Raw genomic sequence first — 243,847 nt, forward strand, 5'->3', positions numbered from 1 at the left:
AAGTGGAGGAAGTGCATCCGGGAGAGCGCTGAGCACCTCGAGTCTCGTCGCCGAGAGCGTGCAGAAACCAAGCGCAGGCAGCGGAAGGAGTGTGCGGCAAACCAGACTCCCCACCCACCCTTTCCTCCAACCACTGTCTGTCCCATCTGTGACAGAGACTGTAATTCCCGTATTGGACTGTTCAGTCACCTGAGAACTCACTTTTAGAGTGGAAGCAAGTCTTCCTCGATTTCGAGGGACTGCCTATGATGATGAATATGGGATGGTCCAATCAAACTAAAAAGATGCCAAAATAGGCAAAACAAAAGGAAACATTCCCAACTATTATTGATGTCTACAAGTCACACTACATGTTTGCATCAAGCCTACTGATGTAGACTGCATGCAGCCTCTCAAGGGCCACCCTGGCAAGGACAAGACCGGCAGAGAGGAATGCATAGCTCTTGCAAAGAGCTGCCTCAGAGAGCTGTGGAAGCTGGGACATTGAATAAATTTAAGACAGAAATAGACAGTGTTATGTATGTAAACCTGTAATTACCAAGTCTAACCACCAGATGGTGTATCCCCTGGAGGCCCAAGGGATCCCACAATCCGTTGGGAGCACCTGTATATAAGGAGGCCTCACAGGCTGGAGAAGGCTCTGAAATCTGCAATAAAGGACTACGGTCACACTTACTTTGAGCTTGCTCTATCTAGTCTGACTCTTTATCCAAGACATAACAACCGGCGACGAGATACATATAACGAACCCAATGCCAACAATGCAGAGAACCGTGGGCATCCTGGAGAAATTTTCAGAGGGAGATCATTGGGAAACCTCCATGGAGCGACTTGACCAATACTTCGTGGCCAATGAGCTGGAAGTACAAGCGAACGCTGCCAAACGAAGGGTGATCCTCCTCACCGTTTGCGGGGCATCAACGTATGGCCTCATGAAAAACCTGCTTGCTCGAAGTCGTATGATGAGTTATGTACACTGATCCGGGAGCATCTAAACTCGAAGGAAAGTGTTCTGATGGCGAGGTATCGGTTCTACACGTACAACAGGTCTGAAGGCCAGGAAGTGACGAACTACGTCACTGAGCTAAGTCGCCTTGCAGAACATTGCGAATTTGAAGGACATTTGGAGCATATGCTCAGGGACTTCTTTATACTTGGCATTGGCCATGAAGTAATACTTCGCAAACTTTTGACTGTAGAGACCCCAACCTTGAGTAAAGCCATAGAGATAGCCCAGGCGTTTATCTCCACCAGTGGCAATACCAAACAAATTTCCTAGCGCACTAATGCTGCTGCAAGTACTGTGAACAAAGTAATGTTGTTTTTGAATCGAAATGCACATGGCAGGACTTAAACGCCTGCAGCTGCACGTCCGCAGATGACTCAGATTCATCAAGGGTGGTGAATACAAGGCAACTAACACCTTGTTGGCGCTGCGGGGGTGATCATCAATTCCATTCATGCCGCTTCAAAGGATACATTTGCAAGGGCTGTGGAACAATGGGACACCTCCAACGCATGTGCAGGCGAGCTGCAAACTCTGATAATCCTGCAAACCACCATGTAGCAGAGGAGGACAGATCCACGGTGGATCATAATGAACCAGAGACTCAGACCGAGGAGGCAGAGGTATATGGGTTGCACACATTTATCACAAAGTGTCTCCCGATAATGCTGAAGGTTGAATTAAATGGACTCCCGTTGTCCATAAAGCTGTACACGGGCGCAAGCCAGTCCATTATGAGTAAAAAGACTTTCGATAAGTTGTGGTGCAACAAGGCTTCAAGGCCAGTCCTGACTCCCATTCGTACCAAACTCAGAACATACACAAAAGAACTGATTCCTGTGATTGTCAGTGCTACCGTAAAGGTCTCATACGATGGAGCGGTGCACGATTTACCACTCTAGGTGGTACCAGGCGATGGCCCCACGCTGTTTGGCAGGAGCTGGCTGGGAAAGATACGCTGGAACTGGGATGATGTCTGAGCGTTTTCCTCCGTCAACGACACCTCATGTGCCCAGGTCCTAAGCAAGTTCCCCTTGCTATTCGAACCAGGCAGTGGGAAGTTCCAAGGAGCAAAAGTGCAGATCCATTTGATTCCAGGGGCACGACCCATCCATCACAAGGCAAGAACGGTACTTTACGTGATGAGAGAGAGGGTGGAAATCGAGCTGGACAGGCTGCAACGAGAGGGCATCATTTCGCCGATCGACTTCAATGAGTGGGCCAGTCCGATCGTTCCAGTCCTCAAGGGAGACGGCACCGTCAGAATCTGTGGTGATTACAAAGTAACTATCAATCGTTTCTCGCTGCAGGATCAATACCCGCTACCAAAGGCAGATGACCTATTTGCGACGCTAGCGGGAGGGAAAACGTTAACAAAGCTGGACTTGACCTCGGCCTACATGACGCAGGAGCTGGAGGAATCTTCGAAAGGCCTCACCTGCATCAACACGCACAAAGGTCTTTTCGTTTACAACAGATGCCCGTTTGGGATTCGATCGGCCGCGGCGATATTCCAGAGGAACATGGAAAGCTTGCTGAAGTCGGTCCCGCGCACCGTGGTCTTCCAGGACGACATCTTGGTTACAGGTCGGGACTCCGTCGAGCACCTGCAGAACCTAGAGGAGGTTCTTAGTCGGCTTAATTGTGTGTGGCTCAGGCTAAAACACTCGAAGTGCATTTTCCTGGCGCCAGAAGTGGAGTTCCTGGGGAGAAGAATCGCGGCGGACGGCATCAGGCCCACAGATTCGAAGACGGAGGCAATCAAGAACGCACCGAGACCACAGAACGTGACGGAGCTGCGGTCGTTTCTTGGACTCCTGAACTATTTTGGTAACTCCTTTTTACTAGGACTTAGCACATTGTTAGAACCCCTGCACTCTTTACTGCATAAGGGAGATGGATGAGTATGGGGTAAAAGCCAAGAAAATGCCTTTGAGAAAGCTAGGAAACTATTATGTTCAAACAAATTGCTTGTGTTGTACGATCCATGTAAATGTTTGGTACTTGCATGTGATGCGTCATCGTACAGGGTCGGGTGTGTATTGCAACAAGCTAATGAATTTGGGAAATTGCAACCGGTTGCTTATGCATCCAGAAGTCTGTCTAAGGCCGAGAGAGCCTACAGTATGATCGAAAAAGAAGTGTTAGCTTATGTTTACAGATGAAAGAAAATGCATCAATATCTGTTCAGGCTCAAATTTGAATTGGAAACCGACCATAAACCGCTTATATCCCTCTTTTCTGAAAATAAGGGGATAAACACGAATGCATTGGCCTGCATCCAGAGATGGGCGCTCACGTTGTCCGCATACAACTACGCCATCCACCACAGGCCAGGCACAGAAAACTGTGCCGATGCTCTCAGTAGGCTGCCATTGCTCACCACCGGGGTGGAGATGGCACAGCCTGCAGATTTAGTTATGGTAATGGAAGCATTCGAGAGTGAGCAATCACCTGTTACCACCCGACAGATTAGAACCTGGACGAACCAGGACCCCTTACTGTCCTCAGTAAAAAAGTGTGTGTTTCACGGGAGTTGGTCTAGTGTCCCGTTAGAGATGCAGGAAGAAATAAAGCCGTACCAGCGACGCAAAGATGAAATATCTATACAGGCAGACTGCCTCCTAGGGGCAATCAGGTAGTTGTGCCAAAAAAGGGCAGGGACACTTTCATTAGTGATCTCCACAGTACCCACCCAGGCATTGTAATGATGAAAGCGATAGCCAGATCCCACGTGTGGTGGCCTGGTATCAATGCAGACTTAGAGTCCTGCATGCACAAATGTAATACATGTTCCCAGTTAAGCAATGCACCCAGGGAGGTGCCACTAAGTTTATGGTCTTGGCCCTCCAAACCGTGGTCTAGGGTTCATGTTGACTATGCAGGCCCATTCTTGGGAAAAATGTTTTTAGTGTTTGTAGATGCGAACTCCAAATGGATTGAATGTGTGATAATGTCGGCAAGCACGTCCGCTACCACCATTGAAAGCCTACGGGCCATGTTTGCCATGCAAGGCCTAGCTGATGTCCTTGTAGTTGACAATGGGCCATGCTTTACCAGTGCCGAATTCAAGGAATTCATGACCCGCAATGGGGTCAAACATGTCATGTCTGCCCCGTTTAAGCCAGTGTCCAATGGTTAGGCAGAACGAGCAGTTCAAACAATCAAGCAGAGCTTGAAGGCTCACTGCAGACTTGCTTATCCTGAGTCCTGCTTAGTTATCGCACACGACCTCACTCGCTCACCGGAGTCCCTCCCGCTGAACTGCTCATGAAAAGGGCACTTAAGACAAGGCTCTCGTTAGTCCAACCTGATCTACACGAACAAGTAGAGAGCAGGCGGCTTCAACAGAATACATATCATGATCGCGCAAATGTGTCACGCGAAATTGAAGTAAATGATCCTGTATTTGTGTTGAACTATGGACAAGGTACCAAGTGGATTGCTGGCACTGTTTTGGCCAAAGAGGGGAGCAGAGTGTTTGTGGTCAAACTTGCAAATGGACTCATCTGCAGAAAACACTTCAAACTCAGATTTACGGACTATCCAGAACAACCCACAATAGACTCTACCTTTTTTGACCCTCCAACGCACACACAAGTGTCAACTGACCCAGCGGTTGACTACGAAGCAGAACCCATCACCCCCAGCAGCCCAGCAAGGCCAGCTGCGCAGCAGCCCAGCGAAGGCCCAACAAACAACTCACCAACACCAGCATTTGCACTGAGATGATCAACCAGGGAAAGGAAGGCCCCAGATCGACTCACATTGTAAATAGTTACACTATTGACTTTGGGGGGAGGAGTGTTGTTATGTATGTAAGCCTGTAATTAACATGTCTAACCAGCAGAGTGCTTATCCCCTGGAGTCCCAAGGGATTCCACAATCCCTTGGGAGCACCTGTATATAAGGAGGCCTCACAGGCTGGAGAGGCACTCTGAAATCTGCAATAAAGGATCACAGTCACACTTACGCTTGCAGTATCTAGTCTGACTCTTTATCCAAGACGTAACAGACAGTTTCTTGAGCGATACGGGGTTATGGGGAGTGGGTGGGGAAGTGGAGCTGGGTCCATGATCAGATCAGCCATGATGTTATTGAATGGCGGAGCAGGCTCGAGGGGCCGAATGGCCTATTCCTGTTGCTATTTCTTATGTTCTTAAAGAGGCTATATGAATGCAAGCTGTTGTTGTATCATGCTAGGATTCTCTGATATTATCAGCCGTGATCCAGTATGCCCCTTGGTTACAGCTGTGCGCGGCAGCACACTTCCTCTCCCTCTCCCTCCCAGCAACGCCCTGCCGGGACATGTAACACCCTTTGAATTATTTGGATAGTTGCTAATTGCATTAGTTCTAAACTACAAATACTCTTATGGCTTCAGAGGTAGTTTTGGGTGTAATAGTGGGTTTCAGACTGTAATCAGTTTCTTGCAGTAATTATTTAAGTTGAACTGCCTCTCTTTAACCATGTACACAGTTTATTGATCAGTCTTACTAAATCTGCCTCTTTTAACGATTAAAAAAACTTGGGCCTAAATTCACCGTTGCAATCTTTATTTTGCATTTAGCAGATTTAAAAAAAAACAGCTACATCGTAATGTGCAATAGCGAAAGAAAAGGCCGCTCTGTTGGGGAGATTAATTTAAGAGGTCCCAGATGCAAGATTGCTGCCAGCGGGACGTGGTTGACAGACAGCTCAGGTGACCACAGGCACAAGCTGCAGATCGGGAGGGCGAGGTCCTCTCAGCCAATGAGCGCAGGGCAGGGGCGGGACCCATGTATCATTTGGGGTGGATGGACCGGTTCCAGATCCGGGACAAGTCAGGAACTTCACACCCACACCTCAAAGCAATCTGGCTGTATTTCCACAGCGGTATTCCGGATCGTTCGCCGCTAAGGGAGGATCTTATAATATTAAATGATATAAATAAAGCAGATCCGGAATGTTGCTTAAAATTAAGCTGTACCAGAAAACATAAGCGGAAGATAAGGAAAACTACATTTTAAAACGGACGTTAGGAAGAATGCCTTTACTGAACGATTGATATATGCCAGGTCGGGTAAAAGAAAGGAAATAACTTGCATTTATATAGCGCCTTACACGTCCTCAGGAAGCCCCAAAGCTCTTCACAGCCAATTAAGTGCTTTTGAAGTGTAGTCACTGCTATAATGTGGCAACCAACTTGCCCACAGCAAGCTCCCACGAACAGCAATGAAATAATGACCAGATAATCGTGATGTTGTTTGCAGGATAAACCTGCTCGTCTTCAAATAGTGTCATGGGATCTTTTGCATTCACCTGAGGGGACAGAGAGGGCTTCAACTTAACATTTCATCTGACAGTGAACACTCCCGCAGTATTGCACTGGGAGAGTCAGCCTAACAGTGCAGCTCATAGTAAGCAAATTGTTTTAAAAATAGCCAAATAAATCGCTGTAAACCACAATAAATAGTGAATATCATCCCTGCTGTGCCTACAATTTTTGGCTTAAATCTACATATGCAGAAAACCATCATAAATGCAGTAAGTTCCTGTGATAAAAACAAAATGCTGGAAATCTCAGCGGGTCAGGCAGCATCTGTGGAGAGGAAGCAGAGTTAACGTTTTGGGTCTGTGACCCTTCGTCAGAACTGGAGAGTGTTCGGAAAGAACAGATTCTTAATAAGCACTGAAAGGGGGAGGGGAAATCCTTATTAGCCGGGAAATTGTGTTGGGGAAATTGATGGGATTGAAGGCCGATAAATCCCCAGGGCCTGATGGACTGCATCCCAGAGTACTTAAGGAGGTGGCCTTGGAAATAGTGGATGCGTTGACAGTCATTTTCCAACATTCCATTGACTCTGGATCAGTTCCTATGGAGTGGAGGGTAGCCAATGTAACCCCACTTTTTAAAAAAGGAGGGAGAGAGAAAACAGGGAATTAAAGACCGGTCAGCCTGACATCGGTAGTGGGTAAAATGATGGAATCAATTATTAAGGATGTCATAGCAGTGCATTTGGAAAGAGGTGACATGATAGGTCCAAGTCAGCATGGATTTGTGAAAGGGAAATCATGCTTGACAAATCTTCTGGAATTTTTTGAGGATGTTTCCAGTAGAGTGGACAAGGGAGAACCAGTTGATGTGGTATATTTGGACTTTCAGAAGGCGTTCGACAAGGTCCCACACAAGAGATTGATGTGCAAAGTTAAAGCACATGGGATTGGGGGTAGTGTACTGACATGGATTGAGAACTGGTTGTCAGACAGGAAGCAAAGAGTAGGAGTAAATGGGTACTTTTCAGAATGGCAGGCAGTGACTAGTGGGGTACCGCAAGGTTCTGTGCTGGGGCCCCAGCTGTTTACACTGTACATTAATGATTTAGATGAGGGGATTAAATGTAGTATCTCCAAATTTGCGGATGACACTAAGTTGGGTGGCAGTGTGAGCTGCGAGGAGGATGCTGTGAGGCTGCAGAGCGACTTGGATAGGTTAGGTGAGTGGGCAAATGCATGGCAGATGAAGTATAATGTGGATAAATGTGAGGTTATCCACTTTGGTGGTAAAAACAGAGAGACAGACTATTATCTGAATGGTGACAGATTAGGAAAAGGGGAGGTGCAAAGAGACCTGGGTGTCATGGTACATCAGTCATTGAAGGTTGGCATGCAGGTGCAGCAGGCGGTTAAGAAAGCAAATGGCATGTTGGCCTTCATAGCAAGGGGATTTGAGTACAGGGGCAGGGAGGTGTTGCTGCAGTTGTACAGGGCATTGGTGAGGCCACACCTGGAGTATTGTGTACAGTTTTGGTCTCCTAACCTGAGGAAGGACATTCTTGCTATTGAGGGAGTGCAGCGAAGGTTCACCAGACTGATTCCCGGGATGGCGGGACTGACCTATCAAGAAAGACTGGATCAACTGGGCTTGTATTCACTGGAGTTCAGAAGAATGAGAGGGGACCTCATAGAAACATATAAAATTCTGATGGGGTTAGACAGGTTAGATGCAGGAAGAATGTTCCCAATGTTGGGGAAGTCCAGAACCAGAGGTCACAGTCTAAGGATAAGGGGTAAGCCATTTAGGACCGAGATGCGGAGGAACTTCTTCACCCAGAGAGTGGTGAACCTGTGGAATTCTCTACCACAGAAAGTTGTTGAGGCCAATTCACTAAATATATTCAAAAAGGAGTTAGATGAGGTCCTTACTACTAGGGGGATCAAGGGGTATGGAGAGAAAGCAGGAATGGGGTACTGAAGTTGAATGTTCAGCCATGAACTCATTGAATGGCGGTGCAGGCTAGAAGGGCCGAATGGCCTACTCCTGCACCTATTTTTCTATGTTTCTATGTTTCTAAAAGGGAAGGTCTGTGATAGGGGGGAAGACAGGAGAGATTAGAGCAACAATGGGGATGATGGCCCAAATTCAAATGGTAATGCCAGGAGTTAGAAAAACTCAGTCAAAATAGGGTGTGAATAGTGGGATAATGACCGACAGCCATTAGACACAAAGAGAAAAGTTCCTGTGAGTTGGTCCGTTGTATGGAGAATGAAGCTATGTTGATAAGTGAGAGAGTAAATTTGTCTATACACCTGACAATACTAACCATCTAAATGGCACGGGCTCGATGGGCCGAATGGCCGCCTTTCATGCTGTAACCATTCTATGAATCCATGAATTACGTGCTCAAAGCTCTGGAGTGAGGCTATGAACCCGCAAGCTCCTGAATGAGAGGCGAGAGTGCTACCCCTGAGCCCCGGCTGACACGGACCGCCTGCCACCAATAGGTATCTGTGGCTGCTACACATGTCCACCTGCCTTTTGGATACTGGCGAAGCCGTGCTCACCGCTCTGTGAAAAGAAATACCTCCTGACAGTTCTATGCCTGTGGGAGGGCACTGAGCACCTTGAGTCTCATCGGTGAGAACATGCAGAAATCAAGCGCAGGCAGCGGAAAGAGTGTGCGGCAAACCAGTCCCACCCACCCCTTCCCTCAACGACTGCCCCATCTGTGACAGAGATTGTGGTGCTCGTATCGGACTGTTCAGCCACCTAAGAACTCATTTTAAGAATGGAAGCAAGTCTTCCTCGATTCCGAGGGACTGCCTATGATGATGATCATCATAGGCAGTCCCTCGAAGCGAGGATGACTTCCTTCCATGCCAAAAAAGGACGGGTTCACAGGTATTTCAATGAAGGACCCGAACTACATCCTTAAGGGTGGAAGATGCCTGTGCGTGGATTTTTTTAACGTGGGGTGACCATTGCACACCAGCCACCACACAGGATTAGCAGAGCTAGGTCTTGGTCCAGTGGCAAGGATTACCCAAGACAACTGGAGACCAGCTCTGCTGCACGGACCTAGTGCGCACACATATCGCAGTGTGGGCTGGCCCGTTCTGCCCCGGGCCCCTGGCCCCAAACTCGCGCCTCCCCTGGGCCCCGATCACGTCCCTCCACAGTCTCTCACCGCTCCTTCGCTCCGACCTCGCCGTTCCTGCTGTATCTGCCCACGCTCCAATCACCGACTTGGACCTTGATGATGTCATTCTTCACAGCCGTCGCCCTCCTGCACCAGCTCACGCTGCTCCCTGAAGTGGTCTCCAGGGCCCAGGGCCGCTGCTCAACGCTCCTTTTATGGCCCCGACCTACTGCTAATGTTCCCTCGCAGGTCGAGGCCTCCAGGGCCCAGGGCCGCCGCTCAACGCTCCTTTTATGGCCCCGACCTACTGCTAATGTTCCCTCGCAGGTCGGGGCCTCCATGCTGTCTAGGGCCGCTGCTCAACGCTCCTTTTATGGCCCCGACCTACTGCTAATGTTCCCTCGCAGGTCGGGGCCTCCATGCTGTCCAGGGCCGCTGCTCAACGCTCCTTTTATGGCCCCAACCTGCCGCTGATGATACCTGTGCAACTTACATTCATGTCTCCCTGCCCTCCCTAACCCAACTAACTCAAATGGCCTATCCACACGGACCGAATCTAGTTCTTCTCAATCAAATCTATTTAAAGTCTATTTATTTCTAACGTTAAAAAAGCTCATCTCTCTAAGCCTACCGTGATAACTGAGGGAACTTAAACCTTGTTGATAGGAGCAGGCTCGTGGGGCCAAATGGCTGACTCCTGCTCCTATTCCTTATGTTCTTGTGCCGCAATATTCTAGATGAGGCCCAATACAAGGCCTTATAGAAAGATTGTTGTTCAGTATTTGATTGTCCTGGAAATATATCTGAACACTCTATTCACTTTTGCAGTAGCCTCATGGCACTGGTTGTGGACCTTCTGAGATTCATGCATTGTAACACCGAGGTCTTTATCTCACTCAACAGCTTTGACTACACATCCCTGCATGGTGTACATATGCTTGGCGATGCCTCTCCCATGTCCATAGCACTACATTTATCTATATCGAATGACATCTGCCAGATGTGGCCCTTTCCCCCATCGCATCTTCATCTGCTTCTAATCTATTTTTTAATCTAAAATTTCAACTAGTTTAAATAACATAGAGAATATAGTTTAAGCAACGCAGCTACTACCAAAAGAGTCCTAATACATCATTGAGAAGTATTATTATTATTATTATTATTTGCTACAGCACAGAAGAAGGCCATTCGGCCCATCTAGCCTTTGCCGACTCTCAGTTAGTCCCACTCTCCAACTCGTTTCCCGTAGCCCTGCAATTATTTTCCTTCAGATACTTATCCAACTCCCATTTGAAAGATAAGATTGAGTCTGCCTCCACCACCCTTTCAAGCAGTGCATTCCAGATCCTAACTGTTGTGTATGGAGAAAGAGTCAGGTTGAACACTGTGAACTCAAAGTAAAGTGTGACCTTAGTCTTTATTTGCAGATCTCCAGAGTGTCTCTCCAACCTGTGAAGCCTCCTTAAATATCTGTGCTCCCAAGGGATTATGGGATCCCTTGGGACTCCAGGGAATGAGCCCTCTGGTGGCTGTACAGAGTAAATACAAAACCACATATAAGAACATAACATAAGAACATAAGAATTAGGAACAGGAGTAGGCATCTAGCCCCTCGAGCCTGCTCCGCCATTCAATAAGATCATGGCTGATCTGGCCATGGACTCAGCTCCACTTACCCGCCCGCTCCCCATAACCCTTAATTCCCTTATTGGTTAAAAATCTATCTATCTGTGATTTGAATACATTCAATGAGCCAGCCTCAACTGCTTCCTTGGGCAGAGAATTCCACAGATTCACAACCCTCTGGGAGAAGAAATTCCTTCTCAACTTGGTTTTGAATTGGCTCCCCCGTATTTTGAGGCTGTGCCCCCTAGTTCTAGTCTCCCCGACCAGTGAAAACAATCTCTCTGCCTCTATCTTGTCTATCCCTTTCATTATTTTAAATGTTTCTATAAGATCACCCCTCATCCTTCTGAACTCCAACAAGTAAAGACCCAGTCTACTCAATCTATCATCATAAAGTAACCCGCTCATCTCCGGAATCAGCCTAGTGAATCGTCTCTGTACCCCCTCCAAAGCCAGTATATCCTTCCTTAAGTAAGGTGACCAAAACTGCACACAGTACTCCAGGTGCGGCCTTACCAATACCCTATACAGTTGCAACAGGACCTCCCTGCTTTTGTACTCCATCCCTCTCGCAATGAAGGTCAACATTCCATTCGCTTTCCTGATTACCTGCTGCACCTGCAAACTAACTTTTTGGGATTCATGCACAAGGACCCCCATGTCCCTCTGCACCTTAGCATGTTGTAATTTCTCCCCATTCAAATAATATTCCCTTTTACTGTTTTTTTTCCCAAGGTGGATGACCTCACACTTTCCGACATTGTATTCCATCTGCCAAACCTTAGCCCATTCGCTTAACCTATCCAAATCTCTTTGCAGCCTCTCTGTGTCCTCTACACAACTCGCTTTCCCACTAATCTTGTTGTCATCTGCAAATTTTGTTACACTACACTCTTCCAGGTCATCTATGTATATTGTAAACAGTTGTGGTCCCAGCACCGATCCCTGTGGCACACCACTAACCACTGATTTCCAACCCGAAAAGGACCCATTTATCCCGACTCTCTGCTTTCTGTTCGCCAGCCAATTCTCTATCCATGCTAATACATTTCCTCTGACTCCGCGTACCTCTATCTTCTGCATTAACCTTTTGTGTGGCACCTTATCGAATGCCTTTTGGAAATCTAAATACAGCTCTATCCATCATGCTTGTTATATCCTCAAGAATTCCAGTAAATTAGTTAAACATGATTTCCCCTTCATGAATCCATGCTGTGTCTGCTTGATTGCACTATTCCTATCTAGATGTCCCGCTATTTCTTCCTTAATGATAGTTTCAAGCATTTTCCCCACTACAGATGTTAAACTAACCGGCCTTTAGTTACCTGCCTTTTGTCTGCCCCCTTTTTTAAACAGAGGCATTACATTAGCTGCTTTCCAATCTGCTGGTACCTCCCCAGAGTCCAGAGAATTTTGGTAGATTATAACGAATGCATTTGCTATAACTTCCGCCATCTCTTTTAATACCCTGGGATGCATTTCATCAGGACCAGGGGACTTGTCTATCTTGAGTCCCATTAGCCTGTCCAGCACTACCCCCCTAGTGACAGTGATTGTCTCAAGGTCCTCCCTTCCCACATTCCTGTGACCAGCAATTTTTGGCATGGTTTTTGTGTCTTCCACTGTGAAGACCGAAGCAAAATAATTGTTTAAGGTCTCAGCCATTTCCACATTTCCCATTATTAAATCCCCCTTCTCATCTTCTAAGGGACCAACATTTACTTTAGTCACTCTTTGCCGTTTTATATATCTGTAAAAGCTTTTACTCTCTGTTTTTATATTTTGCGCAAGTTTACCTTCGTAATCTATCTTTCCTTTCTTTATTGCTTTTTTAGTCATTCTTTGCTGTTGTTTAAAATTTTCCCAATCTTCTAGTTTCCCACTAACCTTGGCCACCTTATACGCATTGGTCTTTGATTTGATACTCTCCTTTATTTCCTTGGTTATCCACGGCTGGTTATCCCTTCTCTTACCACCCTTCTTTTTCACTGGAATATATTTTTGTTGCGCACTATGAAAGAGCTCCTTAAAAGTCCTCCACTGTTCCTCAATTGTGCCACCGTTTAGTCTGTGTTTCCAGTCTACTTTAGCCAACTCTGCCCTCATTCCACTGTAGTCCCCTTTGTTTAAGCATAGTACGCTTGTTTCTGACACAACTTCCTCACCCTCAATCTGTATTACAAATTCAACCATACTGTGATCACTCATTCCGAGAGGATCTTTTACTAGGAGATCGTTTATTTTTCCTGTCTCATTACACAGGACCAGATCTAAGATCGCTTGCTCCCTTGTAGGTTCTGTAACATACTGTTCTCAGAAACAATCCTGTATGCATTCTATGAATTCCTCCTCCAGGCTACCCCGTGCGATTTGAGTTGACCAATCGATATGTAGGTTAAAATCTCCTCCATTATTCCCTTGATTATTGGCCGCCCCACCGTAAAGTTATTATTTGGGGGCCTATAAACTATGCCCACCAGTGACTTTTTCCCCTTACTATCTCTAATCTCCACCCACAATGATTCAACATTTTGTTCGTTAGAGCCAATATCATCTCTCACAACTGCACTGATATCATCCTTTATTAACAGAGCTACCCCACCTCCTTTCTCTTCTTGTCTATCTTTCCAAATCGTCAGATACCCCTGTATGTTTAATTCCCAGTCTTGGCCACCCTGCAACCATGTTTCTGTAATGGCCACCAAATCATACCCATTTGTAATGATTTGTGCCGTCAACTCATTTACTTTATTTCGAATGCTGCGTGCGTTTAGGTAGAGTGTTTTAAACCATGATTTCTAGTTTTGACCCCTCCTGCAGCCCCTTTATATTCAGTGGCTCTTTTTGTTTTTTGCCTTGGGTTTCTCTGCCCTCCACTTTTACTCATCTCCTTTCTGTCTTTTGCTTTTGTCTCCTTTTTGTTTCCCTCTGTCTCCCTGCATTGGTTCCCATCCCCCTGCCATATTAGTTTAACTCCTCCCCAACAGCACTAGCAAACACTCCCCCTAGGACATTGGTTCTGGTCCTGCCCAGTTGCAGACCGTCCGGTTTGTACTGGTCCCACCTCCCCCAGAACCGGTTCCAATGCCCCAGGAATTTGAATCCCTCCCTGCTGCACCACTGCTCAAGCCACGTATTCATCTGCGCTGTCCTACAATTCCTACTCTGACTAGCACGTGGCACTGGTAGCAATCCCGAGATTACTACTTTTGAGGTCCTACTTTTTAATTTAGCTACTAGCTCCTTAAATTCGTCTCGTAGGACCTCATCCCTTTTTTTACCTATGTCGTTGGTACCAATGTGCACCACGACAACTGGCTGTTCTCCCTCCATTTTTAGAATGTCCTGCATCCACTCCGAGACATCCTTGACCCTTGCACCAGGGAAGCAACATACCATCCTGGGTCTCGGTTGCGGCCGCAGAAACGCCTATCTATTCCCCTTACAATTGAATCCCCTATCACTATCGCTCTCCCACTCTTTTTCCTGCCCTCCTGTGCAACAGAGCCAGCCACGGTGCCATGAACTTGGCTGCTGCTGCCCTCCCCTGATGAATCATCCCCCTCAACAGTACTCAAAGCAGTGTATCTGTTTTGCAGGGGGATGACCGCAGGGGACCCCTGCACTACCTTCCTTGCACTGCTCTTCCTGATGGTCTTCCATTCCCTAGCTGGCTGTGGACCCTTCACCTACGGTAAGACCAACTCGCTACACGTGCTACTCACGTCATTCTCAGCATCGTGGATGCTCCAGAGTGAATCCACCCTCAGCTCCAAATCCGCAACGTGGTCCGTCAGGAACTGGAGGCGAATACACTTCCCGCACACGTAGTCGTCAGGGACACCGGAAGTGTCCCTGAGTTCCCACATGGTACAGGAGGAGCATATCACGTGACCGAGCTCTCCTGCCATGACTTAACCCTTAGATACACTTAAATTGGCAACAACAATGTTAACAGGTTACTTACTGATATAAAAAAGAAAAAGAAAAACTACTCACCAATCACCATCCAATCACTTACCCCCTTGGCTGTGACGTCACCTTTTGATTTCTTTCTACTTATTTTTTGCCTTCTCTCCCCGCTGCAGCTGCACAAGCTGGGCCTTTATAGGCCGCTCCGATACCACGCACTCCCGCCTCTCGGACTGCCGCCGCCTCTCCACGCACCTGTATAAAAACACATATATAACAACATTCCTCCCCCAAAGTCAATAGTATAACTATTCACAATGTGAGTCGATCTGGGGCCCTTCTTGCCCTGGTTGATCGTCTCGGTGTGAAAGCTGGTGTTGTTGATTCATTTGTTGGGCCCTCGCTGGGCTGCTGTGCAGCTGGCCTTGCTGGGCTGCCTGGTGTGTTGGGCCCTGCAGGGCTGCTGTGGATGATGGGTTCTGCTTCATGGTGTCAGTTGCCACTGGTGTGTGTGTTGGGGGATTAAAAAAGGTAGGGTCCAAGGTGGGTTGCTCAGTCTGTGAATCTGAGTTTGATTTGGTCCAAGTGTTTCCGGTGAATGAGTCCATTTGAAAGTTTGACCCAAAACACCCTGCTCCCCTCAGTGCCGGGAAGCCACTTGGGAACTTGTCCATAATTAAATACAAATACAGGATCATTGACTTCAATCTCGTGTGACACATTTGCACTATCATGATATGCACTTTGTTGAAGCCACCTGCTCTCTACCTGTTCATGTAGATCAGGGTGAACTAATGAGAGCCTTGCCTTAAGTACTCTTTTCATGAGCAGTTCAGCAGGTGGGATCCCACTGAGTGAGTGGGGTCTCGTGCTGTAGCTAAGCAGAACTCGGGATAGGCGAGTCTGCAGTGAGCCTTCAGTTACCCTCTTCAAGGCTTGCTTGATGGTTTGCACTGCTCTCTCTGCCTGACCATTGGATGCTGGTTTAAACGGGGCAGATGTGACATGTTTGATCCCGTTACAGGTCAATAATTCTTTGAACTCAGTACTGGTAAAACATGGCCCGTTGTCGCTCACCAGGACATCGGGTAAGTCGTGTGTGGCAAACATGGCCCGCAGGCTTTCAGTGGTGGCAGCGGACGTGCTAGCTGACATTATCTCACATTCAATCCACTTGGAGTACGCGTCTACAACCACAAGGAATATTTTACCCAAGAACGGGCCTGCATAGTCGACGTGTACCCTAGACCACGGTTTGGAGGGCCAAGACCATAAACTTAGCATTGCTTAACTGCGAGCATGTATTATATCTGTGAACGCAGGACTCTAAGTCCGCATCGATACCGGGCCACCACACGTGGGAACTGGCTATCGCTTTCATTATTACGATGCCTGGGTGGGTACTGTGGAGGACATTGATAAAGGTGTCTCTGCCCTTCTTGGGACCACTACTCGATTGCCCCAGAGAAGGCAGTCTGTCTGTATAGACATTTCATCTTTGCGCCGCTGGAACGGCTTTATCTCTTCCTGCATTTCCACTGGGACACTGGACCAACTCCCGTGAAGCACACAGCTTTTGACTAGAGATAATAAGGGGTCCTGGCTTGTCCAGGTTTTGATCTGCCGGGCAGTGACGGATGATTGCTCACTCTCAAATGCTTTCATAACCATGGCTAGTTCTGTGGGCTGCGCCATTTCCACCCCCGTGGTGGGCAATGGCAGCCTACTGAGAGCATCGGCACAGTTTTCTGTGCCTGGCCTGTGGCGGATGGCGTAGTTGTACGCGGACAACGTGAGCGCCCATCTCTGGATGCGGGCTGATGCGTTGGTATTTATCCCTTTACTCTCGGAAAACAGGGATATTTTATGGTCAGTTTCCAATTCAAATTTTAGCCCAAACAGGTATTGATGTATTTTCTTTACCCCATAGACACACGCTAACGCTTCTTTTTCAATCATGCTGTAGGCTCTCTCGGCCTTAGACAGACTCTTGGATGCATAAACAACTGGTTGCAGTTTCCCGAAATCATTAGCTTGTTGCAATACACACCTGACACCATATGATGACGCATCACATGCTAGTACCAAACGCTTACATGGATCATACAACACAAGCAATTTGTTTGAGCATAACAATTTTCTCGCTTTTACAAAGGCATTTTCTTGGCTTTTGCCCCAAACCCATTCGCCCCTTTTCATAGTAAGACATGTAGTGGTTCTAACAGGGTGCTGAGACCCAGCAAGAAGTTACCTATTGTGTTCCTTACACAAATGAGGCTCCACACAGGGAGGTTAAAGTAACAGTGACCTCAGTCTTTAATAAGACACTCCAGATCCTTTGGGATTTCAGGGGATGAGCTCCCTGGTGGCGGAATATGGAAGTGCATGCTTTACAGATACACAACATCACTCCCCCCCCAAAGCCAAAGTGAAAACTATTTACAAGGTGAGTGAGGCGGTCGGGAGCCTTTCTTTCTCTGGTGGACTGCCTCGGTACAAATGTCTGTTCTGGTGTGTTGGCTGTGCCCTCGCTGGGCTGGCGTGATGTTGGCCCTACAGGGCTGCTAGTTGAGCCTGGCCTTTCTGGGCTGTTGGGTGTGATGAGTTCAATTTCCTGGTCCGGGGTGGTGTCGTGGATCCTTTGGGTCTGTATTGTCGGCTCGAAAAAGGTGGTGTCTGCTGTGGGTTGTTCAGGGCAGTCTGTGAACTACAGTCTCGTTTGGTCCAGGTGCTTTCTGCAAATTTCTCCATTGTCTAGTTTGACTACAAACACCCTACTCCCTTCTTTAGCTATCAACGTGCCTGCAATCCACTTGGGATCATGTCCATAGTTTAGCACATACACAGGGTCATTCAGATCAATTTCCCGTGACACAGTGGCGCGACCATCGTTTACATTTTGTTGCTGCCGCTTGCTCTCTACCTGATCATGCATGATACATCCTTACTATACAGTATAAATGCACACGAGGCCCATGCTTGAGAGAAGGTCAGTCTGTGACCTATCCTTTATTCCATAGCACTCAAGTGATGGAAGTGGGTGGAGCTTCCCCTTTTATATCTGAAGGTCCAGGTTAGGAGTGTCTCCCACAAGTTCACCACCTAGTGGTCATTGTTCTCACAGTGTACAACTTAGGTCAGATTATACATGGGTTACAATGCTGGTTGAATACATGACAATGCAGATTGGGGTGAACCAGCGAGAGTCTGGTTTTAAGTGTCCTTTTCATGAGTAGCTCAGCCGGGGGCACCCCTGTGAGCGAGTGGGTTCTCGTGCGGTAGCTGAGCAGTACTCGGGACAGGCGGGTTTGGAGTGAGCCTTCTGTGACCCGTTTAAGGCTCTGTTTGATTGTTTGTACTGCCCGCTCTGCCTGCCCATTGGAGGCTGATTTAAACGGGGCCGAGTGATATGTTTGATCCCATTGCGGGTCATGAATTCTTTAAATTCGGCACTGGTGAAACATGGGCCGTTGTCACTGACCAGTATGTCAGGAAGGCCATGGGTGGCAAACATGGCCCTCAGGCTTTCAATAGTGGCGGTGACGATGCTTCCCGACATTATTTCACATTCAATCCATTTTGAAAAAGCATCCACCACCACCAGGAACATTTTACCGAGAAACGGGCCCGCATAGTCGACATGGATCCTCGACCATGGTCTGGAGGGCCAGGACCACAAACTTAATGGTGCCTCTCTGGACGCATTGCTCAACTGAGCACATGCGCTGCATTGCCATACACAGGACTCTAAGTCAGAGTCGATACCGGGCCACCACACGTGGGATCTGGCTATCGCTTTCATCATTACTATACCCGGGTGTGTGCTGTGGAGATCCGAGATGAACGTCTCCCTGCCCTTTTTTGGTGCTACTACGCGGTTACCTCACAACAGGCAGTCTGCCTGAATGGACAGCTCGTCCTTTCGCCGCTGGAACGGCTTGATTAGCTCTTGCACATCAACGGGGATGCTGGCCCAGCTCCCATGCTGTACACAGTTTTTTACTAGGGACAGCAGAGGATCTTGGCTGGTCTAAGTCGTAATCTGGCGGGCCGTGACAGGTGATTTATCATTTTCAAATGCTTCCATGACCATCAACAAGTCTGCGGGCTGCGCCACCATCAACAAGTTTGCAGGCTGCGCCATTTCCACCCCCGTGGTGGGCAATGGTAGCCGACTGAGTGCATTCGCACAGTTCTCGGTGCCTGGCCTAGAACATAAGAACATAAGAATTAGGAACAGGAGTAGGCCATCTAGCCCCTCTACCCTGCTCCACCATTCAATAAGATCATGGCTGATCTGGCTGTGGACTCAGCTCCACTTGCCCGCCCTCTCCCCGTAACCCTTAATTCCCTTATTGGTTAAAAATCTATCTATCTATGACTTGAATACATTCTGTGGCGGATGGTATAGTTATACGCTGATAGCGCGAGTGCCCATCTTTGTATGCGGGCTGAGGCAGTAGTATTTATCCCCTTGTTTTCAGCGAACAGGGATGTGAGGGGCTTGTGATCGGTTTTCAGCTCAAATTTGAGGCCAAACAGGTACTGATACATTTTCTTTACCCCGAACACACACGCTAATGCCTCTTTCTCAACCATGCTGTAGGCCCTCTAGGCCTTAGACAAGCTCCTGGAGGCATAGGCGACAGGTTGCAACTTCTTCGCAACATTAGCTTGTTATAATACACACCCGACTCCGTACGACGACACGTCACATGTTAGCACAAGTCTTTTACACGGGTTATACAATACAAGCAGCTTGTTGGAGCATAAAATGTTTCTGGCTTTCTCAAAAGCAATTACTTGTTTTTTTTCCCCATACCCAGTTCTCACCTTTGCGCAATAACACATGTAGGGGCTCTAAAAGGGTGCTTAACCCCGGTAGGAAGTTACCAAAATAGTTGAGGAGCCCCAGGAATGCCCGCAGCTCCGTGACGTTCTGTGGCCTGGGCGCGTTCCTGATAGCCTCTGTCTTGACGTCTATGGGCCGAATGCCATCCACCGCGATCTTTCTCTCCAAAAACTCCACTTCTGTTGCCATGGAAACGCATTTCGACCTCTTCAGCCGCAGCCCTACACAATCCAGTCGCTGGAGGACCTCCTCCAGGTTTTGTAGGTGCTCGGCAGTGTCCCGACCCGTGACCAATATGTTGTCCTGAAAGACCACCGTGTGTGGTACCGACTTGAGTAGGCTCTCCATGTTTCTCTGGAAGATCGCTGCAGCCGACCGAATTCCAAACGGACATCTGTTGTAGATGAACAGTCCCTTGTGCATGTTGATGCAGGTGAGGCTCTTCGAAGACTCCTTCAGCTCCTGCATCACGTAGGCCGAAGTCAGGTCGAGCTTGGTGAACATCTTGCCTCCTGCCAGTGTCGCAAATAGGTTGTCTGCCTTAGGTAGTGGGTATTGGTCCTGTAATGAGAAACGATTAATAGTTACCGGTACTTTATAATCGCCGCAAATCCTGACTGTGCCATCACTTTTGAGTACTGGAACAATCGGGCTGGCCCACTCGCTGAATTCCACTGGGGAGATGATGCCCTCGCGTTGCAGCCTGTCCAGCTCAATTTCCACTCTCTCCCTCATCATGTGAGGTACCGCTCGCACCTTGTGGTGAATGGGTCGTGCCTCTGGGACCAAGTGGATCCACACCTTCGCCCCGGAAAAGTTTCCAATGCCTGGCTCAAAAAGGGAAGGAAATTTGTTAAGAACCTGGGTACAAGAGGCCTCATCGACATGTGATAGCGCTCGGATATCATCCCAGTTCCAACGGATTTTGCCCAGCCAGCTCCTTCCAAGCAGTGTGGGGCCATTGGCAGGGACAATCCAGAGTGGCAGTTCGTGCACCGTGCCCTCGTAGGTGACCTTGACCATGGCGCTGCCCAGGACAGTGATGAGCTCTTTCGTGTACGTTCTCAGTTTCATGTGGATGGGGCTCAGGGCTGGTCTGAATGCCTTGTTGCACCACAGTCTCTCAAACATCTTTTTACTCATGATGGATTGTTAGCACCAGTATCCAGTTCCATGGCTACGGGTAAGCCATTCAATTTTATGTTTAGCATTATAGGTGGACATTTCGTCGAAAATGTGTGCACCCCGTGTACTTCAGCATCTGTCTCCTCTCTCTGAGGCTCGAAATTGCTTTGATCTACCATGGACCGATCTTCCTCTGCCACGTGGTGGTTAGCAGGTTTTGCAGAGCTTGCAGCTCGTTTGCAAGCTCGTTGGAGGTGCCCCATTGTTCCACAGCTCTTGCAAACATACCCTTTGAAGCGGCATGAATAGGATGAATGGAATCTCCACAACACCAACAAGGTGTGAATTGCCTTGCATTCATCCTTTGTTGGGGACTCTGAGTCATCTGGGTCACCTGAGGCCTGCTGGCAGTTGCAGACTCGTGGTTTCTGCCCTGTACATTTCTGCTTGCATACACAGTTCCAGTTAATTTATGAACATTGCTAGCACTTGTGTGCTGAGAGATTTGTTTGGTGTTATCACTGATGGACATAAACGCCTGTGCTATCGCAGTGGCCTTACTGAGGGTCGGTGTCTCTACAGTCAAAAGTTTTCGTAGGATGGTCTCGTAGCCAATGCCCAGTACAAAAAAGTCTCTGAGCATTTGCTCCAGGTAGCCATCAAACTCACATTGTCCTGCAAGTCGCCTTAGCTCGGCGATGTAGCTCGCCACTTCCTGACCTTCAGATCGCTGGCACATGTAGAATTGATTCCTCGCCATCAGCACGCTCTCCCTCGGGTTAAGATACTCCCAAACCAGTGTACACAGCTCCTCATACGACTTATCTGTGCGTTTCACCAGAGCCAGAAGATTCTTCATCAGGCTGTAGGTCGGTGCCCCACAGACTGTGAGGAGGACCGCTCTCCTTTTTGCAGCGCTTCCTTCTCCATCCAGCTTGTTGGCTACAAAGTACTGGTCTAGCCGTTCGATATAGGCTTCCCAGTCCTCACCCTCCGAGAACTTCTCCAGGATGCCCACAGTTTGCTGCATCTTTGCGTTGGATTCGTATTCTCATTGCCAGTTATTGTGTTCCTAACACAGATGAGACTGCACACAGGGAGGTTAAAGTAACAGTGACCTCAGTCTTTAATAAGACACTCCAGAGTGAGGAACAGGCCTTAGGGGCTGGCTTATATACAGTGCTCCCAAGGGATGCTGGGATCCCTTGGGACTTCAGGGGATGAGCTCCCTGGTGGCGGAACATGGGAGTGCATGCTTTACAGATACACAACATTACCAAAATAATTCAAGAGTCCCAGAAACGACCACAGCTCAGTCATGTTCTGTGGCCTCGGTGCGTTCTCGATTGCCTCCGTCTTCGCGTTGGTGGGCCTGATGCCATCCGCCGCAATCCTCCTTCCCAGGAATTCCACTTCAGGTGCCAAGAAAACGCACTTCGAGCGTTTTAACCTGAGCCCCACGCAGTTGAATCGACTAAGAACCTCTCCAGGTTCTGCAGATGCTGGACTGTGTTCCGACCTGTGACCAAGATGTCGTCCTGGAAGACTATGGTGTGCGGGACTGACTTCAGTAAACTTTCCATGTTTCTCTGGAATATCGCCGCCGTTGATCAAATTCCAAACAGGCATCTGTTATAAACAAAAAGACCTTTGTGCGTATTGATGCAGGTGAGGGCCTTCAATGATTCCTCCAGTTCCTGTATCATGTAGGCTGGTTAGATCCAGCTTCGTGAACGTCTTTCCTCCCACCAGCGTTGCAAAGAGGTTGTCGGCTTTTGGTAGTGGGTATTGATCCTGCAGGGAGAAATGGTTGATAGTTACTTTGTAATCGCCACAGATTCTGACGGTGCCATCTCCCTTGAGGACTGGGACAATAGGACTGGCCCACTCGCTGAACTCGATCGGTGAAATGATGCCCTCTTGTTGCAGCCGGTCTAGCTCGATTTCTACCCTTTCTCTCATCATGTACGGTACTGCTCTCGCCCCCGGAATTAGGTGGATCTGCATTTTTGCTCCTTGGAATTTCCCGATGCCTGGTTCGAACAGCGAAGGAAATTTGTTTAAGACCTGGGCACGCGAAGTGTCGTCAGCAGGCGATAGCGCTCGGATGTCGTCCGAGTTCCAGCGTATCTTTCCCAGCCAGCTCCTCCCGAGCAGCGTGGGACCATCGCCCGGTATCGCCCAGAGTGGTAGCTTGTGCACTGCTCCATCGTAGGAGACCTTTATGATAGCACTGCCGATTACAGGAATCAGTTCTTTAGTGTAAGTTCTTTAGTCTCGTGCGAACTGGAGTTAAGACTGGCCTTGAGGCCTTGTTGCACCACAACCTTTCAAAAGTCTGTTTACCCATGATGGACTGGATCGCACCCGTGTCCAGCTCCATTGACACCGGGAGTCCATTTAGTTCAACATTCAGCATTATCGGGGACAATTCGTGGTGAATGTGTATACCCCATGTACCTCTGCCTCCTCTATCTGAGGCTCTGGTTCGTAGTAATCCTCCGTGGATCTGTCCTCCTCTGCAACATGGTGGTTTGCAGGTTTAACAGACTTAGCAACTCGCCTGCACACTCGTTGGAGGTGTCCCATTGTTCCATAGCCCTTGCAAACGTATCCTTTGAATCGGCATGAATGGAAACGATGATCACCCCCGCAGCACCAACAAGGTGTTAATGGCCTTGCATTCATCACCCTTGATGGTGGACTCTGAGACATCTGCAGACATGCAGCTGCAGGTATGTGTGACCTGCCCTGTACGTTACGATTCGAAAACAACATCACTTTGTTCACAGTACTTGTAGCAGCACTTGTGTGCTGAGAGATTTGCTTAGTATTGTCACTGATGGCAATGAACGCCTGGGCTATCGCTATGGCCTTACTCAAGGTTGGGGTCTCTACAGTCAAAGGTTTGCGAAGTATAGTTTCGTGGCCAATGTCAAGTACGAAAAAGTCTCTGAGCATGTGCTCCAAATGTCCTTCAAATTCGCAATGTCCCGCAAGGCGTCTCAGCTCGGCGACATAACTCGCCACTTCCTGGTCTTCAGACCTTTTGTAGGTGTAGAACCGGTACCTCGCCATCAGAGGGTTCAAATGCTCTCAGACCAGTTTGCACAAATCGTCGTACGATTTCTCCGTGGGTTTTGCTGGAGTGAGCAGATTCTTCATGAGGCCATACGTTGGAGCCCCACAGATGGTGAGGAGGATCGCTCTACGTTTGGCAGCGCTCTCTTCCCCATCTAGCTCGTTGGCCATGAAGTATTGGTCGAGTCGCTCCACAAAAGTTTCCCAATCATCTCCCTCTGAAAATTTCTCCAGGATGCCCACTGTTCTCTGCATCTTTGGGTTCGCTATCTGTATCTCGTCGCCAGTTGTTGTGTGTGGAGAAAGAGTCAGACTGAACACTGAGCTCAAAGTAAAGTGTGACGGTAGTCTTTATTGTAGGTCTCCAGAGTGCCTCTCCAACCTGTGAAGCCTTCTTAAATACCTGTGCTCCCAAGGGATTATGGGATCCCTTGGGACTCTGGTGAATAAGCCCTCTGGTGGCTGTACAGAGTAAATACAAGTCCACATATATAACACTAACCATCGCTGCGTAAAAAAGCTTTATCTTACATCGCCTTTGGTCCGTTTGCCTGCTTTCTCAATATGCCCTGCCACCTTCAACGATTTGTGCACATATACCCCCAGGTCTCTCTGTTCGTGCACCCCCCTTTAGAATTTTACCATTTAGCTTATATGACCTCTCTTCATTCTTTCTGTGTCCTCTGGTTCTCGACCCTTCCACCGATGGGAACAGTTTCTCTCTCTGTCCAGACCCCTCATGATTTTGAACACCTCGATCAAATCTCCTCTCAACCTTCTCTGCTCCAAGGAGAACAATCCCAGCTTCTCCAGTCTATCCCCATAACTGAAGTCCCTCATCCCTGGAACTATTCTTGTAAATTTTTCCTGCACCCTCTCTAAGGCCTTCATATCCTTCCTAAAGTGCGGAGCCCAGAATTGGACACAATACTCCAGTTGGGGCCAAACCAGTGTTTTATAAAGGTTCATCATAATTTCCACACTTCTATACTCTGTACCTCTATTTATAATGCCTAGGATCCCGTAAGCTTTTTTAACCGCTTTCTCAACCTGCCCTGCCACCTTCAACGGTTTGTGCACATATACCCCCCAGGTCTCTCTGTTCATGCACCCCCTTTAGAATTTTACCATTTAGCTTATATGTCCTCGCTTCATTCTTTCTATCAAAATATATCACTTCACATTTTCCTGTGTTAAATTTCATCTGCCACGCGTCCGCCCATTCCACCAGCCTGTCTATGTCTTCTTAAAGTCTATCCCTCCCCTCCTCACTGTTCACTATACTTCCAAGTTTTGTGTCATCTGCAAATTCTGAAATTGTGCCCTGTACACCCAAGTCCAAGTCATTAATATATATCAAGAAAAGTAGTGGTCCCAGTACCAACCCCTGGGGAACACCACTGTATACCTTCTTCCAGTCCAAAAAACAGCCATTCACCACGACTCTCTGTTTCCTGTCACTGAGCCAATTCCGTATCCCTGCTGCCACTTCCCTTTTATTCCATGGGCTTCAACTTTGCTGCCAAGCCTATTATGTAGTACTTTGTTAGGAACTTTTATTCGAAAGAAACCACAGGAATTAGAGGTATATGTTGTAACTGAGCATTTAGATCTAATGGGTGTCACAGAAATATAGGTTAGCATTAATATAACTTTGCTACCACAGGGAGCAACTCGGTACAACAGGGATTGGTTGAGGTGAATGGTATAGATGCATTTACTAGGAAGCTAGAAGAGGCGAGGGCCCAGGGGCAGCACGGGCCAGCCCACACTGCGATATGTGTGCGCACTAGGTCCGTGCAACAGAGCAGGTCTCCAGTCGTCTTGGTTAACCCTTGTCACTGGACCAAGACCTAGCTCTGTCAAGCCCGTGTGGTGGCTGGTGTGCAACAGCCACCACACATTAAAAAAATCCACGCACAGGTATCTTCCACCCTTCAAGATGTAGTTCAGGATCTGGAATGTCAGGTCCTTCATTGAAGCACCTGTGAACACATTCCCTTTTGGTGTGGAAGCAAGTCATCCTCGACATGAGGGACCGCATAAGAAGAGATATGCATATGAGGGAATAGTGGGTTGTGTTTTTTATTCATTCCTGGGATGTGGGCGTCGCTGGCAAGGCCAGCATTTATTGCCCATCCCTAATTGCCCCTTGAGAAGGTGGTGGTGAGCCGCCTTCTTGAACCGCTGCAGTCCGTGTGGTGAAGGTACTCCCACAGTGCTGTTAGGGAGGGAGTTCTAGGATTTTGACCCAGCGATGATGAAGGAATGGCTGATATATTTCCAAGTCAGGATGGTGTGTAACTTGGAGGGAAACGTGGAGGTGGTGATGTTCCCATGCACCTGCTGCCCTTGTCCTTCTAGGTGGTAGAGGTCGCGGGTTTGGGAGGTGCTACCGAAGAAGCCTTGGTGAGTTGCTGCAGTGCATCGTGTAGATGGTGCACACTGCAGCCACGGTGCGCTGGTGGTGGAGGGAGTGAATGTTGAAGGTGGGGGATGGGGTGCCAATCAAGCGGCTGCTTTGTCCTGGATGATATCGAGCTTCTTGAGTGTTGTTGGAGCTGCACTCATCCAGGCAAGTGGGGAGTATTCCATCACACTCCTGATTTGTGCCTTGTAGATGGTGGAAAGGTTTTGGGGAGTCAGGAGGTGAGACACTCGCCACAGAATACCCAGCCTCTGACCTGCTCTTGTAGCCACAGTATTTATGTGGCTGGTCCAGTTAAGTTTCTGGTCAATGGTGACCCCCCCAGGATGTTGATGGTGGGGGATTCAGCGATGGTAATACCGTTGAATATCAAGGAATGGTGGTTGGATGCTCTCTTGTTGGAGATAATCGTTGCCTGGCACTTTGTGGCGTGAATGTTACTTGCTACTTATCAGCCCAAGCCTGAATGTCTTCCAAGTCTTGCTGCATGTGGGCAAGGACTGCTTCATTATCTGAGGAGTTGCAAATGGAACTGAATACTGTGCAATCATCAGCAAACATCCCCACTTCTGACCTTATGGTGGAGGGAGGGTCATTGATGAAGCAGCTGAAGGTGGTTGGGCCTAGGACACTGCCTGAGGAACTCTTGCAGTGATGTCCTGGGGCTGGGATGATTGACCTCCAACAACCACAACCATCTTCCTTTGTGCTGGGTATGACTCCAGCCAGTGAAGAGTTTTTCCCCTGATTCCCATTGACTTCAGTTTTACTCGGGCTCCTTGATGTCACACACAGTCAAATGCTATCTTGATGTCAAGGGCAGTCACTCTCACCTCACCTCTGGAATTCAGCTCTTTAGTCCATGTTTGGACCAAGGCTGCGATGAGATCAGGAGCCGAGTGGTCCTAGCGGAAGCCAAACTGAACATTGGTGAGCAGGTTATTGCTGAGTAAGTGCCGCTTGATAGCACTGTCGACGACACCTTCCATCACTTTGCTGATGATTGAGAGATGGGGCAGTAATTGGCTGGATTGAATTTGTCCTGCTTTTTATGGACAAGACATACCGGGGCAGTTTCCCACATTGTCGGGAAGATGCCGGTATTGTAGCAATATTGGAACAGCTTGGCTAGAGGCGCGACTAGTTCTGGAGCACAAGTCTTCAGCACGACAGCCGGGATGTTGTTGGGGCCCATAGCCTTTGCTGTATCCAGTGAGCTCAGCCACATCCTGATATCACGTGGAGTGAATCGAATTGGCTGAAGATTGGCTTCGGTGATGGTGGGAACCTCAGGGGGAGGCTGATATGGATCATCCACTCAGCACTTCTGACTGAAGATGGTTTAAATGCTTCAGCCTTGTCTTTTGCATTCACATGCTGAGCTCCGTCATCATTGAGGATAGAGATATTCATGGAGCCTCCTCCTTCAGTTAGTTGTTTAATGGTCCACCACCATTCACGGCTGAATGTGGCAGGACTGCAGAGCTTTAATCTGATCCGTTTGTTGTAGGATCGCTTAGCTCTGTCTATAGCATGCTGCTTCCATTGTTTAGTATGCATGTAGTCCTGTATTGCAGCTTCTCCAGGGTGGCACCTCATTTGTAGGTATGTCTGGTGCTGCTCCTGGCATACTCTTCTGCACTCTTCATTGAACCAGGGTTGGTCCCCTGGCTTGATTGTAATGGTAGAGTGAGGGATATGTCGGGCCATGAGGTTACAGATTGTGGTGAAATACAATTCTGCTGCTGCTGATGGCCCACAGCGCCTCATGGATGCCCAGTTTTGAGCTGCTAGATCTGTTCTGAATCTATCCCATTTAGCACGGTGGTAGTGCAACACAACATGATGGAGGGTGTCCTCAGTGAATGGGACTTTGTCTCCACAATGACTATGGTGGTCGCTGCTACCAATGTTGTCATGGACAGATGCATCTGCGACAGGTAGATTGTTGAGGACAAGCTCAAGTAGGTTTTTCCCTCGTGTTGGTTCTCTCACCACCTGCTGCAGGCCCAGTCTGGCAGCTATATCCTACAGGACTCGGCCAGCTCGGTCAGTTTTGGTGCTACCGAGCCACTCTTGGTGATGGGCATTGAAGTCCCCCACCCAGAGTACATTCTGTGCCCTTGCTACCCTCAGTTCATCTTCCAAGTGATATTCAACATGGAGGAGCACTGATTCATCAGCTGAGGGAGGGCAGTAGGTGGTAATCAGCAGGAGGTTTCCTTGCCCATGCTTGACCTGTAGCCATGAGACTTCATGGGGTCTGGAGTCAATGTTGAGGACTCCAAGGGCCATTCCCTCCTGACTGTACACCACTGTGATGCCACCCCTGGTGGGTCTGTCCTGCCGGTGGGACAGGGCATACCCAGCAATGGTGATGGAGGAATCTAGGACATTGGCTGTAAGGTATGATTCTGTGAGTATGACTATATCAGGCTGTTGCTTGACTAGTCTGTGGGACAGCTCGCCCAATTTTATCACAAGTCCCCAGATGTTAGTGAGGAGGACTTTACAGGGTCAACTGGGCTGGGTGTGTCATTGTCGGGTCTGAAGCCAGTGCCGAGGTCGAGGCCAGGTGGTCCGTCCGTTTTTATTCTTATGTTATTTCTTGTAGAGGTTTGTTACAACTGAGTGGCTTGCTGGGTTAAGAGTCATTGCTGTGGGTCTAGAGTCACATACCGGCCAGACCGGGTAAGGGCGGCAGATTTCCTTCCCTGATGGTCACCATTACTGATACTAGCTTTTAATTCCAGATTTATTTAATTAACTGAATTTAAATTCCACAGCTACCATGGTGGGATTTGAACTCACGTCTCCGAGATATTAGTCCAAGCCTCTTGATTAGTACAGTAGCATAATCACTGTGCTACCAGCCCCAAGTTGATAGAGTTAGATGAGGAATGATGGGAGGATCTCGAGTGGAGCATAAACAATGATATGTACTGGTTGGGTCAAATGGCCTGTTTTTCTGCTGTGTATTCTATGTAATCCCATCTAATTCTATGTAATTTTAGAGTAGAAATGCAATTAAAGGATTATCAAATACTTTAGAGGGATAGATTAGGTAGAAAATGGAGAGGTGTAGTTCTATTTGGAAACGATGAATTGAGAGAAGTGTTGGAGCATCTAGAGGAATCAGTGGAAACGGTTTGGATACAGTGGAAGCCAAGAATAAGACCCAGGTTGATAACTGGTCTCTATTTTAAGCCTCCAGGACAAAAGAGAGGATAGAGAGCTTCATAAGGTCAGTGATTGGAGCGTGAGCAGATACAGCAGGAGCAGCGAGAGTCTGTGGAGGGATGTGATCGGGGTCCAGGAGAGGCGCGAGTTCAGGGCCAGGGGCCCAGGGGCAGCACGGGTCAGCCCACACTGCGATATTGTGCGCACTAGGTCCATGCAGCAGAGCTGGTCTCCAGTCGTCTTGGTTAATCCTTGCCACTGGACCAAGACCTAGCTCTGTCAAGCCCGTGTGGTGGCTGGTGTGCAACGGCCACCACACGTTAAAAATTACACGCACAGGCATCTTCCATCCTTCAACATGTAGTTCGGGATCTGGAATATTAGGCCCTTCATTGAAACACCTGTGAACTCATTCTTTTTTGGCGTGGAAGCAGGTCATCCTCGTTTTGAGGGACCGCCTATGATGATGATGATGAAGCAAATTAGAAAAGGAGAATGGGGCCATTATTGGACATTGCAAATATCTATCTTGTAGCCAGGTGAAGGAAGTCAAGCAGAATAATTAAACCATTCATTGCTTTTTCCTGACTCAACTTGTGGGAATAGAGGAGAATTGGATTTAGTATTCAGTAAAAGATAGATTACAGTGTCAGCTACTGTCTGAGTCAGAAGATTGTGGGTTCAAGTCCCACCCCAGGGACTTGAGCACATAAATCTAGGCTGACACTCCCAGTGCAGTACTGAGGGAGTGCTGCACTGTCGGAGGTGCCGTCTTTCGGAGGAGACGTTAAACCAAGGCCCCGTCTGCTCTCTCAGGTGGATGTAAAAATCCCATGGCACTACATCAAAGAAGAGCAGGGGAGTTCTCCCCGGTGTCCTGGCTAATATTTATCCCTCAATCAACATAACAAAAAAGCAGATTATCTGGTTATTTATCACATTGCTATTTGTGGGAGCTTGCTGTGCGCAAATTGGCTGCCGCGTTTCCAACATTACAACAGTGACTACACTCCAAATGTACTTCATTGGCTGTAAAGTGCTTTTAGATGTCCGGTGGTTGTGAAAGGTGCTATATAAATCCAAGTCTTTTTTTTCTTTTTAACGAGGTAAAAGAAACAGTTAATAAGTTAAGTAGATATTTTGCACCTGTTTTCACGCCTGTAAAGAATGTCGTTTTATAGGATCGTGGTTTAGATTACATTAGAAGTCACGTACGACATGATATTAACCAAGGTTAATGGACTGAAGATCGATAGTCCCACAGGATTTGATTCCATTTATCCGAGATTACTTAAGGGAATGGGGAAGTCATATGTGCACCTTGATTGATGCTTTCAATAGCTCACTGCAGTCAGGGACAATCTCTTGGGATTGGAGGATCATGTGGTCTGGTTATGTAAAAAAGGCTGGGGGCAGGCGGAGGACTCAGACCCTATGCAGGTGAACTTAACTCCAGTTATAGGAAGTGCGACAAAATAGGAGATTCCATCTTTATTTTATATAAAATGTTATATCAAATCTAATTTATCTTTTTTGTCTTGTAACACTGTTATGAAGTGGCTTGGGACGTTTTACTACGTTAAAGGCATTATATAAATAAAAGTTATTATTATTTCAAATTGCTAGGGTTCAAAATGAAGGCTGTTTTAGCTCGATACAAACTGGAAGACAGAGGCCTTTTGGCTAAGATCATGCGTAACTGACCTGACAGGGGAGTAACCATGACCCCAACGTGGTTCTCCCTGGATCAGGAAGGTGGTTCTCCTATGCTTTTTGGAAATAGGAGGTGGGTGGGGTGGCTTGACCCATCCACCTCCACGGAGGTGTGTGGGGGACCTGACCCATCCACCTCCATGGCACGAACCTGGTATTGCAGTACTTCCAGGAACGGTGCTTGGGCTCTAGGCCTTTTGGCTAAGAGCATTAGCGCAGGGTGATCCTTGATGTGTGCAAGGTGACCTCTGGCATTTGTGATCTGACAAAGAATTGGAAAGATTGGCTACGATTCAAAAAAAAACTGGAAGACAGAGGGCAATTAGGCCACAAAAAAAGCAAAAACCATTTGTTCAGAAAGTCTGTTAAGAAAAACCAACTTTGATGGCCAAGTTAGCAAGTTTGAAATGTTAATGTATGCAGCCTGACAGGCAGACTTGTTGGATCTGTTACAGTCTATGTGTGAAGACCAGTCAAGCAGGGAATCTATGAAGGATGTTCCAAGCCATTATCTATTTGTGTTACCAAGGAGTGAATATTTTTGTTGGCTCAATTGCTTCAAAAAAAGTGGCCTTACATCCAAGAAGGTTCATGGGATACACATCCATCCCTCGCTCTGCATTGGGCACATCCACACAATGCTTTCTGGAATCCCGTGTGTAGCAACTCATCTCAAAAGACTATGGACTGTACCAAGCAAAGAAAAAGCTCATCTGACTTGTCCAAAGGAACTGTAACATTCAAAGAGATGATGAAAAGGCAGCTTTCTGAAAAGACTACATCAACCTGTTGAGGATTGATTTTAATTCTGACTGTTATGTCTTTAATACTTTTATGAATGACTCCACGAGGTCTAGTATTGTAGTTGAGCTGTTGTGACCTTAGTCCCATTTATTGTAACTCCAGAGTGAGACACAAGCATGGTGGGCAGCCTTTTATACTGAACCCTGCACACCTCTGCAGGTGACCCTCAGGTCTCCCACCGCAGTGCCCTCTGGTGGCACACCTTATGTGATTATACATGGTCTACATACATGATACTGACTTACAAATATTCCCTCTGCGTTTTCCTACATTGCAACAGTGAATACAAATCAAAACAACTACTTCTTTGGGATAAGAACATAAGAAAATAAGAAATAGGAACAGAAGTCAGCCATACGGCCCCTTGAGCTTGCTCCGCCATTCAATAAGATCACGGCTAAACTTCTACCTCAACTTCATTTACCTGTCTGATCCCCATATTCCTTAATTCCCCTAGTATCACAAAATATATCGAATTCAGTCTTGAATATACTCAACAACTGAGCAGCTACAGGCCTCTGAGGGTAGAGAATTCCAGAGATTCACAACCCTCTGAATGAAAAAAATTTCTCCTCATGTCAGTTCAAAATGGCCGACCTCTTATCCTGAGACTGTGACCCCTAGTTCGAGACTCTCCAACCAGGGGAAACAGCCTCTCGGTATCTATCCTGTTAAGCTCTCTCAGAATTTTACACATTTCAATGAGATCATCTCTCATTCTTCTAAATTCTAGAGTGTGGGCCCATTGTACTCAATCTCTCCTCATCGGACAGTGTGAGGTTATCCACTTTGGTGGCAAAAACATGAAGACAGAATATTATCTGAATGGTGACAGATTAGGAAAAGGGGAGGTGCATCGAGACCTGGGTGTCATGGTACATTAGTCATTGAAAGTTGGCATGCAGGTACAGCAGGGTGGTGAAGAAGGCAAATGGCATGTTGGCCTTCATAGCGAGGGGATTTGAGTATAGGAGCAGGGAGGTCTTACTGCAGTTGTACAGGGCCTTGGTGAGGCCACACCTTGAGCATTGTGTGCAGTTTTGGTCTCCTAATCTGAGGAAGGACATTCTTGCTATTGAGGGAATGCAGCGAAGGTTCAGCAGACTGATTCCCGGGATGGCAGGACTGACATATGCAGAAAGACTGGATCAACTAGGCTTATATTCACTGGAATTTAGAAGAATGAGAGGGGATATCATAGAAACATATAAAATTCTGACGGGATTGGACAGGTGAGATGCAGGAAGAATGTTCCCAATGTTGGGGAAGTCCAGAACCAGGGGTCACAGTCTAAGGATAAGGGGTAAGCCATTTAGGAGATGAGGAGAAACTTCTTCACTCAGAGAGTTGTGAATCTGTGGAATTCTCAACCACAGAAAGTTGTTGAGGCCAGTTCATTAGATATATTCAAAAGGGCTAAAGGGATCAAGGGGTATGGAGAGAAAGCAGGAAAGGGGTACTGAGGTGCATGATCAGCCATGATCATATTGAATGATGGTGCAGGCTCGAAGGGCCGAATGGCCTACTCCTGCATCTATTTTCTGTGTTTCTATGAATCAGTCTGGTGAACCTTCGTTGCACCCTCCAAGGCAAGTATCTCCTTGTTTAGGTAAGGAGACCATAATTATACACGGTACTCCAGGTGTGGTCTCACCCAGGTCCTAGATAATTGCTCCAATCTGTAAGAAAGGTTAACTAACCATTTGCTTTACTACTTGCTTGCTGTTACCTGCATGTTAACTTTCTGTGATTTGTGTACAATGACACCCAGGTCCTTATGAGTATCAACATTCACAAGTTTCCTACCTTTAAAAAAATATTCTGCTTTTCTATTCACTTAATTATATAAAAGGTGCTTATTTCTCTGAATTTCTGGAGTAGCACAGAGCACAGAGCGAGCGCAGGTTGTAAATATGAGCATGTGGGCCAGATTACCCCAGGTCACAGTTGCCCGCACTGATGGAAAGAACAACCTAATCTGATAGAAGCTTGGTCCCTTGTTGATAAAATGCAACATCCAACATCCCCACTGACACCTGGGAGTCCCTGGCCCAAAGATCGCCATAAGTGGAGGAAGTGCATCCGGGAGGGCGCTGAGCACCTCGAGTCTCACACGCCGAGAGCATGCAGAAAACAGGCGCAGGCAGCGGAAGGAACGTGCAGCAAACCTGTCCCACCCACCCCTTCCCTCAACGACTGTCTGTTCCACTTGTGACAGAGACTGTAACTCCCGTATTGGACTGTACAGTCAGCTAAGAACTCACTTTTAGAGTGGAAACAAGTCTTCCTCGATTTCGACGGGCTGCCGATGATGATGTTGGATCGTGTGACTTTCTCCCCCTCTCCCTAATTAGCAATCTTGTTGTGCGAGGCCCCTTGCGGAAGAGTGACCAGAATTCTTTATTAAGATGGAGAGTGACACAGTTAATTCGGAAACTAGGGTCCTGAACTTAAGGAAAGGTAACTTCGACGGTATGAGGTGTGAATTGGCTAGAATAGACTGGCAAATGATACTTAAAAGGTTGACGGTGGATAAGCAATGGCAAACATTTAAAGATCACATGGATGAACTTCAGCAATTGTACATCCCTGTCTGGAGTAAAAATAAAACTGGGAAGGTGGCTCAACCGTGGCTAACAAGCAAAATTAAGGATAGTGTTCAAACCAAGGAAGAGGCATATAAATTGGCTAGAAAAAGCAACAAACCAGAGGACTGGGAGAAATTTAGAATTCAGCAGAGGAGGACTAAGGGTTTAATTAAGAGGGGGAAAATAGAGTACAAGAGGAAGCTTGCAGGGAACATAAAAACTGACTGCAAAAGCTTCTATAAATATGTGAAGAGAAAAAGATTAGTAAAGACAAACGTACATCCCTTGCAGTAGGATTCAGGTGAATTTATAATGGGGAACAAAGAAATGTCAGACCAATTGAACAAATACTTCGGTTCTTTCTTCACAAAGGAAGACACAAATAACCTTCCGAATGTACTAGGGGACAGTGGGTCTAGTGAGAAGGAGGAACTGAAGGATAACCTTATGAGGCGGGAAATTGTGTTAGGGAAATTGATGGGATTGAAGGCCGATAAATCCCCGGGGCCTGATAGTCTGCATCCCAAAGTGCTTAAGGAAGTGGCTCTAGAAATAGTGGATGCATTGGTGATCATTTTCCAACAGTCTATCAACTCTGGATCAGTTCCTATGGAATGGAGGGTAGCTAATGTAACACCACTTTTAAAAAATGGATGGAGAGAGAAAGCGGGTAATTATAGACCGGTTAGCCTGACATCAGTAGTGGGAAAAATGTTGGAATCAATCATTAAGGATGAAATAGCAGCGCATTTGTAAAGCAGCGACAGGATTGGACCAAGTTAGCATGGATTTATGAAAGGGAAATCATGCTTGACGAATCTTCTGGAATTTTTTTGAGGATGTAACTAGCAGAGTGGACAAGGGAGAACCAGTGGATGTGGTGTATTTGGATTTTCAAAAGGCTTTTGACAAGGTCACACAAGAGATTGGTGTGCAAAATCAAAGCGCATGGTATTGGGGGTAATGTACTGATGTGGATAGAGAACTGGTTGGCAGACAGGAAGCAGAGAGTCGGGATAAAGGGGTCCTTTTCAGAATGGCAGGCAGTAACTAGTGGAGTGCCGCAGGGCTCAGTGCTGGGACCCCAGCTCTTTACAATATACATTAATGATTTTGTCATGTATGTAACTTTTATGTAACAACACTGCAGTACTGTATATACATAAGAAATTCACACCTTGACCACAGGGGGTGAACTTGTGGGAGACACTCCTCACCTGGTCATCCAGGTATATAAAGGGAGGTCCCACGCAGGGTCATCACTTCTTGGTCCTGTGAATAAAGGTTCAGGTCATGGAGTGACCTTGTCCATAGAATATGCCTCATGTGGATTTGTGGTATTGTGTAAGGACTTTACATTGGCGACGAGAAACGGGAATCAACGACCCACGAGAATGGCCACCGGGAGCAAAGATGAACGGTACTGTGTTGGTGAGGACTGGGATGATTTCATTGAGAGGCTCCAGCAGAGTTTTGTCACGAAGGACTGGCTGGGAGATGCAGCGGCCGACAAGCGAAGGGCTCATCTACTGACCAGCTGTGGACCCAAGACTTACGTGCTCATGAAAGACCTGCTAGCACCCGAGAAGCCGGCGAGCAGCGTACACATGTCCCGACACAGCTTCTATACCCACCGACGTCGGAAAGGACAGAGCATACCGGATTTCGTTGCGGACCTCCGGCGCTTGGCCAGCCTCTATAAGTTCACAGACGCCTGCAGGGGGGAGATGCTAAGGGATTTATTTATTGAGGGCATCGGTCATGCTGGGATTTTCAGAAAGCTAATTGAGACCAAGAATTTGACCTTGGAAGCGCCGGCATTGATGGCTCAGACTTTTATGGCGGGGCAGGAGGAAACCAAGATAATATACGCGTGCACTTCTGCCTCCAACGTGGCAATGGATCAGTGAGTCAATATCATAAACACAACACAGAGCCCCGCAGGCAGGCAAGGGCAGTTTGAGACACCCCAGGCAGCAATAGACCCCAGAGTAAGTCTCCAACAGAGACAATGGCAGGCTGAACGGACATTTACGTCATCTCAGTGGACAATGCGGCCCGGGATGGGGCCATTAACACCCACTAACAGGGTGCTCAAGAGCAGTCAAAGGGACAATCAGCGAGGAATGCCTTGTAACAGCTCTTTTGTTCACAACAATGGGAATCTCAGTTCATGCTGGAGGTGTGGGGGCAGACATGCTGCCAGGACTTGCAGGTTTCAACAGTTCGTCGGCAGAAATTGTAACCTCAGCGGCCATTTAGCCAGAATGTGCAGAAAGCCTGTAACCAGGCTAATATACGAGGCGGATGAACCAGATGAGGGGTCTGCGTGGCAGGATGCCGCTTGGGGCAAATCAATGGACGCTGAAGTTCAGCAGGTTCATGTGGCAAACATTCACAGCTCATATACCAAAACGCCACCTATGATGATGAAAGTCCTATTAAACGGAGCTGGACACGGGGGCCAGCCAGTCACTCATGAGTGTTTAACAATTCGAAAAGCTGTGGCCACTCAAAGCCAGCAGACCCAAACTAGAACGCATTGAGATGCAACTACGGACGTACACCAAAGAAATCATTCCAGTGCTAGGCAGTGCAATGTTGGTGATCACATACAATGGATCAGTAACCGACTGCCGCTCTGGATTGTCCCGGGCAATGGTCCCGCACTGTTGCGGAGGAGCTGGTTAGCTGAGATGAACTGGAAATGGGGGGATGTGCATGCCATGTCATCTGTGGAGCGAAGTTCATGCTCACAGGTCCAACAGCAATTTGAGTCACTATTTCAACCTGGCGTCGGGACGTTCAAAGGTACCAAAGTAGTGATACGCATCACCCCGGACGCCAGACCAGTGCATCACAAAGCCAGAGCTGTGCCGTATGTGATGCGGGAGAAAATTGAGAGCAAGTTGGACCAGTTGTTGAGAGAGGGCATTATCTCGCCCGTTGAATTCAGCGACTTGGGCGAGCCCCATCGTTCCCATCCTAAAAGCGGAAGGCTCGGTCAGGATCTGTGGCGACTACAAGGCCACTATCAACCGGGTGTCCCTACAAGACCAATACCCGCTCCCGAGAGCGGAGGACCTCTTCGCCACGCTGGCAGGCAGCAAGCTGTTCACCAAGTTGGACCTCACTTCAGCCTATATGACCCAGGAACTGGCCGACGAATCTAAACTACTGACCACCATCACCACGCACAAGGGACTGTTTGTTTACAACAGGTGTCCGTTTGGCATTCGATCAGCGGCCGCGATTTTTCAAAGAAACATGGAAAGCCTGCTCAAATCCATTCCCGGAACAATCGTATTTCAGGACGACATCCTCATCACCGGTCATGACACCGAGGAACACCTCCACAACCTGGAGGAGGTGCTACGCCGACTGGACCGGGTAGGCCTGCGACTCAAGTCTAAGTGTGTGTTTTTGGCTCCCGAGGTCGAGTTTCTGAGCAGGAGGGTTGCTGTAGATGGGATTCGGCCCACCGAATCCAAAACAGAGGCGATTCGACGAGCGCCTAGGCCCTGCAACACATCGGAGTTACGTTCATTTCTGGGACTCTTGAACTATTTCGGGAACTTTCTGCCAAACTTAAGCACATTGTTGGAGCCGCTACACGTGCTCCTGCGTAAGGGTTCCGATTGGTTTTGGGGGGTCTGTCAGGAACGGGTTTTCAATCGGACACTTACTTTGTTCAAATAAGTTGTTGACCCTGTACGACCCCCGTAAGAAATTGGTTCTGACATGTGATGCATCGTCCTATGGGGTTGGGTGCGTGTTGCAGCAGGGTAACGCTGAGGGCCAACTACAACCTGTGGCTTATGCCTCCAGGTCGCTCTCTCAAGTAGAACGTGGATATGGGATGGTTGAGAAGGAAGCACTCGCATGTGTCTATGGGGTGAAAAAGATGCATCAGTACCTTTTTGGCGGGAGGTTCGAATTAGAAACGGACCACAAGCCGTTAACATCCCTGCTGTCAGACAGCAAGGCTGTCAATGCCAATGCGTCAGCTCGCATACAGCGATGGGCTCTCACGCTGGCTGCGTATGACTACACCATCCGGCACCGGCCCAGCACCGAAAATTGTGCTGACGCGCTCAGCAGGCTTCCACTGGCCACCACCGAGGGGGCAGCAGAACAAAGTGCTGAGATGGTCATGGCTGTCGATGCCTTTGACAGCGCAGGCTCCCCCATCACAGCCCGCCAGATCAAAATCTGTACCAACAGAGATCCTATCCTTGATTAAGAAATGTGTCCTGACTGGGGATTGGGTGCCCGCACACGAAGCATGCCCTGAGGAGGTCAGACCGTTCCACAGACGGATGGATGAGCTCTCCATCCAAACCGACTGCCTACTATGGGGCAGCAGGGTAGTCATGCTCCAGAGGGGCAGGGAAGCATTCATCAGGGAACTCCACTGTGAGCACCCAGGCATCGTGCTGATGAAGGCCATTGCCCGGTGTGGTGGCCGGGAATTGATTTAGACCTGGAACACTGTGTTCGCAGGTGCACGACGTGTGCCCAGCTAGGTAATGCCCCCAAGGAGGTCCCGCTCAGCCCATGGCCCTGGCCCACCAGGCCGTGGTCACGTATTCACGTCGACTACGTCGGCCCATTCATGGGAAAAATGTTCCTCATTGTGGTTGATGCGTACTCGAAATGGATCGAGTGCATCATTTTGAATTCATGCACGACATCCACCACCGTGGAGAGTCTGCGCGCGATCTTTGCGACCCACGGCTTGCCGGACATCCTTGTTAGCGATAATGTCCCATGTTTCACAAGCTACGATTTCCGGGAGTTCATGTCGGTTAATGGCATTAACCATGTCAGGACAGCATCGCTCAAGCCGGCCTCCAATGGCCAGGCGGAACATGCGGTCCAAATCATAAAACAAGGCATGCTCCGGATTCAATGCCGCCTATCCCGCCTCCTGCTAGCCTATAGGTCCCGACCGCACTCGCTCACGGGGGTCCCGCCCGCGGAGCTACTCATGAAACGAACATTCAAAACTTGGCTGTCCCTCATTCATCCAGTCTTGTCCGACATTGTTGAGAGCAAGCGCCAGTCCCAAAACGAGTACCATGACCGAAATTCAAGGGGGAGATACATAGAAATTGATGACCCCGTATTTGTTCTCAATCACACTTTGGGGCCCAAATGGCTTGAGGGTACTGTAATAGACAAAGAGGGGAATAGGGTCATAGTGGTTAAACTTAACAATGCCGCAAGCATCTGGACCAAGTAAAAAGCAAGGACACTGAGGAACCTGAGGAAGATCATGAGATGGTATTCACACCACTGCCAGTGAATGAGCAACAAGAACATTCAGCAGCATGCACAGTCCCTGTGGTCAGCCCGGATAGGCCGGAATCACCACAGGTGACAGACACGCATACCAAGACTCAACAACCAGAGCCCCAACAGTGACGCTCCACGAGAGAGCGCAGACCACCCGAGAGACTTAACCTATGATCCCACTAAGATGTTGAGGGGGAGGTGATGTCATGTATGTAACCTTTATGTAACAACACTGCAATACTGTATATACATAAGAAATGCACACCTTGACCACAGGGGGTGAACTTGTGGGAGACACTCCTCACCTGGTCATCCAGGTATATAAAGGGAGGTCCCACGCAGGGTCATCACTTCTTGGTCCTGTGAATAAAGTTCAGGTCATGGAGTGACCTTGTCCATAGAATGTGTCTCGTGTGGATTTGTGGTATTGTGTAAGGACTTTACAGATTTAGATGAAGGAATTGAGTGTAATATCTCTAAGTTTGCAGATGACACTAAACTGGGTGGCGGTTTGAGCTGTGAGAAGGACGCTAAGAGGCTGCAGGGTGGCTTGGACCAGTTAGGTGAGTGGGCAAATGCATGGCAGATGCAGTATAATGTGGATAAATGTGAGGTTATCCACTTTGGGGGCAAAAACACGAAGGCAGAATATTATCTGAATGGCGGCAGATTAGGAAAAAGGGAGGTGCAACGAGACCTGGGTGTCATGGTTCATTAGTCACTGAAAGTGGGCATACAGGTACAGCAGACAGTGAAGAAGGCAAATGGTATGTTGGCCTTCATAGCTAGGGGATTTGAATATAGGAGCAGGGAGGTCTTACTGCAGTTGTACAGGGCCTTAGTGAGGCCTCACCTGGAATATTTTCAGGTTTGGTCTCCTAATCTGAGGAAAGATGTTTTTGCTATTGAGGGAATGCAGCAAAGGTTCAGCAGACTGATTCCAGGGATGGCTGGACTGTCATATGAGGAGAGACTGGATCAACTGGGCCTTTATTCACTGGAGTTTAGAAGGATGAGAGGGGATCTCATAGAAACGTATAAAATTCTGACGGGGCTGGACAGTTTAGATGCGGGAAGAATGTTCCCGATGTTGGGGAAGTCCAGAACCAGGGGATATAGTCTTAGGATAAGGGGTAGGCCATTTAGGACTGAGATGAGGAGAAACTTCTTTACTCAGAGAGTTGTTAATCTATGGAATTCCCTGCTGCAGAGAGTTGTTGATGCCAGCTCATTGGATATATTCAAGAGGGAGTTAGATATGGCCCTTATGGTTAAGGGGATCAAGGGGTATGGAGAGAAAGCAGGAAAGGGGTACTGAGGGAATGATCAGCCATGATCTTATTGAATGGCGGTGCAGGCTCGATGGGCCGAATGGCCTACTCCTGCAGCTATTTTCTATGTTTCTATGTTTCCCTTCTCTGACACCAATGCTCATCCACTTGAAACAGGATCTGCAGCGTGGACGTAGACACGGCCTCTGGTCGGGTCAGCTGTGACTCTGTGGGTAGCACTCTCGCCTCTGAAACAGAAGGTTGTGGGTTCAAGTCCCACACCAGAGACTTGAGCACATAATCCAGGTTGACACTCGACATAGATTTTACACATCCACGAACAGCAAATCTTCAATTCAGCTAGTACATGAGCAGAACAAATGCAAAGTGAATGTGAATCTATATTTACAACACAGGATTTACACGCCATGGCACATTTTCAGCAGTGACAAGCTAATAACCATTCACAAAGAGGACAGAAAATGCAAATTAAAGAGCTCGAGGCTCCAAATGTAGAATCCGTTCACGCCTTCCACAAACATTCAGATTTCCACCTTGAGTTAAAACCTCTCAACTCAGTCTCATCCATCAAAGCTGCATCAGTAAGTAGAAAGTACATCCATTTTGTGGTCACTTTGTGTTGGTCTCTCAGTAGGGAACTGAAGGCAGTTCTGCCGAACGTGCTTCCTCCATTGGGAATGGCAGGATCTTTACTTTTCTCTGGACCATCCATCCTGTGGCCTCGCTCACAGGCATTATGTCTGCCTGACAGCAACTGGCTTCAAGCTGCCCAAACCCATTCTATGTAGGACTTTATGGTCAACAAACAGAGGCATTCAACCCACTAGTCTACGCTGGAGTCACAGAGGTGACAGACTGGGTGCCTAAATCACTCCTCCCCAAGTGCACTTTAACACAAAAATATAGATCCATATTAATACATGAAATCCGAAATATCACTTGGGGTACACAGGGAGAGTGACTGGACAATGACATATATAACTGAACAACCAAAGCTTTGTGATCTTGTGATTATTTGAATTTTTTGGCAACTCAATTATATATTTTTGTAATGTATGTATGCCTGGGTTTACCTGCCTGGGGGAGCGATCACCGGAGGTCACTGGGCCACAGACACACACGTGTAGCCCTTGTATGTAAAGAAAGCCTCCATGTTTAATCCTCACTTTGAGAGCTAATAAAGTAGTCAGGTCGCACCTGATTGAGTTCTCGGTACTAAGCCTATTGAGTTATTGCATACACGACATTTTCTCATTCCCCCCAAGATCTTGGTATCAGTCCTATTTACAGGTTGAGACGGTCCGGGGCTTTCCGCTCCCTAGTGGATCGTCTCTGTTCAATTCCAGATCTGGGTGAGCTCTCCCAGTCATTCATGACTTGAGGCTGGGTAGCTGATCTAATGGGAGTGGCAGTGTGCATATTGGGGATAGAAGGTCTAGATTCATTGACAACAGCAGGGTCTTCTGATGGCTGAATATGAATTGGTTGGTCATTGATGGTGTCTTCTTCAAGCTGTTCCGGTTCGTCTGTGTGCCGCAATTTTGTCTGATCAATGTGCCTTCTGCATGTTTGCCCATTAGTGAGCCTGACAATAAGCACCCTGTTACCCTCCTTGGCCGTAACAGTGCCAGTGATCCACTTGGGGCCTTGACCATAATTTAGCACATCTGTGACACGGCAGTGCGATCATGATACCACTGCTGATGTAGACGTCCGTTTTCGATGTGATCGTTAAGATCAGGGGTGGACAAGCGAGAGATCTTGAGACCTCTCTTCATCAACAGTTCAGCAGGGGGTACCCCAGTAAGCGTGGGATCTCGTCCTGTAACTAAGCAGTATGCAAAGAACTGTGAGTTACGCGTTTCAGGCTCTGCTTAATGGTTTGGACGGCCCGCTACGCTTGACCATTGGACGGGGGTTTGAATGGTGCTGACCTTACGTGCTTGATACTATTGAGTCTCAAACTCTTGAAATTCCAAACTCGTTGTCGCTCACAATGATGTCGGGCAGACCATGAATGGTGAACATGGCACAAAGGCTCTCAATGGTGGCTGTGGATGTACTGAATGACATGATTACACATTCTATCTATTTGGAATACGCATCCACCACCACCAAAAACATTTTGCCCAGGAAAAGACCCGCATAGTCGATGTGGATCCTCGACCATGGTTTGGATGGCCACGACCACAGACTTAGTGGAGATTCCACTGTGCATTGCTTAACTGCATGCAAGTATTGCACTGATGCACACATGACTCCAAATCAGAGTCAATGCCAGACCACTAAACGTGAGACCTGGCAATGGCCTTCATCACAATACCAGGATGGGTACTGTGTAAATCCTGTACAAATCTCTCCCTGCCTTTCTTGGGCACAACAACACGATTACCTCATAGCAAACAATCAATCAGATTGAATGGATAGTTCGTCTTTGCGATGGTTGTAAGGTTTGGTCTCATCACACACTTCCCTGGGAATGGCCGACCAATCACCACTAAGGACACAACCGATAAGATCGGATCCTGGCTGGTCCAGGTCCTAACTTGTTGAGCAGTGACAGATGACCCTTCACTCTCAAAGGCATCCATGACCAAAAGTAGGTCTGCGGGCTGTGGCGTTTCCACCTCCGACGTGGGCAACGGTAAACGGCTCAATGCATCGACACAATTCTCGGTGCCAGGTCTATGGTGAATGATATAATCATAGGCAGATAATGTCAGCGCCCACCTCTGGATGTGGGGCGACGTTTTGGTACTGATACCTCTATGCTCTGAAAACAAAGATATGAGCGGCTTGTGATCAGTTTCAAGCTCGAAATGAAGCCCAAACAGATATTGGTGCATCTTTTTAACCCCATATATGCAGGCTAAAGCTTCTTTCGCTACAATGCCGTAGGCTCTTTCCGCTTTAGACATGCTTCTTGACACATAGAAACAAACATTGTAGTTTGCCCGACTCATTGGATTGTTGGAGCACGCAACCAACCCCATGTGATGAAGCCATCGCAGGCCAATACTAAACGCTTGCATGGGTCATAATATACCAGCAATTTGTTGGAACAAAGCAGATTTCTAGCCTTCTCGAAAGCTCTATCTTGAGATACACCCCAAACCCAGTTGTCGCCTTTTCTGAGCAGCATGTGCAGTGGCTCTAATAACGTGCTCAATTTAGGTAAGAAATTATCGAGGTAGTTGAGAAGACCAAGGAACAAACACAGCTCCGTCACTTTCTAGGCTTTGGGTGCATTTTTGATGGCCTCTGTTTTCGAGCCCATAGGTCTGATGCCATCTGCAGCAATCTTCCTTCCCAGGAATTCGACTTTCAGTGCCATAAAAATGCACGTTGTCCAGATGGCATAGAACCTCTTTCAGGTTGTGCAGGTGTTCGGCAGTGTCACGCCGTGACCAGAATGTAGTCTTGGAACACCACGGTTCTAAGGACGGACTTCAGTAAACTCTCCATGTTTCTCTAAAATATGGCTGCAGCCAAGCAAATTCCGTATTGATGCATGTAAGTTTCTTAGACGATTCGACAAGCTCCTGTGTCATATAGGCCGACGTCAGATCCAATTTGCTGATCGACTTTTCCCTGGCTAGCGTTAAAAACAGGTCATCAGCCTTTGGTAACGGATACTGATTCTGTCTCGAAACTCAGTTGATCGTAACCTTGTAGTCTCCATAAATCCTGACAGTGCCATTACTCTTTAGCACAGGAACAATGGGACTAGCCCATTCGTTAAATTCGACCGGTGAAATGACCCCTTCACGTTGGAGTCTGTCCAGTTCGATTTTGACCTTCTCCCTCATCATGTATGGGACCGCCCGGACTTTGTGATGGACGGGTCTTGCATCAGAGTCCAGGGGGATCTGAACCGTGGCTCCTGTGAAGTTGCCGATGCCCGGTTCAAGCAGCGAGGGAAATTTGCTCAGCATTTGAGCACACGAAGCGTCATCCACCGATGACGAAGCTTTAATATCGTTCCAGTTCCACTTTATTTTTTCGAGCCATCTCCTGCCGATAGATCATGAACCGCCCCATTGTACGACACCTTGACTGCTGCACTGCCAATCACTGGCATAAGCTCTTTGGTGTAGGTAGGCAATTTTGCATTTACTGGACTCAGCTTGGGTTTCATGGCCTTGGTGTCCCACAGCTTTTCAAAAGTCCTCTGGCTCATAATTGACTGACTCGCACCCGTGCCTAATTCCATTGTTACTGGCACGCCGCCCAATTTTACTTCAATCATTATCGGTTGGCTCTTTGTTAGGAACGAATGTACACTATACACTTCATCCTCGGGTATCTCTGGTTGCATTGCCGAATCTGCTCCTGATCGGTCATCATCATCCACGTGGTCTGTCGCAGCATGCTTGTTGAGCTGCGGACACATCCGCTGAAGGTGCCCCATTTTCGCACAGCCTCTACAAATATACTGCCTGAAACGACACTGATGAGGTCGATGGTTGCCCCCACAACGCCAACAGGGTGAAATCGGATTCGTGCCCAATGGCGGACTTCGAGCAGCTACAGGTTTCACAAACACAGTCGGGTACGCTCTGCCATGTGCAGCTCTGCCAACCGACGACACAATCTGGTGCACAGTACTTGCCGTGGAGTTCCAACTCTGCACGGATATCTGCTTTGTACTATCGACCATGGTCAGGCAAGTCTGGGCGATCGTGATGGCTCTGCTCAGATCCAGCATCTCCGCAGCCAGCAGCTTCCTCAGGATCACTTCGTGGTTTATGCCTATTACAAAGATGTCGCGCAACATGTCTTCCAACGTGGTTCCATTCTTACACGGCCCAGCGAGACGTCTCAGGTCGACAACAAATTCCGCCAAATCCTGGCCCTCAGAATGAACATGCTTGTAAAAGCGATATCTCGTGATAATGATTCCTTCTTTAGGTTTGAGATGGTTTCGAATCAGAGCACACAATTCCTCATCGGTCTTTTCCATTGGATATGCAAGTGAGAGCAGATTCTTTATGAGGCCATAGATTTTTGGACCACAAACCGTGAGGAAAACCGCCCTGCACCTAACTGCGTCAGCTTCTTCCTCCATCTTATTGACCACGAAGTACTGGTCGAGGCGATCTGTAAAATCCTCCCAGTCTTCTCCCTCCACGAATCACTCCAGGATTCCAAAGGTGCTCATTTTTGTTGTTGTGTGTGTGAAAGTTCGTATTGTGGCTCGTTGCCAAATGTTGTGTATGCAATAACTCAATAGGCTTAGTACCGTGAACTCAATCAAGTGGGACCTGACTCTACTTTATTAGCTCTCAAAGTGAGGATTAAACATGGAGGCTTTCTTTATGTACAAGGGCTGCACGTGTGTGTCTGTGGCCCAGTGACCTCTGACGGTCGCTCCCCCTGGTGGCAGGTAAATCCAGGCATACATACATTACAATTTTATTGTTAAAACTATTGTCCAGCCCTACAACACTCCGAGGACTCTGCGCTCCTCCAATTCTGGCCTCTTGTGCATCCCCAATTATAATCACTCCACCATTGGTGGCCGCGACCTGGGGGTCCTTGTGCATGAATCCCAAAAAGTTAGTTTGCAGGTGCAGCAGGTAATCAGGAAGGCGAATGGAATGTTGGCCTTCATTGCGAGAGGGATGGAGTACAAAAGCAGGGAGGTCCTGCTGCAACTGTATAGGGTATTGGTGAGGCCGCACCTGGAGTACTGCGTGCAGTTTTGGTCACCTTACTTAAGGAAGGATATACTAGCTTTGGAGGGGGTACAGAGACGATTCACTAGGCTGATTCCGGAGATGAGGGGGTTACCTTATGATGATAGATTGAGTAGACTGGGCCTTTACTCGTTGGAGTTCAGAAGGATGAGGGGTGATCTTATAGAAACATTTAAAACAATGAAAGGGATAGACAAGATAGAGGCAGAGAGGTTGTTTCCACTGGTCGGGGAGACTAGAACTAGGGGGCACAGCCTCAAAATACGGGGGAGCCAATTTAAAACCGAGTTGAGAAGGAGATCCTTCTCCCAGAGGGTTGTGAATCTGTGGAATTCTCTGCCCAAGGAAGCAGTTGAGGCTAGCTCATTGAATGTATTCAAATCACAGATAGATAGATTTTTAACCAATAAGGGAATTAAGGGTTATGGGGAGCGGGCGGGTAAGTGTAGCTGAGTCCACGGCCAGATCAGCCATGATCTTGTTGAATGGCGGAGCAGACTCGAGGGGCTAGATGGCCTACTCCTGTTCCTAATTCTTATGTTTTTATGTGCCTTCGCTGCATGGGCCCTGAGCTCTGGAACTCCCTCCCTAAACTTCTCTGCCTCTCTCGCCTTTAAGACGCTCGTTAAAACCTACCTCTTTGACCAAGCTTTTGGCCATCTGTCCCAGTTTTTCCTTAAATGTTTCGGTGTCAAATTTGGCTGATAAGCGCTCCTGCGAAGTGTCTTGGGATGGTTTACAATGTTAACGGCGCTATATAAATGTAAGTTGTTGTTAATGGAAGATCCGACCCTTGCACCAACCTGATGTCCTGCCGAATAGATACTTGGATGAGGAATTCTGTGGGATTTGCAGCTGAGTCACTTTGGAAAGCTGTCCATTCAGTGTTTCTGAAACTAGTTATTGGTGGGGAGGCGGGCTGAATGAAGAAGGGGCGAAGGAAACATGGATACCATTTCCCGATGACCACTCATGCCCTCCACGAGCCAGTTGTGGGGTCTTGCACCTTCCTGTATCGGCCATGGTTAGAGGGGCAATAGGGCCTTAGTTTGTGGCCCATGCGGGAACGTACGAGGTGTGCATCAGCCTGAAGGAGCGGCGCAAGTTCCGGCTTTAGGCATGCCCTGCGCATGCATTAAAACCTAGAACTTGCCATCTGTCAAGATTTCTCTCGACCGATCCAACGCATCCCCGGGAAAAGGGCTTTCGTGGGCGGAGAGTTGGGCTATTGGTCCAACTTCTGCCCATCAAACACCCGTAAAAGTGGACACGAGGCCCGCTTTTACCAGTATAAAAGAGTTTTAAAACACAGAAAAATAAAATTTGATCAATACATTTAAAAACCTGTGAAATAAGGCAAGTTTATTTTTAGCCCCTTTAAAGTATGTAAATTTATTTTTCAAAAATACGTGATGGTTTTTCTTGTATTTATTTGAAGTGTCGATGTACTCTTGGGGGTATTCCCATTCATACATATGGGGTTTCTGTACATATGGAATGCCCATAAGCATGAATGGGGATTCCCTTCCATCATTTGTTGGGCCATGTGATAACAGGGACACTCACAAACCCGGGGATACCCAGGCCTCTACCCGCAGGTACCCGGGGAGGCCCAGGACTGCAACTCTCCGAACCTCCTGGACCACCAGGGATGCAGGAATTTTATTTGCGGATCGGAGGCATTTCCCCGCGGGAAGCCTCCGGCCGCAGATCCAGGGCCACAGCTTGTTTGGGTATGGTCTCCGATTGTTCCGCAACGTTAACGGAAAATCAGGGCGCGGAGAACTGGGTCATTCGGCAGGAGCACAAAGTGGGAGGCAGGTTCTCCGTGTTTTGTGCTTATCCTGCCTATATTTAATGTTAGGCAACATGACTGCACAGAAATGTGTCAGCTGTAGCTCAGTGGGCAACACTCTCGCCTCGAGTCAGAAAGTCGTGGGTTCAAAACCCACTCCAGAGACCCAAGTACATAATCTAGGCTGACAGTGCCGCACTATCAGAGGTGCCGTCTTGTGGTTGAGACATTAAACCCTGGCCCCGTCTGCCCTCACAGGTGGATGTATAAGATTCCACGGCCACTATTCGACGAAGAGCAGGGTGCCCGGTGTTCTGATTAATATTTATCCCTCAGCCAACATCACTAAAACAGATTATCTGGTCATTATCACATTACTGTTTGTGGGAGCTTGCTGTGCGCAAATTGGCTGCCGCGTTTCCCACAGTGACCACATTCCAAAAGTACTTGATTGGCTGTCAGGGCTTGGGAACATCCTGAGGTCACAAAAGGTGCTATAGAAATGCAGAGCTTCTTTCTCCCTTTACAGAGGCATGTTGGCCACGATATCTCATTACACCTACCAGTTGATAGGATCTCTCTGCTTTGGGCTTCTCTACTTTGGGCTTACAAGGTTCCCATCGAAAAATCCAGCAAGGCAGAGTTCATGAGGTCAAATCCCACGAGGGCAAGTTGTGAAACTGAATTGAATAAATCTGGTTGTTTGTGGACTGGCACCAGAAAAGGACCATGAAATCTGCCAGTGTGTGTCATAAAAAAAACAATTTGTTCACTAATGGCCTTCAGGGAGCCTGTCAAACCCTATCTGGGCCTATATATGACTCCACGTTAGATTATGTGGATGGATTTGAATGCCCTCAAAGCAACTAGGGATAAGCAACACGTGGTTAGCATGACCCACATCCAGAGTACCGATTTTAAACATCTCTTAGACCTCGAGCTAGTTTGTAATCTGCTCCTGTTAGATGGTTCTGTTCCGTAGGAGCATATTAGAGTGACAATGGACACAACAATGGGAACCGATCAAGAGATGGTCAGCATTTGTGATCTTAAAACACAACAGGGCCGAAATCGCCCTCCGTCTCAAACAGGGCATACCTTCTGTTTTTTTTTTAAAGTGTTCTGTCCACCCCAATTCACGGGGTGGACAATCCGGGGAAATCCAGCTCTTTGGTTTTTTTTGGGAGCGGGATGTGGGGTCGTTAGTGGGGCGGAACAGAACGGTTAAAGGGGCGGGCCACTTTAGTGGCAAACATTGGGCCACCAGGGAGGGTTTCGGCCGGGCCAGCGGTCCGGTACACAAGGGTGGGGGGGGGGGGGGGTGGGTTTCCAGGCTGCCTGTCGGCGGCCCGGCCAAACCCATGGCCACCATTGTCGGACCAACCTGGCAGTCGGCCAACAATTAAAATTAAATGGCGGCCGCGGCAGTGCACCCTCCCCTTTAAGGGCGGACGTGCCCGCACCCAGCCACAAGAAGCTTCCCGCCGGGGAAAGCTGTCAGGGGTACCGAGCGGCAGCCGATCCGCTCCCACGGGGCAATTTCCCACGTGGAGCGGAAAGGGGGTTGCCGCCGGGCGGAAAGGGGTTGGCGGGGCGGCAACACGGGCGGAACGGGTCTTTCTCCTCCGGGAAAATCCACAAGGGCAATTTTCAAAATGGCGGCCCCTCCACGCCATCCGAGCGGTGAGTCCTTACTGACCCTCAAAGAGGCAGTCACAGCTCTTATAGAAAGGGGCAATTTCAGCCCCATCATGAATCCTTATTCAACTTTCCGAAAGTTCATTAGCCTATCACGTTACAGTATAGCAGTCAGACATTCACACTTTTATCTACACGAAAGGGTAACAATATACAAATATTGTGTGTTGGAACACTGGTCCTCAGGCAATAAAATACAGCACGGTGCAGACAGCCCAAAGCAAGAGGCAATTCCTGCCACGGGAAGACGAGCCTGTTAAGAAATATAATTAACAAAGGAAGTGTTAGCAATGGAAGGCACTTTAATCAGTGCAACACAGAAATGTATCTTACCGAATATTTATTTCACAGTTACAGCACTTTGTGATGTTTCTTTTAATCTCCAAAAGTAATTCATATTTAATAATTACAGAATCTTACAGCACAGGAGGCCATTCGGCCCATCGAACCTTTGCCAACTCTTTGAATGAGCGATTCCATTTAATCCCACTCCCCCCGCTCTTTCCTCATTCAAGTATTTATCCCATTTCCTTTTGAAATTTATTACTGAATCTGCTCCCACTGCACTTTCAGGCGTGTTCCAGATCACAGCAACTCGCTGCGTAAAACTTTTAACTGTTGATGGAAGTTTCAACAACAACCTACATTTATATAGTGCCTTTTCATAGTAAAACATCCCAAGGCTCTTCACAAGAGCAATATTGACACCAACCAAAGAAAGAAACATTAGGACAGGTGACCAAAAGCTTGGTCAAAGAGGTACATTTAAGGAGCATCTTAAAAGGAGGAAAGAGAGAGGTAGAGAGGGAATGCCAGAGCTTGGGGCCCAGGCAGCTGAAGGCACAGCCGCCAATGGTGGAGCGATTAAAATTGGGGATGTGCAGAAGGCCAGAATTGGAGGAGCGCAGAGATCGCAGAGGGTTGTGGAGCTGGAGGAGGTTACAGCAATAGGGAGGGGTGAGGCTATGGAGGGATTTGTGCACAAGGATGAGAATTTTGAAATCGAGGTGTTGCTGGACCGGGAGCCAATGTAGGTCAGCGGGCACAGGGGTGATGGATGAATGGGACTCAGTGCGAGTTAGGACATGGGCTGCAGAGTTTTGGAAATTAAGTTCAATGATGAATCTCTGTTTTGTACCCACAGGTATCAGATGTATACACAATAGGACGTTCACAACTCGGCACAGAAACAGTTATACACTCACTACCTGTGACTGGAGGAGGAGGAGGAGGAGAAGTCGTGGGATGCATCTCATTTAAATTGGCTCCATCTACTGCTGCCCGCAGGCTGGAAATCTGCTCTGGGCTCAGTGCAGCTTTCTGGGACTCTGTCACAACGGCTGCATTCTCGGGTCCGAGGCTTGCTAGCTGCTTCAGGGAGAGCGCCTACAAAAAAACACACACACAAATTACCCGTCTATCAATCGTGAATCTACCATTCCTTGTGATACTCAACTGTGGCTCAGCAGGTAGCATCCTCGCCTCCGAGTCAGAAGGTTGTGGGTTCAAGTCCCACTCTGGAGACTTGAGCACATAATCCAGGCTGACACTCCCAGTGCAGTGCTGTCGGAGGAGCAGTACTGAGCGAGCGTCGCACTGTCGGAGGGGCAGTACTGAGGGAGTGCTGCAGTGTCAGAGGGGCAGTGCCGAGGGAGCGCCGCACTGTCGGAGGGGCAGTGCTGAGGGAGCGCCGCACTGTCGGAGGGGCAGTACTGAGGGAGCGCCGCACTGTCGGAGGGGCAGTACTGAGGGAGTGCTGCAGTGTCAGAGGGGCAGTGCCGAGGGAGCGCCGCACTGACGGAGGGGCAGTGCTGAGGGAGCGCCGCACTGTCGGAGGGGCAGTACTGAGGGAGTGCTGCAGTGTCAGAGGGGCAGTACTGAGGGAGTGCTGCAGTGTCGGAGGGGCAGTACTGAGGGAGTGCTGCAGTGTCGGAGGGGTAGTACCAAGGCAGCGCGCACTGTCGGAGGGGCAGTACTGAGGGAGTGCTGCAGTGTCGGAGGAGCAGTACTGAGGGAGTGCTGCTCTGTCGGAGGGGTAGTACCAAGGCAGCGCGCACTGTCGAAGGGGCAGTACTGAGGGAGTGCTGCAGTGTCGGAGGGACAGTACCGAGGCAGCGCCGCACTGTCGGAGGGGCAGTGCCGAGGGAGCGCCGCACTGTCGGAGGGGCAGTGCTGAGGGAACGCCGCACTGTCGGAGGGGCAATGCTGAGGGAGCACTGCACTGTCGGAGGTGCTGTCTTTTGGATGAGACGTTAAACCGGGACCCTGTCTGCTGTCTCAGGTGGATGATAAAGATCCCATGGCACTATTTTGAAGAAGAGCAAGGGAGATCCCCCCCGGTGTTCTATCCCTCAATAAACATCACTAAAACAGAGAATCTGGTCATTATCTCATTGCTGTTTGAGGGAGCTTGCTGTGTGCAAATTGGCTGCAGCATTTCCTACATTACAACAGTGACTATATTTCAAAAGTACTTCATTGGCTGTAAACTGCGTCTGGACGGCTTGAGGTTGGAAAAGGCGCTATTGAAATGCAAGTCTTGCTTTTTCTGCTGCACTAAGGTTGGATTATGTTGCTGAAACTCCCAGCAGCCACAATGCAATAGGGTTTCCCTTTGCATTTGCAATTCCCCCAAATTTGAGTCGCTTCTTTGGGTTTGTTTTGAGGGAGTCATCTCCCGCACACTGAATGAATGGCTGTCGACTATTTATCATTTTATCTGTTTGGCAGCCTCTCTAGCACCATAAGGCACAAGTCAGGAGTGTGATGGAATACTCTCCACTTGCCTGGATGGGTGCAGCTCCAACAACACTCAAGAAGCTCAACACCATCCAGGACAAAGCAGTCGCTTGATTGGCCCCCCATCCACCACCTTCAACATTCACTCCCTCCACCACCGGCGCACCGTGGCTGCAGTGTGTACCATCTACAAGATGCACTGCAGCAACTCGCCAAGGCTTCTTCGGCAGCACCTCCCAAACCCGCGACCTCTACCACCTAGAAGGACAAGGGCAGCAGGTGCATGGGAACACCACCACCTCCACGTTCCCCTCCAAGTTGCACACCACCCTGACTTGGAAATATATCGCCGTTCCTTCATCGTCACTGGGTCAAAACCCTGGAACTCCCTCCCTAACAGCACTGTGGGAGCACCTTCACCACACGGACTGCAGCAGTTCAAGAAGGCGGCTCACCACCACCTTCTCAAGGGGCAGTTAGTGATGGGCAATAAATGCCGGCTTTGCCAGCGACACTCATCCCGAGAATGAATTAAAAAGACAATACGATCTCTCGGAATGTAAATTGGAGCCAGATTTTGGAGAGCTGTACCCTAAACAAAAGCAGTACTTGTTTTGCTAAGGTGGCGGTTTTAAGAAACCAGTGTGTAGCCAGCAACTTCCCCATTCAATGAAACTTTTTAGGTCATTCATCTGCTACAAGTGTCTGAAGTACTGCGTGTGGCTATGTCCAGTATTACAGGGCTGGGACACTTCCCCACTGCTAGCTGTAACTCACTGGATCACGAGAGGAAGGGGAAGCTCCAACAATAAACAATTTTCCATTCCGATTTTGAAGAATCCTCCGCTTCTCTAAACTCAAAACAAAACCTCAGGCTGAAAATACTAATGGTCTTGATCGGGATTTAGGAGCTCGGGATTTAGGAGCCCGGTGTGCCTTCTCTACTCACTTTAAACACGTTGCTGGGTAGAGCAGCTATTGCCTCTGGCTGAAAGTACGGCATCAGGTCCTCAGTCAGGATCTTTATCTCGGCCATGCTGATCCCAGCTGTGAAGAGAAGCACAATAAACAGTGAGCAGCCTAAGCTCGCAGCATGACCCAACCCCCGGCCCCTCCCTCACTGCGATCGCTTTATTGCACTTACTTTTGGCTCTAATTAACGGCTCGTTTTAATTAATCTTCCTTCTGCTTTAGGACAGCGAATTGTTTCAATCGGGAGTTTCCTTGTGCACCAATTGCAAATGTCCCCTCCTACAGGCTGGTGTGGAGCATAAACCCTGGCACGGACCTGTTGGGCCCAATGGCCTGTTTCTGTGCTGTGAATACCTGTACTATGTAATACAGGTGCAGCACCATAATCCGAGGCCGTTCCGGATTCCACGTTTTTCCGGACTTTGGAACGCCTTTGACGTCACGAATCCGGAAACACCAGAGTCCAGGTTCACCCAAGCCCAGGTTCGGACATTTCCAGATTTTGGAATATCAGAAAGGGGGGTGAGGGAGGGCTTCTCCGCCGAGGAGCTGTTCGGGCGTGCCGGCGAGGAGGCCCCAAGGTAAGGACAGCAGCAGCGAACGAGGCCAGAGGTCAGGCAGCGGCGGGGCCCCCAAGAGATTGGCAGGGTCCAGATTCCCAGAACATTTTACGTATTCCGGACGACCCTGCCACCGATCGGTCCGGAATCCAGAGCTCCAGGTTTTGGATGCTGCACCTGTACTGTGTATTGGTTTGAGCGATTGGCTGGCGATACCAAAGAACTGTTTTGAACTCAATGACGGAGAGCATGACAGCCATGTCCAATTCTATTCCCATCGGTTACCTGCAGTTGTACTCTCTAGCCAGAGGACAGGGGAGGGGGGAGGGGTCACGAGACAGTGATTTTTTAAAAATGTATTCGTTCATGAATGTGGGTGTCACTGGCAAGGCCGGCATTTATTGCCCATCACTAACTGCCCCTCGAGAAGGTAATGGTGAGCCACCGCCTTGAACCGCTGCAGTCCGTGTGGTGAAGGTGCTCCCACAGTGCTGTTAGGGAGGGAGTTCCAGGATTTTGACCCAGCGACGATGAAGGAACGGCGATATATTTCCAAGTCAGGATGGTGTGTGACTTGGAGGGGAACGTGGAGGTGGTGGTGTTCCCATGCACCTGCTGCCCTTGTCCTTCTAGGTGGTAGAGGTTGTGGGTTTGGGAGGTGCTGCTGAAGAAGCCTTGGCAAATTGCTGCAGTGCATCTTGTAGATGGTACACACTGCAGCCACGGTGCGCCGGTGGTGGAGGGAGTGAATGTTTAAGGTGGTGGATGGGGTGCCAATCAAGCGGGCTGCTTTGTCCTGGATGGTGTTGAGCTTCTTGAGTGTTGTGGGAGCTGCACTCATCCAGGCAAGTGGAGAGTATTCCATCACACTCTTGACTTGTGCCTTGTAGATGGTAGAAAGGCTTTGGGGAGTCAGGAGGTGAGACACTTGCCACAGAATACCCAGCCTCTGACCTGCTCTTGTTGCCACAGTTTTTATGTGGCTGGTTCAGTTAAGTTTATGGTCAATGGTGACCCCCAGGATGTTGATGGTGGGGGATTCAGCGATGGTAATGCTGTTAAATGTCAAGGGTCGGTGGTTAGACACTAGCTTGTTGGAGATAGTCATTGCCTGGCACTTGTGTGCCGTGAATGTTACTTGCCACTTATCAGCCCAAGCCTGAATGTTGTCCAGGTCTTGCTGTATGCGAGCATGGACTGCTCCATTATCTGAGGAGATGCGAATGGCACTGAACACTGTGCAATCAACGAACATCCCCACTTCTGACCTTATAATGGAGGGAAGGTCACTGGTGAAGTATTTGAAGATGGTTGGGCCTAGGACACTGCCCTGAGGAACTCCTGCAGCAATGTCCTGGGGCTGGGATGATTGACCTCCAACCATCATCTTCCTTTGTGCTCGGTATGACTTCAGCCAGTGGAGAGTTTTCCCCCTGATTCTCACTGACTTCAGTTTTACTCAGGCTCCTTGATGCCACACTCGGTCAAATGCTGCCTTGATATCAAGGGCAGTCACTCTCACCTCACCTCTGGAATACAGCTCTTTAGTCCATGTTTGGACCAAGGCTGTAATGAGGTCTGGAGCCGAGTCTGGAACTGGCGGAACCCAAACTGCGCATCAATGAGCAGGTTATTGGTGAGTAAGTGCCACTTGATAGCACTGTCGACGACACTTTCCATCACTTTACTGAGAATAGACTGATAGGGCGGTAATTGGCCGGATTGGCTTTTTATGGACAGGACATACCTGGGCATTGTCGGATAGATGCCAGTGTTGTAGCTGTACTGGAACAGTTTGGCTAGAGGCGCGGCTAGTTCTGGAGCACAAGTCTTCAGCACGACAGCCGGGATGTTGTTGCGGCCCATAGCCTTTGCTGTATCCAGTGCGCTCAGCCTTTTCTTGATATCACGTGGACTGAATCAAATTGGCTGAAGACTGGCTTCTGTGATGGTGGGAACCTCAGGAGGAGATGGTTTAAACGCTTCAGCCTTGTCTGTTGCACTCACGTGCTGGGCTCCACCATCAGTGAGGATTGGAATATTCACGGCACCTCCTCCGTTAGTTGCTTAATGGTCCACCACCATTCACGACTGGATGTGTCAGGATTACAGAGCTTTAAGCTGATCTGTTAGTTGTGGGATCGCTTAGCTCTCTATAGCATGCTGTTTCCGTTGTTTAGTATGCATGTAGTCCTGTGTTGCAGCTTCCCCAGGGTGGCACCTCATTTGTAGGTATGTCTGGTGCTGCTCCTGGCATACTCTTCCACACTCCTCATTGAACCAGGGTTGGTCCCCTGGCTTGATGGTAATGGTAGAGTGAGGGATATGTCGGGCCATGAGGTTACAGATTGTGGTGGAATACAATTCTGCTGCTGATGGCCCACAGCGCCTCATGGTTACCAGTTTTGAGCTGCTGGATCTGTTCTGAATCTATCCCATTTAGCACGGTGGTAGTGCCACACAACACGATGGAGGGAGTCCTCCGGAGAAGATGGCACTTCGTCTCCGCAATGACAGTACGGTGTTCGCTGCTACCAATGCTGTCATGGACGGATGCATCTGTGACAGGTAGACAGGAGAACGGGCTCAAGTAGGTTTTTCCCTCGTGTTGGTTCTCTCACCACCTGCTGCAGGCCCAGTCTGGCAGCTATGTCCCTCAGGACACAGCCAGCTCGGTCAGTATTGGTACTACCGAGCCACTCTTGGTGATGGACATTGAAGTCCCCCACCCAGAGTACATTCTGTGTCCTTGCTACCCTCAGTTCTTCTTCCAAGTGGTGTTCAACATGGAGGAGTACTGATTCATCAGCTGAGGGAGGGCAGTAGGTGGTAATCAACAGGAGGTTTCCTTGCCCATGCTTGACCTGAAGCCACTAGACTTCATGGGGTCTGGAGTCAATGTTGGGCACTCCCAGGGTCATTCCCTCCCGACTGTATACCACTGTGATGCCACCCCTGGTGGGTCTGTCCTGCCGGTGGGACAGGGCATACCCAGGGATGGTGATGGTGTGTCTGGAACATTGGCTCAAAGGTAAGATTCTGTGAGTATGACGATGTCAGGCTGTTGATTGACTAGTCTGTGGGACCACTCTCCCTACTTTTGACACAAGTCCCCAGATGTTGGTGAGGAGGGCTTTCCAGGGTCGACTGGGCTGGTTGTGTCGCTGTCGTGTCTGAAGCTCGTGCAGAGGTCCTTGCTGGGTGGTCCGTCCGGTTTTATTCTTCCTATTGTTTCTTGTAGCAGTTTGTTACAACTGAGTGTCTCGCTGGGCCATTTCAGAGGACAGCTAAGAGTCAACCACATTGCTGTGGGTCTGGAGTCACATATAGGCCAGACCGGGTAAGGACGGCAGATTTCCTTCCCTCAAGGTCATTAGTGAACCGGAGGGGTTTTTACGACAATCCGATAGTTTCATGGTCACCATTACCGACACTAGCTATTTATTCCAGATTTATTTAATTAATTGAATTTAAATTCCCCAGCTGCCATAGTGGGATTTGAACTTGTGCCCCGCGGATCATTAGTCCAGGCCTCTGGATTCTAGTCCAGTAACATAACCATGTTGCGTCAATGCATGAGGACCAGGTCTCTGAATGAGGCCTCCCTCAGTAGCTGGCAGGTGGCAACAGATTTCTCGTCACAGCGAGGGCCGTCACAGGAACAGGGTCACGTTCCATTGCAGTTGGAGATACACAAGCATTTAGCAGAAACTTCAAGCAGCCATTGATGTTGTTCAGAGATTATTTTAGGGATAATTTTAACCTAATCCGTCCGTCAGAAATCTGATGGAATCGGATGCAACGCTCCCGGATGTTACTCCCCATGGTGGTGAATCGAGAGCAATACCGGGAGGGGAGGGGCAGAGGGGACACACCAGCCCCCCCGATCTCGAGGCTGCCCCACCCTGCGACTTGGTTCAAATTACTCCCAAAAGTAATCATTAAAAAATCCATTTAACACAAAATAATGACTTATATTATATACAATGCTTCATTTATATTAAGTTCTGTTGTTAATCCTAAAATTGACAGATTGACAGTGTGTCTGTGCCGTAGGATATAAGGCCAGACTTTCACATGGTTATACTGAGATTCGCTTCATTACCCTAAACTGGAGCCTCGATGCTGTGGTGATGCTCTTTTGGTAACCCTAAATGACCGATGCTTTTTCTGTACCACTCGAGATGTCAGAATGGGGGTTGAGAGTCAGGGAGGAGACGGTGATGTGCCATTGAGCCAAGTTTAAAACAAGACCATTGTCCGAACTCATCTCTGTAACCTCCTCCAGCCCCACAACTCCCTGAGATCTCTGCACTCCTCCAATTCTGCCCTCTTGCACATCCCCAATTTTCATCGCTGTACCATCGGTGGCCGTGCCTTCAGCTGCCTGGGCCCCAAGCTCTGGAATCTCCTCCCTAAACCTCCCCGCCTCTCTCTCCTCCTGTAAGATGCTTTTTAAAGTCCTATCTCGCTGACCATCTGTCCCAAAATCTCCTTATGTGGCTCGGTGTCTATGCTTGATTGATTACACTCCTGTGAAGCGCCTTGGGACTTCTCACGGTGTTAAAGGTGCTATATAAATACAAGTTATTGTTGTAGTAGTTGGGAGATGTGGAAAGCGGGCTTTTGGAGGGTTGAATTGGCTGTGATGTGCATATCACAAAAATTCACCTTCCCAAGAGTATCCTTGCTCATCATCTCTGTGGCTACTTGCCGCTCTGTGCCCTCCCCTCTTGGCAAACGGTGTAATCCGTTTCAGTCATTCTGTAAAGTTGTGGGCCTGGGGCTCACACCAGGAAAAGAACCATTGCAAGCTGCTGGGATGTTGCAATAACTCAGCAGGTTCACTTCTGTCCTACATGTGACATCATCCCACACATGGTCGACTCATTCCCTCAAGGCTACTCGGGATAGACAATAAACCAGTTCCACCCACGTCCCAAGTTCACATTCCACTAAAGTTTTGGTGGACATTTCATACATGTTCTCGGCATATAAAATGTTCTTCTGTTAAGAACATAAGAAATAGGAGAAGGAGGTGGTCATCCAGCCCCTCGAGCCTGCTCCGCCATTCAATACGATCGTGGCTGATCCGATCATGGACTCGGGTCCACTTCCCTGTCCGCTCCCCATAACCCCTTATCGTCAACAAACTTGGCCGTGTTACACTCGGTCCCTTCATCCACATCGTTAAACAATGTTGAACAATGAATCGCTCCACAAGAACTCCCGCTAGATGAAGAGCTCCCTTTTCCCCACTCTCTCCCAACTATTAGAATCTCTCTATCCACCCACCCCCACATAGCCAAACACCAACCCCACCCACTCAAACACCCACACTCCTACTCACATACCCACCCACACACCCACCCCCAACCCAACCCACTCAAACACCCCCCTAACCCAACCCATCCACACACCCCTAACCCAACCCAGCCACACACCCCCCCTTACCCAACCCAGCCACACACCCCCCCTAACCCAACCCACACACCCCCCCCTAACCCAACCCACACACCCCCCCTAACCCAACCCACACACCCCCCCTAACCCAACCCACACACCCCCCCTAACCCAACCCACTCCACCCCCCCTAACCCAACCCACCCACACACACCCCCTAACCCAACCCACCCACTCCACCCCCCCCAACCCAACCCACCCACACAACCCCACTAACCCAACCAACCCACACACTCCCCCAACCCAACCCAACCCACATACCCACCCACCCAAACACCCACACTCTTACCCACCCACACCCCCAACCCAACTCACCCACATACTCACCCCCACACACCCTCTTTTGCCTGCTGGTCAAGCTCTATCAATCCTTAACCATCAGCCTCCCCATTTTCCAGTAAGGGCCACTGTACCAATCAGGTTCCTTTTTTTAAACTCCCTTTCTTAACTCAGAGGCACTGAGGCCAATTGCCTTACCTCCGACTACCACCCAACACAGCGCAGTCTGGGGATTGACCCCACGTTTCCTGTTGTGTGTGGCTCAGTGTGACACTGGAGTTATCACCACTTGCTGTTCCCCAGCTCTGTTCCTCCGTCAGTTCATTGCCTCCTGTCGCCTCATTCTGATTTTTTGCGTAACAATTTTGGGTTTCATTTTCTCCATCATTTTGCACAATTTCAATTTTTGTTTTTAAAACGGTATTAAAAAACTGCAATTGATCTTTATTAGTGTCAGCTGTGGCTCAGTGGGCAGCATTCTCATCTCTGAGTCAGAAGGTTGTGGGTTCAAGATTCACTCCAGCGACTTGAGCACAAAAAAAATCTAGGCTGACAATCCCAGTGCAGTGCTGAGGGAGTGCTGCACTGTTGGAGGTGCTGTTTTTCGGATGAGATATTAAACTGAGGCTCCGCCTACTCTCTCAGGTGGACGTAAAAGATCCCGTGGCACTATTCCGAAGAAGAGCAGGGAGTTCTCCCTGGTGTCCTAGCCCAATATTTATCCCTCAATCAACATAACAAAAAAAATTATCTTGTCATTATCACATTGCTGTGTGTGGGAACTTGCTGTGCACAAATTGGTTGCCACGTTTCCCACATTACAACAGTGACTACACTTGAAAAAGTACTTCATTGGCTGTAAAGCGCTTTGGGACGTCCGGTGGTTGTGAAAGGTGCTATATAAATGCAAGTCTTTCTTTTTCTTTATTACCAGAGGGGGCAGGGGGGGATCTTTATGCCTCGGGCAGTATGGGATCAGCTCGGGCGCTGTGTGTAATGGGCGGCCAATGAGATACCACACGCTTTGTGCCACTGCCAGAGGCAGATTTCTTGGCCTGAGCGTTTTACCTACTTAGAGTTGGTGCCGTTCTCGGGAGATTTAGTAGGAGGGACTGTGTCTGTCGTGGAGCAAATTGTACATGAAGGAGGAAATGGGCTTGATGGGATCAATGGCCTTTTCCCATTCCTCGATCTCTTACATTCTCAAGTCCTATTTCTGTTTCTAGTTCTTGTGATGTGTGAGTCTTCTCAGGTCGAGCAGAGGTCGCACTAGCCCAGCTGGGGGCACTTCTCCTGTCTGCCGACGAATTTAGCTTATTCACGGCATTTGGCCCCGGGTGATTCCAAAGTTGCGAGTAGAGTAGCTTTGTTTCTTCCTCTCTGGCCATGTATGCCTGAGCAACCAGGGTGGCTTTGGCTAAGTCCAAGTCTTCCTCCGCTAGCAATTTGCGGAAAATCCCTTCGTGCCCGATTCCCAAAACAAAAAAGTCTCTTAACATTTCTTCAAGAACTGCCCCGAATTTGCATGGCCCAGCAAGACGCCTTAGCTCAGCGATGAACACTGCCATGTCTTGGCCTACCCCGCGCCGCTGGGTGTAGAAACGGTACCTCGTCATGAGCGCACTGCATTTCAGCTTTAGGTGATTTCGAACTAGCTCGCACAGTTCTTCGTAACTTTTCTCAGCGGGTTTCGTCGGGCCCAGTCGGTCCTTGATCAATGCGTATGTCCGTGATCCGCAGACCGTGAGGAGGACAGCCCTGCATTTGCTGGCATTCGTGTCTCCCTCCAAGTCCTTCGCGGCAAAGCATTGATTGAGTTGGTCAATGAAGTCATCCCAATCTTCCCCGACGCAATATCGCTCGATGTAGTCAATGGTGGCCATAGCTGCGTGTTAGTATCCCATCCTCGTCGCCAGTTGATACATAGGCTTATCACTACAATAAATCACACGTGGCCCATTGCTGGAGCTGATCACCTTGTGACCTTTAGGTTTAATGTAAACTCCAAAGGTGAGCCCTGCAGGGGGAGCCCGCTTTATATCGGGAGGCAGCACGAGGTGCAGTAATGTGTGCCTCCCGGGCTTTCCCCATCTGTTGGCTGTTGCATGTAATTACATGGTACAGAGCATGGCTGCAAATACATCACACTGGTGGTCTCTATTTCCCCGGGCTATTTCCTCACATAGTCGTTTCCCGCCATCACGCGCTCCCACGCTCCCCGCCTCACCAATTTGCCAAATCTCTGACCTGCTACCGTTCCAACCTCCTGCAGATTGAAGTTGCTCCAAGCGCTGACAATTCCAAAACCGTTTCTCGCTTTCGCCAACAATTGCTGGAGGACCTCCACCGTGCAGACGATCTCCCCGATCCTCGCAGCCGCCACACTGCAGACAACACAAGAGTCGGAGTGTAATTCAACAGGCAGGAAGGCACTGGGCTGGGCCCCCCAGAGCTCGGGGTGTTCCAATCCCACCGTGCTACGCTGCGAAATTCAATTCAGTGATTTGCAGGGTGGGCACCAGAGTATGACAACAAAAGGTATCGTTTTGGTGTAAAAATCCAACTACAGTCCCTGCCGCTTACAGCCTCCATGCCGGGGTCATTCAGCCGACTCCCCGCCTCTCTTCTGCGGCTACGTTTGCGCCAGGCTGCCCCGGGAGATAGAGCACGCGGTGTCCACCGGCCCGCTTGGGGCATTCTGTGACCAGCGGGCACTGAGGGCATCATCGACACCTGGAACCTCATTTTGTTACATTTCCTTTAAAATTGGAATCATTTACAGTTTATTGCTGGCGCTCCTTCAAAAAGGGGGAGCTTTAACAGGGTTAAAAAAGTTAGCATTCGTGTGAACGCGATTTGCCCACTGTCTGCAATGGGCGGGAGAACGGCCAGGGAAAGTTTACTCTCTTCTCTCTTACCCCCCCCGTAACCAGTCAGCCACATCTCCCCGATTGCCAGCCTCTTCAATGGGAGCAGGTCAGAGGTTCGCACAAAGCTTTCGCGTCTGCCACTGTGACTGGACAGGTCCGGGTAAAACAAAATGGAGTTAGGTCACAGTGATCTCACTGAATGGCAGAGTGGGCTCAAGGGGCTGAATGGCCTCCCCCTGTCCCTATTTAAACAGTGGGGACTGTGGTTCACAAACATCCTTCGAGGAAGGCAACCTGCCACTCCGACACACGACACCAGTCCCACATTGCGTGTTTGATCCGGAAGGCCCGCAGGGCAACTAGGCAGCTTACGAGGATCCCGGAGTTATTTAATACAAATGCAAAATCAAGAGAAAGCCAACAAAAAAGGCAGGAAGGACTTTTCCTGTCACTGTTTCTGGAGAGAGACAGACGTATATCGCACACGAATTAAATCGTATTACAGTATATCGCACACAAATGATATCGCATTACGTGCACTGTAAATTGGGAAAGTCCCACATGGCTCTTATTGTCAAAGATTTCACAGCTGCCCGTTTGTTGGGAAAATGTAACCATCTCAAATATTTTTTGTATGGCATAATAGCCAAAGGTCAAAGGTGGCCAGATGCAAAAATCAAAATCCATAATTTGACATTAACCCGACTTTTGTGAAAATGATCCTGTATGAAATTGCCTGAGCTACATTATAATATTCCACATAGAATCAGACCAGTACAGGACAGAAGGAGGCCATTTGGCCCATCGAGTCCGTGCTGGCTCTCTCTCTCGAAGCAATCCAGTCAGTCCCACTCCCCCGCTCGTTCCCCATATTTATGCAATTTTTTTCTCCTTCAAGTATTTACCCAGTTCCTTTTCGAAAGCTACTATTCAATCTGTTTGCACCAACCGATCAGTAAAGTGCCGTAACCTGCAGGGTTACGGACCTAGAGCTGGTAATTGGGATTAGACTGGGTGACCTTTTGTTGGACGGCACAGATATAATGGTAAGTACTGCAGGGAATAGAATACGGCCAGGGTAATCTCCTGGACTAGTTTCGATTGCCTGGGTGGGTCGGAGAGGAATTTTCCCAGATTTTTTTCTCCCTAAATCAGTCTGGGTTTTTATCTGTTTTTTGCCTCCCCAGATGATCACATGGCTCCGGTTGGGGTGGTGTAGAATGTTTCAGTGCAAGGGGTGTCGCAGTTGTGTGGGGCGGACTGGTCGGGCCGGAAGCTCTTTACCTGTCCGTCATTGTTCACAGGTTTATTTGTAACCTTCAGGGCTGCTGACCGAGGGCCGTGTGGCTCTTTGTCGGCCGGCGAGGACACGATGGACCGGAATGGCCTCCTTCTGTGCTGTAAATTTCTATGTTTCTATTTGATGCTTGCCGTACTGTTAATAATTTCCAAGGGCCCTTCGCCTGAAACCCTTGGATGACTTGCTGCTCAGCCTGCCGCTGGGAATTGTCAGAGCTGGAATCCCATGCCATTCCATACTTGGAGCAACAGAAAGCAGTCGGAAATGTCTGCAGAGATTCTACACATCAAGGCAAAGGGCCTGATTAAAATACACCTATTTCACACAACAATTTTTCTTTTTATGCTTCCACTTGTCAACTGCCACATTTTATAAATGTCCCCCGAGGTATTTTTTAAAAATTCATTTATGAGATGGGCGTCGCTGGCAAGGCCAGCATTTATTGCCCTTGTGAAGGTGGTGGTGAGCCGCCATTTCTAACTACAGGCCAGTCAGCAAAATTATTGGAAAACATTCTGACGGACAGGATAAATCTTCATTTAGAAAGACATGGATTAATCAAGGACAGTCAGCATGGGAAGGTCGTGTCTGACTAACTTGATTGAATTTTTCGAAGAGGTAACCTGGAGGGTCGATGAGGGCAGTGCCTATGATGTAGTGTATATGGATTTTAGCAAAGCTTTTGATAAGGTCCCACATGGCAGTAAAAGCCCATGGGATCCAGGACAAAGTGGCAAGTTGGATCCAAAATTGGCTCAGAGGCAGGAAGCAAAGAGTAATGGTCGATGGGTGTTTTTGCGACTAGAAGGCTGTATCCAGTGGGGTTCCACAGGGCTCAGTACTAGATCCCTTGCTTTTTGTGCTATATATCAATGATCTAGACTTGAATATAGGGGGTATGATTAAGAAGTTTGCAGATGATACTAAAATCAGTTGTGTGGTTGCTAATGAAGGAGAAAGCTGCGGACTGCAGGAAGATATCAATGAACTGGTCAGGTGGGCAGAACAGTGGCAAATGGAATTCAATCCGGAGAAGTGTGAGGTAATGGATTTGGGGAGGTCTAACAAGGAAAGGGAATACACATTAAATGGTGGGATACTGAGAAGTGTAGAGGAACAAAGGGACCTTGGAGTGCAGGTCCACAGATCCCTGAAGGTAGCAGGCCAGGTAGATAAGGTGGTTAAGAAGGCAGACAGGATACTTGCCTTTATTAACCGAGGCATAGAATACAAGAGCAGGGGGATTCTTCTTGAACTGTATAAAACACTAGTTAGGCCACAGCTAGAGTACTGCATGCAGTTCTGGTCACCACATTGCAAGAAATATGTGATTGCACTAGAGAGGGCACAGAGGAGATTTACGAGGATGTTGCCTGGGCTGGAGAATATTAGTTATGAGGAATGATTGAGGAATGAGGCTGGGTTTGTTTTCTTTGAAACAGAGGAGGTTGAGGGGAGACTTGTTTAAAGTGCATAAAATTATGAGGGGCCTAGACAGAGTGGATAGGAAGGGCTTATTTCTCTTAGCAGAGGGGTCAATAATCAGGGGGCATAGATTTAAAGTAGTTGGTAGGAGGGGATTTATTTTCACCCAGAGGTGGGGGTCTGGAACTCACTGCCTGAAAGGGTGGTAGAGGCAGAAACCCTCACCACATTTAAAAAGTACTTGGATGTGCACTTAAAGTGTCGTTAGCTACAGGGCTACGGACCTAGAGCTGGAAAGTGGGATTAGGCTGGATAGCTCTTTGTCGGCCGGCGCAGACACGATGGGCCGAAATGGCCTCCTTCCGTGCTGTAAATTTTTATGATTCTATGAATCAGAGGGGCAGTTAAGAGTCAACCGCATTGCTGTGGGTCTGGAGTCACATATAGGGCCAGACCGGGTAAGGGCAGCAGGTTTCCTTTCCAAAGGGACATTAGTGAACCAAATAGGTTTTTACTGATACTCGCATTTCATTTTTTTAAATTCCAGATTTATTTAATTAACTGAATTTAAATTCCCCAGCTGCTGTGGTCAGATTTGAACTTTTGTCTCTGAATCATTAGCCCAGGCCTCTGGCTTGCTGGTCCGGTGACATTACCACTGTGCTACCGTCCCCTCCCTTTTAAACCCACCTTCACCCCCTCCTCAGGAAAAGCCACCTTTGACCTTCTGGCCTCAGTGGCTCCATCACCGTCTCTAAACTCCTTGAACAGGTTGCCACCTCGTAGATCAGTGCCCCCCCCACTCCCCCCAAACTCTGTTTGAACCCCCTCCGACCAACTTTCTGCTGAGTGTCGCCAACTCTGGTTGGACGTATTGCTGGAGGTTCCATCACATGACCTCTTGCCTCTAACCGCCCCACTCGGTCAAATAGCCCTTTTTGAACCCCATCTCCCAATTTTTTTTTATATAACTAATAAATAAATGTTCAAAGAAAAAGAAACAAGAAAAAAAACACTCAGTATTTGTTACTGCCCCCGTGATCGTTCTCCGGGTATTGCTTACTGCAGTGTTCTGGAGATTAATCTTCAATCCTTGGAGTGTTGGCAACCCTATTTCTGCCTGTCCCACAACATCAAAAATAGTCCTAACCAAAGTCATGAACAAAGAAAAAGTTTATTCCTATTCCTTGCCCTCATCAAACCATCAATCGCTCGACAGTAAGCAGGGCTAAGGCTGGGTGTAAAATGGTCTCTACCTGTAGGTGGCAGCATTCAGGGAGTTGACTTCAATTCCATTCATTGCACACAGCAAGCTCCCCAACCCAGCCAGGTCCGATCCCTTCAGGGCGCCAACAGTCAGACCAGAATCTTGGAGAAAGCCTTCCAACATAGCTCTAGCCTGTCAAGAAAGAACAAACACTTAATTATTCAACAATTTGTGTCTTTAACACAGTAAACTGTTCCAAGGTGCTTTTCTGGAGGGTTATCAGACAAAATTTCACACCGTGACTTAAGATGAAATTAGGGACAGGTGACCAAAAGCTTGGTCAAAGAGGTTGGTTTTAAGGAGCGTCTTAAAAGGAGAGAGAGTTAGAGAGGCGGAGAGGTTTAGGGAGGGAGTTCCAGAGCTTAGGGCCTAGGCAACAGAAGGCACGGCCACCAATGGTTGAGCGATTGTAAACAGGGATGCTCAACAGGGCAGTTTTGGAGGAGCGCAGTCATCTCGGAGGGTTGTGGGGCTGGAGGAGATTACAGAGATAGGGAGGGGCGAGGCCATGGAGGGATTGGAAAACAGGAATGAGAATTAAATAATATACAATTAATATACTTTCATTTTAAAATAAACTGACTGAAACTGTCCCTTTTGAGGACTGAGCTGCTACATAAATATTTCATGTTATACTTTTGCTCCTCCATTTTGTATTCAATATCATTAACTTCACAACTCTTGCGTTTATATAATCACAGAGCATTCTGGTTCTGCTCCTGTCCCTGGCCAGGTTGGTCACGGGATGTGTCAGGCACCAAACGGCAGCTAGTGTCAGCATAACCCGGCACAGGGGGGAGAGGGGGAAAGGGGGGAAGGGGGGATTCGCTCACAGGCCAAGGGAAGTCTGCCCGGGGTCTCACTGGATCCTCGGCTGGATGTGTGAATCGGTGCTGCTGACCCCCATCCCCCACCGTGCTCCCCACCCCCCCACCATCCCCCCAGCCCTCCCCCCGCCCTCCCCCAACCCCCCCCGAGCCTTCTTCCCCCCGCCACAGCCCCCTGGCCCCCCCCCCCAGATTCCCCCCAGACACTCCGCACAGAGCTTGCGTTAAAACAATAATTGTCGGCAACATCTCAACAGCGTAACAGAGCAGGGAGCACCATAGTCCTGCAGAGTGAGAGTACAGGGATGGGAATTGAGGAATGTGGTGAGATAAAGTGGTTTGATGACAGTAACATTTAGTAGTGTTTGTCTAAAAATAACAAAAGTAAATTAAATAAAAAGTGTGGACATAAACTTACTCCAAACTCACTCTGCGAAGGGAAAACAAATCTTCAGCAGGAACGTGCCTTATTTTAATTGTTTCCCTAAGCCACACTCTCATGCACATAAAGGCATAACTGACAACCCGGCCTCTGCTCTCTGCCTGATGGACGAGCCAGCAGGGGTAGCCCGTGACCAACACGGTTATTGTGTGCGCCTGTGTGGGAGTACAACATGCTGTGCCACTAAGCTGCACAGGAATGCAACCGCATCCATTATTCAGTTAGTGGTGAACATAGAAGGCAATCCTAAGGTCTTCTATAGACATAGCACCAGTAACAGGGTTGTCGGAGGAGCGTTGGGGCCAATTAGGAACCAAAATGGAAACCTAGTGGTGGAGGCAGAAGGCACTAAATGAGTGCTTTGCATCGGTGTTTACCGAGGACCATTTTCCATACCTCGGGAGCCTATCATCAACAAGGGCAGACATCGACGACGAGGTCCAACATCACCTCCAGTGCGCCAGCGCAGCCTTCAGTCGCCTGAGGAAAAGAGTGTTCGAAGACCAGGCCCTCAAATCTACCACCAAGCTCATGGACTACAGGGCTGTAGTGATACCCACCCTCCTGTATGGCTCAGAGGCATGGACCATATAGAGTAGACACCTCAAACCTCTGGAGAAATACCACCAGCGCTGCCTCCGCAAGATCCTGCAAATCCCCTGGGAGGACAGATGCACCAACGTTAGTGACCTCGATCAAACCAACATCCCCAGCATTGAGGCACTGACCACACTTGACCAGCTCCGTTGGGCGGGCCACATTGTTTCCATGCCTGACACAACATTCCCAAAGCAAGCGCTCTACTCGGAACTCCTACATGGCAAGCGAGCCCCAGATGGGCAGAAGAAACGTTTCAAGGACACCCTCAAAGCCTCCCTGATAAAATGCAACATCCCCACCGGCACCTGGGAGTCCCTGGCCAAAGATTGGCCTAAGTGGAGGAAGAACATCCGGGAGGGTGCTGAGCACCTTGAGTCTCGTCGCCGAGAGTATACAGAAAACAAGCGCAGGCAGCGGAAGGAGCGTGCGACAAACCAGACTCCCCACCCACCCTTTCCCTCAACTGCTGTCTGTCCCACCTGTGACAGAGACTGTAATTCCCGTATTGGACTGTTCAGTCACCTGAGAACTCACTTTTAGAGTGGAAGCAAGTCTTCCTCGATTTCGAGGGACTGCCTATGATGATGATGATGATAATTACTGAGGAAGAGGACTTTGCTGAAGCCACGCTAAACAAAGAGTTTGTCGGGATACGGGAGGAGATAAAAATAAAGAGGAGGTACCAGAAAGGCTGGCTGTGCTTAAAGTGGATAAGTCACCCGGTCCGGATGGGAGGTATCCTAGGTTACCGAGGGAAGTAAAAGTGGAAATTGCAGAGGGACTGACCACAATCTTCCAATCCTCTTCAGATACAGGGGAGGATTGCAAATGTTACACCCTTGTTCACCGAAGGGGAGAAGGATAAACCCAGCAAGTACAGGCCAGTCAGTTTAACCTCGGTGATGGGGAAGCTTTTAGAAACAATAATCTGGGAGAAAATGTATCAACCAATTGGACAGGCATGGAGCAATAAAGGAGAGCCAGCGCGGATTTGTTACGGGCAAATCGTGTTTGACTAACGTGATTTGAGTTTTGTGGTGAGGATAGATGAGGGCAGTGTAGTTGATGTTTTGTATACAGACGTTTGATAAAGTGACACATATTAGACTTGTTAGAAAAATTAAAGCCTATGGGATAAAAGGGGCAGGAGCCAACGTTCCCATCCAGAGGTCCATCGCAGGACGCTCAGCGACTTCTCAATGGAAAAACCGCACCGAAATTTAAAGGGGCCGAGCAGCCAAAAAAAGAGAACGGGAACATTGATAGCAGCATGGATACGGAATTGGCTGAGTGACAGGAAACAGAGAGTAGTGGTGAACGGTTGTTTCTCGGACTGGAGGAAGGTATACAGTGGGTGTTCCCCAGGGGTCGGTACTGGGACCACTGCTTTTCTTGATATATATTAATGACTTGGACTTGGGTGTACAGGGCACAATTTCAAAATCTGCAGATGACACAAAACTTGAATGTAAAGTGAACAGTGAGGAGGGGAGGGATAGACTTGAGGAAGACATAGAGAGGCTGGTGGAATGGGCGGACTTGTGGCAGATGAAATTTAATGCAGAGAAGTGTGAAGGGACACATTTGGTAGGAAAGAAAGACTTGCATTTCTATACCGCCTTTCACGACCCCCGGGTGTCTCAAAGCGTTTTACAGCCAATGAAGTACTTTTGAAGTGCGGTCACTGTTGTAATGTGGGAAACGCTGCAGCCAATTTGCGCACAGCAAGCTCCCACAAACAGCAATGTGATTATGACCCAATAATCTGTTTTTTTTGTTATGTTGATTGAGGGATAAATATTGGCCAGGACACCGGGGAGAACTTGCCTTCTCTTCTGTGAAATAGTGCCCTGGGATCTTTTACGTCCACCTGAGAGGACAGACGGGGCCTCGGTTTAACGAGGGTGCAGAAAAGATTTACAAGAATGGTTCGCGGGATGAGGGACTTCGGTGACGTTGATAGACTGGAGCAGAGAAGGCTAAGAGGAGATTTGATCGAGGTGTTCAAAATCATGAGGGGTTTAGACAGAGTAAATAGAGCAAAACTGTTCCCATTGGTGGAAGGGTCGAGAACCAGAGGACACAGATTTAAGGTGATTGGCAAAAGAACCAAAGGCGACACGAAGATAAACTTTTTTATGCAGCGAGTGTTTAGGGTCTGGAATGCACGGCCTGATTGGATGATGGAGGCAGACTTAGTAGCAGGTGGCAAAAAAGAGAATGGATAAATAGTTGAAAGAGAAGAATTGCAGGGATATGGGGAAAGAGTGGGGGAGTGGGACTAACTGGATCACTCTTTGAAAGAGCTGGTGCAGATTCGATGGGCCGAATGGCCTCCTTCTGTGCTGTGTTATTCTATTCTGTGGGTGTTAGGTGGAAAAAACGTGTCACTTGCAACCTGCCCTACCTAGCCCCCATTGGCCATCACGCAAGGACAGCAGAGGCTCGGTTATCAGTGGTGAGTCCCAAGGATAATGTCACCCAACCTCAGCCACAGTGCGTGAAGCAGCTTGCCATTAATAAAACTAACTATTTGTACTGCACTTTTTTTTGACAGACAGACAGACATGCAGGGCAGGACAGAGGGAAAGAGAGGCTGGGGTGGGGGGGAGCAGAGAGGATGGGGGCGGGGGTGGGGGGAAAGAGAGGATGGGGGCGGGGGGGGAAGAGAGGATGGGGGCGGGGAGGGAAGAGAGGCTAGGGGCAGGGGGGAAAGAGAGGCTGGAGGCAGGGGGGGAAAGAGAGGCTGGAGGCAGGGGGGAAAGAGAGGCTGGGGGCAGGGGGGGAAAGAGAGGCTGGGGGCAGGGGGAGGAAGAGAGGCTGGGGGCAGGGGGGGGGAAAGAGAGGCTGGGGGCAGGGGGGGGAAGAGAGGCTGGGGGCAGGGGGGGAAGAGAGGCTGGGGGCAGGGGGGGAAGAGAGGCTGGGGGCAGGGGGGGGAAGAGAGGCTGGGGGCAGGGGGGGGGAAGAGAGGCTGGGGGCAGGGGGGGGGAGAGAGAGGCTGGTGGGGGGAAAAGAGGCTGGGGAGGTGGGAAAGAGTGTTAAATATGTAAACATTGTAACTATGTAAGACTTGCCACTAGAGGGCGCAACTGTTGGAGGCCCAAGGGTCACCTGCACACCTCGTGCAAGGTTGTCTGCCATGCTGCTTAGGCACTCTGGAGTCATATTAAAGAGACTAAGGCCACATCGGTTTTAGCTCACAGTACTCAGTCTTGTGGAGTTAACAATTGGCGACGAGTAACAGATTACGAACTTTCACACGGTCATGGCTGCTGTTGGTATTTTAGAGAGATTTGTAGAGGGAGATGATTAGGAAGCCTTCGTTGAACGTCTCGACCAGTACTTCGTGGCCAACGAGCTGGATGGGACGATAAAGCGATCAAGCGCAGGGCGATCCCCCCCACACACACTGTGTGGGTCCACAATATACGGCTTCATTAAGTATCTGCTTGCACTGGAGAAACCAGCGGAGAAGACACATACAGAGTTGTGCACGCTGGTTCAGAACCACCTCAAGCCGAAGGAGAGCGTCTTAATGACCAGGTATCGCTTTTACACGCACCACTGCTCCGAGGGCCAGGACATGGCGAGTTATGTCGCCGACCTGAGACGCCTTGCGGGAACTTACGAATTTGCTGGATTTTTGGGGGAAATGCTGCGGGACTTTTTTGTGCTTGGCATCGGCCACGAGGTCATTCTCCGCAAGCTGCTGTCCGCCGAATCCCTAGACCTGAGCAAGGTCATCACGATAGCCCAGGCATTCATATCCACAAGCGATAATACCAGACAGATATCTTCCCAGCATCGAAGCTCACCGGCAAGTACTGTGCATAAAATAACGTCGCTAGCAGGCAAAACTGCATGTAGCAGGGTCTACACGCCTGCAGCTGCAAGATCTAGGATGACTCAGAGTCCGCCATTGGGCGTGAATGCAAATCCATTAGCACCATGTTGGAGCTGTGGGGGTAATCATTGAGCCCATCAATGTCGATTCAAGCACTACGTGTGCAAAGGCTGTGAAACAATGGGGCACCTCCAGCAGAATTGGCAGAGGAAGATCGATCTGGCTCAGATCACACAGAACAAACAAGAGAGGCAACTCACCCTGAGGAAGAAGTGTATGGGGTACACACCTTCACCACCTCCTATTATGCTGAAAGTCAAATTGAACGGTATTCCGGTATCAATGGAGTTGGACACGGGGGCGAGTCAGTCAATTATGAGCCAGAAGGCTTTTGAGAAACTGTGGGGCAACAAGACATAAAGGCCCAAACTGAGCCCGATTCAGACAAAGCTGCGCACCTACACCAAAGAGCTCACACCAGTCATTGGCAGTGCGGCAATGAAGGTATCGTACGATGGAGCTGTGCATGATTTATCACTGTGGATTGTACCAGGTGATGGCCCAACGCTATTCGGCAGAAGCTGGCTGGGAAAGATTCGATGGAACTGGGACGACATCAAAGCACTAACTTCAGTGGATGATGCATCGTGCGCCTAAGTGCTGAGCAAGTTTCCGTCGTTATTTGAACCAGGCATCGGCAACTTCACTGGCGCCAAGGTGCAGATCCATCTAGTCCTCGATGCAAGGCCCATTCATCACAAGGTTCTAGTGGTTCCATATATGATGAGGGAGAAAGTCGAGATCGAACTGAACAGACTTCAACGAGAGGGAATCATATCACCAGTCGAGTTCAATGAGTGGGCCAGTCCGATTGTTCCGGTGTTGAAAAGTGATGGTACGGTCAGAATCTGCGGAGATGACAAGGTAATGATCAACAGAGTCTCGTTACAGGACCAGTACCCGCTACCCAAGGCGGATGACCTGTTCGCAACGTTAGCAGGGGGGTAGTCGTTCACCAAGTTGGACCTAACTTCCGCCTACATGACACAGGAGCTGGCTGAATCTTTGAAAAGATTGACGTGCATCAACACACACAAAGGACTGTTTATATACCACAGGTGCCCTTTTGGGATTCGCTCGGCTGCTGCCATCTTCCAGAGGAACATGGAGAGTCTGCTGAAATCGATTCCGCGCACCATTGTGCTTCAAGACAACATCCTGATCACCGGTCGTGACACCACCGAACACCTGCACAACCTGGAAGAGGTTCTAAGTTGACTAGACAGAGTGGGACTCAGGCTGAAACGTTCCAAGTGTGTTTTCCTGGCACCAGAGGTCGAATATTTGGGGAGAAAGATTGTGGCAGATGGCATCAGACCCACGGACTCACATTCAGAGGCCATCAAGAATGCACCCAGACCACAGAATGTGACGGAGCTGCGTTCGTTCCTGGGACTCAACTTTTTTGGTAACTTCCTACCCGGGTTAAGCACTTTTCTGGAACCGTTGCACATGTTGCTACGTAAGGGTGACAACTGGGTTTGGGGTAAATCTCAAGAGATAGCCTTTGAGAAGGCCAGAAACCTACTTTGTTCTAATAAGTTACTTATACTATATGACCCGTGTAAACGATTAGTGCTAGCTTGTGATGCATTTTCGTACTGTGTCGGCTGTGTTACAGCAAACCAATGTATGGGGCAAACTTCAACCGGTTGCATACGCATCGAGAAGTTTAAGGCTGAAAGAGCCTACAGAATGGTTGAGAAAGAGGCGTTAGCATGTGTATATGGGGTTAAGAAAATGCACCAATACCGATTGGGACTTCGGTTTGAGCTTGAAACCGACCACAAACCGCTCATTTTGCTGTTTTCAGAAAGCAAAAGATATTGTTATGTATCTTACATTATTATATATAACTGTATCCTAACATGCTATACATGACTGTAATAAGATATGACCTGTAACCACCAGCATACCTTACCACCAGGGGTGCACTTGCAAGAGACAGGTATATAAGGAGAGATCTCAGGCAAGTGCAGCATTCCAGAGCTGTGAAATAAAGGTGCAGGTCCAGAGTGACCTTGACTTCACTACATGCCTCGTGTGAATCTATACTGAGGGGACAGGACTTTAAGGTGGCGACGAGTTACGGGATTACAGAATCCACAGAATGGCGAACAACGGATCAGATGAAAAGTACAATGCGGGAGACAATTGGGAGGACTTTATAGAAAGGCGCCAGCAAAGCTTTGTAACCAAAGACTGGTTAGGCGACGATAAGGCAGACAAGAGAAGAGCCCATTTCTTGACCAGCTGTGGCTCGAAAACATACGCTTTAATGAAGGATCTGTTGGCACCCGAGAAACCAGCAAGCAAGTCGTTTGAAGAATTGAGCACACTGGTAAGAGACCACCTGAAGCCAGCGAGCAGCCTACACATGGCCAGACACAGGTTCTACAACTACAGATGTTGTGTGGGCCAGAGCATACCTGACTTCGTGGCGGAACTTCGGAGGTTGGCTAGTTTATGTGAGTTCTCCGATGAACTGAGGAGAGAAATGCTGAGAGACTTTTTCATTGAAGGAATAGGCCACGCAGGCATATTCCGAAAGCTCATAGAGACCAAGAACCTGACCTTAGAGACAGCAGCACTGGTTGCACAGGCATTCTTGGTAGGGGAAGAAGAAACGAGGTTGATTTACAATGCAGGTACGACAACTAACGAAATATTGGAACAAGAAGTTCACAGCATTAAACAAGCTGCTACCCCCACACACAGACAAAACCGGGAGAACAGGCTCTCGACAGCAGGCAGAAGCCATCAAGGGCCACAGGAACGGCCATTCACACCTCATCAACCCACAATGCGAGCAATCAACTACAAACTGAGAGAAGCTCAAGAGAGATCAGCCAGTCACAGCTCATTCTTTGGGAACACTTTGAACAATGGAACAGATCTGTGCTGGAGGTGTGCACTTGTCAAGGGGATGTCGATTTCAGCAGGCTGTTTGCAGAAATTGTGAAAATACAGGGCATTTGGCCCGCATGTGCAAAAAACCGGCAGCTCGGCTGGTATACGAATCGGATGGATCGGAAAGCGGACCAGAAGATGGTGGGGACAGTACCCGGGACACCGATGTACAGCAGGTCAACACGATCAATGGCCACTGCTCCTACAACAGGATGTCTCCTATAATGATGAGGCTCATACTCAACGGGATATCTGTCAACATGGAGCTGGATACGGGAGCGAGTCAATCTATCATGGGCGCTCAACAATTTGAACAACTGTGGCCGCATAAAAGAGACAGACCAAAACTCACAAGGGTCGACAGCAAACTAAGGACCTATACCAAAGAAATCATACCAGTCCTCGGCAGCGCCATGCTCTCTGTCACACACAAAGGGACAGTGAACCGACTTCCCCTGTGGATTGTCCCCGGAGACCCCCCAGCACTGCTGGGGAGAAGCTGGCTGGCAAAACTAAACTGGAAATGGGATGATGTCCATGCCATGTCATTAGAGGAACGGACCTCCTGCTCAACAGTTATAAAGCGAATTGAACATCTATTTCAGCCAGGTGTGGGCACTTTCAAAAGGGCCAAAGTCAAAATCTACATCACACAGGATGCAAGACCAGTCCATCACAAGGCCAGAGCTGTACCCTATGTGATGAGGGAAAAGATTGAACACGAACTAGACAGGCTTCTGCGGGAAGGCATTATATCACCTGTGGAATTTAGCGACTGGGCAAGTCCCATCGTCCCAGTCATGAAGCCTGATGGATCCGTACGAATCTGTGGGGACTACAAATCTACCATAAACAGAGTTTCCCTACAGGACCAGTACCCGCTGCCCAGAGCGGAGGACTTATTTGCCACATTGGCTGGAGGTAAACTTTTCTCAAAATTAGACCTCACATCTGCGTATATGACGCAAGAATTGACCGAGGAATCCAAGCTACTCACCACCATCAACACACATCGAGGCCTTTTCATGTACAATCGATGCCCATTCGGCATCAGGTCGGCAGCTGCCATATTCCAGCGCAACATGGAGAGTCTGCTCAAGTCCATCCCGGGGACGGTTGTATTTCAAGACGATATACTTATCACGGGCAGGGACACCGACTCCCATCTCCGTAATTTGGAGGAAGTACTAAAGCGGTTGGATCGGGTAGACCTACGAGTCAAGAAATCCAAGTGCCTGTTTCTCGCACCCGAGGTTGAATTTTTGGGCAGAAGGATCGCCGCTGATGGAATCCGCCCAACAGAGTCCAAAACAGAAGCAATTCACCTGGCACCCAGGCCCCGGAATGTCTCAGAACTGCGCGCCTTTCTCGGGCTACTCAATTACTTTGGGAACTTTATGCAGAACTTAAGCACGCTGCTGGAGCCTCTCCACGTGCTAATCAGGAAGGGGTGCGATTGGTTTTGGGGGGATGCCCAGGAACGTGCCTTCAATAAGGCACGCAACCATCTGTGTTCCAACAGTGTTTTGACTTTCTTTAATCCAGGTAAAAAGCTAGTTTTCACATGCGATGCATCAGCGTATGGAATCAGGTGCGTTTTGCAACATGTCAATAGTGCGGGCAAATTACAACCCATAGCTTATGCCTCCAGGTCACTTTCGCGGGTGGAGCGCGGGTACGGAATGGTAGAGAAGGAGGCGCTCGCGTGCGTGTACGGTGTCAAAAAGATGCACCAATACCTTTTCAGGGCCAATACCTTTTCACATTAGAAACCGACCACAAGCCCCTCATGTCCCTCCTATCCGAGAGCAAGGCAATAAACGCCAACGCCTCGGCGCGAATCCAACGGTGGGCACTCATTATGGTATAGTCCTACAACTATACTATAAGGCACAGACCAGGCACAGACAACTGTGCCGATGCGCTCAGCAGGCTACCCCTGGCGACCACGGGACTGTGAGATAGTCATGGCAATCAATGCCTTTGAGTCCACAGGTTCGCCCATGATGGCTCGCCAAATCAGAGCCTGGATGGCCAGCGGCCCCACGTTATCCTTAGTAAAAAGATGTGTCCTAACCGGTGACTGGGCAGAGGCTCGCGATGCCTGCCCCGAGGAATTAAAACCCTTTCACAGGCGCATGCATGAGCTATCACTACATGCAGACTGCCTGATGTGGGGCAGCCAAGTAGTCATGCCTCTGCGAGGCAGAGAGGCATTTGTCCGGGAGCTCCACCACGAGCACCCGGGGATCGTTCTCATGAAGGCCATAGCCAGATCCCACGTCTGGTGGCCTGGTATTGACGCGGACTTGGAGCTCTGCGTCCGAAGGTGCACCATTTGTGCCTAACTCAGCAATGCCCCCAGGGAGGCTCCACTGAGCCCCTGGCCCTGGCCTACCAAACCGTGGTCGCGGGTGCACGTAGACTATGCGGGCCCATTCATGGGCAAAATGTTCCTCGTAGTTGTAGATGCATTTTCAAAGTGGATCGTATGCACCATTTTAAACTCGAGCACAACCTCCACCACTGTGGAGAGCCTCGCAACCATGTTTGCAAAGCACGGAATCCCTGACATATTGGTCAGTGACAATGGTCCGTGCTTCACCAGCGCAGAATTCCAAGACTTTACAATTGACCACGGCATAAATCACATCAAGACGGCACCGTTCAAGCCGGCCTCCAACGGCCAGGTGGAGAGAGCAGTTCAAATCATTAAACAAGGCATGCTTAAAATCCAAGGTCCCACGCTGCAGGGTCGCCTGTCGCGACTGCTGCTGGCATACAGATCTCGTCCGCACTCATTGACTGGGATCCCCCCCGCGCAACTGTTGAGGAAAAGGACTTTAAAAACAAGGCTCTCATTAATCCTCCCAGACATGCACGAAATCGTTGAGGCAAAGCGCCGTAAGCTGACTGAGTACCATGACAGAAATTCGAGGGGGTGATGGAATGAGATAGGAGACAAAGTATTTGTACTAAACTATGGCAGGGGTCCCAAATGGCTTGCAGGGACAGTAACGGGCAAGGAAGGAAACAGGCTACTGGTAGTACAAATGGACAATGGCAAAACCTGCCGGAGGCATGTAGACCAAGTCAAAAGCAGATTTACCAACAACACTGCAGAACCAGAGGCAGACTACAATGTGGAACTCGCACCACACCTGGTGGACAGACAGAGGGAACAACCTGAGGAAAGGGCAATCCCAACAGACAGCCCAGGCGAGTCAACAACAATCACACCAATTGAAACAGACAGCCCAGGCGAGATACCAGCAACCACACCCAAAGAAAAACAGACACCAAGGCAAACAACTGAACCACAACTCAGACGCTCCACGCGAGAGCCTGAACCTATAAAGACAATAAGACCTTGGGGGAGGGTGATGTCATGTATCTCACATTATTATATATAACTAACATGCTATACATGATTGTAATAAGATATGACCTGTAACCACCAGCATACCTTACCACCAGGGGTGCACTTGCAAGAGAGAGGTATATAAGGGCAGGTCTCAGGCAAGTGCAGCATTCCAGAGCTGTGAAATAAAGGTGCAGGTCCAGAGTGACCTTGACTTCACTACATGCCTCGTGTGAATCTGTACTGAGGGGACAGGACTTTACAGGTATAAACACCAATGCTTCGTCTCACATCCAAAGATGGGCACTAACATTGTCCGCTTATGATTATGTTATCCGCCAAAGACCAGGCACGGAGAACTGTGCTGATGCCCTCAGTCGGCTACCATTGCCCACTACCAGGGTGGAAATGGCACAGCCCGCAGACTTGCTTCTGGTCATGGATGCTTTTGAGAGTGAGGGGTCACCTGTCACTGCTGGCCAGATTAGGACCTGGACCAGCCAAGATCCTGTGCTATCACTTGCAAAAAGTTGCGTCCTCAAATGGGAGCTGGTCGGCCGTTCCCAGGGAGATGCAAGATGAAAGTAAGCCATTTCACCGACGCAAAGATTTAATGTCCATCCAGTCGGATTGTCTCTTATGGGGTAATCGCGTGGTTTTGCCAAAAAAAGGCAGGGAAACGTTTATACGTGACCAACACAACAGACCAAGGCATAGTCATGATGAAGGCTATAGCCAGGTCGCATGTTTGGTGGCCCGGCATTGACTCGGACTTAGAGTCATGCGTGCACCAGTGCAACACGTGCTCACAATTGAGCAATGCACCAAGGGAGGCTCCATTGAGTCTGTGGTCATGGCCCTCCAAACTGTGGTCCAGGATCCACGTAGATTTTGCTGGCCCCTTTCTCGGAAAGATGTTTTTAGTTGTAATGGACGCTTACTCTAAATGGATTGAATGCGTAATCATGTCATCCAGCACATCTACTGCCACCATTGAAAGCCTCCGGGCTATGTTCGCCACCCATGGCTTGCCCGACGTCCTTGTCAGTGACAATGGATCGTGTTTCACCAGCTCAGAATTCAACGAGTTTATGACCCGCAATGGCATCAAGCATGTCAGGTCTGCCCCGTTTAAGCCCGCATCCAACGGTCAAGCGGAACGGGCAGTCCAAACTATCAAGCAGAGCTTTAAATGCATGATGGAAGGCTCCTTGCAGTTACTGGACGTGACCCCACTCGCTCACTGGTGGTCCCCTGCAGAATTATTAATGAAGAGAGCACTCAAAACCAGGCTCTCCTTAGTCCACCCGGATCTAAATGATCATGTGAAAATCCGGCGTCACTGGCATAACGTGTACCACGATCGCGTGGCTGTATCGCGTGACATTGATGTTAACGACCCTGTGTTTGTCTTGAATTACGGTCATGGTCCTAAATGGGTTGCTGGCCAAGGAGGGGAAGAGAGTGTTTATAGTCAAACTATTGAATGGACAAATGTGCAGAAAGCAGGTTCAGATCAGACCAAACTGCGGTTCACCGACAACCAGGAACAACTTGAAGAGGACATCACCATCATCGATCCATCAACACACACCCAACCAGCAATCGACCTCGCTGTCAATCAAGAGGATGAACCCACCATTCCCAACAGTTCTGTCAGACCAGCCGCGCCGCAGTGCAGCAATGGTCCGACCAACTCACCCATACCAGAGTTTGAACTCAGACGATCAACCAGGGAGCGTAGGGCCCCGGGTCGTCTCAACTTGTAAATAATTTGTATCAAAGACTTTGTGGTGGTGGGGGGGGGGGGGGGGAAGTGATGTTATGTATGTAAACATTGCAACTGTGTAAGACTTGCCACCAGAGGGCGCACCTGTTGGAGGCCCAGGGGTCACCTGCACACCTTGTGCAAGGGAGTAAAAAAGGTCGTCTGCCATGCTGCTTAGGCACTCTGGAGTTGTATTAAAGAGCCTAAGGTCACATCAGTTTTAGCTCACAGTACTCAGTCTTGTGGAGTTCTTTCATACTTAACAAAGAGGCTGGGGGAGGGGGGGGTGGAGAGAGGGAGACACAGGTTGGGGGGAGGGGGGAAATCGGAGGGGAAAGCGGGAACTCAGGGAAGACGTTCTTCCAAGCCCCTACAGGGACATCATTGGAGTGGATGATATCCAGAAGTCACGACACCGTCACTATTCACTGCATACAGAATAAACCTGTTAACAATCTGTACACAATGCCCCATCTATGGTGCGGGGGGTGGGAGCGGAGGGGTGGATGGGTGGGAGGTTGTACTTGGACTGGGGTAAAGCACTTTGGCTGGCCTTTGCTGACTTCTGGGGAGCTCTGTCCTCTGTCACTTCAGGAAGTCAAAGTGGATCGAGTTATAATTTGCAAAGTCAGTGAGACCTTGGGATGGGCGGTTCCAGTTACACATTCCTGTGAAACTTCAGGGTGTGGCTTATCCTCCAGGGGACCAATCATAGACAAAGGGTGCAGCATGGTGACCATTTCTGCCGTACAAATAAGCGCATCCTTAATTAAAATCAACAAGGGACCGTCCATAAATCGCCCCAGTAAAGGACCGTCCATTAATGATCGAATTGTAAAAGAGTTTGGGCAGAAGTGAAAGATGCTCTTCATTTTCTGTACAGAAATGATCCATTTTCTTTAGATCTTACAGTGTTGTGTGGGAGGGGGATAGTTAACCAGCAGAACGTGTTGGATCCCACTGTATAACGTGTGGAGAAACGCCCCAGAGCCCAGGAGCGACTCGGGTTCGAATGCCGGCCCGTGCCCAGAGTTCCCTGCCACACCAGCAGCTTCTCTGGGCCAGTCGTCGGGCGAGGTTCCCTCGACCGATCACCATCTGGGGAGCCGCCCAGCGGAGGGGCCGTCGGGACAGGGTGGGGCTTGGCTCTGATGTCCTTCCCCTGGTCGAATTGCCCGTCTTGGTTTCCACATGAAGAGTGGCCACTTGAGGGCGGCACTGGGAGGGCCATGGAGCGGGGTGGAAAAGATTGAAACATGTGTCTTTATTGTGTCGGAGAAAAAATGAATGGAGGCACGTTCCCGGAGTTTCTGGGCTGATTCCCGTGCAGCTAAAGGCGGTCCCTACCTGCGCTGGAGTCCAGTCCGTGAGTTGGCTCAGAGCGGCCACGGTGTCGACAGAGCCCAGCTCCAGCTCTTGGATTTCGCTCTCACTTAAAGACAACGCGATCCTCCCGAGTGCGACCACCTGATAGTTCTTCCAGCCTCGAATCGGGCCCCAAGCCTGAAAGGACAATCGGTATTAGTGGGCGTGAAGCTGCTGGGCCTACAGGCATCTCGCCCAACACTGCTCACAGGAGCAGCACGAGAGAGAGACCCCACATCTCCCGCTACAGAGGCTGCTCCTGGTGTGGGGGAAGCTGCAGGTACAGCAAGTGATCAGGAAGGCCAATAGTATCTTGGTCTTTATTGCATAGGGAATGGAGTATAAAAGCAGGGAAGTCTTGCTACAGCTGTACAGGGTATTGGTGAGGGCACACCTGGAATACTGATGAGGGGGTTGACTTATGAGGAAAGGTTGAGTAGGTTGGGCCTCTACAAATTGGAATTCAGAAGAATGAGAGGTGATCTTAGCAAAACGTATAAGATTATGAGGGGGCTTGACAAGGTGGATGCAGAGAGGATGCTTACACTGATGGGGGAGACTAGAACTAGGGGGCATAATCTTAGAATAAGGGGCCGCCCATTTAAAACAGAGATGAGGAGAAATTTCTTCTGTGAGGGTTGTAAATCTGTGGAATTTGCTGCCTCAGAGAGCTGTGGAAGCTGGGTCACTGAATAAATTTAAGACAGAAATAGACAGCTTCTTAAACGATAAGGGGTTATGGGGAACAGGCAGGGAAGTGGACCCGATTCCGTGATCGGATCAGCCACGATCTTATTAAATAGAAGAGCAGACTCGAGGGGTCGTATGGCCTTCTCCTGCTCCTATTTATTATGTTCTGATCCCACAGCACCAGCCTCAACCCTGCAGAATCAGGCCTACCCCCACAGGCTGGATTACTCCAAGGGTCTCCTGGCCAGCTCCCATCTTCCACCCTCCGTGAGCTTCAGCCCATCCAAAACTCGGCTGCCCCGTGTCCTAACTCGCACCGAGTCCCGCTCACCCATCACCCCCTGTGCTCGCTGACCAACATTGGCTCCCGGTCTGGCAAAGTCTCGATTTTAAAATTCTCATCTTTGTTTTCAAATCCCTCTGGGGCCTCGCCCCCTCCCTATCTCTGTAATCTCCTCCAGCTCCACAACCCCCGAGATCTCTGCCCTCCTCCGATTCTGGCCCCTTGCACATCCCCGATCCTCATCGCTCCACCATTGGTGGCCGTGCCTTCAGCTGCCTGGGTCCCAAGCTTTGGAATTCTCTCCCTAAACCTCTCTGCCTCTCTTTCCTCCTTTAAGATGCTCCTTAAAAACTGCCTGTGTTGACCCAAGTTTTGGGTCACCTGCCCTAATGTCTCCTTCTGTGGCTCAGTGTCAAACTTGGTTTGAACCTTATGACTGCTGTATAAATGCAAGTTGTTGTTGTAGTGCATGGTGAGTGGCGATACTGTGCTCACGTACCATCTGGGCTTTGTCCTTTAGGGCTGCGAGTTGCAGCAGGTCTAAACTCTGCAGGGCACCAAGGAGCTCGACGCTTTTGACGAAGGTCTCGGTGGACATGCAGCGCAGCTCCCGGACCGACCAATGGGAATTGGCGTCTGCCAGCTTGAGCACGTGGTCGTAGGAAGGCCTTCGCACGCCGCTGCAATCTGCAGGAGAAATAAAGAAAGACTTGCATCTATATAGCGCCTTTCACGACCACCGGATGTCTCAAAGCACTTTGCAGTCAATGAAGTACTTTTGGAGTGTGGTCACTGTTGTAATGTGGGAAACGCGGCAGCCAATTTGCACACAGTAAGCTCCCACACACAGCAACCTGATAATGACCCAATAATCTGTTTTTTGTTATGTTGATTGAGGGATAAATATTAGCCAGGACACTGGAGATAACTCCCCTGCTCTTCTTCGAAATAGTGCTGTGGGATCTTTTACATCCACCTGAGAGAGCAGACGGGGCCTCGGTTTAATGTCTCATCCTAAAGACGGCACCTCCGACAGTGCAGCATTCCCTCAGCACTGCACTGGAGTGTCAGCCTGGATTTATGTGCTCAAGTCCCTGGAGTGGGACTTGAACCCACAACCTTCTGACTCCGAGGCGAGAGAGAGCGTGCTGCCCCCTGAGCCACAGCTGACACTGTGGGAGACAGAAAGGGGGTGATATTTCATCACGGGGCACGCCCTCCACCTCCGGACTCTGAGCCAATGGGGAGCCAGAACAATGCGAGATTGTAGCACACATCAGCACAGCCCGACACACACACACACCGGCGGGGGCTGAAATTGCCAAGCACGCTTCTGAAACACAGTCAATGCTCCTCACTTAAACTCACCGCGCATCTTTAAAGACAGTTATCCAGATGAAGAGAAAATAATTTGGAAGCAGCCAAACTGGGTTTCAGAAAGGAAGATTATCGTTAATGGAAATGAAATATGGGGAGAGATGTTGAGTGGGCAGCACGTTTACACGGTGGCTACTCGCACTGGAGGTTGCAGTGGTATGCCGTTCCAGCTCTTTTATAGCCCGACCGGCGGAGCTGTTCTCTCGCAGGTCGCAGGGGCCACGATGTGCCAGGCCATATCGCAGTCGTCCTGGTTAACCCTTGCCACTGGACCAAGACCTAGCTCTGTCGAGTCCGTGTGGTAGCTGCTGTGCAATGGTCATCACACGTTAAAAAAAATCCACGCACAGGCATCTTCCACCCCCTCAATTGGAGTTCAGGACTGGAACATCGGGTCCTTCATTGAAACACCTCTGAACTCATGGAAGCAAGTCATCCTCGTTCAAGGGACCACGTATGATGATGATACACAAAGTCACGATCCAGCCCATAGATTCAAGATTAAATGCAAGAATCATAGAAACATAGAAATTTACAGCACAGAAGGAGGCCATTTCGGCCCATTGTGTCCACGCTGGCCGACAAAGAGCCCCACGGCCCTCGGTCAGCAGCCCTGAAGGTTACATATAAACCTGTGAACAATGACGGAAAGGCAAAGAGCACCCAGCCCAACCAGTCCGCCTCACACAACTGCGACATCCCTTATACTGAAACATTCTACACTCCACCCCAACCGGAGCCATGTGATCTCCTGGGAGAGGCAAAAACCAGATAAAAACCCAGGCCAATTTAGGGAGAAAGAAATCTGGGGAAATTCCTCTCCGACCCATCCAGGCAATCGAAACTAGTCCAGGAGATCACGCTGGCCTTATTCTATTCCCTGCAGCACTTACCATTATATCTGCTCCATCCAACAAAAGGTCATCCAGTCTAATCCCAATTACCAACTCTAGGATCGTAACCTTGCAGGTTACTGCACTTTAAGTGCCCATCCAACCATCTCTTAAATGTGGTGAGGGTTTCTGCATCCACCACTCTTCCAGGCAGCGAGTTCTAGATCCCCACAACCCTCTGTGTAAAGCCCCCCCTCAAATCCACCAATCACCTTAAAACTATGCCCCCTCGTAATAGACCCCTTCACCAACAGAAATAGACCCTTATTATCCATTATGTCCAGGCCCCTCAATATTTTGTACACCTCGATGAGGTCTCCTCTCAACCTCCTCTGTTCCAATGAGAACAAACCCAGCCTATCCAATCTGTCCTCATAACTAAGAGTCTCCATTGCAGGCAGCATCCTAGTAAATCTCCTCTGCACCCTCTCTAGTGCAATCATGTCCTTCCTATAATACGGCGACCAGAACTGCACGCAATACTCCAGCTGTGGCCTAACCAAAGTATTATACAATTTAAGCATAACCTCCCTGCTCTTATATTCTATGCCTCGGCCAATAAAGGCAAGCATTCCGTATGCCTTCTTAATCACCTGGCCTGCTACTTTCAGGGATCTGTGGACAAGCACTCCAAGGTCCCTTTGTTCATCTATACTATTTAGTGGCCTATCGCTTAATGTGTATACCCTTTCCTTATTAGCCCCCCCAAAGTACATCACCTCACACTTCTCTGAATTAAATTCCATTTGCCACTGCTCTGCCCACCTGACCAGTAGATTGATATCCTCCTGCAGCCCATGACTTTCCTCTTCATTATCAACCACACAGCCAATTTTAGTGTTGTCTGCAAACTTCTTAATCATACCCCCTATATTCAAATCTAAATCATTGATATATACCACAAAAAGCAAGGGACCCAGTACTGAGCCCTGCGGAACCTCACTGGAAACATCCTTCCAGTCACAAAAACACCCATCAATCATTACACTTTGCTTCCTTCCTCTAAGCCAATTTTGGATCCAACTTGACACTTTGCCCTGCATCCCATGGGCTTTAACCTTCATGACCAGACTACCATGTGGGACCTTAGCAAAAACTTTAGTAAAGTCCATATATACTATATTGTACGCACTACCCTCATCGACCCTCTTGATTGAATTTTTTGAGGAGGTAATCAGGTTAGTGAGACACAATCTTCCCTTAACAAATCCGTGCTGACTGCCCCTAATTAATCTTTGCCTTTCCAAATGCAGATTTATCCTGTCTTTGAGGATTTTTTCCAATAATTTTCCCACCACTGAGGTTAGGCTGACAGGCCTGTAATTACTCGGCCTATCCCTTTCTCTCTTAAACAAGGGTACTACATTAGCAGTGCTCCAGTCCTCCGGCACCATGCCTGAATCCAAAGAGGACTGGAAAATGATGATCAAGGCCTCTGCTATTTCCTCTTTTACTTCACTCAACAGCCTGGGATGCATTTCATCCAGGCCTGAGGACTTATCTACTTTCAAAGTTGCTAAACCCCTTAATACTTCCTCTCTCACTATGTTTATTTCATCCAGAATATCACACTCCTCCTCGATAGCAGTATCTGCATTGTCCCTTTCCTTTGTGAAAACAGATGCAAAGTATCCATTTACCCTCCCAACATCTTCTGCCTCCACACAAAGATTACCCTCGTGGTCTCTACCCTTTCTTTAGTTACCCTCTTACTCTTAATATATTTATAGAACACCTTAGGGTTTTTCTTAATTTTACTGGCCAAGAATTTCTCATGCTCTCTCTTAGCATTCCTAATATCCTTTTTAATTTTGCCTCTTAACTTTCTATATTCCTCTAAAGATTCTATAGTATTTAGCCATTGATATATGACATAAGCATCGCTTTTTTTCTTAATCCTTCCCTGTAAGTCCCTAGACATCCAGGGGGCTCTAGAATTATTTTTCCCAGCCTTTTTCTTTAAGGGCACATGTTTGGCCTGAGCCTTCCGGATCTCCTCCTTGAATGCCTCCCACTGTTCCGACACTGATTTACCCACACGTAGCTGTTTCCAGTCCACTGTGGCCAAATCACTCCTTAATTAAGCAAAATTAGTTTTTCCCCAATTCAGAACTTTTATTCCAGGCCTATTCTTGTCCTTATCCATAACCAACTTGAATCTGACTGAATTATGGTCACTGGCACCCAAGTGCTCCCTCACTAATACCCCTTCAACCTGCCCAGCTTCATTTCCCAAAACTAAATCCAAGACCGCCCCCTCTCGTGTTGGGTTTGCTACATACTGACTAAAAAAGTTCTCTTGAATGCATTTCAAGAATTCCGCACCCTCTATACCCTTCACACTAAATTTGTCCAATCAATATTTGGATAGTTAAAATCCCCTACTATTACTACCCTATGGTTTTTGGACTTCACAGCAATTTGCCTATATATTTGCTCCTCTATCTCCCTCCCACTGTTGGGGGTCTATAATACACTCCCAGCAGTGTGATCGCCTCTTTTTTATTTTTCAATTCAACCCATATGGCCTCATTTGATGATCCCTCTAATATATCATCCCTCCTCACCGCTGTAATAGTTTCTTTAATCAATACCGCAACCCTTTTTTATCCCCTCTCTATCCTGTCTAAAAATCCTGTAACCAGGAATATTGATCTGCCAAACCTGCCCCTCTTTCAGCCATGTTTCTGTAATGGCTATAATGTCATACTCCCAAGTGTCTACCAGTGCTCTTAGCTCATCCGCCTTATTCACTATACTCCTTGTGTTAAAGTATATACCATTCAGCACAGGAAGACCTCCTTGCTTACTACATACTAAGCCCTGTTTCCTCTGTCTTACAGATTCGCTTTCTAGATTCTTGCTATCCAATTTCTGCTTTACTTCCTTCCCTGTTGAATTTGTTCTCAAGTTCCCATCCCCCTGCCAAACTAGTTTAAACTCTCCCCAACAGCACTAGAAAAACTCACCGCGAGGATATTGGTCTCAGCGTTGTTGAGGTGCAACCCGTCCGGTTTGTACAGGTCCCATCTCCCCCAGAAGTAGTCCCAATGCCTCAAGACCTTAAAATCCTCCCTCCTACACCAATTTTCCAGCCGTGTGTTCATCCTCTCTATCCTTCTATTCTTATACTCATTAACACGTGGCACCAGAGATTACTACCTTTGAGGTCCTACTCTTTAATTTTCTTCCTAGCTCCCTGAATTCTTCCTGTAGGACCTCATCCCACATTTTACCTATGTCGTTGGTCCCAATATTGACCACGACCTCTAGCTGTTTACCCTCTTCCCTCCCCCCCTCCCCCCAGAATGCCCTGCATCCGCTCCGTGACATCCTTGACCCTGGCACCAGGGAGACACAAAACCATTCGGGAGTCATGTCTACGGCCGCAGAAAAGCCTGTCTGTTCCCCTAACTATAGAATCCCCTATCACTAGGGCTCTTTTGTTCTTTGTCCCTGCCCCCTGTGCAGCTGAGCCACCCGTGGTGCCTTGGAATTGGCTCTGGCTGCACTGCCCAGAGGCACCATCGTCCTCACCGATACTCAGAAGTGAATATTGGTTTGAAAGCGAGATGGACTCACGGGGAACTCCTGCACTACCTGCCTAGCACACTTACTACATCTGGTGGTCACCCACTTCCCCTCTACCTGCACGCCTTTAAGCTGCGGGATGACCACCTCCTGAAACATGCTATCCACATAGTTCTCAGCCTCGCGGATGCACCGTATTGACTCCACCCGCTGCTCCAGCTCCGAAACGCGGAGCTCGAGCAGTTGAAGCTGTAGGCACCTCCTGCACACATGGTTGTCTAGGCCACGCGAAGTGACCAGGACTTCCCACATGTCACAGGATGTGCTCTCCACAAGGCTGAGCTGCACTGCCATCCCTCTAGTTAGCCTTATCTAGTTTAAAATCTACTTAAAAAGAAATAAAGAGAGCTACTTACCAACTCACCTCAATGACCTCAGTGGCCTGCCGACCTCTCGGTCTCCAAACTCCCAACCTAAAAGGAATAGAGAAAAGAGAGCTACTTACCAACTCACCCCGCCGACCTCCAAGGCCTCCGAACTCCCGGTCTCCAAACTCCCGACTCGCCGACCTCACAGGGCCTACCTATTCGCCGACCTCCCAACTCACTGACCTCAGGGCCTTACCGACTCATAATCCGATCATAGAAGTTTACAGCATGGAAGGAGATCATTTCGGCCCATCGTGTCCGTGCCGGCCAACAAGAGGCTATCCAGTCTAATCCCACTTTCCAGCACTTGGTCCATAGCCCCGCAGGTTACAAGTGCACATCCAAGCACTATTTAAATGTGGTGAGGGTTTCTGCCTCTACCACCCTTTCAGGCAGTGAGTTCCAGACCCCCACCACCCTCTGGGTGAAGAAATTTCCTCTCAAATTCCCTCTAAACCTCCCCCAATTACTTTAAATCTATGCCCCCTGGTTGTTGACCCCTCTGCTAAAGGAAATAGGTCCTTTCTATTCACTCTATCTAGGCCCCTCATAATTTTATACACCTCAATAAGGTCTCCCCTCAGCCTCCTCTGTTCCAAAGTAAACAACCGCAGCCTATCCAATCTTTCCTCATAGCTAAAATTCTCCAGTCCAGGCAACATCCTCGTAAATCTCCTCTACACCCTCTTTAGTACATTCACATCTTTCCTGTAATGTGGTGACCAGAACTGCACGCAGTACTCCAGCTGTGGCCTAACCGGTGTTTTATAGCAGTTCAAGCATAATCTCCCTGCTCTTGTATTCTATGTCTCTGCTAATAAAGGCAAGTATTCCATACGTCCTCTTAACCACCTTATGGACACGATGGGCCGAAATGGCCTCCTTCTGTGCTGTAAACTTTTATGATTCTACGATTGGACTTGTATTCACTGGAGTTCAGAAGAATGAGAGGGGATCTCATAGAAACGTTTAAAATTCTGACGGGTTTAGACAGGTTAGATGCAGGAAGAATGTTCCCAATGTTGGGGGAGTCCAGAACCAGGGGTCACAGTCTCAGGATAAGGGGTAAGCCATTTAGGACCGAGATGAGGAGAAACTTCTTCACCCAGAGAGTGGTGAACCTGTGGAATTCTCTACCACAGAAAGTTGTTGAGGCCAATTCACTAAATATATTCAAAAAGGAGTTAGATGTAGTCCTTACTACTAGGGGGATCAAGGGGTATGGTGAGAAAGCAGGAATGGGGTACTGAAGTTGCATGTTCAGCCATGAACTCATTGAATGGCGGTGCAGGCTCGAAGGGCCGAATGGCCTACTCCTGCACCTATTTTCTATGTTTCTATGATTCTAATCTACCTGACCTGCTACCTTCAGGGATAGAAACATAGAAACATAGAAAATAGGTGCAGGAACAGGCCATTCGGCCCTTCGAGCCTGCACCGCCATTCAATATGATCATGGCTGATCATGCAACTTCAGTACCCCACTCCCGCCTTCTCTCCATACCCCCTGACCTCCTTACCCATAAGGGCCACATCTAACTCCCTTTTGAATATATCCAACGAACTGGACTCAACAACTTTCTGTGGTAGAGAATTCCACAGGTTCACAATTCCCTGGGTGAAAAAGTTTCTCCTCATTTCGGTCCTATATGGCTCATCCCTTAGCCTTGGACTATGACTCCTGGTAATGGACTTCCCAACATCGGGAACATTCATCCTGCATCTTACCTTTCCAGTCCTGTCATAATTTTATATGCTTCTATGAGATCCCCTCTCACCCCTCTCATTCTTCTAAATTCCACTGAGTATAACCCTAGTCGATCCAGTCTTTCTTCATATGTCAGTCCTGCCACCCCGGGAATTAGTCTAGTGAACCTTCGCTGCACTCCCTCAATCGCAAGCACGTTCTTCCTTAGATTAGGAGAACAAAACTGCACACAATACTCAAGGTGTGGCCTCACCAAGGCCCTGTACAACTGCAGTAAAACCTCCCTGCTCCTATACTCATATCCTCTCGCTATGAAAGCCAGCATGCCATTTGCTTTCTTTACTGCCTTTCTTTACTGCCTGCCTACCTTCAGTGACTGATATAGTTCCATGACACCCAGGTCTCGTTGCACCTCCCCTTTTACTAATTTGTCACCATTCAGATAATAATCTGCCTTCCTGTTTTTGCCACCAAAGTGGATAACGTCACATTTATCCACATTATACTGCATCTGCCATGCATTTGCTCATCCACCGAACCTAGCCAAGTCACCCTGCAGCCTCTTAGCATCCCCCTCACAGCTCACATAGCCACCCAGCTTAGTATCACCTGCAATCTTGGAGATATTACATTCAATTCCTTCGTCCAAATCATTAATGTATATTGTAAATAGCTGAGGTCCCAGCACTGAACCTTGCAGCACCCCACAAGTCACTGCCTGCCATTCTGAAAAGGACTCGTTTATTCCCACTCTGCATCCTGTCTGCCAACCAGTTCTCTATCCACGTCAATACATTACCCCCAATACCATGTGCCTTAATTTTGTACACTAATCTCTTGTGTGGGACCATGTATAAAGCCTTTTGAAAGTCCAAATACACCACATCCACTGGTTCTTCCTTATCTCCACTCTGCTAGTTACATTCTCAAAAAACTCTAGAAGATTTGTCAAGCATGATTTCCCTTTCATAAATTTGTGCTGACTTGGACCGATCCTGTCACTGCTTTCCAAATGCGCTGCTATTACATCTTTAATAATTGATTCCAGCATTTTCCCCACCACCGATGTCAGGCTAACCGGACTATAATTCCCTGTTTTCTCTCTCATTGGAAAATGACCACCAATGCATCTACTACTTCTAGGGCCACTTCCTAAGTACTCTGGGATGCAGACTATCAGGCCCTGGGGATTTATCGGCCTACAGTCCCATCAGTTTCCCTAACACCATTTCCAGGATATGTGGACCTGCACTCCAAGGTCCAAGTGATTTAGGACAGAGAGCAAGGACACAACTTTTCTTTTTGAACAAACTCAGAGAGCTGTGAGGCTGCGAGTTCACTGAGTGATTGAAACCTAATTGTCAAATTGCAGAATATGTTGCTACAGGAAAGGGGAACACTGGGTTTTTAGGAACAGAACAGCTATATTCGGATTATGTCGAGCATAAAGACAAACACGGACTGGTTGGGCCAAGTGGTCTGTTTTGAATGTTGCAAATTCTGCGTTTAAAAAAAAACCTGATAGTTGAACATTAGTTCAAAAGAAACTGAAAACAAACCCGATCATTGTCACATCACAGACTCCTTGCTCCCGGGACTGTGAATGGGGACAACGAGAACTCCCACAGGCCCAGCGATCTACGCACAGTCCTCTGTGCTTTGAAAAGGTCAGCGATTTAGATGTAAATGTGCTCCGTGAATCGGGGCGCTCTGCCAGGGCTCAGGTGTGTGGGGTTTGAGTTGTTTCCCTGCAGCCTGACTGCACCTCCCACCGCCACTGGAACCAACACCTGCAACAGGCATGCAATTGGCCCACATCACTCGTGCTGCAATCGGTGTGAGCTCGGGAAACCAATGGCCTTTCCCAGGCAGCGGCTGGCCGGAGCTCCAAAGGATGACACTTCATCACAACTTGTCGCACAAACGTAAAGTAACTGGAACGGGGCAAAATAGGCAAAACACTTCCTCCATGGAATGGCCACGGATCAATCTGAAGGAGACCTGGAATTCTCAATGTTCAACATAGCCCAAGCAATTCGTGACCAAACGATCATCATCATCATAGGTAGTCCCTCGGAACCGAGGAAGACTTGCTTCCACTCTAACAATGAGTCCTTAGGTGGCTGAACAGTCCAATAAGGGAGTCACGGTTCCTGTCACAGATGGGACAGACAGTCGTTGAGGGTAAGGGGAGGGTGGGACAGGTTTGCCGCACACTCCTTCCGCTGCCTGCGCTTGATTTCTGCATGCTCTCGGCGATGAGACTCGAGGTGCTCAGCGCCCTCCCGGATGCACTTCCTCCACTTAGAACGGTCTTTGGCCAGGGACTCCCAGGTGTCGGTGGGGATGTTGCACTTTATTAGGGAGGCTTTGAGGGAGTCCTTGTAACTGAAGTATAGCGGAGAGGCACTGTTGGCGCGGATACATGACCTCATCTCTCTCATCTGGAGGAAGGAGAGCATGCCGGGAGATCACAGAGATGCAGTGATCGTGACCATCTTTAAAAAAGGGGACAAGTCCGACTGCGGCAACTACAGAGGAATCTCCCTGCTATCAGCCACTGGGAAAGTCGTCGCTAGAGTCCTCCTCAACCGTCTGCTCCCTGTGGCCGAGGAGCTCCTCCCGGAGTCGCAGTGCGGATTTCGTCCCCTACAGGGCACAACGGACCAAACTGCACAGGGCTGTGGTCACACTGCATCAGCCATGTCCACTGCAGGTCACCCAGTCACCAGGGGACACATTCAAGCGTTGGAGGCAGTGCAGAGAGGAGTTACAAACTGATCCCCAAGATCCTTCAAATGCATCCAGGTCTCTTTCCTTCTATCAGTTTGTTCTTTAAACAGGAAAGGGGAACAAAGGGTTTTGGAAACGGCCAGCAATTGAGCGAAGCAGTTTGTCCCTCTCCTCCCGCTCCTTCCCCATGGACCATTACATTTTCATTTCCTTTTGCATTTCCATCAAGGATCTGGGGTAAAGGGGGTACGACAAAGGCTTGGAATCTGGGGGGAGAGAGAGATTAGAGCAAAGATGATGGGGCCGAAATCGCCCCCCGACTGAAACGGAGTGCACCCACTGATATAAATGATTTTTCTTCGCCCCAATCCATAGGGTGAGAAGTTGAGCGAAATTAAGGTCTTAAAAATGTTATTGTTTGGGGCAGCTGAGGAGTGGAAGACAGGTGGTCACCACGGCGACGCTTATGACATCAGCGTGACATGGACATGCCTCTTGCACTGACCTGTCACCACGGCGATGCTTATGATGTCAGCATGACACGGACATGCCTCATTGCACTGAAATGTCACCATAGCGACCCTTATGATGTCAGTGTGACACGGACATGCCTCATTGCACTGAAGTGTCACCACGGCGACACTTATGATGTCACGTGACACGGACGTATCACCACGTCTCTCCCCTTCAGTTAAAGGGGAGGGCCGCTGCGAGCTCTGCATTTGGTTTAGTTTGGCCCACTGGGCCACCAGGGAGGATTTTGACCGGGCCAGCAGACCAGTACCCAAGAGGGGGAGTGCGGGGCCTGTTGGCGGCCCGGCCGAACCCGTGGCTACCAATGTCAGGCCGACTTCAAAGTCGGACGACTATTAAAATAAAATGGTGGCCGCAGCAGTGCGCCCTCCCCTTTAATGGCGGACACTCCGCGCCCAGCCACAAGAAGCTTGCCGCCGGGGAAAGCTGTCGGGGGCACCGAGCGGCAGCTGATCCGCTCCCGCCGGGCAATTTCCCACGCGGGGCGGACAGGGGGTCACCGCGTGCCCGACCGCGTGGGTCACGGGCGGGGCGTAGTGTGCACCGCCACATAAATAAAGGAGGGCAATTTCTCAAATGTTAGCACTCCTGGCCTGTTACCACATCTTTGAGGCTCTTAAATAAGGGGCAACTTCAGCGCTGCCGGTTTGTTAAATGTGGATCCCAGGGCCTCCTCTCACAAAGCCCAGCACTCCCCGATCCCAGGATTACTCCAAATGCTCCTGGGACCAATGCTCCTAATTCTCAGCACCCTTCTCCCAGATCCTACCCACTGTTTCCAGAGCCACTTCCCCCCACCGATTCCCAAACAGAGTAAATAAGGAGACTGCTTCCACTATCGGAGGGTCGATAACCAAAGGACTCAGCTTTAGTATAACTGGCAAAAGAAGCAGCAGGGGGATGAAGAGAATTTTTTTTTTTACGCAGCGAGTTGCTGTGATCTGGAACGCGCAGCCTGGAAGGGCGGTGGGAGCAGATTCAATAGTAAGTTTCAAATAGGGAACTGGGTAAATACTTGAAAAGGAACACGGTGTAGAGCTATGGGGAAAGAGTGGGAAGAGAGTAGGACTTAATGTATCGCTCTTTCAAAGAGCCAGCAATGGAACGATGGGCCAAATAGCCTCCCTCTGTGCTGTACGATTCTATGAGTCCACGATCTTATTATTATACCGTTGAGCGGTAAAGAGATATGAATGCATTTAACTAGCTCAAGATACAAGTGACTATCTCTGTCAGGGCAGGCACCACCGGACTGGATTAAATTTAACATTGGTTGGGAGGAAACTTGAGGAATCAACCGCATGCAAATAGAGAGCTCTTTCAGAAGGAAAGACTGTGGTTAAAGGTGGCCGCAGAGATTGGGTTGTTTTCCAAACAGCACTCGGCTCTGTGAAGGACAGGAGAGTCACCTGCAGTTGTACTGGAGGGTTTAACACTCCCGCTGGTTCTCTCGAGAACACTGAACACCACAGATAGGAAGTCCTGAGACGTAACCATTCCCTGCACCTCCAATGCTAACTGCAACAGTATATCCGGAAACTAAAGGAAAAGAGGGAGAGGAAAAAAGAAAAATATCATTTCATGAAACTTACTGAAGAAATGCATCTGAAGAAACAAACACGTTTTCTATAGAATTTTTTTTACATCTACTTTCAACAACAACAACTTTAATTTATATAGCGCCTTTCATGTAGTAAAACGTCCCAAGGCGCTTCACAGCATAGGACAAAAGAAATACATTTGACACCAAGCCACACAAGAAGAAATTAGTGCAGTGGTCAAAGAGGTAGGGTTTAAGGAGCGTCTCAAAGGATGAAAGAGAGGTAGCGAGGCAAAGAGGTTTAGTGAGGGTGTTCCAGAGCTTGGGGCTCAGGCAGCTGAAGGCACGGCCACCGATGGTTGAGCGATTACAATCAGGGATGCTCTAGAGGGCAGAATTTGATCAACTAAATATTCAGCTATTGGGTTGTATGACCCTGTCAAGGATGATCTGTTGCATGCAAGTTGACATGGAAGGCCATCCTGCTCGTGCTTCGTGCTGGCTCTTTGCTGGAGCAGTCTAAAACTCCTCCCGCCGCCTCGCTCTCTAACCTCCCCGAGGGTCCCGCTCTCTAACCTTCCCCCCACCCCAGGGCCTCGCTCTCTAACCTCCCCGAGGGTCCCGCTCTCTAACCTTCCCCCCACCCCAGGGCCTCGCTCTCTAACCTCCCCGAGGGTCCCGCTCTCTAACCTTCCCCCCCCCCCAGGGCCCCGCTCTCTAACCTCCCCCCACCAGCCCAGGGCCTCGCTCTCTAACCTCCCCGAGGGTCCCGCTCTCTAACCTCCCCCCCCCCCCAGGGCCCCGCTCTCTAACCTCCCCCCCCCCCAGGGCCCCGCTCTCTAACCTCCCCCCCCCCCCAGGGCCTCGCTCTCTAACTCCCCCCCCCCCCCCAGGGCCCCGCTCTCTAACCCTGCCCCCCCCCCCAGGGCCTCGCTCTCTAACCTCCCCCCCCTCCAGGGCCCCGCTCTCTAACCTCCCCCCCAGCCCAGGGCCTCGCTCTCTAACCTCCCCCCCCCTAGGGCTCCGCTCTCTAACCCCCCCCCCTCCCCAGGGCTCCGCTCTCTAACCCCCCAGGGCTCCGCTCTCTAATCCTCCCCAGGGCTCCGCTCTCTAACCCCCCCGAGGGCCCCGCTCTCTAACCCCCCCGAGGGCCCCGCTCTCTAACCCTGCCCCCCCCCCACCCAGGGCCTCGCTCTCTAACCTCCCCCCCCCAGGGCCCCGCTCTCTAACCTCTCCCCCCCCAGCCCAGGGCCTCGCTCTCTAACCCTGCCCCCCCCCCCAGGACCCCGCTCTCTCACCCCACCCCCCCCCTCCCGGGCCCCGCTCTCTCACCCCCCCCTCCCCTAGGGCCCCGCTCTCTCACCCCTCCCCTCCCCTAGGGCCCCGCCCTCTCACCCCTCCCCTCCCCCAGGGCCCCGCTCTCTCACCCCCCCCTCTCCCAGGGCCCCGCTCTCTCACCCCTCCCCTCCCCCAGGGCCCCGCTCTCTCACCCCTCCCCTCCCCCAGGGCCCCGCTCTCTCACCCCCCCCCTCCCCCAGGGCCCCGCTCTCTCACCCCCCCCTCCCCCAGGGCTCCGCTCTCTCACCCCCCCCCCCCAGGGCCCCGCTCTCTCACCCCCCCTCCCCCAGGGCCCCGCTCTCTCACCCCCCCTCCCCCAGGGCCCCGCTCTCTCACCCCCCCCTCCCCCAGGGCCCCGCTCTCTCACCCCCCCCCTCCCCCAGGGCCCCGCTCTCTCACACACCCCCTCCCCCAGGGCCCCGCTCTCTCACCCCCCCCCCCCGCCAGGGCCCTGCTCTCTCACCCCCCCCCCACCAGGACCCTGCTCTCTCACCCCCCCCTCCCCCAGGGCCCCGCTCTCTCACCCCCCCTCCCCCAGGGCCCCACTCTCTCACCCCCCCCTCCCCCAGGGCCCCACTCTCTCACCCCCCCCCTCCCCCAGAGCCCCGTTCTCTCAACCCCCCCCCCCGGCCCCGCTCTCTCACACCCCCCCTCCCCCAGGGCCCTGCTCTCTCACCCTCTCACCACCCCCCCCGCCAGGGCCCTGCTCTCTCACCCCCCCCCTCCCCCCCAGGGCTCCGCTCTCTCACCCCCCCCCCCTCCCCCAGGGCCCCGCTCTCTCACCCCCCCCCCCCCACCCAGGGCCCCCCCAACCCCCAGGGCCCCGCTTTCTCGAACCCCCCAGTGCCCCGCTCACTCCCCTCTGGTTCCAATAATTATTAACTTTTCCCTTAAGGCTCGAATTGGGATTCTGAAAATCAGTTATTTGGTGGTGCTGGAAGGTGGCAATGCTGGCAGACAGGGGCAAGGACTATTCGATAGCCGGGCTGAGACACAGCAGATGGTCACCAGAACAAAACAAAGGGGCGCAGCGTCGGGTACCTTTCGGGCAACGATGGTCAGGTCTTCCTTTGACAAGAGTGTAACTAAAGGTCCCAGATCTTGTATCAATTCAGGTTGCCAGGCAGTGGGATCCCTACAATGGAAACATTGGTCATTAGAAAATTGGGCATTAAAAACACAGGGAAAACAGGAATTCATTGGACTCGTTAGATTTTTGTTAATCCAAGGTATTAAGGGACATGTGTCAAAGGTGGGTATATGGAGTTAGGTCACAATCAGCTCTGATCTCATTGAATGACGGAACAGGCTTGAGGGGCTGAATGGCCTCCTCCTGTTCCTGTGTTCTGCGCCCATGGAACCTTCTCTTGTAAATTGATCAATGGTGTTTCTAGAGGTGGAACTCACTGAGTTTCCCGCTCGTTCCCTCTCCCCCTTATCTCCTCAGAGTGCTGACTCATACAGGAATGACGTGCCACCGATGCCATCAGCTCTCTGGTATCTTGCCCACCAGCACATTCCACACATGTGCCCAGGTCTCCACTGTTGGTGGGTGACACCACCACCACAGTGCAACATAGCGGAGTCAATTCATGTCTTCACCAGATGCCCATACACACGGCTCCGTTGGGTGGACCACATCGTCCGCATGCCATACACAAGACTCCCAAAGCAAGCGTTCTACTCGGAACTCCTACACGGCAAGCGAGCCCCAGGTGGGCAGAGGAAACGTTTCAAGGACACCCGCAAAGCCTCCTTGATAAAATGCAACATCCCCACCGACACCTGGGAGTCCCTGGCCAAAGACCACACTAAGTGGAGGAAGTGCATCCGGGAGGGCGCTGAGCACCTCGAGTCTCATCGCCGAGAGCATGAAGAAAACAAGCGCAGGCAGCGGAAGGAGTGTGTGGCAAACCAGCCCCACCCACCCACCCTTTCCTCCAACCATTGTCTGTCCCACCTGTGATAGGGACTGTGGTTCTCGTATTGAACTGTTCAGCCACCTAAGGACTCATTTTTAGAGTGGAAGCAAGACTTCCTCGATTCCGAGGGACTGCCTATGATGATGATACACACAGAGGGGGTGGGGAGGAAGGCACTAGATAGCGGTTAAGGATGGGCCCCTGGGCTAACATTTCCTGTTTCTTGGTCTGGAGGGATCGAGCTGACTGTTGCATTGCCCTTAGATCAACAGACCCAGCAGGGAGCAGGGGACAGACCTGGGACATTGAGGTATGTTGGCTTGCATCATTGGTACATCCATTCACTCATTGAACCATTGAGATAGCAAACACAACACCACGAGGATCCACTCACTGAATCATTGGGAAGTATCTCAAATATTTAAAAAGCACGCTGCCTCACCCGTAATATTGTCTAATTTTATTTCTAAGTTCTCTTCTCTGGTCGTTGCTGAGGCTGCGGCAGGCTCGGAACTGGATGAGAGCTTCAGTCAGTGCTTTGAGGGATATATTCGTCTTTATGATCTGTGGCGACAGATTGCAGATCATTCTGCCCAGGACATCCACATCATACTCATCTTGGATCGTGTCATTCTAAAAATGCAAAGATTATCCACAATTAAAAATCAACATAATTCCTCAAATCAATACGGGAGTCAGTTTGGTCATTTCTTAATGTTATTTTAATATAAATCTCTGACATTATTGTCCCTCTGTTGCTTTGAGTAGCTGGGTGTTCATTTCCTCAACTGTGCCTCCCCCCCCTCCCACCCCCATCCATCGTCCTCCATCACCCCCTGTGCTCGTTGACCCACATTGGCTCCCGATCCGTCAATGCCTTGACCTTGTGTTCAAATCCCTCCATGGCTTCGCCCCTCCCCACCTCTGTAACATTCTCCAGCCCTACAACCCTCCGAGATCTCAGCGCTCCTCCAATTCTGGCCTCCTACGTAGCTGCAATTTTCACAGGCCCACCATCGGTGGGCGAGCCTTCAGCTGCCTGGGCCCCAAGCTCTGGAATTCCCTCCCTAAACCTCTCCGTTTCTCACTCCTCCTTGAAGACGTTCCTGAAAATCTACCTCTTTGACAAAGCTTTTGATTACCTGTCCAACTATCTCCTTATATGGCGCGGTGTCAAATTTTGATTGATTGCGCTCCTGTGAAGCACCTTGGGATATTTTACTACATTAATGGTGCTATATAAATACAAGTTGTTGTTGCTTCTCCGAAAGGTGTTGACTCATTCTTGGACTACAGTGCCACAGGCACCCGTACCACCTCCTGGTATCTCAGCCGCCTTCACAGTCTTCATGCAGTGTGACTGCAGTTGCCAGAAACACTGGTAGAACTGGGGCTGGACCCCTTTAGGTCCACACTCAATATCCACCCACAAGCACGTTCCACAGGGGGCCATCAAGACCAGGAATCCCCACAACCTTCCTCTCCTAAACCAGGGGCACGGAAGTCAACCTCATTCATTGCCCATCTCCAATTACCCTTGAGAAGATGATGGTGAGCCACCTTCTTCAACCGCGGTTAATCCGCCTCAGGTTAACCCGCTTCAGGGTCAATCCGCCCCCCCGGTCAATCCGCCCCGGGGTTAACCCGCCCCGGGATTAATCTGCACCGAGGTTAACCCGCCCCGAGGTTAACCTGCACCACGGTCAATCCGCCCCCCGGGGTCAATCCGGCCCCCGGTCAATCTGCCCCCCGGGTCAATCCGTCCCTGCTTGCGGTGCTGGGCCAATCGTGTTATTAACCCGGGCTCTCGCTCGGGGAAGGTCTCCCTTACCAGGCACTGCAACGCTCTTCCGATAACCTTGCTCCTCTTTGCCGAGTCGGGAATGATTAAATGGAGCTCGGCTCTCCCCAGGCTGACTAACAACGGTCGGCACACGGACTGAGCCACAGTCTGCAGGATGGCGGCGCTAGACAGAAGAAGAAAACAAATCTCACGGCTCACTCCTGGGACGTTCTCGCGCAACTAACGCCAACGGTTCAGCTCTGGACGCCCAAGCGGGTACTCACGGGAGGGTCGCGAGAAGAAGTGGGGGCATCAACTTGGGCGCTTCTTCTTGGTACTTCCACGCCAGGCAATTCAGCTGAAACGGCAGCAAGAACAATTAAAGGGGCAGCGTCCTGCGGAGAGCCCGCTCAGCAAGCACGCAAGGCAAGTGGTGTCAATCGCGGTGAAGCGGCAGAGTGTGTAATGTCACTGTGACAAGAACGATGCACAGGTCTCCAAACACAACAAAGCATAACCCAACCACAGACTTCATTCACCGTGGTTACCCCGGCATTTTAGCCTTACTATAAACAGTTGCAGTAATGATCTTTCCTATTTACAGGGGATCTTGAATTCAATAATGACTCTCAAAAGGAAATTGGATACATACTTCAAAAGAAAACATTGCAGGACTGTGGGGAAAGAGCGGGGAGATTGGGACTAGCTGGATAGCTCTTTCAAAGAGCCGGCACAGACACGATGGGCTGTAATATGTCCTTACTATGCAGTATAAATGCACACGAGGCCCATACTTGAGAGAAGATCACTCTGTGACCAGTTACCTTTATTACCAAGAACTCAAGAGGCAGACAGTGGGTGGAGCTTCCCCTTTCATACCGGAAAGTCCAGGTTAGGAGTGTCTCCCACAAGTTCGCCCCCTGTGGTCAGTGTTCTCAAGACATACAACTTAGGTCAGTTTATACATGGGTTACAATGATAGTTGAATACATGACATCACCACCCCCCAAAGTCTTATTGGGATCACAGGTTAAGTCTCTCTGGTGGTTTACGCTCCCTTGTAGAGCGCCTGAGTTGGGGCTCCGGTTGTTGGGCGCTGGCCTGAGTGTCTGCTGTTTGCAGTGCCTCAGGCCTGTCCGCACTGCCCACAGTGACTGGGCTCTCCTCCACTTGGTTCCAGTGTTCGGTCACCTGTGGTGGAGTGAACTCTACATCGTGTTCTTCCTCTGCTTCTTCTATGGGGTTGCTGAACCTCCTTTTAGTTTGATCCACGTGTTTGCGGCAGATTTGTCCATTGGTAAGTTTAACTACCAAAACCCTATTCCCCTCTTTAGCAATCACAGTGCCTGCGAGCCATTTGGGCCCTGCAGTGTAATTAAGGACAAAAACAGGGCAATTGACATCAATACATCACGCCCTCGCATTCCTGTCATGGTAGTCACATTGTGACTGACGCCTGCTCTCAACAATTTCTTTCATAGTAGGGTGTATAAGGGATAATCTGGTTTTGAGCGTCCTTTTCATTAGCAGCTCTGCGGGTGGAACCCCTGTGAGCGAGTGTGGTTGGGATCTATTGGCCAACAGGAGGCATGATAAGCAGCTTTGTAGGGTACCTCTTGAATTCTGAGCATCCCCTGTTTGATTATCTGCACTGCTCGTTCCGCCTGGCCGTTTGAGGCCGGCTTGAACGGTGCCGTTCTGACATGGTTAATTCCATTGCCTGCCATGAAGTCCTGGAATTCAGTGAAGCACGGGCCATTGTCGCTGACCAAGATGTCCGTTAGACCATGGGTGGTGAACATTGCCCGTAGACTTTCTACCGTGGCAGAGGATGTGCTTGAATTTAAAATGGCACACTCAATCCATTTGGAATAGACGTCTACTACAACCAAAAACATTTTTGTAATGAAAGGACCTGCGTAGTCCACATGGATGCGTGACCATGGCTTGGCGGGCCAGGACCAGGGGCTAAAGGGGGCTTCCCTGGGTTGCCCAGCTGAGCACACGTGTTGCACCTGCGAACACAAAGTTCCAGGTCTGCATCTATCCCTGGCCACCAAACGTGTGACCTGGCAATTGCCTTCATCATGACAATGCCCGGGTGCTCATTGTGAAGTTCTCTGATAAACACCTTTATGCCCTTCTGGAGCATGACTACTCGGTTTCCCCACAGTAGGCAATCGGCCTGAATCGAGAGTTCATCCTTGCGCCTATGCAATGGTTTAAACTCCTCAGGGCATGCCCCGTACGTGGCTGCCCAGTCCCTATTCAGGACACATTTCTTAACTAAAGATAGTAGAGGGTCTTTATTTGTCCAGACTTTAATCTGACGGGCTGTCACAGGTGAGCCTTCGCTTTCGAAAGCTTCAACAGCCATGACCATCTCAGCATCATGCTCAGCTGCCCCCTCAGTGGTGGCTAGTGGTAGCCTGCTGAGTGCATCGGCACAGTTTTCAGTGCCCGGTCTGTGCCGAATTGTGTAGTCATAGGCGGCTAACGTAAGTGCCCATCTCTGTATGCGGGCCGATGCATTCGCATTTATGGCATTGTTGTCGGCCAAAAGGGACGTTAGGGGTTTGTGATCTGTCTCCAGCTCAAATTTCCTGCCAAACAGGTACTGTGCATTTTTTTTTTACTGCATATACACATGCTAACACTTCCTTTTCTACCATCCCGTAGCCCCTTTCTGCCTGGGACAGACTTCTGGAGGCATAAGCTACTGGCTGTAACTGACATTGGCATTCACATGCTGCAACATACACCTGACCCCATAGGACGACACATCGCTCATTAAAACTAGTTTCTTCCATGGGTCATATAATGTTAACAGTTTGTTGGAGCATAACAATTTGCGTGCTCTATCAACAGCCCTTTCCTGGCTGTCCCCCCAGACCCAATCGCGACCTTTGCGTAGGAGCACGTGTAGCGGCTCTAACAGTGTGCTCAATTTGGGAAGAAAGTTACCAAAATAATTCAGGAGCCCCAGGAACGAATGCAGTTCCATCATGTTACGGGGTCTGGGTGCTCTCTGGATCGCTTCCGTTTTGGACGCAGTAGGTCTGATCCCGTCTGCTGCTACCCTCATCCCCAGGAATTCTACCTCTGGAGCTAGGAAGACGCACTTTGCCTTTTTCAGTCGCAGCCCTACCCAGTCCAGTCTATGTAGCACCTCCTCCAGGTTGTGGAGGTGTTCTTCAGTATCGCGACCCGTAATGAAGATGTCGTTTTGAAAAACCACCGTCTTTGGAATCGACTTGAGGAGGCTTTCCATATTTCGCTGAAAGATCGTAGCGGCCGAACGAATCCCGAACGGACATCTGTTGTACTCAAACAACCCCTTGTGTGTCGTGATGGTGGTCAGCTTCTTCGACTCACTTGCCAGCTCCTGGATCATGTAAGCTGGGGTGAGGTCCAATTTTGAAAACAGTTTGCCGGATAGCGTCACAAAGAGGTCCTCCGCTCTCGGTAGCGGGTACTGGTCTTGGAGTGACACCCGATTGATGGTGGCCTTGTAATCGCCACATATCCTGACCGACCCATCCTCCTTGAGCACCGGCACGATCGGGCTCGCCCAGTCACTGAATTCGACTGGCGAGATGATGCCTTCCCTCAGCAGCCGGTCCAATTCGCATTCTATCTTTTCCCGCATCACGTAGGGCACCGCTCTGGCCTTGTGGTGTACTGGCCTGGCGTCCAAGTTTATGTGAATCACTACCTTGGTCCCCATGAAAGTGCTGATGCCGGGTTGAAATAATTTGTCCAGGACCTGTGAGCATGATACTCGCTCCACAGAAGAAATTGCATTGACATCGCCCCATTTCCAGTTCATGACAGCAAGCCAACTCCTCCCCAGTAGTGCGGGACCGTCCCCTGGGACAATCCAGAGTGGCAACCTGTTCTCCGAATCTTTGTGGGTCACGACTACTGTGGCGCTGCCTAGCACCGGAATGATCTCCTTTGTATATGTCCGTAGCAGTGCGTCAATCGGCAATAATTTTGGCCTCCTGGCCTTGGACACCCACAACCTTTCGAACTGTTTGATACTCATCAGGGACTGGCTGGCCCCCGTGTCCAGCTCCATTAATACTGGGATGCCATTGAGGAGAACTTTCATCATTATCGGTGGCGTCCTGGTATATGAACTGTATATGTGCTCCACATGAACTCGCTGAACTTCAGCTTCTAGCGATTTCCTCCAGTATTCATTTGGCCTCGTAGGGCTTACATCGGGCCCGTCCTCCTCATACATCAACCTGGCTGCAGGCTTCCTGCTCATACATGCCAAGTGACCGCTGACGTTGCAGTTTCTGCAGTTATATTGCTGATACCTGCAAGCTCTGGCTGGGTGTTTGCCTCCACACCTCCAACATGAGCTAGAGGCCCCATTGTTGGAAACAAAAGGTCCATTACCAGTCGATCGTCTCTGACTGTCTCTGTAACTGTCCTTAAGCACACCATTAACAGGTGTTACTGGCCGCCTTGTCCATTGCAATGGCATGAATCGCCATTCAGCTAGCCATTGTCTCTGTTGAATTCCCCCTTTTGGTTCAACTACATGCTCGGGCATGTCCGATTGCCCCTGTCTGCCTAGAGAACTGTGTGCCGCGTTAACAATGTTAACCGGGCATTGGAACCGGTTCTGGGGGAGGTGGGACCAGTACAAACCGGACGGTCTGCACCTGGGCAGGACCGGAACCAATGTCCTAGGGGGAGTGTTTGCTAGTGCTGTTGGGGAGGAGTTAAACTAATATTGCAGGGGGATGGGAAGCTATGCAGGGAGACAGAGGGAGACAAAAATGAGGCAAAAGCAAAAGACAGAAAGGAGATGAGGAAAAGTGGAGGGCAGAGAAACCCAAGGCAAAGAACAAAAAGGGCCACTGTACAGCAAAATTGTAAAAGGACAAAGGGTGTTAAAAAAGCAAGCCTGAAGGCTTTGTGTCTTAATGCAAGGAGTATCCGCAATAAGGTGGATGAATTAACTGTGCAAATAGATGTTAACAAATATGATGTGATTGGGATTACGGAGACGTGGCTCCAGGATGATCAGGGCTGGGAACTCAACATCCAGGGGTATTCAACATTCAGGAAGGATAGAATAAAAGGAAAAGGAGGTGGGGTAGCATTGCTGGTTAAAGAGGAGATTAATGCAATAGTTAGGAAAAACATTAGCTTGGATGATGTGGAATCTATATGGGTAGAGCTGCAGAACACCAAAGGGCAAAAATCGTTAGTGGGAGTTGTGTACAGACCTCCAAACAGTAGTAGTGATGTTGGGGAGGGCATCAAACAGGAAATTAGGAGTGCATGCAATAAAGGTGCAGCAGTTATAATGGGTGACTTTAATATGCACATAGATTGGGCTAGCCAAACTGGAAGCAATACGGTGGAGGAGGATTTCCTGGAGTGCATAAGGGATGGTTTTCTAGACCAATATGTCGAGGAACCAACTAGGGGGGAGGCCATCTTAGACTGGGTGTTGTGTAATGAGAGAGGATTAATTAGCAATCTCATTGTGCGAGGCCCCTTGGGGAAGAGTGACCATAATATGGTGGAATTTTGCATTAGGATGGAGAATGAAACAGTTAATTCAGAGACCATGGTCCAGAACTTAAAGAAGGGTAACTTTGAAGGTATGAGGCATGAATTGGCTAAGATAGATTGGCTAATGATACTTAAGGGGTTGACTGTAGATGGGCAATGGCAGACATTTAGAGACCGCATGGATGAATTACAACAATTGTACATTCCTGTCTGGCGTAAAAATAAAAAAGGGAAGGTGGCTCAACCGTGGCTATCTAGGGAAATCAGGGATAGTATTAAAGCCAAGGAAATGGCATACAAATTGGCCAGAAATAGCAGCGAACCTGGGGACTGGGAGAAATTTAGAACTCAGCAGAGGAGAACAAAGGGTTTGATTAGGGCAGGGAAAATGGAGTACGAGAAGAAGCTTGCAGGGAACATTAAGGCGGATTGCAAAAGTTTCTATAGGTATGTAAGGAGAAAAAGGTTAGTAAAGACAAACGTAGGTCCCCTGCAGTCAGAATCAGGGGAAGTCATAACGGGGAACAAAGAAATGGCAGACCAATTGAACAAGTACTTTGGTTCAGTATTCACTAAGGAGGACACAAACAACCTTCCGGATATAAAAGGGGTCAGAGGGTCTAGTAAGGAGGAGGAACTGAGGGAAATCTTTATTAGTCGGGAAATTGTGTTGGGGAAATTGATGGGATTGAAGGCCGATAAATCCTCAGGGCCTGATGGACTGCATCCCAGAGTACTTAAGGAGGTGGCCTTGGAAATAGCGGATGCATTGACAGTCATTTTCCAACATTCCATTGACTCTGGATCAGTTCCTATCGAGTGGAGGGTAGCCAATGTAACCCCACTTTTTAAAAAAGGAGGGAGAGAGAAAGCAGGGAATTATAGACCGGTCAGCCTGACCTCAGTAGTGGGTAAAATGATGGAATCAATTATTAAGGATGTCATAGCAGCGCATTTGGAAAATGGTGACATGATAGGTCCAAGTCAGCATGGATTTGTGAAAGGGAGATCATGCTTGACAAATCTTCTGGAATTTTTTGAGGATGTTTCCAATAAAGTGGACAAAGGAGTACCTGTTGATGTGGTATATTTGGACTTTCAGAAGGCTTTCGACAAGGTCCCACACAGGAGATTAATGTGCAAAGTTAAAGCACATGGGATTGGGGGTAGTGTGCTGACGTGGATTGAGAACTGGTTGTCAGACAGGAAGCAAAGAGTAGGAGTAAATGGGTACTTTTCAGAATGGCAGGCAGTGACTAGTGGGGTACCGCAGGGTTCTGTGCTGGGGCCCCAGCTGTTTACATTGTACATTAATGATTTAGACGAGGGGATTAAATGTAGTATCTCCAAATTTGCGGATGACACTAAGTTGGGTGGCAGTGTGAGCTGCGAGGAGGATGCTATGAGGCTGCAGAGTGACTTGGATAGGTTAGGTGAGTGGGCAAATGCGTGGCAGATGAAGTATAATGTGGATAAATGTGAGGTTATCCACTTTGGTGGTAAAAACAGAGACACAGACTATTATCTGAATGGTGACAGATTAGGAAAAGGGAAGGTGCAACGAGACCTGGGTGTCATGGTACATCAGTCATTGAAGGTTGGCATGCAGGTACAGCAGGCGGTTAAGAAAGCAAATGGCATGTTGGCCTTCATAGCGAGGGGATTCGAGTACAGGGGCAGGGAGGTGTTGCTACAGTTGTACAGGGCCTTGGTGAGGCCACACCTGGAGTATTGTGTACAGTTTTGGTCTCCTAACTTGAGGAAGGACATTCTTGCTATTGAGGGAGTGCAGCGAAGATTCACCAGACTGATTCCCGGGATGGTGGGACTGACCTATCAAGAAAGACTGGATCAACTGGGCTTGTATTCACTGGAGTTCAGAAGAGTGAGAGGGGACCTCATAGAAACGTTTAAAATTCTGACGGGTTTGGACAGGTTGGATGCAGGAAGAATGTTCCCAATGTTGGGGAAGTCCAGAACCAGGGGTCACAGTCTAAGGATAAGGGGTAAGCCATTTAGGACCGAGATAAGGAGAAACTTCTTTACCCAGAGAGTGGTGAACCTGTGGAATTCTCTACCACAGAAAGTAGTTGAGGCCAATTCACTAAATATATTCAAAAGGGAGTTAGATGAAGTCCTTACTACTCGGGGGATCAAGGGTTATGGCGTGAAAGCAGGAAGGGGTACTGAAGTTTCATGTTCAGCCATGAACTCATTGAATGGCGGTGCAGGCTAGAAGGGCTGAATGGCCTGCTCCTGCACCTATTTTCTATGTTTCTATGTTTCTATGTTTCTATGACTCCCTGCATTTGAGCTAAGATTTTTGACATACATCATTCTGGTCTCTTCCTCCCCTGAGATAATTGTCTGGGCTATCAGAGCCGCCGCTTCCAAGGTCAAGTCTTTGGTCTCAATCAGTTTCCTGGAAACCCCAGCGTGCCCGATGCCCTCAATAAAAAAGTCTCGCAGCATCTCCGCTCTGCATGTATCTGTGAACATACATAGGCTCGCCAGTCGCCGGAGGTCTGCCACGAAGTCTGGAACGCTTTGCCCTTCTCGACGCCGGTGCGTATAAAACCGGTGTCTCGTCCTGCGCATGCTGCTCGCCGGTTTAAAGTGTTCCCCGATCAACTTACTGAGCTCTTCGAACGTCTTGTCCGCCGGCTTCTCTGGCACTAGAAGGTCCTTCATCAGGGAGTACGTCCTGGATCCACAAACCGTCAGGAGATGAGCTCTGCGTTTGTCGGCCGAATCCTGTCCCAGCCATTCCTTAGTGACGAAACTTTGCTGTAGTCTCTCAATAAAGTCGTCCCAATCATCACCAACACAGCACCTCTCGTCTGTGCTACTAGTGGTCATGCTCGCGTGGTTTAAATCCCAGTTTCTCGTCGCCAATAATATGTCCTTACTATACAGTATAAATGCACACGAGGCCCATACTTGAGAAAAGATCATTCTGTGACCAGTTATCTTTATTACCAAGACCTCAAGAGGCAGCCGGTGGGTGGAGCTTCCCCTTTTATACCGGAAAGTCCAGGTTAGGAGTGTCTCCCACAAGTTCGCCCCCTGTGGTCAGTGTTCTCAAGGCATACGACTTGGGTCAGCTTATACATGGGTTACAATGATAGTTGAATACATGACAGGTTGAATGGCCTCCTTCTGCGCTGTATCATTCTATGACTTCAGGGCTAACAATGTTGCAGCCTGTAACAGCACCATGGGCTGCACGCTCCCTGCGTGCGACCCATGCCAGCTATTCGGCCTCAACACTCGCCTTGGCCTGTGCTAGCTCAAAACCGGCATAGGCACGATGGGCCAAATGGCCTCCTATCGTGCTGCAGCTAAACAAACACGAGAGAGAAAGGAATAGAGGGTTATGTTGATTGGGCGAGATGAAGAGGGGTGGGAGGAGTCTCGTGTGGAGCATAAACACCGGCACGGAGCCGTTGGGCCGAATGGCCTGTTTCTGTGCTGTACATTCCATGTAATGAAGGAAAACAAAAAGACAGACTTGCATTTATATAGTGCCTTTCATGACCTCAGGATATCCCAAAACAGTTTATAGCCAATGAAGTACTTTTGGAGTATATGGAGTATAGTCACTGTTGTGATGTAGGAAACATGGCAGCTAATTAGGGCACAGCAAGCTCCCCCAAACAGCAATGTGATAATGACCAGATAATCTGTTTTAGTGATGTTGGTTGAGGGACAAGTACTGGTGAGAACACCGAGGGGTGCTCCCCTGCTCCGCTTCAAAACAGTGCCATGGGATCTTTCACATCCACTTGAGAGGGCAGACGAAGCCTCGGTTTAAACATCTTATCCGAAAGACGGCACTTCTGGCAGTGCAGCACTCTCTCAGCACTGCACTGTGGAGCTCCTAATCAGACCCTGGAGCACATCACCGAGCACTGCCCTCAGAGGGAATTCGCAGGCAGCCTACAAGATATCCACGCTGTTACACCGGAAGCTTTGACCTGGATATCCAACTTGGATACTGATGCTTGATTTGCAACTACCATATGACGCAGTGATGATGAAGCACTGCGCTGGAGTGTCAGCCTGGAGTTTTGTGCTCCAGTCCCTGGACTGGGACTTGAACCCACAAACCTTCTGACTCCGAGGTGAGAGTGCTGCTCACCGAGCCACGGCTGACACTATTTGTATGATTCTATGTGACATCAACAGATCCCTGTAAGTTTATCCAGTGGCACAGTAACTAAATGCACAGGCATGGTACTGAACAATATGGACCGAGTCAGTCCCCAGGTCCTATCCCCCTTCCGTGTCTCACAACTTTCACATCTCTCGGGCTTCCCCAAAGCATTTCACAACCAATGGATTGCTTGTGAAGTAGTCACTGCAGGCAAATGCAGCAGCCAACTATCATGCAGCAAGATCCCACCAACTGCAAGTGAGGTATATAATAGAATAATCTGTTTGGTGGTGTTAGTTGAGGGATGAATATGGACGAGGACACCAGGGAATGGAGTTAGACTGGTGAGCAAGTACACTTTTGGTTAAAATCCAGAGGCACTGGAATCAACATTCTCCCCAATTCTTTTTTTTTGGATGCGTGGCCCCTTTAAGGGACTGCGCAGACCATTCACAGTCCCGCGCGGGCACAAAACTCAACATTCAACGAGCCGAGCCCGGGCTGTGCGGGACAGGCAGAGAGCAGCATGGCCATAGCTCAGAGGAAATGGCACTGGAAATATTTCTAAGAGAAAGAGTGAAGACCCAAGGAAAGCCCCTCAGAATGTAGTGGCTCAGTGGGCAGCACTGTCTCGTCTGAATCAGAGGTCGTGGGTTCAAGTCTCGCTCCAGAGACTTGAGCACAAAAATCTAGGCTGACACTCCCAGTGCAGTGCTGAGGGAGAGCTGCACTGTCAAGGTTGCCGGCTTTCAGATGAGACGTTAAACCGAGGCCCCGTCTGCCCTCTCAGGTGGATGTAGAAGATTGCATGCCATTTTTTTTTAAAGAAGAGCAGGGGAGTTCACCCCGTTGTCCTGGTCAATATTTATCCCTCAACCAACATCACTAAAAAAATGATCTGGTCATTATCACATTGCTGTGTGTGGGAGCTTGCTGTGCACAAATTGGCTGCTGTGTTTCCCACATTACAACAGTGACTACACTCCAAAAGTACTTCATTGGCTGTAAAACGCTTTGGGATGTGCAGAGATTGTGAAAGGCGCTACATAAATGCAGGTTTTTCTTTTAGGTGTGTTGCACTAGTTACCTGATGGGGTGACAGCAGATACAGGTCCCTCTGTAAGACTGCAGCAACCTGGAGAAACGTTGCGTTGTCCATGGATTCGATATGGTCACACGTCAAACCTTTCATCAACTCCCCAACACTGAGAAAACAGCAAACAGTAAAGGTAAAATAGGAGAAGGAACTAACGTTTACATCACACCCTCAGCACTGCACAACCAATTGTATTATGATGAAAAGTAGTTACTGTTGTAATGTAGGCAAACAAGGCAGCCATTTAATGCACAGCAAGGACTCGCAAAAAGCAAATGAAATGAATGACCAGTGAGTGCAGTACTGAGGGAGCGCCGCGCTGTCGGAGGGGCAGTACTGAGGGAGCGCCGCGCTGTCGGAGGGGCAGTACTGAGGGAGCGCCGCGCTGTCGGAGGGGCAGTACTGAGGGAGCGCCGCGCTGTCGGAGGGGCAGTACTGAGGGTGCGCCGCGCTGTCGGAGGGGCAGTACTGAGGGAGCGCCGCGCTGTCGGAGGGGCAGTACTGAGGGAGCGCTGCGCTGTCGGAGGGGCAGTACTGAGGGAGCGCCGCGCTGTCGGAGGGGCAGTACTGAGGGAGCGCCGCGCTGTCGGAGAGGCAGTACTGAGGGAGCGCCGCGCTGTCGGAGGGGCAGTACTGAGGGAGCGCCGCGCTGTCGGAGGGGCAGTACTGAGGGAGCGCCGTGCTGTCGAAGGGGCAGTACTGAGGGAGCGCCACGGTGTCAATGGGGCAGTACTGAGGGAGCGCCGCGCTGTCGGAGGAACAGTACTGAGGGAGCGCCACACTGTTTGGAGGGGCCGTCTTTCAGCTGAGACATTAAACTGAGGCGCTGTCTGCTCTCTCAGGTAGACATAAAAGATCCCATGGCACTATTTCAAAGATGTTCTCCCCTGACCAATATTTCTTCCTTCCCTAGTGGGAAAGAAGTGGCTTTTAGTCTTAGACTTTGGTCTGTAATAGGTAGGGCCTATTAGTGATCATGAGGGTAATCTTTGTGTGGAGACGGAAGATGTTGGGAAGGTTCTTAACGAATACTTTGCATCTGTTTTCACAAAGGAAAGGGGCAATGCAGATACTGCTATCGAGGAGCAGGAGTGTGATATTCTGGATGAAATAAATATAGTGAGAGAGGAAGTATTAAGGGGTTTAGCAGCTTTGAAAGTAGATGAGAGATCAGTCCCCAGGCCCGGATGAAATGCATCCCAAGCTGTTGAGCGAAGTAAAAGAGGAAATAGCAGAGGCCTTGACCATTATTTTCTCATCCTCTTTGGATCTGGGCATGATGCCGTAGGACTGGAGGACTGCTAATGTAGTACCCTTGCTTAAGAAGGGAAAAAGAGATAGGCCGAGTAATTACAGGCCTGTCAGCCTAACCTCAGTGGTGGGAAAAAATCCTGAAAGACAGGATAAATCTACATTTGGAAAGGCAAGGATTAATTAGAGACAGTCAGCACGGATTTGTTAAGGGAAGATCGTGTCTGACTAAACTGATTGAATTTTTTGAGGAGGTAACCAAGAGAGTCGATGAGGGTAGTAAGTATGATGTAGTATATATGGACTTTAGCAAAGCTTTTGATAAGGTCCCAAATGGTAGACTGGTCACGAAGGTTAAAGCCCATGGGATCCAGGGCAAAGTGTCAAGTTGGATCCAAAATTGGCTTGGAGGTAGGAAATAAAGGGTAATGATTGATGGATGTTTTTGTGACTGGAAGGATGTTTCCAGTGGGGTTCTGCAGGGCTCAGTACTGGATCCCTTGCTTTTTGTGGTATATATCAACGGTTTAGATTTGAATATCGGGATTATGATTAAGAAGTTGGCAGATGACACTAAAATTGGCTGCGTGGTTGATAATGAAGAAGAAAGTCATGGACTGCAGGAGGATATCAATCCACTGGTCAGGTGGGCACAGTAGTGGCAAATGGAATTTAATTCCGAGAAGCGTGAGGTGATGCACTTTGAGAGAGCTAATAAGGAAAGGATATAAACATTAAGCGGTAGGCTACTAAATAGTGTAGATGAACAAAGGGACCTTGAAGTGCTTGTCTACAGATCCCTGAAAGTTGCAGGCCAGGTGGATAAGGTGCTTAAGAAGGCATATGGAATGCTTGCCTTTATTGGCCGAGACATAGAATATAAGAGCAGGGAGGTTATGCTTAAATTGTATAATACTTTGGTTAAGCCACAGCTGGAGTATTGCGTGCAGTTCTGGTCGCCGTATTATAGGAAGGACGTGATTGTACTGGAGAGGGTACAGAGGAGATTTACTAGCATGCTGCCTAGAATGGAGAATCTTAGTTATGAGGACAGATTGGATAGGCTGGTTTTGTTCTCATTGGAACAGAGGAGGTTGAGAGGAGACCTCATTGAGGTGCACAAAATATTGAGGGGCCTGGACATAATGGATAGTAAGGGGCTATTTCCATTGGTAGAGGGGTCTATTATGAGGGGGCATAGTTTTAAGGTGGTTGGTGGAGGTTTAGAGGGTATTTGAGGGGGGGGGGCTTCTTTATGCAGAGGGTTGTGGAGATCTGGAACTCGCTGCCTGGAAGAGTGGTGGATGCAGAAACCCTCACCACATTTAAGAGATGGTTGGATGGGCACATAATGTGCAGTAACCTGCAGGGTTACAGACCTAGAGCTGGTAATTGGGATTAGACTGGATGACCTTTTGTTGGACGGCGCAGATATAATGGTCGGAGAGGAATTTTCCCAGATTTTCTCTCCCTAAATTGGCCTGGGTTTTTATCTGGTTTTTGCCTCTCCCTGGAGATCACATGGCTCCGGTTGGGGTGGAGTGTATAATGTTTCAGTATAAGGGGTGCCGCAGTTGTGTGGGGCGGACTGGGTGCTCTTTACCTTTCCGTCATTGTTCATAGTTTTATATGTAACTTTTAGGGCTGCTGACCAAGGGCCGCGCGGCTCTTTGTCGGCCGGCGCGGACACGATGGGCTGAAATGGCCTCCCACGCTGTAAATTTCTATGTTTCTATGTTAAAAGAAACCTGGGAGAGAGGGAAAGAGACACAGGCAGAGAGCGAGAAAGAGAAAAAGAAAAAAATGAAAAAGACAGAGAGAGACTGATAGAAACAAAGAGGGACAAACAGACAAAGAGAGACAGAGAGAAAGAAGTCAGGGACGCTTCCAGTGTCCCTGATGACGACATGTGCGGGAAGTGCATCTGCCTGCAGCACCTGACAGACCGCATTGCAGCACTGGAGCTGGGCGTGGATTTACTCTGGAGCATCCGCGATGCTGAGGATGTTGTGAATAGCATGTTTAGTGAGTTGGCCACACTGCAGGTAAAGGGTACACAGCCAGATAGGGGATGGGTGACCAACAGGAAGAACAGTGGAAGGAAGGTAGTGCAGGGGTCCCCTGCGGTCATTCCCCTGCAAAACAGATACACCGCTTTGGGTACTGTTGAGGGGGATGACTCATCAGAGGAGAGCAGCAGCAGCCAAGTTCATGGCACCATGGGTGGCTCTGCTGCACAGGAGGGCAGGAAAAAGAGTGGGAGAGCTATAGTGGTAGGGGATTCTATTGTAGGGGAATAGATAGATGTTTCTGCGGCCGCAACCGAGACTCCAGGATGGTATGTTGCCTTCCTGGTGCAAGGGTCAAGGATGTCTTGGAGTGGGTACAGGACACTTTGAAGAGGGAGGGTGAACAGCCAGTTGTCATGATGCATATAGGTACCAACGATATAGGTAAAAAATGGGATGAGGTCCAACAAGACGAATTTAGGGAGCTTGAGGCTAAATTAAAAAGTAGGACCTCAAAAGTAGTAGCCTCAGGATTGCTACCAGTGACATATGCTAATCAGAGTAGGAATCGCAGCTTAGCTCAGATGAATATGTGGCTTGAGGAGTGGTGCAGAAGGGAGGGATTCAAATTCCTGGGACATTGGAACCGGCTCTGGGGGAGATGGGACCAGTACAAACCAGACGGTCTGCACCTGGGCAGGACTAGAACCAATGTCCGAGGGGGAGAGTTTGCTAGTGCTGTTGGGGAGGGGTTAAACTAATATGGCAGGGGGATGGGAACCTATGCAGGGAGACAGAGGGAATTAGAATGGGGGCAGAAGCAAAAGATAGAAAGAAGAAAAGTAAAAGTGTAGGGCAGAGAAATCCAAGGCAAAAAGCAAAGAGGGCCACATTACAGCAAAATCCTAAAGGGGCAAAGTGTGTTAAAAAGACAAGCCTGAAGGGTCTGTGCCTCAATGCGAGGAGTATTCGGAATAAGGTGGACGAACTAACTGCACAGATAGCGGTTAACGGATATGATGTAATTGGCATCACGGAGATATGGCTCCAGGGTGACCAAGGCTGGGAACTCAACATCCAGGGGTATTCAACATTTAGAAAGGAAAAGGAGTGGCATTGCTGGTTAAAAAGGAAATTAATGCAATAGTAAGGAGGGACATTAGCTTGGATGATGTGGAATCTGTATGGGTGGAGCTACGGAATACCAAAGGGCAGAAAACGCTAGTGGGAGTTGTGTACAGACCACCAAACAGTAGTGGTGAGGTTGGGGATGGCATCAAACAAGAAATTAGGGATGCGTGCAATAAAGGTACAGCAATTATCATGGGCGACTTTAATCTACATATTGATTGGGCTAACCAAACTGGTAGCAATGCGGTGGAGGAGGATTTCCTGGAGTGTATTGGGGATGGTTTTCTAGACCAATATGTCGAGGAACCAACCAGAGAGCTGGCCATCCTAGACTGGGTGATATGTAATGAGAAAGGACTAATTAGCAATCTTGTTGTGCGAAGCCCCTTGGGGAAGAGTGACCATAATATGGTAGAATTCTTTATTAAGATGGAGAGTGACAGTTAATTCAGAGACTAGGGTCCTGAACTTAAGGAAAGGTAACTTCGATGGTATGAGACGTGAAATGGCTAGAATAGACTGACGAGTGATACTTAAAGGGTTGACGGTGGATAGGCAATGGCAAACATTTAAAGATCACATGGATGAACGTCAACAATTGTACATCCCTGTTTGGAGTAAAAATAAAACGGGGAAGGTGGCTCAATCGTGGCTAACAAGGGAAATTAAGGATAGTGTTAAATCCAAGGAAGACACATATAAATTGGCCAGAAAAAGCAGCAAACCTGAGGACTGGGAGAATTTTGTAATACAGCAGAGGAGGACTAAGGGTTTAATTAGGAGGGGGAAAATAGAGTATGAGAGGAAGCTTGCTGGGAACATAAAAACTGACTGCAAAAGCTTCTATAGATATGTGAAGAGAAAAAGATTAGTGAAAACAAACGTAGGTCCCTTGCAGTCAGATTCAGGGTCTAGTGAGAAGGAGGAACTGAAGGATAACTGAAGGATATCCTTATAAAGCGGGAAATTGTGTTAGGGAAATTGATGGGATTGAAGCCCGATAAATCCCCAGGGCCTGATAGTCTACATCCCAGAGTAATTAAGGAAGTGGCCCTAGAAATAGTGGATGCATTGGTGATCATTTTCCAACAGTCTATCGACTCTGGATCGGTTCCTATGGACTGGAGGGTAGCTAATGTAATACCATCTTTTAAGAAAGGAGGGAGAGATAAAACCAGTAATTATAGACCGGTTAGCCTGACATCAGTAGTGGGGAAAATGTTGGAATCAATTATTAAAGATGAAATAGCAGCACATTTGGATAGTAGTGACGGGATCAGTCCAAGTCAGCATGGATTTATGAAAGGGAAATCATGCTTGACAAATCTTCGAGAATTTCTTTGAGGGTGTAACTGGTAGAGTGGACAAGGGAGAACCAGTGGATGTGGAGTATTTGGACTTCCAAAAGGCTTTTGATAAGGTCCCACACAAGAGATTGGTGTGCAAAATTAAAGCACATGGTATTGAGGGTAATGTACTGATGTGGATAGAGAATTGGTTGGCAGACAGGAAGCAGAGGGTCGGGATAAACGGGTCCTTTTCAGAATGGCAGACAGTGACTAGTCGGGTGCCGCAGGGCTCAGTGCTGGGACCCAAGCTCTTTACAATATACATTAATGATTGGATGAGGGAATTGAGTGTAATATCTCCAAGTTTGCAGATGACACTAAGCTGGGTGGTGGTGTGAGCTGTGAGGAGGACGCTAAAAGTCTGCAGGGTGACTTGGACAGGTTAGGTGAGTGGGCAAACGTGTGGCAGATGCAGTATAATGTGGATAAATGTGAGGTTATCCACTTTGGTGGCAAAAACAGGAAGGCAGAATATTATCTGAATGGCGGCAGATTAGGAAAAGGGGAGGTGCAGCGAAACCTGGGTGTCATGGTTCATTAGTCATTGAAAGTTGGCATGCAGGTTCAGCAGGCGGTGAAAAAGGCAAATGGTATGTTGGCTTTCATAGCTAGGGGATTTGAGTGTAGGAGCAGGGAGGTCTTACTGAAATTGTACAGGGCCTTAGTGAGGCCTCACCTGGAATATTGTGTTCAGTTTTGGTCTCCAAATCTGAGGAAGGACGTTCTTGCTATTGAGGGAGTGCAGCGAAGGTTCACCAGACTGATTCCCGGGATGGCAGGACTGACATATGAGGAGAGACTGGATCGACTGGGCCTGTATTCACTGGAGTTTAGAAGGATGAGAGGGGATCTTATAGAAACATATAAAATTCTGACGGGACTGGATAGGTTTGATGCAGGAAGAATGTTCCCGATGTTGGGGAAGTCCAGAACTAGGGGACACAGTCTTAGGATAAGGGGTAGGCCATTTATGACTGAGATGAGGAGAAACTTCTTCACTCAGAGAGTTGTTAACCTGTGGAATTCCCTACCACAGAGAGTTGTTGATGCCAGTTGGATATATTCAAGAGGGAACTAGATATGGCCTTTACGGCTAAAGGGATCAAGGGTTATGGAGAGAAAGCAGGAAAGGGGTACTGAGGGAATGATCAGCCATGATCTTATTGAATGGTGATGCAGGCTCGAAGGGCCGAATGGCCTATTCCTGCACCTATTTTCTATGTTTCTATGTTAAAAAGGCAGGCAGAGACAGAGAGAAAAGAGACAGACAGAAAAAGGGACAAAGCGAGGGAAACAGAAAGAGACAGACAGAGGAGAGATAGAGGGAGAGAGCAAAGAGAACAGCAGACAGAATGCAATACTGACCCATACAAGAGCAGAAGGAACTAATTTCGACCCCTAGTCTATGCAGTCTCCTATCTCAGCCAATGCTTTCATGACACTTCAGGGGGCAGAGATCACTGGAATTTTTTGCTTTTTATAAAGTATTCATTACCTGATTATTTCACGCACCGCCTTCCCGTCAAACACCACCTCGTAAAGAAACAAAGCCTGCCGGTGATAAGGAGGGTCATTCAGTCAGCAAACGGCAACACACAGCAATTACAGCAGCCAGTGAATCAAAGGTTGATGCTTTCTTTCCCCGCTCATTGGGATGGTGAGGTTTATGCTGGGCGAGGTGGGGAATGTGGAAAGCAAACCCGGTGGCCAGGTGAGTTACCGGGCAAGGTCCCTTTAATTCGCCCCAAAGCCAATGGAGCAGCCTGTTCTGCACAAGTTGCTCAGTCAGGCCCCTCGCTGTAAACTGCGGCTTGCTACTCTCCATCGGGCATTTACCAAGTTGTGAGATCAATGTATCTGTTCGTCTTCAGTGCAAAAACTTCCCAAATCGCTGGGCTGTACAGACTCTCCCATCTGTCAGTAGGGTTACCAATTCTCAATGGATGTATTTCTGAAGGTTTTGGCATACGATCGCTGTAATGTATTTGCTTCATGGGTCCTTTGCTTAAGAATTCATAACAACACATTGCCATTAAGAACTAGTCAGTTTATTAGCAATGGTTTAACAATCACACTACACATTACCAGTTCATCCACCAGGCTCATAACCACCTGCCCCATCGTGGATCCCCTGAACTGGCTGGGGTTTTATTGAGTCTTGTGAACATCACATGACTGGCTAAGCCACTCCCAACTCAATAGCTCTACAACTATTTTAAGTTGAAACCATAAATCAAGTGCCCCTTTATTAAAGGGGGGTACTAAAACCGACACAAACAAATTAACTTTTAACCGTAAACTTAATTCAAATTAAAATTTGGTTGCCGGGGGTGATGATGCACTCCAGTCCCTCAATAAAAATGTGGAACACGGACTCCTCCAGACCGCAGAGATTGCTCTACCAACGGGTGAGCATCCTCACAGGTACATACATTACAACCACTAACCGCCCCGTCCCCACACACACATTCCCACCATTGATCACCTGACACATCCATCCTCCCTGCCTTCCAACGGCTGATTGGATGAAACTATCCCCCCCCCCCCACAGTTTCCAAAAATTTTATAGTCAATAAATGAAAGTCTTCAAAGAAAAATGTTTTTTTTAAAGTTTTTTTCTTTAAAAGCCCCAGTGATTTTCTCGCTGGGTTTTTGCTTGCAGTAGTGTCCGAGGAGATTAAACATAGAAACATAGAAAATAGGAGCAGGAGTAGGCCATTCGGCCTTTCGAACCTGCACCCCCATTCAATATGAGCATGGCTGATCCTCTATCTCAACACCATATTCCTGCTTTTCCCCCATACCCCTTGATGTCTTTTGTTTCTAGAAATCTATCTATCTCCCTCTTAAATATATTCAGTGACTCGGCCTCCACAGCCTTCTGTGGTAGAGAATACCACAGGTTCACCACCCTCTGAGTGAAAAATTTCTCCTCCTCTCAGGCCTTAAATTTCCTACCCCGTATCCTGAGACTGTGACCCCTTGTTCTAGACTTCCCAGCCCGGGGAAACATCCTCCCCGCATCCAGTCTGTCCAACCCCGTCAGAATTTTATACATTTCAATGAGATCCCCTCTCATTTTTCTAAACTCCAGTGAATACAGGCCTAGTCGACCCAATCTCTCCTCATACGACAGTCCTGCCATCCCAGGAATCAGTCTGGTGAACCTTCGCTGCAGTCCCTTCTAGGCTTAACTCCCTTAGTTCCTGGAGACTCCAGGGCAGTCGTGGCGAGTTGGCGACTCTGTCCATCACTAGCCAGAAACAAGGTCACAAAACCTGACTCTCACTGCGGAGGGGCAATCTCACACAGGCGAAATGGCTTGTTACCAACGGGGCTGTACAATCAAGTCCGCAAAGCAAAGCGAAACCAGGCTGTGGGGTATTGCAGGCCCAAATCTCACTGGAAGTGACCGTGTAACATAAACAGCACAGAATGGTGAAGGTTCTGGGAGGAAGGGTCTCCTGCCTCGGCCTGTTTATAAATTCACAGTTTGTTTGCTGAAAGATATCAAGAGTTTGTTTAACCCGCAGATTAGGATATCAAACAAACCTGACTTCTCCTCAACCCCTGGTGTTCAAGGTGGGTAATGTTGTAGTTCCTTGTTTTAAGCAGGCTGGAGAGAGGCAGCTCTTTTAAGAAGGACCCTTTCAACAGGTCTAACAAAGAGGACACATCCCTGGTTTCAACAATCTGAAAATAGGAAGAGAATAAATGATCAGGATCGAGGGGTAAAATAACCCGGTAACAAGTGAGAGTCAAGCCAGGTAATTCTGTGACTGAAACAATATTGTACAACCAGTTATAAAACATGGTCCCCAGAACCTTTACTTTCAGCGGGGGAGGGCTAGGTTGGGTTGCCAACTCTGATCAGACATATTTCTGGAGTTTCCATCACACAACCTCCAACCACCCCTCCCCCAGGCTCTCGCCATTGGCCACCCAACACATCCATCCTCGTGGAGCCCTGCCCCTTTCCCTCAGGCTCTCGCCATTGGCCACCCAACACATCCATCCTTGGGGAACCCCGCCCCCTTCCCCCAGGCTCTCGCCATTGGCCGCCCAACACATCTATCCTCGCAGTTCATTGGCAGGTGAATAGACTCTGTCACTCGATTGGATGATTTTTGACTGTCAGTCAAACAATCATCTTTTCCCCCAACTCCAATATTTTTTAGAATTAAATCAACAAAAGAAAATGAAAAAACACCCCCCATTTTTCTGATTCCACCTATGTTTTCTCTTGCTGCTGCTTGCAACCGTGTCCTGGAGATGAATCTTGAGTTGCTGGGGCCGAGCAGCACTAGTGTGTCTAGGGGGGAGGGGGTAAGACGGGCGATATTGGATCGGCCGGCTGCTGTTCACCCCGCCCGATGTCCCTGTCCATTGCCATTGGGAATGTGGTGCCCAAGGTCCTAGAATCAGTCCAAATGGCGCTCGATATAAGCGTAGCCTTCCTCCCCCCAGTACAGTTACGGCGAAGTTAAACCTCCCTGGGTTTCAAGAACAGGATATCTAAAAAACAAAGAGACAAATACAGAGGGCACGTTACCTTAGTGACCACCGCTAATCGCTGGGCCGCCGAGAGCTGTGCTGCATGATCGGACAGCGAGCCTCTCACAGCCTGAGCCAGATCGTCGGGGCTCGTGTTGTACAATATGTCTGCACTGACACCCAGCACCAGTACACCCAGCTGGCTGATGTTAAAGAGTGACAGTTGCTGCAAAGTGGAACAAACAAGGTGTAAGTGGAAACCCATTAAAAAAAAACATGCCTTGCCCTGCGAGTCCAATTGACCTAATTTACTGGTACGCAGTAGTCATCACTAGAATGGATACAGCATGGAAAGAGGCCATTCGGCCCATCTTGCCTGTTCCGGCTCTCTGACAGAGCGATCCCATCAGTCCCACTCCCCCCCCCTCGTTCTTTCCCCATAACCCTGCAATTGTTTCTTTTTCAAGCTGGTAATTGGGATTAGACTGGATGACCTTTTGTTGGACGGCGCAGATATAATGGTAAGTACTGCAGGGAATCAAATACAGCCAACGTGATCTCCTGGACTAGTTTCGATCGCCTGGATGGGTCGGAGAGGAATTTTCCAGATTTTCTCTCCCTAAATTAGCCTGGGTTTTAATCTGGTTTTTGCCTCTCCCAGGAGATCACATGGCTCCAGTTGGGGTGGAGTGTAGAATGTTTCAGTATAAGGGATATCGCAGTTGTGTGAGACGGACTGGTTGGGCTGGGTGCTCTGTGCCTTTCCGTCATTGTTCATAGGTTTATATGTAACCTTCAGGGCTGCTGACTGAAGGCCGTGTGGCTCTTTGTCAGCCGGCGCGGACACGATGGGTCGAAATGGCCTCTTTCTGTGCTGTAAATTTCTATGTATCTATGTTTCTAAGTATTTATCCAATTCTATTTTGAAAGTTACTGTTCAATCTGTTTCCATCACCCTTTCAGGCAGCGTGTTCCAGATCACAACAACTCGCTGCATTAAAAAAATTCTCATCTTCCCTCTGGTTCTTTTGCCAATAAGGGAAAATTTATTGAGGTGTATAAAATTATGAGAGGCCTAGATACAGTGGATAGGAAGGACCTGTTTCCCTTAGCAGAGGGGTCAACAACCAGGGGGCATAGATTTAAAGTAATTGGGGGGAGGTTTAGAGGGGATTTGAGGGGAAATTTCTTCACCTAGAGGATGGTGGGGGTCAGGAACTCACTGCCTGAAAGTGTGGTAGAGGCAGAAACCCTTACCACATTTAAAAAGTACTTGGATGTGCACTTGAAGTGCCGTAACCCACAGGACTACGGATCTGGAGCTGGAAAGTGGGATTAGGCTGGATAGCTCTTTGTCGGCCGGCGCGGACACGATAGGCCGAAATAGCCTCCTTCCGTGCTGTAAATTTCTATGATTCTAATTATCTTAAATCTGTGTCCTTTGGCTATCGACCCTCTCGCCAGTGAAAACAGTTTTTGTGATATCTTCACAGAGCACAAGCACACACAGCTTCCAACATGGCAGGCAGCTCTCTCGGAAGTTTCCAGAAATCTGCCGGTTCTGTTTATTATTAACCCTGCACTTGCAGTACACAATACGTCCACATCCACAGTGTGGAACTACAAACATTACAAGCTTACAGACATAAACTTGTTTTTTTTCCTTATTTACAAATTTAACTTTACCACTTGTTTTCTGTTTCGAAGAGCATACCTTCGCTCTCAAACAGAACCTTCCAAACATGGTGTCGATTTCACACTCATTCGAGACTCATCCTGAGGAACGTTTTCCTCCACAGAATTTTCTTGATTTTCATTTGAACTCACTCTAACTTCAGGCTCTTTCTTTTCCTGACTTGGACTCAGGCTTTCATTCTGATTCTCTCCTGGATTTGTTTCCAGTACATTGGATTTAGGATTTGCTACTGGTGCATCAAAACTATCTGGTGAGTCAGAAACAATTGAATCATTCCCACCTTCAACTCCTTCCATGTCTGTAGGTAAAATATGATCAATGTGAACAAACCTAACCTGACCATTATCAAACATCTTTACCAAATATGTGCGAGGACCACATATCTTCACCACTCTTCCTGGTAACCACTTTAACCATTTATGGTGATGGTTCTTCACTCTCACCTTCTGGTTTAATTTCACACGTTTCTCTTTTACTCTACCTCTATCATGATTCTCTTTCTGTCTTAATTGTGCCAAATTTGGCTTTAACAACGAGAATCTGGTTCGTGGCTGAGAAACAACGCTGCTGGTGTTCTACCAGTAGTTGTATGAGGAGTATTTCGATATGTAATAAAAAAATTAGCCAATTTGTGATCCAATGACAACTGTCGTTTCCTTGGATTTGGATCTAACATTTGTTTTATGAGGGCACGTTTTACAATTTGTACAGTGCGCTCTGCTGCACCATTCGAAGAAGGGTGGTATGGTGGAACCTTGGTATGTTTCACACCATTTTTGCTCGTGAATTGTGCAAATTCTTCTGAACGAAATTGTGGTCCATTATCCGAAACAATCTCTTCAAGGAGGCCAAATGAAGAAAATAGTTTTCTCAAAATGTCCAATGTTTTACTTGTTGTTATTTTCCACATTAAACACCTCAACCCACTTCAAATGGCTATCAATCACAATGAACAATTGTTGTCCTTCTAACTCAGCAAAATCAATATGTAACCTTTGCCACACCCTGGGAGGCCATTTCCATGGCTGTAATGGTACTGGTGGTGGTTGCTTGCTTACCGATTGACATGTCGTACACTGACTCATGATGTACTCTATATCTTTATCAAGACCTGACCACCATAAATAACTGTGTGCAAAACTCTTGGTCAAGCACATTCCCAAGTGCTGGTCATGGAAGTCTCCTAATAATTTGGACATGAATTTATTTGGTATAACCACTCTTGCACCCCACATGATAAAATCTTTATCGACTGATAATTCATTCCTACGAATGAAGAATGGATGTGAATCTTTGTCTGTTACCTGGTTTGGCCATCCATTTGCAATATACTCATACACCTTTGACATCATTGGGTCACGTTTGGTTGCTCTACCAATCTCTTCAGCTGTGACTGGCAGTTCATCAATGTATGAAAAATAAAACACTTCTTCCCTGTTGGGTGTAACTTTTGATGGGGAAGGCAATCTAGACATTGCATCAGCATTACTGTGATCAGCTATTGTCTGTATTCAATATCATATGTATATGCTGACAAAATCAAAGCCCATCTCTGCATTCGGGTTGAAGCTAATGTTGGAACTGGGGACTTTGGATGGAGGATTGCTGTTAGGGGCTTATGGTCCGTAACGATGGTAAACTTATGACCATACAAGTATTTGTGAAACTTCTTGACCCCAAAAATTAATGCCAAAGCTTCCCTTTCAATTTCCACATAATTACTCTCACTGGCACTGAGAGTGCGTGATGCAAAAGCAATTGGTCTCTCCTCCCCACTACTTAATACGAGAGATTACTGCCCCAACTCCATATGGAGAGGCATCACATGCTTACTTAATCTCCTTAGATATGTCATAGTGAACTAACATGGCGCTCTCTACCAATTTGCTTTTACACTCCTTGAATGCTGTATCGCATTCTTTTGACCACTTCCAATGGACTGTTTTTTTAAAAGTTCATTCAGTGGATGTAATAATGTAGCCAAATTTGGTAGGAACTTCCCATAATAGTTCAAAAGACCCAAGCATGAACGAAGTTCAGTGACATTCTTGGGAGTGGGTGCATTTCTGATCATATCCAATTTTTCCATGGTTGGATGTAAACCATCTTTGTTTACTCTGTACCCTAAGTACTCCACTGAGTTTTGAAATAACTCACACTTACGAGCAGACACTCGTACTCTGTGCTTCTCTAGCCGTTTGAGGACTTCATTCAATATGTTATTATGAATTTGCCTATTTGGTGCTGAAATTAGTGTGTCATCCAAATAACATACTACCCCTTCAATACCTTGCAAAATCTGGTTCATCACCCCTTGGAATATGGCAGGGGCGGAAGACACTCCAAACGGTAGCCTATTAAATTGATATAGGCCTAGATGAGTATTTATAGTCAAACATGACTTGGACTCCTCATCTAGTTCAAGCTGTAAGTAGGCATTCGTAAGATCCAGTTTTGAGAAGATCTGACCCCCTGTCAGTGTTATGAACAAATCTTCTATATTTGCCAATGTATTGGGGACATTACCCTCTAGAACCTGGTTTACGGTTACTTTATAATCACCACACAATCTTACCTTACCATTAGACTTAGGTACAACAACAATGGGTGTAGCCCAATTACATCGATCTATCTTACAAATAATGTTCTCAGTCTCTAGTTTTTTGAGTTCTTGCTCACTTTCTCCTTGAGTGCATATGGTATGGAACGTAGTTTGTAGTAAACCGATCTAGCGTCCTTCTGTACCCTGACACTCACCTTGAAGCCCTGGATTGGACTGCCTGTTTCGCAGAACACCTTCTGATACTTCTTGATAACCTCATCCGTTGATGAAAATCTCGCTTCCACACAGAAAATCTTACTCCAATCCAGCTTCAGTGAACTCAACCAATTTCTTCCTAGTAAGGCCAGCTTGTCTCCTTTCACTACTATTAGAGGCAAGTTCTGAAATTGATCTTTATATTTCACCGGTACGGTGATATGACCTACCACAGGAATTTTCTCTCCCGAGTAGCCTCGCAGCTCTATCTTGGATTTCTCCAATGGGAAATCACGCAATTTGTCGCGGTATAGTGACTCCGGTACTACACTCACGGATGCACCCGTGTCAATTTCCATTGATGTCTTGAATCCTGCAACATCTATGTGGATTTTGATGCTTTCTGACTCGCTGTCCGTTAACCTCGTGCTCCTGATGATTGTAACTCTAACATCTCCTCATCCTGTTGTTGTTCTTCCATGCTATGTAATCTCTTGGGATTTCTACTCATAGCTTTGAACGCTGGACTCATAGCTTTGGAAGCTGGTTTACCCTTCAGTCGGCATGTCTTCGCAAGATGCCCAGTCTTTCTGCAGAAGAAACACTCTACCTTCATGTATGGACAACTTTGAGCAATGTGTTGTCCCAGGCACCTATAGCATAACTTCGATGCTCTGTTAGAATTTCCAGTTACTGAGACTTTGGGCCCCCACCGTCTTTTACTTTGAACCTGTAGGTAATTTACCTCGGTTGACTGATGACGGTAATTATTGTTTAATTCATGGGAATATTGTTCGGCCATGCCCATCGACCTCGCTGCCTGACAAGCAATCTCAAAAGTCAAGTCATCCGTCATCAATAACTTCCTTCTGATTGCATCGTTTTTCACCCCACAAGCAAAACGATCCCGTAATGCTCGGTTTTGAAAGTTTCCAAAATTACAGTGCATCGATAGCTTTTTTAATGCTATGATGTAATCACTGATACTTTCATCAGCCTTTTGATTCCGAATCCCAAAACGATAGCTTTCAGCAATTTCTAACGGTTTGGGGTTATAGTGCTGCTCCAGCTTCGTTAAAATCTCTTTAAGCGTTGTGTCCTTTGGCTCATCAGGCACAAGCAGATTTACAAGGGTTTTGTATAATGTCGGATAAGAAGATCGCTTTCTTATGTTCCAACACAGCCCGGTTCTGGACTGCATTGTCTGGAACTTCGATTATGTTATTTGCAGTGAAATACATTTCTAGCCGATCCACATACGCTTTAAAACATTCCCGGTCGTGTCTATATTCCCCCAAATGTCCGATTACATCTGCCATTTTAATCTCTAGCTATTCACATCTTGTGCTGTATTTTACCTCGGATTTTGTAGCTTTTTTACAAAGACAGAAACTTCCAAAGTCTCTCTGTCGGCTGGCTGAATCCTTCCCCAACAAAATTTAAGCTTAAATCATCCGAAAAATCCCATCTTGCCGCCAAATGTGATATCTTCACAGAGCACAAGCACACACAGCTTCCAACATGGCAGGCAGCTCTCTCGGAAGCCTCCGGAAATCTGCCGGTTCTGTTTATTATTAACCCTGCACTTGCAGTACACAATACGTCCACATCCACAGTGTGGAGCTACAAACATTACAAGCTTACAGACATTACAGTTTTGATTCAGTTACTCTCGGTAATCTCTCAAATTCTAAATCGAAGGGTTTACGGAGTTGAGAAAGAATGTCTTCTCTCAGAGAGTTGTGGATCTGTGGAATTGGCTGCCTCAGAGAGCTGTGGAAGCCAGGACATTGAATAAATTTAAGACAGAGATCGACAAGTTTCTTAACCGATAAGGGGCTATGGGCAGTGGGTGAGGAAGTGGACCCGAGTCCATGATCGGATCAGCCATGATCGTATTAAATGGCGGAGCAGGCTCGAGGGGCCGTATGGCCTACTCCTGCTCCTATTATGTTCTTATGTTCTTATGTACTCTTTAGCGCTAAAATACAAGATGCCCCAATCGGGCCTCCCCTCACCTTGCTGTCCCCAACAAACTTGTCGGCGAGGATGATGATCTGACTGCGGGTCCAGCCGGTCACTGTGCGCAGGACGGAGACAGCACTGCGCACGGCCTGTGGGGACAGCGAATCGAGCTGTGTGAAGGACAGGCCTGCAATGGCGTCGGAGATGGAGTCCAGCGTTTCGTTCAGCGTCTGATTTTTCAGGACCAGTCCGAGGAGCTGGGATTTCAGCTGGGAGAGAGAAAAGAAGCAGAGGGTCAGGTTCCCCCGCGCCAAGCGCTCCAGGAGCCAACCCATAACTCGGCTGCATTAGCGGCAGCGCCGAGTGTGGCCAACGTCACCAGACAGCTCCGCGTCGTCACACAGCGAGCTGATCTTTTGGTGCTCGCTGGCCTACATTGGCTCCCGGGCTGGCAACGCCTCAATTTAAAAATTCTCATCCTGGTTTTCAAATCCCTCCATGCCTTCGCCCCTCCCCATCTCTGTAATCTCCCCTCCTACTCCTTCCCCCCTCTCCCCCCTCCTTCCCCTTTCCCTTCCCCTCCCTCCTCATCCCTCCCTTTCCCCCCCCCTCCCTCGCCACCTCTCTCCCCACCCCCCCCCAACTCTCTCCCCTCCCTCCCCCCCACCTCTCCCCCCCTTCCCCCCCACTCTCTCCCTCCCTCTGGAACTCCCTCCCTGAACCTCTCACTACTCCTTTAAGACGCTCCTTAAAATCGACCTCTTTGACCCAGTTTTTGGTCACCTGATATCTCCTTACCTAGCTCAGTGTCAAACTTCATCTGATAACACTCCTGTGAAGTACCTTGGGACATTTGACTACTTTCAAGGCACTACATAAATGCAAGTTGTTTTTGAAACTCGAGAGTGTGCAGGACCACATCACCTCCTTGTCCTCTGCAGGGGTCACCCCTTGTTGGTGTCCTGCTTTATGGGCACAGGCAATGCTCGGATACCTCCCCCAAACTCAAGGTGCAAACTTGGACAGCGAGCGTCAGCAGGCTATTTGACCACAGTGTGCATCGCAATTATACCTTCACCAGATGTGCGCTCTCCAGCAGCGGCCGCTCCAGGAATGGAACCCAGGATGATTCTCTCCCCGTCCCCCCAGGGTCCAGGGGGAGACTCGGGCCAATCAGAGCTCCTCAAAAAAACGCCCAGGTGAGACCAGCCCCATCCCCCGGGAGCCTTCTCTCATCGGGGGTTAGAAGCGGCGACTGGAGCTGACACAGTCACCATGGTAACCCTCTCACACACCTGGGGGAAAGGGGTGAAGACCCGGCATGGAATGTACGGCACAGAAACAAGCCATTCGGCCCGACCAGTCCGTGCCGGGGTTTCTGCTCCACACCAGCCTCCTCCCACCAGACCCTCACAGGAGACAGATATCCGCTCTGGTCACTGCCCCTCCACACGCCCTGCCCAGCACTCGGCTCTCCCAGCGCGGACCCTTTACTCACAGTATTACATAGAGTTTACAGAAACAGGCCACTCGGCCCGACTGGTCTATGTCGGTGTTTATACTCCACCTGCACCTCCTCCCACCCCTCTCCGTCTCACCCCATCAACATATTCTTCTATCCCTTTCTCCCTCATGTGTTTATCCAGCTTCCCCTTAAATGCATCGATACTATTCGCCTCAACCCCTCCCTGTGACAGTGAGTTCCACATTCTCTCCACTCTCTGGGTCAAGAAGTTTCTCTTGAATTCCCCATTGGATTTATTAATAACTATCTTCTGACCGCCCCCACAGATGGAAGCGAGCAACTTCTGTGTGTCTCTGAGCAAGCGTGGATTCCAGGAGACTCCCTACCTTCTTCACATCAGCCTGGAAGCCCGTGAGGCGGTTACACTTGATCATCTGGTGAAGTAGGCTGCGAGCCTCTCCAGTGTCCAGCTCCTGCACATTGTCGAAGAAACAGACGAGAAGACCCAGTCTGGAAAAGTAAAAGGGGAATCATAGAACGAGAGAGATTTACAGCACGGACGGAGGCGATTTTGGCCTGTCGTGTCCGTGCCGGCTGACAGAGAGCCACCCAGCCTAATCCCACTTTCCAGCTCTAGGTCCATAGCCCTGTAGGTTACGGCATTTCAAGAGCACATCCAAATACTTTTAAAGGGCTCAATTTTCCCTAAGTTCCGTTTTCTGGCGTATTGCCAGAGTTGCGTCGCTTATTTAGGTCCAGAAATACGCCAGAAAAACATGTCCGAACTTTCCCCAATGTTTGTACTGTAATCTGGAGCCGCACAGCGGGGGGGGGGGGGGGGGGGGAGGGGAGGAGCCCACAGTCTGCGCCGGAAAAAGCAGCTGGGCTTTCTGCACATGTGCGGGGGAAAAACTGACGTTCTTGACGTCACTGAAATGGCTGCACATGCGCAGTAGAGCTCCGAGTTGGCAATCGTCCATTTTTAAAGAGCAAGTTGTGTGTGTGTGCCAGGAATGCCGGTCCTGGTCCTCTGTGACCCCCGAGTGAGTGCCGGCCAGCTTGCTCCCTTCACCACGAGCCTCTCCGGTGCCTTCCCGCCGCTCTGTGGCCCCCGATTTCGTGCCAGTCCAGGTCCACTCCGCTTCCCGACCCTATCCCAGGCCGAATGTCCTCCGATGTACTTATCTGCGCCGATTTCCTTACCTGCACCGATTTCTTTAACTCTCCGCAAGGGTTTTCTGGAGAGGCCACATACGCTGGCCTAAACAGAAATGGAGTAACTATTGGCTGGCCAAAGTTGCCTAAATGGCCAGAATTGGCGTCAGTGGCTGGTAACGCCCCTTTTTGAGGAAAAAAAACACTTACCCCCAAAAAACAGAACTAAATGAGTTACGCTGATGCAAATTGGGGATCTTTAAGTTAGGCCAGAAAAAGCAGCCTGCTCCCAAAAAACGGCGCAAATCACTGGGGGAAATTGAGCCCAAAATGTGGTGAGGGTTTCTGCCTCTACCACCCTTTCAGGCCGTGAGTTCCAGACTCCCACCACCCTCTGGGTGAAGAAATTTCCCCTCAAATCCCCTCTAAACCTCCTACCAATTATTTTAAATCTATGCCCCGGGTTGTTGAATCCTCCGCTAAAAGAAATAGGTCTGTCCTATCCACTCTATCTAGGCCCCTCATAATTTTATACACCTCATTGAGGTCTCCCCTCAGTCTCCTCTGTTCCAATGAAAACAACCGCAGCCTATCCAATCTTTCCTCATAGCTAAAATTCTCCAGTCCAGGCAACATCCTCGTAAATCTCCTCTACACCCTCTCGAGTGCAATCACATCCTTCCTGTAATGTGGTGACCAGAACTGCACGCAGTACTCTAGCTGTGGCCTAACTAATGTTTTATACAGTTCAAGCATAACCCCCCAGCTCTTGTATTCTATGCCTCAGCTAATAAAAGCAAGTATTCAATATGCCTTCTTAACCACCTTATCTACCTTTATTTTCTCTCGAGTTTAGAAGAATGAGAGGTGATCTCATTGAAACATACAAAATTCTTACAGGACTTGACAGGGAGATGCAGGGAGGATGTTTCCTCTGGCTGGGGAGTCTAGAACCAGGGGTCACAGTCTCAGAATAAGGGGTTGGCCCTTTAGGACTGAGATGAGGAGAAACTTCTTCACTCAGAGGGTGGTGAATCTCTGAAATTCTCTGCCCCAGAGGGCTATGGAGGCTCAGTCTTTGAGTATATTCAAGACAGAGATCGATAGATTTTTGGATATTAAGGGAATCGAGGGATATGGGGACAGTGCAGGAAAGTGGAGTTGAGGTCGAAGATCAGCCATGGTCTCGCTGAATGGTGGTGCAGGCTCGAGGGGCCGAATGGCCTACTCCTGCTCCTAATTCTTATGTTCTTAACCTGGCCTGCTACCGTCAGGGATCTGTGGACCTGCACTTTGGTTGTGAGAATGATATTGAGATGTTCTTTAATGCACAAAGGAGAAGGCGGGCGAGGGGCTTCAATAACGTGTGCGTTTAGGGAATGAATCCCTCGGGGTCAGAGTTCAGAGGGGCTGGTGTAAGGAGAGTCCCTGGGCGCGGGTGACGGCGAGGAGGTGCTGTTTACCTGTACACAGTCGAGGTGTTGGCCAGGTCAAACCCACACGCGTCGATCCTCTCCTGGAAAGCTTTGGCAGTGGCGGGTGTGATGTCATACACAGAATCCAGCTGCTTTGTCGCGTTGTCATAGTTAATGAACAGTCGAATCTGGGTTTAAACAAAAACACAAAGGCACCGATGTGTATCAAATTAAAACCCTCCGCAATCGCTGCTCCCCTCCAATTCTGGTCTCTAGTCTATCCCTTACTTCCTGAACTCATCACTGAAGGGATCGCAGTTCCATCGACACTTGTGCACACTTCTAAAGTGGGAACATCTTTACTTTAAACTGGGGGTGGCAGCAGGGATAAATGGGGCTTCTTCGCTAGTCTCAGCACAGCAAATAAATAGAGAAACATAGAAAGACTTGCATTTATTTGCACCTGTCACGATCTCAGGACGTCCCAAAGCGCTTTACAGCCAATGAAGTGCAGTCACTGTTGTAATGTGGGAAACGCGGCAGCCATTTGCGCACAGCAAGCTCCCAAAATAGCAATGTGATAATGACCAGATAATCTGTTTTAGTCATGTTGGTTGAGGGATAAATATTGGCCAGGACACCAGGGATAACTCCCCTGCTCCTCTTTGAAATAGTGCCGTGGGATCTTTTGCGTCCACCTGAGAGAGCAGACGGGGCCTCGGTTTAATGTCTCATTTGAAAGACGGCACCTCCGACAGTGCAGCGCTCCCTCGTACTGCCCCTCTGACAGTGCGGCACTCCCTCGGTACTGCTCATCTGACAGTGCGGTGCTCCCTCGGTACTGCCCCTCTGACAGTGCGGTGCTCCCTCGGTACTGCCCCTGACAGTGCGGTGCTCCCTCGGTACTGCCCCTCTGACAGTGCGGTGCTCCCTTGGTACTGCCCCTCTGACAGTGCGGTGCTCCCTCGGTACTGCCCCTCTGACAGTGCGGTGCTCCCTCGGTACTGCCCCTCTGACAGTGCAGTGCTCCCTCGGTACTGCCCCTCTGACAGTGCGGTGCTCCCTCGGTACTGCCCCTCCGACAGTGCGGCACTCCCTCAGTACTGCACTGGAGGGTTTTTACATGCCCGAGGGGGTAGAAACCCATGCAAGCAGCCCAATGGAGCAACACCATTGGCGGTAGCGACATTTTGACTCAAAAAAAACCTGATTAATGGACCTAGATCCCACTTTTGGAGATCAAATCAAAGGGCTCAAGAGGCCATGACACAAGGAAAGGCCTTTCAGCCCCTCGAGCCTGCTATCCTGACTGATGCTGATCAATTTAGAAGAGAGTCAGGTCTCACAGTCCTACATTCTGCACACCCTTTGCTCACCTCATTGAGACTAATCTTCTGGATCTCCTCTGGTGGGAGGTGGACAATGTATCTCCCCAGGAACCACAGGTTCTCCGCAGTGATCCACGATTCTGCCCCACTCGACCCTGTTTTGGGGAAAACGGAGACATTGAGGGATGTGATACACCCTTCCTTCTGACAAAGGCACCGAAGGGTGGTCCCACCGAGCTCGAGTTCACCTACCAGGCTGTTTATAGGATCTCTTCAAGATCTGTCGGATCCACTCGTAAATCGCCCTTTGGGTACGAGCAGTCATCTTGTCGTAGAGTTCCTTAAACACCGCTGTTCTAGAAGAACCAAAGTCATTTTATTTTTAATGACAAAACAGGAATACAGAGTACACCGTGGGAGCCAAGATTTATTACTTGGTCTAATTGGGGGGTTGTGAATACTGTATTCATCCCCTCCACAGTCTCTCGCTGCTCCTTCACCCTGACCTTGCCCAGGTCAGGGCCCAGGAGAGACATGAGTTCGGGCCCAGGGGCAGCACAGGCCAGACCACACTGCGATATGTGTGCGCACAAGGTCTGTGCAGCAGAGCTGGTCTCCAGTCGTCTTGGTTAGTCCTTGCCACTGGACCAAAACCTAGCTCTGTCAAGCCCGTGTGATGGCTAGTGTACAACGGCCACCACACTTTAAAAAAAATCCACGCACAGACAACTTCCACCCTTCAATATGCCTTTCAGGACCTGGAATATTAGGTCCTTCATTGGAATACCTGTGAACTCATCTTTTTTTGGCATGGAAGCAAGTCATCCTCGCCTCGAGGGACTGCCTATGATTCATTCACTGTAACACGGCTTGCTTGGGTTAGGCTTTGATTGGTCAGTTGAAGCCTTGCTCTCGGCCAGTTCAAAGTTCACACATTCCAACGTGAAGGGATGTTAGTCTCGTCAGTTCAGGACCTGGCACGACAGCAGCAAACCAACAGAGAGATGCGCTCCATCGGCACCGCACTGGGAGCGACGGCCTGGATTATGGGCTCGAGTCTCTGGATAGGGGCTCAAACCCACGACCTTCTGACTCCGAGGCCAGAGTGCTGCCCACTGAACCACAGCTGACCTTACAAGCTGACAACTGAATCAGACAGTGGTCAGAGGGGCAAGATATTTCATTAGCGGTCTATTCTATTCAAGTTATAATTGAATTTCTAATAATGTCCTTAGTCTGGAGGGATTTTAATGGAAATTGGCCACAATTCAATCTATAATAGTGAAAAGAAGAAAGACTTGCATTTATATAGCGCCTTTCACAACCTCAGGAAGTCCCAAAGTGCTTTACAGCCAATGAAGTACTTTTGGATTGTAGTCATTGTTGTAATGTAGGAAACGCGGCAGACAATTTGCATGCAGCAAGCTCCCACAAACAGCAATGTGATAATGACCAGATAATCTGTTGTAGTGATGTTGGTTGAGGGATAAATATTGGCCAGGATCCCCCCTGCTCAGTGAAATGAACTCGGTGTGTTGTATACCAATGCGCTGCTGTGATGGCTCAAGGGTACAATGCACCTTGTGGCTGCCCCATAAAGTCCCAGGCAGGCCCAATGCTTTGGTCTGTGTTGAGAGCAAGTGCGACAGCAATAGGGCTTCCATTACTGACCTCGGTGTGCTTGGGGGCGGTGGTGGGGAGGGAAACATTAGCCAGGTTTCCAAACATCATGGACCGGACCAGTGACCCCCTGCTGGAAAGGACGAGCATGGGGAAGTTGAGATGGTGGAATAGCAGCGCTCACTGTCCAGGCTCACGCATAATTGCCGGCCACATGGACGGGGTCCCGACTGCCGGTGCTAGGCGATGAGAAAAGTAAATGCCAAGGAATGCCCCCAGCACCCAGTCAGGAAGATACCGACAGGTGAGCAAGCACAGTAAAATGGATACATTATCTACTTACATATTTTTAAAAGTCTCTTCTTGAAGATCTCCGGGCATGTTCACAACCATCTCTGGTTGGAGGTAGATGGCGGAAGACAGTCTCAACGACTCGATCAACAGCTCCAAGCACGGCGAGGAGCTGATCAATGGTAGACACTTCTCCCAGCTGGTCACAAACAGAGCGCGATTGCCCCCGGGCATCTGCATTATCTGGGTTTTGATATACTCAAAGTCGATCGTGGTGAATGCAAGCTAGGCAAATGAAATGGAGAGAGAGAGGGAGTTCTTAATATAATCGTCGTCTCACAGAACCAGCCCGAGACCACAAATCTCACAATAGGTGGCCCTTCAGCCCATTCGAACTTGTCCTTCAAGAAGACTAACCCTACATTCCCATAGGAAGAGGAGGAGGCCATTCAGTCCATCAAGCTTGTCCTATATTCCCATAGCAGGAGGAGGAGGCCATTCAGCCCCTTGAGCCTGAACAGCCATTCAATTAGATCATGGCCAATCTGCATCTCAACGCCATTTACTCACTTTTTCTCCTTATCCCCGGTTACCTGTACCCAACAAAACTATATCAATCTCTGTCTTGAAGGTTCCATCAGACCCCCAGGATCCACAGCCTATTGGGGGAGAGAGTTCCAGATTTCCACAGCTCTTTGTGTGAAAACAAATGCTTGCTGATACAAGAACTAGGAGCAGGAGTCGGCCATACGGCCCCTCAAGTTGGGAGTCTTGACCGAATCTTCAGCATTCCCTTCACCCTTCACTCTATGCCGTTGCACCCCTCCCATATCCCAGGGCAAAGTGTTATAAACTGTGCAGGAGGCCACAGACTTGGGTGAGGACATGAACAGGGAGCTTCAGATTGGGAATCAGTACAGAATGGGATTCAGTACAGAATGGGATTCAGTAGAAAACATCAGAAATTGAAAATTGGTTTAAGTGAAAGAGGATAAAAATAGTTCATAATGGAATTTTAAAAAAAGGGAAGGTCATGTCTATTGTTCTACAGAAATGTTTTTTGTTTTCAGTGCGAATGTTACGTTCCCGTACGAAGCATGTGTGAATGTTGCTGTACAAGTGGCTCCGCCCTCTTTTTCAAGCTGGGATGTGCGTTTAGTTTAAGATATTGGTCTGAATTAAATTGGAGCTACTGAGGTTAACTAAGAACATAAGAAATAGGAGCAGGAGTAGACCGTGCGGCCCCTCGAGCCTGCTCCATCATTCAATAAAATCATGGCTGATCATCGACCTCAACTCCACTTTCCCGCCCGATCCCCATATCCCTTGATTCCCCTCGACTCCAAAAATCTATCGATCTCAGCCTTGAATATATTCAGAGTCTCAGCATCCACAGCCCTCTGGGGCAGAACATTCCAAAGATTCACAGCCCTCTGAGTAAAGAAATTCCTCCTCATCTCTGTCTTAATGGCCTATCCCTTATCCTGAGACTATGCCCCCTAGTTCTAGACACTCCAGCCAGGGGGAAACATCCTCTCAGCATCTACCCTGTCAATCCCCTTCAGAAACTTGTATGTTTCAATGAGACCATCTCTCATTCTTCTAAACTCCGGAGAGTATAGGCCCATTCTACATAATCTCTCATCATAAGGCAGCCCTCTCATCCCAGGGACCAATCTAGTGAACCTCTGTTGTACCGCCTCCAAGACAAGTATATCCTTCCTTAGATAAGGAGACCCAAACTGTGCACAGTACTCCAGGTGTGGTCTCACCAAGGCCCTGTACGATTGTAGCCAGACTTCCTTACTCTTATACTCCAACCCCCTTGCAATAAAGGACAACATGCTATTTGCCTTCCTTATTGCTTGCTGTACCTGCATGTTATCTTTCTGTGTTTCTTGCACAAGGACACCCAAATCTCTGAACACCAACATTTAAAAGTCTCTCGCCATTTAAAAAATATTCTGTTTTTCTATTCTTCCTACCAAAGTGAATAACCTCACATTTCCCCACATTATACTCCATCTGCCACCTCACTGCCCACTCACTTAGTTTGTCTATATCCCTTTGCAGACTCTTTGTGTTCCCCTCACAGCTTACTGTCCCACCTAGCGTTGTACCGTCAGCAAACTTGGATACATTACACTCGGTCCCTTCATCTAGGTCATTAATATAGATTGTAGATAGCTGAGCCCCCAGCATTGATCCCTGCAGCACCCCACTAGTTACAGCCTGTCAACCTGAAAAAGACCCGTTAATCCCTACTCTCTGTTTTCTTTAAGCCTTTTGGTAAGTATCTAAGAGGTAGCACATTGCATTTGGCCCCACAATCTATTTGCATTTTTACCATTTGATTTTTAATGGAGAAGGTAACTATAATCTTGTTCAGATACTTTCTGTCAGCTTTGTCCTTGATTGTGCGATCAACTTTACTAAGCATCTTTACAGTCATGACTTCAAAATCAGAATCATAACTCTCTTCATATAGTGCATGAATTTTTGGCTTGCCCTTATATTTAGGGTTATGTGTAAACTTCTGCCTCGATCCATTCTGCCAATACTTTTGAGAAAAGTGATTTTGTTTGCCGCTACTTGTGCAGGTCTTCCCACATGCTGAGCATTTAGTTTTTGACAGCTCATGTCTTTTGCCACAATATCTGCAATTGTTCATGAACTCTTTGTCTGTGAATTCTTCCTTTGTGGGTCTAAGAAAAGAATCTAAGACAATACTATCACTATATGACAACCATGCAACCATTCCAATGGTAGGGACTTGTAATGTGCCACTCGAAAATATAACAAGCAAAAGTACATTGTTCCCTTTGTGATTATTGAGGACCAAAGTGCCCCACTGATTGGCTCACGCACTGCTCAACAGGTACAACTGATAAAAGTGCAGCATCAGAATATCGCGGTGGTAAATGAACCACGCGAATCGCAAACTACGAACAAGGCAAATGTCTCGCTAGCGTCAAAAACTGATGTCAACAATGCGTATCCGGATGTGTTTAAAGGACTTGGACACATGCCAGGGACAGTCCACCTTGAACTTAATGAATCAGCGATACCAGCTGTAATGCCACCCAGACGGGTGCCAATAACGATCAAACAAATGCTGAAAGAGGAACTCGATCGTTTGGAAAATCGAAAAATCATCACAAAAGTTGTTGAACCGACAGACTGGGTATCCAATCTAGTGACTATACAAAAACCAAATGGAAAGATACGAGTATGTATCGACCCTCAACATCTGAACAATGCCCTGAAAAATAGACACTATCCACTTGCTGTGATCGATGACAGCTTGCCACAGATGACAAATGTAAAGGTCTTCACTAAAGCAGATTGCAAGGAGGGTTTCTTGCAATGTGAACTAGACACACAGTCCTCCTACCTCACGACCTTCCAGACTCCATGGGGATGATATTGATATAATAGAATGCCATTTGGGATCTGTCCTGCCCTGGAAATCTTCCAGCAGAAGCTAGAGCAGAACCTCGAGGGTCGAGATGGAGTCTACAAGATTGCAGATGATATCTTGATCACTGGACGCAGTGAGACATTTAAAGAGGTCAATCACGATCATTACGTAAACTTATGCAAATTCATGCAGAGATGGAAACATCAAACTAAACTTCGATAAGTTCGAATACAAGAGCTCCCAAGTGAAATACATGGGACACATACTGTCTAGTGATGGACTCAAAGCCGACCCAAGCAAAGTGGTCGCAATCAACGAAATGCAGAAACCACAGGATGTCGCAGGTGTACAACGATTTGTCAGCATGACAAACTACCACGCAAAATTCTTGCCAGATCTTTCAGACTTCAGTGATTCCCTGCGATGGCTTACTCATAAAGACAGGGTCTGGAAATTGATGGAAGAACAAGACTGTGATGTATGTAGCATTCAAATCACTGACTCCACACAGTCTGGTGTTGTAGTAACTGCTGTGACCTTGGTCCTTTATTGTGTAACTCCAGAGTGCCCCTCAGGTGTGGTGGGCAGCCTTTTATACTCTGTCTCGCAGGTACTTTCGGGTCTCCCACCACAGTGCCCCTTGTGGTGCACCATTGTAACTATACATTTAATGTACATGGACAATACATAACATCTCACTGCACCCCGCCGCCCAGTTCCAAAAGCAAATTGCCGGTAACCTCGGCCTTGTTCGTCCTGGTTGATTTGTGAGTGTGAGTCCATGACCATCCACTTCCCTCTTCCCCCCCATGTAGAGATTATGCTTGTGATCTGGTGTAAGCATGTGGTGTTTGCAGTCCTTACATGGGTGATATAAGTACACAAACATCATCTCCAGTAGAAAGCAGGTACACATAGACAGTACATTTGTATGATACATGTAGATGCATTGAAGAGTTATATCAAAAGGCTGCAGGTAGACTGAACAGTTATTAAATCCCAGCTCCACTAGATAAGGTATGGTGGCGGCATACTGCCCCTTTTTGCCTGAGGTAATGGGCTGCGCTGAGACAGGGTATCGCAACTGGTGCGTTGCCTCTGTTCTCAGAAAATAGTCGCCTTTGCGGCTTGTCTGCATAAATCACACAAAATCAGAAATCGCATTAATCGATTAGTCATGTTAGTCACAGATCCATTAACCCTTTTAACTGTGTATTGTGATATTAACTCTTTTCACCAATCATATCAATCATTTTAATCACAGTAATCATTTTAGCATCAAAATATTAACTCGTCATAAATCACATCATCATACAAATCACAGTAATCATTTTGACTCACTCTTGCCCTTACAAAAGTCTTTTTGTGGGGACCGCCAATGGTGTAAGGCCCCTTTAAGACTCCCGGGTACATTTCTCTTTTAAGACGCCATTTTGTTTCTCCCACGAGGTTTCTACTGGGCGCCGCCATTTTAGGTGCTCTGCTGGTGCCTGCCTCTCTGCAGAACTCTGCTGCCACGAGACTCGCCGCCATCTTGCACTCGCTGTGCTGCTGCCTGCTCTCCCTCTCTCTCTCTCTAGCTGCCACACTCTGAACGCACCCGGGAGCCGCAATGCACCGGACCCCGCACCGCCGCATCCTCCGGAGCACCCCACGCAGCTGACCTTTTTGCCCGGGAGTCGCCACACACACACGTCCTCCGGAGCCGACCTCCTCACTGCCGCAGCCGATCCTGGACAAGCCCCGCTCCTCGGAGCACCGGCCCTCACGATGTCGCCGAGCGAGTCCCGCTCCCGAAACTGCCGATTCACCGCTCCTCCCGCTGCAAGCCCCACGAACGGCCGCCTCTGCCTGCGGGCTGACAGTGCCTGCTGGGGCAGCCCATCGAAGCCCTTCTCTCTTCTCCAGCTCGGTCGGCGCTGCTGCTGGTTCCAGAGCCTCTTTCTCACTCTCAGACTTTGCAGGGGAGAGTCGATGGCCGCCGCTGCTCTGCCCAACCCCACACTCGCTTCCTTCACTGCCATCCGATCCGAAGGTGGAGGCCTGCTCTGCCTGTGACCACGGGGGACAGCGGTCTGTGGAGGAATGAAGTCTTCCCAGCTCCCACGGACCTTCCCCATCCACCTCCTGCTGAGTAGCGTCGGCCCATCGCCTGCAATGATCCACAAAGGTAAACCGTGCGTCTCGCCACCGTGAGATACCTGCACACCCGCTCTGCCAAGAACAGGTATCAGTTCCCTGGTGTAGGTGCGCAGCTTTGCCGTGACCGGGACCAGCTTGGGTTGTGCAGCTGGGTTAATCCACAGTTCATCAAAAGTTTCCTGACTCATCAGCGACTGACCCGACCCCGTGTCCACTTCCATACTCACTGGGACTCCGTTAATCTTGACTTCCATAATCACTGGGGCCGAATCATCGGTACATGTATACAGTCCAAACGCATCATCTTCTTCCACCTGGGGCTGGGATGCCCATCGAGCCAAACCACAATGCTCCTCGCTGGATAGCAGATCATCTACCATCTCCTCAGCCACACGGTGAGTCGCGTTTCTTTTGCACATACGCTGAAGGTGGCCTTTCGTGTGGCAGGTATTGCACGTATAGTCCGCAAACCTGCACCGGTGAGCCCCATGGCTTCCTCCGCAGCACCAGCATGGTGCTACTCGATTAGTCCCCCTTGGCGGACTCTGAGTCCCAGGACCCTGAGGTCCGCGCTCTCTGCCCTGGGCAGAGCCACGTTCTGCAGTTTTGTCCGTGACGGGCGCTATCCTGTGAATAGTACCTGCCGGGTTCGAGACCGTGTGGATCATCTGTTTGGTACTGCAAGTCGGGGTCATAAATGCCCGGCTGATGTTGATGGCTTGCCGCAGGCTGACTGTAGGTTCAGTAGGTAGCAGCTCGTGAAGGAGACCCTCATGGCCAATCCCCATAACAAAGACGTCTCGCAACGCCTCGTTAATGTGTGTGCCAAAATCGCACGGCGCCGCAAGTCTCCTGATGTCCGCAGCATATTTTGTGACATCCTGGCCCTCAGGTCTGCAGTGGTGGTAGAATTTGTGCCGGGCCGTGAGGATGCTCTCCTTCGGTTTCAGTTGGTTACGAATGAGTTCAATCAGCTGCTCATATGACTTGTCCTTGGCTCTCACGGGTGCCAGCAAATCGCTGACAAGATGGTAAACCTCATCGCCACAACTGGACAGCAATATCGCCTTACGCTTCTCCATCAGTGCGTTCGTGTTCCCTGTCAGGTCGTTTGCTATAAAATAGTACTCGAGCCTTTTCGGAAAGGCATCCCAGTCATTACCCTCTGTGAAATCCTTTAGCGTGCCCAAAGTAGCCATGGTTGCATGAAGAGCTCGTCCGTGTCCTCGTTGCCACTTTGTGATGTATGTAGCACTCAATCACTGACTCCACACAGTCTGGTGTTGTAGTAACTGCTGTGACCTTGGTCCTTTATTGTGTAACTCCAGAGTGCCTCTCAGGTGTGGTGGGCAGCCTTTTATACTCTGTCTCGCAGGTACTTTCGGGTCTCCCACCACAGTACCCCTTGTGGCGCACCATTGTAACTATACATTTAATGTACATGGACAATACATAGCAAAGACAAAGCGTTTGAAGCTATCAAACAACTTGTGACAGATTCTCCGGTGCTCAGGTACTTTGACCACAAACTTGCAACCGAAGGTCAAGGAGATGCTTTGAGCAAGGGACTTGGGTTCGTTCTTCTGCAACAGGGACGACCAATTTCATATGCGAGCAGAGCGCTCATGCCAGCAGAAACACGATACTCACAAATCGAAAAGGAGCTGCTTGCTCAAGTCTTCGGAATGGAACGAAACTATCATATGGTCGCAAGATCACGCTATGGACAGACCATAAGCCGTTGGTTGCTATACGACGCAAGCCGTTATCTGCAGCACCCAAGTGACTACAACGTCTGCTCTTTCAGCTCAACCCAATATGACGTTAAAATAAAGTATCAACCAGGAAAAGAAATGTACCTAGCAGGCACCGTCTCGCGCGCATATCTCAAAAACGTGGAGAGATCACCGACAGAAATTGCAGCGGAATGCATCAACATGGTGGACTTTCTCCCACTCTCTAAACAAGGACTGACTACCATACAGCACGCAACTGCAAGTGACTCTAAACTACAAGTGGTCATACAACAAATCACAACGGGGCAGCCAGAAACGACACATGAATGCCCGCCTGAAACGCAGGCATACTTCAAAGCCTGTGACAAACTCACAATACAGGATGGCATAGTCTTCAAAGGCTATCGCTGTGTCATCCCAAAATCCCTGAGATCCAACATTCGTCAGTGACTTCATGCTGCTCACACTGGCGTCTAGAACACTCTTCGACGTGCCAGAGAATCCGTTTACCAGCCAGGACTGAACAGTGACATAAAAGACTATGTTTCAAAGTGTGAAACATGTAAGACCTATAAATCGAGCCAACCAAAAGAACCGTTGATAAGTCACAACCTCCCTCATAGACCGTACATTACACTCGGTCCCTTCATCGAAGTCATTAATATAGACTGTAAATAGCTAAGGCCCCAGCACTGATCCCTGTGACACCCCACTACCTACTGATTGCCAACCCGAAAATGACCCATTTATGCCGACTCTCTGTTTTCTGTCAGTTAACAAATCCTCTAGACATGTCAATATATTAACCCCAACCCCATGAGCCCTTATCATGCGTAGCAACCTTTTATGTGGCACCTTATCGAATGACATCACCCCTCAATGGACTAGCTCTAATTTTAAGATTATACCCCTTGTTCTGGATTCCCCTATCAGAGGAAATAGTTTATCTCTATCTACGCCATTGAATTTGTTTAACATTTTAAACATCACAATCAGATCACCTAAGCTCACGAGAATACAAGCCAAGTTTATGCAACCTGTCTTCATATTTTAACCCCTTAAGCCCCATGTTGGCTGCTGGCCGTTTGTTAAATGAGTCCAGTGAGAGATGAATGTTTACTGTTTACTGTAAAACAATTGGGAACAAAATGACATTTTGTAGTGACAGCCTGATGAAAATAATTGCAAATACAGGTTGAGCATCTGAAATCTGGAGTTCCAAAATCGCACTGATCCGTGGAAGGGTCGTCCGGAATCGGAAAAAACACGATAGCGGTATTTTTACTGCAAAAATACCGCTAATCACTCCGCTATTTTTTTAAAGGACCGGCGATAAAAATCAGCGGCCGTTGTCAACTTTAGTCCCAGGCCGATTATCGCTGCGAGTTGGGCTTCGGGAGGGGGAAAACACCAACAAAAAAACTCCAAAAAATAAAAAATAAAAATTCACAAAACCCTGACCTACTAAATCGCTGAAAAAGAATTAATAAAAACTTTAACTTACCTTTTATACAGGTCTTCAATGCAGGTTTTTCCCTGCCGCCGATCCCTGACACGGATCCTCCGCCGACCCTCTGACCCCACCCCCCTGCCCAGGCGTTTCCGGATTCGGGATGTCGGAAAGACATTCTAAAATCTGGAAATACCAAAATCTGGAATGTTTCCGGATTTCGGACGCTCTATCTGGAATTTGGTGGGGGGGGGGGGAATAGAGAGGAGGGATTTGATGGTTCACTGTGCACTGGTCAGTGAGTGGGGGCAATGCACCATCGAAGGATTGAGCCCTGGCCTGTGCTGGATTCGCTGATCTCGGCCAAGTTGGCAACAGGCGTTCTGCAAATGGTCGTCGTATCACTAAGCCAGGGAGAGGAAAGTAAGACTTGGATTTATATAGCGCCTTTCACGACTACCGAGCTGTAATGTATGCCCCTGTGAAGATGCTCACAGGTTTGTAGAGCTATTGAGTTGGGAGTGGCTTAGCCAGTCACGTGGTGTTCACAAGACTCAATAAAACCCCAGCCAGTTGGGTTCGGGGGATCCACAATGGGGCAGGTGGTTGTGAGCCTGGTGGATGAACTGGTAATGTATAGTGTGATTATTAAACCTTTTGCTAATAAACCAACTAGTTCTTAATAGCAATGTGTTGCTATGAATTCTTAAGCAAAGAACCCACGAAGCTAATACATTACAATAGCCAATTAAGTACTTTTGGAGTGTAGTCACTGTTGTAATGTGGGAAATACATCGGGCACCATTTTTGCTCCCGACTGCTACCGAAGCCCCTAGCTAGAGAAAGAGAAAGAGAGAGAGATGGAGAGAGAGAGTGTGTAAAAGGGCAGGGAAGTTTAGGGAGGGAATTCCAGAGCTTGGGGCCCAGGCAGCTGAAGGCACGGCCGCCGATGGTGGGGCGATTAAAATTGGGGATGCGCAAGAGGCAAAACTGGAGGAGTGCAGAAGATCTCGGAGGATGTTACAGCGATAGGGAGGAGGTGAGGCCATGGAGGTATTTAAACACTAGGACAACCTCCCACAGATAACGCCAACACGCTGCACCAACCTCAATGCTCTTGCCACTGTAGAGATATTTTTTGCTGAGTATGAAGGTTGAGGTGTCCATCTGGAGAAGATCAGAGGCCAGTCGCCTCGGCTGAAATACAATTTCTTCAAAATAGTTGGCGAGCGAAGTCTGCAAGAAGAAAAAATTAGTCAGAAAGAACCATTGGCTGAAAAAAATTAAAATATTCCCAGAGAACTCACCACAACATTTAACAAACTGCAGCATTATTGTTTCAGAATTGTTATAGTATGATATACTGGCCCTGTTACCCACATTCCGATAGTCCTCACTCTCCATTATCCGTCCCCAAGGCTCTGCCTCCAGAGCTTGGCCCAGACCCCGCCCCACACCTCCAGGCACCGCCCTCATGGCCAGGCCCACCCCTAGGCTCCACCCACAAGGCCAGGCCCAACCCCTCACTGCCTTGACCGTGCCCCCACAGCCAGGCCCCGCCCCCACAGCCAGGCCCCGCCCCCACAGCCAGGCCCCGCCCCTCACTGCCTTGACCGTGCCCCCACAGCCAGGCCCTGACCCAACAGCCAGGCCCCGCCTTCATAGCCAGGCCCCGCCCTCTGCCTCGACCCTGCCCCCACAACCTGGCTCCACCCCCACGGCCAGGCCCCGCCTTCATAGCCAGGCCCCGCCCTCTGCCTCGACCCTGCCCCCACAACCTGGCTCCACCCTCACGGCCAGGCCCCCACAGCCAGGCCCCACCTTCATAGCCAGGCCCCGCCCTCTGCCTCGACCCTGCCCCCACAACCTGGCTCCACCCTCATGGCCAGGCCCCCACAGCCAGGCCCCGCCTTCATAGCCAGGCCCCGCCCTCTGCCTCGACCCTGCCCCCACAACCTGGCTCCACCCTCACGGCCAGGCCCCGCCCTCATGGCCGTGGCCGTGCTCCAAGGTTCCTCCTCCACAGCTCGGTCCAGGCCCCACCCTCACAGCCTTGGTCCCGCCTCCACAGCAAGGCTCCTCCCTCATGGTCAGGCCCCTCACCATGCCTTGCCGCTTCGTGAACATTTGGAAACAATGCCCATGGGATCACCACTAGGAAAGGGAATTCCCAGCTGACTCGCCACCCCCCCCCCCACAACTCCCAATCCCTAGCCATGGAACACAAGCCAATTACAGCAATCTCTGCCTCCCACCCGCCCCCCGCCCCACAATACTGCCATCCTAGTTGGGATCAGCTAATTAAATATAGCCCAATGACCAAAGCTAGGACACTACCTAGTATTGAGAAGGGGCACCTCTACAGGTCTCAGAATTGGGTGCGGGTGGGGGAAGCAGTCAAGGTTCCTGCTCCTGATCATTATCCTTGGTCCCTGCTCAATAGGCTGCCTGAGGTTTCGTTATGAGGAATTCAATTCAATGGCCACATCAGCAATGGCTGACCTGTGACCCCAGCAGCTTCCGAACTGGAGCAGAAAGAGTCTTGGGGGAAGGGAGGCTGAAAGAAAACTTCAAACCAACCACATGGAGGGACCATTCAGCCCCTAGATCATGGTCAAATTTAAAAATAAAAAAGGGGCGATCACACTGCTGGGCGTGTATTATAGACCCCCAAACAGTGGGAGGGAGATAGAGAAGCAAATATATAGGCAAATTGCCGTGAAGTCTAAAAACCATAGGGTAGTAATAGTAGGGGATTTTAACTATCCAAATAGTGATTGGGTCAAATTTAGTGTGAAGCGTATAGAGGGTGCGGAATTCTTGAAATGCATTTAAGAGAACTTTTTTAGTCAGTATGTAGCAAGCTCAACACGAGAGAGGGCGGTTCTGGATTTAGTTTTGGGAAATGAAGCTGGGCAGGTTGAAGGGGTATTAGTGGGGGAGCACTTGGGTGCCAGCGACCATAATTCAGTCAAATTCAAATTGTTTATGGATAAGGGCAAGGATAGGCCTGGAATAAAAGTTCCAAATTGGGGAAAAGCTAATTTCGCTAAGTTAAGGAGTGATTTGGCTATAGTGGACTGGAAACACCTACGTGTGGGTAAATCAGTGTTGGAACAGTGGGAGACATTCAAGGAGGAGATCCGGAAGGCTCAGGTCAAACATGTGTCCTTAAAGAAAAAGGGTGGGAAAAATAATTCTAGAGCCCCCTGGATGTCTAGGGACTTACAGGGGAGGATTAAGAAAAAAAGGGACGCTTATGTCATATACTAACGGCTAAATACTTTAGAATCTTTAGAGAAATATAGAAAGTTAAGAGGCAAAATTAAAAAGGATATTAGGAATACTAAGAGAGAGCATGAGAAATTCTTGGCCAGTGAAATTAAGGAAAACCCTAAGATGGTCTATAAGTATATTAAGAGTAAGAGGGTAACTAAAGAAAGGGTAAGGCCTATTAGAGACCATGAGGGTAATCTTTGTGTGGAGGCGGAAGATGTTGGTAGGGTTCTTAATGAAAACTTTGCATCTGTTTTCACAAAGGAAAGGGGTAATGCAGATACTGCTATTGAGGAGGAGTGTGATATTCTGGATGAAATAAATATAATGAGAGAGGAAGTGTTAAGGGGTTTAGCAGCTTTGAAAGTAGATAAGTCCCCAGGCCCGGATGAAATACATCCCAGGCTGTTAAGCGAAGTAAAAGAGGAAATAGCAGAGGCCTTGACCATCATTTTCCAGTCTTCTTTGGGTCTGGGCATGGTGCCGGAGGATTGGAGGACTGTTTAAAAGGGAAAAAGGGATAGGCCAATTAATTACAGGCCTGTCAGCCTAACCTCAGTGATGGGAAAATTATTGGAAAAAAATCCTGAAAGACAGGATAAATCTGCATTTGGAAAGGCAAGGATTAATTCGGGACAGTCAGCACGGATTTGTTAAGGGAAGATCGTGTTTGACTAACCTGACTGAATTTTTTGAGGAGGTAATCAAGAGGGTCGATGAGGGTAGTGTGTACGATGTAGTATATATGGACTTTAGCAAGGCTTTTGATAAGGTCCCACATGGTAGACTGGTCATGAAGGTTAAAGCCCATAGGATACAGAGCAAAGTGGCAAGTTGGATCCAAAATTGGTTTGGAGGTAGGAAGCAAAGGGTAATGAGTGATGGATGTTTGTGACTGGAAGGATGTTTCCAGTGGGGTTCCGCAGGGCTCAGTACTGGGTCCCTTACTTTGTGGTATATATCAGCGATTTAGATTTGAATATAGGGAGTATGATTAAGAAGTTTGCAGACAACACTAAAATTGGCTGTGTGGTTGATAATGAAGAGGAAAGTCATGGGCTGCAGGAGGATATCAATCTACAGGTCAGGTGGGCAGAGCAGTGGCAAATGGAATTTAATTCTGAGAAGTGTGAGATGATCACTTTGGGAGGGCTAATAAGGAAAGGGTATACACATTAAATGGTAGGCCACTTAATAGTGTAGATGAACAAAGGGACCTTGGAGTGCTTGTCCACAGATCCCTGAAAGTAGCAGGCTAGGTGGATAAGGTGGTTAAGAAGGCACACGGAATGCTTGCCTTTATTGGCCGAGACATAGAATATAAGCAGGGAGGTTATGCTTAAATTGTATAATACTTTGGTTAGGCCACAGCTGGAGTACTGCGTGCAGTTCTGGTCGCTGTATTATAGGAAGGACGTGATTGCACTAGAGAGGGTGCAGAGGAGATTTACGAGGATGCTGCCTGGAATGGAGAATCTTCGTTATGAGGACAGATTGGATAGACTGGGTTTGTTCTCATTGGAACAGAGAAGGTTGAGAGGAGATCTCATCGAGGTGTACAGAATATTGAGGGGCCTGGACATAGTGGATAGTAAGAGTCTATTTCCATTGGTGGAGGGGGCTATTATGAGTAGGCATAGTTTTAAGGTGGCTGGTGGAAGGTTTAGAGGGGATTTGAGGGGGGACTTCTTTACACAGAGGGTTGTGAGGTTCTGGAACTCACTGCTTGGAAGAGCGGTGGATGCAGAAACCCTCACCGCTTTTAAGAGATGGTTGGATGGGCACTTAAAGTGCTGTAACCTGTAGGGTTACGGACCGAGAGCTGGTAATTGGGATTAGACTGGATGACCTTTTGTTGTAGGCGCAGATATAATGGTAAGTGCTGCAGGGAATAGAATACAGCCACGCTGATCTCCTGGACTAGTTTCGATCACCTGGATGGGTTGGAGAGGAATTTTCCCAGATTCTTTTCCCCCAGTTGGCCTGGGTTTTTATCTGGATTTTGCCTCTCCCAGGAGATCACATGGCTCCAGTTGGGGTGGAGTGTAGAATGTTTCAGTTGAGTGAGATGGATTGGTTGGGCTGGGTGCTCTTTGCTTTTCGTCATTGTTCATAGGTTTATATGTAACCTTCAGGGCTGCTGACCGAGGGCCGTGCGGCTCTTTGTCGGCCGGCGCGGACACGATGGGCCGGAGTGGCCTCCTTCTGCGCTGTAAGTTTCTATGTTTCTAGGGCTGATCTGTATTTAATTCCATCTACCCGCCTTGGTTCCGAGACCCTCAATACCCTTGCCTAACAAAAATCTATCAATCTCAGTGTTGACATTTTCTATTGACCTCCAACCTCAACAGCTGTTTTTGGGGGAGAGAGCTCCAGTTTCCCACTGCCCTTTGTGCAAAGTGCTTCCTGATATCACCCCTGAACAGCCTGGCTCTCATTTTAAGGTGACGCCCCCTTGTTCTGGACTCCCCCCACCAGAGGAAATAATTTCTCCCATTGATATCTATCTGTCTGTGCATAGAAATAATCGTACACACGTACACATATATAAAGTGCAACCATATAATACTAGCATAGAGCAAACCTGAATGTTGTGCAAACTGGACCCCTTTGAATGAAGGTATCGCAGCATTTCCGCATAATGTTCAATAATGGAGTGATTCCTGGAACCCAGAAAACACATTAACCTCGCTGCTGTAGGTGTTTGAAAGACACCTTTCATGTATTACTTCTCTCGAGTGGAGTTATGGGCACTTTCCCCACCTATTGGAGTGGGTTGAAACCTTCTACAGGACATATCCCAAACTGCTGGGTTTTAAATTTTAACTTGCATGTAGTAACATTTATTGTCCTCATGACAGTGTCGGAGCCTCAATTCCAGGGAAGAGGATCAGTTTTCCCCCTTCCCCCAACTGTGGATGACTCAGTATTGATCCTTTGGTCAATTATACCACAGCAAGATGCGGAGTAAATCTCCCTCTGCTCAGCCCCAACAGTGAACTTTAACCCTTCCCACCCACCATACTGCACCTTGTTTTTATTAATTCACGGGATGTGGGCGTCACTGGCAAGGCCAGCATTTATTGCCCGGCCCTAATTGAACTCGAGAACTGGTGGTGAGCCGCCTTATACAACGGAATGGTTTTCTAGGCCATTTCACAGGACAGCTAAGAGTCAACCACATCATGTGAGAGTCCCAGGTGGGCAGAGGAAACGTTACCAGGACACCCTCAAAGCCTGCTTGATAAAATGCAACATCCCCACCAACACCTGGGAGTCCCTGGCCAAAGACCGCCCTAAGCGGAGGAAGAGCTTCTGGGAGGGTGCTGAGCACCTCGAGTCTCGTCGCCGAGTGCATGCAGAAATCAAGCGCAAGCAGCGGAAGGAGCGTGCGGCAAACCTGTCCCACCCACCCCTTCCTCCAACCACTGTCTGTCCCACCTGTGACAGAGACTGTAATTCCCGTATTGGACTGTTCAGTCACCTGAGAACTCACTTTGAGAGTGGAAGCAAGCCTTCCTCGATTTCGAGGGACTGCCTATGATGATGATGATTTGGGTCTGGAGTCACTTATAGGCCAGACCGGGTAAACACGGCAGATTTCCTTCCCTAAAGGACATTCGTGGATTTTACGACAATTTGGTAGTTTCTTGGTCACCTGTCTGAAATTAACCCAGTTCCTATATCAGATATCCTTGTGACTTATAGCCACGGCTCACTCTCGCCTCTGAGTCAGAAGGTTGTGGGTTCAAGTCCCACTCCAGAGACTTTAGCACATAAATCCAGGCTGACACTCCAGTGTAGTACTGAGGGAGTGCTGCACTGTCGGAGGTGCCATCTTTAGGATGAGACGTTAAACCGAGGCCCTGTCTGCTCTCTCGGGTGGACGTAAAAGATCCCAGGGCACCATTTTGAAGAAGAGCAGGGGAGTTATCACCGGTGTCTTGGGCCAATATTTATCCCTCAATTAACATAACTAAAACAGATAATCTGGTCATTATCACATTGCTGTTTGTGGGAGCTTGCTGTGCGCAAAATTGGCTGCTGCGTTTCCCACATTACAACAGTGACTACACTTTAAAAGTAATTCATTGCCTGTAAAGTGCTTTGGGACATCCTGAGGTTGTGAAAGGTGTTATATAAATGCAAGTCTTTTTTTCTTTTAGTTGGTTTTAGATGAAGCAAAGGATCACACCTGAGGTATTCGAGTGCATCGACAATTCCTGAGGAATGAAGGGGAAGGATTTTAATATATAAAACGAACCAATAAGTCTGGAAGAGCAAGTTTCAAGTAGTTAGATTCCAATAGAATTGGGAGAATCTCACCTTCGATGTATTTCCCATCCAACAACTTATCCTAAAAGGAAGAGACAAGTGTAAGCTGCTGAACCCATCCAAACCAGCAACAGATAGCAGAAGAAAATGAGATTCAAACAAAATCCAATCACTAACCAGTATATGCCTCAACTCAGCAGGTAAATCTGGAAGAGGAACAAAGAGTTCAAACGGATGCATGGCAGAGAGAAAACAATTGCGAAATGTTTGAATAATCAGCTCGATGAACTATGAGAGAGCTAGTTCTATTTAACACGAGAAATGAATTTTCTGTCAATTTAGTTTTAAATACGTTTCTTCCTTCTTTTTCGAATACTGCGTGGGTATTACTGTTTCAAGCACGAGTAAAGGGGGTGAGGGGGGGGTGGGCGCAGACAGGCCACTGATCACAATCCAGTGGCTTGTTTTGGAAACACAGCAGCTTTGGGCCTACTGTGGCTGAATAGCCTCCCGACACACCGTCGAGGCTCACGCAAAGAATGGTCATTAGGGTAAAGTTCAAAGGGCATTCATCGCCCATGACACTGCACGCTAACACGAATGTAATGTATGTACCTGTGAGGATGCTCACAGGTTTGTAGAGCTGTCGAGTTGGGAGTGGCTTAGCCAGTCACGTGATGTTCACAAGACTCAATAAAACCCCAGCCAGTTGGGTTCGGGGGATGAGGCAGGTGGTTGTGAGCCTGGTGGATGAACTGGTAATGTGTAGTGTGATTGTTAAACCTTTGTTAATAAACCAACTAGTTCTTAGTAACGATGTGTTGCTATGAATTCTGAAACAAAGAACCCTTGAAGCAAATACATTACAATGGGTGAGTGGCTTCACAATGGGGGAGGGGAGAAGATATGAAGAACACAAGATTACTTCCTCTTCACAAGCTCCTCCTTGGGGACTCCCCACAGCTCCTGTTGGCCATTACTTCCTTCTCCAACAATCAGACAGGTTTTAAAAGCACAGACACACCTTGCGTTTAATTGGAGTTCAATCAGGTGAAGCGAACAGCAATTGCACTTTACCATGAATGGTTTAAATGTTGATTAACACAGCTTTAAAACTCTCCCCGCCCATCCCACCGAACTTGGTTAATTGGAAAATTATTTCAAGGGTAAATGGGCTGGACTTTCCGGTCCTTAGCGCTCTGGGTTTGGCCCCGGAGCGGTGTGAAAGGTGGCGGTCAGCCTCCAGCGCCCCTCCGCGATCCTCGGGTCCGGTTTTGCGGCTGCGCGGAGCAGCACGGGTGTGCAACGCCCCTGGTTGCGACACCGCCGTGAGTTTGAGCTCCTGCCCGACCCGCTCGCTCCGCAGTGACCGCCTGGGAAATCAGGCAGTGCAACCATGCCGATGGGCGAGAGGAAGATAAAGTTCTCCGCAGGCAAGTGCGACTGTTTGTTCTTTTCATTTTTTGTGCTATTTGTGTTGTGGTAATGTGGAAAATGTTTTAGGAATGTTTTTGTGGTATTTATTTTAGGTCATCCACCTCCCCGCCCCCAGGCATCTCTCGGAGCGCTCCTGGCCTGGCTTTTTAGCTCGGGTGTTTCCCGGGTAGCGCCCAGGAGAGGTGTACAACGCCTCCCTTAGCGCTGCGCTCCCTGACTCAGGGCCCAGCTGCCCAATGTTACTGACTGAGGCGCAAACTGTTCCCGGGCACTAACTTTCCCGCCCCGCCGGCATTACCGCCCCAAACACATCAAACCCCAAAATACAGCCAGATCCCAACACAAAGAATATATTAATTTTAAAATATTTTCCTTACCTTCACCTGGCTCTTCACCAACAATGATCTCAGTTTGGCAAAGACTCAAGGCAACCAGCCAGATCCAGAGGTTTAGCCGCATGGTTAAGCAGGATCGCCCAGTTCCCCCAGCGCAGATACTGTGAACACGCATTAGAGGGTCAGGAATGTGAACCATCTCCCACAGGGTCAGGTAACAGGAAGATTCACCATGAAAAGATCGGCGAGATAGGAGTTACATAAGAAACAGGAGCAGGAGTAGGCCATACAGCCCCTCGAGCCTGCTCCGCCATTCAATAAGATCATGGCTGATTATCGACCTCAACTCCACTTCCCTGCCTGCTCCCCATTACCACTTATCGCTCAAGAAACTGTCTATTTCTGTCTTAAATTTATTCAATGTCTCAACCTCCACAGCTCTCTGAGGCAGTGAATTCCACAGATTTACAACCCTCAGAGAAGAAATTTCTCCTCATCTTAGGTTTTAAATGGGCGGCCCCTTATTCTAAGATCATGCCCCTAGTTCTAGTCTCCCCATCAGTGGATACATCCTCTCTGCATCCACCTCGTCAAGCCCCCTCATAATCTTATACATTTCGATAAGATCACCTCTCATTCTTCTGAACTTCGAGTCGGCTGGTCCAGGCAAGGCAAGCAACAACACTGGCTTTATTTCCACAGCAATGCAAGTGGAAGCCTCTAATTTAGCAGCTTACAATTCCCGTAAGGGCGCTGAGCACCTCGAGTCTCGTCGTCGAGAGCATGCAGAAAGCAATCGCAGGCAGCGGAAGGAGCGTGCAGCAAACCAGTCCCACCCACCCTTTCCTTCAACCTGTGACAGAGACTGTAATTCCCATATTGGACTCTACAGCCACCTGAGAACTCACTTTTAATGTGGAAGCAAGTCTTCCTCGATTCTCGAGGGACTGCCAATGATGATGATGACATTACAGCAATGATTACACTTCAAAAGTATTTCATTGATTGCAAGGCATTTTGAGACGTCCGGTGGTAGTGAAAGGCGCTATATAAATGCAAGTCTTTCCTTCTTTAGTTATAGAAACATATGGCACAGAAGGAGGCCATTTGGCCCGTCCTGCCAGTGCTGATGCCTTGAAGGAGTGATCCAATGAGTCCCACTCTCTGATCTTTCTCCATAGCCCTTTAAGTATTTATCCAATTCATTTTAGCACCGGGCCATGTTTACCGCCTCCAATCGGCATATTCACTATTAGCGCCCCAAGAGAGGGAGTGGAGCACTAGGGGATGTGTTCCACACCCCTCTCAGGGCGCTAACCCGGATTCCTGGTGCGCTATCATGGGAGCGCTGCTGCAGTTCTGGCACTCGGAAACCAGCATCCCGACGCCTAAAAGGACCACCCGAAAACTGAAACAAAAGCCAAGGCCCAGCATCCAGGAGAGACGCATTAATGGAAAACAAAAATATTTGAACTGCCCACCTGCTCTCCCCTCGGACATTTCGCCCCTGGCAGCTTCTCCGTGACGCCTATTTTCCCTGTCGGGAGTTGCGCCGGGCGCTACCGGGACAACACACACTCACTGACGTCACCCAGTGGGTGTCGCTAGAGTGCGTAACGCTAACTGTTAGCACCGCCAGTAATCTGAAGATTGTGGGAGGCACTGACAGCTCGGCGCTCGGGCGGTAACCGCTTCGCGGCCCGTTACACGCCCCGCTCGGACGCTAACGGGCAGTGCTAAGCAGATGAATTTCTAGCCCTTTCTCTTTATTTACTCTCTCAAAACACCTCATCATTTTGAACACCTCTATTCAATCTCTTCTCAACCTTCTCTGCTCTAAAGAGCTTCTTCAGTTCCTCCATGCGCCTGAAATCCCTCATCCCTGATACCATCCTGGTAAGTGTTTCTCCATAGCCGTTTATCCAATTCATTTTAGCACCGGGCGATGTTTACCGCTTCTATTCTCCACTGCTAACTGGCTTTTTAAACCCCTCTCCCCAGTCTCCACCCTCATCTCTGACAATAAGTGTGAGGAGCATGGACTTCTTTGTCTCCAAAATTGAGACCATTCGATCAGCTGTCTCGATCAGTTCCCTTCCTTCCCCCAGTGCACCAGACCAAACTTCCTCTAAGGAAGTCCCCTGCCCTAGCCCTGACCTCACATCTTTCTCCAGTTTCTCTCCGATCTCCCCTCATGACCTTTCTGAGCTCATTTTGTCCATGAGACCCACTTCCTGCTCCCTCGACCTTATTCCCACCAAACTGCTGACCACCCAACTTCCTTTTCTGGCTCCCATGTTAGCCAACATTGTTAACAGTTCTCTCTCCTCAGGTACTGTCCCCCTCTCCCTCAAATAGAAACATAGAAACATAGAAAATAGGTGCAGGAGTCGGCCATTTGGCCCTTCGAGCCTGCACCACCATTCAATAAGATCATGGCTGATCATTCACCTCAGTACTCCTATCCTGCTTTCTCTCCATACCTCTTGATCCTTTTAGCCATAAGGGCCATATCTAACTCCCTCTTGAATATATCCAATGAACTGTCATCAACAACTCTCTGCGGTAGGGGAAGCCACAGGTTAACAACTCTCTGAGTGAAGAAGTTTCTCCTCATCTCAGTCCTAAATGGCTTACCCCTTATCCTTAGACTGTGACCCCTGGTTCTGGGCTTCCCCAACATTAGGAACATTCTTCCTGCATCTAACCTGTCCAGTACTGTCAGAATTTTATATGTTACTATGAAATCCCCTCTCATCCTTCTAATCTCCAGTGAATAAAGGCCCAGTTGATCCAGTCTCTCCTCATATGTCAATCCTGCCATCCCGGGAATCAATCTGGTGAATCTTCGCTGCACTCCTTCAATAGCAAGAACGTCCTTCCTCAGATTAGGAGACCAAAACTGAACACAATATTCCAGGTGAGGCCTCACCAAGGCCCTGTACAACTGCATAAGACCTCCCTGTTCTTATACTCAAAACCCCTAGCTATGAAGGCCAACATACCATTTGCCTTCTTCACCGCCTGCTGTACCTGCATGCCAACTTTCAATGACTGGTGTACCATGAAACACAGGTCTTGTTGCACCTCCACTTTTCCTAATCTGCCGCCATTCAGATAATATTCTGCCTTCATGTTTTTGCCCCCAAAGTGGATAACCTCACATTTATCCACATTATACTGCATCTGCCATGCATTTGCCCACTCACCTAACTGGTCCCAGTCACTCTGCAGCCTCTTAGCGTCCTTCTCACAGCTTACACCGCCACCCAGTTTAGTGTCATCTGCAAACTTGCCGATATTACACTCAATTCCTTCATCTAAATCATTAATATATATTGTAAAGAGCTGGGGTCCCAGCACTGAGCCCTTCGGCACACCACTCGTCACTCCCTGCCATTCTGAAACGGACCCGTTTATCCTGACTCTCTGTTTCCAGTCTGCCAACCAGTTCTCTATCCACGTCAGTACATTACCCCCAATACCATGTGCTTTAATTTTGTACACCAATCTCTTGTGTGGAACCTTGTCAAAAGCCTTTTGAAAGTCCAAATACTCCACATCCACTGGTTCTCCCTTGTCCACTCTACTAGTTACATCCTCAAAAAATTCTAGAAGATTTGTCAAGCATGATTTCCCTTTCATAAATCTATGTTGACTTGGACCGATCCTGTCACTACTTTCTAAATGCGCTGTTATTTCATCTTTAATAATTGATTCCAACATCTTCCCCACTACTGATGTTAGGCTAACCAGTCTATAATTCCCCGTTTTCTCTCTCCCTCCTTTTTTAAAAAAGTGGTGTGACATTAGCTACCCTCCTGTCCATAGGAACTGATGCAGAGTCGATACTGTTGGAAAATGATCACCAATGCATCCACTATTTCTAGAGCCATTTCCTTAAGTACTCTGAGATGCAGACTATCAGGCCCCGGGGATTTATCGGCCTTCAATCCCATCAATTTCCCTAACACAATTTCCCGCCAAATAAGGATATCCTTCAGTTCCTCCTTCTCACAAGACCTTCGGTCCCCCAGTACTTCCGGAAGGTTATTTGTGTCTTCCTTCGTGAAGACAGAACCAAAGTATTTGTTCAACTGGTCTGCCATTTCTTTGTTCCCCATTATAAATTCACCTGAATCTGACTGCAAGGGACCTACATTTGTCTTCACTAATCTTTTCCTCTTCACATATCTATAGAAGCTTTTTCAGTCAGTTTTTATGTTCCCAGCAAGCTTCCTCTCATATTCTATTTTCCCCCTCCTAATTAAACCCTTTGTCCTCCTCTGCTGAATTATAAAATTCTTCCAGTCCTCAGGTTTGTTGCTTTTTCTGGCCAATGTATATGCCTCTTCCTTGGATTTAACACTATCCTTAATTTCCCTTGTTAGCCACGGTTGAGCCACCTTCCCAGTTTTATTTTTACTCCAGACAGGGATGTACAATTGTTGAAGTTCATCCATGTGATCTTTAAATGTTTGCCATTGCCTATCCACCGTCAACCCTTTAAGTATCATTTGCCAGTCTATTCTAGCCAATTCACGTCTCATACCATCGAAGTTACCTTTCCTTAAGTTCAGGACCCTAGTCTCTGAATTAACTGTGTCACTCTCCATCTTAATAAATTGTGAACCACACCATCATACGACACCTTGATTACTGCACTGCCAATCAACGTTATGAGTTCTTTGGTGTACGTACGCAACTCGGCATTGATTGGACTCAGCTTCGGCCTCACAGCCTTAGTATCCCACAGCCTGTCGAATGTCCTCTGGCTCATTATTGATTGGAATTGGACATGGGTGCGAGTCATCGATACCGGCACACCATTAAGTTTTACAGTAATCATTATTGGTTGGCTCTTTGCTAGGAACGAATACTGTCCATACACTTCCTCCTCTGGTATCTCAGATTGCATATCCGGATCCGTGCTCGACTGGTCATCATCCTCCACATGGTGTATTGCAGCACGCTTGCTCACTTGTGGACACCTGCGCTGGAGAAGCCCCACTCTTGAACAGCCTTTACAAATAAACTGTTTAAACTGACACTGATGATGCCGATGATTTCCCCCACAACGCCAACACGATGATATCAGATTCACTCCCGTTGGCAGACTTTGGGCAGCCACAGGTTTCGCATATGCAGTCGGGTAGGCCCTGCCATATGCAGCTCTGCCAAATGACGATACTATCTTGTTTACAGTACTTGCCGAGTTCCGATTTTTCAATACTATCTGCTTTAAGTTTTTGTCCGTCATCATGCACGATTGGCCTTGCTCAAATCCAGCGTCTCCGCTTACGCAGGATCACCTCGTGTTTGATGCCAATTACAAAGAAGTCCCGCAGCATGTCTGCCAATGCAGTTTCGAACTTACATGGTCCAGCTAGACGTCTTAGGTCGCCAATGAATTCCAATACATTCTGGCCCTCAGAACGAACGTGCGTATAGAATCGATATCGAGATGATGATGCCTTCATCTGATTTGAGATTGTCACGTACCAAAGCACACAATGCTTCATAGTCCTTGTCCATTGGACTTAAGGGCGAGAGGAGATTCTTTATGTCCATAGATTTTCGGACTGCAAACCACGAGAAGGACCGCCCGGCACCGAACTGCGTCTGCCTCTTTCTCCATTTTGTTGGCCACGAAGTATTGGTTCAAGCGGGCTACAAAGTCTGCCCAATCTTCTCCCTCCACGAATCACTCCAGAATTCCAATTGTGCTAATTTTTGCATGCAAAGATTCTTGTTACCTCGTCGCCAAATGTTGTGTATGCAATAACTCAAAAGACTGAATACTGCAAACTCAAAACAGGTACAAACCTGGCTCTACTTTATTATTGTAGTGATCACATTACAAGATGGCTGGCCTTTTTTACCTGGACCGCACACACGTGCACACAGCCCAATGACCTCCGACAGTGGCGCCCTCTGGTGGCTAGTAAACCCAAGCATACATACATGACACTCCCACACCACCCCTCTTCATAAGTTTAAAGCCCTGTCTACAGCCCTAGTTATTCTATTCGCCAGGACACTGGATCCAACCCGGTTTAACTGGAGCCTGTCCCAACAGAACAGCTCCCTCATTTCCCAGTGCTGGTGCCAGTGCCCCAGGAAGCAAAACCCTTGCCTCTCACACTACTCCGAGCCAAGCATTTAACCTTCCAAACTGCTTATCCCAATGCCAATTGGCGCGTGGCTCAGGTAACAATCGACAGATTATTACATTTGAGGTTCTGCTTTTTAAGTTGGACCTCAACTCCTCAAACTCTCAGTAGAACCTCAACCCCCCCCCCCCCCCCCCCCAAGAGATGTCTGCACTCCTTTAATTCTGCCCTTTTGAACATCCTTTATTATAATCGCTCAACCCTTCTGTTGCCTGGGTCCCAAGCTCTGGAACTCCCTGCCTAAACCTCTCCACCTCTCTACCTCACTTTCCTCCTTTAAGACGCTCCTTAAAACCCACCTCGTTGACCAACTGCGCTAATTTCTCCTTATGTGGCTCGGTGTCAAATTTGTTTTGTCTCATAATATTCCTGTCAAGCACCTTGGGATGTTTAATATGTTAAAGGCGCTATATAAATACACACAAGTTGCTGTTGTACTCCATACCTCCATTAATAAAGCCAAGGATCCTGTGTATTTATTTTTTTTAAAAACAGCTTTCTCCACTTGCCCTGCCACCTTCAAAGCCCTGTGTATGTGAACCAGGTCTCTCTGTTCCTGCACCCCCTGTAAAATTACACCATTGTTGTGAATTTGATTTCTAAATTTTCATTCTCAAGATGTGCATGTTGCTGTGAAGGCCGACATTTATTGCCTGTCCCTAGTTGCCTGGAGAAGGTGGTGGTGTATTGGTTTGTTGCAACACAGTGATTTGCTACTACAGGAGGGCAGTCAAGGGCCAATCACTTTGGTGTGGGACTGGAGTCACGTATAGGCCCAGACCAGGTAAGGACGGCAGATTTCCTTTCCTAAAGGGCATTAGTGAACCAGTTGGGTTTTTTTAAAATGACAATCCACCAACTTCAGATTTATAGAATCATAGAATAGTGCAGCACAGGAGGCCATTCAGCCCATCGAAGAGCAATCAGTTAGTCCCACTCCCACCCCTCCCCCATCACACCGCCCACACACCCCCTCACCCCATTTTCCCCATATCCCAACAATTATTTCTCCTTCAAGTATTTATCCAATTCCTTTTGAAGGCTACTGTTTCCATCGCCCTATCAGGACGTGCATTCCAAATCCCGACCACGCATTGCGTAAAAACATTTTTCCTCATGTCGCCTCCGGTCCTTTTGCCAATCACCTTAAATCTGTGTCCTCTGGTTACCGACCCTTCAGCCATTGGAAGTAGTTTCCCTTTACTTACTCTATCTAAATCCTGTGTGATTTTAAACACCTCTATCAAATTTCCTCTTAGCATTTCTCTGCTCGAAGGACAATGACCCCAGCTTCTCCAGTCTATCCACGTAACTATAATCCCTCATCCCTGGGACCATTCTGGTAAATCTCTTCTGCACCCTCTCCAAATCCTCCATGGCCTTCCTAAAGTGCACTGCCCAGCACTGGACACAATCCTCCAGCTGGGCCGGACCAATTTAGCATAACTTCCTGGTTTTTGTATTCTGAATGAATCATGCCCCCTGTGTATAATTGCTTTTACTGCTGGTCTACAAGATAGCCACATAGATGAAAAGCCTTTATACCATTAAAAAGAAGTTAATGTGGAAATCTGTGTGAATCACTGAGATGTGTGAATGATGAATAAAGGGTGATTGCAGCTCTGAGAGTCGGAGTATTTGGTTTGTGCTCTGCACAGTCTTCACAACTGTTAACGAAAGTTCTAGACTAAACGTTAGAATTTATTGTGATTTATTTTTAAAAAGAATACATCAGCCATTCTTCTGTTGAAGACACAATGTTGATGTCCTACTTAAAAAGCTCAACAGCATCAAGGACAAAGCAGTCCACATGATCGTCACTGCATCCACTAGCCTAAACCACCCCACTCCCTCTACCACCGGCGCACCGTGGCTGCAGTGTGCACCTCTACAAGATGCACTGCAACTCGCCAAGGCTTCTTCGGCAGCACCTCCCAAACCCGCGACCTCTACCACCTAGAAGGACAAGGGCAGCAGGCGCATGGGAACACCACCACCTCCATGTTCCCCTCCAAGTTACACACCATCCTGACTTAGAAATATATCGTCGTTCCTTCATGGTCGCTGGGTAACCCAACCGCACTGTGGGAGCGCCTTCATCACACGGACTGCAGCGGTTCAAGAAGGCGGCTCACCACCACCTTCTCAAGAGCAATTAGGGATGGGCAATAAATGCTGGCCTTGCCAGCGATGCCCACATCCCATGAATGAATTTTTCAAAAACAGAACTTTCATGTTCCGAAGCCAATAGTTTCACTCAAAGGTTTGTGAATGTTTGGAATTCTCTGTCCCAGAGGGCTGTGGATGCTGAGTATATTCAAGAGAGAGATCAATAGTTTTGGGGGATATTGAGGGAATCAAGGGATGTGGGGATAGTACAGGAAAGTGGAGTTGAGGTTGAAGATCAGCCATGATCTTACTGAATGGCGGAGCAGGCTCGAAGGGCCGAATGGCCTCCTCCGACTCCTATTTCTCAAGCTACCTTGCTGTAAATTAAAAAGCTGTTGCCTCTTTAAGGAGTGACACTCAATTGTATCCCAATGAGATTAGGTCAGCTTCACAGTTAAACTGGCCTACTTAAAGAGAACCAAGTGTGCAGCGATCAGTAACGTATTCACTGAAGAACCATAAAATAGAAACAAATACACATTCAAGCAATAATTTTACCCTGGTAATTTCAAGCTCAAAGACCAGCATTATTGCACTGATTTACCCAAGTAATTTGGCAATAAATTCAGTCTCTGCAATTATATGTTTAATTTTCTACTTTCGATACATTGACCAAAGTGACTTCTACCCTTTTCTTAGAATCACAGAATTTCTCATCTTCAAATATTTATCCAATTCCCTTTTGAAAGTTATTACTGAATCTGCTCCCACCGCCCTTTCAGGCAGCATGTTCCAGATCACAACAACTCGCTACAGAAAAAACATTCTCCTCAATTCCTCCCTCGTTCTTTCGCCAATTAACAACAACAACAACAACATGTACTTATAGAGCACCTTTAACATAGCAAAAGGTCCCAAGGCGTTTCACAGGAGTGTTATGACAAACAATTTGACACCCAGCCACACAAGGAGAAATTTAGACAGAATTTATGAATTTATGAAAGGGAAATCATGCTTGACAAATCTAGAATTTTTTGAGGATGTAACTAGTAGAGTGGACAAGGGAGAACCAGTGGATGTGGTGTATTTGGACGTTCGAAAGGCTTTTGACAAGGCCCCACACATGAGATTAGTGTGCAAAATTATGGCACATGGTATTGGGGGTAATGTATTGACGTGGATCGAGAACTGGTTGGCAGACAGGAAGCAAAGAGTGGGAATAAACGAGTCCTTTTCAGAATGACAGGCAGTGATTAGTGGGGTACCGCAAGGTTCAGTGCTGGGACCTCAGCTATTTACAATATATATTAATGATTTAGACAAAGGAATTGAATGTAATATCTCCAAGTTTTCAGATGACACTAAGCTGGGTGGCAGTGTGAGCTGTGAGGAAGATGCTAAGAGGCTGCAGGGTGACTTGGACAGGTTAGGTGAGTGGGCAAATGCATGGCAGATGCAGTATAATGTGGATAAATGTGAGGTTATCCACTTTGGTGGCAAAAACAGGAAGGCAGATTATTATCTGAATGGTGACAGATTAGTAAAAGGGGAGGTGCAACGAGACCTGAGTGTCATGGTACATCAGTCATTGAAATGAGGCATGCAGGTACAGCAGGCAGTGAAGAAAGCAAATGGCATGTTGGTCTTTATAGTGAGAGGATTTGAGTATAGAAGCAGGGGGTCTTGCTGCAGTTGTACAGGGCCTTGGTGAGACCCCACACCTTGAGTATTGTGTGCAGTTTTGGTCTCCTAATCTGAGGAAGGACATTCTTGCTATTGAGGGAGTGCAGCAAAGGTTCACCAGACTGATTCCCAGGATGGCAGGACTGACATATGAAGAAAGACTGGATCAACTAGGCTTATATTCACTGGAATTTAGAAGAATGAGAAGGGATTTCATAGAAGCATATAAAATTCTGACAGGATTGGTCAGGTTAGATGCAGGAAGAATGTTCCCGATGTTGGGGAAGTCCAGAACCAGGGGTCACAGTCTGAGGATAAGGGGTGAGCCATTTAGGACCGAGATGAGGAGAAACTTTTTCACTCAGAGAATTGGGAACCTGTGGAATTCTCTACCACAGAAAGTTGTTGAGTCCAGTTCGTTGGATATGTTCAAAAGGGAGTTCGATGTGGCCCTTAAGGCTGAAGGGATCAGGGGGTATGGAGAGAAGGCAGGAGTGGAGTACTGAAGTTGCATGATCAGCCATGATCTTATTGAATGGTGGTGCAGGCTCGAAGGGCTGAATGGCCTACTCCTGCACTTATTTTCTATGTTTCTATGTTTCTATGACCAAAAACTTGGACAAAGAAGTAGGTTTTAAGGAGCGTCTTAAAAGGAGGAAAGAGACGCAGAGAGGTTTAGGGAGGGAATTCCGCAGCTTAGGGTCCAGGCAACAGAAGGCACGGCCATCAATGGTGGAGCAATTATAATCAGGGATGGTCAATAGGGCAGAATTAGACATGGGCCAGCTGAATTTTGGACGAAGTTTACGTAGGATAGAACTGGGAGGCCATCCATGAGTGTATTGGAATAGTCAAGTCTACAAGTAACAAAGGCATGGATGAGGATTTCATCAGCAGATGAGCTGAGGCAAGGGTGGAGACGGGCGATGTTATGGAGGTGGAAATAGGCGGTTTTAGTTATGTCGCAGATATGTGGTCGGAAACTCATTTCAGGATCAAATATTTTATTTTTCCGTTCCTGGGATGTGGGCATCGCTGGCAAGGACAGCATTTATTGCCCATCCCTAATTGCCCCTTGAGAAGATGGTGGTGAGCCACCTTCTTGAACCGCTGCAGTCCGTGTGGTGAAGGTGCTCCCACAGTGCTGTTAGGGAGAGAGTTCCAGGATTTTGACCCAGCCACGATGAAGGAACCGCGATTTATTTCCAAGTCAGGATAATGTCTGACTTGGAGGGGAACGTGGAGATGGTAGTGTTCCCAGGCACCTGCTGCCCTTGTCTTTCTAGGTGGTAGAGGTGGCAGGTTCGGGAGGTGCTGCCGAAGAAGCCTTGGTGAGTTGCTGCAGTGCATCGTGTAGATGGTGCACACTGCAGCCACGGTGCGCCGGTGGTGGAGGGAGTGAATGTTGAAGGTGGTGGATGGGGGGCCAATCAAGAGGCTGCTTTGTCCTGGATGGAGCTTCTTGAGTGTTGTTGGAGCTGCACCCATCCAGGCAAGTGGAGAGTATTCCATCATACTCCTGACTTGTGGCTTGTAGATGGTGGAAAGGCTTTGAGGAGTCAGGAGGTGAAACACTCACCGCAGCCTCTGACCTGCTCTTGCAGCCACAGTATTTATGTGGCTGGTCCAGTTAAGTTTCTGGTCAATGAGGAGCACCAAGGTTGCGAACAGTGTGGTTCAGCCTCAGGCAGAAGCTGGGGAGAGGGATGGTGTCAGTGTCGAGGGAACGCAGTTTGTGGCGGGGACTGAAAACAATTGAATATTGGGAAGACCAAAGTCATTGGAGAACATTTCTGCTCATCCAGAACTGGATGTCAGACAAGCAGATTGAGACTGTGGAGGGGTCGAGAGAAGTGGTGGTGGTGAGGTAGAGCTGGGTGTCGTCAGCGTACATGTGGAAACTGACGCCATGTTCTCGGATGATATCGCCAAGGGGCAACATGTCGATGAGAAATAGGAGGGGGCCAAGGATAGATCCTTGGGGGACACCAGAGGTAATGATGCGGGAGTGGGAAGAGAAGCCGTTGCAGGTGATTCTCTGGCTACGATTAGATAGATAAGAATAGAACCAGGCGAGTGCAGTCCCACCCAGCTGGACAATGGTGGAGAGGCGTTGGAGGAGGATAGAGTGGTCAACTGTGTCAAAGCCTGCAGACAGGTCGAGAAGGACGAGGAGGAACAGTTTGCCTTTGTCACACTCACAAAGGATGTCATTTGATGAGCACCGTTTCGGTACTGTGGCAGGGGCAGAAACCGGATTGGGATTTAGGACCGTTAGCCGGGGATTATCTTGGCATTCCAGCATGATTTTTAATGATTAAATAATTCACAACATAAAAACTCTGAATACCTGAACAGAGGGGATAAACTTGAATAAAAAATGTATTTAAAAAAAGCTATCCACTGTAAATGTTCTTGACTTATCCAGAACACACCATTTTTAAACGTAAACGTTCAATAAGTTGCACTGAACACAGAATGGAATATTTCAATGCTGAGTTTTAATGAGGATATACTGCACAGAAACAGGCCCTTCTGCCCGATCAGTCCATGCCGGCGTTTCTGCTCCGAGAGCGGTGATCCCGAGCTGTACAATCCCGGTGAGTGGGATTACAAATCACATCAGAATTGTTCAGAGAGAAAAATGAAATCTGATTGATTTGCAGCTTTGCGACCCGGCGGTGGACAGGGTGGGAACCACTCGGCTCATGGAGGACACAATCGATCCACTGTTCCAAGTGTCACAGGATCGGGGCTGAAATGAACAAGTAAGTGGCCGCTGATATTCTGGGTCACTCACTCTCACAATACACTCACTGATCTTAAGTGAACCCTGCTTAAACCCTGGAGAAACGCCGCAGCACAGGGGCAATCTCCCCGAGCACATTCTTCCTCGGACTTGGAAAAGATTTGTCTTGGATTCATTCTGCACATTAGCTGCAGGTAACAGTGAAATTAGCAAACTGCAAGTGAAACCAGCAAGGTGCACAATCTCACTGTCCGCCCTTTGTGCTCAACATTCGCTGCCATGTATCAGAGCGGTATCGACCAGAAAAGCCCCTCCTAGCCACACAGAACGGCTGATACAAAGTTCAGGTACCTGTGCACAATGCTGGCGATGTCTTTCACTGGAAGGTCCCGGCTCCCGAGGCAGCAATCGGAAAGTGACTCAGGAACAGGGAACTTCTACCCTCATCGCCGCCTACTGACGTCAGGCAGGTGTGAGGTTACACCTGCCCTCCTGCAACAACTTACCTTTATATAAGACTTGCATTTATATAGCGCCTTTCACCACCACCAGACGTCCCACAGCGCTTTACAGCCAAATAAAGTACTTTTTGGAGTGTAGTCACTGTGGGAAACGCAGCAACTAATTTGTGCACAGCAAGCTCCCACAAACAGCAATGTGATAATGACCAGATAATCTGTCTTTTAGTGATGTTGATTGAGAGATAAATATTGGCCAGGACACCGGGGATAACTCCCCTGCTCTTCTGCGAAATAGTGCCATGGAGAGCAGACAGGGCCTCGGTATAACGTCTCATCTGAAAGACGGCACCTAGAACATAACAACATAAGAAATAGGAGCAGGTGTAGGCCATACGGCCCCTCGAGCTTGTTCTGCCATTTAATAAGATCATGGCTGATCTGATCATGGACTCAGGTCCACTTCCCTGCCCGCTCCCCATAACCCCTTAATCTCTTATCAGTTAAGAAACTGTCTATCTCGGTCTTAAATGTCCTCCGATCCTCTCCCCCCCTCCGATCCCCTCTCCCCTCTGATCCCCTGACCTTCTCCGCACGGAGCTGAGGGAAGCATGGCGGTGCAGTTGGGCACATGCGCCGAGAGTCAAAAAAAGCGCAAATAATCACTCGGTGTATTTATATATTTATACGGAGTGATTATCTGCACAAACATTGTTGTGTCCTTCTGCACATGTGCGTGGTGGACTCCGCCCCTTTTTGCGCATGCATGCTCAATCAGGTCACGGTGCACAGTGCAGTATCATCATAGGCGGTCCCTCGTATCGAGGATGACTTGCTTCCACACCAAAAAAGGATGAGTTCACAGGTGTTTCAATGAAGGACCTAATATTCCAGATCCCGAACTACATCCTGAAGGGTGGAAGATGCCAGTTCATCGATTTTTTTTAACGTGTGGTGGCCGTTGCACACCAGCCACTACACGGGCTTGACAGAGCTGGGTCTTGGTCCAGTGGGAAGGATTAACCAAGACGACTGGAGACCAGCTCTGCTGCACGGGCCTAGTGCGCACACATATCGCAGTGTGGGCTGGTATACGAGGAAGCCGAAGTGGTGACAAACCACGTTGCCGATTGAGCCTGAGCCTGGTACTGGGGCTTTGGGTTATCTATCAAAAATCAATGACTATACTAAAGGAGTCTCCAGGACTTGCCTGGAGTATCGCTGTGATTATCTACACACATATTTTCACGCCATTCTGAGAGAAAGAGGAAATCGGAGATAGAAGAAAAACTGGGAAGTGAGAGAGTCTGGGGCAGAGAGAAAGAGTCTGGGGCAGAGAGAGTCTGGAGCAGAGAGAGACTGGGGCAGAGAGAGAGAGAGAGAGAGAGAGAGACGGGGGAAGAGAGAGAGACTGGGGGAGACAGAGATTTGGGGGATAGAGAGACTGGGGCAGAGAGAGAGAGAGAGAGACTGGGGCAGAGGGCGAGAGAGAGAGAGACTGGGGCAGAGAGCGAGAGAGAGAGAGACTGGGGCAGAGAGAGACTAGGGCAGAGAGAGAGAGAGAGACTGGGGCAGAGAGCGAGAGAGAGACTGGGGCAGAGAGAGAGAGAGAGAGAGACTGGGGCAGAGCGAGAGAGAGAGAGACTGGGGCAGAGAGAGAGACGGAGGGGGAGAGAGAGACGGGGGGGGGGGGAAGAGAGAGAGACTGGGGAGAGAGAGAGAGAGAGAAACTGGAGAGAGAGAGAGACTGGGGCAGAGAGAGAGAGACTGGGGCAGAGAGAGAGACTGGGGCAGAGAGAGAGACTGGGGGCAGAGAGAGAGACTGGGGGCAGAGAGAGAGAGAGAGATGGGAGCAGAGAGCGTGAGGGAGATGGGGAGCGAAGGTCAGGAACTTGGTGGGGTGGGGGTAAAGAGCACGGAGAGCACTGTGGGGATAGTGGAAGAACTTGATCCAGATCTAAAGGGGTAGGAAGGTCAGGAACTTGGGTGGGTCAAGAATGTCAGAAACGTGGGCTGTGGGGGGCGGGGGGGAGTGGGTGAGGAGGTCAGAGACTTTGGCGGTGGGGGGAGGGAGGGGCAGGAACTTGATGGGAGGTGGGAGATGGTCTTAACCCATGAGAGTGAGCCATGTCTGTTCCAAGTGAGCTCTGTTCTGTCTGGTGTCAGCAGTCAGAATGGCTATAATTACACTTTGCAAAGAGAAACTGCTGGTTGTGTCTTATCCTCCAATCAGCAATCAGGACTTGTCATCAAGGGGGTCCAATCAGAGCATTAGGTGTTGCAAAAAAATGCATCCATATTTATACCCTGCGAGCTGAAGATCAGGTGGTTTGCTGACTTACCTCACCACTCGAGATGAGGACCAACAATGCCTTGTGCATTTTGATGAAGAGGCCAGAGCTAACCTCATCAACCTGTGGAAAAGATCCCGGCTGACGGCGTTGATTTAATGTTGCCAACTTTGATGCGGAAACGAGGCTGATAGCAGTAATATGGCCTCAACAATGGCAAGACACTTAACCTCATTCATTTTGGTGCCCTCTTATCTCATTTGGAGATCAAACCTTTCCCAGACCTGCTAGATTCTTTGTCTATGAGACTCAAACAAAGTGTGAACTCTGGGGTTTAACTACACATCGTCCAAACTAACTACAACAACATGTATTTATATAACTACCTTAATATACTGAATAAATGTGGTTATTGAAAATAAATGTAGTTCAAACAAACTGGTGATTAACACAATATGTGTGGTTATATCAAAATGCATTTCATGATTGCTTACATTGCGATAAAACAATTCTTTGATACTTATTAGAAGACTTTGAGCACATTCTGGCACTGTCTGTCCAACAGAGCGCAGGAAGTGGGTGTACAGCCCCAACAGGAGGTCAAGGCGCAAATCCGGCCGGGACCGGCTGGAAACACATGAGGGCAAACTTTCCGGTCCTTAGGGTCCCAAATCCTGCCCAAGTACCCACATCGTTGGGTGGAAAATTTTGACTGTGGTCTCTTCCCAGTTACTTTACTAATACTTTAACCCATTCACAGTGAGCTGCGAGTTAAAGGAGCATTATCTCCAGGTAAAAAATCACTCTCCATCTCAACAACAACTTGTATTTATATAGCGCCTTTAACGTAGTGAAACATCCCAAGGTCCTTCACAGGAGGGTTTTAAGACAAAACAAATAAATTTGGCACCGAGCCACATAAGAAGAATTACAGCAGATGACCAAAAACTTGGTCAAAGAGGTAGGTTTTAAAGGAGCGTCTTAAAGGACATAGAGAGAGGTAGGGAGGCGGGGAGGTTAGGGAGGAAGTTCCAGAGTTTGGGGCCCAGGCAGCTGAAGGCACGGCCACCAATGGTTGAGTAGTTATAATCAGGGATGCTCAAGAGGACAGAATTAAAGGAACGCAGACATCTCGGGGGGTTGTGAGGTCAAAGGACACTACAGATATAGGGAGGGGCAAGGTCATGGAGTGATTTGTAAACAAGGATGAGAATTTTGAAATTGAGGCGTTGCTTAACCGGGAGCCAATGTAGGTCGGCAAGCACAGGGATGATGGGTGAGCGGGACCTGGTACGAGTTAGGACACGGGCAGCTGAGTTTTGGATGACCTATAGTTTACGTAGGGTAGAATGTAGGAGGCCAGCCAGGAGTGCGTTGGAGTAGTCAAGTCTAGAGGTAACAAAGGCACGGATGAGGGCTTCAGCAGTAGATGAGCTGAGGCAAGGGGTGATTTTACGGAGGTGAAAATAGGCGGTCTCAGTTATACCGTGGATAGGTGGCCAGAAGCTCATTAGGGTCAAATATGACACCAAGGTTGAGAAGAGTATGGTTAAGCCTCGGACAGATGCTAGGGAGAGGGATGGAGTCGGTGGCTAGGGAACGCAGTTTTCCAACAGTGGGAGAGAGCTGGTAGGATAGTATATCATGGAGCCACTGAGGAACAAGAGAGGAAACCAAAGTGGAATTGATCGTGTGTGTGTGTGTGTGTGTGTGTGTGTGTGAGAAAGAAAAAGAGATACATAGGTAGAGAGAAAGAGATAGTGAGGGAGAGAGGGAAAGAGATTGAGAGAGTTGGGGAGAGAGATATATGGAGAAGCAGAGATTGAGAAGGAGAGAGATACATGTGGATATAAAGAGAGATAAGGAGATAGAGAGTAAGTTGGAGAGACAGAGATTCATATAGGGAGAGATGGGAGACAGAGAGAGAGAGGGGGAGAGATAGAGAGGGCGAGAGAGAAGGAAAGAGATAGTGAGGGAGAGAGAGATAGCGAGGGAGAGAGAGATAGCGAGGGAGAGAGAGATAGCGAGGGAGAGAGAGATAGCGAGGGAGAGAGAGATAGCGAGGGAGAGAGAGATAGCGAGGGAGAGAGAGATAGCGAGGGAGAGAGAGATAGCGAGGGAGAGAGAGATAGCGAGGGAGAGAGAGATAGCGAGGGAGAGAGAGATAGCGAGGGAGAGAGAGATAGCGAGGGAGAGAGAGAGAGATAGCAAGGGAGAGAGAGAGATAGCGAGGGAGAGAGAGAGAGAGATAGCGAGGGAGAGAGAGAGAGAGATAGCGAGGGAAAGAGAGAGAGATAGCGAGGGAGAGAGAGAGAGATAGCGAGGGAGAGAGAGAGAGAGATAGCGAGGGAAAGAGAGAGAGATAGCGAGGGAGAGAGAGATAGATAGCGAGGGAGAGAGAGAGAGATAGCGAGGGAGAGAGAGAGAGATAGCGAGGGAGAGAGAGAGAGATAGCGAGGGAGAGAGAGAGAGATAGCGAGGGAGAGAGAGATAGCGAGAGAGAGAGATAGCGAGGGAGAGAGAGAGAGATAGCGAGGGAGAGAGAGAGAGATAGCGAGGGAGAGAGAGAGATAGCGAGGGAGAGAGAGATAGTGAGGGAGAGAGAGATAGCGAGGGAGAGAGAGATAGCGAGGGAGAGAGAGATAGCGAGGGAGAGAGAGATAGCAAGGGAGAGAGAGATAGCGAGGGAGAGATTTAGAGAGAGAGGGAGAGAGAGAGGGAGAGAGAGATAGAGATAGAGAGGGAGAGAGAGATAGAGATAGAGAGGGAGGGAGAGAGGGATAGAGAGGGAGAGAGGGATAGAGAGGGAGAGAGGGATAGAGAGGGAGATAGAGAGAGATAGAGAGAGAGAGCGATAGAGAGGGAGAGAGAGAGAGAGAGAGAGAGAGAGGGGAGAGAGATAGAGAGTGAGTTGGAGAGACAAAGAAAGAGATACTTATAGGGAGAGATGGGAGACAGAGATAGAGAAGGAAAGAGATAGAGAGGGAGAGAAATAGAGAGGGAGAGAGATTGAGACAAGGAAAGGCAGACACAAGAAATAGAGTTGTAGAAAAATGAGCCCCGAGCTTTCTCTCTGAAACTGGGAGCAGATGAACCATGCAGTTAAAAGAGACAGTCTACTGCTGATAATCAAGGTCATCTGTGCACTAAAAAAAATCTGAATTATCCATTTAAAAATAAAAGACTTGCATTTATTTGGCGCCTTTCATGACCACTGGACGTTTCAAAGTGCGTTACAGCCAATGAAGTACTTTTGGAGTGTAAGAACATAAGAAATAGGAGCAGGAGTAGGCCATTTGGTCCCTTGAGCCTGCTCCGTCATTTAATAAGATCATGGCTGATCTGATCATGGACTCAGCTCCACTTCCCTGCCCGCTCTCCATAACCCTTTATTCCCTTATCGCTCAAAAATCTGTCTATCTCCACCTTAAATATGTTGCTTGATCCACCCTCCACAGCTCTCTGGGGCAGAGAATTCCACAGATTTACAACCCTCTGAGAGAAGAAATTCCTCCTCATCTCAGTTTTAAGTTGGCGGCCCCTTATTCTGAGACTATGCCCCCTAGTTTTAGTTTCCCCTATGAGTGGAAATATCCTCTCTGCATCAATCTTGTCGAGCCCCCTCATTATCTTATATGTTTCAATAAGATCATCTCTCATTCTTCTGAACTCCAATGTATATAGGCCCAACCTACCTTCATAAGTCACTGCAATGTGATAATGACCAGATTATTATAATTAAGCACCGGATATAACAGAGCAAAGTGTGAATTTAGTGCTTTAAAGGTGACTTTGAATAAAAGTTAAGTTCATCTAGATCTGTAGGGTCCTATTTGGCAAGGGCCAGGAATGAAGGACTGCTGCATGATAAACCATTGCACCACCACAGAAGTAAGTTAAGGCAGAAAAGGGAGGAGAGAAAATATAAAGATATATAAATAACTGATTGAGGCACTGGTTTATGGCAACTAAATAGGTCTAATTCTATTTTCATGATTTTGAAATCGAGGTGTTGCTTAACCGGGAGCCAATGTAGGTCAGCGAGCACGGGGTGATGGGAACATCACTGTGTCAGTTGCTAATTAAGCAGACTAGTTTACAGTGACAGAATAAATTACATTCATTTTTTATTATACGGAATTACAGCATTTTCTGCTGTGTTTACTGGTGTTTTGGGAATTGTGGTCTATTTTTTCCTGTGAAAACCACTAATGATTGACCTTGGAAATAACCGATCGACAACGGTTTTTATGCAACGCCTTTAGAGTAGTAAAATGTCCCAAGGCGCTTCACGGGAGTGATTATGGAACAGAATTTGACACCGAGCCACATGGAGAGGTATTTGGGAAGTTGAGAGGTTGGTCTTAAAAGGAAGAGAGGAAGGTTCAGGGAGGGAATTCCAGAGCTTAGGGCCCAGGCAGCTGAAGGCACGGCCAGCGATGGGAGCAAAGAAAATCAGAGGTGCACAAGAGGCCAGAATTGGAGGAGCGCAGAGATCTGGGAGGGTTGTGGGGCTGGAGGAGGTCACAGAGATAGGGAGGGGCGAGGCCATGGATTTCAAAACAAGGATGAAAATTTTACAATCTAAAACTATAGCGTAGTGATAATGGAGAACTTCAACTATCCTAATATAGACTGGGATAGTAATAGTACAAAGGGCAGAGAGGGAGGAGAATTTCTGGTGTGTTCAGGAGAACTTTCTCGATCAGTATGTTTTCGGTCCAATGAGGAAGGAGCCATTGCTGGATCTGGTTCTGGGGAATGTGGTGGGTCAAGTAGAACAAGTGTGAACATTTAGGGAAGTGATCATAGTATCATAAGGTTTAGATTAGTTATGGAAAAGAACAGGGAACAATCTAGAGTAAAAATACCGAATTGGAGGAAGGCCAATTTCAGTGGGTTAAGAACGGATCTGGCCCGGGTAAATTGGAAGCACAGATTGGCAGGTACAACTGTAATGGAACAATGGGCTGCCTTTAAAGAGGAGACAGTTCGGGGACAGTCGAGGTACATTCCCACGAGGGGGAAAAGTAGGGCAACCAAAGTCAGAACTCCCTGGATGATGAAAGAGAGGGAGAGTGAGATGAGGCAGAAAAAGGGGGCGTATGACAGATGTCAGGTTGAGAATACAGATGAGAACCAGGCTGAATATAGAAAGATCAGAGTAGAAGTGAAAAAGGAAATAAGAGGGGCAAAGAGAGAGTATGAGAATAGATTGGCAGCTAACGTAAAAGGGAATCCAAGTCTTCAATCGGCATATAAATAGTAAACGGGTATTAAGAGGAGGGGTGAGGCCGATTAGGGACCAAAAGACCTACACATGGAGGCAGAGAGCATGGGTGAGGTACTAAATGAGTACTTTGCATCTGTCTTCACCAAGGAAGATGATGCTGTCAAAGTCAGAGTGAAAGAGGAGATAGCTGAGATACTGGATGGGATAACATTTGATAAAGAGGAGGTACTAGAAAGGCTGGCTGTACTTAAAGTAGATAAGTCACCAGAACCGGATGGGATGCATCCTCGGACGTTGAGGGAAGTGAAGGTGGATATCGCAGAGGTACTGGCCATAATCTTCTAATCCTCCTTAGATACGGGGGTGGTGGCAGAGGACTGGAGAATTGCAAATGTTACACTATTGTTCAAAAAAGCAACACAAAACAAGTATAGTGAACAGTGAGGAGGAGAGTGATAGACTTCAAGAGGACATAGACAGGCTGGTGAAATGGACGGACACGTGGCAGATGAAATTTAATGCAGAAAAGTGCAAAGTGATACATTTTGGTGGGAAGAACGAGGAAAGACAATATAAACTAAAGGGTACAATACTAAAGGGTGCGGATGAACAGAGAGACCTGAGGGTATATGTGCATAAATCATTAAAAAGGTGGCAGGGCAGGTTGAGAAAATGTTTAAAAAAGCTTACGAATCCTGGACTTCATAAATAGAGGCATAGAGTACAAAAGTAAGGAAGTTATGATGAATCTTTATAAAACACTGGCTCGGCCTCAACTGGAGTATTGTGTCCAATTCTGGGCACCACATGTTCTAGGGAAGAGGGACTTCAGTTCCGTGGATAGACTGGAGAAGCTGGGGTTGTTCTCCTTGGAGCAGAGAAGGGCGAGAGGAGATTTGATCGAGGTGTTCAAAATCATGAGAGGTCTGGACAGAGTAGAGAGAGAGAAACTGTTCCCATTGGCAGAAGGGTCGAGAACCAGAGGATACAGATTTAAGGTGATTGGCAAAAAGGATCAAAGGCGACATTAGGAAAAACGTTTTTACACAGGGAGTGGTTAGGATCTGGAATGCACGGCCTGAAAGGGTGGTGGAGGCAGACTCAATCATGGCTTTCAAAAGGGAATTGGATAAGTACCTGAAGGGAAAACAATTGCAGGGCTACGGGGAAAGGGCGGGGGAGCAGGAGCTGAAGGGCTCTTGCAGAGAGCCGGCACGGGCTCGACGGGCCGAATGGCCTCCTTCTGTGCTGTAAGCATTCTAGAATTCTACACATTGCTAGATAAAATATAAAAGGATCCAACTTCAAATGTAATGAAATGTATTATTTTTTATTTCCAGTGATTGTAGGCAACACGGAACAATATGTAAAATATCAGATCTAAGAAATCTACCCTTGGCCTTCTCTTAGACCTGGGGCTGGAGCTGTGTCTAGACGTTTCTAAAAATGATAACCTACAAGATTAAAAAATGTAAACTTTGGAATGTAAAATATTAAACATTTACTTTCAGTTCTTGCGATTAAATCAGGTGACCGGGCGTTGAATTGTAACACCTGTCATTGCTGAACAGGCGAGATGGTTTGAATGATCCCAGTTGAACCCAGACCATAATATTTCATCACTCCCCGCTGTGAGAACTGCATGAGAAGGTATTTTTTTTAGCTCAAATCAACCAGGTTTTAAAGTTCTTTTAAAATAAACCAGCTACCCTGGAACAATATTGCAACAACACAAGATCAGGCACATGTTCAATAAATCAGTGACATCATTGGGTTCCGACCAAACGCCACCCCCGCGACTGGCCCAGTCCTTGCGGCAATACTGAGATGCAGAACTGAAGGTGCCCCAGAATACTTTCCAGGGAATGTTCGACCCCTTCACCGGCGGAACTTGGCCAGTTCCTACTTTGCTGGTTCAATGTCCGTGAGCGGGGGCGCCGAGCTGTCCCTCGGAGGGGGTCTCACCGACAATCCTCACCGACCCCATGCATTGCCAACTCGAGGTCGGGTGCATTCCTGGAGGTTTCCTCACAGATCCTCCCACCCCCTGCCCCCCCCCTCCCCAAAGTGTTCAAAGGAAATGGGGGGGGGGGGTGGGGAGAGAAACACATTTACATTTTAAAACAGCCCCATCATTGTACTCCTGGGTTGTTGCTCGCAACAATGCCTTGGAGGTTAATTTGTAATTCCTGGAGACTCCAGGCCAATCCTGGAGGGTTGGCAACAACACTGTGACCCCCTCCCATCTAAAAATTAGGCACAGATCAGAGGGAGTGCGACTGTTCTGCCCCCTGCCCCAGCAGGGAGATGCAAAGGAGGGTTAAAGGGAAAAATACTTCAACAACCAAGGACAGATTGGCCCAAAGGGGACTGTTAGGTATATAAAAAGATTGTACTCTCTCTATCAAATGGATAACAGGTTCACAAAATATCTGAGTATATTTAAAATAAAACAAGCCACGTTTTAACATTATTTTGACTGTTGAAAAAGTTGAATCCACTGTAAGCCGATGGGAATTGTTAAGTGCAGCTTTTTGCTCCCAAGCTCGGAGGGCAGAGCGGCTTTACACTGGTTTAAGGATGAACACCACATCATCTAGAACGTAGTGATCGTTGTACAAGTCCCCTTCGCACAGGTAGGGCAGCCGGGTAAAGGATTCGATGGCAAAGCCCGCCTTGCTGAACAGGTCGGCACTGAAACTGGCCACTTGCTTTTCCCACGTCTCTCCCGTCACTTCCAGGTATTCCAATGGCCTCTCCCACTTACCACCTGCAAACACAAAAGATTGCGGCAGATACAAATAACCAAAGGAACCACCGTTTTAGTGCATCTCCCCAGCCCACTTTCGCCGCGCAGGCGGTGCTACAGATGCCAGTGACCCTCGTCAAGGTTGCCATTCCTCACCGGCGATCACGGCAGCAAGGGTTACAGGGCTATTCAATCGTGGGAGGTACAACAATATCTTCCATACAGGGAGAGGAGAGTCAGGCGACTGATCCCAAGTGCCGGGGGTCTGAGTGACAAGGGAGGGGCTGGAGCAACCTGGGCCTTTCAACCTGAAAAGGAGGAGCCCGAGGGATAATATGATAGGTAAGGGTATAGGAAAAAGTTCATCCGGAATATGACCTCAAATGAAACCGAGAGTAGGATAAGGGGACATGGATTCAAATGAGTAAAAGGTAAATTTAGGACTGAGATCACAGGCCACAAAGAGTGATCAATACATAGAATGGACTCGGAGTTAAGCAGGAGGCAGAAACCTGGGAATCATTTAACAGACAACGAGATGCTGCACTGGGGGAGTGCAGGGCCTCCCTGGATGGATGGCATTAAGATGGGATGAATGGTCTTCCCCATCTGTCATCACCTTGCGACGATTGGGCTCAGTTGCGATTCCCTCCATAGTCGAATTGCCTCCACATATAAAAGCAATAGCCACTTAGGTGTGTGCAGGGAGGGGAGCTGGAGTCTGCGAAAATTGGGCCCCAGGAACAGACTGTGCTATCGGGACAAGAAGTGAAAAACTGAGAAAAGTGAGATACATCCATTATCCAACTCCTGCTGCACATATAGGTGTTTCTTTGTAAACCTTGGGGACGGCACATCAACAATTAAAAAAACAATCCGGATAAATTACTTCAAAACTGGTTTAACTTCCATATTACTTGTTTGTAACACACACACACACACACACACCACACACACACGGATGAGACTTTAAAACCAAGGCCCCGTCTTCCCTCCTACGACACCATTTTGAAGAAGAGCAGGGGAGTTATCCCCGGTGTTTTGGCCAATACTTATCCCTCAACCAAAATCGCTAAAACTGATTATCTGGTCATTATCACATTGCTGCTTATGGGAGCTTGCTGTGCGTAAACTGGCTGCCACATTTCCTATATTATAACAGTGATTATTCTTCAAAAAGTACATCATTGGCTGTAAAGCGCTTTGGAACGTTCTGAGGACGTGAAAGGGGCTATATAAATGCAAATCTTTTTTTTCTTACATTTAACATCCGTAAGACAAAGGTCCTCCACCAGCCTGTCCCCGCTGACAGCACTGCCCCCCAACCATCAAGATCCACGGTACGGCCCTCGACAACGTGGACCATTTCCCACATCTCGGGAGCCTCTTATCAGCAAACATTGATGCGGAGCTTCAACATCGCCTCCAGTGCGCCAGTGCAGCCTTCAGCCATCTGAGGAAGAGAGTGTTTGAAGACCTGGCCCTCAAATGTACCACCAAGCTCATGGTCTACAGGGCTGTAGTAATACCCAACCTCCTGTATGGATCTGAGGCATGGCCGATGTATAGAAGGCACCTCAAGTCGCTGGAGATATATCACCAACGATGTCTCCAAGATCCTGCAAATCCCCTGGGAGGACAGGCGCACCATCATCAGTGTGCTCGCCCAGGCTAACAACCCCAGTATTGAAGCACTGACCACACTCGATCAGCTTCGCTGGGCAGGCCACATAGTTTGCATGCCAGATACGAGAGTCCCTAAGCAAATGCTTTATGCGGAGTTCCGTCATGGTAAACGAGCCAAGGGTGGGCAGCGGAAACGTTATACGGACACACTCAAAGCCTCTCTGGTAAAGTGCGACATCACCACTGATACCTGGGAGACCCTGGCCGAAGACCACCCGAGGTGGAGAAAGTGCATCCGGGAAGGTGTTGAGCTCTTTGAGTCTCAACGCAAAGAGCGTGAAGAGGTCAAGCGCAGGCAGTGGAAGGAGCGTGCAGCAAACCAGCCCCACCCACCCCTTCCCTCGACGAATGTCTGTTCCACCTGTAACAGGGTCAGTGGCTCTCGTATTGCACTGTTCAGCCACCAGAGAACTCACTTTGGGCGTGGAAGCGGGTCTTAGAAACATAGACATAGAAACATAGAAAATAGGTGCAGGAGTAGGCCATTCGGCCCTTCTAGCCTGCACCGCCATTCAATGAGTTCATGGCTGAACATGCAACTTCAATACCCCATTCCTGCTTTCTCGCCATACCCCTTGATCCCCCTAGTAGTAAGGACTACATCTAACTCCTTTTTGAATATATTTAGTGAATTGGCCTCAACAACTTTTTGTGGTAGAGAATTCTACAGGTTCACCACTCTCTGGGTGAAGAAGTTCCTCCTTATCTCGGTCCTAAATGGCTTACCCCTTATCCTTAGACTGTGTCCCCTGGTTCTGGACTTCCCCAACATTGGGAACATTCTTCCTGCATCTAACCTGTCTAACCCCGTCAGAATTTTAAACATTTCTATGAGGTCCCCTCTCATTCTTCTGAACTCCAGTGAATACAAGCCCAGTTGATCCAGTCTTTCTTGATAGGTCAGTCCCACCATCCCGGGAATCAGTCTGGTGAACCTTCGCTGCACTCCCTCAATAGCAAGAATGTCCTTCCTCAGGTTAGGAGACCAAAACTGTACACAATACTCCAGGTGTGGCCTCACCAAGGCCTGTACAACTGTAGCAACACCTCCCTGCCCCTGTACTCAAATCCCCTCGCTATGAAGGCCAACATGCCATTTGCTTTCTTAACCGCCTGCTGTACCTGCATGCCATCCTTCAATGACTGATGTACCATGACACCCAAGTCTCTTTGCACCTCCCCTTTTCCTAATCTGTCACCATTCAGATAATAGTCTGTCTCTCTGTTTTTCCCACCAAAGTGGATAACCTCACATTTATCCACATTATACTTCATCTGCCATGCATTTGCCCACTCACCTAACCTATCCAAGTCGCTCTGCAGCCTCATAATATCCTCCTCGCAGCTCACACTGCCACCCAACTTAGTGTCATCCGCAAATTTGGAGATACTACATTTAATCCCCTCGTCTAAATCATTAATGTACAGTATAAACAGCTGGGGCCCCAGCACAGAACCTTGCGGTACCCCACTAGTCACTGCCTGCCATTCTGAAAAGTCCCCATTTACTCCTACTCTTTGCTTCCTGTCTGACAACCAGTTCTCAATCCATGTCAGCACACTACCCCCAATCCCATGTGCTTTAACTTTGCACATTAATCTCTTGTGTGGGACCTTGTCGAAAGCCTTCTGAAAGTCCAAATATACCACATCAACTGGTTCTCTCTTGTCCACTCTACTGGAAACATCCTCAAAAAATTCCAGAAGATTTGTCAAGCATGATTTCCCTTTCACAAATCCATGCTGACTTGGACCTATCATGTCACCTCTTTCCAAATGCGCTGCTATGACATCCTTAATAATTGATTCCATCATTTTACCCACTACCGATGTCAGGCTGACAAGTCTATAATTCCCTGTTATCTCTCTCCCTCCTTTTTTAAAAAGTGGGGTTACATTGGCTACCCTCCACTCCATAGGAACTGATCCAGAGTCAATAGAATGTTGGAAAATGACTGTCAATGCATCCACTATTTCCAAGGCCACCTCCTTAAGTACTCTGGGATGCAGTCCATCAGGCCCTGGGGATTTATTGGCCTTCAATCCCATCAATTTCTCCAACACAATTTCCCGACTAATAAGGATTTCCCTCAGTTCCTCCTCCTTACTAGACCCTCCGACCCCTTTTATATCCGGAAGGTTGTTTGTGTCCTCCTTAGTGAATACCGAACCAAAGTACTTGTTCAATTAGTCCGCCATTTCTTTGTTCCCCGTTATGACTTCCCCTGATTCTGACTGCAGGGGACCTACGTTTGTCTTTACTAACCTTTTTCTCTTTACATATCTATAGAAACTTTTGCAATCCATCTTAATGTTCCCTGCAAGCTTCTTCTCGTACTCCATTTTCCTTGCCCTAATCAAACCCTTTGTCCTCCTCTGCTGAGTTCTAAATTTCTCCCAGTCCCCGGGTTCACTGCTATTTCTGGCCACTTTGTATGCCACTTCCTTGGCTTTAATACTATCCCTGATTTCCCTTGATAGCCACGGTTGAGCCACCTTCCATTTTTTATTTTTACGACAGACAGGAATGTACAATTGTTGTTGTTCATCCATGCAGTCTCTAAATGTCTGCCATTGCCCATCCACAGTCAACCCCTTAAGTATCATTCGCCAATCTATCCTAGCCAATTCAGGCCTCATACCTTCAAAGTTACCCTTCTTTAAGTTCTGGACCATGGTCTCTCAATTAACTGTTTCATTCTCCATCCTAATGCAGAATTCCACCATATTATGGTCACTCTTCCCCAAGGGGCCTCGCACAACGAGATTGCTAATTAATCCTCTCTCATTACACAACACCCAGTCTAAGATGGCCTCGCCCCTAGTTGGTTCCTCGACATATTGGTCTAAAAAACCATCCCTTATGCACTCCAGGAAATCCTCCTCCACCGTATTGCTTCCAGTTTGGTTAACCCAATCTATGTGCATATTAAAGTCACCCATTATAACTGCTGCATCTTTATTGCATGCACCCCTAATTTCCTGTTTGATGCCCTCCCCAACATCACTACTACTGTTTGGAGGTCTGTACACAACTCCCACTAACGTTTTTTGCCCTTTGGTGTTCTGCAGCTCTACCCATATAGATTCCACATCATCCAAGCTAATGTCCTTCCTAACTATTGCCTTAATCTCCTCTTTAACCAGCAATGCTACCCCACCTCCTTTTCCTTTTATTCTATCTTTACTGAATGTTGAATACCCCTGGATGCTGAGTTCCCAACCCTGATCATCCTGGAGCCACGTCTCCGTAATCCCAATCACATCATATTTGTTAACATCTATTTGCACAGTTAATTCATCCACCTTATTGCGGATACTCCTTGCATTAAGACACAAAGCCTTCAGGCTTGTTTTTTTAACACCCTTTGTCCTTTTCGAATTTTGCTGCACAATTGCCCTTTTTGTTCTTTGCCTTGGGTTTCTCTGCCCTCCACTTTTCCTCATCTCCTTTCTGTCTTTTGCTTTTGTCTCCTTTTTGTTTCCCTCTGTCTCCCTGCATTGGTTCTCATCCCCCTGCCATATTAGTTTAACTCCTCCCCAACAGCACACCGTCCGGTTTGTACTGGTCCCACCTCTCCCAGAACCGGTTCCAATGCCCCAGGAATTTGAATCCCTCCCTGCTGCACCACTGCTCAAGCCACGTATTCATCTGCGCTATCCTGCGATTCCTACTCTGACTAGCACGTGGCACTGGTAGCAATCCCGAGATTACTACTTTTGAGGTCCTACTTTTTAATTTAGCTCCTAGCTCCTTAAATTCGTTTCGTAGGACCTCATCCCTTTTTTTTACCTATGTCGTTGGTACCAATGTACACCACGACAACTGGCTGATCTCCCTCCCTTTTTAGAATGTCCTGCACCCGCTCCGAGACATCCTTGATCCTTGCACCAGGGATTCCGAGGGACTGCCTATGATGATGATGATGATGATGACAACATTGGGTCGCAGAGTTAGGGGTAGGAGTCAAACCTCAACGCCTTGACATTGACTCAATGCTGCATGAGAGACACATCATTATTATTTAGCGCATGCAGAGAGACTCGAACATGCACACACACACACACACAAAGTCAATGATACTCAGGGCCACGTGCTTGGAGACCACTTCCTCTCCCAGTGATGTGACAGCTACAACCTCAGAAACAAGGAAATCATTTCCCAACGAGGAACTCGCACGCAGAGGTCTTGACTTCAGCTAGAAGCAACTGAACAATGGCACTGCCGATTCGTTTGGGACAGATTATCTTCCTTTCCCTTCAAACCTTCAACCTTCACATAGCAGGTGAGAATTCTTCAACTTATTTTACCCACTTGTCTGTCCCCTGCCCCCTTCCTCATGAAGAGCCTGACTTATGACGGGCTAGTGTTGAGTGGATTGCAACATCCTTTAGGAACCTCACCCTATTCCGTGCACTAGCCAAGACAGTGAGCATCAGCACGGCAGATTAACCATGTGAGACATCACCATCAAGCCCACCCTGTCCGTGCTCATAGTTAATGAAGGTCAGTGAGAACATAAGAACATAAGAATCAGGAACAGGAGTAGGCCATCTAGCCCCTTGAATCTGCTGCGCCATTCAACAAGATCATGGCTGATCTGGCCGTGGACTCAGCTCCACTTACCCGCCCTTAATTCCCTTATTGGTTAAAAATCAATCTATCTGTGATTTGAATACATTCAATGAGCTAGCCTCAACTGCTTCCTTGGGCAGAGAATTCCACAGATTCACAACCCTCTGGGAGAAGAAATTCCTTCTCAACTCGGTTTTAAATTGGCTCCCCCGTATTTTGAGGCTGTGCCCTCTAGTTCTAGTCTCCCCGACCAGTGGAAACAACCTCTCTGCCTCTATCTTGTCTATCCCTTTCATTATTTTTAATGTTTCTATAAGATCATCTCTCATCCTTCTGAACTCCAACGAGTAAAGACCCAGTCTACTCAATCTATCATCATAAGGTAACCCCCTCATCTCCGGAATCAGTCTAGTGAATCTTCTCTGTACCCCTTCCAAAGCTAGTATATCCTTCCTTAAGAAAGGTAACCAAAACTGCAGGCAGTACTCCAGGTGCGGCCTCACCAATACCCTATACAGTTGCAGCAGGACTTCCCTGCTTTTGTACTCCATCCCTCTCGCAATGAAGGCCAACATTCCATTCGCCTTCCTGATTACCTGCTGCACCTGCAAACTAAATTTTTGGGATTCATGCACAAGGACCCCCAGGTCCCTCTGCACCGCAACATGTTGTAATTTCTCCCCATTCAAATAATATTCCCTTTTACTGTTTTTTTCCCCCAAGGTAGATGACCTCACATTTTCCGACATTGTATTCCATCTGCCAAACCTTAGCCCATTCGCTTAACCTATCTAAATCTCTTTGCAGCCTCTCTGTGTCCTCTACACAACCCGCTTTCCCACTAATCTTTGTGTCATCTGCAAATTTTGTTACACTACACTCTGTCCCCTCTTCCAGGTCATCCATGTATATTGTAAACAGTTGTGGTCCCAGCACCGATCCCTGTGGCACACCACTAACCACCGATTTCCAACCCGAAAAGTGCCCATTATCCAAACTCTCTGCTTTCTGTTAGCCAGCCAATTCTCGATCCATGCTAATACATTTCCTCTGACTCCGCGTACCTTTATCTTCTGCAGTAACCTTTTGTGTGGCACCTTATCGAATGCCTTTTGGAAATCTAAATACACCTCTATCCACCATGCTCGTTATATCCTCAAAGAATTCCAGTAAATTAGTTAAACATGATTTCCCCTTCATGAATCCATGTTGCGTCTGTTTGATTGCACTATTCCTATCTAGATGTCCCGCTATTTCTTCCTTAATGATAGCTTCAAGCATTTTCCCCACTACAGATGTTAAACTAACCGGCCTATAGTTACCTGCCTTTTGTCTGCCCCCTTTTTTTTAAACAGAGGCGTTACATTAGCTGCTTTCCAATCCGCTGGTACCTCCCCAGAGTCCAGAGAATTTTGGTAGATTATAACAAATGCACCCTGCTATAACTTCCGCCATCTCTTTTAATACCCTAGGATGCATTTCATCAGGACCAGGGGACTTGTCTACTTTGAGTCCCATTAGCCTGTCCAGCACTATCCCCCTAGTGAAAGTGATTATCTCAAGGTCCTCCCTTCCCACATTCCTGTGACCAGCAATTTTTGGCATGGTTTTTGTGTCTTCCACTGTGAAGACCGAAGCAAAATAATTGTTTAAGGTCTCAGCCATTTCCACATTTCCCATTATTAAATCCCCCTTTCTCATCTTCTAAGGGACCAACATTTACTTTAGTCATTCTTTTCCGTTTTATATATCGGTAAAAGCTTTTACTATCTGTTTTTATGTTTTGCGCAAGTTTACTTTCGTAATCTATCTTTCCTTTCTTTATTGCTTTCTTAGTCATTCTTTGCTGTCGTTTAAAATTTTCCCAATCTTCTAGTTTCCCACTAATCTTGGCCATCTTATACGCATTGGTTTTTAATTTGATACTCTCCTTTATTTCCTTGGTTATCCACGGCTGGTTAGCCCTTCTCTTACCACCCTTCTTTTTCACTGGAATATATTTTTGTTGAGCACTATGAAAGAGCTCCTTCAAAGTCCTCCACTGTTCCTCAATTGTGCCACCGTTTAGTCTGTGTTTCCAGTCTACTTTAGCCAACTCTGCCCTCATCCCACTGTAGTCCCCTTTGTTTAAGCATAGTACGCTCATTTGAGACACTACTTCCTCACCCTCAATCTGTATTACAAATTCAACCATACTGTGATCACTCATTCCGAGAGGATCTTTTACTAGGAGATCGTTTATTATTCCTGTCTTATTACACAGGACCAGATCTAAGATAGCTTGCTCCCTTGTAGGTTCTGTAACATACTGTTCTAAGAAACAATCCCGTATGCATTCTATGAATTCCTCCTCAAGGCTACCCCGTGCGATTTGATTTGACCAATCGATATGTAGGTTAAAATCTCCCATGATTACTGTCGTTCCTTTTTCACATGCCTCCATTATTCCCTTGATTATTGCCCGCCCCACCTTGAAGTTATTATTTGGGGGCCTATAAACTATGCCCACCAGTGACTTTTTCCCCTTACTATCTCTAATCTCCACCCACAATGATTCAACATTTTGTTCATTAGAGCCAATATCGTCTCTCACAACTGCCCTGATATCATCCTTTATTAACAGAGCTGCCCCACCTCCTTTCCCTTCTTGTCTATCTTTCCGAATTGTCAGATTCCCAGTATGTTTAATTCCCAGTCTTGGCCACCCTGCAACCACGTTTCTGTAATGGCCACCAAATCATACCCATTTGTAATGATTTGTGCCGTCAACTCATTTACTTTATTTTGAATGCTGCGTACGTTTAGGTAGAGTGTTTTAATACTAGTTTTTAAACCATGATTTTTAGTTTTGACCCCTCCTGCAGCCCCTTTATATTCATACATATTGTCCCTTCTTATCACCTTGTGGTTTACACTTACCCCAGTGCTACTCTGCTCTGTTGCCTCCTGCCTTTTGCATTCTTTCTTGGGGTCCTGTTCGTCTGAGCTCTCACCCACTCTAATTAGCTCAGAGCCCTCTCCTGGGTTCCGAATACTCCTCGCATTGAGGCACCAAGCTTTCATGCTTGCCTTTTTATTACACTTTGACCCTTTAGATACGGTAGTAGGAAAGCGAATCAAATGTCAATATCGAAGTTGGATATCCAGGCCAAAGCTCCGGTGTAATAGCGTGGATATCTTGTAGGCTGCCTGTGAATCCCCTCTGAGGGCAGTGTTCAATGACATGCTCCAGGGTCTGATTAGGAGCTCCACAGTCACATGATGGGGAGGCTTTAATCTTCCACCTATGGAGAAGGTGGCACCATCGACCGTGACCGGTTCTGAGGCCGTTGATGGTTGTCCAATGTTTGCGAGGATGGTTTGATCCTTCAGATTGTACTGTGAGATCCTCTATAAGGAATCCATTCCGTATGTCGGAGTTCTTCCAAGCATTTCGCTGTCAGTCATCGAGGCTGAGGGGAGATCGCTGAAGGGCTTTGGCGATAGTCCAAAATGGCCGTCTAGATTCGAGACGGGTTGGTGGTAGTTGGTCAAGTCGGCCTAGATCGGCATGTCTTTGCTGGTGTAGCAGTTGTATTCTCTGGAGACTGCCTAATAGCAGCGTAGGTGTGGTGGTGCGATATTTGCAAGCACGGGCAGCCAAGGTGTTGGTGTTGATAAAAGTGTACCGGTGATAAATCTCAGAATTCAGCTGGACATCAACGGATTTGACACTTGATAGCCATGCTGGAGAGCTGTACTCCGCTGTGGAGTACACCAGGGCGCGTGCTGCTGTACAGAGGGTTTGAGCGCCTGCTCCCCATGTGGATCCGGTGAGATTCTGGATCAGGTTGATCCTACTCTTTAGTTTCTGCCCAAGGTTCTGGAGATGTTGTCTATGTGACAGGGTGCGATCAAGTGTGACTCCTAAATAGGAGAGTTTTTGGCATGGTTTATCTCTGCGCTGCAAAAGGAGACTTTTAAAGCTTGATTTGCTTGATGGGTGTTGAGGTGGAATGTCGAGATGACGGTCTTTTGCGGGTTTGGCTGAAGTCACCATCGGTATCCATCCTCTGTAAACCACTGGTCAGGGTATCCTCGGTGACAGACAGATTCATGTTTAGCGTGGCCAAGGCAATGTCATCAGCATATACAAACTTGCGGGACTCTGTTTTGGGCAGGTCACTGGTGTAAACGTTGAAAAGCAGCCCATGCTTCCGTTCTGTGTCGTGCGCCGCTGTGTCAGGTCCACGAGTGTGACGGTGGCCTTGAGCTGGTGCTGGAAGCCTGCTTCGATGTGCGTTGTTAAAGCTACCACTTGGTCCCAGCAGTTATGGCCACTCCGGTAACCCGCTTGCTCTTTAGGGAATGGTTGGCTCGATGGTGGGGGCTCAGTTGTGGAGTAGTATCCTCTGCAGCATTTTATAACAAGTGTAAAGTAAGGAGATCGGGCGGTAGCTGGAGGCTTCACAAACATTCTTCCCCTGCTGCAGGAGGGCAATTATTTTAGTCTCCCTCCCATTAGGTGGAATTTTACCGGCTGTCGGTACAACAGAGAAGGAGATCAACCATCTCCTTGCTCTGGCATGGTTCAGAAACCAGCTCAACATTCCACATTCGGTCAGATAGATGAATGAAAGAGAGGATAAAACGATACAGTCACCGAGTGGGTAAATGTGATTAGGATTATTTGCTCAAAGGTTATCTCCACCAAGGACTGGCTGGGGACAATGGCCTGTTTCTGCATTGTAACCTCTACGTGTCTAATAGTGTTATATACCTGCCCTGGGAGTGTTTGATGGGGCAGTGTAGAGGGAGCTTTACTCTGTATCTAACCCCGTGTTGTACTTGCCCTGGTAGTGTTTGATGGGGCAGTATAGAGGGAGCTTTACTCTGTATCTAACCCCGTGCTGTACTTGCCCTGGTAGTGTTTGATGGGGCAGTATAGAGGGAGCTTTACTCTGTATCTAACCATTGCTGTACCTGCCCTGGGAGCACGTCACTGTCGGATGAGACGTTAAACCGAGGCCCCTTCTTCCTGTTCAGGTGGATGGTACTATTCGAAGAGCAGGGGAGTTCTCCTGGTGTCTTGGCCAACATTCTACCCGCAACCATCATCACTAAAAACAAACTAACTGATTATTCATCCCAATGAGATCTTGCTGTACACAAAATGGACGTCACATTTTTCTACACAAGAACAGTAAACACATTGTATGTGAAGTGTTTTGGAATATTTCAGAGGGGGTTTAAAAGGTGCTGTGTCTGAGCATCCCTCTCTTTAAGCTGTGATCCACCTTTTTTGGTAAGCAAGAGGTGAAAGAACAATTTTTTCCTGGTGTAAAGTTGTTGCTGTTGTGGGGCATTGAGTCAGCCCTTGCGGTTTGTACTTTAACCGTTACAGAGCCAGCGGCAACGGGGATGGTGCAGGGGAGGTGCTGCCCGGCTAATAGGACCATCAGCATTCCTACTATTCTTTTCAAACAGCTAGGACACTTTTTAAACAGTTTCTAACCGGGTGAATGGAATGATTTTGGGAACAAAGATATTCCACCGGAAGCTGGCTGGGTGTGAATTCCAGTGTTCAATGAAAACAAAAATATTTCAAGAAAAAAAGACACTGCACCTTTTACCAACACCGCACATCTCAAAGCACTTTACAGCCAAAGTAGTACTTTTGGAGTGCAGCCACTGTTGTAATGTTGTAATTCCACAAAAACTTTCATCAACAAAAGACAAAATTTCTGACCAAATTTGCTACAAAGACTGTGACTAAAATATAAAGTGAGAGAGGCCTTTGGCTGGATTTGTCTCCAAGAAGCGTCACTGTGATCTAATCGGGCTATTAACTGACATCTGGCAAAAAGGTTTGCACTAAGTATTGGGTATAAATGATCGCTTAAAATTGTTAGTTTTGCAGATACATGCACTTTCTTCCTCAATTGCCCAACACTGCACTATTTATAAACTAATGAAATTCAGTGCCAGGAACTCCACTCCACTGTACGGTTAATTGCATAACTCCTGCTCACTTAACGCGACCATCTTCCTTGAAATAGCATTTGGCAAAAACCCCCTTCACCCTCTCTTGATGGCATCAGCTCATGTTGTGTAGCTCTCCCCAAGTGACCAGACTTCACATGTGAGCTTAGACAGCGAGTGTCACCAGCTATTCGGTGGAGGGCATCACAGCTGAGCCCATCTCCCCCACCGGAAGTGCGCACTGCCGTTAGGGTTCGTTGGAGAGCATTCAAGAGCAAGATCCCTGGTTCGTTTAATCCCTTCTCCTCAGCCCAGATGAAGGTATCTGCGAGACCACATGACACAGCGCTACAACAAGCGCTGGCTTTACGCTCACTGTGGGAGCAGGCACAGTGGTGCATTGCAATGAAAGTTGTGTCTTTATGCCGAGTACTTGGAACTAAAAGTTCCAACTGGTCCCCTTGGATGACAAGTCCTGATTGCCGGTTGGTCCTCTTGGAGGACAAGACACACCCAGCAGTTTCTCTTTGCAACGTGTAATCCGAGCCATTCTGACTGCTGACTCCGGACAGAACAGAGCTCACTTGGGACAGGGCTCACTCTCGCGAGCCAAGACATTCTCCTACCCGCCCCCCCCCCCAAACCATTTCTGCCCCACCCTCCCAAATTCCTGATCTCCTCACCTCACTCCCCTGCCCAAGTGCCTGACCTCCCCCACCCAGGTTTTTGACCTCTTCCGCTGCCCCCCCCCCCCTGCTTTCCCCCAATAGATGGGGCATTGTGAGGGGGTCACAAATTGTTAACTGGTTTTTGGGTATGAAGTGAATGGTGACAGTGTCGTGACTTCCGGATTTTGTCCAGCCCAATGATGTCACTTTCCACACACACACCGAGCTTTCCGAGGCATCAACCAGGTATAGGAGGAGGAGAGAGAGAACGTGGTGTGGGTGTAAAGGAGGTGGGGGAAGAACGTGATCCGTCTTACCATCTGGATCACATTCTCACTCTCAACTCCCCTTTAGACCTGGATCAGGATCTTCCCCCATCCCCACTGTGCTGTCAGTACTCTTTACCCTCCCCGCGTTCCTGACCTCCTCTCTCCCTCCCCTCAATTATCTCTCCCTCTGATTCCACATCTTTCTCTCTCTCTCCTTCCAATTCCCCCTCTCTCACACCTCTCTCTCTCCCCCACTCCCGGTTCCCCCCTCTCTCCCTCCGATCCTGTCTCCCTCCCTCCAATTCCATTCTCACCTCTCTCTTTCTCCACCTCTCTCTTCATCTCTCCAGATTCCCTCACTCCTCCTCCCCCCTCGCTCTTCGCTCTCCAATTCCCTCTCTCTTTCACTTCCCCTCTCTCGCCCTCTGATTCCCCCCGCTCTCTCCCCCCCACTCCCTCTGATTCTCCCTCTCCCTCTCTCTCTCCCCCACCATCCCTCTCCCCCATCCCTCTCTCTCTCGGTCCGCTGCGCTCTGCCCCAATGATGAGCTTTGCCCCCCCCCGGAACTGAACAAAGTGTGACCCACGCTGCACTGCAGTCGCACCCATGGGGTACTGCATATACACGGGGCTCTCGGAGGCAGCGCGTGTGCGCAGAAGGGGCGGGGCTAACCGCGTGCATGCACAGGCCATATAAAATCCCGGAAGCCAAACATCTACAGGAATTCCGCTGAAAATATTTCATTGGTTTACCCCTTGGGCTGGCTGGAAACCCCCAACATTGCACTCAGCGCGTGGGTACTGCACAGGGGCAGCCCACCGTACCCAGCCCCATCAGGGTCAGGCTCATGGGGACCACTCCTCTTCCTCATCAATGGAGGTGGTGCTGCCAATCCAGCCCGACCCAACCCTGACCTCGCCAGACATCGCCCAGCAAGGGGGGTCACTGGACAACGACTGAGAGCAAGGAGTGCCGGTGGGGAGAGGACAGCAGAGGACACAAATGTGAAGGAATATTCATATGAAGAATGGTTGAGCTGGTTGGACCGATACTCATTGTAGTTTAGAAGAATGAGAGGTGATCTTATTGAAACGTATAAGATTCTGAGGGGGCTTGACAGGGTAGATGCAGAGAGGATATTTCCCCTCGTAGGGGAATCTAGAACTAGGGGGCATAGTTTCAGAATAAGGGGTTGTCCATTTAAAATGGAGATGAGGAGGAATTTCTTCTCTCAGAGATTGTGAAGCTTTGGAATTCTCTGCCCAAGAGAGCTGTGGAAGCTGGGTCATTGAATATATTTAAGGTGGAGATGGACAGGTTTTTGAACAATAAGGGAGTGAAGGGTTATGGGGAGCGGGCAGGGAAGTGGAGCCTAGACCAGGATCAGATCAGCCATGATCTTATTGAATGGCGGAGCAGGCTCGAGGGGCTGAATGGCCTACTCCTGCTCCTATTTCTTATGTTTCTTATGAACCAAACAAATGCCATTCAGCCTATCAACCCACTCATCGTGTATTCCCTCCCCCCATCGGCAGACCTCCCACTTCAAGTGACACCAAGTTCCAGATCACAGATCCCTGACAAAAAATGGAATGTAACTCTACAATCTTCAACCCTTCTCATCAACGGATATCAATCCAGCTCCCCTTTTAAAGTGGGTTAATTAAGCCCCAGATCAACGTCCCTTCTCAGGGAGCATATTCTACATCTCTACTATCCGGGGGAGGGGGGGGGCAGGGATCTCCCCCAATCTCTCACCTTACTTTAGGGTTGTGAATTTTTGTAATTATGTTCCTTGATTCTATGCTCACTGTCCAAGTTTAATCATTTTCGTATTCACCCTTTTCCATACCATTGTTTTCAAGATCAGTCATGTCTCCCCACCAGTACATTTAGTCACTAGAGCTTTTCTTCATAATCCAATCCCCTAAGGCCTGGAATCATCCTGATTACTCTTCTTCGAACCTTTACTAATGTATCTCAATGATTTTTGAGGTAGGGTGACCAAAGCTGTATGCCATGGTCCAGAACAGGCTCAGCATTGACCTGTGCTGTCAGTATAACCTGTTCGGACTTGCAATCTAACTTCCTTCAGATTTATCCCAGTATTGGCTTGTTAATAACTGCTTCACAGATATGTGCAATGATCAATCTTAAATCCTTTGGGCTGGAAATTCAGTTCAAGGCTTTTAAGGCGCCAACGTCGGGTGGTCGCTAAATTTATCGGAAATTAGTTTGCGACATCAGCCAACAAATTTAGTGGTTGTGCCCCGAGTGTGGAGTAGGGTGCTAAGGGAAGCCAGGCTTCTCTCAGGGCGTTCAGCCCGGTGAGCAACTGAATATCCCACTAAAGTGCACCTCCTTGATAAAGTGCAACATCCCCACCGACACCTGGGAATCCCTGTCCCAAGACCGCCCAAAGTGGAGGAAAAGCATCCGGGAGGGCGCTGAGCACCTCGAGTCTCGTCGCCAAGAGCAAGCTGAAGCCAAGCGTCGACGGTGCAAGGAGTGTGCGGCAAACCCAGGCTCCCCACCCACCCGTTCCTTCATCCACCGTCTGCCCCACCTGTGACAGAGACTGTAGGTCCCGCATTGGAATCTTCAGTCACCTGAGAACTCATTTTTAGTGTGGAAGCAAGTCTTCCTCGACTCCGAGGGACTGCCTAAGAAGTAAGAAGATCCCGAGCTAAAGAGCCGGTTCATAGCGCCCTACGAGAGGCCTCCCTGCAAAAAAGAAGAATCGGAACAAAAAACATTCCCGATACATTACTCACCCCAAATAAAATTAAATCGCAAAAACGAACAATCGCCCACACAGACCTCCTTCCCTTCGAGCCCGGGACAGCTCTGCACGTCAGCTTTCTCTGGCGGGGTCACTAGGGGGAGCCACGCACAACAAATGTTGCATGTGCGTCGATACCGGGGGCGTTGCACACCGGTGCGACGCTCCCGGCGATAATCCTCAGCCTTGCCGGTACCGGCACACTGAATTTACCAAGCAGCGCCAAGGCCGGCAATCGTGCCTGAAACCCACTACATTTCTCCCCCGTTAACGTATCCTAGGATAGGCAGAAAGGAAAAGGAGGCGGGGTGGCATTGCTGGTTAAAGAGGAAATTAATGCAATAGTAAGAAAGGACATTAGCTTAAATGATGTGGAATCGGTATGGGTGGAGCTGCGGAATATCAAGGGGCAGAAAACACTAGTGGGACTTGTGTACAGACCACCAAACAGTAGTGAGGTTGGGGACAGCATTAAACAAGAAATTAGGGATGCGTGCAATAAAGGTACAGCAGTTATGATGGGCAACTTTAATCTACATATAGATTGGGCTAACCAACCTGGTAGCAATGCGGTGGAGGAGGATTTCCTGGAGTGTATTAGGGATGGTTTTCTAGACCAATATGTCGAGGAACCAACTAGAGGGCAGGCCATCCCAGACTGGGTGATGAGAAAGGACTAATTAGCAATCTTGTTGTGCGAGGCCCCTTTGGGGAAGAGTGACCATAACATGGTAGAATTCTTTATTAAGATGCAGAGTGACACAGTTAATTCAGAAGCTAGGGTCCTGAACTTAAAGAAAGATAACTTCGATGGTTTGAGGCGTGGATTGGCTAGAATAGACTGGCAAATGATACTTAAAGGGTTGACGGTGGATAGGCAATGGCAAACATTTAAAGATCACATGGATGAACTTCAGCAATTGTACATCTCTGTCTGGAGTAAAAATAAAACGGGGAAGGTGGCTCAACCGTGGCTAACAAGGGAAATCAAGGATAGTGTTAAAGCCAAGGAAGAGGCATATAAATTGGCCAGAAAAAGCAACAAATCTGAGGACTGGGAGAAATTTAGAATTCAGCAGAGGAGGACAAAGGGTTTAATTAAGAGGGGGGAAATAGAGTACGAGAAGAAGCTTGCCGGGAACATAAAAACTGACTGCAAAAGCTTCTATAGATATGTGAAGAGAAAAAGATTAGTGAAGACAAAAGTAGGTCCCTTGCAGTCAGATTCAGGTGAATTTATAATGGGGAACAAAGAAATGGCAGACCAGTTGAACAAATACTTTGGTTCTGTCTTCACGAAGGAAGACACAAATAACCTTCTGGAAGTACTAGGGGACCGAGTGTCTAGTGAGAAGGAGGAACTGAAGGATATCCTTATTAGGTGGGAAATTGATGGAATTGAAGGTCGATAAATCCCCGGGGCCTGATAGTCTGCATCCCAGAGTACTTAAGGAAGTCGCCCTAGAAATAGTGGATGCATTGGTGATCATTTTCCAACAGTCTATCAACTCTGGATCAGTTCTTACGGACTGGAGGGTAGCTAATGTAACACCGCTTTTTAAAAAGGGAGGGAGCAAGAAAGCAGGTAATTATAGACCGGTTAGCCTGATACCAGTAGTGGGGAAAATGTTTGAAGCAATTATTAAGGATGAAATAGCAGCGCATTTGGAAAGCAGTGACAGGATCGGTCCAAGTCAGCATGGATTTATGAAGGGGAAATCATGCTTGACAAATCTTCTGGAATTTTTTGAGGATGTAACTAGTAGAGTGGATAAGGGAGAACCAGTGGATGTGGTGTATTTGGACTTTCAAAAGGCTTTCGACAAGGTCCCACACAAGAGATTGGTGTGCAAAATCAAAGCACGTGGTATTGGGGGTAATATACTGACGTGGATAGAGAATTGGTTGGCAGACAGGAAGCAAGAGAGTCGGGATAAACGGATCCTTTTCAAAATGGCAGGCAGTGACTGGTGGAGTGCCGCAGGGCTCAGTGCTGGGACCCCAGCTCTTTACAATATACATAAATGATTTGGATGAAGGAATTGAGTGTAATATCTCCAAGTTTGCAGAAGACACTAAACTGGGTGGCGGTGTGAGCTGTGAGGGGGACGCTAGGAGGCTGCAGGGTGACTTGGACAGGTTAGGTGAGTGGACAAATGCATGGCAGATGCAGTATAATGTGGAAAAATGTGAGGTTATCCACTTTGGGGGCAAAAGCGCGAAGACAGAATATTATCTGAATGGCGGCAGATTAGGAAAAGGGGAGATGCAACGAGACATGGGTGTCATGGTTTATCAGTCATTGAAAGTTGGCATACAGGTACAGCAGGCGGTGAAGAAGGCAAATGGTATGTTGGCCTTCATAGCTAGTGGATTTGAGTATAGGAGCAGGGAGGTCTTACTGCAGTTGTACAGGACCTTGGTGAGGCCTCATCTGCAATATTGTGTTCAGTTTTGGTCTCCTAATCGGAGGAAGGGCGTTTTTGCTATTGAGGGAGTGCAGCAAAGGTTCACCAGGCTGATTCCCGGGATGGCAAGACTGACATATGAGGAGAGGCTGGATCAACTGGGCCTTTATACATTGGAGTTTAGAAGGATGAGAGGGGATCTCATAGAAACGTATAAGATTCTGACGGGACGGGACAGATTAGATGCGGGTAGAATATTCCCGATGTTGGGGAAGTCCAGAACCAGGGGACATAGTCTTAGGATAAGGGGTAGGCCATGTAGGGCTGAGATGAGGAGAAACTTCTTCACCCAGAGAGTTGTTAACCTGTGGAATTCCCTACCACAGAGAGTTGTTGATGCCAGTTCATTGGATATATTCAAGAGGGAGTTAGATATTGCCCTTACGTCTAAGGGGATCAAGGATTATGGAGAGAAAGCAGGAAAGGGGTACTGAGGGAATGATCAGCCATGATCTTATTGAACGGTGGTGCAGGCTCGAAGGGCTGAATGGCCTACTCCTGCACCTATTTTCTATGTTTCAATGTTTCTAATATAGTGAATAGTTTGGGGCCCCAGATCAGATCCCCACAAAGGTCCCAGGACAGATCCTTCTGGAACAGCACTAGTTACAGTTTTCCAAGCAAGCAATTTCCATTCATCATTTCTGTTGCTGTGCCAAATCTCAAATGAGCATTAACCTTGTCTCCTAGCCTTACGCAAGGAACTTTGCCAAATTCCTTTTGAATCTGCACTTGTAGAATGCCTATCGTACCCTCAGGACCTTTCATACCCTTTACAGCCAAACAATTACTTTTGAAGTTCAGTCACTGCAGTTACGCACACAAAAGCACATTTACTGGCTTAACCTCTCCCACTGGCTATGATGCTCAAAGAGTGCAAAGGTTGGTGAGGTTTCACCCCTCACTTACAAAATTTGCCAGACTGCTCCCTATGATACCTGCATACTTTAGATGTTTGTATACAGCATCCTGTGCAATGCCCTCAAGCATTTTTAATCATAATGGGTGCTCAGTCTTTCAGATGAGACGTTAAACTGAGGCCCCATCTGCCCTCTGAGGTGGACGTAAAAGATCCCATTGTTGGTACATGAGTAAGATAGCCTAGCAACGGTCAAAGGAGACCGAGTTGCCTTAGCCTAGCAGCAGACAGTGTTCGCAAATAAAGTAGACTATGGATATGTTCAGAAAGAGAATGTCTCGAGACTAGAAGGGTTAAGCTTACCACAGCAAGGACACAGCATCTCACCTGCATAGTTGTTGATGTATGTTGAAGAAAATATAAACTTGCGTCTCTGTACTATGCAGTAGCCAGAGACTACCATATAAGGCAATACCAGTTCCAGTTTGATAAAAGAAAAGACTTAGATTTATATAGCGCCTTTCACGACCACCGGACACCCCAAAGCGCTTTTCAGCCGATGAAATACATTTGGAGTGCAGTCACCGGTGTAATGTGGGAAAAACAGCAGCCAACTTACGCACAGCAAGCTCCCACAAACAGCAATGTGATAATGACCAGATAATCTGTTTTTTTGTCATGTTGATTAAGGGATGGGTATTGGCCAGCACACTGGGGATAACTCCCCTTCTCTTCTTTGAAATAGTGCCATGGGATCTTTTACATCCACTTGAGGGGGCAGATGGGGCCTCAGTTTAATGTCTCATCCGAAAAACAGCACCTCCGACAGTGCAGCGCTCCCTCAGTACTGCGCGGAGTGTCAGCCTAGATTTTTTGTGCTCAAAAGTCCCTGGAGTGGGACTTGAACCCACAACCTTCTGACTCAGAGACGAGTGTGTTACCCAGTGAGCCACAGCTGACACAAGAAAACAGTATAAATATAAGCTTTTCCCTTGTTCAAGCAGCACTGGAAGGAACACTTGCCTAAACTTGCCATTTGTGGGAGATTTCCGTGCACTGATTGCTAACCGCGTTTTGCACATTACAACATTGACTACACTTCAAAAGTACTTTGTTGGCTGTAAAACGCTTTGGGACGTCCTGTGATGAAAGATGCTATATAAATGCAAGTTCTTTCTTAATTGACGAGGCAGTTATTCCCAAGTTTGTTCCTTCTGCCTTTATGAAACATCGGTACGGCATTTACCATTCTCCAGTCCTTGTGTATGACTCCAGTAATTGTGGAGTTATGAAAAATATCAACCAAAGCATCACTCACTTCCTCCTTTAATTGCTTGAGGATTCTAGGATGTATAAGCTTCAAGCCAGAGTTGAGTTTGGAAGAAAGTTGCATACTGGGCACACAACAAATCATGGATATGAAAACAGAGACGTAAAGGTCAAAATAATGAAAATATTAAATGAGCACAGTCCATGATGGAATGGACTGCACATGGTCAAGGAATTAGCTTTTTAAAAATGTATACATTTACCGGATGTAGATGTCACTGGCAAGGCCAGCATTTATTGCCCATCCTCAATTGTCCTTGAGAAGGTGGTGGTGAGCCACCTTCTTGAACCGCTGCAGTCCGTGTGGTGAAGGTACTCCCACAGTGCTGTTAGGGAGGGAGTTCCAGGATTTTGACCCAGTGACGGTGAAGGAACGCCGATATATTTCCAAGTCAGGATGGTGTGTGACTTGAGGTGGGAAGGGAGAACTTGGAGGTGGTGATGTTCCCATGCGCCTGCTGCCCTTGTCTTTCTAAGTGGTAGAAGTCCCAGGTTTGGGAGGTGCTGCCGAAGAAGCCTTGGCGAGTTGCTGTAGTGCATCTTGTAGATGGTACGGTGGATGGAGGGACTGAATGTTTAAGGTGGTGGATGGGGTGCCAATCAAGCGGGCTGCTTTGTCTTGAGTCGTGTCGAGCTTCTGGAGTGTTGTTGGGAGTTATGGAGAGGCAAGTGGAGAGTATTCCATCACACTCCTTACTTGAGCCTTGTAGATGGTGGAAAGGCTTTGGGGAGTCAGGAGGTGAGACAGTTGCCGCAGAATACACAGCCTCTGACCTGCTCTTGTTGCCACAGTATTTATGTGGCTGGTCCAGTTAAGTTTCTGGTCAATGGTGACCCCCAAGATGTTGCTGGTGGGGGATTCGGCGATGGTATTTCTGTTGAATGTCAAGGGGCAGTGGTTAGACTCTCGCTTGTTAAAGGTGGTCATTGCCTGACACTTGTGTGGTGTGAATGTTTCTTGCCACTTATCAGCCCAAGTCTGAATGGGCTTTTCTTTTGTTTAACATTTTGAAACATAGAAAATAGGTGCAGGAGTAGGCCATTCGGCCCTTCGAGCCTGCACCACTATTCAATAAGTTCATGGCTGATCATTCCCTCAGTACCCCTTTCCTGCTTTCTCTCCATACCCCTTGGTCCCTTTAGACGTAAGGGCCATATCTAACTCCCTCTTGAATATATCCAATGAACAGCAAGTAAAGGTGGAATGAAATAGTGATGTTTATTCTCAACAGGTTTTGCTGCTGAAGAATGTAATGTGACCGTCCATCAAGAGCCTTTCATGGAAGGACATTTGTCGAACAACCTGAGCATCGCCTGCACGTTCACAGCTCCCAGCTGCTCGGGGCTCCCTGAAGTGCTGTGGTTCAGGATCAAGGTCAACAAGACGAAGAATCTGTGTCTGGGACCCTGCAAGGGGACGGAGAGTCCCGGGAAGTTTCACCTGAACGGCTCGACCGCTGGAAGTGATGCCACCTTAAGAATTCAACGAGCAGCCCAGGACGACAGTGGCGTATATTACTGTGGCGTAGCCTACCAGAGTTCCTCCTCAGACAAGTCCAAACAAACGGGAAGTGGCACAACGCTGGTGGTCAGAGGTCAGTCATAGGTTTGAGGTTTCTTAGAAAATGACTCAGCAACAGGGCAACTCTGATAACACGGTGTGTAAACACTGAATGTTCCTGTCCACTGTGGGAAACATTTGCACAGAGAAACCATGCACTTCCTGAAGCACTATATAGTTTGCAAAAACTAGGTTAAAATGTATATCTGATAAGTCCTATAAATCAAGGCTACATCACAGCACAAGATAATGGTCTCTGCCAAATTATCCACTTTGGCAGAAATAATAGAAAAGCAAATTATTATTTAAATGGAGAAAAATTGCCAAGTGCTGCAGTACAGAGAGACCTGCATGAAACACAAAAAGTGAGTATGCAGGTACAGCAAATCATCAGGAAGGCAAATGGAATATTGGCCTTTATTGCAAAGGGGATAGAGTATAAAAGCAGAGAAGTCCTGCTACAACTGTACAGGGTATTGGTGAGGCCACACCTGGAGTACTATGTACAGTTTTCGTCTCTGTATTTAAGGAAGGATATATTTGCATTGGAGGCTGCTTAGAGAAGGTTCACTCGGTTGATTCCAGAGATGAGGGGGTTGACTTATGAAGATAGGTTGAGTAGGTTGGACCTATGCTCATTGGAGTTCAAAAGAATGAGAGGTGATCTCATTGAAACTTGTATGATAATGAGGGGGCTCGACAAGGTGGAGGCAGAGAGGATATTTCCACTCATAGGGGAAACTAAAACTAGGGGACATAGTCTCAGAATAAGGGGCTACCCATTTGAAATGGAGATGAGGAGAAATTTCTTCTCTCAGAGGGTTGTAAATCTGTGGAATTCGCTGCCCCACAGAGCTGTGGAGGCTGGGTCATTGAATATATTTAAGGCGGAGATAGACAGATTTTTGAGCGATAAGGGAGTAAAGGATTATGGGGAGCAGGCCGGGATGTGGAGCAGAGTCCATGATCAGATCAGCCATGATCTTATTGAATGGCGGAGCAGGCTCGAGGGGCCAAATGGCTGACTCCTGCTCCTATTTCTTATGTAAGGTACAAGCTGCCATCTTGCCTTCACCTGCATGCCCCAATGTTTTACGCACTAAATGGGCTCAGTGCATCGAAGGTAATTCGGAATTTGCGAGTGTGGTCATTTTGTAATGTGGGAATGTTGTACAATTACGTAAGATCCCCTATCATTCTTCTAAACTCCAGTGAGTATAGGCCCAACCTGCTCAACCGTTCTTCATAAGACCACCCCTTCATCTCAGGAATCAACCTGGTGAACCTTCTCTGAACTGCCTCCAATGGAGAGTGCCTCTTTCATATCTTAGCATGCACGTTATTTGGGTCTGGTTTTTTGGGCGTGTCCGTTTACACAGATTTCACTGCAGTTGCAATTCGCTGGAACTGCTTTACGTTGAAAGTTATCTTTTCCCTCGCTCACGGAAAGATACTTTAGTGTCTGAACAGATTATTGGTCTCCAGTAAACATTGGGACATGAATTACTCAGTGACTGGGACTTCACTGACACACACCAGGTTGTGTAGGACTGGGCACAGTTCCGGTCTCCGTGTTACCAAAAGGATATAGAGGCACCGGAGAAGATGCAACAAAGATTCACAAGGGTGTTATCAGAAGTGAGGTGTTATAACTATTGGGAAAGTCTAAACAGACTGGGTCTCTTTTCTCTGGAAAAGAGAAGGCTGACGGGTGACCTGATGGAGGTCTTTAAAATTATGAAGGGGTTTGATAGTAGAAGAAGATGCCACTTGTGGGGGGGGGGGGGCGGGGGAGACCAAAACTTGGGAAGATAAATATAAGCTCGTCACTAACAAGAACATAAGAAATAGAAGCAGGAGTAGGCCATTCGGCCCGTCGAGCCTGCTCCGCCATTTAATAAGATCATAACCCTCAACTCCCCTATCGTTCAAAAATCTGTCTATCTCCACCTTAAATATATTCAATGACCCAGCCTCCACAGCTCTCTGTGGTTGAGAATTGTAATGATTCACGACCCTGAGAGAAGAAATTCCTCCTCATTTCGTTTTAAATGGGCGACCCCTTATTCTGAAACTATACCCCCTAGTTCTAGATTCCCCCACGAGGGGAAACAGCCTCTCTGCATCTACCCTGTCAAGCCCCCTCAGAATCTTATAAAAGAAAAGAAAGATATAGCGCCTTACATGACAACCGGATGTCTCAAAACACTTTACAGCCAATGAAGTACTTCTGAAGTGCGGTCACTGTTATAATGTGGGAAATGCGGGAGCCAATTTGCGCACAGCAAGCTCCCACAAACAGCAATGTGATAAATAACCAGATAATCTGTTTTTGTTATGTTGATTGAGGGATAAATATTAGCCAGGACACCGGGGATAACTCCCCTACTCTTCTTCGAAATAGTGTCGTGGGATCTTTTATGTCCACCTGAAAGAGCAGACGGGGCCTCGGTTTAACGTCTCATCCGAAAGACAGCACCTCTGGCAGTGCAGCACTCCCTCAGCACTGCACTGGGAGTGTCAGCCTAGATTTATGTGCTCAAGTCCCTGGAGTGGGACTTGAACCCACAACCTTCTGACTCAGAGGCGAGTGTGCTACCCACTAAGCCACGCTTCACGTGTAGGAATTGCTGGAGCTGTGACCACACTGATCACGATGAAATGATAAAATTAGATCAGCAATTTCTGACGGATGATTAATATGTTTCAGTCGAGATTAAATAACGGAGATTTTGTTTTAATTGCAGCATCCGGATTTAAGGCCACGGGATCAGGCCTATGGCTCCAATCAACACTGATGATCATTCTGTCCCTGTACACCATCTGCATCACCATTCTCCTTGTAGTGAGTTGCTGACGGCCCATTTTAAGGTCTTCCCTATTGCCATTCGTAGCAGAAAAACTCAAAGAAAAAAATAAACAAGCACAAAGAAAAGGAACTTTGGAGCAGTTCAGGGTTTTAAAAAAATTATTTCTAGGCATGTGGACGTCACTGGCAAGGCCGACATTGAGTGCCAACCCTCCTGTCAGTGGAAACAGTTTCTTCCCTAGTTACTTTATCAACACACCTCATAATTTTAAAACACCATAGTTAAATCTCCCCTTAACCTTCTCTGCTCTAAGGAGAACAATCCCAGTTTCTCCAGTCTCTCCACAACTGAAGTCCGTCATCCCTGGTACCATTCTGGGGCCAGTGTCCTGGCGAATCGAATACCCGGGGCTGTAGATAGAGCTTTAAACTAAATAGTGGTGGGCAGGGGGGGGTGGGAGGGGGATCCAGTGAGTGGAAATTTAAAAAGTCAAAAAGAAAGGCGGCAAAAGTGCAGGATAGCGAGAAGGGCAATGATAACCAGAGTGTGACAGGAAGGGACAGAGCGTGTACACATAAGACAAAATTAAAAGCTCTATATCTGAACACACAAAGCATTCGTAACAAGATAGATGAGTTGACGGCACAAATAGAAATAAATGGGTATGATCTGATAGCCATTACAGAGACTTGGTTGCAAGGTGACCAAGGCTGGGAACTGAATATTCAGGGGTATCTGCCATTTCAGAAGAATAGGCTGAAAGGAAAAGGAGGTGGGGTATCGGTTAATGAAGGATGAGATCAGTGCAGTGGTGATAAACATTATTTGCTCAGAAGATCAAGATGTAGAATCAGTTTGGGTGGAGATAAGAAGTAACAAGGGAAAGAAGTCACTGGTGGGAGTGGTCTACAGGCCCCCTAACAGTAGCTACACTGTAGGACAGAGTAGAAGTGACAAAATAATGGAGGCTTGTAAGAAAGATACAGCAATAATCATGGGCGATTTTAATCTTCATATTGATTGGACAAATCAAATTGACAAAGGTAGCCTGAGGAAGAGTTCATAGAGTGTATGTGGGATGGTTTCTTAGAACAATACGTTGTGGAACCAACCAGGGAGCAGATTATTCTAGATCTGGTAATATGTAACACGTCTGGATTAATTAATGATCTTGTAGTGAAGGATCCTCTTGGGAAGAGTGATCATAGCATGGTAGAATTTCAAATTCAGTTTGAGGGTGAAAAAGCTAGGTCTCAAACTAGTATCCTGAACTTAAATAAAAGGTAATTACAAAGGTATGAAGGCAGAGTTGGTTAAAGTGGACTGGGAAAATATATTAAAGGTTAAGACTGTAGAAAAGTAGTGGCAAACATTTAAGGAGATATTTCATAGCTCTCAGCAAAGATATATTCCAGTGAGAAAGACAGAATCTAAGAGAAGGATGAACCATCTGTGGCTAACTAAGGAAGTAAAGGATAGTATCAAATTGAAAATAAATTGCGAAGAACAGTGGAAGACCAGTGGATTGGGAAATTTTTAGAAACCAGCAAAGGACGACTAAAAACATGATAAAGAGAGTGACGATAGCTTATGAGAGTAAACTAGCAAGAAATATAAAAACAGACAGTAAGAGCTTCTACAAATATATAAAAATGAAGAGAGCAGTTAAAGTAAACGTTGGTCCATTAGAGGATAAAAAACTGCAAATGTAACACCCTATTTAAGAAAGGAGGGAGACAGAAAGCAGGAAACTATAGACCAGTTAGCCTAACATCTGTCATTGGGAAAATGCTGGAGTCCATCATTAAGGAAGTAGTAGAAAATCATAATGTAGTCAAGCAGAGTCAGCATGGTTTTATGAAAGGGAAATCATGTTTGACAAATTTGCTGGAGTTCTTTGAGGATGTAACGAGCAGGATGGATAATGGGGAACCAGTATTTGGATTTCCAGAAACCATTCGATAAGGTGCCACATAAAAAGTTACTGCAGAAGATAAGAGCTCACTGGTTTGGGGATAATATATTAGCATGGATAGAGGATTGGCTAACTAACAGAAAACAGAGATTCGGGATAAATAGGTCATTTTCAGGTTGGCAAACTGCAACTAGTAGGGTGCCACAGGGATCAGTGCTGGGGCCTCAACTATTTATAATTTATATTAATGACTTGGATGAAGGGACCGAGTGTAATGTAGCCAAATTTTCTGATGATACAAAGATAGGTGGACAAGCAAGTTGTGAGGAGGACACAAAACATCTACAAAAAAATATAGATATGCTAAGTGAGTGGGCAAAAATTGGGCAGATAGAGTATAATGCAGGAAAATGTGAGGTTATCCACTTTGTAGGAAAAATAAAAAAGCAAATTATTATTTAAATGGGGAGAGATTACAAAATGCTGTAGTACAGAGGGATCTGGAGGTCCTTGTACATGAAATACAAAAAGTTAGTATGCAGGTACAGCAAGTAATCAGGAAGGCAAATGGAATGTTGGCCTTTATTGCAAGAGGCATGGAGTATAAAAGTAGGGAAGTCCTGCTACAACTGTACAGGACGTTGGTAAGACCACACCTGGAGTACTGCGTACAGTTTTGCTCTCCTTATTTAAGGAGGGATATACTTGCATTGGAGACAGTTCAGAGAAGGTTCACGAGGTTGATTCCTGAGATGAGGGGGCTGTCTTATGAAGAAAGGTTGAGCAGGTTGGGCCGATACTCATTGGAGTTTAGAAGACACAGAAGTGATCTTATTGAAAAATAAAAGATTCTGAGGGGGCTTGACAGGGTAGATGCAGAGAGGATGTTTCCCCTCGTGGGGGAATCTAGAACTAGGGGGCATAGTTTCAGAATAAAGGGTCGCCCATTTAAAATGGAAATTACCAGAAATTTCTTCTCTCAAGAGGGTCGTGAATCTTTGGAATTCTCTGCCCCAGAGAGCTTTGGAGGCTGGGTCATTGAATATATTTAAGGTGGAGTTTGACAGATTTTTGAATGATAAGGGAGTGAAGGGTTATGTGGAGCGGGCAGGAAAGTGGAGTTGAGGCAAGGATTAGATCAGCCATGATCTTATTGCAATCTCTTCTGCACTCTCTAAGATCTTGACACGGTGTGGTGCCCAGAATTGAACACAATACTCCAGCTGAGGCCTAACCAATGATTTAGAAAGATTTAGGATAACTTAATACTTCTGTACTCTATGTCTCCACTTATAAAGCCCAGGAACCCATATGCTTTTTTAAAAAAAATAAAAACAGCCATTGCAACTTGTCCTTCTACCGTCAAAGCCCTGTGTATGTGAACCCCAGGTCTCTCTGTTCCTGCAACCCCTTTAAAATAATAGCATTGTTGTGAGTATTTTCCCCAAAATTTTCATTCCCGGGGTGTTTGTGTCGCTGGCAAGGCTGGCATTTATTGCCCATCCTGAGGTGGCCTGAGAGAATGGTAATACAACTGAGTGACTTGCTTGGGCACTTCAGAGGGCCGTTAAGAGTCAACTACGTTGGTGTGGGACTGGAGTCACTCATAGGCCCAGACCGGGTAAGGACGGCAGGTTTCCTTCCCTCAAGGACATTAGTGAACCAGATGGGGGTTTGACCACAATCCGACAGATTCATGGTCACTTTTACTGATCCCACAGTGACATTTTCAAATTTTTTTTTCTTAAACCGAATTCAAATTCTCAAACTCGTTTTCTCTGGATTACTAGTCCCATCTCTGGATTACTAGCAGCATAACCAGTACCACCTGAAATAACCGCTGTGCTTAACACGTTGTAATTGGCAATAACGGTAAACGGAAATTGGTTAGTGCTATTTGCCCGATTTAAGCCCGGGCGGTTTAGGTTGTGGAGACTATATTTGTGAAAAGGTGATTACAGGTCAATCCTGCAACCTCCATATGTCACCTGCCTTTATCTTTCTACAGCAAACTTGCAGCTCGACGAAAAAGGCCAACCACAGCAGCGACACAGTACGTAGAATTCCATTTCCTTTTCATTGTAAATACATTGTCCTTTCAGCTAAGATGTTAAAACGAAGCTCTGTCTGCCTGTACTAGCAGACAGTAAAGATCCCACAGGGGGACAGAATGCTGGTGTCGGGACCCTGAGAGAGCAGGGAATGACCTTCCCCAACAACCAACCCCCCCCACCCCCATGTCCAGTCCGACATTCCTCCCATAACCAACACGGATTAACTGGTCATTTAGCTCATTACCTGTTTGTTGGGATCTTGCTGTGTGCCCGTTGGCTGCTGCCTTTGTTACAGTGCTACAAAAACTCATTGGTTGTGAAGCTTTGGGACGTCCCGAGAGGGTGGGCGGTGATATATAAATGCACATTCTTTCTTTCTGAGTCAAATAACTATCCAAACGTAGAAACATAGAAAAAAGGTGCAGGAGTAGGCCATTCGACCCATCGAGCCTGCACCACCATTCAATAAGATCATGGCTGATCATTCCCTCAGTACCCCTTTCCTGCTTTCTCTCCATACCCCTTAATACCTTTAGCCGTAAGGGCCATATGTAACTGCCTCCTAAATATATCCAATGAACTGGCATCAACAATTCTCTGCAGTAGGGAATTCCACAGGTTAACAACTCTCTGAGTGAAGAGGTTTCTCCTCATCTCAGTCCTAAATGGCCTACCCCTTATCCTAAGACTGTATCCCCTGGTTCCGGACTTCCCCAACATCGGGAACATTCTTCCCGCATCCAACCTGTCCATTCCCGTCAGAATCTTTTATGTTTCTATGAGATCCCCTCTCAACCTTCTCAACTCCAGTGTACAAAGGCCCAGTTGATCCAGTCTCTCCTCATAGGTCAGTCCAGACATCCCGGGAATCAGTCTGGTGAACCTTCGCTGCACTCCCTCAATAGCAAGAATGTCCTTCCTCAGATTAGGAGACCAAAACTGTACACAATATTCCAGGTGAGGCCTCACCAAGGCCCTGTACAACTGCAGTAAGACCTCCCTGCTCCTATACTCAAATCCCCTAGCTATGAAGGCCAACATACCATTTGCCACTTTCACTGCCTGCTGTACCTGCATGCCACTTTCAATGACTGATGAACCATGACACCCAGGTCTCATTGCACCTCCCCTTTTCCTAATCTGCAGCCATTCAGATAATATTCTGCCTTCGTGTTTTTACCCCCAAAGTGGATAACCTCACATTTATCCACATTATACTGCATCTGCCATGCATTTGTCCACTCACCTAACCTGTCCAAGTCACCCTGCAGCCTCTTAGCATCCTCACAGCTCACACCGCCACCCAGTTTAGTGTCATCTGCAAACTTGGAGATATTACACTCAATTCCTTCATCTAAATCATTAATATATATTGTAAAGAACTGGGGTCCCAGCACTGAGCCCTATGGCACCCCACTAGTCACTCCCTGCCATTCTGAAAGGACCCGTTTATCCCGACTCTCTGCTTCCTGTCTGCCAACCAGTTCTCTATCCACGTCAGTACATTACCCCCAATACCATGTGCTTTGATTTTGCACACCAATCTCTTGTGTGGGACCTTGTCAAAAATCTTTTTGAAAGTCCAAATACACCACATCCACTGGATCTCCCTTGTCCACTCTACTAGTTACATCGTCAAAAAATTCCAGAAGATTTGACAAGCATGATTTCCCTTTCATAAATCCATGCTGACTTGGACCGATCCTGTTACTGTTTTCCAAATGCGCTGCTATTTCATCCTTAATGATTGATTCCAACATTTTCCTCGCTTCTGATGTCAGGCTAACCGATCTATAATTACCCGTTTTCTCTCTCCCTCCTTTTTTAAAAAGTGGTGTTACATTAGCTACCCTCCAGTCCATAGGAACTGATCCAGAGTCGATAGACTGTTGGAAAATGATCACCAATGCATCCACTATATCTAGGACCACTTCCTTAAGTACTCTGGGATGCAGACCATCAGGCCCCGGGGATTTATCGGCCTTCAATCCCATCAATTTCTCTAACACAATTTCCCGCCTAATAAGGATATCCTTCAGTTCCTCCTTCTCACTAGACCCTCTGTCCCCTCGTACTTCCAGAAGGATATCTGTGTCTTCCTTCATGAAAACAGAACCAAAATATTTGTTCAACTGGTCTGCCATTTCTTTGTTCCCCATTATAAACTCACCTGAATCTGACTGCAAGGGACCTACGTTTGTCTGCACTAATCTTTTTCTCTTCACATATCTATACAAGCTTTTCCAGTCAGTTTTTGTGTTCTGGGCAAGCTTACTCTCATACTCTATTTTCCCCCTCCTAATTAAACCCTTTGTCCTCCTCTGCTGAATTCTAAATTTCTCCCAGTCCTCAGGTTCACTGCTTTTTCTGGCCAATTTATATGCCTCTTCCTTGGATTTAACACTATCCTTAATTTCCCTTGTTAGCCACGGTTGAGCCACCTTCCCCGTTTTATTTTTACTCCAGACAGGGAAGTACAATTGCTGAAGTTCATCCATGTGATCTTTAAATGTTTGCCATTGCCTATCCACCGTCAACCTTTTAAGTATCATTTGCCAGTCTATCCTAGCCAATTCACGCCTCATACCATCGAAGTTACCTTTCCTTAAGTTCAGGACCCTAGTCTCTGAATTAACTATGTCACTCTCCATCTTAATAAAGAATTCTACCATATTATGGTCACTCTTCCCCAAGGGGCCTCGCACAACAAGATTGCTAATTAGTCCTTTCTCATTACACATCACCCAGTCTAGGATGGCCAGCTCCCTAGTTGGTCTAGAAAACCATCCCTAATACACTCCAGGAAATGCTCCTCCACCGCATTGCTACCAGTTTGATTAGCCCAATCTATATGTAGATTAAAGTCTGCCATGATAACTGCTGTACCTTTATTTGCCCATCCCTAATTTCTTGTTTGATGCTCAGATGTAATGATCAACTAGTGCCTATCCTCCTCCTTGTGTCACGGTACCGCTGGATAAACACCAGCAGCAACCACGGCTCAGCGAGTAGCACCCTCGCCTCGGAGTCAGAAGGTTGTGGGTTCAAGTCCCAATCCAGAGACTTGCGGCCATAATCCCAGGCTGACACTCCCAGTACAGTGCTGAGGGAGCGCCGCACTGTCGGAGGGGCAGTGCTGAGGGAGCGCCGCACTGTCGGAGGGGCAATGCTGAGGGAGCGCCGCACTGTCGGAGGGGCAGTGCTGAGGGAGCCCCGCACTGTCGGAGGGGCAGTGCTGAGGGAGCCCCGCACTGTCGGAGGGGCAGTGCTGAGGGAGCCCCGCACTGTCGGAGGGGCAGTGCTGAGGGAGCCCCGCACTGTCGGAGGGGCAGTGCTGAGGGAGCCCCGCACTGAGAGACGTGCCGTGTTTCAGATGAGACATTGAACCGAGGCCCCCTTCAAAGTGCTTTTGGGACATCCTGAAGGCATAAAAGGCGCTATAGAAATGCAAGTCTTTCTTTCTTACTTTGCCCAACCACCTCCCTTCGTTGCCTGACTATTTCCTGTCTGCTGCCCACAGCCCAGTGAAGAGCAGAAGAGTCGGGCTTTCCAGGCCCTTGCGCTGGAGTTCAACAGAAGGTACAGAAATGAAAATCAAGAGACAACCTTTGTAAGTACATAACAAAGACACTAATCCAGCCTCTGTTTGTCTCTTGCAAAGAAGTCTGTACAGAAGTTTAATTAGAGAAATGGAGTGTTAACCACTCCATATTGTTAAGTGGAGTGGTTAACACGCCATGTCTGTCACTTCAGGTTTTATAATGCAAGCCCCTTGGGGTAGGTTGCAGTTCAGCAGCGCCCCCTTCTGGCAGACACTCGGAAAGCCTGCACCGCAGATTCCACGCAGACCATAAGTATCATCAGAGACCAGAATAACGGAATCCTGAACAAAAAAAAACAGGGGTGTATTGCAGACCTTTCGCCACTTACCCAATATTCTCAGGTAATGTCCCCTGGTACCTGCTCATCAGATTCAGTATTATATGGGGTGAACTACTGAGCCGAGGATTACACTGTGATCACAGAGAAGCATTCTGTTTCAATTCCTTCTTGGGATGCGTGAGTCGTTGTCCTTGAGAAGGTGGTGGTGAGCCACCGCCTTGAACCGCTGCAGTCCGTGTAGTGAAGGTGCTCCCACGGTGCTGTTAGGGAGGGAGTTCCAGGATTTTGACCTAGCAACGATGAAGGAACAGACGATATATTTCCAAATCAGGATGGTTTGTGACTCTGAGGGGGAACATTGAGTTGGTGGTGTTCCCATGCGCCTGCTGCCCTTGTCCTTCTAGGTGGCAGAGGTCACGGGTTTGGGAGTTGCTGCCAAAGAAGCCTTGGCGAGTTGCTGCATAGCATCTTGTAGATGGTGCACACTGCAGCCACAGTGCGCCGGTGGTGGAGGGAGTGAGTGTTGAAGGTGGTGGATGGGGTACCAATCAAGTGGGCTGTTTTGTCCTGGATGGTGTCGAACTTCTAGAGTGTTGGAACTGCACCCATCCAGGCAAGTAGAGAGTGTTCCATCACACTCCTGACTTCATCAGGCAGGGGTGTGCTGTAATTATCCTGATGGCCCTGCCATTCTCCAACAAACTGACCCATTCAAACTGGCTTCACGTTAGCCAGGCATGGTTTGGATGGTAGACCAAGATTTAGCAGTGACACTTTGAGCTGGGACACCAGAGGCAACATGATAGTTTACCCTGCGATACTGCTTTGGGAAATCCCCAATCTCTGCTAGGGCTTGGAGACAGGGCACCGATTGGGAGGGGTGCCAGCAATTAGGGCACACACTTGGGGAGTGCCTCCCCCTCCCCCACCCTCACTGCCCTCCCTGCCCCCCATTCTCCCCTCCACCACCGTCATCGCCCTCCCCCATCACTGCTCTCCCCTCCCCCACTCTCACTCCCCTCCCCCACCTGCCTGACTAAGACCTTGATCCAACCCACAGCGCAGAGCCGGCCGAGCTCAGCAGCGACACCCACACGGGGACCATTTTGCTGCCTTGGCCCAGTTTATGGCCACGCTGTCTGGTTCAGTCCCGTAAACAACCGAGAAAGCGTTGGCCCAATCGCATTCTTTTGCTACTCCCAGATCGGGTCACATTCGCGATGCAGCCGGTTTTGATGCTATTTCTAATGTGGTCACCGTATAACTCTGTCCATTGTGTTCTTTACATTTGTAGCAAGAGGCACAAACCAACAGTGCTGAGGATGAGGACTCCATCTATCAAAACGCGTGAGGGTGCGATCACCGAACAACCCAGAGATGGATGGACTGGTCGAGAGAGTGTTAACTTTTGCGTAGCTATGAAAGAATATAAAGGAGACTCATGTTCAACAAGCGTAACCATCAGGCAATAATGCAGGAGAGGAGCCCCTTGTGTTCAGATCCTGACCTGCGTTCAGTCCGGGAAAGAGTAGCTTTTTACTCACCTAGTCATAGCCAGAAATGCCTGTTTTCCGACACTCCAACCCTCTTTGCACTGGTTAACTTTGGACCAGCGCCCAAAGACTATTATAGACTGCTAACCGTCAACAGGTCAAGGGTCAAGAGGGTCAACGCCCAAGTCTTTGTTTCGCGGGTTAGCCGCTGTTCAATCTGCCTACCCCAGTCAGGCAGGGTTTTATCGGCTCCCAACAGAACCCTTGCGTACAGCTGTAACAACACTCGAGAAGCTCGACACCATCCAGGACAAAGCAGCCCGCTTGATCAACAAACCAACCAAGCTTCAACATTCACTCCCTCCACCACTGACACACTGTGACTGCAGTGTGTACCATCTACAAGATGCACTGCAGCAACTCACCAAGGCTTCTTCGGCAGCACCTCCCAAACCCGCGACCTCTACCACCTAGAAGGACAAGGGCAGCAGGTGCATGGGAACACCACCACCTCCATGTTCCCCCTCAGAGTCACAAACCATCCTGACTTGGAAATATATCGCCGTTCCTTCATCGTCGTTGCGTCAAAATCCTGGAACTCCCCCCCCCCCCCCCCCCAACAGCACTGTGGGAGCACCTTCACCACACGGGTTATAGCGGTTCAAGAAGGCAGCTCACCACCACCTTCTCAAGGGCAATTAGGGATGGGCAATAAATGCCGGACTTGCCAGCGACACCCACATCCCAAAAATACATTTTTTTTTTTTAAAAAGCGCTCAAGAGAACGAAGCTTCTCAACTACAGTAGATAAGAACATAATAGGAGCAGGAGTCGGCCATTCGGCCCCTCGAGCCTGCTCTGTCATTCAATGAGACCATGGCTGATCTTCTACCTCAACTCCACTTTCCTGCACTATCCCCATATCCCTCGATTCCCTTAATATCCAAAAATCTAACGATCTCTGTCTTGAATATACTCAAAGACTGAGCCTCCACAGCCCTCTGGGGTAGCGAATTCCAAAAATTCACAACCTTTTGAATAAAGAAATTTCTCATCTCAGTCCTAAATATCCAACCCCTTATTCTGAGACTGTGACCCCTGATTCTAGATTCCCCAGCCAGAGGAAACACCCTCCCTGCAAAAGTTTCTATAGGTATGTAAAGAGAAAAAGGTTAGTAAAGACAAACGTAGGTCCCCTGCAGTCAGAATCAGGGGAAGTCATAACGGGGAACAAAGAAATGGCAGACCAATTGAACAAGTACTTTGGTTCAGTATTCACTAAGGAGGACACAAACAACCTTCCGGATATAAAAGGGGTCAGAGGGTCTAGTAAGGAGGAGGAACTGAGGGAAATCTTTATTAGTCGGGAAATTGTGTTGGGGAAATTGATGGGATTGAAGGCCGATAAATCCCCAGGGCCTGATGGACTGCATCCCAGAGTACTTAAGGAGGTGGCCTTGGAAATAGCGGATGCATTGACAGTCATTTTCCAACATTCCATTGACTCTGGATCAGTTCCTATCGAGTGGAGGGTAGCCAATGTAACCCCACTTTTTAAAAAAGGAGGGAGAGAGAAAGCAGGGAATTATAGACCGGTCAGCCTGACCTCAGTAGTGGGTAAAATGATGGAATCAATTATTAAGGATGTCATAGCAGCGCATTTGGAAAATGGTGACATGATAGGTCCAAGTCAGCATGGATTTGTGTAAGGGAGATCATGCTTGACAAATCTTCTGGAATTTTTTGAGGATGTTTCCAGTAAAGTGGACAAAGGAGAACCAGTTGATGTGGTATATTTGGACTTTCAGAAGGCTTTCGACAAGGTCCCACACAGGAGATTAATGTGCAAAGTTAAAGCACATGGGATTGGGGGTAGTGTGCTGACGTGGATTGAGAACTGGTTGTCAGACAGGAAGCAAAGAGTAGGAGTAAATGGGGACTTTTCAGAATGGCAGGCAGTGACTAGTGGGGTACCGCAAGGTTCTGTGCTGGGGCCCCAGCTGTTTACATTGTACATTAATGATTTAGACGAGGGGATTAAATGTAGTATCTCCAAATTTGCGGATGACACTAAGTTGGGTGGCAGTGTGAGCTGCGAGGAGGATGCTATGAGGCTGCAGAGTGACTTGGATAGGTTAGGTGAGTGGGCAAATGCGTGGCAGATGAAGTATAATGTGGATAAATGTGAGGTTATCCACTTTGGTGGTAAAAACAGAGAGACAGACTATTATCTGAATGGTGACAGATTAGGAAGGGGGAAGGTGCAGCGAGACCTGGGTGTCATGGTACATCAGTCATTGAAGGTTGGCATGCAGGTACAGCAGGCGGTTAAGAAAGCAAATGGCATGTTGGCCTTCATAGCGAGGGGATTTGAATACAGGGGCAGGGAGGTGTTGCTACAGTTGTATAGGGCCTTGGTGAGGCCACACCTGGAGTATTGTGTACAGTTTTGGTCTCCTAACTTGAGGAAGGACGTTCTTGCTATTGAGGGAGTGCAGCGAAGATTCACCAGACTGATTCCCGGGATGGTGGGACTAACCTATCAAGAAAGACTGGATCAACTGGGCTTGTATTCACTGGAGTTCAGAAGAGTGAGAGGGGACCTCATAGAAACGTTTAAAATTCTGACGGGTTTGGACAGGTTGGATTCAGGAAGAATGTTCCCAATGTTGGGGAAGTCCAGAACCAGGGGGTCACAGTCTAAGGATAAGGGGTAAGCCATTTAGGACATGAGGAGAGACTTCTTCACCCAGAGAGTGGTGAACATGTGGAATTCTCTACCACAGAAAGTAGTTGAGGCCAATTCACTAAATATATTCAAAAGGGAGTTAGATGAAGTCCTTACTACTCGGGGGATCAAGGGGTATGGCGAGAAAGCAGGAAGGGGGTACTGAAGTTTCATGTTCAGCCATTAACTCATTGAATGGCGGTGCAGGCTAGAAGGGCTGAATGGCCTGCTCCTGCACCTATTTTCTATGTTTCTATGTTTACCCTGTCAAGCCCTGTAAGAATTGTGTATGTTTTAATGAGATCACCTCTCATTCTTCTAAACTCTAAAGAATATAGGCCTAGTCTACTCAATCTCTCCTCATAGGACAATCCCCCCCCATCCCAGGAACCAGTCTGGTGAACCTTTGTTGCACTCCCTCTATGGAAAGTATATCCTTCCTTAGGTAAGCAGACCAAAACTGTGCACAAGACTCCAGGTGCAGTCTCACCAGGGCCCTCTATAATTGTGGTAAGACTTCCTTATTCATACTCAAATCCTATTGTAATAAAGGCCAACATTACCATTTGCTTTTCTAATTGCTTGCTGTACCGGCATGGTAACTCTCAGTAATTTGTGTACAAGGACACCCAGGTCCCTCTGAACACCAACATTTCCCAGTGTCTCTCCATTTAAAAATATTCTGTTTTTCTATTTTTTTTCTACCAAAGTGGATAACTTCACGTTTCTCCACATTATATTGCATCTGTCATGTCCTAGTCCACTCACTTAGCCTGTCAATATCCCTTTGCGACCTCCTCACAACTTTCCCATCACCTGACCGTATCATGTCACCATTGATGGGCACAGAAGGGCAGAGAAACAGCAGAAAGCGACACTAAGATTTCAGTAAAGTGCAGTGTTGAGCATCACATGTTGGATTGCTTATTTTTAATTGTATTGTTATTTTTTAAATCACTATCAGCATTCAGCAAATTTTATATTGACCACCCCTTCTAGAATTAACATAATTAGTAAATGCTCATTGAAGGCATTGTTTTAGCAGCGAGAGGTTGTCCTGTGGCGCCTTAGTACCAGTGCACGAATCCGGTGTCGTCCAATCGAAATCACGGACCAGCCACAGGCGTTGCTATGGGAACACCATCTAAGCCACTTGCACCAATGTTAGTGGAAAACCCCTTACACACAATACAGGTAAATGTCACTCACACGTGGACATTTACTCAAGAAACCTCTCCCATCATTCCATGACCATGGGAGTAAACCAGCCACAACGATCGAAAGTCAGTTGCACTCTCTGTTTTCCATCTCACCAACAAGCACGCAAGGTGTGCTTATGTGTATAGCATGCTGATACCACTACTGAGATCACAGGACCAACTCTTTTTTTTTTAAATTACTATGGTAGAAGGATTAGAGGGGATTTGAGGAGAACGTTTTTCACCCAGAGGGTGGTGGGGGTCTGGAACTCACTGCCTGAAAGGGTGGTAGAGGCAGAAACACTCACCACATTGAAAAAGTGGCTGTGCACTTGAAGTGCCGTAACCTGCAGGGCTACAGACCACGAGCTGGAAAGTGGGATCAGACTGAATAGCCCTTGGTCGGCCGGCGCAGACACGATGGGACGAATGGCCTCCTTCCCATGCGGTTAATTTCTATGATTCTATGATCAGAAATGCAATCAGCCACATCCGGATTCCCAATTAGCCCCATGTGGCTAGTGACTTACGCACTGGACAACACCGCACTAAACCGGCCAGTGACAACCAATCTGCCCCGTAAACTGCGCTGCTTCCCGCGGGGCTCACCTCTCCCAACGCGCCGCCCATTCTGATGTTTGGGCGTGCGCGGAATCTACAGAGCGAGAGCCAGTGAGCGGCCTGCGCGGGACCTTGTGGGTGGCTGCGTGGCCCCGCACGCGCACAGCTTCGCGGGAACATTGCCGACAATGCTGTGCGAGCGACGGCCACTCAGACACTTAGATTGGACTGTACCACTCTCCCGGCTCATCGAAGGTGCATTCGTCGCGGAAGGAAAAAACAATGGATTGAATTCGGTACAAAGGCTATTTTAATAAGGGTGCTGTTTCTGTCTAATCCAGATTGACACTGGGATTATGATTCCTGCTCTCTTTTTCCACACTGATTTTTGCACAGCAGATTGATTTGGATTGAACGGTTTTGAAGGTTACAGTGTCCAGATCTCGCTCTCCCCTCCCCGCCGCCCCCTCGATATTTCTAATGGTACTTACCATTTTCCACATAGGGTTGAAAAGGCAAGACCACAGCTAGGATCAGTCGGCCTTTACTTGGTTCCAGCACATTCCTGATGTCCTTCAGTAGGGTCAGGGGCCGATCACACCGGTCCAACAAGTTCAGGCAGCTGATCACATCGTACTGAAAGCCGGTGTCTTGCCACTCATCAATTCCTAGGACTCTACAAAGCACAAGGGAAACATATCTCAAATAAAGATATTTCAACACAGCAACTCCCAAACCCATGTCCTCCACCCCCAGGACAGAGGCGGAAGTCGCATGGGACCGCTCAACCTCTCAGTCCTAGTCCGCTTTTCCTTCGAAGCTGGCCCCCAAGAAAGGTGATCACTCTGTGTTATCTTTCTAACTAATAACTGCAGCAACTCGCCAAGGCTTCTTCGGCAGCACCTCCCAAACCTGCGACCTCTACCACCGAGAGGGACAAGGGCAGCAGGTGCATGGGAACACCACCACCTCCACGTTCCCCTCCCAAGTCACACACCTCATCCCAACTTGGAAATATATCACTGTTCCTTCATTGTCACTGGGTCAAAATCCTGGAACTCCCTCCCTAACAGCACTGTGGGAGCACCTTCACCACACAGACTGCAGCGGTTAAAGGCGGCGGCTCACCACCCTCAGAAGAAGGGAGAAAATTCGACTGGGAAAAACTGGCACCTGGTGTGACTGTAGTTTGCCATTAATCAAATTTTCTGCAGTGTCAAGTAACCGTGCACCGAAAGTTTCGGTAGTGTATGGGTTATGAGCGAGGGCTTCTCTTCCCACAGTCAATAGCTTCTGGCACTCAATGTCAGGCCTCGTCAACCATGGTGAGGAATCAGAGCCAAACGGTTAAAGGGCTGGTCTAGTAACCTAGAGATCATGGGATCAAATCCCACCAGAGCACATTGTGGAATTGAATTCAATAAATCTGATCATTTTTGGTCTGGCACCAGAGAAATAACCATCAAAGCTTCAGAACTGTCATAAAAACCCAACAAATGCCCTTCAGGAAAGGGAGCTTGCTGCCCCAGCCCTGGCCTACATATGACACCAGCACCTCCAAGTCACACACCAACCCGACTTGGAACTATATCGCCGTTCCATCATTGTCGCTGGGAATCCTAGAACTCCCTCCCTAACAGCACTGTGAGAGCACCTTCACCACACGGACCGCAGCGATTCAAGGCGGCGGCTCACCACCACCTTCTCAAGGGCAATAAATACCGGCTACGTGCTCGGCTCTTTGTGTCACTCTGAAGTGGCCTAGCCAGCACTTGTACTCACGCCGGCTGCGGGACAGCGAAGGCACCAGTGCTAGGGACGGGCAGTAAATGCGGGCCCGACAGTGTTGCCTACGTCCTAAGAAAAACAAGGAAGCTGTACCTGTGGGATTGGTGACACAACCTGCTGCTGAAGCAAATGCAGGTGCAACCTTTTATATTAGTTACTAAAAGACTGTTCAGTGTGTGGACCAGATTACAGACACGGGGCTGGGGGGGGGCGGGGCTGGGAAACCATTGTTAATGGGTCTCAAGAAGGAAACCAGGCAGGTTCTGGTCAACAAATGGGATTCAGGGTGGTTAGAAATGCACCAAGAGAATAGTGTGCAGGGGGCTCTAACTGGGCCGATGGTCTGCTCCTGCCTGTAACTGTTTGGATGTTACTGAGTATCAGATTAACTTGCCTTCGCTCGCTGTTATACCATGGATAAATTACATAGAAACGATTCTTTAAACGATTGTTATTTCTAATCAGGAAGTGCTCTCTGCTACATGAAAGGACCTGTTACCTTGTATTGTAACATTGTAACATACGGTGTGGTGATGAAGTGGTTACATTGCTGGACTAGTGACCCAGAGGCCACGACTAATAACCCGGAGAATGTGATTTCAAATCCCACCGTGGCAATTTGGCAATTTGAATTCAGAAAAAGCTGATGTCAGTAAAAGTGACCATGCAGCAGTCAGGTTGTCATAAAGACCCAACGGCTCACGAATGCTCTTTAGGGAAGGAAACCAGCACTCTGTAATGCATGCATCGGTGAGGATGTTCACAGGTTTGTAGAGCTGTTGAGTTGGAAGTGGCTTAGCCAGTCACGTGATGTTCACAAGACTCAATAAAACCCCAGCCAGTTGGGTTCAGGGGAATCCATGATGAGGCAGACGGTTGTGAGCCTGGTGGATGAACTGGTAATGTGCAGCGTGATTGTTAAACCTTTGTTAATAAACCAACTAGTTCTTAATAGCAATGTGTTGCTATGAATTCTTAAGCAAAGAATCCATGAAGGAAATACATTACACCGTCCTTACCCGGGTCTGAGCCTATACTTGACTCCAGTCCCATCAACGTGGTTGTCTCTTAGCTACCCTCTGAAATGCCCGAGCAGGCCACTCAGTTGCATCAAAAGTGCTACCAGCAATTCGGGATAGGCAATAAATGCCGGCCATACCAGCAACATCCACATCCCGAAAATGAATATAGGTTTTTTTAAAATAGTGCCTAGTTAAATAGATGCTGCTCCGAATCAATCTGTAGAAACCCAGGTAATTTACAGTGAAGCCGGATTTTTTTTTTTACCTGTATTGTTTCTTTTTAAGTTGCCACTTCATGGTGGGAGACACTTCAGTCACATAGACCTCGTCAAAATGGGGGCTGATGGTTTTAGTAACCTCTCCATCTCCAGCTCCGAGATCAAGCACCCTGCCCGTCCTCCAGTCCGGCCCCACCCTGAGCAGCTGAAGGAACTGCTCCTCAGAGAAGACGAACATCGATCCTCTCCCCAGCAGCCTGCAGCAAGACAGAGAGATTTAGAATGTACAGCACAGAAACAGGCCATTCAGCCCAACCGGTCCGTGCCGGTGTTTATACTCCACACCACTCCCACCCCTCTTCATCTCACCCTATCAACGTATCCTTCTATTCCTTTCTCCCTCATGTGTTTATCCAGCTTCCCCTTAAATGCATCGATACTATTCGCCTCAACCGCTCCCTGTGGGACCAAGTTCCACATTCTCACCAGTCTCTGGGTAAAGAAGTTTCTCCTGAATTCCCTATTAGATTTATTAGTGACTGTCATATATATTTATGACCTCTAGTTTTTGACTTTGCCCCACAAGTGGAAACATATTCTCTATGTCTACCCTATCAAACCCCTTCAATAATTTTAAAGACCCCTCAGCCTTCTCTGTTCGAGAGAGAAAAGCCCAGCCTGCTCAGTCTATCCTGATAGAAGTCACTTCTGAGTTCTGGTATCAACCGTGTAAATCTTTTTTGCGCCTTCTCCGGTGCCTCTGTTTTCCTTTTATAACCTGGAGATGGCTCAGCAACACGCACCGCGTTTGGTACGGTCACGGTTACAGGGCGGGACTTGCAGTTTAGTGATCATGAGTTCAAATTCCACCATGGTGGTAAAGTGTGAAATTGAATGCAATGGACCTGTGGGTTGGCACCTATCCTGAAAGTGACTGGTTCACAGAAGTCCTGCCACCCCGACCCCCATGTGTCCTCAGCCCCTCGCTACACAGTCCACTCTCAATCTTCTCAGGCAACAGGGACGGACAGGCCGCAAATGTGGACCTGCCAGCGTCACCTACAGACAAATATTTAAACATTCGCAAATTTATTCGGTTTAGCAAGTTACACCACAATGTAAATTACTGCCCAGCAGAGATTTTCAGGGTAGATGCAGTGATCAGTCAGTCGGAGCAGGGAGAGCCAGCAAGTCAGCTGATTTCAGTCTGCTGGGGCTTTGATAGGCCTCAGTGCCTTAGACAAGGAAGTGGGGAAATTGATTCTGAATGACTCAACAGGTGGTGAATTTACCCTTTGAACCAGCAGTAAAAATGTCAATAGGCCTTTCTGCCTGACAGTGATTTTCACTGTAGTTGAAATTGCTAATGAGAGCAGTATTTCCATAGACAGAGAAGGAAGAATGCAATTAGGATGTTTTAATATGCCCACAGTGAGCGAGTATTGCAGCATTCCACTGCCAAGTGGCATGATGTGGGAGAGCACTCTGATCCTCACACAACAAAGGACCTACCTTTATATAGCATCTTTCACACCCTCAGGATGTCCCAAAACACTTTACAACCAATTCAGTAGTTTTGGAGTGTAGTCAATGTTGTAATGTGGGTCACAGAACAGCCAATTTGCGCACAGCAAGTTCCCACTTCCAACAATGAGATAAAAGAAGAAAAAAAGACTTGGAATTATATAGCGCCTTTCACGACCACCGGACGGCTCAAAACGCTTTGTAGCCAATGAAGTACTTTTGGAGTGTAGTCACTGTTGTAATGTAGGAAATGCGGCAGCCAATTAGCGCACAGCAAGCTCCCACAAACAGCAATGTGATAATGATCCCAGATAATCTGTTTTTGTGTGGTGATTGAGGAATAAATATTGGCCAGGACACCGGGGATAACTCGCCTTCTCTTCTTCGAAATAGTGCCTTGGGATCTTTTACATCCACCTGAGAGGGCAGACTCCCACAAACTGCCATGTGATAATGACCAGATCATAGATATTTAGTGATGTTGGTTGTGGGATAAATGTTGATCCAGGACACTAGGGGGTACCTGTAAACAGGGCTGATCAGCAGGCATGTCCATCATGTTACACAAGCACGTTTCAGTTAAAAGGGGCGCCCTCCTTTTACGCGGATCCCACACACCGCTCGTCAAACCTGGATATAAAAAGTTGTGATGGGGGAAGTGGGAGTTACCTGCTCCCAGATCCCCAACACAGGGCACACAGATGAAGAGTCGACACCAATATCAGCCAGCCTGGTCATCCCCTTGGAGATTCAGGAATTAGCAATAAAAAAATTTTTTAAATTTAAACTCTTTACCCGTTGATAGAAGTCTTGGACATGAACAGACCGAACACGGAGGTGACGAAGGAGTAATAAATCTGAACGAAGAGCCAGCTGGACTTCTCCGAGCATTGCCTGAGGAACGCGCGCGTCCCCACATCCAGGTGACTCTGAACGAACAGCGGCTGCAGACACTTTGGCAGCAATTCCGTGTCACAGACGTACCACTGCAACAAACAAACCACAAGCGAACAGCATCAGCACCCTCAACCCAAATGCCTGGTCACTTCACACGCTGCAAAACAGTTGTTGCTGAAACCCTCTTCCTCGTCCAGGTCAACATCTCCAGCATCGAAGCACTGACCACACTCAGCTCCACTGGGCGGGCCACATTGTCCACATGCCCGACACGAGACTCCCAAAGCAAGCGCTCTACTCGGAGCTCCTTCACGGCAAACAAGCCAAAGGTGGACAGAGGAAACGTTACAAGGACACCCTCAAAGCCTCCCTGATAAAGTGCAACATCCCCACTGATACCTGGGAGTCCCTGGCCAGGGACCGCCCCCAAGTGGAGGAAGAGCATCCGGGAGGGCGCTGAGCACCTCGAGTCTCATCGCCGAGAGCATGCAGAAAACAAGTGCAGACAGCAGAAAGAGCGTGCGGCAAACTAGTCCCACCCACCCCTTCCCTCAATGACTATCTGTCCCACCTGTGACAGAGTCTGTGGTTCTCGAATTGGACTGCACAGCCACCTAAGAATTCATGTTAAGAGTGGAAGCAAGTCATCCTCGATTCCGAGGGACTGCCCATGATGATGACGATGATCCACGCAGGGGGAGTGGGACTATCTTAAGTGCTCTTGCAGAGGGCCGACACAGGCTTGACCTGCCCAATGACCTCCTTCTGTGCAGTAACCATTCTACGATTCTATGCCGTTGTTACCCCCAGGGCTCGAACATTCCAACGCTCTCCTGGCCGGCCTCTCAACTTCCACACTTGGTAAACATTAGCTCATCGAAAACTCGTGTCCTAACTCGCACCAAATCCCACTCACCCATCATTCCCCCACCCCATGCTTGCTGACCTACATTGGCTCCCAATCCGGCAACGCCTCAAATTTAAAACTCTCAACCTTGTTTTCAAATATCTCCATGGCCTCGCCCTTCCCTATCTCTGTAATCTCTTTGTGGTCTGCAAAGGGGTGGGGGAAGAGGGATATTGCTCTGCCATTCTCTACCGCTAGTCCGTGCCCAGGTGGCCTTGGAGAGGGACCATGGCGTGCCCACCGATACGTTTGGGACCTCCTGTGACCAGCGGACACCGCAGGTCAGTGTGTGTGATCAACACCAATAATAATGTCATGATTTACAGTAGAAGTGTATTTCACTTTCATTAGATTTTGTGTTTGATTTCATTAGTGGTGTCTCCTCAGTTTGAGCGAGCACTTGTGCATTTGCCTTTCTGTTAGAGAGAGCATACAGAAACCAAGTGCAGGCAGCGGAAGGAGTGTGCGGCAAACCAGACTCCCCACCCACCCTTTCCTTCAACCACTGTCTGTCCCATCTGTGACAGAGACTGTAATTTCCGTATTGGACTGTACAGTCACCTAAGAACTCACTTTTAGAGTGGAAGCAAGTCTTCTTCGATTTCGAAGGACTGCCCATGAGTGACACCGAGGCAACCCTTAGCAACATCCCTCGAGTTTATATAAAAAAACAGGCAAAAAAAAGCAACGGGGGTGTTAACAGGAGGAGGCTGGACACACCAGAGGCTGGATTTTAATGTTGTTCCTTCACATGGAGAAGGCCATTGCTGTTCTCTCCTACACTGCATTCTGGAAAAATTACATTATAATAATGTTACTTGCACATTTTTAAATCTTCTCCCTCCCCTATTGTCTCTCCAAATTTTCCGAAAGCAGAAGCCAATGTTGGGGAAGTCCAGAACCAGGGGTCACAGTCTAAGGATAAGGGGTAAGCCATTTAGGACCGAGATGAGGAGAAACTTCTTCACCCAGAGAGTGGCGAACCTGTGGAATTCTCTACCACAGAAGGTTGTTGAGGCCAATTCACTAAATATATTCAAAAAGGAGTTAGATGTAGTCCTTACTACTAGGGGGATCAAGGGGTATGGCGAGAAAGCAGGAATGGGGTACTGAAGTTGCATGTTCAGCCATGAACTCATTGAATGGCGGTGCAGGCTCGAAGGGCCGAATGGCCTACTCCTGCACCTATTTTCTATGTTTCTATGTTTCAGCAGTACCTGAAGTGGAGCTGTTTTTGTTTTTAAGCAACTGTGATTGTTTTGGGGACAAAAACAGGTTGATGGGAAAGAGATGGGCTGGATCTAAACAGGACGGGATCAGAAACCAGCCACTAATAAAACAGAAAAAGAGAAACACGATCGCATCTGTGTAATGCCTCTTGGGAACGACTCCAAAGTGCTTCAGGTGTAATTACTTCCTGGAGTGCAATGACTACTGGTGTTAGTGGGCAGGCACTTACCACTGGACCAAGGTCTAGCTCTGTCAAGCCTGTGTGGTGGCTGGTGTGCAACAGTCACCACACATTAAGCAATCCACGCACAGGCATCTTCCACCCTTCAGGATGTAGTTCGCGATCTGGAATATTAGGTCCTTCATTGAAACACCTGTGAACGCATCCCTTTTTGGCATGGAAGCAAGTCATCCTCGCTTCGAGGGACAGCCTATGATGATGATGATGTGGGCAGGCACAGGGCACAGCCACTATCTTTGCACCAAGAAAGGACATGAGTGGTCAGTTAATCTATAAATTTACAAAAGTAGTGGTACCTGCACCCGGGAGGGCAGACGGGGGCCTCAATTTAAAAACTCATCCAAAAGACGGCACCTCCAACAGTGCAGCACTCCCTCAGCACTGAACATGGAGTGTCAGCCTGGATTATGGGCTCAAATCTGTGGAGTGGGACTTGAACCCACAACCTTCTGAATCAGAGAGGAGAGTACTACCCACTAAGCCAAGGCTGATGCTCATCTCCACTATCTTCATACAAACAGGGGGCTTGACAAAGTAGGTGCAGAGAGGATGTTTCCCCTCGTGGGGAAATCTAGAACTAGGGGGCATAGTTTCAGAATGAGGGGTCGCCCATTTAAAACAGAAATGAGGAGGAATTCTCTCAGGAGAGTTGTGAATCTTTGGAATTCTCTACCTCAGAGAGCTGTGGAGGCTGAGTCATTGAATATATTTAAGGTGAGGATAGAGAGATTTTTGAACGATAAGGGAGTCAAGTGTTATGGGGAGTGGACGGGGAAGTGGAGTTGAGGCCAAGATCAGATCAGCCATGATCTTATTGAATGGCAGAGCAGACTCGAGGGGCCAAATGGCCGACTCCTGCTCCTATTTCTTATGTTCTTATGTAATGTGTGACAATTGGGGAAGAGAAGATGCGTCAAGAGATAAATTGCAACAAGATTTTGCATGGTGATTTAGATCTGTTCAGAAAAAAATGTTTGCACGTTACATTTTGCAGGAGGACGATCCCTTTAAATGCAACAGTGGCATCAAAATGTTTTTTTTAAAAAGACTCCTCCAAACAAAAAATAGGAATGGTGTACCTGGAACTTAGCGTGTTCATCGTCGTTCTGACGCCTCATGTTGCTGAGCAATGAGCGGGACAGAGGGCTCCGCAGGTATTTGCTGCTCCACATCTTCCTCAGCTGCAACAGGACAACAAAGTAACAGAGCAAGAGCAGCCCACGCGTCAGCGCCGTCCTGGGAATCCCGGGGGAAGCCCCCCTCTCCCCGCGCCCGCCCGAGCCCGGGATTCCGGGGGAACTCCCTCTGCACGAGCCCCCGGGGGAATCCGGGGTCAACAGCGGGCCAACATCTTTTGTTCTGCAAACGAGGGGCGAGTGCAACAGCGCCAGCCAGATGCATTCAGCCCCCTCTCTCGACTGGCGGTTGCATGCGTCCCCCTTCCCACGCTGCAATTCTCCGCGAAATCCCCAAACTCAACGTGCATTTAGAAATCCAGCCCTGAAGCCACACATCCCTGCCACCGGTTTGCCAAACACGCAGACTTCCTGTGTCACAGAGATTTCCGTTCCCCCGCCATATCGGCCACGTTCAATTTCAATGCAATTTCCTCTTCCCCCTCCTGCTGCAAGGCGACAGCAGGGAGAGGGAAGCGTTGCTTGACTGTCCTGTGGGCGGGAGATGTTTTTTTAAACATCCTATAACCACTCGAAGGAGTCAATGAAACTCAAACTCCATGTCTGAATAACGCGGGTTATAGCCATCAGAGAATCATATGGCACAGGAGGAGGCCATTCAGCCCATCGAGCCTGTGCCGGCTCTCTGAAAGAGATCTCCAATTAGCCCCACAACCGCCCCCCCCCTCTTTCCCCATAATTTTGCAAACTTTTCTTTTTCAAGTATTTATCCAATTCCCCTTTGAAAGTTACTGTTCAATCTGCTCCCACCATCCTTTCGGGTAGTCATCACCATCATCACCTGGAATACTGCGTGCAGTTTTGGTTTCCATATTTACAAAAGGATATACTTGCTTTGGAGGCAGTTCAGAGAAGGTTCACTGGGTTGATTCCGGAGATGAGGGGGTTGATTTATGAGGAAAGGTTGAGAGGTGATCTTATCGAAACCTATAAGATTATGAGGGGATGCAGAGAGAATGTTTCCACTGATGAGGGAGACTGGCACAAGGGGGCATGATCTTAGAATAAGGGGCCGCCCATTTAAAACAGAGATGAGGAGAAATTTCTTCTCTCAGAGGGTTGTTAATCTGTGAAGTTTGGAACCGATAAAAAGATGTAGCCAGGCACTGCACTGCTGGTTGCTGAGCAACGGGAGAGCATCAAAGTTAGCAGTGGGTTCCCAGCTTTCCTTTTTATTATATTTTCATTTGATTTTCTTCACTTGTGGAGAGGGGGTTTTTGTTTTACTGTTCACACGGTGCACCCTGTGAGCCGCCGAACTGCCTGTTCGCCCCCCCTCCCCCAACCCTGGTGTAGCCCCCTCCTCCCCCAATGTAGCCTCCCTCGGCCCCCCCCCCCCCCCCGGTGTAGCCCAGCAGGCCTCCCAGAGACCGGGAGTGAAATGGACGCGGTGAAACTGACAGCGGGAGACGGGAGGCAGCAGATAAACTCCCGTCATCCCCTGCAGATCAGCGCAGCTCAGCTCGGCTCAGATGAGATGAGATGACCATCCAGCCCCACGCAGTGAAAGGACAAGCACTGTATGAAGAGTGGATGAAAACACCCTATAAATGGAGACAGCTCTATCGCACAGAGTTTGGCCGCTGCTTTTGATTGATCCTTTTACGATCCTTTTTGTCTTCCGAATGATTCCCCATTACAAATACTAATCTCGAAAATGTCTGCTCTCCCCCATCTTTATTACATTTCTCTTTCCCCAGTAAATCACCAACTCTCTGGTAACTGTGGTGCTGTATTTATTTTAGCGTCGCCTGGTCCAAAAAATAAATGAAGTGTCATTTTATATAATCTACTTTAAAATACAACAGTATTGTCCTCTGCAGAGTGAAAAATATCTGGGTCATGATACATGGATGGTCACAGGGTACTCGCCAATACAGATTGTGTTGTATATAATCATCATCATAGGCAGTCCCTCGAAATCGAGGAAGACTTACTTCCACTCTAAAAGTGAGTTCTCAGGTGACTGAACAGTCCAATACAGTCCAAGCTTATGGTCTACAGGGCTGGAGTGATACCCGCCCTCCTGATTGGCTCAGAGATGTCAACCATATTCAGTAGCCATCTCAAATCGCTGGAGAAATACCACCAACGATGTCTCCGCAAGATCCTGCAAATCCCCTGGGAGGACAGACGCACCAAGGTCAGTGTTCTCGATCAGGCCAACATCCCCAGCTTCGAAGCACTGACCACACTCGACCAGCTCCGTTGGGCAGGCCAGATTGTTCACATGCCCGACACAAGACTCCCAAGGCAAGCGCTCTACTTGGAACTCCTACACGGCAAGTGAGCCTCAGGTGAACAGAGGAAACGTTTCAAGGACACCCTCAAAGCTTCCTGAATAAAATGCAACATTCCCACTGACACCTGGAAGTCCCTGGCCAAAGACTGCTCTAAGTGGAGGAAGAGCATCCGGGAGGGCGCTGGGCACCTCGAGTCTCGTCACCGAGAGCATGCAGAAAACAAGCGCAGGCAGCGGAAGGTGCGTCCGGCAAACCAATCCCACCCACCCCTTCCCTCAACGACTGTAGTCCCACCTGTGACAGAGACTGTAGTTCCCGTATTGGTCTGTTGTATATACTGGTGTATAGTACAACTGGGGCCCAGAAGAGCTGAGGGCCCAGGGGCAACACGGGCTTGCCCACACTGCAATATGTGTGTGCACTAGGTCCATACAGCAGAACTGGTCACCAGTCGTCTTGGGTAATACTGGACCAGGACCTAGCTCTGTCAAGCCCATGTGGTGCCTGGTGTGCAATGGCCATCCCACGTTAAAAAAATCCACACACAGGCATCTTCCACCCTCCGAGATGTAGTTCGGGATCTGGAATATTAGGTCCTTCATTGAAACATCTGTGAATTAATTCCTTTTTAGCGTGGAAGCAAGTCATCCTCGCTTCGAGGGATTGCCTATGATGATGATAATGATGATAGTACTATTGGTGTATGGTACTATAGGTGCGCAGATAACATACATAGTGGTATACTTATAAAACTTATAATATATAAATGTATATTATATGTGCACTGTAAGTATTATTGGACAACCTGATTATGCAACAAGTTGAATATATTCTATCACAATAGTGCATGTTGCAGCTTTTGATGGCAGGGTTTTACTGTGTTAGCAGCGATCAGCTGTTATCCTTTCTCCAATGTTTGGAGCTTTCAAGGAATATTAATCAGCAGAATGTAAGTCATATACTTACAATATATCCCAGCTTGCAGTGAGCACACTAAATAATCACTGCTTATTTCAACTTTCCCAATTTATGACCAAACATTGTGCAGCAGGCTCGGGTGTTTCCTGTCTCACACAACCTTCACAATGGTGAGGACTTCAAAGGAAGCATATGGAAAAAATGAAACTCTTCCAGTTTGTGGAACATCTGCTGGACAGTGTTTGGTCATAAATTGGGAAAATTGAAATAAGTAATGATTATCATTAATCATTTTACTTTGGATATGATAGTAAACCAGTACATGTAAGACATCTTGCAAAGTTTTTTTCCTTTATATTGGAATTGGTTGAGATGGAGGGGATTGGCGGGGCGCCAGGTGAACAGTTTGTCTCGAGTGCCAATTACCCTCGTGTGGCCCTGCCATCACCCCTGTGCTCGCTGACCTACATTGGCTTCCAGTTAAGCAATGCCTCGATTTCAAAATTCTTATTTTCAAATGCCTCCATGTCCTCGCCCTTCCCCATCTCTGTAATCTCCTCCAGCTCCTAGAAATAGTGGATGCATTGGTGATCATTTTCCAACAGTCTATCGACTCTGGATCAGTTCCTATGGACTAGAGGGTAGCAAATGTAACACCACTTTTTTTAAAAAGGAGGGAGAGAGAAAGTGGGTAATTATAGACCGGTTAGCCTGATATCAGTAGTGGGGAAAATGTTGGAATCAATTATTAAGGATGAAATAGCAGTGCATTTGGAAAGCAGTGACAGGATCGGTCCAAGTCAGCATGGATTTATGAAGGGGAAATCATGCTTGACAAATCTTCTGGAATTTTTTGAGGATGTAACTAGTAGAGTGGACAAGGGAGAACCAGTGGATGTGGTGTATTTGGACTTTCAAAGGGCTTTTGACAAGGTCCCACACAAGAGATTGGTGTGCAAAATTGGGGGTAATATACTGATGTGGATAGAGAACTGGTTGGCAGACAGGAAGCAGAGATTCGGGATAAACGGGTCCTTTTCAGAATGGCAGGCGGTGACTAGTGGAGTGCCGCAGGGCTCAGTGCTGGGACCCCAGCTCTTTACAATATACATCAATGATTTAGATGAAGGAATTGAGTGTAATATTTCCAAGTTTGCAGATGACACTAAACTGGGTGGCAGTGTGAGCTGTGAGGGGGATGCTAAGAGGCTGCAGGGTGACTTGGACAGGTTAGGTGAGTGGGCAAATGCATGGCAGATGCAGTATAATGTGGATAAATGTGAAGTTATCCACTTTGGGGGCAAAAATGCAAAGAATATTATCTGAATGGTGGCAGATCAGGAAAAGGGGAGGTGCAACGAGACCTGGATGTCATGGTTCATCAGTCATTGAAAGTTGGCATACAGCTACAGCAGGCGGTGAAGAAAGCAAATGGTATATGGCCTTCATAGCAAGGGGATTTGAGTATAGGAACAGGGAGGTCTTACTGCAGTTGTACAGGGCCTTGGTGAGGCCTCACCTGGAATATTGAATTCAGTTTTGGTCTCCTAATCTGAGGAAGGACATTCTTGCTATTGAGGGAGTGCAGCGAAGGTTCACCAGACTGATTCCCGGGATGGCTGGACTGACACATGAGAGTTTGGATCAACTGGGCCTTTATACATTGGAGTTTAGAAGGATGAGAGGGGATCTCATAGAAACATACAAGATTCTGATGGGACAGGACAGGTTAGATGCAGGTAGAATGTTCCCGATGTTGGGGAAGTCCAGAACCAGAAGACACAGTCTTAGGATAAGGTGTAGGCCATTTAGCACTGAGATGAGGAGAAACTTCTTCACTCAGAGAGTTGTTAATGCCAGTTCATTGGATATATTCAAGAGGGCGTTAGATACGGCCCTTACGGCTAAGGGGATCAAGGGATTATGAAGAGAAAGCAGGAAAGGGGTACTGAGGGAATGATCAGCAATGATCTTATTGAATGGTGGTGCAGGCTCGAAGAGTCAAATGGCCTACTCCTGCACCTATTTTCTATGTTTCTATGTAATGAAGATACAGGGCTATGGGGAGAGTGGGGTTATGGAATAAGTTTTACATTGATCCGGCAAAGAGCCAGCATGAATGAGGCTGGATGGCCTCCTCCTTCCTATAATTGAATGTCCAGAATGCTGCACAACACTCCAACTGTAGCCAACTTAAGGTCTTACACAAGTTCCACATTATCTCTTTGCTTTCCTATTCTTAGCAAAGCAAGACACTTAGATGCAAAGATCAGATAGAATATTCTGACTACATCTAAAATTCTACTGATTTTCTAGGCCACAAGTGATATTTACTCTGGAATACCTGAGTAAGGAGTTATGCTAGTTCGAAGGGCAGGGGAGGTCTCCTTGCTGTCCTGGTCAATATATTCAACCCTCAACCAACAACACTAAAAACAGATGACCTGGTCATTTATCTCATTGCTGTTTGTGGGACTTTGCTGAGTGTAAATTGTCTGCCACATTTTCTACATTACAACAGTGACTACACCTCAAAAGTACTTCAATTGGCTGTGAAGCACTTTGTGACATCCTGAGGTCATGAAAGGCATTATATAATTTTTTTCTTTCAAAAGCACGGGAACCTCTGAGAAATGGAGATTATTTGTAACAAATCAAGTGCAGTTCCATACTTTATATTGGAGTTAGCAGGAGAGTTCTCCCCAGCGTCCTGGCCAATAGTTATCCCTCAGTCAACATAACAAAAACAGATGATCTGGTCATTATCACATTGCTTTTTTTTGTGGGAGCTTGCTGTGCACAAGTTGGCTGCCGCGTTTCCCACATTACAACAATGACTTCACTCCAAAAGTACTTCATTGGCTGTAAAGCGCTTTGAGACATCCGGTGGTGGTGAAAGATGCTATATAAATGCAAGTCTTTCTTCCTTAGATACTTTTGTAGCATTGAGAAAGACACTTCCAATACACTTCATTGTGCATCCAAGTCTCATGTTTGTGCAGAATGTATTTATACAGAGATGGGTGTTGTGGTAGATAGTATGACTTCTCAATGTCTATTTTATTTAGCAAAGAGTTAGTATCTGCATGAGTGAATGCACCCACCTTCCTGCTGGAGTTTTTAGACAAGAGAGATAGCAAATCCCAAAGGATAGGTAATGACGTAATCTTTCCCAATTCATCTGGGGATTCTTGCTTAAGATTTGTCATTGTGGAAATGACTTTAAAAACAATACTATTAAGGGATACTTCATTCTTAAATGGGCAGACTTCATTTCCATGCCACGTTGTCCTGCACTGATCATTCGAACACTCAATCACACTTGGCTGTTGGTTCACATTCCATCAAATGATCTCTGGGGTTTAAGAAAAATGTTGGGTTTTCCACATCTGAAGTCTTCAGTCACCACACTGAAGGTGGGAAGGTTGCTCCCATATTGCTGCCCCTGTAAGTGGTCATAAGCTACATAGAATCTACAGCACTGAAACAGGCTATTCCACCCAACTGGTCTGTGCCAGTGTTTGTACTCATGAACCTCCTCTCACCAACTCCTCATACCCCTCTATTGCCTCTCCCCTCCTGTATATAGGACGAGGTTTCAGAGAGCACTCTGTGTCTTTAATTTCTCTCTCTTTCGCTGAAGCTGAGGACTTTGTATGCCAAGGTAGTTTCACAGGCATGAGTGTAGCCATGGGGCCATTCTTCACGTGCGGGCCTAGACAATGAGCACCAGACGGTTATTTGACCATGATGACCATCACAGGTGAGCCTGATCTGGCCTCATCCTATGACCACACCGATAGACTTGATGGTGATTGGACAGCAATCAGGAATGGGATCCTGTGGGAAGCTGATGCCAGTTGTGGTGAGCTCACCAATGTCCTGATTGATATTAGCTAACTCCCCACTGACCAGGGATTGAGCCTAGAATATCACAAGGTTAGAATCCCTCGGTTCTACAGCTGTGTAATGTAAAATAACCAACATGGACCATGTGAGGTGAAGGAAACAGTTTAATAATCACATACTACTTAAATGGCTTACCCAAGGAGTGTAACTATTTTAACTCATGCTGAATAGTTGCAAACTCACACTTGATAGGCACTGAGATAAATAGGGGAGATATTAACCTGGTCATTGCAGTCCAGGCCTGAGGTGAAAGGTCAGCCACTTATTCCTCCGCTGGTTTTCCTTCACCCCTTGATTTAAATAATTCTGTCTATTTTGTGTAGTTTTACAAAATGATGGTAGTTTTTACATTAAAAAAGATACAATCAGTGTGGAGTATAATTTCAGCAAAAGATTTGTTATCGCATATATTATGGAAGGAAAATCCCTCAGTAAAAGCTGGATCCTGCACATACTGAAGGTGGCATCGCACATCTTGGGTAGTAGAGTCATATACATTTGGCACAGGGCAGGAAACTGTAAGCAGGCACCAGTGTGTCAAGTTTGAATTTGGGGAGCTCGACTAAAATTTTAATCAGGGGACAAGAAACAGGTTTTAGAATCAGAATGAGTGTGGAGAGGGTTTGGATCAACAAGGCGGAACTTGTATGTCAGGTCTTATAAGGCAGCCTCAGCCTCACCTTCCTACTTACCGAAAGCATCCTCAGTCAGGGCCCAAGTCCTTTATATGTCAATCCCAAACCATTTTATTTGGTCAGAATGGGTTGAAGGCACCAATAAAAACATTGTTCACTATGATTGTAATCTTCATGAAAACTCTCCGCTTACTTGGATGAGTGCAGCTGCAATAACATTCAAGAAGCTCGACACCAGCCAGGACAAAGCAGCCTGCTTGATCAGCACCCCGTCCACCACTTTAAACATTCACTCCCTCCACCACCGGCACACCTGCAGTGTGTACCATCTACAGGATGCACTGCAGTAATGCGTTCAGGCTTTTTCGACGGTACTTCCCAATCCAAGCTCCACTCCAAGGCACGCACCATCCTGATTTAGACATATATCAACATTCTTTCATTGTCATTGGGGCAAATTCCTGGAACACTCTACCTAACAGCACTCTGGAAGTACGTTCACCACATGGACTGCAGCAGTTCAAGAAGGCAGCTGACCAATACCTTCTCAAGGGCAACAAGTGCCAGCCTTGCCAGCGGAACCCATATCCCAAGAATGAATAAAAAATATATTTTTAAAATTCTACCACCTCACCAGCTCTGAATCACAACAGCGCATAACATTACGATCCCCAGCATTAAAGATTAACTCAAGGGGTTTAAGATCTTCATTTGTCCCATGAAGGTTCCTCACAATGGAGTGCTGGTGTTTAGGAGTCCACGTATTTTGCGACATCAGTGTGGCTATTCCGGATGGAGAACGGGGTCCATGCCAGAATCTGCAGAGCTGCGATGCACATGGGAGTCAGGCAGATCAGGTAAAACATGGCCCCATGTAGGTCCTGCAGACCACTGCAAGGCGAAAGAAATGGAACACGGACAGTATTGAACTCTCGAACATCAGTAACTTGCATTCATACAATGCCTTTAGCAAACTAAAATGTCCCAAGGCCTAATCAGACAAAGACTGAAACCGAACCAAGAGGAGTTATTAGGATAGGTGATTAAAAGGTTAAAGAGGTAGGTTTTAAGGAGCATCTCAAAAGAGGCGGTTTAGGGAGGGAATTCCAGAGCTTAGGGCCGAGGCAGCTGAAGGCACATAACATAAGAAATAGAAGCAGGAGTAGGTCATACAACCACTCGAGTCTGCTCCGCCATTTAATACGATCATGGCTGATCCGATCATGGACTCAGGTTCACTTCCCTGCCCGCTCCCCATAACCCCTTATCCCCTTATCAGTTAAGAAACTGTCTATCTCTGTCTTAAATTTATTCAATGACCCAGCTTCCACAGCTCTCTGAGGCTGCGAATTCCACAGATTTACAACCCTCAGGAGAGAAGGAATTCCTCCTCATCTCCGTTTTAAATGGGCGGCCCCTTATTCTAAGATTATGCCCCCTAGTTCTAGTCTCCCCCATCAGTGGAAACATCCTCTCAGCATCCATCTCATCAAGCCCCCTCATAATCTTATACATTTCGATAAGATCACCTCTCATTCTTCTGAATTCCAATGAGTAGAGGCCCAACCTACTCAACCCTTATCTCCGGAATCAACTTAGTGAACCTTCTCTGAACTGCCTCCAAAGCAAGTGTATCCTTTCTTAAATATGGAAACCAAAACTGCAAGCAGTATTTCAGGTGTGGCCTCATCAATACCCTGTATAACTGTAGCAAGTCTTCCTTGCTTTTATACTCCATCCCCTTTGCAATAAAGGCCAAGATTCCATTAGCCTTCCTGATCACTTGCTGTACCTACATACTAACCTTTCGTGTTTCTTGCACAAGTACCCCCAGGTCCCTCTGTACTGCAGCACTTTGCAATCTTTCTCCATTTAAATAATAGCTTGCTCTTGATTTTTTTCTGCCAAAGTGCACGGCTGCCAATAGTGGGGCAAAGAAAGGGGGTAGGAATGGATAAGAGGCCAGAATTGGAGGAGCACAGATATTGGAGGGGTATGGGGCTGGAGGAGATTAGAGAGATAGGGAGGGGCGAGGCCATGGAGGGATTTGAAAAAGAGGAAGAGAATTTTTGATGCTATTCTGCTTCCAGAACAGTTACTGAAAAAAACAGAGTTAGAGAAAGTCGAATGAGAAAGTAGCACTGATGAGAACTGTACAAGAGAATAGAGATATGAAATAAGTTAGTTCAATAATAGACAATTTGGAGACAATTGCCCCAATTTTTTTTTTAATAATAAACTGTTCATTCCTTAAGCCACAGACCAGAAGCAATCTTGAATAAAATAACGAACTCATATTTAAAAAGAATTATGTTTTTAAAAGTTCAGACCACGAGAGGCTGAAGCTTTCAGTAATAACGATGGTAACTGTTTGATCTTGTGCATTCTTACCTCTGCTCTGGGAGCGCAAAGTTGTCCTTCAGTTTTTCATAGTCAAACTGGTTAAGAATGGTCACGACCAACATCGGAGCCAGTGACTGTGCAGGCTTAGTAAACAAAGCATTGGTACCAAATACCATAGAAGACAGTGGAGAGCTACAGTGGGGGGGTGGGGGGGTGGGGGGGGGGGAAACATAATTGATTCTATTAAACACACACAAAGAATTGTTAAAAGTGAATCGTGGCGATTGTGAAGCACCTTGGGACATTTTACTACATTAAAGACGCTATATAAAATGTAGGTTGTTATTGTTTGGGGCACTTGTGAGGCCATCACAGTTTAGCCTGAGTCTATCCTCACCCAACCACACATTTCAGCAACAGGTCACTGAAAATTAAGGATTGTTCTTTCTGCACTCAATTGCTGCATGTCTAAGAACTAAGAAAAGGAGAGAGGCTGCCCACATAGTCTACTCCTAATTACAACAGTGACTACACTCCAAAAGTACTTCATAAAAGCGCTTTGAGATGTCCTATGGTCTTGAAAGGCGCTATAGAAATCCAAGTATTTCTTTTCTTTCTAATAACTTGGAAGTAAAACAAGAAATTGAATTATCCAATGATTCGTCTTAAACAACGTAATGAACACTGTAAAGTAGGAATTTAGTGCCAAAAAATTCAATCAAATAATTTGAATCGAACTACTTTGATTTAAGAGTAGACTGTATTGAAAAAGCCAGATTTAGATTTCTGTTGATCCAATAGTATGAATTAAGCTCCTTTACATTAAATGGAATAGATGGTTTTACAGAGATCTAGCTGTCGATCAGGGGTACAACTTATAGAATTAGAAGCCTCAACTCTCCAATACCTGGCACTACGGAAATTCAGACATTAAACTTTACTCAGGAAAATCAAAATGTGCCTACATTAATGGCAGACACTGACATTAATGGTAATTGGTAAATTTTCCAATTAAACGCTGAAAATAAAGTGAGCGCGCCCAGCCTTACCTGCGTTTATATTTCTGAAAGTCAGCATCGATAATGTCAGCCAGGGGCAGGTTAAAGAGACTGAATGTGGCAGAGACCATCACCCTAATAGAGACAATGGTAACACCTGGATTAGATTAGAATATCCATACCAAAAAAAAGACGGAAATGCAAATGCCTGAAATCCTGTCTTACTACACACTAGTGCTACTTCGGCCTTCAAACAAGCATAATTCCTTTCTTTTTTTTTTATTATATAGGCAATTCTAGAGACATGTACTTGTATAACTGAAAGACATCATTTTTGCCTCTCCCACACCTCCCCAGTCATACTGGGGTACAGTTCATTAGAACATAACATAAGAAATAGGAGCAGGAGTAGGCCATTTGGCCCCTCGAGCCTGCTCCGCCATTCAATAAGATCATGGCTGATCTGATCATGGACTCAGCTCCACTTCCCTGCCCGCTCCCCATAACCCTGTACTCCCTTATCGTTCAAAAATCTATCTATCTCCGTCTTAAATATATTCAATGACCCAGCCTCCACAGCTCTCTGGGGCAGAGAATTCCATATATGTACAATCCTCAAAGAAGAAATTTCTCCTCATCTCAGTTTTAACTGGGCGGCCCCTTTTTCTAAGATTATGTTCCCTAGTTTTAGTTTCCCCCATGAGTGGAAATATCCTCTCTGCATCCACCTTGTCGAGCCCCTTCATTATCTTATGTTACAATAAGATAACCTCTCATTCTTCTGAACTCCAATGTGTATAGGCCCAACCTACTCAACCTATCCTCATAAGTCAATCCCCTCATCTCCGGAATCAACCTAGTGAACCTTCCCTGAACAGCCTCCAATGCAAGTATATCCTTCCTTAAATACGGAGACCAACACTGTACACAGTACTCCAGGTATGGCCTCAATAATACCCTGTACAGTTGTAGCAGGACTTCTCTGCTTTTATACTCTATCCCCCTTGCAATAAAGGCCAACATTCCATTTACCTTCCTGATGACTTGCTGTACCTGCAAACTAACTTTGTGTTTCATGCACAAGGATCCCCAGGTCTCTCTGTCCTGCAGCACTTGGCAATTTTACGCCGTTTAAATTATACTTTGCTTTTCTATTATTTCTGCCAAAGTGGATAACCTCACATTTTCCCACATTGTATTCCATCTGCCAAATTTTTGCCCACTCACTTAGCCTGTCTATATCCCTTTGCAGATTGTTTGTGTCCTCCTCACAACTTGCTTTCCCACCCATCTTTGTATCATCAGAAAACTTGGCTACATTACACTCGGTCCCTTCATCCAAGTCATTAATATAGATTGTAAATAGTTGAGGACCCAACACCGATCCCTGTGGCACCCCACTAGTCACTGTTTGCCAACCGGAAAATTATCCATTTATCCCGACTCTCTGTTTTCTGTTAGTTAGTCAATCCTTTATCCATGCTAATATAATGCCCCCAACCCCGTGAGCTTTTATCTTGTGCAGTAACCTCTTATGTGGCACCTTATCGAATGCCTTCTGGAAATCCAAATACACCACATCCACTGGTTCCCTCTTATCCACCCTGCTCGTTACATCCTCCAAGAATTCTAGCAAATTTGTCAAACATGATTTCCCTTTCATAAAACCATGCTTGATTGAATCATGCTCTTCTAATTGCCCCGCTACTGCTTCCTTAATAATGGAAGCCAGTATTTTCCCAACAACAGATGTTAGACTAATTGGTCTATAGTTCCCCACTTTTTGTCTGCCTCCTTTTTTAAATAGGGGTGTTACATTTGCGGTTTTCCAATCTATTGGGACCGCCCCAGAATCCAGGGAATTTTGGTAGATTACAACCAATGCATCCACCATCTCTGCAGCCACTGCTCTTAAGACCCTAGGATGCAAGCCATCAGGTCCAGGGGACTTGTCCACCTTTAGTCCTATTATTTTACCCAGTACTATTTCATTAGTGATGGTGATTGTATTAAGTTCCTCCCTACCTATAGCCCCTTGATTATCTACTATTGGGATGTTTTTAGTGTCTTCTACCGTGAAGACCGATACAAAATATTTGTTCAACGTCTCTGCCATTTCCCTGTTCTCCATTATTAATTCCCTAGTTTCATCCTCCCAGGGGACCAACATTTACTTTAGCCACTCTTTTCCTTTTTATGTATCTGTAGAAACTCTTACTATCTGTTTTTATATTTCATGCTAGTTTACTTTCATAATCTATCTTCTCGCTCAATCATTTTTTTAGTTGCTCTCTGTTGGCTTTTAAAAATTTCCCAATCCTCTGGCCTCCCACTAGTCTTGGCCACATTGTATGCCCTTGTTTTCAATTTGATACCCTCCCTTATTTCCTTAGTTAGCCACGGATGGTTATCCCTTCTCTTAGTCTTTCCTTCTCATTGGGATATATTTTTGTTGCGAGTTATGAAATGTATCCTTTAATGTCTGCCACTGCTCATCAACTGTCCCATACTTTAGTCTATTTTCCCAGTCCACTTTAGCCAACTCTGCCCTCATACCTTTGTAGTCTCCTTTATTTAAGCTTAGGAACTTGGTTTGAAAACCAACTTTCTCACCCTCCAACTGAATTTGAAATTCAACCATATTATGGTCACTCATTCCTAAAGGATCTTTAACACTTATTAATCCTGCCTCATTACATAGTACCAGATCTAAGATAGCCTGCTCCCTGGTTGGTTCCACAAAGTATTGTTCAAGGAAACTATCCCGGATACACTCTATGAACTCTTCCTCAAGGCTACCCTGGCCAATTTGCTTTGTCCAATCAATATGAAGGTTAAAGTCACCCATGATTATTGCCGTTCCTTTATTACAAGCCTCCATTATTTCTTGATTTATACTCCGTCCAACAGTATAGATACTGTTAGGGGGCCTATAGACTATGCCCACCAGTGACTTTTTCCCTTTATTATTCCTCATCTCCACCCAAACCAATTCAACATCTTGATCCTCTGAGCCAATATCGTTTCTCACTAACGCACTGATCCCATCCTTTATTAACAGAGCTACCCCATCTCCTTTTCCTTTCTGTCTGTCTGTCCACTCCCCCAGTCACACTGGGGTACAGTCCCACCTCCCCCAGCCACCAGTTGGAACTTTGCCCAAAGACTCATTCTTCACAGACTCTCAGCAAAGGGAACTGCACATCGTGAGCAACCAAGGCATTCTCTACTGTAACCCAGAGGAGCCCGATTTACCCAGAGGGGCCCCAGGCATAACCCCATTAACCCAGGGGTACAGGACTATAACTCTGAATGGACCAGCCTCTGGCCAGCTTGCTCCCCATCAGGTGTAGCTCCATCCTTGTACTTGCTCACTGTTACCAGAGTGAAGCATTCCATTTCAGTTCCATTATAGGCACCCATGAGAAAAAGTCTGAGCAGGTACAGTACAAAACTCTCATACTGAGGCGGGGCTGAATCCACCCATCCACCCCAGTGTATGGTCCTGTAACATGAAGTGATAATAAAACAGATGAGATACGCACACATATGTGAAGCTCGTCACTTACATGGTTCCAACAAGGAAGAGAGACAGCAAATAGTAATGACTTGGGCCAAATGCCAGCATGATTGCTGCACTCGTCAGTTCCAAATAGAAGACATACAGGAAGATTTTGTAATAGCCAAACTTCCTCAACAGTGATTGGCTACTGAGAATTAAAAGCTGGGAGGAGAAAAGAAGATGTTTAATATTGGCACACAGTACATTATAAAACAGCTGAGAGCGCCCAGCCTTTAATGATACATAAGCAATGTTATATATACATGCATAACATGCTAGGATTACAAGGTTGTGTTTACATCAAACCAAACAGCTATATAAATTTATAGCCTATATGCAAATTATGTAATTAATACCTATCCTGGGGAGGGAGAAGGAAAAATAATCACTATAACTTTTTCTTTATTTTTCTCTATTTCTCGCTCTCCTCTCTTCCCACCACCCACCCACCCTTCACCCCCCCCAACCCCCACCCTCCTCCCTCCCTCACCCCTCCCTCACCCCCCACAACCCCCACCCTCCTCCCCCACCCACCCCAAACCCCACCCTCCTCCCCCACCCACCCCAACCCCCACCCTCCTCCCCGCCCCACCCCCCACCCTCCACCCTCCTCCCCCCCCCACACTCCCCCATCACCCCCCACCAACCCCAACTCCCCACCCACCCCCAACCCACCCCACACACACACCCCCAACACCCCCCACACACAAACAACCCCCAACCCCCCCCCACACACACATACACACAACCCCCAACCCCCCACACACACATACCGCAACCCCCAACCCCCCCCACACACCCCCCCCACACACACACACACCCCCCACACACACACACACACACACCCCCCACACACACAACCCCCACAACCCCCAACCCGCCACACACACACAAACCCCAACCTCCCCCACACACACAACACCCAACCCCCCACACACACACCCCACAACCCCCAACCACACACACACACAACCCCCAACCACACACACACCCCAACTCCCCACACACATGCACCCCAACCCCCCACACACACGCACCCCAACCCCCACACACACGCACCCCAACCCCCCACACACACGCACCCCAACCCCCCACACACACACACACACACCAACCCCCCACACACACCAACCCCCCACACACACCAACCCCCCACACACACCAACCCCCCACACACACCAACCCCCCACACACACACACACCAACCCCACCCCCCACACATACACACCCCAACCCCCCCCACACACACACACCCCAACCCCCCCCACACACACACACACACCCCAACCCCCCCCACACACACACACACACCCCCAACCCCCCCCACACACACACACACCCCCAACCCCCCCCACACACACCCCCAACCACCCCCACACACACACACCCCCAACCCCCCACACACACACCCCCAACCCCCCCCACACACACACCCCCACACACACACACCCCCAACCCCCCACACACACACACCCCCAACCCCCCCCCACACACACACACCCAACCCCCCCCCCACACACACACACACACACACACACACACACAGCCCCCCCACACACACACACACACACACACACACACACACACACAGCCCCCCCACACACACACACACACACCCCCAACCCCCCCACACACACACCCCCAACCCCCCCACACACACCCCCAACCCCCCCCCACACACACACCCCCAACCCCCCCACACACACACACCCCCAACCCCCCCACACACACACACCCCCAACCCCCCCACACACACACACCCCCAACCCCCCCCCCCCACACACACACACACACACACACACCCCCAACCCCCCCCACACACACACACCCCCAACCACCCCCACACACACACACACACCCCCAACCCCCCACACACACACACACACCCCCAACCCCCCACACACACACACACACCCCCAACCCCCCCCACACACACACACACCCCCAACCCCCCCATACACACACACACCCCCAACCCCCCACATACACACACCCACCCCCAACCCCCCACATACACACACCCCCAACCCCCCCCACACACACACACCCCCAACCTCCCACACACACTCATACCCCCAACCCCCCACACACACACATACCCCCAACCCCCCACACACACCCCCAACCCCCCACATACACAAACCCCCAACCCCTCCCACACACACACACACACCCAACCCCTCCCACACACACACCCCCCAACCCCCCACACACACACACACCCCCAACCCCCCACACACGCACACCCCCAACCCCCCACACACGCACACCCCCAACCCCACACACACACACACCCCCAACCCCACACACACACACACCCCCAACCCCCCACACACACCCCCAACCCCCCCCACACACACACACACCCCCAACCCCCCCCACACACACACACACCCCCAACCCCCCCCACACACACCCCCAACCCCCCACACACACACCCCCAACCCCCCACACACACACACACCCCCAACCCCAACCCCCCACACACACTCATACCCCCAACCCCCCCCACACACACACACCCCCAACCCCCCACACACACTCATACCCCCAACCCCCCACACACACACACACCCCCAACCCACCACACACACACACACCCCCAACCCCCCACACACACTCATACCCCCAACCCCCCACACACACACATACCCCCAACCCCCCACACACACACATACCCCCAACCCCCCACACACACACACACACCCCCAACCCCCCCACACACACACACCCCCAACCCCCCCCACACACACACACACACACCCAACCCCCCACATATACAAACCCCCAACCCCCACACACACACACACCCCCAACCCCCCACACACACTCATACACCCAACCCCCCCCACACACACACACACCCCCAACCCCCCCCACACACACACCCCCAACCCCTTCCCCACACATACACACCCCAACACCCCCCCCACACACACACCCCCAACCCCCCCCCCCACACACACATACACCCCCAACCCCCCCACACACACATACACCCCCAACCCCCCCCCCACACACACACACCCCAACCCCCCCCCCCCCCACACACACACACCCCCAACATCCCCCACACACACAACCCCCAACCCCCCCACACACACACACACACCCAACCCCCCCCCACACACACACACACACCCAACCCCCCCCACACACACACCCCCAACCCCTTCCCCACACATACACACCCCAACACCCCCCCCACACACACACCCCCAACCCCCCCCCACACACACATACACCCCCAAACCCCCCCCCACACACACACCCCAACCCCCCCCCACACACACACACCCCAACACCCCCCCCCACACACACACACCCCCAACATCCCCCACACACACAACCCCCAACCCCCCCCACACACACCACACACAATCCCCCAACACACACACACCCCCAACCCCCCCCCCACACACACACACACCCCCAACCCCCCCCCCACACACACACACACCCCAACCCCACACACACACACACACACACACCCCAACCCCACACACACACACACACACACACCCCAACCCCACACACACACACACACACCCCAACCCCACACACACACACACCCCAACCCCCCACACACACACACCCCAACCCCCCCCACACACACACCCCAACCCCCCCCACACACACACCCCAACCCCCCCCCACACACACACCCCAACCCCCCCCACACACACACCCCAACCCCCCACACACACACACCCCAACCCCCCACACACACACCCCAACCCCCCACACACACACACCCCAACCCCCCATCACCCCCCCATCCCACCACCCCCCCCATCCCCACACCAGCCCCCCCCCATCCCCACACCAGCCCCCCCCATCCCCACACCACCACCCCCCATCCCCACACC

At 48.1% G+C, this 243,847-nt stretch overlaps 4 protein-coding genes across 7 annotated transcripts in view; 1 reads left to right on the forward strand and 3 right to left on the reverse strand.

Annotated features, from left to right (window-relative positions):
- Positions 1-50,612: 50,612 nt before the first annotated feature.
- LOC139281585 (otoancorin-like) lies at positions 50,613-167,189 on the reverse strand. Its single transcript, XM_070901738.1, has 29 exons — positions 167,166-167,189; positions 154,143-154,261; positions 152,506-152,534; positions 152,380-152,410; positions 152,249-152,276; positions 150,638-150,716; positions 145,885-146,013; positions 136,081-136,313; positions 134,366-134,473; positions 134,166-134,265; positions 132,838-132,977; positions 130,606-130,729; positions 128,808-129,023; positions 122,394-122,561; positions 121,394-121,534; positions 119,337-119,392; positions 112,093-112,210; positions 101,593-101,666; positions 101,357-101,492; positions 99,968-100,158; positions 98,645-98,738; positions 96,135-96,264; positions 84,021-84,208; positions 82,531-82,686; positions 67,361-67,503; positions 62,757-62,893; positions 54,185-54,282; positions 51,702-51,882; positions 50,613-50,749 (listed from the first exon to the last, which is right to left on the reverse strand). Exons 2-29 carry the CDS (start codon positions 154,222-154,224, stop codon positions 50,679-50,681), a joined length of 3,381 nt encoding a protein of 1,126 aa, XP_070757839.1. The 5' UTR covers positions 154,225-154,261; positions 167,166-167,189; the 3' UTR covers positions 50,613-50,678.
- Positions 167,190-176,151: 8,962 nt separating this feature from the next.
- On the reverse strand, positions 176,152-225,648 carry mettl9 (methyltransferase 9, His-X-His N1-histidine). 2 transcript variants are annotated; one of them, XM_070856681.1, is made up of 5 exons: positions 225,254-225,648; positions 221,695-221,885; positions 219,423-219,632; positions 216,839-217,023; positions 176,152-177,566 (listed from the first exon to the last, which is right to left on the reverse strand). In XM_070856681.1, exons 1-5 carry the CDS (start codon positions 225,344-225,346, stop codon positions 177,361-177,363), a joined length of 885 nt encoding a protein of 294 aa, XP_070712782.1. In that variant the 5' UTR covers positions 225,347-225,648; the 3' UTR covers positions 176,152-177,360. The 2 variants fall into 2 exon arrangements, with proteins under 2 accessions (XP_070712782.1, XP_070712781.1); XM_070856680.1 differs by lacking the exon at positions 176,152-177,566 and adding an exon at positions 198,389-199,019 and having other exon boundaries at positions 225,254-225,444.
- On the forward strand, positions 199,424-211,809 carry LOC139281336 (immunoglobulin superfamily member 6-like). Its single transcript, XM_070901496.1, has 5 exons — positions 199,424-199,739; positions 202,453-202,550; positions 206,439-206,483; positions 210,005-210,094; positions 211,661-211,809. Exons 1-5 carry the CDS (start codon positions 199,424-199,426, stop codon positions 211,715-211,717), a joined length of 606 nt encoding a protein of 201 aa, XP_070757597.1. The 3' UTR covers positions 211,718-211,809.
- A 6,895-nt stretch (positions 225,649-232,543) lies between the features above and the next one.
- mfsd13al (major facilitator superfamily domain containing 13a-like) overlaps positions 232,544-243,847 on the reverse strand; it is a 24,405-nt gene continuing 13,101 nt past the window's right edge. For all 3 annotated transcript variants that reach the window (XM_070856684.1, XM_070856682.1, XM_070856683.1), the window contains 4 exons: positions 239,986-240,140; positions 236,468-236,551; positions 235,467-235,610; positions 232,544-233,966 (listed from right to left, as the gene is read on the reverse strand). In XM_070856684.1, coding sequence (XP_070712785.1) covers positions 233,825-233,966; positions 235,467-235,610; positions 236,468-236,551; positions 239,986-240,140 — 525 coding nt within the window. In that variant the 3' untranslated portion in view covers positions 232,544-233,824. The remainder of the gene's footprint in view (positions 233,967-235,466; positions 235,611-236,467; positions 236,552-239,985; positions 240,141-243,847) is intronic.

This window comes from Pristiophorus japonicus, chromosome 15, assembly GCF_044704955.1.
Source record: "Pristiophorus japonicus isolate sPriJap1 chromosome 15, sPriJap1.hap1, whole genome shotgun sequence".
Taxonomy (NCBI): Eukaryota; Metazoa; Chordata; class Chondrichthyes; family Pristiophoridae; genus Pristiophorus; species Pristiophorus japonicus.

Bases quoted from the DNA above. Each gene is read 5' to 3' on its own strand.
- LOC139281585 (XM_070901738.1), bottom strand. From the start codon at position 154,224: ATGCGGCTAAACCTCTGGATCTGGCTGGTTGCCTTGAGTCTTTGCCAA. The intron at 152,277-152,379 runs GTGAGATTCTCC...TTCATTCCTCAG, and splicing joins GGATGGGAAATACATCGAAG to GAATTGTCGATGCACTCGAA. The intron at 150,717-152,248 runs GTGTGATCCTTT...TCTGGGTTCCAG, and splicing joins GATGCACTCGAATACCTCAG to GAATCACTCCATTATTGAAC.
- LOC139281336 (XM_070901496.1), top strand. From the start codon at position 199,424: ATGGAAGGACATTTGTCGAACAACCTGAGCATCGCCTGCACGTTCACA. The intron at 199,740-202,452 runs GTCAGTCATAGG...TTTTAATTGCAG, and splicing joins CACAACGCTGGTGGTCAGAG to CATCCGGATTTAAGGCCACG. The intron at 202,551-206,438 runs GTGAGTTGCTGA...ATCTTTCTACAG, and splicing joins GCATCACCATTCTCCTTGTA to CAAACTTGCAGCTCGACGAA.
- mettl9 (XM_070856681.1), bottom strand. From the start codon at position 225,346: ATGTGGAGCAGCAAATACCTGCGGAGCCCTCTGTCCCGCTCATTGCTC. The intron at 219,633-221,694 runs GTAAAGAGTTTA...GTCTTGCTGCAG, and splicing joins TCCAAGACTTCTATCAACGG to GCTGCTGGGGAGAGGATCGA. The intron at 217,024-219,422 runs GTAAAAAAAAAA...TGTGCTTTGTAG, and splicing joins CTTAAAAAGAAACAATACAG to AGTCCTAGGAATTGATGAGT.